At 37.7% G+C, this 288358-nt stretch overlaps 2 protein-coding genes and 3 pseudogenes across 17 annotated transcripts; 3 read left to right on the top strand and 2 right to left on the bottom strand.

Annotated features, from left to right (window-relative positions):
- Positions 1-86363: 86363 nt before the first annotated feature.
- Positions 86364-251874, top strand: Lcorl (ligand dependent nuclear receptor corepressor like). Of its 16 annotated transcripts, none has more exons than XM_037209019.1 (8): positions 86364-86653; positions 141156-141221; positions 161069-161148; positions 162094-162223; positions 206984-207235; positions 219207-219300; positions 227226-231979; positions 251055-251874. In XM_037209019.1, exons 1-8 carry the CDS (start codon positions 86437-86439, stop codon positions 251066-251068), a joined length of 5607 nt encoding a protein of 1868 aa, XP_037064914.1. In that variant the 5' UTR covers positions 86364-86436; the 3' UTR covers positions 251069-251874. The 16 variants fall into 16 exon arrangements, with proteins under 16 accessions (XP_037064914.1, XP_037064913.1, XP_037064921.1 ...); XM_037209021.1 differs by lacking the exons at positions 86364-86653; positions 251055-251874 and adding exons at positions 87057-87125; positions 102593-102651 and having other exon boundaries at positions 227226-234507; XM_028865872.2 differs by lacking the exons at positions 86364-86653; positions 251055-251874 and adding exons at positions 101833-102231; positions 102593-102651 and having other exon boundaries at positions 227226-234507.
- LOC114690888 lies at positions 100432-100934 on the bottom strand (annotated as a pseudogene).
- Positions 172126-175197, top strand: LOC114690887 (annotated as a pseudogene).
- LOC114690932 lies at positions 196873-196990 on the top strand (annotated as a pseudogene).
- A 361-nt stretch (positions 251875-252235) lies between the features above and the next one.
- Positions 252236-284476, bottom strand: Ncapg (non-SMC condensin I complex subunit G). Its single transcript, XM_028865885.2, has 21 exons — positions 284247-284476; positions 283222-283419; positions 282640-282868; positions 280793-280938; positions 280451-280535; positions 279391-279583; positions 278623-278772; positions 277223-277363; positions 275189-275312; positions 272811-272894; positions 272374-272553; positions 266970-267080; positions 265551-265670; positions 262456-262680; positions 260905-261086; positions 260319-260493; positions 257646-257807; positions 257298-257433; positions 256889-256963; positions 254434-254503; positions 252236-253551 (listed from the first exon to the last, which is right to left on the bottom strand). The coding sequence occupies exons 1-21, from the start codon at positions 284355-284357 to the stop codon at positions 253428-253430; spliced, it is 3021 nt and encodes a 1006-aa protein (XP_028721718.1). The 5' UTR covers positions 284358-284476; the 3' UTR covers positions 252236-253427.
- Between the last annotated feature and the right edge of the window lie 3882 nt (positions 284477-288358).

Below are 288358 nucleotides of genomic sequence, written 5' to 3'. Positions count from 1 at the left end.
TATGAAGCCCTGGGTCCATTTTCTTCACTTATATACAACTGGGTATGGTGGTACATACCTATAATCCTAGCACTTGGGAGACAGAGGCAGGAGGATCAGAAGGTCAATGGAATCCTTGGCTACATAGTGAGTTCAAAGCTATCCTGGGCTATATGAGACCTGACTTTAAAAAAAAAAAGTGTTCTTCAGATACATGTAACTCACATGTTTAACTCCATTACCTGCTTATACACAGTGACACTACTCTTGATATCCAGATTGTCACATCTTAATCCACTTTGATTTAGTCATTACCCCAGCTAGCATGCTTCTAGATTAGACCCTCCTTTGTTTGTATTTAGCAACCCATTCTATCTTTCTTTCTTCCTTCTTTCTTTGTTCATCTTTTAAAACATTGTCACACTTTCTTCAACCTGCGCTAAGAACTATAGACTAAACCCATTTGTCCCAGTAAATTGCAACCAAATCAGCAATAATTGTCTTTCTTGCAGCCCCCTCCAGCAGCTCCTCCAGGATTTGAAGTAGAATGGGAACTAGCTAGCATCAGTGATGTACTGAGTCCATAAGCAGCACTCCCCTCCTGAAACTTTTCAAGAGACATGGCTGGGTAGACTCTCTCCTTTATTCATAAGACAGGCTAACTATTGCTATTGCTGTGATAAGTGTGGTTACTACATAGTGAGCATTAAATAATTACTTGCTGGCTATATGGGTAGATGAGTAGATAAGTAGAGGGTAGCTTGTTTCCCCACCCCCCACCATTGTGAAAATCACATAAAGAAATATGGGGAGAGTTCCTGGCACAAAGTGCTTTGTGACCTAAAAGAATAGTGTCCTGTTGTTTTGGTGACAAACATTAAGTGGAATAAAATCTTGAATTCAATACATGTTTCAAAACATAATTTTAACAGCAATATCCACTTTTGAAATAAAAGAGTTAATCCCTTCATGTCAGCAGTCATGGATATAAATGAAATAAGCAATTAAATTTTCTTTCACTGCCAACATCCTTGAAACTGTACCTTAATTATACAAAACACTGCTTTAACAATGCATCCATAGACCTTGCTTCATTGGTTTGAACTACTGCAGCTAAACATTTTTAGTGTTTTTGATAAAAAAAAAAAAAAAAAAAAAAAAAAAAAAAAAAAAAAAAGCTTGTTTTCATGTTATAGCTTGGGGAAGCAAGTGAGGTAAGACAGCAGCACTTTGCCATTGTAAGAGGACAGAACAACTCTGAGGAGTGTGGGTGATCTTCTTTTAATAAGTAGCTGTGTATAAAACCACTGTCATAAAGGTTTTCACAATTTCCAAAGCAATTGTGAATTTCATCCGTATTTCCATAAATTTTTTCTTACTTGAACATAATTTCCTTAGTAAGTCATTTGTTTGACATTATTATTATTATCATTAATCTCTTCACTGTGAACTAATGTGAACAATTTTATGACCACTTTACTCCTAAGCTTTCAGATGTCAATAATGTCGTTCAGGATTTTCTCATTCTCTCCACCGTCTCCCGAGATCCATAACCATGACAATACATCATAGCCATGAGATAAATATTTGTGGATGAAATATGATACCCTATATATGTAATGTTGGCTATCAGACCCACATGACTATTGCTAAATGAGTTACAAGGCCTTGTTCCTATTGTTCTCCAAGTGGGATTTATCACAAGCAGTGTTAAATAGGTAAAACTCTAGAAATGGGAAATATTACAGAGGCACCAGAATTTGAGAGAAATGGAATTTTTAAAAATTCCCTACTATGCTGGGGCAGTGGTGGCTCAAGCCTTTAATCCCAGCACTTGGGAGGCAGAGCTGGGTGGATCTCTGTGAGTTCGAGGTCAGCCTGGTCTACAGAGCAAGTTCCAGGACAGGCTCCAAAAGCTACACAGAGAAACCCTGTCTTGAAAAAACACTTACACTGCAAGCATAAAACCTGAGTTCTGGTCCTTAGAACCCATGAAAACGCCAGGCCTGCTCTGGTGCCTGCCTATAATCCTCATGCTAGGGACAGGGGACAGGCGGGTCCTTGAAACTCACTGGCCACCCAGTCTGGCTCAGTTGATAAGTTCCAGGTTCAATGAGAGATTCTGTCTCAACAAATAAGATAAGAAAGTGGAGGAGTGTACCCCTTGCTCCACATCCTCTCCAACATAAGCTGTCATCATCAGTGTTTTTGATCCTAGCCATTCTGACAGGTGTAAGATGATATCTCACCGTTGTTTTGATTTGCATTTCCCTGATGACTAAGGATGTTGAGCAATTCCTTAAATGTCTTTTGGACATTTGAGATTCTTCTCTTGAGAATTCTCTGTTTAGATCTGTAGCCCATTTTTTAATTGGATTGTTCATTACTTTGATGTCTAGTTTCTTGAGTTCTTTATATATTTTGGAGATCAGCCCTCTGTCACATGTGGGGTTGGTGAAGATCTTTTCCATGCTGTAGGCTGTTGTTTTGTCTTATTTACCATGTCCTTTGCCTTACAGAAGCTTTTCAGTTTCAGGAGGTCCCATTTATTAATTGTTGCTCTCAGTGTCTGTGCTACTGATGTTATATTTAGAAAGTGGTGTCCTGTGCCAATTCATTCTCTACAGAGACAGCTGAACCAAGCTTGTAGGAACTTATGAACTTTAGACTGACAGCTGTGGAACCTGCATGGGACCGCACTAGGTCCTCTGCTTATGGGAGACAGTTGTGTAGCTTGGTTTGTTTGAGAGGTCCCTGGCAGTGGGATCAGGATCTATCACTGGTGCATGAGCCAGCTTTCTGGACCCCATTACCTATGGTTGGAGGCCTCACTCAGCCTTGATGCAGGGGGTAGGAGCTTGGTCCTGCATTAACTGAATGTACCAGGCTTTGCTGACTCCCCATGGGAGGCCTTACCTTTATGGAGGATGGGATGGGGAGTGGCACCAGGGTGGGGGAGGCTGGGGGGGATTGAGAGGATGGATGAGAGGGGAATCTGTGGTTGGTATATAAAAACTAATTTAAAAAATTTAAATAAAAATCTAAGATAAGAGTGACTGAAGAAGATACCCAACATTGCCCCCCTCTCTCTCTGTCACACACACACACACACACACACACACACACACACACACACTTACAGAGTATGAGGTAAATAAAGGGGGAGGGACTAAGAGAATTTAACACAGTTGCATTTCCTTCTCCATAAGGTCCCCAATGAGTATCAGCTTGGCAAGACCCTTCATTGAAGTCCCTTCATTGAGTCATGCATGCATAAGAAAATAAATACATTACCCTTCAATTCATGTCAAGCCAGTTTCTAATGATCTCGTTGGACCCACTGAAGCTAGAGCACTCTCTCAAGGATCTGCAAGACACAGCTGAAAGCATCATCCCATAGGAAGATTTAGCCTGAGCCAGAAAGAATAGTGTGGACCCAAGAAGATGAAGTGACTACTTCTTCCCTTAGATCAAAGCCCCAACTAGATAATCTCTTGCCACTAAATGAAACCTCCAGTGCTGGGAATCGGCTACATCTAATTGAGTTGTTGGCTAGCAGGGCCCCATGGAAATCCCCAAACACTCCAGGCTACTGCCAAGGCTATTGTTTGCTCTCTGAAAACTGATGGTAAAGCCCCATTGCTGAAGACAACACCTACATAACTCACTGAACATGGAGAAGTTCAGCTGCCTACTAGAGCCTTCAGCCCTTCTAACTAGTGGTCATGGTACTAGAAAGTATTCTACGTGGTACCAGACAAGAGGTAAACACCAACCCAGTTACAAATCCTTCAATCTAAATGATGACCTGCCTGAAAGAAATGCTAATGCAATAGTGGCACAAAAGTGTGAGAGTAACCTGGAACCCATGCCTGACACTGCCTAGATGGCTAGTTTTATGTCAACCAGACACAAGCTAGAGTCTTCAGAGAACCTCAATTGAGAAAATGCCTCCACAAGATCCAGTTGAAGGTAAACCTGTAGGGCATTTTCTTAATTAGTAATTTATGAGGAAGGGCCCAGCCCATCATGGGTGGAGCAACTCCTGGGCTGATGGTCCTGAGTTCTATAAGAAAGGAGGATAAGAAGTGTTATGAGAAGCAAACCAGTATGTAGCACTCCTCCATGGCCTCTGCATCAGCTCCTGCCTCCAGTTTCCTGCCTTTTTCGAGTTCCTGTCTTGATTTCCTTTGATGAGGAACTGTGATATGGAAGCATTGTAGTGATATATTATGCACCCTAATAAAGCTTTCCTGGGGATCAGAGAACAGAAAAGCCACTAGATTAGACATAGAGGCCAGACAGTGGTGGCACACACACCTTTAATCCTATCACTCAGGAGGCAGAGATCATCCGGATCTCTGTGAGTTCAAGGCCACACTGGGAACGGAGCTAGGCATGGTGGCACACACCTTTAATCCCAGCACTTGAGATCTCCTGTCTTTGCTCATGGTGGCACACACACCTTTAATCCCAGGAAGTGATGGCAGGAAGCAGAAAGGTATGTAAGACTTGAGGACCAGGAACTAGAGGCTTTTAGAAGCAGTTCAACTGAGACCCTCAGGGGTAGGGACTCAGAGGCTTTCAGTCTGAGGATTCATGGAAACAGGACCAGCTGAGGAGTTGGCAAGGTGAAGTTGGCTGTAGCTTGTTCTGTTTCTCTGATCTTTCAGCTTTCACCCCAATATCTAGCTACACTTTTTTTTATTAAGACTGTTTTAGCAATTTATATTATAAAGCATAAACTGAACAAACACTTTTCTCTCCAAGATGCTTTGGTCACAATGTTTTATCACAGCAATAGTAATCCTAACTAAGACAGGTGGCCAAGAACCTGAGATTACATAGGCCATGGACCTTAGGAAAACCAAATATTAATGTTGTACTAATGGGACACGGCAATAAAATGACTCCCAACAACATTTTGCTATGCCCATAGGTCAGTATTTTGCTCAACAATTATCAGAAAAACTTCCTTCAGCAGAAAATAGGAACAAAGACAGAGACCAAATGGACAATGTTCAGAGAGTCAGACGCCTTGGAACACTCAGTCCTAAATGGAATGTCTTCATCAATCCCTTCCCTCAGGACTCCCCTCCAGTGCTCTGCAGAAGAGGAGGTTGAATGATTATACAAAGAACCAATGAGGATTGAAGATACCAAGGAAACAAGGTCTTCTAGGCATGTTGTGGAATATTATTTTAAGATGTGTTACATTCATTTTTGCTGTGGAATATTTGTTTAATGACACAAAGATATGTTGCATTTTTTATGTTACATTTGTAAAGCTGTGTTACTTTGCTTGTCTAATATACCTTAGTGGTCTAATAAAGTACTGAACAGCCAATAACTAGGCAGGAGAAAGGACTGGCAGAGCTGACAGGCAGAGAGAATAAATAGGAGAAGAAATTTGGGAAGAGAGGACTGAGGAACAAGAAAAGAAGGACATTAGGAGCCAGCCATACAGCTACCCAGCAAGCCATGGAGTAAGAAGTAAAGAAAGGTATATAGAATAGAGAAATATAAAAACCCAGAGGCAAGAGGAAGACGAGATAATTTAATAAAATCTGGCTAGAAACAAGCCAAGCTAAGGCAGGGAACTCATAAGTAAGAATAAGTCTCCGTGTGTGGATTTATTTGGGAGCTGGGTAACAGGCCCCAAAGAGCAAAGAGTAAGGAGTATTTAAAAAAAAACTACATAGACACAATAGGACTGATGCACATATGAACTCACAGAGACTGTGGCAGCATGCACAGGACCTGCACAGGTCTGACCTAGATGGAATCCCAGTGACAAGAGGGGAAGGAGACACAAGTCCCCACCCTAACTCAGAAGCTATCTTTAATTGATAACTGCTTGAAGAGAAAAAAATTGGTTTTCTCCCACAGTATCTTTCTGGATATACAAACCACACTTACGGGTTACCCCGTAAAAAACTCAATGGTATTTTTAGAGTTTTTTGTCTCATAATGCTTTGTCTGGGATATTGTTTAACCTGACAGGTCTTTTGCATACATAATATGGTTTCTGGTTTTATGCGATTTCTGTGTGTACAATGTGTATGTCTCTGCATCTATCTGTGTTTTCTGTGCTTTTTCTTTGCCTCTTTTTTTCCTGTTTGTTTAGGGATTTTTTTTTGTTGTTGTTGTTTCCTATTCTTGTTTGTTTACTTGGTAGGTTTTGGTTTTTCAAGACAGCGTGTCTCTGTGTGTAGCCCTGACTGTCCTGGAACTCACTCTGTAGACCAGGCTGGCCTCAAACTCTTAGAGATCCACCTGCCTATGCCTCCCGAGTGCTGCAATTAAAGGTACATGCCACCACCTGCTTGCTTGTTTTGTTTTATTTTACTTTATTTTTCTTTAGATGCATGTTGAGAAAGAAAGGGTGTGATTTGGATGGGAGAAGCTGGGAGGAACTTGGGGAGAGAAAACAATAATCAGAATATATTGTATGAAGAAATATTTAAAAACCACCAACAAGGATGTGTAAAAACAAAACAAACAAAAAGAGAAACTTGTTCATGGGTAAGCTGATCAGAGAAACAAATTTAAATTAAAAACCACTGGAAAAACTCTGAGGTACAAAGAAGTTTGGAACATTCCAAGTACTGCAGCCTTTGGCAACATCAAATCTACATTGGTACCTAGTGACTCTATGAAGGCTTGAGGAATTGTGGCAATAACGCCTAGAATAATGATGTGGGTTCCCAAGACATCTGACTTCCAAAGAAAGAGAACTGATTTCTGGCTGCATTTGTGAGTGACAAAACCAACCAGAAATGACAAGTCAGAAACCAGAAAACCCAAGGAGTCACTGGGTATATGAGAAAGATTCTAATAAAAGATGCTCGCTAACATTCAGACCTGTGGGAATTTGGAATTGACACATTTCAGAATATGACTCATTTGTATCTCAACTTGGACATGCTATCAGGTGTATTAGTATTAGCTCTTATCTCAGAAGCTGGACTTGAAATATCAAGAAACAGGCATCTGTGTCATGGGATACATTAAGGATACATACAGAAATCACATAAATTGTACAGATATGGTACTTTAAAGATTCCATGTCTTTAAATAGTCTTATAATTTGCTTTATGTCATAGTGCTGCATATTCTCACAGACTGTTGACATACAACATTCTAAAAAATAAAACTCTCTTAGACTCTAAAAATTAGAAGGGGCCACTAAGATCACCAAGGCCAACATGGCCCTTGTAGAACAATCCCAGCTCTCCTCTATAACATCCCAGACCACAGGAATACAAGATGGTGTCCATGGTCTGCGGAGGATGAAGCAATAGTCTGAAATTGCCTGCCGAACACGTGTTCTCTTCAGCAAGCCAACAGATCAAAGTGGGGTTAAAAGGAGCACCACCTTGCTGTGAGTCAGAACTGCTATGAGCACTAGTGAAGGGCTTCTTAACCATGTGTCTTACAGTCAAGAAAACATTTAATGTGTTCATAGGAGTCAGGCTCATCTCACAAGGAAGTGGGAACAGAAAGCACGAGCAGTGTCTTAGTGCCTTCCTCTCGGTTTTGCTCTGAACCCAAAACTGCTCTAAAATAATTTGTCTTTTATTAAATAAATAAGATTTCTAATAAAAAAAAATTAAGTTTGGAATCTGAAGGCTGAGAATCAGAATTTGTCTGTGGGTGGAGGGCATAGCCTCTACTGGAATCCAGAATGAGCTTTTATACTGTAGTCTTCGTGGATACATACAACGGCTATTTTGTTAACTCCTCCGACTTATTTTTTTACATGAATTTTAGAATATTTTTTAAATCTACAATAAACACTTCCAGTGTAGGGGTAAGACATTATGTTAATTTGGCTGTAAATTGCTCATACATCTTATGAGAAAATAAGAAGTGGGAAGGCGTCAATCATGAATACGTTGGTCTGTCTTGCTCTCTGCTCTGCAGGGTAAAGTCTCAATAAGGATTTGAGATTTCTGAAAGGAGCTTTTAAGGACTCACATAGTGTGGGTCCTATTTCACACACAGAAAGGGGCATACAAGACACGCAGATGGCTTTTAATTATGCACTGCTCCTGATTACACCATTTTCGGGCTGGTTTATTGGCTTTTCTCTCCTGTCAAAAAGCACCAAGCCAGAGCATTTAGGTCTCCAGTGGCTTGCATTCAAGACACAGCAACTCTTTTAGATGCCAAGACATGACCACAACAAGGCTGGGACATGAATCGGGATTGCACAGAGTCCTTTAGGAAGGGACTATTAGAGTGGTCTTGCAGAGCAGTGTTGTCTAGATAGGTTTTGGACCATCATCTGATATTGCTCCCTAGAGAACTAAAATGATGCTCTGAGGAGTGTCCTGAAATTTCAGCGGCTTCCAAAGCAGAACAGAGTCTTGAAGGGACAGTGCTTTCCAGGTTCCACAAAAAGCAAGCATGCATCCCATGTATTTTGACAGGACTCATATCACAGATATTACCAAAACTCTAGTCAGTACATCAAATATATTCTTAGTCACACAAAAATACTGAAAGAGTGAAAGCTAAATCCCAGAAGAAAAATATGCTGAACAATTTTTTAAAAAATCAACAAGAATAGAGTTCCTTGGGGAAAATTACAACAATGCTTTCCTTGTGGCAATTACTTGCCTTTGTATTGAAGCCTTGCTTTCTTTTTTCTTTCTCTTTTTTTGGCATCAAATAAGAAATAAGAAACTAAGATGTGGTGAGTTACAAAATTCCAAGTGTTTCACAGAATATATGTAAGAAGTACATTTAAATAACTAAACAATTACCACTAGCATTTGTCAGAAAAGACAGGGGAGAAAATACAAGAACAATTGTTTAGGATTCTCAGTCCAAATGATGTACCATGACTAGAGGTCATGGAAAGACATTTATTAATACAAAAAAAGGTCAGAGGACAGGAATATTAGAGCTCATTTTACAGCTTTTATTGGACGTTCTGAAGCCAAATAGCTGGAAGTGTGTGGAAAGGATTTATGTGGCATAAAGAATGGTATGAATTGTATTATTAGAGGAGTGTAAATGCATTCTTTATCAGAACTATTATAGCTGCTCAGAAATCCATTTTTCTCAGACATTAACCCTCCAAAATGAATGTGAATATTTTACCTCTCCTTAGAATTGTAGCCCACCTAAGTGTAATATAATCCCTGAAATATTCAGTAGCACCAAGACTTACCCTTTTGTGAGCGTCTCAGACTTTGGATATCAAGTAGAAGGCGTCATAGGAATCAGCCGAGACAAAAGTGCAAATTTTTTTTCTTAGCCATATAAGCTACCTCAATGTCTTTATCTTAAATATACTCAAGTTGCTTTTATTTCTCTAGCAGACCTTTGCAGACCTGTTGTAATAGAATTCTAAGTCTTGGGTATCATTTGTCCTTACCTGTTTTTTCTTTCGTAGCTGAGCAACATGGTTACAAATGTAGCCATCTTTCTCTCTGTGTGTGGGGGGAGGTGATGTGTGTGTGCCTCTGTCTGTATATGCACATGATAATATGTGTATGTAAGTGTGCTCATCCCTATTTAATTGTGGAGGCCAGGATGTCTTTCCACATTGTATTTTAAGACAGAGTCTCTCACCAAGGCTGCTAGACTGGTGGGCCAACAAACTGCCAACCACCAAGACAGTAAAAGTTTGAACACATCCTAACTGGACAGTGAGAGAAAAAGCAAGTGAAATTTCTTGGGATTCGGGAGCACAATGTGTTTTGGGTTTTTTGTTTACAGAAAATCTCCATACTTACTCTGAACAAAAAAAGACATTCAATCATATTGTTTTATAAATTAAAGACATCAGGTCAGCACATATTGTCATTTTATAAATATCTGACAATGGCATAAATACTAAATAGAAATGGAAAACCATTTCTAAAATTCTCACAATTACTATATCCTCCAAGCCTTTCTAAGCAATTCACATATAGTAACACTCAGTTAATATTCAATGCAATCTTATGAGTTACTACGGTAACTACTCTTTCACTGATAAGGGAACTGAAGTAAAGAAAGGTTAGCTTGCTTGCCCAGTTACCTAACCAGTGAGTGTTAGAGAGAAACTTAAAACTCAGGCATTTTTTTTTCTTGTCGCTTGAGTATCGAAGGGTTTGACTTATTCACATTCTGGAGCTTTCTCTTACGCTATTGATCTTTTCTTCTGTGAATTGCCTTTTCATCTTCTTTGCACATTTTCTTAGCCACGTGTTTGCCAAATCCATTTCCACATTGATGTACAAGAATCCTTTATAAATTAATGACACTAACCCTTTGTCAGTTTTGCTTATTGGAACATTTTCTCAGGATGTTTTTTCTTTTGTCATTTAATATTTTTTAATTTTATGTTCATTTAAAACTTTCAAAAACATGTAACTTCCTCCTTAAATACTAACTGTGAATCTTATCAATAAAATAATAATGCACAAAATAAACAGCTTGTTTCTCACAACTTTTTCAGTTGCCTTTTACCTATTATATATGGTTTATTTGCAAGCCAAAAACACTTGTATTGTTTAAATACAAAGGATAAAAGACCATACGCCTTTGTCATGTCAAGAATAAGAGGACCATTCATCTATGGTACAAGACAAAGACATGGGTATTTTCTTTGACTTTCTTTATATTCCATATTGTCTACCCAGTGTGTGTGTGTGTGTGTGTGTGTGTGTGTGTGTGTGTGTGTGTGTGTGTCTGATGTTGGCTTCTCTCCCTCCCCATCACCACCATCCTAATTAAGGTTCTATCATCTACCTCTCTGGTTATACCCTCCAAGTATCACCTATCCTATATTCTTTCCTTGCCAACATCCCATTCACTTCCTAACACTCAAGCTGACCTTTTTGTAATATACATATGATGGCCTCATTCTCACTAAAAACTTCTCAGGACTCTTTTTTCACAGTTAAAGTATGAGCCAGATCCTAGACCACAAAGTTCTAGACTGGTACTCTGGGCAAACAACCTCCCTCCAATCTCACTTTTTCTTTTACGATTTTTGCATTTGCTACCATTCTTTGAATTTCCAACCTTCATGCTTCTTTTTCAAATACTTGTCAAATATAGGTTGAGTATATTTAATGCATGCATTGTGGTGACTGAATGTATGTTTACCCTATATGATGATAACACCATCAAATTAATTATTTCAGCCTTCACCATTCATGCTAAACACCACATCCCCTGCCTATGCTCATATTGCCTTGGCTGCTGACTGCCCCTATTCTTTGCCTTATACTTTGAACTTGATCTTTCAATGGTTAAGCTTTCCTGTCTCCTTGGAGTCACTTCTGGTCTTGAGGACTTAAACACAAAATGACTGCTAAGTACAGCTACAGATAGTTACATAGGCCCTTTACCCCTACTCATGGGACACACACATCTATACTAGTGACAATCTGCAGTTATTGGTTCCAATCTATCTCTAGAATTCCTATTACACATGAAATGTATTTTCATACCTTAATTCATATGGTGGGCCTTTAATATATAATAAAAGCTTGCTAATGTCATTACTGCATGTAATTTATCCAAGAAAATTGGGACTGAAAGTGTTCAACTAGCTCCCAAATCACAAGGATTCTACAGAGGTAGAAATAAATAATTTACAAAGTCATCAGAGTCCAAAAATAAATAGACAAATAGATTCACTTTATAGATTGCCAGGGTCACTCAGAAACAGACATAAATACAAATATTGAAGCTACTATCTGAAGATTTTTTTCTCTCCTTGGCCACTAATTCAAAGACACATTTTATGTCTCTGTGCCACGCTCCTTAGACAATCAAATGGTGCCATACATAACTAGAATTCAGTTATAAGCCATTTACTTAAGAATTGTGCATGCCTGTACTTTTAAATCTAATAATTGAATGCTTCAAGGAGATTGCTGGTCTGTCAATAATTCTCCCAGAATAAGGATGGGAGTGTGTTGTCTTCTAGCAGGGCAGTAGCCTTCACACCTGTTGTAGGGGACAAAGAAGTAGGCTTTTCTGTCTTACCACAATTAAATATAGTGTATTGCAGGGGGAAATATCTTTAAGTCAGTTCTGTTGAAAAGGAAGCTCTATGAATATTTGATTGTCCTTGATTATGCTTTTCAAATGTGAAGAATTTCCATGTCCATGTAAACAGTTTTAGTTCCTTTCTATTTGTTCTGAAAGGACTGTGCATTCATAGTTCAGTAATGTTGTGGAGTGATTTATTTGTATAAATTTGCCATTAAATTTACCTTTCTCCACTTGGAAAGTGAAGCATTTTTAAGTGTAGGCAGCTTCTCTACATTTATATACAACTCCATTATGCCAAAGACCTTTTTATGTTCAATGCATTAAAAAGCTCCATCATTCCTACCAGTAAAAGGAGACAAGTTTTTGCAAATTATGGAAAACTGTCAGATCTGGGCACTGATTCAGGGGACAGCTGGCTACTAAACTTATCTAAAGTATCTCACTAGCTTGCTGGTATTCCAGCTGGAATTACGAATTTCTAAAAACAACATCATGATAACATATATGTACCATGAGATTTTTACCTCACTACTAAATAAACTCCTCATAATACATACATGAACTACCCTGGTCACCAGTTCTCCTTCTGACCAGGAACTAGTCCATGGGTTCCCTCATAAGCACAGTAGTAATTTTCTTCTGCACCCTGTAGCCTGTCTCCATTGTCCTTGATTACAACACACTCACACACTCTATTACATCTACACCAAGCCCTGCATTGTGTTATAGGACTTTTCTGCTTCTAGAACCCCTTCTTAGAAGCTCACCCTTGTCTGCACACATTTTTATCCCTCTGAGTATTGGTTACTTTACCCATTGCTGTGACCAAATACCTACCAGAGCAATTTGAGGAAGACTTTATTCCCCATTACAGTTCAGAGAAATATAATCTGTCATGGCTGGGAACACATGGCCGTGGGAGTCACTTAGTCCATTATGGCCGCAAACAATGACAGAAAACAATTGCTAGTGCTCAGCTGACTTTTTCCTTTTCCCATTTTTATTCAATCCAGGACCCTAGTCTAAGGGATGGTACTGCCCACATTCAGGTTAGGTCTTTCCTTCTCAGTTAAGCTTGGAGATATATCTTCATGGACACACCCAATGATGTACCTCCTTAATTCCCCAGATGTTTCTTGATTCAATCAAGTTTGAAATCTAAATTGACTGGCTATCTGTGTTTGCTCAGTCTGCATGCTGGTCATCACTTGTCACTATGTTCTTCATGCTGTAAATGTTTCTCCTTCCAATGAACTTTCTCTGAAAATTGCTTTGTATTTTCTGTCTAAATGCCTAAATTATTTTCTACATACTACAAGCAGTGGCTCACCATCCATCATAAAATAACATTTATGGCAAATGTCAGGAAGAACCCCCCTCAAAACATTAGCAACTATACTTGTAATTCAAGGCATCAGCATGGCTTTACTATCTCACGTTTTACTAAGACAAAAGCTCAATAAAACAGACTTACAAAAAGAGTGACTCTTAAATATTTGAAGAGAATATGTTAAAAGATCTGTAAAACATTGGAATCATCCTTTTCCGTATTGGCTCATCTGTAACCTACTTCCCCTGAAATGCTCCCGTCTTTTATCCCGCCATAAGGTGTTAGCCATTGTCAAGTTCCAATCAGCCTAATTCTTTCCATTGTCTTCAAGAACTTACTGCCCAACACTCAGACCTAGTCCAGGTGCTTTAGAAAACACCTCTTTGGATGCACCCAGTCCACCTGTTGGTGTTTCAGATCCATACCACAAGACTGACAATCACTGCTCATTAGATAACACTTCCATAGTTCCACATACTGTCCACACCAACCTCAACTCTGGACTGCCTTATATGCATGACAAACTCTTGTAGGTACATAGTCTCAGGCTCCTATTTTAAGAAATCCAACTGGAAGTAGTCCCTCATAGCTAAACTTACTGACTTTAAAAAAAAATCTTCATAATTATTTTTAGTTCTTTGGGAGTTTTGTATAATGTGTTTTGATTCATGTTTACTCCCCCTCAACTCTTCCCAGATCAACAGCTCATCCCCTAACCACCCAAATTTGTATCACCCCCTCAAAAAAAAAACTCAAGTCCAATTTACGTTGTACATCTTGGATGTACAATCTTCCCCTGGCATAACATGGTTGGCATAGCAGGGACAACGCTCTTAAAGAAAGTTGACTCTCTCTCCCAAAAACTATCAATTGCTAGGGATGGGACTTCATGCCCACCTCCCCTCTCCATGCTGTGATTCAGTCTGGCTTGAGCTTGAACAGGTTTTCTGCATGCTATTATAGCAGCTGTGCATTCTTATGTGCAACTGCCCTGCTGACAAAGATGTTTCTTTGTCATTCTTGGACTCCTATCCCCTTTCATATAATGATCACTAATCTGTGCAATAGGCTCTTTGCTATGTACATTTTCCTTAGGGCTAAATATCCTGCCTTGTCTTATTCTTTGCACTGTGCCCAGTTGTAGATCTCTATGTTAATCACCATCTTCCACAAATAGACACTTCTCAGAAGAGAGTTGAAAGATGCATTAATCTATAGGTATAATGATAAGCCCTTGGGTGTAATACTGTAGCATTTAGCAGAATAATAGTAGTAGGTTCTCCTCTAGGGCCTATGAGCTGTCTATCCACAGGTTCTTGGCCCAACAATGGTACCAGGTATGAGTTTCATCTTATAGAGTGGGACTTACATACAATCAGAAAGTGGTTAGTTATTCCCATCAGGTTAATGCCACTACTGCACCATTGGGCATATCATGATAAGCCAGTCATTATTGTAGCTTGGGAGGTTCAGTGCTGGGTAAGACTAATAATTGCTTTTCTCTTCTGGTAGCACACATAGAACTCTCCAGCAATATGAAGGCTAGCCAGTAGGAATGAAGCTTCTAGGTCAGTAACAGCTTGATTTCTTCATGTTCCATGACTCAAGTATGTGGTATCTTCTGCAATAGTGCCTTGTCGTCAAGTCAGTCCAAGTTCTGAAGGTACTAAGAGCATTAGCAATATCCTATAACATTTGAGGATCTGCCAGACCTCTCTAGCCAATAATCCCTCAATTCCTAGCACTGATCTTTTTATTTGTGAGTCTCTGGTGTCTAGCAAGGGCATTGTTTCCCTGTTAAGGATAACTATCTCTTTCCATATACATACATACATACATACATACATACATACATACATACATACATGGAAGTTTCTACAGTAGCAGGTTTCCTTACGACTTTTTTGAAATATCCTTAGTATTCTTTATCCTTCCTGGTGTACCCTTCTGTAACTTACCCTACTATCTCTCACCCCAATTTGACCCCTCCTGTCCCATTATTCCCTTTCAAATCTTTTATACCACTGCATTCTGGTTTCCCCCCTTGAAAGTTTTTTCCTGCCATAACCCTTTACTAATCTTTGACCTCTATAGGCATCCCAAATGAAACATAAATATCTGAATATTCAATACTAGCATCCATAAATGAGAAAAAAGTAACATGTGTCTTTCTGGGTCTGGGTTACCTCTCTCAGAATAATTATTCCCATCTCCATACATTTACTCGCAAATTTCCATAATTTTATTTTGCCTAACAGATGAATAATATTCCATTTTGGAAAGAAAACACATTTTCATTATCTAATTTATCAGGCTGTATCTATTTCCTAGCTCTTGTAAATAGAGCAGCAACGAACTTTGATGTGCAGGTTGTATCCATAGTAGGCTATATGCCCAAGTGTGGTATAACTGGATCATGCAGTATAACTCTAACTTTTTGAGGAATCTCCATGCTGACTTCCACAGTGGCTGCTCCAACCTACCTTCTAAACCTCCCTACCCACCCCCATTTTAGGTAGGGACTCCAGCCAAACATACTCAGAGAAACATAGAGAAAATTAACATAGACTGACTAACCCAAATTTTAAATCATGTTGCATCATTAAAGTAAAATGGAAACACCATTCCACTTTGTTCTCATTCATTGGCAACCTAAACTCATAACCTTTGAGTCTACCTAAACCCAAACTTCTCAAGATAGCAACTGTGGTATACTCCTTGATACAGGAGCCTCAGAGTTCTAACACAAGCAATGCTTCAGTTCATCCATTTAGTTCCCCAAGCCCCTTCTCACCTCAGGCTGGATATCTGTGCCAGGGCTTTGTTTTTACAAGTTATAGTCCCTAGGAAAGAAGGGACTCTGGAGCAATTTTTAAATTTCCATTTTTTTCCACAATAGTCTGTATACTGTGAGAGTTTTGAATCATCAAAGTAGGCCAAAGATTCTTTTAAAAGAAGGATAAATGTTGGGACAATAGCTTTATATATCTCTATTCCAGAATAGAGCCTAAAATCATTAGTGGTTATATTTTTCTATAACATAACACATAGAATTTGTTCCTACTTATAAATATATAAAACTCATCCAGAAGAATCATGTACAAATTATGCACTCTAAAATAAACATATCGGTTACCTAGTTTTGAACTGCAGGCAGAAAATCTACAACCTTGATGATTCTCATTTTCTACCAGTTCTTCTTAACGTCTCTAACTTTTCCCACCTTTAATGCTATTTCTATACAGAAAATGAAATTACATTTCTTTCCAGTCAATACAGAGGTCACCACTTGAAATTCAGCCAACAATTCTAACCACTTTGAACTTACATCTCTCTCTTTTTTAATTACCAATGCTATATGCTAGTTCCCTAGGTAACCACTGCAGAAATGGACCGGGTAGTCAAAAGCAAGTATAACACACATCACACCATACCAAACAAAAAGTGATTTTCTTCATTTGCTAAAATAAATTTGACCAAGTGTTTTTACATGTTGGCAGATGGGAGCTGCATTAATATTTATGCCGGACATAAAGAACGGCTTGGGAGAAACAGACTTTCAATTGGAGATTCCTTCTTGGAGATGCATGAAAAATCAACTTATTTTTGTTTTTGTAGAATGAGCATAGGCTCCAAAATGTGAGTTTGAATCCATCCTTTGCCACATCGTCATAATTTGGGCATGTCCTTTGTTACCTGAACCTCAGTTTCCCCATATGTTAGAACTAAAGTTTAAAGGCTGCCATGAAGGTTAGAGACAATGATGCTTGTGGACCATAATTATTGCTATTATTTCCTGTGTGCTTCTCCAGGACAGAAATGAAATGATAAGCTAAGTATTAGACCTCCACTTTACTGAAAAGAAAGTAAGATTGTTAAGTGTAGCTAATTAGTCCATGGCCTCACAGCTAATGTTAAAGTCAAGCCCATGTCTTGCAGACCACAAAGCTCATTCCCTGGATCTCAGCTGCCCTATTGTATGACAGTAAACATGGTGAGCAATCATTGTACTTTTCTGATTAATGAATTTGTATTGTAAATGGGAGGAGTACCTTGAAGACTTACAAAGTGTGAAAGTCCATGGAGCCAGTCACATCACAGCACAACCAAGAAACCATGTTGACAGTGCACAGCCATTGTGTCTATACACAGTGGCCCAGGGAACAGCTCTCCGTAGAATTCTGTAATTAAGAATGAAGGAATGGAAACAGACTTGAAGGAACATTTTTATTGCACCGATAGCAGGCTTGAGATATTGTGTCTTCCCAGCATCTTTTGAACAGCTTTTACATGTTTGAGGCTTTTACTAAATTATGTCTCCCCTTTCCACGGTGGAATTCAGAATTCTTTCTTTCTAGATTATCTTGTACGGGAAGTTTGAGTACAGTATATGACCTGGATTGATACAAGCAAGCTTCATGCAGTCTTTCAAATAAAGATCATCTACATTTCATTTCTAGGCAACTGTGCAAACCTCTACTCTCACTCATTGTTCCCCTCATCATTCCATCTGTTGTCCCTTTCCAACCGTTCTTCAGGACTCACTTTCTATCACCTAAGTAGCAACAATGCCTTCTAAAGATTTTCTCTTCCTAAAAATTAGCTGTCAGGAAAGCAGTATTTTTCTGTCTGGCTACTCATGTGATGTACTTGGCATAAATGGACAGCATACATAACATGCTAAATAAACATTGGTTTGCTTACCATCTTCCCTCACAACCTATTTCCTAAGGTGTCAGCGCTGGCCTTATGCTTCCGAGTACACCTTCTGGTGAGTGTAGGAATACATTAGGATGCCCAAGTCAGTGGATACTGACTAGGTGGCAGTGGCAGTCTGGACCCCAAATCAAAAGGCAAAGACATAACTAGAAAATCATTCATGCATAAAAGCTGAAAATGTAATTCATTTTCCATAGAGAAAACTAGAATATTAAAGTAACTTTTATTAATTTTTCTTTTGTCTTCTAAAATAGTTTGCTGTTTTCTATGCCATCCTTCAAGTAGTTAAGAAAAAAATTTTTTTTCTATTGAGCTATTTTCCTAGTTCAGCCTCTCTCTTTGGTTTCATTAAACCCTCACCTGAGCATTCCCAAGGCTCCTGGCAATACAAATTAATTCCTATGAGGCCAATATAATCACCTGGTGACAGAGCTGTAGTAAGAATATTACCTGCCATGGGTATCAGAGTTTCCCAGGCCAAGTCAGCTGCAACCATTATTCCCATTGGCACACCCTCAGCAGAACCTTAACCCCTTCTACTCTGATGGTGGCTGTAATGACTTACTGATTTTTTCCCCCTCAGAATACTTTTTATTTTTTTTTATTATTTTTATTTTTATTAAGAAATTTTCTACTCACCCTACATACCACCCACAGATTCCCACCTCCTCCCTCCTCCCACTTCCAACCCTCCCTCCCAAGCCACCCCTGATCCCCACATCCTCCAAATCAAGGTCTCCCATGGGGAGTCGGCAGAGCCTGGCACACCAGCACACTGAACCGAGGCAGATCCAAGCCCCTCCCTGCCGCACCAAGGCTGCACAAGGTGCCACACTACAAGCACCAGGCTTCCAAAAGCCTGACCATGCACCAGGGATGGATCCCAATCTCCCCGCCCAGGTGTCCCCCAAACAGTTTGAGCTAAAGAGCTGTCTCCCGTATCCAGAGGGCCTAGTCTAGTTCCATGGGGGCTCCACAGCCATTGCTGATTCTTATAGCATGTGGCCCCACAAACAAGGTTACAAATGTTTCACCTTTATCCAAACACTGCTTACCCAGGTTAGCTCCCTCAGTACTCTGTTAGCACTACTTGCTCACTGCTCCTGTGTTTAGACATTGTTTCTTGCAGAAATTACCCATCCATGTCTTCTTTTCAACACCAGTAAAGCTCTTCTTCTGTCCCCGATCCAGCTCTGACATTAATAAAATGAGTATGAACTTTCACCTCTTTGTCTACACATGGCACCCTCAGAGCATCAGAGTTGTCCTCAGGATTGCATGAGATGTGGTCTGTTAAAGTACCCCAAAAAGTGCTCAGCAGAAGGCAGTTTCCCAACCTTTCCCATTCATTCCTTCTGTCCTAGCATCTCACCTTTCCATGAACCCCTCTAATAGAGAACTATACTTCTTCCTGCATTCATCAAGGCCCTTGTAACTGCTTTCATTTAATTAATCCATTCACTTATTTAGTAAGCAGGGAATTTGTGCAAACCGGTCCTACAGAACTGGGATAAAGACGCACTCAGAGCCTGTCCCTGCATTGCAGAGTAAGACAGTGAATATTTGAAATTGAACAAAATTGTTCTACAGTATAGCCTCAGCTGTAAACATGGAATGAACAAAGGACAGAGTGACAAACACTGCTGGAGAATACTAATGAAAAGATATTGAAATTGAGTATTAAATAATTCATTGTGGTGAAAGCATAGTGTTAAAAAAAAAAAAGCAGGCAAAGGAACAAATTTGATCCTAAAGAAATAATGACACATTTAAAAAATATTCTGTAGGCACATCTGTCTCTATAATGATCTACAAACTATAATGACCAAGAGTGAATTTTAAGTTAAAAATGAATGCACACAAACACAAAGAAAATTAAAGGAGTAAAAACAAAATATTTTAGAAACTTAGAATGTATAATATTTTTTGCTTTCTTTAAAAGCAAAACAAATGGATGAAATCTTCATATTTACTTAATTTTTTCCCAACCTGACCACAGTTTCCCCTCCCTCCCTCCTGTCCTCCCAGTTCCTTCCCCCAACCTCCTTTTCCCTCCCCCGCCTTCCCGTCCCTCATTCCCTCATTCCTCCTCCTTTCTCTTCAGAGAAATGCTGACCTCCCCTGTATATCAGTCAGCCATGGCATATCAGGTTGCAGTGAGACTAGGCACCTCCTCCCCTATTAAGTCTGGACAAGGCAACCCAGTAGGAGGGAAGGGTCCCAAAAAGTAGGCAACACAGTCATAGACAGCCCCTGCTCTCACTCTTAGGAGTCCCACAAGAAGACCAAGCCACACAACTGTAGCATATGTGCACAGGGCCTAGGTCAGTCCCATGCAGGTTCTCTGGTTGGCAGATGAACTAAATCTTAATCACAAATAAATACATAAATAGTGGGATGGTTAAATAATTGGCCAAAATCAAGTTCTTATAAAGACTTTACTAATGATGATAAAGGTGAAAGTGTAATTTTATTGTATATTTTCAGATAACATAAAATTGAGTGCTTTTCTAATTATATATGAACAAGGAATCTAAAGGAATACACAAAATAAAATAGCTTTGAGTATTGATTTATTAATAAATTTTTAATATTATGTATATGGGTGCTTTACCTAGAAGTATGTAAATGTACTATGTGTGTGCCTGGTACATGCAGAGTCCCTAGGGGGCATCAGATCCCCTGGGACTACAGTTACAGACTGTTGTGAGCTTGTACATGGATGCTAGGAATTGAACCAGGGTCCTCTGGAAGAGCAGCCAATGCTCTTAACTACTGAGCCATTGCTCTAGCTGAAAAAAAAATTGTCATAATAATTCACTATATTAAAAAGTAAAGATTAAATATTTATATTCCAAAAACAGTCCTATAGCTACAAAATTATTTTCAATTGCCTTCAAGTTTAATTCATAGCAACCTTTATATTTTCATTAAAAATCAACAAACCAGACATAGGTCATACCAGATGTCTGAACACCCATTGATAATTTATCCTAGATCCTCAGACTCTCTCTTTCCCTTTCCTCCAACCCAGAGAACTCAAACCATTGCCATCTAGAATGCTGGTGAGTGTTTTGTAGAATACAGCATGCTCATACCACAGAGTATTTAATTACTTACAGTCTGGGGATTTTCAACTGAAGCTGCCTCCCTAAGAATTCGTTTATTTGAAGACAGCATGGACTTTCCTGGTCATTATCTTTTCAAAACATTAATATAAGCCAGGAAGACCATCAGCAGGCATGTGATATGTATGCCTGAGATTGTTTCCCCAATTGATGTTGTGTCCAAAGAAAAAATAAAGAAAAATTAAAGCTTATGAAAAGGCAGCACATTGATAACAATTAATTGTATATTTCAAAATAGCTAGGAGAGAGAATTTGGAAGGTTGCCAACACAAAAATGATGTGTGTTTGAGGTGATTTATATGCCAGTTATTCTGGTCTGATCATCACACTGTATACATATGTGAAATATTATATTAAACTTCATAAATACAAACATAATTCTGTGTCAATTAAAATTTTAAGAACATTTTTAAAAAGAGTCACATAACGTTCTTATATTTTTCTACTACTGACTCCTAATATTTAAAGTCATGAATGCTTTAGCATTTGACTTTAACACACTTAAAGATTCAACTTGGAATTTCTTATTAATTGGTTGTTAGAGAATTTTATAGGATTAATACACACATTTTAAAGAATATATCAAAGTAATTAGAAAGCATAGGAAATGTCACAAATCTAATTTTATAGGAGGAAACTGAAATGATTTTTATATTGTTCCTAAAGCATGGTAAATGTGCATATGCATTTTATTAAAATTTTAATAAATGTGACAATCTCTACTACAAACAGTAAAATAATCATTTCCTTTCATAGTCTCATAGGAATTATTAATCTTGAAAGGTCAACTATACATATCTTTTCCTAATATCTTTGTGGCTGGTTGAAGTTGAATATCTGCCTAATGAGCAGTATGCCTGTCAGCTTTGATTTTCTTCTTATTGCTGTAGGTGATCAGAAACTGGCAGTGCATTTCCTAGAGCAACTTGGGATCAGGAACCCAAATCTTCTGAGGGGTCTCCTAGAGTGTGGGAAGCTAGCAAGAGGATCGAAGAAGGATGATGATCCTTCTGAACCCACAGAGGCAACCCAGAAGATAAGGAAATGGAGCAAGCCTCTGACACATTCATCTGTAAATTACATGTAAGCAATATCCTCATCTTCAGAAAGGATGCCATGATCTTCAAAGCACAGATACAGATATAGCCATTCAGCCATGGAAGGGCTTAAAAATTTAATTTCCCAAACCGTGGTCTAGGCTTGTCTGAGCACACCTTCCTAGTCACAGGACTTCAAATTGGAGGAAGGTGAGTTTCCGTTCTGATCCTGCTGGTTTCCACCACAAGGCTTCTATTCCTCAGCTCCATTGTCTATCATGTAGGGTTTGTAGGAACCCAGACTGTGTGGGGTCGTGATTGCTAGATCATGAAGCCAGCCCTTAGCAGACCTGCAGCTCTTGGAGCATTTTAGTCCCGGTCATTGCAGTTGTGACTGTTATCTGTTATTTGTCCCTAAATAGATTATGAATATGAGGAGTTCAGGTTATACAGATCCAATCATTGCCAGGTAAAATCCATGTGACTCCAGATGGGAGTTTCTTTTCTCACAATTTCCTCTGTGCAATGAAATATGATCATGAAACCTCTTTACGTTCTTAGGAGAAGTAAATGAGTTTGAATGAAAACACTTAAAACAGTGTTTTGAAAATGAAATAAATATCAATTTTGATCTGTTGTCATTTTTCAGATTAATTTTCAGAACCTACCACCATGTTCCAGACTCTAGATCTATAAGAAGACAGCAGAGGTTCTACAATGTGGAGAGTCCAGCAATACATGAAAAGAAAGCAATGCTTCTTTGGGGAGTGGCTGTTATGGTTGGGGGGGGGGTATGGTGTGTGTTTGTGTGTGTGTGTGTGTGTGTGTGTGTGTGTGTGTGTGTGTGTGTGCGTGCCAGAGATCAACTTCAGGCATCATTCCTCAGGAGATGTCTACATTGGTTTTTATTTGTTTATTTGGTTTGGTTTGGTTTGGTTTGGTATTGGTTTTGGCTATGTCTTTTGTCATTGGGTTATATTGTTTTGCTTTGTTTTATTCTGTAAGACAACATCTCTCACAGGACCTTGAGCTCATCAATTAGGTTAATTGCTGACCAGCAAGCCCCTCAGGTGCTCCCCTCTTTTCTCTCCAGGACTAGAATAGCAAGTGTGCCACCGTGCCTAGTTTTTTATATGGGTGCTGAGGTTTAACTCAGGTCCTCATGATTCCACAGCAAGCACATTACTGACTGTATGCCATATTCTAATCCCAATAAAGGATAAAGATAACAGCTGAGACAGGTACTAGAGAAGTAAAACCATTTTTAAAACATTAGTCTCCTCTCTTTGGGAACAGAAATGTTTCATGATGGCTGACCAGAAAATCAAGGTTAAAAGAAGAAGTGGGGGACATAGATTCAGAGCTCTAGGCCCTCATGGACCTGTAAACTTTGTTCAGTAATAAAGGGGGAGAGAAATCGGGCTTTGTGAGACATCTTCATCCTCTCAGGGCAGACACTAATAGAATTTCTACTCACATCTTAACTCCTTTTAAAAGATATTTTAATGTCAATATTAGACAAGAGGACATCCTCTCAGAATACCAAACAACCGTGTTAAAGAGGAACCAGGGGGAGAAGCAGAGAAGGGTATGTGTGCTGTGTATATTCATATGTGTATCAGATGTGTTTACAATACTGTTCCTTTGTTTTTAGTGTCTCTTTGGACTAGTGACAATCTATAACAGGACAAAAACACAGAGCAGTAGCTAGTAATCACTGGGGTAAAGTGCAACACAGCGTAACAGGTGGAGGACCAGATCTGCCCTGGAAGGACAAAGAATGGAAATTGAGATAAGCTGCATTAACTTACTAAATAAGTTCTATGTGAATACCAAAATTTTGCTTCTGCTTCCTGCTTCAGCTTTTGAGGAACTAAACCTTATGTTAGACTTATGCTAACACCATCAGCCCAGGGCCATGTGAGCTGCAGGGGGTTAAATATAAGTCAGGCCAATAAATGGAGATGAATGGTTTGTGTTCCTAGAAAGAACAGCCCCGTTTTCCAGATTTCCTGAGGAAGGAGCTGCACAAACTGGCTTATTTGATTTTGCAGACGGAAGCAGGTAGCATGAATCAAGCAGGAAGCAGAGCACTCAAGAGAATGTTCAGAGAATGATTAAAAGGAAGCATTGTGGAATTTTTTAAAAAATAATGCCTTCAAGCAAAATTAGAGATGGGTTGTGAAGGAATGAACATAGAGTTCTAGTCCCTGTGCTACCCCTCACCAGTTACGTGTTGGACAGCCTTCTGTGCCTTTCTGAGCCTCCACTGAGTCATCTACAGAACGTGGAGGGGGATGTATTTGGCAGGGTTAAAGATTAAATTATAATAAATTACAGTTTATGTCAATTGCCCGGCCTATGTTACATATTTAATATGAATGGCTACAACAATTTTAATTACAAGCTGCCCTCAAATGAAGATCATTAGGTTATTTATTTATTCAGAAAACATGTTTTGAGGGCACTACGATACCAAAAAAACAAAAGTCCTCAAAATCAATGTCCTAGAACTCCAGTGGTAGAGATATGGAAAAGACACTTGTGTGAATGATGTGACTGACTTTACAGTCACAAAAACATGACTCAGTTCTGGAATCATGGACAGAGCAATCTAACGCTCAGGGAGGAGCCCAGGAGAGCAAAGTTCTGAGGGCCTGTCTCAGAAGACATGCAGTGCTACATGTGTAGAAAAAAAAGGAATAGGATTTTATGTTCAATAAACTGTGTATGCCAAGGTACAGAAATATGGAACACCCTATTCTTTCTAGAGAATCATAATAACTTTCTAAAAACCTCTGTACATTTCATTTGTCATGAGGATTTGAAAAGGGTGTCCATACAATTTTATCAAATGCAAAATCACCTCACAATGCAACATTGACTGTGCACCACGCACAATGCAAACATGGCTGTCAAGTAATTGGCTGTTTTTCTCTTAGCCACCATTCAACATTCCCACATGAGCACTTTGGCAGGTTCAAAGATTTAATTCTCACCTGTAAGGAGAGATGTGTGATAGAGATGATTTCTCCCCATCATTCCATTCTTTCTCAATTCTGTGAGTGGTACACATTTTTTACATACCAATCAATTTCCTAACATCTATTAAATGCAAAAAAAAATGTTGTTTTCAGTTTGCACATAGTTCACATACATACATGCAGGCAAAACATTAACATAAAGTGAAATAAATAGATGTTGAAAAAATTCAACATGTAACTAAATATATGTGTATATACATGTATAATGGTAAAAATAAATATATCACAGGTAGATAGATGATAGATAGATAGATAGATAGATAGATAGATAGATAGATAGATAGATAGATAGATAGACAGATAGATGATAGATAGATAATACATTACCTTTGCTTAGCCTTACAATTCTAAATTACTGCTTTTTCATGACTAAATATTTATAATCCCACTTAGTAAATTACAGAGAGAAATTTCTATGGTCATAATGTAACACACACATTATTTCATGCCAAACTAATGCATGGACTTAACATGGATTCTTGTCAAACTGGAAAATATATCATCTGTTTTCTATAATGTCAACTTTTAACTGAGTTCTCGGATGTTTTTATCAACAGTTTAAAGGACAATGTGCTAGTAGTCTTTAACCAAAATCTTGGGATACAACACATCTTTCCTAGACTCATTTAGCCTTAAGAATGCAAACTATTTGCTGATAGAAAAAGAAACAAAATACCCAAAGGGTAATTTGTAGTTGCCTAACATTGAAGAATACTCATTGCCTTTAGTGTGATGTGTACTTGGCCCTTCAAAAAGCAAGATGGAGCCATCACCGCAGAGTTATAGCAGGCAGTAAAAGTGAATTCATCTCCTAGATTGAGAAACTGTCCTTGAAAATTGAAACCAACTGACTCACCTATGTAGTTATATGGTTTGGGACTAAAAACCCAAACCAAATAGGGTCAAGCATAAAAAACTTTTCCCTGTGGGAGAAAAACTGTCCAAAGGTGAGGCTGACTTTGGGGTGTGGCTGGTTGCAGGTGACCAAATGGTGTTAGCAACATATAGTTGCTTCTTTCCTCCTAGCATTACTTTCTATTCTCTGGGCTTTCATCCAAGGCCATGCAGTAGTAATCAGCCCATCCCCTCCCAATGACAGTGTCATAAGAAGAGGGGAGGTGCTGCCCTCACCACTCTCCAAAAGGCTGGGAAGCTTTTACATGAATCTGCATTGGTCATCTGCCTGCTCTGAACTTATGATTGGGATCAATGGAAAGCAGACTGCCTTTCAGGGCATGATAATGCCTGAAGATACAGGTAGAGTCCCATTTAGGCCACAGAAACATAATATGAGAATGGCACAGTCCCTGCAAATGCAGTTGATGCTGAAAGAGAGTGGAGGGTAATAAAATAACTAGCACCCAGTTAGTCCTCTGTCTGCTACTTCTTAACTGCTGCCAAAGACAAGTCAGCACTCTGAATTTCACCTCAGCCATGTCAGTAGTCAGAAGATTTCAAGAAAACTAAACAAGGTTTTAGATGCATACACATGCACAGCTCTGTGGTATAAATGGGAAAATTTTCAAAACTACCTAAGGAGGAAACCAAATTATTCACTAGTCTTCATAGCTACAAATCAGCTTTCACATGCCAACATGAAAACATTACTTTATCTAGGTGTAACCTACATACAGAATACATGTGTTTCAAATAGGAAAAGCCCCAGTGTTACGCATATGGAACATCTCTTACTTCTAAATGCTACTTGGTTTGAAGGGCATTTATTTGACTGCCTACAGAAACAGGAAATAAAAATGACAGGCAACAGCCCTGAACATGGCAAGGGAGGAGAGGGCATCTGTTTTGTTGCTTTTCTTTTCCCAAACCAGAATGGACCTCTTTCAACTTCATTGCTCACAAGCAATCATAGGCAGAGGCATTATTCTGAGGACCCTACCATCTTACCTTTTCCTATATTGCTTAGATGTATGCAATAGCAAGTGGGAATGAAAAGAGCTAATGCTATAAATAGTAGTTGAAGTCTAACTAATGGTAGAAGAGTGAACTGTATATAACCAAATGAAGTTGCTCTGAACTACGGAAGAAGACACTGACACCAAAAAGCAATTAGTCCAGGGGATGTGATTCAACATGAAAGTAAAAAAGAAAATTTTTGCATATGTATATATGTATTTGGTGTGTATACATATTTGCATGTGTGGGAGTGCATGTATGTGTACTGGTACAACCAAAGGTTGGTGTTGGGTGTCTTCCTCAATCTCTGTCCTTCTTAGATCCTGAGGCAGTGTGTTAGGATGGATTCTAATATCAGCAACCCACACTGAGAACTTCAGAAAGAACTTCTTTCTGATTTGGTATATGTGCTATATCCTAATAACTGGCTTCTAAACCTGAAATACTCAGTCTCCTGGAATTCCCCTTGCCTGTGTTTCAAATGTCACAGACAGATTGGCACCTCCAGTTCAGAGATCTCAATATGTAGACATATAGAGAAGATACTGTAAGGAGGGGCTGTTTCTGCAGCTTTTTGGTATAGAAGCTAAGAGCTAGAATTACTTTGATAGCTCTCCACCCTTTGCATCAGGCCTCTGACACATCTGAATGAAGACAGTGGATGTAGGTTGGATCTGTGAGATACAAATCTACTATGGTACTAGTTTTGTTCTTCTAGGCTCTTGGCACCCACTTTGTGCATGTGATGAGAAGTATGGATCCATCTGGGTAGATAATAATTTATATAGGAACAAAGCAGATTCTATCATCAGAAGCAGTCCAGCCACTTTACTTCCGGTTCCACTCAAGACTCAGGGCACCCAGTTGTAAACTAGCCCCAGCTTGATGGAGCAGGGGCTGCAGTCTGGCCCTGACCCTGCTGAGCTCGCTGAGCAATGTGAAGTAAACCTGTTTGATATTTTTCTGCACCAAAGCTCCTCCTCTGGAAAATGGAGACATTGAATTAATAATCTTTAAAGTCTTTTAGTCACACTCAACCTTGTGTCTTATAAACGCCAGGTTGATGTGAAAGATGTAAAGCCTAAAACACAAGCAAGCTTTTAATAGAATAATATCTAAGTTTTCATAATTAAAATGTTCTGGCTGCTTCCTGTGTATCAGACACTGTTCTAAGTACATGTTTTATTTATTATTCTAAGTACCTATTAAATTTACACAATCTATGTGGTGTTGGCACTACTGTTACCTACATTTTTCAGGTGAAGAAACTGAGGCACGGGAATGCAATGCATCTTCCAGTGGTCATGCAGTTGACAAGCATGAAATTAAAACACTGAATTCTGACCCCCCATAGCTTAGATTCTCAAGTAGTTTGATTTCTGTCCTTTAAGATTCTCTTTGCTGATACCACACCCCCAGCCCAGAGTATTCTACTTTACCATTTTGACATTTCAAGAAATATTTATCAGATGTCCCAGGAACTGTGCCTAGAGGTAGGATTGTAAAAAAGAAGAAAGACAAAGCCCTTTATCTCACAAACATTCCTCTAACAGTGAAAACAGATGCAAGAGAGCACATACATACTAAATACGTTGAATAGGATACGGATTTCTTCTTGATACATCATATCATGAGATTTTATCAATCACTGTTTTTTATTAAAAATATTTAGGATATTAATGAATAATATTGACAATATGAAGGAATACTTTAATATCAGACTTGGGCAACCAGGGAAAACTAAGTGATTTATCAGATGATAGGTGAAGGATAGATATTTAGCCCAACCAAGGACAGCACCGATTAATGCCCCCAGGCAAATAGAGCACGTGAGAGTCAAAGATATTTTAAAAAATTAAATAATATTCATCCAGAGAAAGCAAAGGAAGAAAGTGATAAGATATTATCCTGGAGGAGCAGCTGGCAAAAAATCAGATCAGAAAGGGCCACACAATGGACCATTACAAATGTAATAATGAAGCATCAGAGTTTCCACTTCCATAGAATCATTCCAAGGTCCTGGAATGGACCCCAGCAAGATGGTGTCACAAGACCATGTTCCTTCCTGTGAGTTCAAGGTCAGCCTGGGCTACAGAGTGAGTTCCAGGACAGGCTCCAAAGCTTCACAGAGAAACCTTGTCTCGAAAATCAAGTCTAGTGTCACAATCATGTCTAAGAATGAGAAATTCATTGCAAGCCATCTCAGTGTAAGAAGGAAGGACGTTCTTCTTGATGGGAATGGCATGATCGATGAAACTTAAAGGCATAATTTTTATTGTCATTTAGAAAATTGTTTCCATAAAACAGGTACAGGGATTGAGAATTATAGATTCCTAATTTGGATAAATAGGAAAAGTATTATTACTTATCACTTTTAAATTATATTTAAACAGTTGGTCTATTTCAAGTTAAAGTGAGCAATAAAAAATGAAATCAAAAGAAATTGTTCTGACGTTGATAAGCAAATTGTAACAACAAGCTTTCAGATCAACAAATGAAATGACCAAGAGAAAGAAATACATTTTGAATAAAAGTAATGAACAGTCTTTTAGATACTTCACTAATCTAATTAATGAAGAGGAATAAATGATGTGAACATATTGGGAACGCACTTAAATTTCGTGCTGATTTAACATGAAATGCTTACATCAACAAAGATGACTGTTAACACTCCCATTCAAAGGGGGCAAATTGCTTACTGCCTGCGTTAACTCTACCAGTACTGAAGATATGCCACCAAACAGGAAATTGGAAATGCCTGGAATTTTACAACGTATAATTAAAAGTAATTGTATAGCGGTTTCCCCAAATTTGACAGCATCGTTAAATACATACATAGCATATAAATAATAAGCTATGAAGCTGAAAGTTATCTCAAAAAGTCATATTTTAAAAAATCAAACTTGATTTTTCTTCCATGCACTATGGGGAAAAATTTCACAAAATTATTGTCATATGAAAATATAATTAAAAATACACAGCTAGAATAATAAAGCAGGTATTCTAGCTGTGTAGCAGATGGTTCATCATTTAAAATAAAATACTTTTTCATTTGAGGATATTTGTGGCATTTGTCATATTTTTAAAATGTGTTGTTTGGGGTTAGTGAGGTAAAGGCATTTGCTGGCCTTTACTTCACTGTGTGGGGCTCAATAGGTAAAGGCACTTACTTGCTGGCAAGCCCCATGGCCTGAGTGCAACTCCCATAACCTACATGGTAGGAAAAAAAAAAGAATCACCTCCCACAAGTTGTCCTTTAACTTCCAAATGTGTGCCATGGCATACATACAGTTATATAGCACACATACCTACCCACATACATACAGTCGTGTAGCACATATACCTACCCACCCACCCCAACACATAATAATACTAACACCAACAATAACAATATTTAAAATGTGTTGTGTTTTCCCATGTTAAATATTCAATTTTATTTCTCATTTGGTAGTGAAATTTTTGGGTGTATCTCACCAAATTGTGTTAAGACTGAAACCAACCCTATGCTTGAACATTCCCCCAAAACATTGCCTTCCTGTCCTGTCTGGTCTATTTATCCTTTATATGCTACTCAAATGCCATCTCCATACCATAGTTCTTTATGGTGGTAAGGTGTCTATTTTCACAAGGCAAGAACACTAAAATATTTTAAGTAATTACTCTCTGACAGACCTCTGTCAGGTTTCCTACGACAGAACCTCACTTAATCATGCTTGTCTTGAAAGTCAGACAATTGTTTTCCACACTATTTCCTGCCAATCAAACCAGTATGCCAATTGTCATAATTTTTGCTATCTATGAATGCTATGGTGCTAATTATATAACATAACAAGTGCTTCTCAAGTGTGTTGGTTAAAGATAAGATTTAACCCTTCAAGGGACCCATTTCAAATTCATACATGTATTTTCAAAATGTACTCCAGATTAAAAATGAAGCCTTGTGTGTTCTTTGTCACAACTATTAACCTTGCAGATGCTCTAGTTGTGTGGGCAAATAGCTCATCTATATTAAAAATAAACACATACATGTGATTGAATTCCCACACCTGGGCTTCAGGTACATTTCATTTTCTGTATGCATTGTGCTTGAATATATTCCCTTCTAGCCATCCTAGTCAGTTTTTAACATCCCCACTGAGAATGACACTCTACTCCTTAGGGATTATGCAAACACTGCCCCTGGTCTTCTGCATTACATTGTTAATCCATTAGGATTTAGAAAAGTACAGCTTGAAAAAAAGGAAATAATTCCATTACCCATAATTTAAGATGGTAAAATCAGATCAGTTAAGGCTGCCAACATAAGATATAATTAACACAGCCATTGTGTGAAGGGTATCGCAGCACATATGGTATGGTATGTAAAACCAAACAATGTTTTTTATAATGTGTGAATATAGATATTCTAAAGTGAAAGATCAAGTGGGAGCTTTAGTTCTGAGGCTGTGTTTTAAGCATGGCCCTGACTGTACCAAGCACAGGTTCCTTATCTGATGATAAAATTGTCTGTTGACATAGAAAGTTATACCCAGTTTTTTTTAACTTTATATGTCAGGTTCTTAATAGTTTCCTAAATAACAAGGAACACTCTTAGTCAGTTGGCATTTTCCAGTGTTTTAATTGCCTGCTGTGATATAATTATTGTGACATTTTGGGATGTTTTTAACATCCTGAATTAAATATTCTGACATCCCACAGAGCACTTCATGAAAACAGTCAAACTGTATTCAAGTCATTAGCAGTCTACAGCTGTCCTTTAATATTAAAATTATTCTCCAACACAAAACACAGATGAAAATTAAAGTATTTAACAACTTTGAGCTCAGGTTAGATTTTTAATTCTATATTACCCTAATTTGTCAGGTAAAGGAGGACAGGGCAACTTTGAGATTCTTCCATTAAACTTCATCTGAAGAGCCAAGCAAATTAGGGCTGCCTCTTGATAGAAGATAATGAACAAAATGTACTGATTTCAAAAGTGCAATTAGTCCTGGATTACACAGCCACAAGTCTACATCAGGATAATCACAAGAACACCCCCCAGCTCCTTCTCTATTGTCCGAGAGAACTGACTTGTTCCATTTTGCTCTCATATTTATTTGTGTCACTGTTTGTTTTGTCAGATATGTTCAAAGAAAATCTGACATCATTTATCTAATTGGTGTATTTCAAACAGCAGATCCTATCCTGAACCTCTTGTGGCAAGATGCTAAAGTATTTCTGAGGGGAAGCCTAGCTGGAGGAACTAGTGATTGGCATGACAATAACTCTCCCTTTTCATCTGAAGTCTCATAAGCATCTCCACCCTGAGCACATCTGGAACTAAACCTTCCCCTTTGTATCAGTTACTTCTCCTGTTGCTGTGATAAAATACCCTGACAAAAGCAACTTCAAGAACAAAGTTTATTTTTACTCACAGTTCTGGGATATAGTCCGATGTGAAGGGAAAACCATGGTTGCCAGAGCTTCAGGCAGTTGAGCACATTAAATCCATCCAGGAAGCAGAGAGCAATCAAAGCTAGCATGCAGCTTGCTTTCTTCTTTTTATTCAGACCAGCACCTTAGCCTATGGAGAGATGTTACCCATAGTTAAATCATCTCAATTAATGTAATCTAGATAATCCCTCGCAGGAAGCTTGTCTTCTAGGTGAATCTAGATCCTGTCAAGACAACAATATTAACCATCAAATCTTTTCCCCCTTTATTTTCTTCACCCACAGTTCCTCTCATATTAGAAAAGGACAACTCTATGATTTCTGTTCCTCGGACCCTAAAGTTTGGTGTCATTATCAATTCCTGCTTTGTTCTTAGGAATGAAAGCTAATTGAAATCTCATGATCTTAATCATCAAAATATATATGAAACCAAGAACTTAATACCGCTCCACATTTGCTCCTTCGTTCAACCCAGCATCCTATGTTTTTTAATTGTGGTAAAAACACATACTACATAAAATTTACCACTCTAGCCATTTAAGCATAAAACTCCATAATGTTCAGTATATTCACAATGACATATTACCACTACCACCACCATTACTTCAACCTCTGCTCACCTCTATTATACTTCACTCCTCATGGAACTGATTTTCCTTGGTGCTTGATAGTGATGGAACCACACAGAACTTCCTTTCTTTTAAAGCTGAACAGTAGTCTATTGTACGTCGATGCTACACATTCCTCTGTTGGTGTATGTATGGATTCCCTGCAGCTTTGGACTGCTGTGGACAACGCACTATAAAAGTTGGTGGATACATATTTTGAATCTGAGCGCTTATCTAGATCCTAGTGATTCATGATCATCTTGTGATTGAATAATTACATGAGTACTGTAACCAGGCTGCCCATTTCCATGCTTGCAATCTCATAGTCCGTTATACCTGGAGCAATCAGGGAGATTTTTTTTAGATTTTGTGTCATATCACATTTTTCCCTCCAAGCACTTCTGAATCTGCCTGATCTAGCTCCTGACAGTCACCTCCTCACCCTCCATTCCACAGACTTTCCTCTGTCTCAAATCAAACTATCCTCTTGTATATTGGGCCCTGCCTGCTGAACCTACACCCTAGATATCCAATGGAATGATTACTCTTGTCAAGTTGATGGAATTTTGAAACATGTAGGAGGCACACTTTTGGGTGTATGTATCTATGAGGACGTTTTTAGAGGGGATTAAGGAATAAATACATACTTTCAATGTGGGTGGCACCTTCCAGCAGTTGCTGCTTGCTTACCTTTGCAGGTCTCTGCTTCTTCCTGAGGGAGTCAATCTATTGTCAATTCTGACTCATTCTCCATTGACATCAGACTCCAACGTGTCAGCCTTCCAATATGGACTCAACATCAGCAACATTCCAAGGAGCTTCAGCTTTGAGCACTGGATTGAGACTGCCAGGGGTTCAGTTTGTGGACGGAGCAGCTACTGGGTTCTCTGCCTCTCTAGTGTGAAGGCAGCCATAATATCCAATCCCTGCTGTAAAAGCTAATCTAATAAGTTTCCTTTTATAGTTCTCTCTCTCTCTCTCTCTCTCTCTCTCTCTCTCTCTCTCTCTCTCTCTCTCTCTCTCTCCCTCCCTCCCTCCCTCCCCCGCCTCTCTCTCTCACACACACACACAATTTTAGCTCTATTCTTCTATACTGGTCAGATGTCTAACGTAGCCAGATGACTTAAAGGCTCCAGCTCTCAGTTCTTCTGGGTGTCTACTCAAATATCATTTTGCCAAGGTTTCCTTCTCCATCTCCCTGTCTAAGGATGACATTGATACACACATATCACACCACTCATTCTTTTTCTTCTTAATCTGCTATATTTTAATAGATCTTATTACACTTGATTCCTGATGTAGTATATCTATAATTGATGGTCTTTACTTGCTGGAATGTGAAATTCCTGAAGTCAAAGACAGAGAATTATTGGCTACTATATTAACACGGAGGACTGATGATTCTCAGCTAATGGCCCTCCCTGTCACTCTCAAAGGAGCATCTAGGTTATAGTGAAAGGAATGTAAACACCAGCTACCCATATTATTTGCTACCAAGAGTGATCGTAACAGAAAGTTGACATTCCTAATCATCTGGACTCTTTTTGTAGGAAAGGGGAAGAAAATGGTAGTAAGATTTTATTTCCTTCTTTTTTTCGATAACTTTTTTGCTCCTATAAAGTAACACATCATATTCCTTGTAAAAAATGAAAAAAAAATCTAGACAATCACAAAGAAATTAAAAATCACACATAATACATTAACGAAAAGGTCATGATTCTTACAAGTCTTTCAACTCTTTCAAATGTTTTTCTATATGTTTTTCAAATAATAGGATCAAATACATATTTTTATACAGTCTTTCTCCACTAAATGATGCATATCAAAAATGAGCCTGGCCATTCAATATTCTTCTATACCACCAGGTTCAAAGGCTGAGTAATTCTCATTATATGTATATGATAATTTAACTCTGAATATTAGGTATTTAAATAGCCTAAAATCTTTTTGTATTATCAGCAAGGTGACAGTTTTCAAGTTACATCTACTACTCTACAATGAATGAACATGTCTTTATATTAAGTTTCTAAAAGCAGAATTTGGGAACCAGTGGCTATTTAGGGTCATAAAGATTTTTCCGGGTGCTATGAATATATACTTTTCCAAGCAGGGTAGAAAAGGACATGTTTTAGTGATATTGTTGTCACTCAAAGCCACTACAGTCACTCAGTGGAATAAGCACCACAGGAATAAACTCACATTGGCTGGATTTGGAGGCATATCAGGAAAAAAAAAATCTTAGCTCAGAGGGAAGATACTAATTTGACCTGGAAGGGGGAGGGGTTGTTATTAAACACAGACTTTGCCTGCAGTTTTCGACCCATGCTAACCAAGGTAGTAAATAGTAGTGTGGTAAGGACTCCACAAATGAATTCTAAGTATTTTAATCACACAATGAATATTAATTTGGGTATGAACAGTGTATTGACTATACTTTATTTTTCTAGGAACCTTGTGTCAACACTTTGTGAAATAGAAATTCAAAGGTTTAGTGTTATGGGCTGATTGTTTCAAAACATGGCTTTAAGAGATTTATAGATTGTTTTATAACTGGAAAATATAGTTCATAAAGATACAATTGCATAATAGAAGACAAATGAGACAATGTTTGACAATAATACCAGTAACAATAGTGGATGGATAAAATCCCATTTCAAAGAGCTGTGATTATTTGAACGTTTTAGCCAAATTCCGCTCAGATTAAACCTTTGTCTGACATTTCCTTGAGGCTGAAAGAAAGTCTGCACTGGAAAGGAAGGAGGTCTTTCCGTGTTCTTTGCAGTTAAAGTTCTAAACTTCTCCTTACTGATGCAGTTTATTTGCAAGTGTACTTTTCAGAAATCTGTTCATTTTTGAATGTTCATTTTATTAGATCACAGTAATGTACCCTATAGAATTTCCCTTTCTTGCTCTCTTTCTCACTCCCTCTTGTTTATTTTTGCTTATGGTTTAAGAGGCTCCAGCCCATCATGACAGAGGAGACGTGTGGCAGGAGCATGAGATGATTGTTCACCCTGTGCCCACTCTGGAACTCCATCCTACACTAAAGATGTCACCCACATTCAGATTGGCTCTTCCCACCTCAAGTAATCCCATCTAGGAACTTCCTCATAAATAGGACCTGGGGGCTACTTCTGTAATTATTTTAAAGCCCATCAAGATAACACTCAAGATTAACCATTAGGCTCCACCCCTTGTCAACCTGACACTCAAACACATCAAATTCAAGCAGTAACTATAATACACCCTTCATCTTCATATGCTCATGTAAAAAAATACATTTGATTTTTTTTAAAATCCTCATAGTCATTTACAATCCCAACACTTTTCAAAAACATAAGTGCAAAATTTCTTCTGTGACTCAAGCAATCTCTTAATGGTGAGTTCCACATACAATTGAAAATAAAATACTACCAACATGCAATAGCAAAGAGTAAACATTCTTATTCCAAAAAGGAGGAAAGGAGGCATATCAAGAAAAGATCAGAACAAAGTATAGACCCAGCAGGGAAAACACCACATCCCATAGCTCCCTACTGTGCATCTGGAGCTGGTGATGAAATCAACTAGGCACAAAACAGTTGGGTAGCCCCATCCCTTCAGTTCTGCTGTCCACAGCCCACAAAGCTTCTCTTGGGATGGCTCCACACTGTGCCTGCGGCTTTTCTCAGCAGATGTCCTATGGTTCAGGCATCTCCAACATCCTTGGATTTTCATGGTAACTTTGGCTTCACCTTCCCAGCTCCACACAATGTCCTCTTGGTACCAACTTACAGAGGAACCTGAGGCCACCACACACTGCCTGGCCTTAGTGGTCTGCTGGAACCTTGGAATAAACTAGAAAGGAAGAGGTCTTTCCTTGTTCTTTGTAGTTAAATTGCTAAACTTCCTTTTAATGATGCAGTTCTTCCTTTTTTTTTTTTTTGAAGCTTATTGAAGAATAATCTTCTTACCAAAAAAATTATACTTTTTAAGTGTGAAATTCAGTTCTTTCAAAATAAAATTACAGTTATTCAATCACCACCACAATCCAATTATGGAATATTTCCACTATCTCAAAAAAAATATCCCTTTAACTACTTTACCTGTTTAAAAATACCCATTTAAAATAACGTGCCTGTTTTTTTATTAAGAAAATTTTTTCATTCATTTTACATACCAATCAAAGATCCCTCTCTTCCCTCCTCCCGCTCCCCCCCCCAGCCTCCCGCTCCCAACCCACCCCCCACTCTCCCCCAAAAGAAGGGAAGGCCTCCCATGGGGAGGTATATCCAATAGAGACAAGTCCATGCTCTTCCCCCTGCCTCAACACTGCACAAGGTGTCCCATCATAGGTAGTGGGCTCCAAAAAGCCTGCTCATGCACCAGAGATGGATTCTGATCCTACCACTAGGCCCCCTCCCCCAAGCAGATCAAGCTACACAATTGTCTTGCCATGCAGAAGGCCTAGTCCAGTCCCATGTAGGCTTCACAGCCATTGATCCAGCTTTCATGAGTTCCCACTCGTTTGGTTTGGTGGTCTCTGCAAGGTTTCCCCATCATGATCCTGATACACTTGCTCATAGAATCCCTCTTCTCTTTCTTTGACTGGTGATTGGCTGTGGATCTCTGCATTGCTTCCATCAGTCATTGGAGAAAAGCTCTGTGATGACAGTTAGAGTATTCACTAGTCTGATCACTGAGGTAAGTCAGTTCAGTTCAGGGACCCTCTCCACTATTTCTAGTAGTTCAAGTTGTGGTCATCCTTGGGGATTCCTAGCAACTTCCCTCACACTGGGTTTTTCTCTAGCCCCATGATCTCTCTCTCTCTCTATCATGGTATCTCTTTCATTGCTTTCCCACTCCGTCCCTGTTCCAGCTTGACCATCCCATTCCCTTATGTTCTCATCCCCTATCCCCTACCTTCCATTGCCTACCCCTCATCCCCAATTTACTCATGGAGATCTCATCTATTTCCCCTTCTGTAGCTTAAGTTTTCTCTGGTCCTGCCCAGCCACATGGACACAGCCATTTATAAAATAATCACTCAGAAGCTTATATTAATTAAAACTTCTTGGCCATTATCTCAGGCCTACCATTGACTATCTCTTACATTTACACTCAGCCCATTTTTGTTAATCTATATGTTGTCACATGTTCCGTGGCTTTACCTATGTGACATTATATGCTGCTCCCTGGACAATAGGCTGGAAACTCCTGACTCAGTTTTCCACTTCCCAGAATTCTCCTTGTCTGTTTATCATGCCTATATTGCCTGCCTGGCTACTGGCCAATCAGAATTTTATTTATCAATCAATTAGAGCAACACATTCACAGCATACAGAACATCTCATAGCACCTCCCCTTTTCTGTCTAATCAAAAGGGAAGGGTTTAACTTTAACATAGTAAAATTACATATAACAAGACAGTAATCAAGCAAGAATTACAGTTATAATATCTAGTCTATTTGTATTTGGCAAAATTAAAGAAGTTATCCTATCTATCCTATATTTGTGAGTCTAAAGTTTCATATCTAATTTATCTTTTATCATAACCAAGGAAAATTATAACTATCTAGTCTTCAACTACATCAAAGACCCCAGAAGGATATATTACCTAAGTAAACAGGAACTGCATTGTAAGCAATTTCTAAGAATATAGAATGACAGAGATAGCTGCTTGCAATGGACAGTCATCCAAAGTTCCTCTGCAACTTTGGGGCATCCATTTTCAGCCCACAGGCCTAAAGTCTCTCAGTTGCTTCTCTTGGTGTCCTGTAGGATGTCTAGCAGTTTCTTCTGTGAAGCAGGAACCTGAAGGACCATCTCTCCTTGCAGAAGTTCAGTGGTCACCTTCCTATGGGTCCTGCATGTCCAGCCGATACAACATTTTGTCAAGTAGTCCAGGCAAGAACAGTATCTTGCCCAAATGGCTATTTTTGCCAAGAAGAAGATAAACTCCATATGGAGTGTCTTCAACGCCCATTCTCTCTGAAGTAAATCAGTCCTGCCAGGAGCAGACATGTCCACTGTCCAGAAAGTCTAAGTTTTTAAAACATTTTAAATGCTGTATTCTGTAGGTCTTTGAAGTATTTAAAGATTACCTATTTATCTGAAATATATCTATGTATACCTAGATAACTAAATTAATATGACTATAAGTTTGACTATCATAGATGATTAACTATTAATCTGTATTTCTTAATTATACATTACAATTTAAATGAGCTGCACAAACATAATACTTAAACAAGAGTAAAAATATATATACAGTATAACAAAATTAACTTTAAATTTGTATCAATAAACTAAAATCTATAGCAATATAAAATATTTCTTATATTTCTATATCATATCTCCCTTTCTTTTTTTAGAAAAAGATTGACTATGACCAATAGCAATTTGTAACCAACAACCTAAACAAAGACAAACATCCATAATCTATTTTTTGGGAATGTGGGCATAGTTTTCTAGGCTACTTCCTGTTGATAAGGGATGCTGGTAGTCTTATGGGGATCCCCTACTCTGTATTCCCCTCTCCCACCTCCAGTTTACTCATGGAGATCTCATCTATTTGCCCTTCCCGGGGCAATCCATGTGTCCCTCTTTGAGTCTTCCTTGTTTCCTAGCTTCTCTGGAGTTGTGGGTTGTTGTCTGGTTATCCTTTGCTTTACATCTAGTATCCACTTATGAATGAGTACATACCATGTTTGTCCTTCTGAATCTGGATTACCTCACTCAGAATGATATTTTCTCGTTCCATTGGTTTGCCTGCAAATTTCATGATGTCATTGTTTTTCTCTGCTGAGTAGTACTCCATTGTGTATATATGTAACACATTTTCTTAATCCATTCGTTAATTGAGGGGCATCTAGGTTGTTTCCAGGTTCTGGCTATTATGAATAATGCTGCTATGAACATAGTTGAGCATGTGTCCCTGTGGTATGACTGAGCATTCCTTGGGTATATGCCCAAGAGTGGTATAGATGGGTCTTGAGGAAGATTGATTCCCAATTTTCCTAGAAACAGCCACACTGATTTCCAAAGTGGTTGTACAAGTTTGTGCTCCCACCAACAGTGGAGGAGTATTCCCACATCCTCTCCAACATGAGCTGTCTGCAGTACTTTTGATTTTAGAAATTCTGACAGGTCTAAGATGGTATCTCAGAGTCATTTTGATTTGTGTCTCCCTGATGATTAAGGATGCTGAGCAATTCCTTAAATGTCTTTCGGCCATTTGAAATTCTTCCTTTGAGAATTCTTTTTAGCTCTATAGCACATTTTTTAATTGGATTGTTCATTATTTTGCTATCTAGTTTCTTGAGTTCTTTATATATTTTGAGGATCAGCCCTCTGTCAGATGTGGGGTTGGTGAAAATCTTTTCCCATTCTGTAAGCTGTTGTTTGGTCTTATTTACTGTGTCCTTTGCCTTACAGAAGTTTCTCAGTTTGAGGAGATCCCATTTATTAATTGTTGCTCTCAGTGCCTGTGCTACTGGTGTTATATTTAGGAAGTGATCTCCTGTGCCAATGCATTCAAGACTACTTCCTACTTTCTCTTCTATCAGGTTCAGTGTAACTGGTTTTATATTGAGGTCTTTGATCCACTTGGACTTGATATTGGCATAAAAACTGGCATGTGGACCAATGGAATCGAATTGAAGACCTTGACATTAGCCCACACACCTATGAACACCTGATTTTTTTTACAAAGAAGCCAAAACTGTACAATGGAAAAAAGAAAGCATCTTTAACAAATGGTGCTGGCATAACTGAACATCAAAAATGTAGAAGATTGCAAATAGATCCGTATCTATTGCCATGCACAAAACTCAAGTCCTAGTGGATTAAAAGCTTTTTTTTTTTTTTTTTTTTTTTTTTTTTTGGTCCTATGACAACACATTCAATTTCCATACTGTCTTTAAAATATATACATGTTATTAATTGAATATAAATATAATAAATGGATATTAATTGAATAAAATTCCATCCCTTTCCTCTCTCCAGCCCCTCCCTTGTCCATCTTGTTTATAATTCACAAAGTAGATCGCAAGCTTTTCACAACAGCCTCTCAATCCCCACATAACCAGTTTCTATGGATCCCTTGGTCTCACCACACCTTCTTTTTTTGTTTGTTTTTGTTTTTGTTTTTTGAGACAGGCTTTCTCTGTGTAGCTTTGCACCTTTCCTGGAACTCACTCTGTAGACCAGGCTGGCCTCGAACTCACAAAGATTCGCCTGCCTCTGCCTCCCGAGTGCTGGGATTAAAGGTGTGCGCCACCACTGCCCAGCTTCACTACACCTTCTTGTTCATTCTTGCTCACAAATCCCACCACTGCCATAGAGACCCAAAGCCTCCTGATCTCAATAACTTCCTTTTCCTGGAGTTTTCCTCCCTGAATCTCTCCTCCCCTCACTTCAGATCTTATTTTACATTCACCCCTACAAGAAAGCCTTTTTTCCATGACCTCCCCCACTCCGCCGTTACCTGTGTTGTTGTTGTTTTTTTTCTGTAATATTTCCTACACAAGAAACCAGAGCAAAACAGGAGTTAAGAAGGAAAAAAAATGATTTGATTCAGGACTATTTCAATAGGGAGAAATAGGCCTCTGTGGAATTCTACTCAATGCCAAATACAGTGTGGTGGTTTAAATAACAATGTCCTCCATAGGCTCATGTACCTGAACACCTGGTTCCCAGTTGGTGGCACTTTTGGAGAAGACCTACAAGCTACAACCTTGGTGGAGGAAGGCTCTCACTGAGTGCAAGTTTTAAAGTTTCAAAAACTCATGCCATTTCCTATGCTCTGAATCTCTGCTTTGTGCTGTATTTCAATATGTGAGCTCTTAGCATCCTGCTCCAGCTTTTATGCCTACCTGCTTCTTCTACTCTGCCATTATGGACTGTCGTCCCTCTGCAACTAACTATAAGTCCAGATGAACTCTTCTGTAAGTAACCTTGGTTATGGCATTTTGTCACAACAATGAAAAGTAACTAATACATAGTACAAGGACAAATGGCAATTCATCACTAAGAAACAAAGTGGAGATGAATGAATGAATCAGAAATTACTTAGAGGAAGTACATTGGTAATTAGGAAAACTCTGGTTAAATTGAGCTAGGAGTCTTGCTGAAAACAGGCCAGAGTAATCAGACATCACCTGAGATGGGATAAAGGACAGCAAACCCATTTGGATGTCTAGTAATCATCTAAACTGACTTGTCAGAATTTTTGCTGAAACTTTGTTTTAAACAAATATACACTGAAGGACCTAGGAGAAGAATCAGGAATTTTGATAAAGCAAAAAGTCTTTATCAATATTTCCCTATTCTTTACTTTGTACTACTGGTCACAACTGTGATAAAATAGTAATCTGTATTATTTAATGTCTACTTACCTCCCTAGGCTATAATCTCCAAGACAACCAGGGCAATACCAGATTTGCTTCTGTAACCTTAGAGCCTGGCTCAGTGCCTGACCCAAGGAAGTTCTCAATAAATACTTTTCCAAGGGCTCCATTGTTTCATGTAGTCCTGATAGCAATCCTGAATGGTAACTGAGATCAAAACAAAATCATATGCACTGCATAGGCAAAGAAACTAGGATTCCAAGAAGTGGATAACTTGCCCAAGATCAATCACGGGATTCTGAAAACATAAATAGAATGATGCATTGAGCAATTTAGAATGCCTGTTTAATCAAAGCTGAGTAATGAATAATGATGCTCATTGTCATTAATATTGTTCAGCTTTTAAACAAGTCTCCTAGCCAAGGAACAAAAGAAATTCAACAACTTAAAGAAGCAGAATTCCAACTGTGCATCCAACTGTGCATTTTTAACTCTTGAAAAAATGCTTGCGAGGTAGAAATTAAAATATATTTAGTTACTTCATCTAGAAAGTCCCACCTGATGGCCAGCCTATTATTGGTATATACCACACAAAGACAATTGATGCAAAGAATCCAAGTTTTTCCCAGTTCTTATTCAATAGATCACTAAATGCTAGATAGTATGAGGCAGTATAACAAACAATGACATCACTAATACATTCATTATAAATGTATGGTGATTGATAGAGGAATGAGCTGAAACTTGAACTTTTATCTTTCTGACTCATATTTTATATGTAACTTTTTAAGCTTCTCTGTATATAAGCTCTTTAATGTATAATACTATCTGCCCATCAAATCTGCCTTCACTAGAGCAAAATGAAAACAAAATAGTTCATCATTGGAGTCAGGTGGATCTAATGAGTCATCTTTGCAGAAGCAAGATTTAAAAGAGAAACATGGATTTTTAGAAGGTGCTGCTCTTACAGCAGCAGTGAATATCAATGCAAAAATCATCCTGTTCTTTGGAAGAACTAAATTGCCTAGCTGAATAAATGTTAAATTTTATTATTGTACTCCAAAAGCAAGCTCACAGTGGACATAAGTGTAGTAATTGACATCCTTAAAGTGACAGCTTCTACACAGACTATTCCTTTCCCAGTCCTATTCTCTCTCTCTCTCTCTCTCTCTCTCTCTCTCTCTCTCTCTCTCTCTCTCTCTCTCTCTCCTCCTCCTCCTCCTCCTCCTCCTCCTCCTCCTCCTCCTCCTCCTCCTCCTCTTCCTCCTCCTCCTTCTTCCCTCCCTCCCTTTTTCTCCCTCCCTCCCCCTCTCTCCTTGCTGGTCAAAGCTGAAGAGGGATGAAGACTGGAAAGTCACTATATGCTAATGTACAGAATATATTAATCAACATTTGTTTTGAACTCTGCTTTAAATTAGTAGTGAGACTTTTAGAATGAGAGCTCATGGGAAAGCAGTGTGCGAATAATGTTGATTAATCATTGGCCCACACTATAAATTCACCAGGCACCATACAGAATAGGCATGCTATTGCAGATTGCCCTTTATGTCTCTGTGTTATTTAGCTAATAGCAAAGGTCTAGGAGTGCATTCTTATAAATGGTAGCATAAAATATACAAAATAATAAGAAAAGACACAAATCTCGACAGATGGAGACATGAAAGGTTAAGGTTGAAATTTCTTCTTTAAAGTCACAGCAATGGGGTAAGGGGAGAGAAATGTCAGGCAGAAGGGAGGTAAAACGAATTAAATTCTCCACTGTAGACAGCTTATGTCAAAATCTCAAAGGTGATGAGAAAGGCCTTTGAAGTCTAAATAAAGGTGGGAAAATATCAATATAAGTATGCCTCTATTTATCACTTTCAGGAGCTGGAGATATTTTACAAACTTTAACTCATTAATCCTCACAACATGATTATAAGTCAAGTGGATGACAACTGGTCTACCTTGTTTCACAGAAAAATGATGAGACCCAGGGGGGCAGAATAAGTGGCCGCAATGTCGCACCATGACTGTGAAGTAGCCGGAAAAAAATCTAAGCAGTACCTAGCAATTAGAAAATGCAGACATTAAACCCACAGAGACTAAGACCCACAAAAGAAATCTACCATTATAACCCAACTTAAAAGTCTAAGATCTAAAAGCCATTTTCTTCTAATGAACTTCTGGGACTAGGATTCTCTGGCCTGTTCTTTCTGGGTGCTAATGAGAATTCTCCATTTGCTGTCACTCTCTGAAAGAGATCAGAATCAAGCATGGCCTGATCTGTGTTGCTCCTCTGCAAAATGATTAAGCAGCCCTGTAGCTAGAGTTTTCCGCCTTGCCCACAGTCAGGACAAATCTTTGTCACCAGCCAGTCCCACAGCCGCTCAGACCCAACCAAGTAAACACAGAGACTTATATTGCTTACAAACTGTATGGCCGTGGCAGGCTTCTTGCTAACTGTGCTTATAGCTTAAATTAGTCCATTTCCATAAATCTATACCTTGCCACGTGGCTGGTGGCTTACCGGCATCTTCACATGCTGCTGGTCATGGCGGCGGCTGCAGTGTCTCTCCGCCTCTGCCTTCCGCTTCCCAGAATTCTCCTCTCTCCTTGTCCCACCTACTTCCTGCCTGGCCACTGGCCAACCAGTGTTTTATTTATTGACCAATCAGAGCAATTTGACATACAGACCGTCCCACAGCACAGCCCTATTCTGCTAATGTCAGGCCCGACCCTGTAACTGCTTTAACCAATGAAATATGAGAAAAAAAAAAAATCACGTGTCACATTTGTGAATGTGACTTAATCGCTGAGATGTAGCTAACCACACTTGCGTTCCCTGTGACACCAAAGCTGTTAGTTGGAGCTGCTCCAGACAGTTGCCCAAGGTCACACACTGCTGGAAATGGACAGAGATGAGATTTGCACACAGCACCTATTCTCATAACCATTATCCCATATGGCTTCAAAGTGGCAGGAAGAATTTTTACGTAGAAACTTTGTTAGCCATTCCCTTAGGCCTTGGAGAAAATCTGGCAGAGGCCTAGGGTAAAATTCAATTAAGTAGTTTTATTATTCTCTACGTTTGTTCAATTCTTTATGAAATGGGTACATTTTTATATTAGATATAAATATATGTTTATTTTTTAAGGAAGAGCATCTGCTATGTGATACCTACCCTATCTTTCAATTCTAGTTCTTCACTCCTAACAGTAATCCCACTGTGGACAGTGCTTTGGCACTGTCAAGTGTTAGCTCCTTAAGTCTTTCCTTCATTTTGCACGTCACCATTAATGGTACTCTTCCCATGGCTTGTGTGAACAGAAGTTGCCTAAAAAAAGCCACGCCCATGTTAAAGAATCAGCAGACTTATTGACAGATTTGAAATTTGTGACTGGGGAGAACTGGAGTATTGTGAATAGAAAGCCGAAATTATCTCTAACGTCTATAGTCTCTTTCATGGTCACTTCTCACCCTTCTCTGTATCTGGCCTAGATCCATGCAGATATTAAGCAAAAATCTTTGGAATGTATTCTTAGCAAACCACTGGCTTCCACCAACCCAAAAGCTAAGAATGTCATCAGACAACATCGGAAACTTACAGCAGTTTTCCTTACTTCACCGTAATCCAACTCTGCATTTAGCAATAAGTTGATTTATGGTTATCTTTTATTCTGTGATTATGAAAGCTAGTGTCACCATTTCCATGGTGAAACATGTTAGTCAGAAAACCCTAAATCTTTGTTCTTGGGCCACAGCAATTCATATTTGGCTCAGAGCAAATTTTTGCAATGAAATTTACATTTTATATCAATAGTTTAAAGTTTATGCCACCCCATTCAAAAATTGAACCCCTAACTGCAGTGTGATAGTGTTTGGAAATGAGCCCTTTGTGGGTAGCTAGGTCTAAAGGCGATTGCAAGGCATGACCCATGAAGAGATTAAATCCATATAGGAAAAAGAAACCAAGCTTGCTCTCTTTGCCATTTGAGGAGTCATAAAGAAGGTAACCGCATGAAGCCATGGGTGAGCCATCCTGCTGGCAGTTTAATCTTAGATGTTTCAGCCATAAAAATTAAGGGAAATAAGTACCAGTAAGTCAGCCAGGCTATGGAATAGTTTTAAAGCATGCCTTCCTTCCCAGTGAGTCCTTGTTCCGCCATTCTTTTCTGGTCTGGAAACAGGCAAAAACTATGCCCTTTGAGTACAAGCTTCTGCTCCACTCCCCTTGTCTGCCCCATCTCAACAGCCATGCGCTCTACTAACACAATTCAACTACTCATTTTTGACTCCTCTCTTTCACTCACTCCCTTCATTGGATTAATCATCATACACTTCCACTCTGTCTCCAAAACCCACTCTTCAGTCTACTGTTTCTTAAATGTTCTACCACTCCTAACAAATTTTATGCCTGCATCACCACTTAAGATTACCACATTAGACTCCTAACCTGCTTCCACATGCGACCTCCTACAGATCATTCTCCACAGAACTTGCAGGATAATCCTTATCAAAATTAAGTGAGACTATGTTCCCTCCTCTTCTGCTTTCATTATTCAGGGAGAGTTCCAATGAAATCATTGAACACTGGGTTGAGAAGAGATATAATGCTACTGATCTCTTAAACTGTGCAAACAAGCTCTAGGACAGTGTTTCTCAACCTGTGGGTCATGACTCCTTTGGGGTCACATGTCAGAGATCTTGGATATCAGATATTTACATTATACTTCATAAAAGTAGCAAAATAAGAGTTGTGAAATGGCAACAAAGTAATTTTATGGTTGGGGGTCACCACAACCTGACGAACTATATTAAAGGATCTAAAGGATGGTTTAGACCCATTGCTCTGGGACCTCACTGTTCCCAACACACTTAGAAAATGCAGAGTCCTCACTGTATAGGTAGATTCGAAGCCTTATGTAATTTTCCAGTTATTCCTCTGACCTCACAATTCTTCTAGTTCACTGTCCTCCAACCATGAATTAAAGGGAAGATTAGAAAATCAAAACCACAGGAGAACAAGTAGTAGATAGGTCTGATATCTCAAGGCCCAGGGTAGTTATAATGCCAGTGTTCACAGCTGCCATTGTTTTGTATACTGTGGTGGTTTCAGTGAGAATGGCCCCACAGGCTCATATGTTTGAATACTTTGTCCTCAATTAGTGGAACTGTTTGGAAAGATTAGGCGGTGTGGGCTTGTTGGAGGAGGTGTGTGACTTGGGGAGAACTGCCCTCTCCACCTCCTCCTTGTGGTTTAGAGATGTGAGCTGCTCCTACATCCATGCCTTCTCTCCACCATCATAGACTCTAACTCTCTGAAACCATAAGCCCAATTAAATGTTTTCTTTTATAAGTTCCCTTATCTATGGTATTATCACAGCAATAAGAAGTTAACTAAGACAAATACCATACTTTATATATACCAAACAATATTCTAAGTCCTTTAGATATTCTAATTTATTTAATTCTCCAAACAGTCCTAGGAACTAGATACTATTAATGAAACCACTTCAGAAATAAGGAAACTGATGAATAAAGTTTAAAAACTTTCCTAACTATAGTCACTGGAAATCTAATCAGGAATTAAAGTGAGACTGTTTGGTCCCTGAGTCTGTCTGTGCAGCCTCTTGCAATACTGTACAGCTCTTTTGATGGTCACTTTGGGGTCCCAACTGACTTCATCCATTTTTCTAATTTTATGTTAATCCACTAAGATTTAAGTCCCAAGAGTAGTACCACATCTGGAAAGCCTGGTCCCCATGTCTAGACTTGGCCTGGGGGGCAATACCATGTTTCTAACAGTTCTCTTAAAAGTTCACAAAGAAGATCCAAAGGAACCCATTGGTAGAATCACCTAAAGCATGGAAATACCAAAAGTCTCTACCATTTAGCTTCCTAAGTAAATTTTCTAGTATGTTCATGGTCCTTTTCACTCCACCATATATGTTTGATTTCCATATATGACTACAGAAGTCAGACAAGAGCCAGGGCAAGACACTAGTGTATTTTACAAAAAAAGGAATCAAACACCACACACACACACACACACACACACACACACACACACACACACACACACACACACACACGCAGGCACACAAGAGAGAGAGAGAGAGAGAGAGAGAGAGAGAGAGAGAGAGAGAGAGAGAGAGAGAGAGAGAATTGTTGAAGACAATTCCCTGGCCTTTTAATGTGTTTAATGTGTATCAGTGCACTTTGCGGCTGTGGGAGTTCTTTACCTGGGGAAACATAAAAAAAAAAAAATCTACCTCCTCCTCCCTGTAGGGTAACACTTACAAACCAATGTACTATGAGAAGCAAAGTTCAACTTGGGGAACCAATGAGTTTATTACACAGGACATGGGTGAAAGGTTACTCACAAGAGTGCAAGTAATATCAAAGCAGCCATTCCACCAGAGACATTCTACTCCAGCATGGATGATTACTTACCCATGGCTATACAGATAGAGTCACCCCTCCACTTAACCCTCTACAATCCATATATGTCAACACCTCCTAAGACCACAGGCCACACCCAATTAGGGTAGAATTATATATAAATAACTAGGAGGTACAGGGGAGAGCAACAGGAATCTCAAATGAGGGCTCAGTGGCCCTCCCTATTCCCACCTCTTTTGAGGGAAGGTCAGTAGTTAAGAAGCCTGTTCTCTGAGGTCACTTGCAAGTTGGTACACCTGTTCTGATGAAGATGATGGTTATTATGCTGGAGGAGAAGCATTTTACAACATATGCTAACAGCTTTACATATAATCTCATTTCACTTTGTCAGTGCTTCTAGATATTCCACACCTAAAAACATGGGAGGTTAGGAAAGTCTAGTGATCTGCCCAAGGTCATGCATCCAGTAAAGCTAAGGCTTAAATGTCAATTTGTCAGATTAGAATTTTAATGTATATTTTTTAATATATAAAATATTAAAATATGGTTGAATTGTATCAAATCTGGAGCAGTTCTTCTGGTGATATGAAAACAATTCTAAGCATATGTAATATACATAACATGCAAATTATTTTATAATAGAAACCTTTGAAGATTAAATTAAATCATAAATGTGGAAATATCTTAAAAGTTAAAAGCACTAATCAGATGGAATATATTAGTCTATAATTAGTACAAGGATATTAAAATCACACATTGATTATAAAACCACAATGACTGAGTAAAATGTCAAGACTCTCCTTTATAACAAAGCATCATAACCCTGAACTCCAAGAACACATCTTAGGTGTTGAAAACTCTCTGATCTGCAGCCCAGATAGGGAAGAGAGGAGAGGCATTTGAGAAGAGAAAAAGGTTGACTGCTGATGGTGTTTTCTAGTCTCTTCAAATCAAGTCAGTTGTCCATGCAACTTAACCCTCTATCTTCCATGAGAACAAAAAGATCAGAAAGATTTTCGTAACAATGGCTGCTTCCTTTTACTTCAAATGATTGTTTTAATAAATGGGAAGGCAATGCAGGGAAAGTTATTTTCTTCATAAAATGTTGGGAGAAATACTGAAGAGAATGGTGCAGTAAATAAATCTATAATTAGTCTTACAAATCCACATACACTTGCTTATCAATTTGTGAATAGTTAGGCATACATATCAGAGATATGTCTACACACAGATCACATGTACCACGTGCACAGAAAAATACAAGGCTAGGACTTTCAACCAAAGATAGAAACAGCAAGTAATTCAGATTAAGTCATCAAGTAATTACATGACTCTGCTCAAGTCATTTGATTTCACTTTGCCCTTTTGTCCACCCCCCAGATAGGAACTACAAAGAAAATCCCTGAAAACCAGATGTTACATCAAAGTCAATATTTCCTGGAGGCCAGCCTTGCTGACTTCTTTGAAACATACTAAATTTAGAAGTAGCGTGCAAATAACATTGCTCAGATTAAACTCGCTTATTAGTGGTCCAGATGATAATCAAAAGCAAACAGATGGTCGCTTAATGAATGTTATTGGAAGGAAGACATCTTTAAATATAGGATTTGTGTGAAAAGTTTGCTTTTTCTTGCAAGTTATTTTGATGATTATATTAAAATGTTGGCATCTCTTTTCAGACTATAGCTTTGTGGAACCTCACATAGGCATGTTGGGAAAGATCAAAGCTTTGCAGAGCCAATGAAAGAGTTCTCCAAGTCTAGTAAGCAAAACTATGCAGTTAAAATGGAGATTAAAGCCTTAATAGAAAGCATATAGCTACTGTGCCAGACTATGTATTTCAAGGAATCAGAGACATCAAGTATACTATGCTTTTAGAAACCTGACACGTGAAACCAAATCTATACCAGTGCTAAAACAAGGAATTGCTTGTTTTACCAAAAAAAAAAAAAAAAAAAAAAAAAAAAAGGCATTCTTTATTATATAAAGTACCCTACCATGTTTAAATCAGGAACTGACTTTTTTTTTTTCAAAAACATCTAATGCTCAGCAAAGAACTATGACTAGTAACTACATCTGATCCCTTTCTATATGGGAGACAGAATTAGAGGCTACATTCTAAGCAGGCAAAACAACTTTCTATCTGTCTACAGGAGACCCAACCAGCATCAGCTCAAATTAATGATGTTGACAAACATATGTCAAAAGGAATTTATCAAAACATCATATACACACATCCTGGTCTTCCTGGCATAAAACATAGACTGACAAATAATAAAGCTAAAAGGTTGTTGTATAATTCAAGGTCTATCTAGAATACCAACCTGGTGTGGTGGTTCAGACCTGCTATTCCAGCATTTGGAAGGTAGAAGCAGGACAATGTGGTGGTATTGTGTTCCCCAAAATATTGTGTACCTTAATAAACTTATCTGGGGTTAGAGAACAGAAAAGCCACTAGTTAGGCAGTGATAGCACACGCCTTTAATCCTAGCATTCCAGAGACAGAAATCCATCTGGATCTCTGTGAGTTCAAGGCCACATTGGGAACAGCCAGGCATGGTGACTCACGCCTGTAATCCCAGGAAGCAAGCCTTTAATCCTAGGGAGTGATGGTAGAAAGCAGAAAGGTATATAAGGCATGAGGACCAGAAACTAGAAGCATTTGGCTGGTTAAGCATTTGGCTGGTTCAGCATTTGGCTGGTTAAGCATTCAGGCTTTTAAGCAGCAGTTCAGGAGAGCCATTGGGATGAGGACACAGAAGCTTCCAGTCTGAGGAAACAGGACCAGCTGAGGAACTGGCAAGGTGAGATAGCTGTGGCTTGTTCTGTCTCTTTGATCTACCAGCATTGATCCCAATAACTGGCCTCGGGTTTGATTTTATTAATAAGAACTTTTAAGATTCCTGCTACAGGACAATCTTGGGCTATACAGTAAATTCAAGGCCAGCTGGTGTTAAATGAGACCCTGTCTCAAAAAAAAAAAATTGTCCAGAACACAGAAACCAGATAGGTTATGTGAATAGAAAGAAATTAATATTAAGTGCTTTGACTAGACATAAAGTTGCTAACTGGGTACCTGAAATGGCAGTAAGGGAACCCAAAGCAGTGGTGCATTGCTAAGTGTTTCCAGCTAGCTTTCTGGTTGGAGAAAAAGGATCTAAAGCAATTGCATATTTCCAGAGTTGTTCCATGATTATTCTATGATCCCCATGGCTGACTTTCAGCTACCAATAACCACTATAAACACTACTAGAAATATTCATGAAATTTCCAAGTAGCTAACAACCCAAGCACTCAGGAAAAAAAAAAGGAAGAGACTGGAACTACTATCACCACTTTGGAGGTGTGACCTTACAGGGATAAAATTTAGTGCTCAGCTGCTGCTGGAGGAAAAGCAGAAGGGACACCCCATAAGGGTGATCTGGTAGTAATGTCTCAGTGTGGAGAACAGTTTTTGAAGTGTCAGAATAACTTCCAGCTGGATTCAATTTCCTGTATCAGAAAAAAACTGTCATTGATGTGATGGAAGAACATACTAGAGGCAGGGACAGGAAACAGAACAAGACTCAGTACGAAGCAGACAAGAGAGTCCACTCCATATTCCTCTTCTGCTAATAGTCTTCCTTTAGTGCTCCGTAATGGAAGAATAACAGAGAACCGCCAACTCTATGAAAGCATTTTTCCAATTCTCAGCCCTACATTTTGAAGCCAAATTTAATGAGAAGATGAAAGATAGTATTTTAATAATAGGCAGAGTTACATTCAAAAGAATAAGTCTTTATACTGTAAAATGCTTTATAATCTACAAAGATTAAAAAATCATTTTAAATAATAACCATTATTACTATGTGTTTAACTCACACTAAAACCAAGCTAAATTGTTTGATTTTTTTTTATTCTTGGACATCTTCATACACATGTGTAATCAATTTTTTATTCATTCTCACTCCTGTTACCTCCACTCATCCTCCTTCCTTCTCCTGCTGAAACCTCCCTTCTTCCCCTGCTTTCAAGTCCTTCCTCTTACTTTCATGACTTTTCATAGGTATGACCCACGGAGTACAATTCGGGTTGCTTGCATGAGCAGGGGTGAGAGGCTATTTCCTGGAGCATAGGCCACTTACCAGTGTTATGCCACTAAGGAAAGAAACAGCCCTTCCCCAGCCACTGGTAACTGTCTGTCAGCAAGGTGGGGGGCCTCATGTGTTCTTCTCCCTTCCCTGACGAAATTTTGATAAGTTCAATTTTGTGCAGGTTAGGTCTTGCTGCTGGTAGCCAAAGCCATGGTGAGTTTGTGAGGACAATGGTCATGTCATGTCTACAAGACATTTCTTTTTCTTTTTTTTTTCCAGCATGCCTAGGTATCTTGCATTCTTTCCCCCTTTCTCTTTACATTTTTTCCTGAGCACTGGACGGGGGTAACATAGATAACTCATTTAGAACGAAGTACTCTATGATCCCCTATTCTCTGTACTTTTGACCAGTTACAAGTCTCTGTATTAAGTGCCACCTACTGCAATAAGAAGCCTCTTTGACTCCAGGCAGTGGTGGTGCACACCTTTAATCCTAGCACTCAGGAGGCAGAGGCAGTTGAGTCCCTGTGAGTCTGATGCCAGCCTGGCTGTTCCAGAACAGCCATGGATATTATACATGTCTTGAAAACAAACAAAAGAACACTAAAAATAAAAATAAAAAAAAGGATCTTCTTTGCCAAAGGCTGAAGAAAGCACTAACACACACAAGTACTTAGAAGGCAGTTTAACTAAATGTCCATTTATAAAAACAACAGTAGTAGGTAGGTTCTCCTCTAGTGCCTGTGATCTCCCCAACTGCTAGCTATTGACCCAGATTACAGTACCAGGAATGCCTTCTAACCTGTGGGCCTCAAATCCTATCAGAATGAGGAGCTTTGCACCAATGAGTCCATCTTTCCAGGCCAGTCATTACTGCAGCTCAAAGGGGTCATGGCTAGGTAAGACTATTTATGACCTTCCTCTCCCAGCAGCATGCACAGCATCTTCTGGCACTGTGAAAGTTAACCATCAGAGAGGAAGTTTCCATCTCAGGTCCAGCTTGATTGCTCCATGTCCTACGACCAAAATTTGTGGTGTCTTCAACAATAGGGTCTCACCACACAGTTCTGGTGGGAAACCAAAACCAATGGTGATAAACTTTATTCTTCTTGAAACCTCTGGGTGTGTCCTGACCAAGAACTTGTAGGAAAGTATCCCATACCTAGCACCACGGTTTGTTTGTTGTTTTTTGTTTGTTTGTTTTATTAGCCTTTGATTTTTTTCATACAACAAATTTGACTGTATTCTTCCCCTCCCCCAACTCCTCCTAGCTCTTCTCCACCTCCCTACCTACCCAATTTCAGAAAGATAAAAACAAGCAAAAAGCAAAACACATTGTTTTTTTAAAAAACACACAAAAATATGGATTAACTTTTGTATCTGCCAACCACCCTGAGCACTGGATCTGCCCTAGAGTGTGCTTGATATACCTGTTGTCACTGCATTGGGAAGAGAAACTTATTTTCACTTTCCCAGAAGATATCCATTGCAAATAGTTTCTTGGCTAGGGTTGAGATGTTATGCTCCCTTCTGCTTCTAGGTAGTACTAGGATTTTCTATAACCTATGGCTTCTAGAAGGAACAACATCCCCTCATGCACAGTACTTCCATTCAAAGTATTTCTTAAATTTTAATAAGCTTATTAAGTAGTAGGCTTCCATATAGCTTTTTCATATATCTTTAGTGGAATAGTAAAACTTAACAGTTATAATCAATACTTTGCATTTGCTTTATTGCCTCAAATTGTTCCATCTTTGGCTACTGGTTCCTTCCATTGGCTCTGCTCCTGACACACACACACACACACACACACACACACACACACACACACACACACACACGCCCCAATATGACATGGGTTTACTTTTGTTTATTTTGTTTTGTTTTTTCAGTACATCCTTACTTTTTAGTAATATAAGACACTCCAGGCTGACTGTGTATTATTTCCTGTCCTAGAACTAGCCATTTCTCCAATTGTATTTTCATCTTTATGATCAAGTTTACTTCTTTCAATGGTTCTTTTTTTCAATAAATAAACACAAAGTTCCTCTTTCCTTTCACTTTAAATGAAAAAGAGATATAAAAAGATAAAAAAATTAATTTCTAAAGAATAGAAAAGGATTTCAGTTCTTCCTTTCTGGTGCTTGCCTCCAGTACTTGAGTTAAATATTCATGTTCTTGGAAGGAAGAGGCATACGCAGGTGGAAGTCACTACCTGAAATGCTTCAGAGCATCCCTGGAGTAGATTCTCTCCCTCTGGAAGAAACTCTGCTGTAGAGAGCTGTGCGCAGCCGCACCCCAAAATGGCTCTGGCTTCCGCCTTCCACCCTCCCAACCGTGAGTGCTTTCTGTGAAAAACAACTCCATATTTGGCTTGGCATCATGACATGGTTTGCTCAGGCAGACGTGTACCAATTCAATAGCCCCACATGGCGTAAGGAGGTTGGTAGAGCAGGACCTATATAAGGTTGGGACAGAGAAGACACTTGTTAACGGCCTGAATAAACAGCTTGAAGAAGAGCTCGGTGTTGTGTTTTCCTTGCTGGTCGAGGAAGCCATGACACTCTGCTTTCTCTATCATGCAGGATCTTGAATCTCACCATATTAAAAAGACAGCCATCCAGCACATCTCAGGCTGTGGTACGAACAACAAAATGGATTAAAAGAGGCCAAAGAAAGCCTTTAATGAAAATGAAAGATTCACAAGTCTCTCAACTCAGATGCTCTTTTAAGAATCACCAGTGTGCAGTAGGTGACAAGAGGAACATTCAGGAAAGCAGAGATGTTAGTGATATTCCTTCTGATGGCGTTCAAAGACTGACTCTCCAAAATAACCTCTCTGGCCATAGGGAGGCTGGGATTGCTGGGGCATTTCTGAGCACCTAAGGCCACAAACTCTCATTCACTTATTAGGAAATGTTAATTCCACCCCCCTATGAGTTAAACATTGAGCTACATGTTAGGGATAAGAATATGAACTATAATCTGGAATCTCACACTTACAAATTAGGAGATGGAGAAGGAAAATAGGGGGGGTCACAAACATATCAGCATACTTCACAACAACTGTGCCATGATAGGTGCCATAGACTGGAAAGACTAAGAGCAACTACCTCAGCTGGGGGGCAAAAGAGACCACCCAAACACTCCTTTACATTTCCACTCTTTGGCCTTTCTTCATAGTATTTATTATTATATTACTGTACCATCTTACTCAAACACATTGTGATCTTTGGATCCTTTTAGAATCACCGTTACTATTTGCTACCTTATCAGAGTTCCACCAGAGAAAAAGATTCAGTATGATTTGTGCGTGCACAAACCTGCATATATACATATATGCCTACAGTTACACACACTGATAGAGAAGGGGAGAGGAATTCATTGCAAGGAAAGAGGACTTAGTGGATTGCAGGAGTTTGGCCGGAAACATATGTAGGGCAGGGTGTCGGGAAGGATAGGTGGAAACACTTCTGCAGGAGCTAGTGATGCAGTTCACAGGCTCCATTCCTTTTTCCTCGGGAAAACCTAGGTTCTGTTCTTCATGCATTTCAACAGATTGAATCGGGCAGTTGCTGTGGAATAATTCTCCTGTGCACTGTGAAAATGTGTTGCTCTCATTTTTAATAAAAAGCTGATTGGCCAATAGCTATGCAGGATTTGGGGGTGGGGCAGAGAGAAGCTAGGAAGAAGAAGGGCAGAGTCTGAGAAATTGCAAGCCAGATGCAAAGGAAGCAGGAGATGAATATGCCATGCTGAAAGAAGGTACTGCCACATGGCAGAAGGTGGATAAGAAATATAGATTAAGTTGTAAGAGCTAGTTAGTAACAAGCCTGAGCTATCAGCTGAGCACTTATAATTAATAATAAGTCTCAGTCTGGTTATTTGGGAGCAGCTGCTGCAACACAGAGAAACTCTGCCTACACAACTCAGACAATTCAGAACAATATTCTCTCACTGAGATAGAGACAGCTGATTAAAGACATTAGTCACATTTACAAGATATGTTTACAGGAAATGTTTAGATAGAATAAGCTGTGATTAGAGTTTAGTCAAGCTGATGAATGTAACTTCCCACCACATTCACTCATCTCTTCCCTCCATCTGCTTTGAGTGTGGGTAAGATTACAATAAGGTGGGTTTTCCCAGATGCTGTACAAGGGGGTAGTCCTATTTCCCCTCTCCCTTTTCTTCCCTAGTCCACCACTGTGCAGAGTCTTCATCTCACTCTGACTTGGCTAGTTGGGGTGGGTGTACAGATAAAATTTCTCCTGGATAAACAATCAGAGTAATGCAATATGTGTGAAAGGAAAGGCATGTCATATAATGACTTGGAAATAGGATGAGCACAGACTTTATTAGTTTAGGAATTATTTGGGAATGTTGGAGCACTGAAGACTAATAGCTTAGACCCTGAATTCTTGCTTCTCTTTTCTTGATTTAAGTGTATACAATAGATATTAGTGCTCAGATGTATAATCAGTTAGGAATATGTCACATTACCTTGAGCAATGCTCCAGTCTGCTTTTTGCTTCTCTGATAAACACCACAGTCAAAAGCAATTTGAGGGTAGAGTCATTTCATCTTATAGGTTATATAGTTTATCATCAAGGGAAGCCAAGGCAGGAACAAGAGGATGAAACAAAAATCATGGGGGAACACTGCTTATTAGCCCGATTCCTCTGGTTTGCTCAACTATCTTTCTTATACAGCCTACTATTGGTGAAATTATTATGGCCACTCCACGTAGTTAAAAGGATATTTATTTAATGGCGTAACTCACAAATTAAGTGATAGGTAGGTCGCAGGGTTTGGGAAAAGTGTATCGCAATCCAGCGGTGTTCTCTGGAGCTCAGCTCGGTCCATCTCCACTATTCAGGGTATCGGCACAGAGAGAGCGCACAGAGAGAGCGCACAGAGAGAGCACACAGAGAGAGCACTGGTTCATCCAGCTCTCAGGTCTCCAGGCGCCTCCCCTGGCCCCGCCTTGTAGGCGTGACAGTTGCCAGAGTCTCAATGGGGGTTGGAACTTCCAGATCCAAGCTGGAATTGCTACCCACTACAGCCTATGTTCACACTCCCAAGAATGTGACTACCCACAGTGGACAGGATCCTTCCACATCAATTAGTAACCAACAAAATACCTCACAGACAGGGACTGCAGGACAATCTGATAAAGGCAATTCTTCAATTGAAGTTCTCTCTTCACAGGTATGTCAAGATGACAGGCAAAATTAGAAATCATAAACAATTTTGTAACCATTCTGAATCTGAGTTTCTTCAACTAGAGTTTGTACAACTAACAAGCCTGACTTCAGAGTTGTTGGAGGATGCAATGAGACAATGCAGAGGTATGTAGCACAAGCATAAAGTTTCAAAGTGTGCCTACTGACAGAGTAGGAGGGTAGAGGTAAGCAACTTGCGATCCTCCTCTTTGAAGAGCATACAACCCAATGAGAAACTGACATGGGAACAATTTCAATGCAGTATGAAAATGCAATAAGAGGATAAAGCCAAGAAAAGAGTAAGTATGCCAACCTGGGGCTCCACAGCAGGAATTCCTATGAGCCATATCACATTCACGGTCAGAAAAGCCAGGAAGGGTATGGCCAGCACAATGGAGAGCATGGGAAGAGAGCAAAGATACAGAAGAGCACAACGTGCCTGGAAGAACAGCAAGTAGTCCCCTGTGGATGGAGTGTCACGATGTGTGAGTGTAGAAGAGGTAAGGGAAGAGGGTGAGAGTGAGAGAGCAGTGAGAAACAAAGTCTCTTCTGAAGGCCATAAGGCATGCTAGGGAGTTTGGGCTTTATTCTGAAGACTGAGAGGCAGACTTCCAACTCTGTTTTAGGCCACAGAGCGATTGTATTGTAAATTGATGAAGCCGGATTCGCATTCATTTGTCTCCCAGCCAGACATAGCAAATGCACATCCCCCGTGGATATGATATGTTCCTGGCCATGATCTTCAGTAATCAGGGCAGAGTAAGGACAGGGGGATTACATATAACAAAAGCAAGTCAACCATAGCGCCCAACCCAGCCTGTCATCTTACACCACCACATGGCTGTGTGTGCAGGAGTCTGGAGAAGAAAGGCAAGTTTCTTAGCTAAAACAAAGAAATGGTTCCACAAATAGCCTCTCTCCTCTCCCCTCTACACATGCAAGCTCTGCACTGCTTTACATGCCGACTACTCCTTCCTCCTTTCAATGCTTGTTTCTCTTGGCTTCAGGGACACTCATCCTCCTGGTCGTTTTCCCACCTCTCTGGATGACCCTTCTCAGTCTCCTCTGTTGGTTCCTCTTAAAGTTGGATCCCCAGATTTCAGTTCTTTGGACCCCTTCCCTCCCTTGGTGACTTCATCTAAATTTATTGCTTCAAATACCATCTATGTGCTGACAATTTCCAAATTTATATGCCCAGCCTAGACCTCTCTGTTGGATTCCAGGCTCTACGTAATTGCCTGCTTGATATTTCTACTTGAGATGTCAGACATCTCAAACTAAGATGGATAAAACCAAACTTTTGGCATTCTAAGCCAATCCTGTCCAGTAAACATAAATCACACAAATCCTTTTAAAACATAAATCACCTCAAGCCTCTGTTCAAGCCTAACCAGGATTCCACATTTCATTTGCAGTGGAGCTAAAGTCCACATAACTCCCTCCAAATCCCTAACTGTCCAGTTCTCTTCTGATATTGTTCCCTGACACTCTCTACCTTGAAAGTTCCATTTCTCAAACAGTGGCTTCTTCCTTGTCCTCAGATCCATCGAACACCCAATAGCCCCAGAGCCATTGCATGCATGGACTGTGTCTTCTGCTAAGGAACTGCGTCTCTGAGATTAACTCGGTACAGACACCATTTCCCCAGTGACATCAATCTTATCCACCTTATTTAAAACATTAACACTCACCCACTGTCTCATTCCCTTATCTTCTCCATAGCCCTAATCATCATCTAATGCTACATTTTCTACTTGTTAATTTGTTATCTTTCTGTCTCCCCTCCCACCACTTACCAGTAAACTATAACGAGACATGAGGACTTTCTATTTTCTCTTTTGTGCACAAAACAGAACCTGGCACAGAAAGCCCAGTACTTTTTTATTATTATTAATATATACATTAATTTTTACAAAGGGGTTTCATTACTACATGCATACATATATACATACATACATATATGCATATAATGTACTTTATTCATATCCACTCCTTCTGTGACCATCTTTTATGTTATTTTCCCCCTTTTAAATTAATGAATCAGGATAGAAAGAAAGTAGAGACCTAGAGTTTGAAGATATATACATTTCAATATAGACTCCATGACTTATTTTCTTCTTAACACTAGGTAACTAGTCTAGCCTCTTTGGTCTTGGCTTCTTTATCTGTAGCAGAGTAATTAGGATTACATGGAAAACCATGATATAATAGGCATTCAAATAGAGGTTATATACTCATTTACCTTATTTAATTTTGTCAAAACAAAGAGCCTATAATAGAATAAGAACTCCATATATTGTCAAGCCGTTCTAAGCCAAAATACAAATCATAAAAACTAAGTTTAAAAAATATACATTTAAAAACATTGTCATTTACATATTTCATATTAAATTCTCAAACTCCAATACAAAGTTAAGGTCTAGATTTTTTTTAATTAAAGTGATAGATCAACAAGTTGTACTTTTATGTCAGGAGTTCATTGGTAAAATTAGTACACAAACATTTATTAAGTACATATTCTGTTCCAAGCACTGTTCTAGGCCTCAGAGATGGGTGAGTGGACAAGAAGGACACATATTTCAATATGCTTATTATGTACCATGGTTGGGGAAATAAACGAATATACTGAAACACCATGTTATGAAGAAAAACACAGTGGGTCAGAGAGTAATAATGAAGACAAGGTTGGCATCTTTAATATGTTTTATTTATTCTTAAAGAATTTCATATATGCGTATCAACCCCATCCCTAATTATTCTTCTCCAACTCCTCCCAAACCTTTGCTCCATATCTTGCTGCCAACTTCACACACCTCTTGCTGTCAGCACTCAGTGTCCAAAAACTATTGGTATTTTTGATGCAAGAGTCTGATAAAGTGACAGCAGATTAGAAGCCTGGAGAAAATAAGGAGCTAACCTCAAGGACCTATTGGGAAATAGTAGCACATGAATAGAAAAGAGCAAGGGAATGGCCCTATGAGAACACAAGTGGAATATGTTCAAGGAGTTAAATGTGCCTATAGCTGAGAGACCAATCGGAGAATCCAAAATATGTGGCGTATTAGTAAGGGATGGGAGCATATAAAGAATTATAGGCACTAGTTGAACCACTACCCACTAGTTCCTTTTCAAGGACCAGGACATATATTTTAGGATTCCACTACTGATATTTGATTAATATTTGGGCATATTTCATATCAATATTCTTATAGAAATTTAAGCAATCTTTCTAACTTCATCATAATCATACTATAACATTAAATTTTGTTTTTGATATTTACTATATCATAATAACTTTGCATGAACTTAATAATTCTTTTACTATGGAACTTTCTCATTTAAAGAGGTATTTTTTTCTTTTATTGTTTTGCTGACTTCACTATTTGAAACAACCCCAAACTATAGCACTAAAATACCGTCTAGTGTTCCTAAGCACAAGAAAGTATTGTTGCTTGATAGAGAAGATACATATATTTGATAAGCTACACTCAGACATGAGTTCAGTGTCAATGAATCTACTTTATATATTATACAAAATGTCTTTAAATAGAAGTAGCCAAAAAACAAAATTGGCTATCGATCAATTATCTAAAACTCAGTGACCAGAGACACACAGGCACCTAAACCTGTATTTCCTGAAGAGCCAGAGTTCTTATTTGCTAACTCAATGTTTGCAGTAACTACCATGATAACAAAAATTGACTCTGCAGTGTTTGCCCTCAAGCAGACCACGAATTATCAAATACTATATAATGCTGCACAAATAAAAGCAACTCAAGTCATTTAAAAACTGGAAAACATTGTGCCATTATACTCTTTAAATGTTACCATCCTGTTTCTATGTTTTTCAATGTTGAAATAGTCTAAATGTAATATGCCACTGTTAGCCCATCAAGCTCCTAGAAGATGAAAACTGCGATTTATGCTTTTTTTATCCACCATTTTGTCTGGACAGTCAACCAGAGAGTGCTTTCTCTTTATAAAAATCACTATGAATTCTTTTCTTTTTTTATATTATTTTCTTAATTGCTTTAGGAATCCCCTGTAGGGAACTTCAGTACAGCATCCATTTCATGAAAGGAAATCTGTTTTTAAGTCCAACAAGTCAAACCTTCAGAACTTAAATGAATTTCCAATTTTCTTTTAGAATTTTATCTGTTTTTAGTCATTTTCACCTTTTCAAAGAAATTTGCAAATGATTACTTGTGCAAAGTATCAACACGCAAACAAAATTAATTTTTAAAAAAGCAGTTAGAGGTAAATGGCTATTTAAACACTTTGAAAACTTGTATTCATTCTTACAAAAATGTCTTTTCAGAATTAATTTCTTTTTTATTTGTATTAAGCAACATGATACTTCTTAAAAATGACCTATTGCAATTATTCTCCCTTATTTGCATATTTGGTAAACTCTCTTGTGTCTAGCCCTTATCTGTAGTGCTGGGACATTTGAAAGACCGAAAGCCCAAAGGTTGATGGCAGTATCACATACTGAAGGACATTTTATTCTTGCTGCCTTTGTGGAAAGAAGCTAGGGAGCTTACAAATCATTTTGGAGTCAAAGGTCATGAGAGGGTAGAAAATGGATTCTAAAATCCAGTTATTCTAAAAGTGTGCATTATTGACCCTAACTTCTGTTTGCCTCTGCTATGATAAAGAGGAAGAAAGAGATATCAGTTTGCCAGGAGCAAATTACCCAGCATGTATCAGCATACTGCTTAAGAGCACTTCCTTTGAGTCCCTGGGTTAATAATATCCAGCTTTAGACAAAGAGAAAGAAAGGAAAAGAAAAAGGGCACTTCCTTTCACTGTAAAAATCAAAAACAACAATAACAAAAATGCCCCAGTGATGGGAGTTAATGACTGGTGAGAGGCTGAAAGTGGGGGTGTACAATTCTCCTATTTCACATTTTTCTTGTGTGGTCATCTTTTCCATGGACTACCATTGTTTTCTTTTGATCCAAGATAAGACATATTTTACAAAAACTAAGTCAAAAGCTCCTTTATATAATCGAGAAGTTAAATAAAAAGATTTTTATCACTTCAATGCAACACAAGCAGAACCAGTTTTTAATTAACTCTTATTAAAATTGGAAGATTATTTTTTAGGTATTCTAAGTATTCTGATATTTCATGTCATTAAAAGCAACTGAATAACTGAAGATTGCGGACTTCTGTATTTTGTCTTGCCAACAATTTGAATAAAAGGAAATTTTGATCGTTTTGATCTTTTGTGTCAATGGCAGAATATTAGACTTTGGGATATGGAGTAGAATCAGCACTTTAGACTACAAAGAAGACAAAGAGAGTTTCCAAACAATGGTCAGGAGGAAGTTGTTCCGGCTTTGTGTTTGTTTGGTCTTTTGTTTGTTTGTTGTTATTTTTTGTTACAACTTTCTCTACAAAGTTGTTTTCTGTTTATTGACTTGAATTAAACATAATATTTTTTAAATAATCATTTGAGTAATAATCGTATTTTTGTGTTTGAAAACAACATGTTTTCCCTTTTATTACATTTATTTATTTGTGTGCATGTACACACATAGGTGTGCTCTTGCACACATGCACAAGCATGCATAGTATGACATATATAAGGAGGTCAGAGAAAACTCACTTGCAGGAGTGAGTTCTCACCTTCTACCACGTGGTTCCCAGAGCTCAGTGTCAAGTACCTTTCCTTTTCTTTTCTTTTTCTTTTTTTTTCCCCCCGAGACAGGGTTTCTCTGTGTAGTTTTGGTGTCTGTCCTGGATCTCACTCTGTAGACCAGGCTGGCCTTGAATTGGGGTCTAACGTCAGGCTTGATTCCTTTCCAGCTACCATTTAAGCACTATAATCTAGTTAGCAGTTTTGTAAAATATTAGTGAGGGTTCTATGGGTAGCAAGTTCTACACTGACATGTGAAATATGTCAGCCTATGCACACACTTGGCTTCTAGATTCAAAATCATCACAGCTCCTTGACTTATGTTCCTAACTCATGCCCATCTCCTACCTTGTTCCTAGCATCTCAAATCTTCATCTCCTTAATTCTTCTCCATAAAAAAGCATATTTGACGCCCTTAAGCTCTGCGGACAGCAAGTATCCTGGTGGCATCTCCCCACTCCATCTCCAATCTTCTGGAAGAAACGAATCTCTCCAATTAGGATTTAAATAGGATCATTGGTATTTTGGAGTTTTATAAACATAATGTTGTTCTTATGTATCCCTGCTGATATTAAGACATTGAGAATCTTCACTTCTTTCAATTACTCCATTTCCCTTTATCCCTCTATGTTCCCAGAGCTGACCTCACCATGGTTGGATGCACTCAGGAAATGTTCATAAGTAAGGTCATCAGTTGAGTCAACCTCATTGCTTGTTTATCCTGGCCTTATGCATGAACATCTGGACTTCTTAGGGAAGCCCTGACAAAAATAATATCCAGGGAATTGATCTGTCAGTGTAGTCTTACATTTCCCAAAGGAAGGCATGTAAAAGAAGGAAGGAGAAAGGGAAGAAAGGAAGGGGAGAAGGAAAGAGATAGAGAGAAAGGGGAGAAGAGAGAAGAAAAGACATTCTTGTGGTTAAAAAAACAGTGCAGTAATAATTACACAATATTTAAAGAGATTGTATTTTGTATTATACCTTTAATTCACACAACTTTTGTTTGACCTTTAGTACAACTGAATGTAAAATGAAATGCTGACATGCTGCAGAAACAGTGAGAAACTCTATAGTTAATATCCTAAGAGAGTTTCACAAGCCCTTCTTTCCTGAGGGGAGAAAAGTTGCTTTTCTTATGCCCCAAAACCTACTTCCATGCCTGGACAATGGAAGCTGCTTACCAAATGCTGATTGGTCAGAAAAAGTAGATGTATATTCAATACTAAACACTAAAGAGTTGTTTCAGTGTTTATTTTTGACAGTTTAGGTTTGGGTTTTTTTTTTTTTTTCAGTTTTGCTTCACCTAGATTTACCCAAATGTGTTTGAACAGTGAACACTATTTTTCAAGGATAATCTTTAAATAAAGAATTGTCTTTCATGGATCAAGTTCCAGGAAATGTTGCCATGCACAGTGAATTAAGCCAAAGAAAACCCACATTGTTCTACAGGTTGGAAAATATTGTTTGAATTCTCTAGCATACTGACAGGTCCTGAAGGTGCTAAGAGTCACTCGGTGGCCTAAATAATTCTTCTTAGAGGGGGTATTAAAGAAAAAAGTAGAGAGCATAAAAGAGCTAAAGTTCTATTATTTCTTGATATTATAGGAATATTAACCAGCTAAGTAGTTTGGAGAATATCATGGCTCAAAGTTCTCTAGTAGCCTATTTTTCTCAGGGCAAAAATCAGTTTGCCATCTTTATCACATTTTCAAGATAAAAATACAACTCTTTAGCTCAAATATCAACAGCTTTTCTTAGAGTTTAAGAACAGAAAAAGATCTTGAACATTACTCAGTGACCTAGTTTTATAAGCACAGAAAGGTCCAAGAATCCTAAAGCATTTTGAACTAAAAAATCTGTTTTATATTTTTAGAAGCTTTTGGAAAGCAAATATTAAAAATTTTATTCCTTCAAAAATGTTGACAATAGCCAAATTATGGAGTCAGCTTAAAAGCGTATCAACAAATGAAGTGATGTACACAGACAGATAGCCAGACACTGACACACAGACAGACAGAGGAGAGAGAATGAAATTACAACATCTTCAGGAAAATGGATGGAACTGGAGATTATTGTGCTAAGTGAAATAAGCCAGTCCAATGACAAGAGGGATCACATGTTTTCTCATATGTGGAATCAAGGGATGAGTAATAGAACATAAAAGTTAAAAAGGAACTCCTAGGGCTGTGGAAGGGGAAAGAAGGTAAAGCTTGAGGTAATAAAGAGCAAAGGAAAATTATAAGCATATAAGGAAATGTCAGAATGAAGCCCTTTACTCTCTACAAGTCATATGTGCCAATAAAAATGTTAACAATGATCTTATTCATATTTAGATATCTATTTCTTCATGAGCAAGTTAGTTAACTCTGGTTCTTCATAACAAACCTCAATATTTTTGGCTTTCAAATAGATTGCTAGTTATGATTATTGATCCTGCTTAGTGAAAAAATTATTAAGGAAAAATAAACAAGCATCAGAGCATCACCCAATAGCCTAAGAATTTCTTTATCTTTGGGCTATAGAGATCCAGACAGCCTGAGTTTGGATCTTGTATGTAAACAGCTAACATGGCAGCTAGCCTCTCTTTGACCACCATTCGGTGACTTCTCATTCATACATTCCCTTTCCCCACACACATGGTTATTGAGACTGGATCTAACTCTGTAGCACAAGCTTGCTTTAAACTTGTGGTAATTCTCCTGACTCATCCTGCTAAGGGTTGGAAATGCAAGCATGAGTCACAATGCTCACCTTGAATTTCTCTTAACATCTCAAGTGAACTATAACATCTTTGTGCCTACAACACAAGTATTATTCACTCTTTTTCTCTATTCTGTCTCTACAGCAAAACCCAAATGTTCATCTGAAGATTTTTTTTTCTTTCTTTATACTCTATCTCTCCAGAAAAGCAGCTACTGTCATAACTGCCTTGATCAAATCTAGGTGGATAACAACATATTCTACCTTCACTCTTGACCTCTTCCTATGTTTATCCAGCTGAATCTAGACATGTCTGTGTGACTGCCACACTATTTTGCTTTCATTCATCATGACTGAAATGTCAGTCACTGTTGACCCACTGCAGCCTCTGTTCATCCTCCTCCATCTTTCTAAATAAAAGAAACAAACTCCTATATTAAGTAGAAAATCAATTGATTCTAAGACTCTATGGCTAGCACTCAGAATCATTAGGAAGTCTGAAGGAGCAATCTCAAGAGAATCAGCAGAATCCAAGGAGAACTGCATCTCTACTATAGGCCCAGGCTGCCAAGGATGCTGGCCTTATGTCACTCCAAACAAATTCTTGCTTTCATGCCTCAAATTCCCCACAAATAATAATCTCTAACTAACCATGGATTCTATCCATCACTCCCTAGTGAGTTAAAATTCCAGAGAAGAAGATCTGATATGCTGGGCTAAAGCACATACTTATGTACTGCATGCAGAAGTTTGGAGAGGGAGCATCTGCTCCTGAACATATACTTTTGCCTCTTATGGTCAAATATAAACGTATAAATCAATGTTATCCAAAGAAGATGAACAAATAGATCTCTTTATCTATCTCTTCTATGCATGTACCTATAAGTGCATGCACAGCATATATCTTAACAGAGTCTGGAAGATTCCACAATCTGCTATCTACAAGTTGGAGGTTCAGAAAATCCAGTAATGCTGTTCCTTTCTATATCCGAAAGCAGAGGAACCAGGGATAGTAAGAGTATAAATCCCAATCCGAAGACAAGAAAAGACTAAAGTGCTTTTTTTTTTTTTTCTCGAGACAGGGTTTCTCTGTGTAGCTTTGCGCCTTTCCTGGGACTCACTTGGTAGTCCAGGCTGGCCTCGAACTCACAGAGATCTGCCTGGCTCTGCCTCCCAGTGCTGGGATTAAAGGCGGCGAAAAGACTAAAGTTTTAAGTCTTAAACAAGTAGAGAAATGGAATCTTTCCTTTCTCTTCCTTCTTCTCTGTTCCAGCCCTCAATACACTGGGTGATCTCATACATCAATCTCATACCACATTACAGAAGATCATTTGCTTTACCAAGTCCACTGACTCAAATGTTAATAACATCAAGAAACACTCTTAAGAACACCCAGAAATAATGTTCAAATAATGCAACTAAGGCTGACACATAAAATTGCCAATCACAACAGGACCTTGTCATTTTATTTTGCTGTTTTTAAGAATATTAACTGTTCAGATGATAGGCATCCAAACTAATGCATATCTGTCTTTCTACAAGACTAATTTCCTCTCTTAACTACCTTGCCTTTGTTATGTCAAATCTGCTTGCAGCTGGTGGAAGCTACTATAGAGATCCCCCAAACAGGTCAAAATGTGGGGAATATGTGACCAGCCCCAGTTAGTACATCTATGATATAACCAAAACACCCAAGGCCCAGGGAACATTAGAGAAGAGGGGATGGAAAGAACCAGAGGAAAAGGATACCTGCCCCAAGATAATGTCTTCTAGACATGACAGGGAGTCTATTTTCTGTCATCTATCTCCTCTAAATACGCCTTGTTCTGTGCACAGAAAATTAGCAAAAGTAGACAAGGAGAGGGAAGGCGCTCACTCTACTCTGTTCTACACTGTACATCTGTTTCCATCAAAGCACCAGTATGTGCAGATAACACTGAATAAATGGCTGTGTCTGTCCCTCCTCTGCTCCACTCTCACCAAAAACAATACATTTGCATAATCCTGTCCTTGCTAACACTCTTAAAACAGTATCTTTCCATCACTGTCTCTCCACCACTGTTTACTTTGGGCTCTTTATGTACTTCATAAAGACATCATATGAAGGTGTCAAGGCACTGAAATCCAACTTTTTCTCTGCTCTTCTGCTGGGGGTCCTGACATATGTCTACTCAGAAAGGGTATCCTTCCCAATTCTTGTGTATTTCAGGTAGAGTAACAAGGGCCTTTTCCTGACTGAACTTACTTCCATTCTTGCGTCCATGCCCTACTGAGCTATGCTTCCTTAAAAAAATAAATTGAAGTTCCAGCCCTCAAAATGTGACCTTATTTTTAAACAGTCATTTCAGGTGTAATAGTAAAAGATTATAAAGACCATCATGTGAAATTAGAGACATACAGGGAGAAGACAATGTGAAAATGAAAACAGGTGTTGCAGTTAACATAGAACCATTCATTCAAAATAAAGAATCAGAGATTAAATGCCTGTCTGAATGTACTTTGGTATTCAATGGATAGTAAGTTCATTCCTAAGCCCCCAACTCTGAAATTAAAAAGTTTCTACACCTGAAACACTCCATGACAATAAAAACTTATCTGTAAAATCTTTTCACTTATCAAAATTTGCATTCTGGAGGGGAAAAATGACAGGAAATTAACAGCCCAGGAGCCAATATGGCATATCATGTCAAGGCGTGACTATAGGACTCGTTGGCCATCCAGCACTAATCTCCCACCAACAAACAGAGAAAACTATTTCAACTAAATAAATGAGACAGTGAAGTCAAATTCTGTACTTCAGAATGGATATGCCACTGTAGCCATAGAAACATACATTTCATCGACATTGCTGAAATCATGGAATTACCAAATGCATCATTTTATAACAGAAAAGACTTCAAAGAAAAATTAAGTCAAACCAAGGTTGTTGGAGTAGCTATTCATTTGGCTTCATACATGAATGGAATCCATGACCTTTGACCTGAAAGCTTTAGAAATTATTCATCTTTGCTAAGAAGCTTAATCAAAGGAGTTACTTTAAATACAATATTTTATCTAATAATCTTTTTAAACTTTTTAGGGAAGAAAATCATTCAGGCAAATGCCTTGATTTTATAGTGTTCATGAAGTCAGGCTTAAGCTGAAGCCAGTAAACGCTGTCCAGCAAGTACAGAAAAAAAAAGTGGCTAGCCTTTTTCATGTGTTTTAAGCCAATCTCTTTTTCTTTTGAAGTAAGATTGCTAATACAATTTTATTTTTTAAAACATGCCAATATTATGCATTTCCTATTGCAGTCTATGACAAGTGCACTTGAACCTAATTTTTCAACCATCCTAAGTAGTAGTTTTAGAGGGAAAAAATGAAGATGTATAAAGTAAAGTTGAAAACTGAATGTGTCCCATGAATAATTCCAGAATTTAGTAGAAGAATTAATAGAGGGTAAATAATATATATTTATACTCATGACTCTAAAATGTATAAAGTATTTGGGATAAAAAGCATAAATACTTTTAAAGTGTCAGATCATTGCAAACATTATTTTAAAATGCAAGTTTTTAAAAATGAATTTTGTGTATACCACAGCACAAAAAGTAAAGATCAGAAAACAACCTGCAGAAATCAGGTCTCTCCCTCGGCAAACTGGGTCCTGAGGATCAAACTCAGGTCATCGGGTTTGGTAGCAATTACCTTTACTTGCTGAGCTACCTCACAGGTCTTTCTTACCATCATTTCATTCATTTATTACCTGTTGAATACCTTTAACAAGTTCCTGCTTATATAAGGTGCTTTGGTAGGCTACTGCTTTATTATTCTGTGTTCTTAACTCCTTTTCTCAAATGTATGATTTATTAAAATAAGAGGCTTAGTGTTCCCCTAGTGTTCCTCTCCAATGGAATTGAACAAGCGATTCAAGGGAAACTATGGCAATTAAACACAATTGTTGGTAGCTGTAGGAAACTGCATGGTTGACTCACAATTCTTCTCTTGTCTAAGTACTTGCCAGATTTTATCACAAGTGGAATGTACATTGTATCTCACTATCTTTGGGCTTGGTAATGTAACTTAACTGTAGTAATGGAATGTGAGTCAGTAACTGCAATAATGGATGTGACTAAGGAGAGGCTTTTAAGTGACCTACCTTGTCTTGCTTGCCTTTGGGTACTTCTGTCATCTTCATGATGAAAAAGAGCTCCATTAGTCACAAATCCCAGAATGAGACATATGGAAAATACATACACCTTATTTCAAACCAGAAGCCAAGGCCTCTTGAACCCATGAAACAAATAGGTCCAAGCTGAGAGAGAAGACAGACACAAAGACATAGAACGACTTGATGTTGTAATAAGTCATCACTGTTGGGAGCTAAGTATTACAGAGCAGAATTACAGTAATATGTAGGCCTCCACATTCTGGTTCACAAATCAAAAGGAGAGATTGCCAAGTGAAAAGTCCAGTGCTATAGTTTGAAAGTAAAAAAGGCCAGTGCTATAGTTTGAAAAAGTGCTCTAGTTACCAAAAGGCTGAGTCTCCAGGGTGGTGCTATGGGAGGCAGTAGAAATTTTAATAAGTAAAGTCAGGTAAGAGGCTTTACTTGGATCACTGAGAGCAGGCTTTTGAATGGGATGATAGGACCTGAACCCCTCCTTACTGTGCTGCTTCCTGATAATAAGATCAGCATTTTGCTCTGCAATGCATTCCCATCATTATGTGCAATTTGTTTGGAGCCAAGAATAATGGGTCCTATTGATTATGAACTGCAACCTGCAAAACTGTGAGCCAAAATAAATCTATTCTCTTTCTAAGTAGATCATCTTTGATGTTTGTTACAATGTTAGAAAGCTGACTTACCCAGTCTATGAAACAATATTTCCTCCCAGGTTTTACAATGCTTCCTTATCAAACATACACATATATAACAAAGTTCCCCAGCTATTGAATGAATCTGTAAACAAGAACATGAGAGAAGATTTTTTTAATAGAAGACAGTAGGATCCCAGAGGAATCAACTGAGGATTGAGAAGGTAACTTTAAAATAAGTTTAATGACTATCCTCAGGCATGTTTAACAGGAAGATGTGACATAAAGCAAGGATGTGATGCTATAAAAAGAACAATCATTTCATAAGCAATGTATGAATGAATTGTAAAAGCCTGTCTTTGAACTAATAAGAGTCATTACTATGTGGAACACAATGGTTTTTTTTTTCACAATGTAGAAAAAGGACAATTATAAAAACATTGAGAGAAAAGATTTTGAGCCAGAGATTAAATCCCTGATAGGAATATAGGAAAGGAAGAAGAGGGAGGGGAAAGAGCTTTCTAAATAAAAGAGAATTTCCCAGAGCAGAAATATACTGCTCAAACTGAAAGTTCTTTTTAAGTATTCTGTGTAGTGCATGAGTTATTTACTTTCTTATTTATTCAGATATAGTATTAAATTCCAAATAAATATTTAAAAGGTCCCAGAGATTGTTTTGCTAAATGGTCTTACAAAGGAATGAAAAATTTAAACTGCACAGAACTTCAACTATTCAGGTTGCTAGCAGACATGGCACAGCACACCTCAAAGTTCTTAAACAAACAATTTTTAAGAGTAAAGGTAGAATAGAGATATTTAAAACAGAAAGACTGACATCATCACGTCTCAAGGCAACCATTTCAGAAAATGTCTGCAGGGTATGTTCCCACTACATGAAGGGGGGAAAGGGGAGGCATGGCTTCAAAGAGTAAGGGCTTCTGACAAGCTTGGCAAGGGCAGGGAGAAGTACCTGGATCATCTCCCTGTATGACAAAGAAGGCTGCCAGATGGGTCTTCCGGGGAAAGAGAAAACTCATGAGATTTGTAAACACCCTCCAAAATCATTTAGATTCTGTTAGGATTCATAATGCATGAAGGTAACAAGGGAATTGGGAACCTTGGGAAAATGAACAATAAGCTACTTGACTATTTGGAGAACACCATCAGACGATGTAAACATCTATTGTTTGCCAATATATAGGATCAGCCTTAAAAATATTAAATATGGCCAGGGAGTGGATGCTGAAGGTTAAAAGACTGGATGTGAAAGTATAGAAGATGAGAAGTGAAAATGAGGGGGTGGGTAAGAAAGAGCAAGTAGAGAGGAAAGGTAAGGGTAGCTCTAAAATTAAAAGTTAACAACAACAACAACGAAACTTGCTTGTCCTGATAAATGGAGCATTAAATACACCTTGTGTGGTTAGTGAAACAAATCATACATTAGTTAAATCATACATTGATGATTTAAACCAATCATACATTTCTTAAATTTCATTGTGGTTTGCTAGTGCTGCTATGACAACAGAAATGAACCTTTTCTCACATGTCTAGAGCCTAGAAGTCCAAGGTGAAGCTATTAGCAGAGGTGGTTTCCCTCTGAAGTTTCTCTCCTTCCTTGCCTTGGGGATGGTTGGCCTTTCACCAAGTCTAATGGTCTGCTGTCGATGGGCTTACATTCCCAGTCTTTGTGTATCCAAATTTCCTCTTCTTCTAAAGACAGCAGTCATACTGGACCAGGACATATTCAGTGACTTCATTTTGATTTATCAATCTTATCTCCAAAGAGTCACAGTCTGAGGTATGTAGACTATGAAAGTCACATGAACATGGGGAGGGCTTTAGCCCGTAACAATCACAAATTTATTTTTACATGCACAAAAATAATGACACAAACTATAGTGATAGGCATGCTTGTCTTATTCCAATGTGTTTCTTTTTGCCTTATCTTTTATTTTATTATTGTCCCTTAGAAGCCTGTTTGTTTTCTAAGGAGAGATAGAAAGGGGTAGATCTAGATGGGAAGGGAGGTAGGGAGGAACTAGAAGGAATAGAGGGAGGAGAAACCATAATCAGGATATTATATGAGAAGAAAATTATTTTCAATAAGAGAGGAAAAAGAAAAAGCATATTTTCTTACAAAATGCAGTTTTTAAAAAGTCAAAGAAACATTTTATTGCTAAATAATATCCAACTATAATTAACACTTATGATAATGAATGTCTTATATAGCTATTTGTCTACTTTTCCAGTTGAACTCACCAGTGTACAAACTGAATGTACATACTGCCTTCTGTCTTTTTTTTTTTTTTTTTCTAACCATCTTTTAAGAGGCAGGTTGTCTGTTCTGTAAGATGTTCCATTTCTGTCTGGTTGGTGTCTCTTTGCAATTACCTTCACTGTGGTGAGTATCATATTGGGCATGGATGTTATTTGTTCCAATTTTTGGTGGTACTAGGGTTATTTTCTTTTTTCAGTTGGTATAACCCACATTTGCCAATATGGCAAAAGTATTTTTTTCTTTTAAAATAAATAAGTAGCTTATGAAAAGATATTTTAAAGGATATAATTACCTTGTTCCTGGCCAACATGTAAACCTGGTGATTCCTAGATATGTCTTTCTTGTTATGTTTGTTATTTGGAGTTTTATTATTATGACCAGCTTAATTATTCATTAATTTAATTACATCAATAAATTCTTGTGGTATTTTTTTTTTTAAAAAAAAAAAAGAAGAGGAAGTAGGTAGCTTGCTAACATGTAAAACCAAAATCCAGCCGGGCGTTGGTGGCGCACGCCTTTAATCCCAGCACTTGGGAGGCAGAGCCAGGCGGATCTCTGTGAGTTCGAGGCCAGCCTGGGCTACCAAGTGAGCTCCAGGAAAGGCGCAAAGCTACACAGAGAAACCCTGTCTTGAAAAACCAAAAAAAAAAAAAAAAATCCATAACTAATGAGAGACATTATGAAGGCTGCTACATGAAATGTGCAAATTGTTTGGGGGTGTGATCAAATATGGCTGTCCTTCCTGACCACAAGAATGGGCTGGCTCCAAAGGTGTGGACCTGAGGCAAGGCAACATCACAGCAAGAAGCTAATCTTGTGGTAGCAAGTGGGGGGAGAGAAACAGAGAATGGGGGAGGGAAGAAAGGAGAGAAGAAGAAAGGAAGAAAGAGAGAATAAGCTGGTGTAACCAACTTCTCCCTTCCTCTGCTTTGTCCCCTCCAGGTCTCCAGCATACAGGATAGAAGAACATCAGTTGCTGTCCCACATGCAAATGATCTTTGGAAACACGTCATGGACATACTCAATGGTATACCTAACACCCTAGGTGTCTCTTTATCCAATCAAATTGATGAGAGTGCAGCTCCTGACCGATAGCAGGTGACCAAAATGTTTACTGAATTTTTAAGTGATAAATGTTACTTTCTATCTAAAATACATTTTATGATAAAGTATACATCTTATATATTGACATTTTGAGGTTAAAGCACCCAGTTTACAGTAATATGTTATGCCTGTGTAAAAGAATAGTTTTATAGTTGCACATAAATTCTAATCATACTGATTTGCAAAATAAAATCATATTATGTTTCAATCCTTTTTGTAGTTTAGTTTGAATTGAGAAAAAAAAATCAAGAAAAACCCATCCCAAAATACTTGGCATTTTGAATGTATTATTTTAGCTTTTTCATCTTTCTCAATAAGTGCTTGAGAGCAGTATTTTGAAAATGCTATTTCAGCAATAAGTTGTGCATAATTCCCAAAGTACCAAACAAGCATTTGAATCTAGGGATACATAATAGAAAAGCAATCCTATTTTTTTTAATGTACAGAAAAGCACTTGTGAGGATTTTTTTTCTCAAAGCCAGTGCTTGCAAGCCTGACACATTTTTGGAATAATAGTGTGCTAAGGTGTGCCCTATCTTAGTATTTGAGAGTTCCCCAAGTGCATGATGCAATTCTTTCATTAACTGCATATGAGTAACTTGATTCTTCTAACTTTTCCTATTCTTTGTAGAATTTGTCTGGGCAGCTATCTAATGCTACTAAGCCAAATTCTTTCTTCACTTATTCCTGCCAAGTAGTACCATACTTGTCATCAAGATATGATCATCTGTTTCACATTGCTGTCTGTCATTCAGGCTGAATTAAAGGTTCAGTGCTACTTGCCATTTCATTTCAGTTCTTATTCTTGAAAAGTAGAAAACATGCAAACACTTCTCGTTATTCCATTTTCCCAATTACAACTCTGTGAATACATTAGCAGTATCCTAGTTAATTGAAGAAAGAAAGGCAAGCAGAGTAGAATGGGGTTTTCAAGATAAGAAATTGGTTGAAGAGTGGAGAAAATGAGGACTCTGCCTAGTAGTTTATAATGGCTTCCACAGTCCAGAACTGCTCTGCCCAGTAGGATAGTCTCTATGCATAGTGACTATGAAATGTGGCCAATCTAAGTTGAACTCTCTGGAATTTAAAATACACATGGAATTTCAAGCACCATAGAAAAGAGAATGAAAAGTATTTCATTAATAACTTTTATATTGACTATATGCTGAAATGACAAATTTTTGGAGGAATGAGATTAAATAAAAAATTCTTAAAATTAATTTCACTTTACTTTTTAATGGCAGCTACAAGAAAATTTAAAATCCCAGGTTGCATTTATTTCTGTCTTATATAATATTTCTAGTGAATATGAACAGTTCTCAAATATCATGTACAATGCACAGTAGTTAGAATGCTCAGAGATGAGACAGAGATATGCCATAACTGTTTCCATTTTGAATGGTTTATTTGGAGAAATAAGATGTCTTAGTTGCTATTGTCGAAATAAAATACGCTGACCTGATATCATAGCTAGGATTTCTATTGCTATGAAGAGATACCATGACTGTGGCAACTCTTATAAAGAAAACATTTAATTGGGGTGGCTTGCTTATAGTTTCAGAGGTCCAGTCCATTATCATCATGATGGGGAGCATCCGTAGCATGCAGATGTGGTATGGGAGTAGCTAAAAATCCTACATCTTGTAGGCAGTTGAGACACTGGGCTGTGTCCTTAGCATAGGAAACCTCAAAGTCTGCCCCCACAGTGACATACTTCCTCCAACAAGGCCACACCCACTCCAACAGAGCCACACCTCCTAATAGCGCCACTCCCTGTGAGATTATGGGGGCCAATTACTTTCAAACCACCACACCTGACAAAAATAACTTGAGGGAGGGCAGCTTTATTTTAGCTTACAGTGGAAGTGACAGTCCATCATGGCAGAGAAATCACGGCGACAGGAGGCTCAAAGCAGATTGCCACACTTCAGGGGCAGTGAGGAAGCAGAGAGCTCCTACTCAGCTCACTGTCTCCTTTTTATGTAGCTCAGAACTCACATCCAGATGGTGGTGCTGCCTCTTTTAATATGGGTCTGTCACCTCAGTTAACCTAATCAAGGCAATCCTTCACAAGCATGCCCAGAGGCTAGCCTGTTCCAAATAATCCCTCATAGCTGTGCTGATTTGTCTCCTAGGTGATTCCAGATCCTGTCACGTTGACAACACTATTTTTTGAAATAGTGTTACTTGTTTTTGACTGTCTTGGTATCTGTATTCTTTTTTTTTTTTTTTACTGATAATTATAACTTGTTATTTCTCCCTTTTTTATTTTGAGTCCATGTTCTTTGAATAAAGCTGATCCATGATGCTAGAGCTTAGCATATGACCCAGATTCAACCAATCAGAATATTCTACTCCCACAGTCACAATAATTGGCTCAAGAAATTGATAAAGTTGGTTAAACTGGTAAATCAGCTCTAGCAATTTGAGTAATTACTTTAAAAGTAGTGTTGTAAATCTAGTTAAGTGTGCAACTATTCATGGCTACCTTTACCAGAATATGGGAGCAAGTAACCCAAAAGGGAAACAGTCAGGAGGAAAGCAGAAGATACAAGTTAAAACAGGTTTACTCCAAGTTCCTGGAGCCAGTCTATGGCAAATGACACCAGTTAGGATTTTTTGTTCCAAATTTTTAAAAAGTTCCTTTCTCTGATGAAAAATTTTAATTTAACCCCTATCTTTCAGAGATGAGAAGCCTAATTAATCTGGAGGAATTGATAGACTTAACACATCATTAAGTAAACAATCTGCATTTATACGATTCCTACACATTCAACAGCTTTTGCACATGTTCAAGTCAATGCAGTGGGTGCTGGTGGGGAAACTGAAAGTTGTTTATTTATATTATTCACTCATTTTCCATTCAGCAAGCACTCATTGACATTCTTCTGTGGCAAGTACCATCACCAGCACTGTGTAAGAAAAGATAAGCCAATCGGTGGTGGAGCATATCTTTAATCCCAGCTCTCCGGAGGCAAGGCAGGTGGACCTCTGTTGAGTTTGAAGCCAACCTGGTCTACAGAGTGAGTTCCAGGACAGCCAGGGCAAAGAAATCCTGTCTCGAAAAAGAAAAAAAAAAAAGGAAATAAATATAAGTGGGTAGCCACTTTTATTTTCTAGATTACCCATGGATCTATTGCTATTATTGCTAATTATTATTATTGATCTTCCCAGTAGTCTTCCAATTTTCAACTGTCCCAGGGTATACCATTTCTGTTAAATTTTGTCTTAGGAAATTCTTTCTTGGGTTCCCCTCTACATCCTACCTGCATGTGGAATTGTTGCTTTCTGGGTCTGGCACTCGTCTCTGTCCTTTCTCAACTTTGGGATTATTTGAGCCTTTCTCCTAAATTAGATTCATATTTCCTGAATCACCTGCCCTCTCTCCTTTGTTTTTGGAGACAGTCTTAATCTGTAGCCCAGGATGATATTGAACTCATGATTTTTCCACTTCAGCCACCCACTGTTGAAAATTATAAGCATGTATCACCATCTAGGCTCCTCCTCTTTGTTATAAAGAAGCCTATCTTGTAGCAGTATTCTGAAAGGGGAATGTTACGTGACTTTGCAGTCCTGAGAAGCAATCCACACAGTTGACTATTGATAAGACACATCTTAGAATTCTAAATTGGTAATCATTTTCTGACATAATTTCAAAGAAATTGCTCCATTATCGCTTGTTAAGAAGCCTGTTCCTTTCGTGAAGTTTCAAGAATCTTTTCATTATTTATAGGATATAACATTTTTATTATCATGTGTCTTAGAATGAAACTATTTAATCCGGAGGTACATTTCTCTCAGCTCTGTAAACAATTCTTTCACTATTTCCTTGATAATGCCCTTCCCTCAGTTTGTATGTGGCCTTTCTAAAATTAATGGCCGTCAGATGGTGCACCCTCTATACTGATCTTGAAATGTTCTAATCTCCTGTGATCTCATCCCATATCTTTCTTTAAAAAATGCTACTTCAAAGAAATTTCCTCATCTTTATCTCTCCATGCTCCTTTTGAATTTTAAATTTCACCTGGCATATTTTTAATTTCCATTTTTTTTGTTTTCTCATTGTTCACTGTTGCTATAGCATCTCCATTCAAAGCAATTCTTGTTTCAATGATACAATGTCTTTTCTCTTTGATGATATTAGTCATAATTAGAACTTCTGTTCCCTGTAATGTCTCTACTCTTCTCCAAATTCTTTTTATCTGTTGTTTTGTTCTCTTTGTGTCTTTCAAGTTGGATATTTTCTACAAACGGCAGGGTGTGTGTATGACTAAAGTCCTTCAATGTGTAGGGCAAGCTCTACGTAAGTGAGGAAGTTTTGACAACTGCTTGTTGTTTAGCTTTACTGAAGTGGGAACAAACCAAGGCCAATTCTCCATCAGAGAACAGTCAAATGTCAGTATTTGTCTTTTCTGCAAAACTGTTGAGCTTTTCCTCAAAAAGTCTCTAGCTTCCCTGTGAAAGGTACCAATCTAGTTACATGTTTTATAAAACTGAAAAGAAATCAGCAAACTTTTACTTCAGAATCTGTCCTCAGTGTGCGTTAGCCCCATTCTCCATGACCTCAATGGCCTCAAATCCATAAACTTTCTGTACAGTTCTTTCACAGAGTAATCGGAGACCGAAGGCCAAGTTCTTTTATCAAAAGCATTAGAAAATAGCTGTCAGACCATAAATGGTGCATATTTCTGCTTCATCGAGGCATTTAGAAAGTAAAATGACATAAAAAGAAATTATACCCTAGTTTTATATCAGGAATTTTAAATGAAAAAGATTGCTGGGCAGTGATGGCACACACATTTAATCCCAGCACTGGGGAGGCAAAGACTGGTGGATCTCTATGAGTTTGAGACCAGCCTGGTCTACAGAGTGAGTTCCAGGACAGCCAGGGCAGTTACACAGAGAAACCCTGTATCCAAAAAATAAAAGGTTAAGTGTATTAACTCTCTCCTTTCAAATATAACTCCAGTTAGTATGTGGTCGTGTCAACTCCTTCTGCTACTCTCTCAATATGAGGGATAACAAAGAAGTCTGGATTTCGGAGGAGGTCTTGAGGACATGGGTAGGTAAAGATGAAAGAAGTTCAATATCTTCCATGTTGTTGTTTACTTAGTGAAATTCTAATTTGTTGCTCTCTCATTTCAATGAATAGTCTTGTTTGTATCAAGTGAGTGTAGGATGCAGGTAGATAAACATATTAGTAACTTTAAGTGGCAAAATATCTAACAGAAGAATCTTAAAGGAGGAATGCTTTAGTTCCCTGGATTCACAAGGCTGTGGTCCACGGCAGTGAGCAAGCCATGGCAGCATTCAGGCAGTGGGAATGTTCTGGGGCAACTTGTTCACGTGGCAGTAGGTGGGTCGATGGGGAGCAGAGAAAAGAGGTCAAATCCAGGAACAGGTACAATCTTCATTGACCCCACCTGAGTGACCGCTCCTGCCAGATAATCCTCATCTCATTCAGTCTCCACACATTCAAACCAGTGCCATACACTACAAACCAATCATTTAAAAACACAAGCCTAGAGCCGAGCGGTGGTGGCGCACGCCTTTAATCCCAGCACTCGGGAGGCAGAGGCAGGCGGACCTCTGTGAGTTCGAGGCCAGCCTGGGCTACCAAGTGAGTTCCCAGGAAAGGCGCAAAGCTACACAGAGAAACCCTGTCTCGAAAAATCAAAAAAAAAAAAAAAAAAAAAACAAGCCTAGAAGGGACGTTTCAGATTCGAACGATAACCACAAGGATAGCGAACACTCAGCCTTTGAAGTCATAACCTACAAAACGGCTGGAAGTATGTCACCAAATAACTTGGATACGTGGGAGAATATGATTAAAACCTGTGAGAAGTTTGAAGGAAGGGCTTTGAAAGCGCAGGAAAAAAGTAATCATCGTTCAGCTAGGAAGCACAGAGGGGAGGGGCCTAGCAAAAACCACGGGGCTGAAGGAGAAGTCAATAGCTGGGGATGGGGACAAAGTGGTGTAGGTGTAAGTTTGTGTGCGTCATTAAGAAAACACAGTGGGGTCAGCAGCGGCCTCTCCCTAAAAACAAATAGAGCTCCCATTCCTGAATTCCTTTCCAAATAACTGCCATTCTCTTCCCCGTTCTCTAAGGAAAAGTAAGAGTTACATTTGAAAGGATGGAAATTCAAATTCTAAATTCACCACTAACTAGCTGCATAATGCTGGTTAACTTACCTGTTCCAATTTATCTTTTCGCTCTCTAATATTAATATATCAAAGTGCTCATTTAAGGTTATGGCAAATGAATTACTAAAGGGAACAGTATGGAATAACAGATATCTCTTATTAAAGCCAAAAAAAAAAAAAAAAAAAAAAAAGTCAAGAGCCAAGCTGCTTGTACCATCTTTACATTTACAGACCTAGCATTTGGGGTATAGCACCAGCCCTGTCTGGTGAATTCCCCAGAAACTCACCTACCAGCACCATCCCCACACTACCAGGCCTAGCTTCAGTCACATACATCCTGAAACAGCGCTTTCCAGTGAGTCCCTGAAAACCAAACTTACCCACACCATTTCCACACTCCCAGGCCTAGCTACAGATGCACAGTTCCTGTGCCCACATAGCCTGAGGCATGCCAGAATCTCACATCAGACACATAACCAACGAAAGAAGTCCACACGCCTAGGTCACATAGAGAAAACACAAGCAATTTGAAGGACCAAGACAACATGTTCTCCCCAAAAATCCATCAGCCTTCTAGAAATGTTCTCCAATGGCAATGACTTCAGTGAACCCCAGGACTCAGCATTCAAAAGTACAACTATAAATTTGATCTAAGATTTCAAAGCATTTAAAGAAGACAGGAACAAAGAACTCAATGAACTGAGAGAGGATAGTTAGCAATAAATGCCTTAGGGATGCCCAAGGAAACACAAATATGTTTGTGGAATGGACAAAATGAAGGCAGTCCAGGGTTTGGAAACTGAATTCAGTAAAGGTATAGAAATATTGAAGAGCAGATATTTATCATAAACATGTATAGATATTATACACACTTATGTATATGTGTATAATAATAATAATTAAAGAAGAGATTATGAATTTGAGAAGAAGTAGGAAGCACAGGAGCTGGAAGGAGGAATAGGATGGGTGGAAATGATGTAAATAGAGTACTCACTTATTAATTCTAAAAAATGAAGCAAAAGAAAAAGCCCAAAAAGTCAAGATTAGGAATAAGGAAATCAAACTCTGGATTAGGTATCTTACTTGCAAGCATTGTGACCTACATAAATTGCTTATTCTTTCAGGATCCCAGTTTCCCTATCTGTAAATCTATGAGTTGACCCATATAAATCTTTATTTCTTCTAAACTAATAGTTTAGGGGCCATAGATGACATTTTATTTGACTTTGATACTGAGCCATACAATTCTACTAAATTGGATCAAATTGCCGTTATCGAGCCTCTAATACATGGAGATTTTATTAAAAGACTGAAAATGAAAGTGATAATAATGCATTAATCCCTGGGAGTGATTCCTAATGGACAGAAAAGGTAGGTACACCGGGTCCTATTATCATGTCTAGATGCAAGAGAAAGAAGATAGCAACTGGTATTAAATCAAGTACCAATCTCAGAGGCCTATCATTTTACTTTTCAAAAATTGGAAATATTTCACCCTAATTTCAGTATTGGTTATACTGGCAGTTTATCATCGAAATTTACCAATAAAATAAAAATCATGTCTAACTAACTGATATTTGTTATGAAGATAAAAGGATATATCAATAATGCTTTTAAAATACACAATAGTTGTACTTACTTCAAAGGAGAAGGAATAAATTTTTGATAAGCCACATGGAGATGTGTGACAGAAGTGAAGTAGATATTAAGCCTGTTCTTATTGTATATTCAGGTTAGCTGTAGGATAGGAAAGAGGTAGATATTACAATCCAAGAAACACATTTCATCCCCATTGCATATGTTTCTTGAATTATGATTCTCCTTTAAAATTTTATCCTTGTTTCTACAAAATGTACAAAAAGCTGTTGGTGGCATTTGGAAATGCATAAAGAAGATAAAATAATCTATTTTATGTATCTTTAAGATTCTGCTGCAGTATTGATAACAAATGTATTACATGTATACATCTGATATGATACTGTCCATAGTCTATGCTCTCCTAAGAAAAAAGGAGACTATGAAATCTTCTGTTCATGAATACAGATGAATCTAAGGTATCTGCATAATGTCTAAAATAATATGTGGCTGATCAGAAAGTTTGTGTACAAGGGTTAGGGTCCATGTCCTAAATAACTGATTAATCAAATTTCTCTCTGAATTTTCTTTTTGATTATAATTTTAATTGTGAATTATTAATATAGAGTGCTAATTGAATACATGTATACAATACGGAATGATACAATCAGGTGTCTTTGATTTTTTTTCAAATCTCCAATCAGTGCAATACTTTATAGTTCAGAACTAAAAGAAATAAAATAAAGTGTGATTATTTAAAAGCAAATACTCAAAATTGGGATTGTCAGTACTATTGTGCTTTTTATGATTAATTAAGGTATCTTGTGTTTTATAATTATAAATTTATAACACACAGTGTTTCAATTTTATGAAATTGTATGTTCTTTGTATTACATATATTGATAAACTTATAATTGGTTAGGTACTTACCATCCTACTAGTGTGCTTGATTATTTACTTTTATAATAAAGTAAAAGAATGCCCTTTCACTTTAGGTTAGTACTTCAAAAAAATATGACTTTAGTGATATTATTCTGCAGTTTTTTTATTCTTTTACTGTGGAAATATATTGCAAACTACTGTTTTATCTTCATTATATCATGCTTTCCTAAAATGTACCTTAAATTTGATCGCTAAATGGTCAAATAAATACATCAGAGATTTGCCAGCCGGTTTCGCTTTGAATAATAAGTCACAGATGTACTTTCAGCTTTCAGTGGGTAACAGTGAAATTGGGTGGATATTCATGGGAGTTTGGAATGACCCTGACAGATTCACACCTTTCTGGGGTTGCTTTGTTAGTCCCCTTCCACTCACAGTCTGAGCTTACCTGTTGTATTTGCTTTGGCCAACAAAAGACCGGCAAGCAAACAGAAAGAACACGTGGATGTTAGTACTTACCCTCTTATGCTTCACATGCTAGCTCTACATAAATAAGCTCCAGCAGTGGCAGAAAAATCCCAGACAAGATTTGAGAGCCTTGCCAGATCAGCACAACAGCCCATCTGACCTGTAAATTTAAGAGTAGTAAAGAATGGTGTGCTTTTACAGCACTGTTAAAGATTGATTTGTTACATAACAAGGAATGAATGATACAATAGGTACAGGAAGTACATAGGGCAGGACTATCTTTTTACAGAATATTAATATCTTCATATCATACATCTGTTGTTATAGTAAAGTCTGTTGCAGCTGACTTTTTAGTGTAGGAGACAATCTTGGATATTACCCTCTTTCTCTCGTTAGCTTTATAGATATTCTGAGTATCTATCAAATCAATAGATAACAATTAAGTGTCATGTGAGTGGCAGGAATAACACCAGATACTTAGAGTGAAACTTGACTGCTGGATGTTTATGGGGGTGATGATAAGCTGCTGACATACTTGCTATGAAAGATTCTATTGTCAACAACACTGATTCCCAAAGTTAATTCCATTTATACGTGTCATTATATATAGTCATGATTTCCTCTTTTCTCACAAATAGAGATTTGTTCTATTCCTCTTTGCATTTCCCCTTTATGTGGGAGAAACATATAATTACCCCTATTCATGTGACTTACGCATCTTCCTATTGTGTAGGATAATGTATTACCCATATTGACACTGGGCTTGGCCATGTTGCTTGTTTTGGCCATTGAGACGGAAATATGATCCATGCTGAGACTTTAAAAATGCTTATGAAAAGCGGCTAGCCCTCATGCTGCTCTTGGAATCCCTTGACAGCCACTATGTGAACAAGACAGCGGTAGCTAGCCCCTTGAAGAGTAGGGATATTGGTTTCTGGGATCTAGCTGCCAGCGATCACTCAGAAGAGCAACTGTCTAGCTGTCAAAGCCCCAGTCAAAGACACATAAAGGTCCAGTCAAGCCTACGACAAATTCTTATTTCATAGAATCATTAACTAAAGTTGTTTAATGTTTTTTTTTACATTTTATCTATTGAGTCTGTGTGCATGTAAATGCACACGTGTGTGTGAGTGACCATGCTTGTGTGTGTGGAGGGAGGTCAGAGGAAAACTTAGAGGAGTCAGTTCTCTCCTTCCACTATGGGTTTACCAAAGATCAAAGTCAGGTTGTTAGGATTGTGGCAAGTACCTTTAGCTACTGAGCCATCTCATCGTCCCATAGTTGATATTTTAAGCTGTGAAGTTTTGGCGTGGTTTGTTAGGCTCTCAAAGTTGTTTAATGTGTCATTCCTTTGAAGTTAGCATGATCACATGATATTGTTGAAATGTTACTTTGGTCAGAAGCTTCTGAGAGCCAGGACATGATTTTTCTGTCATCTCCATCTTGTCATGGTGGCTGATGAGACTTGAATGGACATGGAACAATTCTTCCATCTTCCCACTTTGAAGTATGGAGATTACATAGTGAAAAACAAAGTTCTGTACTATACCACTTATTTTGAATTTGTTACTGAGACATGGTCTAGCCTATCTCTGTTCTACACATAACCCTTATTCTGGCCCCGAATGATAGGATTACAAACATTCACTACCACACGTGGCTTCAAACTTCACATTCAAAAGATTTTGATGAAGATTTAATGCTACATTTTTACTAGTGAGGGAACGCTGAGCAAAAACCACTCTCTCATAAAAAGAAGCAAGAATGATAGATAAGAATATGCCACCAAAATAGAGGGTACTACAGAACTGAGAATTTATGAGTTCCCAAGGATTAAAATGTATTTCTCTGCAAAGCTGAGCATAAATGCCGGGTAACATACAGTATTTCTCTGTAAACTGTGGATGGCTCACCAGCTTTTAGTTCCCTGTGACTATACAAAAATAAATGTAGAATGGCTCTCGTGCAAAAGAGAGGGAAAAAAAAGTAATTTTAAGTATATACTTAATCAAGAGTCTCCTCTCTCCAAGGAAATTTTCTCTAGAACAGCGCAGGATCCATCCTTAACAATTACAAAGTGCTAAATCCCATGCCACGCACTGTATTAAGGTTAGGCAGGGGGAAAAAAAAGATGCCTAGGCACCAACGTCTCAGTGAGTCATAATCCTCCAAGAGTTTATGTTTTGGGGAATATGTAAATTTTCCCTCCTGGAGTTCTTAGCCAGCTATACCCATTATTTATCGTGGAAAGTCCCTTTATCGTTTCCTCGATCTTTGCAAATATTCTCACTTTTTTTCCCCTCTTCGCTTCATAAACCGATGTCCCTGCACATCCTTCCCTGAATACAGTGGACTGGCTTGCCCTTTCCCTGAGGATTGAAGATAGATGACAATGACCCTGAAAAGTTTCTAGCACTTGCAGAGCAGCTTGACCGCTAAGACACAGCCAACTCTTTGAGGTTTCCCACCGAACTCCCCCGGCAGAACCTGAGGAAGCTAAACATAGGCCGGGGCAAGGCATTTGGGTGGAAGGAGTTAAGAGGCTGACCCCACCACAAGCGGAGCTTTTCAAATCCAGGGCCAGGCTGCCAGCTGGAGAGTGCGAACCCGATCAGAGAGCGCTTCGACGCGAATGGACTACAAAGCCCAGAGTGCACAGCATCGCGCCTGTGAGCTCCGCTTCGGGACCCTCGCGCAATGGAGGCTGGGAAATGAAGTCTGCGGGCTTCCAGAGCCCCACGCGAAGGCAGAAGGGGAGGCGTTGCTAGTCCGCTCCTCCAGCACGCGGGTTCCTGGCTGGCCGCGGGGTTTCTCGCTCCCGCTCAGGGTTTTCGCGGACGGCGGGAGCGGTATGGCTTGCCTGAGTAAACTCCGGGGGGGGAGGAGGGGAAGGGAGTGGATAAGGAGGCGGGGTCAGCGGAAGCGGCAGGTTGCTTCCTTCTCTCCGCGCTCCCTCCCCGCCTCTCCCCGAGGGAGCGGTGGGAGGGGGGAGGGGAGGGGAGGGCAGAGGGAAGGTAGTGACACGTGTCAATCAACAACCACCCCCCCACCCCACCCCCCTCCGGGGGGCGCGCGCTCCGGGGCTCGCGCCGAGGGCTCGCGCCCCTGCCTCCTCGTGCCTGCGCCGCTCGTATGTAAATGAGGGCGCGTGACGCGGGACGCAGATGGACAAGGGAAGAGAGAGAATGGCCGCTGCCGCCGCTGCTGCCGCCGCCGCCGCCGCCGCTGCCGCTCAGTGCCGGAGCCCTCGGTGCGCGGCGGAGAGGAGAGGATTCCGGCGGGAACTCGACTCTTGGCGCCACCGCCTCATGCACTGTGTAGGTAAGAGAGACACGGGCCGGGCCGGGCTCCGCGCCGCTCTGCGGCTGCCGGAGGAGTTTGTGGCTGAGGGGTGTAGTTGGAGCTCCGGTCCGGGTCAGTTCAATGGGGAGCGATGGGAGCGGCGGCGGCGGCGGCGCGGCGGCCCCGGCGGCGCCTTTTGTCTCGGGGCTCCCTGGCCCGGCGCGATCCGCGCCCGGCTGCCCGCCCGCCCGCCCGCCCGCCCGCCGGCCAACCTGCCCGGCTCCGGGCTCCCGAGGAACTGTTAGTTCGGACCCACTCTCCGTGCTCCCCGCGGAAGCAGCCCGCCCGCTCGCCAGCTCGCGCTGCCCCGAAACTCCGCGCTGCCCGTCGCCACCCGCCGGTCCCCCCCGCCCTGTCACCGCGGCTCGGCGCCGGGGCGGAGGGGACCCCGAGGCGGCGGGCCGGTCCGCGCCCCCGCCGGACGCTCACACACCCCCTTCTTGCCGCCGCCGGGGGGGGCTGGCCGGGCAGACGCTGCCCGAGTTCCCAGGACGCCCGGACCTGGGGCTGCAGGGGCGCTCGCGGGGCGGGGGCGGCCAAGGGCCGAGGGTCGATGGGGGCGGCGCCCGAGGGGCGGGGGGGGGGCGGCCGCCTCTGCCCTCTCGCGCGCGGCCTCGGATCTGTGTGTACCCCTTTAAGAAGGAGCCGCTCGAGCGCTGACGGTTGGGATTTGAAGTTCTTCCTCCCTCTTTGGAAGTCTGGACGGATGGGGGGTGTTGCTATGACGACGGCACCCTCCCCATGCCGGCTCTCCCCCCCACCCCACCCCTTTTCCTTGAGGACGCCCCGACGACTCTGGTCCTCTTTAGCTGTCATGTGATGGACGCGCATCGCCCTCCCCACCTCCCATTCCTGTTCAAATGCAATTCAGTTTTCCGACTCGGTGGGGTCTGACTGGTTTTCCTTCAAACTTCCGCGCTCCGGGCTGTCATTCAGTGTGCTGCTGCTCCGGGTAGCGGGAAGTACTGGGACTCCCTACCTTGTTGCGGTCTCCGCTTTCCCCCACCCCGAGTGAGACGTGTCCCCTCCGCTGTTAGCCCGCAGGTTGGTTCAGTGCAGTAGAGGGGCTAGCACGGGTTGAGGGGCCGCAGAGTGCGTGCTGCGGCAGGGGTTACAGGGTAGCATTCCAGGGGAAGAGGTGGGAATGGAGCCTGGTGGGTGCTTGGAGTGGATGGTAGCCTCGGTTTTCTTTTCTGACGAGTAGGTGTCAGTATTTGGAGTTGAGTCGGTTCAGTTCCTTGTGAAGGCAACTCTCCTACCTTGTTTTCATCTGTTCTTGCGCCACCTCGCGCCCTGTCCCCCTACCCCACCCCTCTCAGATTTGTTTGGCTGGAGGCTTAAGGTCTGTCTTGTTTTCACAAGTGAAAAAGATCATAGTAGATTAAACCAGAGGCTATTTCAGTGCCATACACAGAATAGGATGTATATAGGAAAACAGAAAGGAGGATGCACTGATTTAGGAACATTTTTGATGTTTATTTAAGCAGTTTACTGTTTCGTGCCACCTCTATAAAATGTATGTGTTTGGTATGATCTGTGACAAAGTTATGAGGGGGCTATCTCAAAACAACAAAACAAAAACAAAACCTGATACTAAACGTGTTAGTGCTTGTACTTCATGAATTCGAAGTGGACCCGTTTTGATAGTTTCTTATGTGAAGATCTGTGCCGTTGAAAACCGGCCTGGAAATTGTCGAGTCCGTTCCCTTGGAGTCCACCAAATAGCATTGCTAGCATTGCGGTGCCGGCTCACAGGATTACTGTGCTGAGTTTTGATAAGGCACACAGTGATTTGAAGATGACCATGGCCGAGTTTTGTTCTACAGAATGTAAGGATGTTTTTCTCATCTTGTGCCTTTGACTACATTTAAATACGGTTTTGAATCACAATAATACATGTACTTTTGAAAGTCAAATTTTAATTAAGTGAAACAAATTAACGGGAAGTGAAGCTAGATTTTGGAATATCTCATGTAATCTCATATGTATTACATTTTCAATGTTATAGACAACTATATTGTATCATACATGAAAATAATGTTTCCCTGGGCAGCAGCCATCTTTTGGGAATTGTCTCACACAGTCCCAGTTCTTTGTCCAGACCTACTAAGATCTATCTCATATATTGTTTTTGTCACTGTTATTTTTAACAAAACCCTTCTAAATAGAATATTGAGGTTTTTTGGTGTCATATTTAATTGTGGTGTGAATAGGTGTTAAAAGTCATTGTTTTAAGCTACCATTTGCTATGATGTGTACTTTGCAGAAAAACTTTTCCTGTTTCTTATATGTATGTATGTGTGTGACATATATGCAATGTAGATGTACAAATGTATACCTTTCTGTGTGAATAGTTGGTGCTCTTATTGCTTGAAATACTTTTTTTTAAATAAAACCTCTGGCTTTTGAGAAAGAAAATCATTTGGAAGTTTTGGTTTTCAAGAGAGTTGGAAATCATAAGCATCTTCAGGTTGTAGTTAATTAGTATTAAATCTCTAATGAAGTTTCTTGAAATCTCTCTTCTTTACTTAACTACTTAAATATGATTGATCTTTTGACATGTCTGAAAATTGTCGGAAGAAAGTTATCTTCACTGCCATCAAATGATTATAGTAATTGAGAAGGGAAAATGTTTCCTTTCCTTATAATTCTGGGACTTATGTCTTTGCCTTAGATCTACTCCTTTGACTCATTCCTAGTTTTGTTTTAAATTACAGAAGTGTCCTTCAAGCTTTGTCCCAGTTGATGGCTCTGTTTATAAAGGGCTTTCTGTAGTTTGCCTGTACTAGAAGAGTATCCTCATGTAACAAATGCTTGAGTGCATATTGGGTGGGGGACTATAGTCCTAGTATACAGAATTATACTGAGCATTAATAGACACAGTCTCATATTTTATATAGTATGTCATTAGTATCTACTGACTAGAATGACACTGAGCTTTGAGTCCTTATGGAATAAATAATATGATTAGTATCTAACGATTCATATTATTAAAACAGTTTAGTATAAAACAAATGTATTAATACAGTAATACAGTTTAAAACATTCAGACTTGCAAAGTAATTAGAATATTTTATCTGGGACAGGACAGTTTTCTAAAAACTTTATTTTGGTATAATTTGCATCTAAAAATATTAAAGGATAAGAAACTAATATTTACTCTTGCCTGTATTAACCAGTTATTTCACATTTTGTTATATTTTTGTTGTTCTTGTCCTAAATTCTCTCTCTCTCTCTCTCTCTCACACACACACACACACACACACACACACACACACGGGGGGGGGGGGGAGTAAGAGTGAGTTCGAGTTCGAAATTTGAGAGTAATTTGGAGCCCCAAGTTCTTCAGTATTCCAAAAAGCAAGGACACTGTCCACACATTATTACTTACTTTATAGTTCATTTTCAGGTTTTATCTGTTTTCTCTATCCATCTCTTGTCTGTCTCCTAGTTCAAAATCCACTCTAAGATCATGGAATGCATTTATTGGTTATCATGTTTCTAGTCCTTTTTAATTGGGGATACTTCTTCAGTTTCTTTTTCTTTTTTTTTTTTTTTATTTCTTGACCTTGACATAAAACAACAACAAAGGACAGATGTCCGTTGGTTGGAATTTGTTGTTTTCTTGTAGTTTGTTGTGCATTTGGCAGGAATACTACTGAAGAAATGCGCTGTTCTTCCCAGTACATCATATCCTGAAGTTCATATGTTGGTGTGCCTCAACCATAAAATTTCGTTCAGATAATGTGTGCTGTATTTTTTCCTGAAAATTATTCACCATTTTGTAATTAATGTGTAACTTATGGGAAAGTACTTTCAAGAACAGGGTATTGCCATCATCTCATCAAAATTTCAACTATTGTTTAACATTGTCAATATTCTGGCTTTGGCTTTGTTCCTGCCTTTTTTTTTTTTGGTTTTTTGTGTTTCTGCTTTTTAAGGGTTGATATTCATTCAGTTATACTTTGTATGATTTCATGGATTCTTATTCAAAAATAAAAACCTGTGACTGTCATTATATTGACTATCAAATTGTGGCATAGTTGACTAACTTAAAGCATCTGTGTTTGTGTTCGCTTGTGCTTCTAAACATGATAGTCCACATTCATGTATTTTATTGTCCCAGGTATGGTGTTAGTTATTTCATCAAGATGACCACCAACCTTTTTAAAGGAAAAATGACTTTAGATACCAAAACTAAGCATATTTTAGGTCTGTTTTAATCCCTGTTTTTTTCAAACATATAATTTTTTTTTTAAGATCACAAAATAAAACAAGGGAAAGATTGGCTTAGAAACATTCTATAAAACACTGGTGTCTTTTCTGTGTAAGACTGATTCAAGAGTAATTGAGCCAAATATGAAATTATGAAATGTTAAATCTGCTGATAACCATATTAAAATACATTTATTTAATCTATTACCTTTTTTATTAAAAATAGTACCTTTTTTTTGTAGTGATCTATGTAGAAACTGTTATAGAGTTGGGTTACTATTCATGTCCTGGAATTGGGTGTTTTACATTTGTAGTACATCTCAATTTGAAGTATCTGTTTAACTTCAACACATGGCAATGGACCTCACTGGACAGTTTAGTTTTCTTGATTTCCGGGCTACCATTTATCTTAAAAATCTCTCCATAATAAACAAAGGTACAGTTTTACCCAGATCTTTTATTTGGTTAGTATAGGACAAACAGATCATTAAAAAAAAAAAAAAAAAAAAAGTTCTGGAGCTAGACTTTTGAGTTTGGAACCTAGTGGCACCATTTATCAATGGACAAGGTTCTCTTTTATCTCTCATTTGTTGCGTCAGTAATTTGGAGAGAGCTAGGTTGCTGGAGAAGAAGTTTGTTGATTTGTGCTATTATGTTTCTTCTGTATAGAAAGCACCCAATAAGTGCTAGCTATTATTGGTGGTGATGGTTTTCTGCTTGGGCTTTATTGTTTTTGTCAATTGATTTTGGTAGGAATGCTGTTACATATTTAAAAAAAGATTATGTAAAAATGAGAGTTTAAATGATCTGTATTTTCCAGTTCTCTATAGCTATAGTGTTACAGAGTTTTCAGTCACGTAACTTAGTACTAGCTTTCTGTGTGAAGAGAACAAAAGACCTTTACCATTCTAAATTCCAAGTAATCTTTGGTAACTGATACAGAAATCAGTTTGTAGCTCATTAAAAACTTTTATCACCAAGTGTGGTGATGCACACATTTACCTTTCATGCCAGCACTTGGGAGGCAGAGCAGGACTGCAGAGCAATAACTCATGTCAAAAACAAAATTAATAATAATAATAATAATAATAATAATAATAATAAAGCACTATCACATTAGGCCGTTTTGAGGTTAGTTTTTGTTAACATGAACTCTATTTTCACCTTCTTGTTAGTACTTCCTTCTGGTTTCTTCTTGCCTCCTCTTCTGTTATCTTACCATCAGTTCTCCCTTGTCATTGTTAGCATCTAAAGATGGATGAAGAACTTAGAAATCTGTATTGGTGGGTTACTGATATGGTTTGGCAGCATTCAGAAAATGTTGACTGTACAACTTGCGTAAGCACCAGCAAATATGATATCTATTTTAAATGATGGCAGTTGTGATACCATCTAATCACATACCTTGCATAGATAGAATTGGTGGTGCTGATGAGTAGTTGAATAGGTTAAGACATGTGTCCAGATTCTCTTTTTTAAAACCATATCTTGGATAATTTTTTATGTAAAATACTGAATTCTATGTACTCCTGGATAATTTTATACTTGGAAGTCATATTCTCCTATCTTTAAAACTTAAGGAATGAATGAATTTTTCAGTTTTTTGCAATTTTTTTTTAGATGGCAGGCTGCAGACAGGTCTTTTTTAAAGATTTATTTGTGTGTGTATGCATGTATCCATCTATCTGTATTTATGTGTCTCTGTCTATGCCACTTGTGTGCAAATGCCCTCTGAGGTTAGAGGAGGGTGTGGAATCCTGGGGTTGCAGAAGATCATGAACCCCTTTTGGAAGAACAATACGTGCTTTTAACCACTGAGTCATCTCTCAGCCTGCTGAATCGTACTCCTTGGGCTGGCTACAAGTGTGTGCCATCTTCCCAGCTTAGCAGCACACATGATTAGTTGCTGTTATATGTCCCAGTATTCCTCTGACCTTCACTACTGGTCTTCAGTTCTGGCTCAGTGCAGTCTTGGGGAGTGGCAACAAAGATGCAAAGGTTTTGGTTTTTTTTTTTTTTTTTTTTTCTGTTAGTGCATCTAGTCTCAGTTAAAATATCTTACTTTGTATGTGTCTATAGTCTTCCTTTTTGATAATACTCTTTACTTTTGATATACAGATGGTCCTTAGAATGGTTTAACATAAGATTCTCTACTTTCTATTGTCACGAAAGTGATACATACTTAGCAGATACTATTTAAATTTTGAATTTTACTTTCTATGACAAGCAATACACAGTATGATATTCTTGATATGCCAGGTGGTAGCTTGAATCACAGCTTCCAGTTAGCCACAATTGATACTTTTGCAGTGTGCTTCTACATAGTGTTCAGTAAGTTACATGAAATATTCCACCCTTTTATTTAAAATACATTTTGAATTTTGATTTTCATAACTGTGGGCTGTTGTAAGTGTCCTGAGCACATTTAAGGCTAAGCTATGACCCTATAGTAAGTCAAAGAGTATCTATTGTATATAGACTAGCATTCATCAAGCACAAACCACACAAGTCTACAATATTGGGACACCACATAGCTTTATTATAGTACATATTTAATCAAATCTGTAATCAATGAATTCTTTAAAAAGTTTTTGTTTGTAACACAATCTAGAGAAGAAATTGTGATGGGTCCATTGAAACCTGCTGCTACCACTAGGAACATAATTAACAAAATATACTCTCATTGCATTTGAAGAACAGCACATTGTTCTTAATTGAAGCTAAATAAAAATTTTGTAAGAGTTTTTTTTTGGCTGGGCGGCGGCAGTGGCACATGCCTTTAATCCCAGCACCCGGGAGGCAGAGCCAGGCGGGATCTCTGTGGGTTCAAGGCCAGCCTGGTCTACAGAGTGAGATCCAGGACAGGCACCAAAACTACACAGAGAAACCCTGTCTCAAAAAAAATATATATTTGTGTTTGCTAGAAAATAAGAGACTAAAATGAGGAATAACTTTTTCTGTATCTGCTTTCCTTTTGTAGTTGGCAGTAACCTTATCCTGCTTACATTTGCTTGTTTGGGTTTTTTCTTTAAACTGCTGCCAAGTTATTACTTTCCTTGTAATAGTTCATGGATTCAGTTTTTCTGATAGTGTAAGCACTTGGGCAAATTGAGATAAGATTCTGGTTTATATCAGTATATGCATTACTGATTTTACTGCCTTCTGGTGTAACTTATAACTTAAAACATACAGTAAATCATTATTTGAGCAGCTACTTTGATTTCATACTTCACAAGGCATTAATGTCTCTCATTTGTCTCTTTTTATCAAGTAAAAGCTCCTTACCATATTCAACTATTTAGTCATAAACTATCAGACTTTTTTTTTTATATTGGTTCTCTAGACCAACCATCCTTTTTCATCTGCTTTTATTTATTACATATTATGCCAAATTCTTGGATATCTTTGTAGCCATATCTTCTACCTTGGATCCTTAGTCACCTTTAAAATTTAACTTCAACCTAGAGTCTATTATGAATAATACCTTGAGACATTTCTCCATTAATTTACATTGGCTTTTTCTCCTCTAAAGTGTGTGTGCAGATGTTTATATTGGAAGTAACTTTGTCCATTAGTCTTATATTTACCAAACTGTTGACAGACAAGGGACTAAGTCTTCGTAACTGGTAGAAAGGGTAGATGGAACACTTTTCCTTCTTAGTAGTTCTCGGTATAATCTTAGGCAGAATTCATCTTTTGTAGGAAAATTTATGTGTTTGCTACTTTTTTTTTTTTTTTTTTTGCTTAATAAAAAGTGTGTTGGAAGTATTTGACTTAAAACTGTGATTTAAAAATAGGTGTCATTGCTAATGAGGATGAGGGACACTCACAAGGCCTCAACCCTTTACAAAGAACTACAGGTGATTAAGGAATGCTGAGAGAGGGAGAAGTAGTCTTCCCCAGGGAAGAGCACACCAATTGCTTATCCAATACCAAATGGTCAGCCCTGAAAATATACATACAAGTAACACTGTAGGGACTGAGCAGGTTGTATTTATATATTTAGTAACACACACACACACACACAACAGCAACAACAACAAAGATGAAAAGAGGCCATGGATTTGAAAGAGAGCAGTACTCTGAGTTTACTTGAGAAGATCTTGAGGGAGGAAAGGGAAGGGGAAATAATATAATTTATAATCTCAAAAAGTAAAAACATTAACATTATAAAAAAAACTTTCATACTTCTTATCCTTTAGCGCCTTAAACTGAAAGACTTACTGACCTATCAGAGGCACAGATGGACTGTCAGGCCTCTTCTGAATACAAGGAAGCTCCACCCTAGTGAGGCAGATAAGCAAGAGGGTTGGTCCTATGTGGAAAACAGCTTCTAAGACACTCTATTCCAGTAGGGAACAGATATAAAGATGTTGTTAGTATTAGTAATTTTTTTCTTTTGAGAAGACTAGGTAAAATATTAAAGAACAGAATCTTCTTCCTAAGTACTTCTCCTAAGAATGTGAATTTTTTTTGTGGGGAGTTCTATTTTATGGGAGATGTAAGAACTGGGAGTTGAGTTAAAATACTTACCTTGTACTGAAGATTTGTATTTAGATTTTTGTTTATAAAGACTAAACCATGATTAAGGATGCCGAGTGTTAGACATAGTATAAGCTAATGGAAAGAAAGGAGGAACAATTAATTACTTAAGAGGTCTAAAATGACCAGGTTTCATAGGATTGAGGGACAGCAAGGATTAGGAATCTTTACCTGTAAAGGAATGGTTAATAAATATTAGGCTTTGTCAAGTTAGAGCAGTAGTCAGGTAGGTAGGCTTAATCAGCCACCTTCTCCATCCAGTCAGTTATGGATATACTAGAGAAACACAATGTAATATGAGCAAGCTACAGGTGCGTTTTGCCTGGATAGTTCACTCCCAAGGGCCCTCTGGTCTCTGCTGGAGCTAGTCACCTCTGCTGTTGCAATGAAAAAGCAATACCAAAATGAATAAACATGACTGGATTTCAATAAGAATTCATTTTTATAAACAAGTGACTCTAGCTTACAAGCCATAGTTTGCTGATTCTAGAGTTTCAAAGATGCTATATAAACTGACTTAGGAAACAGTCTGAGAGGGATAGAGTAAGCAAACACACAAATAACAACATGTCCTGAAAATATTTAGCATGGGATCAATGATTATAGGGTGGACGTGGAACAGAAATGCAAGTATAAATTATGATTGCGATTGAGAAGAAATGTGAGCCTTTGAAAATTTTTGTTAATAGGTAATAATAGTTAATTTTTATTTTGAACATTGATTGGTGGTTTCAGGGTTTTATTTTTGTGTGCTTTTTTAAATTTATAATAGTTTTTAAGAAACTCAATTGAACCAGCTGTTTTAATTAAAAACTGGGAAAATGAGCACTCTCAGGTGGCACCCCCCCCTTTTTTTTTCTGTGTGAACTTTCAACAATTTGAAAAACAAAACAAGGTGAGAAATGGAAGCCAAACATCATTTCTTCTGTGACTAAAGGCCAGGTTAGAGTAGAATCAAACGGCTGTCAGGTACTTTAGAGGAACATTGCATGCATACCCCATCTCTTCAGGCTTCATTTCTCTGGATGGCTTGCTCCTGAGGCAAGAGAGGCAGAACTGGGCTTTGCTCAGTGACTCCTAAAATCACTTATCAGAGAAGCCATGTCCCTTTTCTATGGATGTAGAGAGGTTCAAATCATACTCCTGAAGCATCCTTTCTGGTAGAAACCAGGAAGAAGGAGAAAAGTTGTGAAACCTCTGACACTCAGGTTTTTAGGATTTTTTTTGAAAGATTGTATCTGTGGATAAGTATACCAGAAACAATGCAACTGTTACTGTATAGAAAACAAACTTACATGTTCTAGATGTTTAAAATGTTTTAGTTCTAGTATTCTGAACAACCTTGTTAAAATTCTTAATAGATAAATACACTTTGTTTTTCTTTATATATTACTAATTAGTTTTAGCTAGGACTATTTAAGATATTTTAAAAATGCACATTTGGCTGGAAAAGAGGTGTTTTCATTATATATTGTAACTTTCAATTAATTTTTTAAATTTAGAAGGAAGTAGTATAAAAGAATAGAACATTGTTTCTTTTATTTTTAAGATTATTTTTACCTTTTAATTATGTCCTGATGAGTGCAGGTGCCCACAGAAGCCAGAAAAGAAAGTCATATATCCTCTAGAGCTGGAGTTACTGATGGTTGTAAGCTACTTGATGTGTGTGCTAGGAACTGAATTAGGAAGAGCAGTATGTGCTTTTAACCACTGAGCCACCTCTCCAGCTCCAGTAGTTAAATGGTAGAAGCAGATTCGCTTGGCCTTCCACGTCTAATTATGTGTTCCATATCTATGGATTCAAACATAATATTTGGGGGAAATTGTACCATTTTTGTTTTTTCCTAGATAATAAACTGTCTGTTTGGGTCTTAAAACCAGTCCTCTAAGGATATTGAAAAATAACTATACTTTGAAAAGTAAATTATTGTTTTCATTAGCTTTGATTGTAGGTGCTTATATAGCTTAGTCACTGGTGATTATTTTTTGAAAAATGTCATCAGGTATTCTATGTCTACTTTCTCTTTTTCTTCTGAATATTCAGAACTAGAACTATCAGACAAGACCAACCAAGAGTAGGTGTTCACACTGGGTGACATGTATTGCCATAGCTTTCTCCTATAAGAGTTATAAATAGGATGTCAGAGCTTGATGGGACGAAGAAATTAGCCTCCTGAGTTGATGAATTTCTGTACTAGTGAGCATACTGTTGCAGGATATTAGAGCCTATGTAGAAGTATGGTACTCTGGAAGAGGGTGGCCTAACATAGCACAGGGTCTTTTGATCTCAGAAAGAAATGTTTAGACCTCAGCAAGGTAAGAAGAGGAGGACATAGGCTTGGGGTAGGACTTAGCCTTCTCTCTATGAGCTTGGGAACCCAGTAAGTAGTAGGAAAATAGGAGGACATCTATGTTAGAAGTACAGCTTGGTGTTGTATATGTTGAGGCTTAGGTGGGGTAAGGAAAAGTCCATGTAAAGGAAATGTCTGAGTGCAAGTTTTCAGCTGTGTCACACTGAGATCAGTGATCATAAATGTGTCTTTAAGTACAAGTATTAGAGTTGGAATGTAGGAGGTAAGCTGGCATTTTAATGGAGATGTTTTATGGGCTGTCAGGCAATAGCAGATATGGAGGTTATGCTTGTAAAAAGGGTACCAGGTCTGAGGAATAGATACTAACAGATGAGATTATATACTTGAGGAAGTAGGGGTGAGAATAGTAATACTAAGATAGGTGGGAAGACTGTCCATGCTAGGAAGAGACTCATGAGAGGTTGATTTCATATAAGGAGACTGATTGAGTAAATAAGTAAAATAGTTGGAGCCAGGTGGTTGGTTTTTGTTGTTTTTTATTGTATAATAATGTGGGAATGCTGGAATACTGGAATGCTATCTGTAATGTTGAGTTGGAAATGTATTTTGTGAACTCATTAAGTATGGATAAGACAAATATAGAAGTATGAGTATCTATAAATCCACATAAGCATATGCTTTAATGGTTGTTGAGAAGAGTCCTAGAAGTATCAATAGGAAGAACATTAGGCAAAATTTGTCATTATTGGTGTGCTGTGTATTTTTTTTTTGAATTGGTAGGGATTGATACATAATTTCCTAATTTTAATGGAAGTTTTCATAACTACATTTTTGTAAAGAAAATTGAATAATTTATTTAATTAATGTTCCAATGAGAGTAGTTTTATTTTATCTCATATAACATTGGAAAACATAAACACTTTATAATCTTCATTAACAAATTTTAAAACTTCAAACAGAAAAGATGTTTTCTCTTTCCCTTCCTAATAAAACTGTATTTAAAAAAAAGTACTAAATGTTCTAAAATACAGAATTCCATTCTGAAAACAGTCTTGAAAGTATTTTGCTATATGCAGATATCTACACACATGCACTCACACCTTCAGCCTCCCCATAGACACATGAAAGTGAAAATTGACTTTAAAGTTAGCTTTCAAAAACTTTGCACTTTTCTAGAATCATGTAATCCACAAGTAGTAAATGAAACTAAAGTGACTTACTCATATTCAATTATACAATGACATACAACATTCACAGGCAAAAGTTATTTCTGGGAAATAGAAGCAATGATGTATACACAGTTCTACACACCTAGGAGACAATTCATACCAGTTTATCAGACTGAATAAAATCAATTCAGGTTGTACCAACAAACCTCTCCTCTGCAAGAATCTAATGAATGTATTTTTGAGATTCTTGCACAGGTGACACTACAGTGCCCTTCTTTGCTGTCATTCAAATTCATGGCTTTTTCACAAATTATTAATTTCATTCATTTATGTATGTGTATGTATACCTGTATATGTGTGTGTGTGTGTGTGTGTGTGTATAGAAACACATGCACAACATTCATAAATATAACCTGCCTGGTCCATATAATGTTACTTGTATGCAAGTTTTCAGGGCTGACCATTTGGGTACTATACAACCATCTGTGTAAAAGTCTTCACTGGTTCATCATTCACTTTTAGATAAAGGCTAAATTTATAATATGGCTTAGAAAGCCCAGCTTTAACTAGCCTCCCTTACAATGCTTTACTCCTTTTTCTTGTCATTCTACACTGAGCTCCTTAAACAGTTGCGTTAGTGATACACTAATAGTGGTATAGTGGCCATAGCATCTGACACTATTGACCACCCATTAAGACTTAAGTTGGGTAGTATGTGCTTTACATTATTAGGCCTTCTAAATCCTATAGTCGTCTTGAGTATTATCAGTACTATAAATTTCAAGTAACTCGAACCCTTTTTAGATCCTTAACACTGCCTCTAGACTTTGTTTTCTCAGTAGGTGTTCCATTGCTGCTTTTGTAACCTTTTTTTTTTTTAGATTATAAAAACTTCCTTTAGTCAAGGTTTGTAACATGGAAGAGATTTGTCAGATAAAATGGAAAGTTTCCAATACATTGAAACATAAACTCTTAAGTCACCATAAATACAATATCCAACAGTAAAAACCACAACAGCAAATTCACACCATCCCTGTAACAGCCATGATCTGATTTTCACATGCTTTCGAGAGATGGCAAATATGACCTGCTGAATACAGAGCACAGTAGGGCTTTGAGGTCACACTCATCTGACAGGGCTGTGGCATTGGCGGCTCCGCTCAAGTAGCAAAGCAGGTACCAGCACATTCAAATAGTGTATTGAACATCCTTTAAATATCAAAGTGAGAAATAAGAAAGGAACATAATCATGCTATCAGGAAGATGGTAGGAAGTAAGGACAGCGGTGTAAAGCTTGAGGCTGAAAGGTGGGTCACCAGCTTCATTTCTTTGGTTTCTTGGGTAATGGCCGCTGGAACTGTAAGATGTGAGTTCATGGATCATATAATGGACCCATCCCTGACTCTGCTGAACACCAGGATTTCTCTATTCAGATTCAGACATCATATGGGTTTTAGGGACCAGCTTGGCTATGTCCTTGGGCAACATGACATGCCGGTGAACTACTCCTCGTCGTATTTGTCCAAATAGTAGATTTGTTTGTGTGACATGACTGCTTTGCCTGAGGGCGCTCAGCCCTGCTCCGCCACTGGCCTCCGGACAACTCCTTTTGTAAACCTTTTAAAGATACAACTACATAAAGAAAAGCACGAGATCATGAATTTATTTCTCAGTGAGGAAAGTGAACATATTTCCTGAAGTACTACAATAAAACCTCTAGAAGTCCCCTCATAGCCCCTTTCATTCACAGCTTGTAATTCCCCACTCCAAATGCATACAGTATGCTGATTTTGTAACACAATAGATTAATGTTACCCCGTTTGGGACACTTTGTTTAAATTGAAGTATATAATATATATTCTTTTGTGTTAGCTCAGTTTTGTTTGTGTGATTTATTCTTCTTTTTTTGTTTTGTTTTTGTTTTTGTTTTTTGTTTGGGTTTTTTGAAACAGGGTATCTCTGTGTAACAGCTCTCATTGTCCTGGAACCCACTCTGTAGACCAGACTAGCCTTGGGCTCACAGAGATTCACCTTTAATCCCAGCAATCAGGAGGCAGAGGCAGGTGGATCTCTGTGTGATTTATTCTTAATGCTTACATGTAGATAAGTATTCATTTTCAGTGCTCCATAATTTTATAATATGTAAATATTTCATAATACTTGAAGTGTCCATTATCTTTCTTTTCAGGAATATTTGGCTTGCTTCCAGTATATATTTTTAGAATAAGGCTTTCATTGTAGTGGACTACATTTCACTTTTTCTGGGATTCCTATTAGTCTCTTCAGGTTTGGTAATTTGTATTCTTCTGTTTACATTAATACTATTTGTTCTTCTGTCATAAACACTCATGCTATGTAGTAACTGTGCATTGCTTTTATTTCATACCAGGTTTGTGTGTGTGTGTGTGTGTGTCTGAAACTACAAGGCCCCCTCCTCCCCCCAAAACCCCCAAAATAAATCTCTATAAGGTGCCTTGGTCATGGTGTCGTATCACAGCAATAGAAAACTAAGACAAGCTCCCATGCTGGGCTTTCAATTTCTTTTGTCTGGAAAACTGGCTGTTCTTAAATGTTAACTATTCTTGGTTGATATTGGGCTGTTACTTCTCTTAGATTATGATCATTGTTTTAAATGTCATGTCCCTTATTAACAATTCTCCCATGTCAATTAAATGATAATGGCTGTATATGTTCTACCATACTTTCCCCCTTTCTCTTAGTGTTTAGCCCTTGTATTCTTGCTTATCTCAGACATTTTACTGTTACTGATCTTTTTTATTTCTTCTCTTTCCCACTAAATGTAAACCCATTGTAGGTGTTGTAAGGCTATAAAGCATATTTATACAGGTACGAAGACTTTCTTTGTCATCAAAAGTGTTGTTGATCATTTGTTGTAAATGTTCATTGTTACACTATCATTACCTCTTATTTCAAAACTTACTGAAAAGATGTTGTGCTAAGTATAGTTGATTCTTCCCTCCCTTCAATCTAATCTATAACATGTGAAACCACAGGTTCTAATTACTGCTTGTTCAGGTATGGTTTTCCACTTGGAGAATGGGACTTAAGCCCAATCAGAAAGTGATTGGTTACACTAATGATTTGTGCCACTACTGTACCAATGGGCATATATCTTGCCAGGGTAGTCATTGTTGTAACTCAAAGGATTCATGGCTATGTAAGATTGGTGATTACTTTTCTCCTTTAGGAGCATGCATATCACCTTCCAGCAATATGAAAGCTAGCCAGTAGGGCTGAATTTTCCAGGTGAGTGCTACCTTGATTTCTCTGTATTCGAAGCATGAAATATGTAGTGTCTTTAGCAATATAGTCTTACCATCAAGTTTTAGAAAGCAACCAATAGCATTGGCAGTGGCCTGTCATGTTTGGGTTCTATAGGAATTTACTTGCCAACAACTCCAAAGGAAATAACCCATTCTTAGCACTGGGCTTTTTATTTGTGGTGTCTAGTATGAGCATTGCTGTCCCATTTTGGGGTTTTAGGGTAACTTAAATTCTGTGTGTGTGTGTGTATGTGTGTGTGTGAGTGTGAGCGCGCGCACGTGTGTGTGTGTGTGCACACTCTGCTACAATAGGTTTCCATATGACTTTTTTTTGAGATGTCTTTACTGTTATTCTTCCCCATGTTCCCTCCTCTGTCTTGCCCTCTCATCCCACTCCCCATTTATCTCCCCCACCTCATTATTTCCTTCTGTCTCTTTATACCAGTATGTTTTACATCCCTTCCCTTGAAATACCATCCCCATAGCTCCCTGATTTCCTGACTTCTTTTTCACTGTAGTCTATGCTACTTACTATTTGAATGGTCTCTTCAAAAATCCTAACAGTATTTTATCACAGCAACAGAATAGTAACTAATACACCTTTCATACTAGCTATACTGTCCTTTCTGTTCTGTATTTTTGCTTTTTTTAAGGTATCTTTTATTTACAGAAGTCACTGATTAATAGTAAAATCTAATGAAGATTAAAGTTTTGTATGAGTATACAGTTTTTATGTATATTGAGCATAGTGCATGATTTACCACTATGGAACTAAAGAAGTACTAAAATGAATTTCTTTCCTTTGAACTAACTGAAGACTCACTTAATTAGGTAATTGTGACCTTAGGAAAAGACTATATCTGTGTTTTTATTTTGTAGGTCAAGTCAATAGATTGACCACACAAATTAGAATGATAGCATATATTTAATACAGTTTTGAAACATAGAGTTGAATCTAGCAACTTAGAATTTATGTATCAGTAAATAGTAAATTTACAGGGGAAAACTATTGTGTCATTTCTTTGGAGTGAGGTGATACGGTCAACTTGAGTCATTGGCATTGTGATAAACAGAGTAGGGAATATAGAAATCATAAGTTCTTGCCCACAATTACAGCATAATTACTTGTCATCATCAAGTTTACCTCTGCTCTCCCTTAGCTATACAGTACTCCTTGTTTCTCACTATCTATCCCCTCGTATGCTTAACTTCTGTAAGTATAAATTCAACTATGTCTCAGTGTGAGACCAAAAGTGAGGAGAGATTGGATAGAAAGCTTATTAGAGGGGGCCGTTGAGGTGGCTTAAATAGGTAATGGCACCTGCTGCAAAAAGCTTGATGACCTGAGTTTGATCCCTGGGAGCTACAAAGTGGAGGTAGAGAGCTAGCGCCAGTAATTTGTCCTCTTACCTCCAAATGCTAAACAATGGTGTCTGTGTGTGCACATGCATGCGCACACAGACATACTCACATTCATGAAGCATTAATCTAATTAATCTTTCTCAATAAAAAATGGGGAGTCAAATATTAGGGAAAGAACATGAAAGATCAGAGAAGCAGGTAGCAGCTACCAGTTGCTTCCTACCTCTTCCGTTCCTCTGTCCAAAATGGCCGAGAGCCTCTCTTAGCTCTGCCTTACTACTTTTTGTCTCCTGTCTACAGTCCTCTAAACCTCTATAGTTAATTTTAGTCAGCTAGTGGCTAGCTCTGCCCTCTAACTCCAAGCAAGCTTTATTTGTCAGAACACATTCAAAATTGCTGTGGGATGTTCTGTATGTCAAATGTGTTGCTCTGATTGGTTAATAAATAAAACACTGATTGGCCAGTAGCCAGGCAGGAAGCATAGGCGGGACAAGCAGAGAAGAGAATTCCGGGTAGGGGAAGGCAGAGGTGGAGAGACACTGCCAGCTGCTGCCATGACAAGCGAGATGTAAGGTACCAGTAAGCCACGAACTATATGGCAACTTATAGACTAATAGACATAGGTTAATTTAAGATAGAAGAATTAGATAACAAGAAGCCTGCTACGGCCATGCAGTTTGTAAGCAATGTAAGTCTCTGTGTGTTTACTCTGGCGGGTGAGAGAGATTTGTCCTGACCATGGGCCAGGCAGGAAAACTCAAGCTACACAAAATATCACACATTTCCCCCTTTTCTCTTCATAAAGGGTTTTGCCAGGCAGTGGTGGCGCACGCCTTTAATCCCAGCACTCAGGAGGCAGAGGCAGGCAGATCTCTGTGAGTTAGAGGCCAGTTTGGTCTCCAAAGCGAGTTCCAGGAAAGGTGCAAAGCTACACAGAGAAACCCTGTCTCGAAAAACCAAAAAAAAAAAAAAAAAAAACCAAAAAAACAAAAAACCACACACAAACAAAAAGCGAAGTTTTTAACTAACATAGTAAAAGTATATACAGTAAGTACAATAACTATATACAAATATATATCAGGTAAGAATTACATTCACAATGTCCAGTCCATTTGCATTTGACAGATTCAGAGAAAATATTCCATTATCTATCTGTCCTGTCTTGGTGAGTCCAACATGTTGGACATAATTCACTTTCTATCCTAACTTGTATTACCAATCTAAAACTATCTTATGCCTCTCAACTTACACATTTTACACCTTTTTTTGTGAGTTTCTTTTTTGAATTTGGTAACAAGGAGAACTATAACTATCTAGTCTTCAACTCTGTCAGAGACCTGAGAAGGATATAATATTACTTGAGTAGACAGGAAATGCAGAGCAAACAACTTCCAAACTAAGAAATGACAGAAACATCTAGCTGCCTGGATAGTCACACAAGGTTTCTCTGCCATGTAGGGGCATCCATCCCTGGCCTATAGGCCTAGACTATTTGACAGACTTTTTTGAGAAGCAGGATTTTTGAAGGACTGTGTTGCCTTGTCTTGGCAAAGTTCAGCAGTCACTTATTTTTGTGTCCTGCTTGTTCAATTTGGACAGTATATTGTCAACAGTTGAGGTAAGGACACTTTCTTACCCATTGGCTAGCTTTTGCCACAATGAAAGTAAACTCCATATTGAGTTTCTTTGATGCCCATCATCTTCTCTGAAGTAGATTGGTGCTGCCAGGATCAAACATGTCTCATTGTCATAAAAAAAACTTCGTTATTAAAACATCTTAAATGCCATATTCTGTAGATCTCTGAAGTGTTTGAAGACCACCTATCTAAAATATATCTGTTTGACCTTGAAAACATACCTAACATGACTACAAGCTTGATTGTAATAGGTGACTAACTATTAACCTGCATTTCTTATTATCTTAGTTTGTAATAATAACTTTCAGGGACTAGAAATATTAAATGAACTGTATGGGTACAATACCTTGAACAAGAGTAGAAAAGTATGTATAGTATGTTCTAACAAAAATAACCTTAACATTGTATCAATATACAAAAATAATACCAATGTAAAATATTTAAGACTAGTAGTTGCTTTTTTGGTTCAAAAGTAGATTCAATAATATACCCTTTTATCATATCATTTCTATATCTCTCTTTTAAGAATTCCAAGTTGTCTCACTAAGTCTGCTGACGATGACAGTAAAGTAAGTGTAAGGCAGGCTGTCGCTGCATAGCACATCTGGGTGGATGGAGAACATAGACAGTGCCAAAGCCTGGCTGAGGACAGCTGCACTGATCATGCATAGTTGTGAGCTGAAAGTATGTGGTAGTTGTCCAAGTGGATATTGAGGCAGCTACCCTACTGTGGCAGCAGCCTGGGGAGAGGGTCCAGGGAAGCCCACAACCCACAGGGAAAAGGAGCTAAAGAGCCAGCCATCTGAAAAGGGAACATGCAAAAGCAGTGCCTGTGATGGGCAGGAAGTAAGAGCACAGAGCTGCCTGAAGGCACAGCTATCCAGTGGTGAGGGGCTACCCCTGGCATTTGGAGCCCAGGAAACTGTGGAGTTTGGGGTTTGTGGAGATTGCTATAGAGAGACTGCAACAGGAAAATCCCAGACTTACTCAGAGGAGTTGGGGAAAAAAGGAAAAGCTTGACTTCGTGGTGGCCTTGGTGGATGCAGATATGCATGCAGCTCTGGTGGGTGCTAGTGGCTGTAAAGGCATGAACAAGCAACTATCTCATGAATTCATGCCCCAAATGTTAGATGCCAGATGAAGCATTAATCAAGTTAATTTTTTTTATTAAGAGATTTTTTTTTATTCATTTTACATACTAACCACAGATTCCTCTGTCCTCTCTCCTCCCACCCATTCCCACCTCCATGGCAAGATCTCTCATGGGCAGTCAGCAGAGCCTGGTACACTCAGTTGAGGCAGGTCCAAGCCCCTCTTCCCTGCACCAAGGCTGCACAAAGTATCCCACCATAGGCACTAGGCTCCTAAAAGCCAGCTCATGCACTAGGATGGGTCCCATTCCCACTGCCTGGGGGCCCCTAAACAGTTCAAAATGTCTCACTTATCCAGAGGGCCTAGTCCAGGATCATGGGGGCTCCTCAGCTATTGGTCCACAGTTCATGTGTCTCCACTAGTTAGTCTCTGTACTTTTTTCAATCATGGTATTGATATCTCTTGTTTATAGAATCCCTCCTCTCTCTTATCATTTGGACTCCTAGAGCTCCGCCTGTGACCCGGCCGTAGATCTCTGCATCTGCTTCCATCAGTTACTGGATGAGGGTTCTATGAGGATAGTTAGGGTATTCAGCCATCTGTTCACCAGAGTAGGTCAGTTCAGGTACCCTCTTGACCATTGCCAGTAGTATATGGTGGAGTCATCTTTGTGGATTCCTGGGAATCTCCCTAGCACTCTGCTTCTCCCTACCCCCATGGTGTCTTCATGTGTCATGGTATCTCTTTCCTTGTTCTCCCACTCTGTTCCTGTTCCAGCGCAAACCCCCCACTCTCCTAGGCTCTCTTTCCCCATTTCTTGCACTCCATTACTCCCCCTCGCCCCCCAGTTTGCTCATGTAGATCTTATCCACTTCTCCATTGCTGGGCGATCCTTGCATCTTTCCTAGGGTCCTCCTTACTAGCTACCCTCCCTGGAATTGTGGGTTGTAGTCTGGTTATCCTTTGTTTTACATCTAGTATCCACTTATGAGTGAGTACATACTATATTTGTCCTTCTGAGTCTGGGTTACCTCACTCAGGATGATATTTTCTAGTTCCATCCATTTGCCTGCAAACCTCATGATGTTGTTTTTCTCTGCTGAGTAGTACTCCATTGTGTATATGTAACACATTTTCTTTATCTAATCTTCAATTGAGGGGCATCTAGGTTGGCCATTATGTTAGCTGTATCTTTTTATAAGTGAATTAAGTCCATTGATATTAAGGGATATTAATGACCAGTGATTGCTAATTCTTGTTATCTTTTGGTGGTAGTGTGTGTGTATTTCTCTTCTTTGGGATTTACTGCTGTGGGGTTATCTATTGCCTGTGTTTTCGTGGGTGTATCCTACTTCTTAGGTTGGAATTTTCCTTCTAGTGCTTTCTGTAGGGCTGGATTTGTGGGTAGGTATTGTTTAAATCTGGTTTTGTCTTGGAATGTCTTGTTCACTCTGTCTATGGTGATTGAAAGTTTTGCTGGGTATATTAGTCTAGGCTGGTATCTGTGGTCTCTTAGTGTCTGCATTACATCTGTCCAGTTCCTTCTGGCTTTCAAAGTCTCCATTGAGAAGTCAGGTGTTATTCTGATGGGTCTGCCTTTATAAGTCACTTGGCCTTTTTCCTTTACTACTCTTAATATTCTTTCTTTATTCTGTATGTCTAGTGGTTTAATTATTATGTGGCGAGGGAATTTTTTTGGGGGGTTCTAGTCTGTTTGGTGTTCTATAGGCTTCTTGTATCTTTATACGTATTTCCTTTTTTAAGTTGGGAAAGTTTTCTTCTGTGATCTTGTTGAATATATTTTCTGTGCCTTTGAGTTGGTATTCTTCTTCTATCCCTATTATTCTTAGATTTGGCCTTTTCATGGTGTCCCAGATTTCCCGGACATTTTGTGTTATGACTTTTTTGGCTTTGGTGTTTTCTTTGACTGACAAATCTATTTTCTCTGTTGTATCCTCTACACCAGAGATTCTCTCTTCCATCTTTTGTATTCTGTTGATTATGCTTGCATCTGTGTTTCCTGTTCGCTTACTCAGATTTTCTGTTTCCGGATTCCCTCTGTTTATGTCTTCATTACTTTTATTTCACTTTTCAGGTCTTGAACTGTTTCCCTCACATGTTTAATTGCTTTTTCATAGTTTTCTTGGTTTTCTTTAAGGGATTTATTGATTTCTTCCAATTTTTTGTTTTTTCCTCAGTTTCTTTATTTCTTCCAATTTTTTGTTTGTCTTTTCCTCAATTTCTTTAAGGGAATTTTTCATTTTTTTTCTTGAAAAGCCTCTAGCATCTTTATGAAGCTATTTTTAAGGTCGCTTTCTTCTTCTACATTGTGATGTTCAGGTCTTGCTGTTGGAGGAGGGCTAGGTTCTGGTGATGCCATATTGCTCTTTATGTTGTTGTATGTATTTTTGCATTGACATCTGCCCATTTCCTTCTCTAGTAGGTGCAAGAGGTGCCTGTGTCTGAGCAAGGTGCTATGGGTGGTCTTAGTGCTTGTTGTGTCTGTGTCTCAGGGGGCCCCTCTGGGTCCAAACTTAGCTCTTGGTCTAATTGAAGCTGGCAGATTCTGTATCTCAGGGAGCTGCTCTTGGCCCAATTCAAGCTAGCTGATTCTGTGACTCTCGGAGCCGCTCTTGGTCTTATCAAGGCTCTTGGTCCAGTCAGAGCTGACAGATTCTGTGTCTCAGGAAGCCTCTCACGGTCCAATGAGAGCTGGCAGATTCTGTGTCTCAGAAAGCCACTCTGGGTCCAATGAGGGCTGGCGGTTAGGTTTCATGTCTCAGGAAGTTACTGGGGTCACAGGCGGATGGGTATTGGGGCAGCGTTTGGAACTTGTAAATTGCAGGTCCCCAATGGTGGTGGGGCTTCCAGCAGGAGTTTTCCCTGCTGGCTGGCAACTGGGGCAGAGTTGGGTGGGAGTTCTTGGGGACTGGCTGTGTCCCAGGGCCTGGGTCCTAGAGGTAGGGACTCTCTGTGTGGGAGAAGAGTCATTCACCTCTTGGTCCAATTAGAGCTGGCAGTTTGGTTTCTGTGTCTCAGGCAGTTACTGGGATCACAGGCGGATGGGTATTGGGGCAGGGCATGGAACTTGTAGATTGCAGGGTCCAATGGGGGGGGGGGTTTGGTGGTGGTGGGGGCTTCCCGCAGGAGTTTTCCCTGCTGGCCAGCAACTGGGGCAGAGTTGGGTGGGGGTTCCTGGGGACTGGCTGGGTCCCAGGGCCTGGGTCCCAGAGGCAGGACTCTCTGGGTGGGAGAAGAGTCACTCACCTCTTGGTCCAATGAGAGCTGGTGGTTTGGATTCCATGTCTCAGGAAGTTACTCTTGGTCCAATGAGAACTGGCCTCAAGTTAATTTTTATTAATAAAAAATCAGGAGTCAGTTATGGGGGTGAAGGGGGAAGAAACTGAAAGATCAGAGAAGCAGGAAGCAGCCACCAGTCACCTCCTACCTCTTCCATTCCTCAATCGAAAAGAACTGAGAGCCTCTCTCAGCCCCGCCTTACTACTTCCTGTCTCCTGTCTACCGTCCTCCAAACCTCTGTGGTTAATTTTGGTCAGCTAGAGGCTAGCTCTGCCCTCTGACTCAAGCTTTATTTGTCAGAACACAATAAAAATATCACACAACACACACACACACACACACACACACACACACTAAAATGCAATGAAAAAAAGTTTTTTAGAGGGCCAAAAAAAAAAAAAAAACCCACAAAGTACGATTTTAATGGGGGGAGGGCATTTAAATTTTTGTCCAGGGCTGATTTTGTGCTCTGGAAAAATGGTAGAAAATAAATTCTTCCTATGGCCTATTTGGAATATATCAGATGACTATATTTTTGAAACTAAAGATCTGGCTACCTTTTCTAAAGAGAGGCTTTGTTTATTATGCCTCTTAGCTACAGTTTTGGTTTGGAGTTTGTTACATATCTAGCAGTGTAAGGTTTTCATGGGGTGGATTTGGATGCTGACTACTAGAATACAACTTTATGGTGAATGGAAACTAATAGCTTTCCCGAGGTATTTCTGATTTAAAGTATTAAAATTAGGAAAGTGTCTTTGTCAGTGACCTATTGCTGTGAAGAGACACCATGACCATGGCAACTCTTATAAAGAAAGCATTTCCCTGGGGCATGTTTATAGTTTTAGAGGTTTAGTCTATCATCATCATGGCAGGAAGCATGGTAGTCTGCAGTCAGACATGGTGATAGAGAAGTAGCTTAGAGTTCTAAATCTGTATCTATAGACAGCAGGAAGAGAGAGCCACTGGGCCTGGCTTGGGCTTTTGAAAACCTCAGAGCCCACCTCCTGTGATACACTTCCCCCAGCAGGGCCATACTTTCTAATCATTTCAAACAGTGCCACTCCCTGGTGACCAAGCATCCAAATCTATGAGCCTTATGGAGGCCATTCTTATTCAAACCAACACACAAAATATGATTTTTATTATGTCAGTTCTTTAAATATCTTTTCCCCCAGAGAGTCACTTCACTTTCCTGTTCTTCTACTGTCCTTCCTGATCTTTAAACTCATCTCTTTGGTCCCTTTTCTTGCTGACTCTTCATGCTTTCATGTCATATGTCTTCTATTACTTTCTCCTTTTTATCCTCTATTCCCTCCTTTAAGATTTACGATTTCTTCCTCTTTTTCATGGTCCCATTTCTACTTTCATATCCACACATATATTTATACACATATATGTGTGTATATAAATTTAAATCTACAGTCTATATAAGACAATAAACATGAACTATTTTTCTGAGTCTGGCTTATTTGACTTAACATGATCTCAGTTTTAGTTATTTTCCTGCAAATGTCATCATTTCAGTTTTCTTTTTGGCTCTTTAAAATTCTGTTGTATATGTGTATTGCATTTATCTACTCATTTGTTGATGTACATTTAGAATAATTACATTTCTTATCTATTGTGAATTGTGTAGCATTAAGAATGGATATACACATATCTCTGTTTATTTAGAATCCTTTAAGTATATACCCAAGAGTGGTGTACCTGGATCCTATGGTAGTTGTATTTTCAGGTTTTTGTTTGTTTGTTTGCTTGCTTGCTTGTTTTTTTTAAGAATTCCTACACTGACTTTCATGGTAACTATACCAGTTTACCTTAAAACCACTAGTGTGTACAGCTTCTCTTTCACTACATCCTCTCCAATATTTCTTGCCTTTTGTTAATGACTATTCTGATGTAATGAAATGGAATCTTAAGGCAGTTTTAATTTGTGTTTCTCTACTGGCTGTAGGTGTTAAACACCTTTTTCAGATATTGGAGATTTATATTTCTTTATTTTGAAAATTGCATATCCAGTAATTAGCCATTTTAGGATTTGAATGGTGTGTGTGTGTTGTGTGTCCTATATATTAGACATTAATGGATAACTGGCAGAGACACCCCTCCCATTCTATAAAATATGCCCTCACTCTAGTGATTTCTTCCTTTGTTCTATAGAAGCTTTTAAATTTGTTTTTTATATATAATTCTACTTTTTTGTACTTGGGATATTTCATGTGGCACTGAGTCTTTTTTCAGAAAATCCTTGCCCATACTTTTTTTTTTTTTTTTTTTAAGTATTTTACCTATGTTTTCTCTCAGTTTCAGTGTTTGAGGTTTTGTGTTGAGATCTTTGATTATTCCAGTGGTTTTTTTTTTTTTTTGCTTTGTTATTTGTTTTATTTTTGTTTCATTTTGCTTAACCTCAGCTGAAGTTAGCTGAACTTGAGGATGGGGTAGAAAGACTTCATTGTCTTGGCTTGGTTACTTAAACAGTATAATAGTAAGTACAGTAGACATGTTAACTATATATATTTCTAAGGAATTAAGGAACAAAGTTTAAGTAGTCAAAAGAAGGGATGAAGAAGTAAAGGCCTATCAAGCCTTCCCTGCTCCAAAAGGAATGTGTGAAGTGTTTGAGGATGTACTTGCAACAGGATAACAGCATCTGGCTATAATTGATGGTTGACTAGTGCTGAGAGCAGTTATTCTAGATAAAGTAGGGCTAACTTGAATTACTAATCTCTCATTAAAATTATGTTTGTTCTAATTTCCTTCTGGTTTACATTCATTTGTATATGTGTGTAATTATTGATTTCACTTACCAGGCAGGAAATTAGGATCATTTGATAATCAAGGAACTCTTCTATGAAATGTTGTATTTATATGACCATACTACATTTATTCTCCAAAATCTTTTTTACTTGAAAGTAGTTTTTTTTTTATAGGTACTTTATTGGTGCTTTTGTTTTCTAATCATTTATGGCCTCAAAGAAAGCTAAATCACTTTAATTTTGAGGATCATGGACTTTTTAGTATTCTGTGAACATGGTGAGAACCATTTTATTGTTTGGGGATAATATAGTTCAGTGATGGAGCATGAGCACGTGTTTAAAGAATACATGAGGTCCTAGGCTCAGTCCCCAAGCACCACTAAAAACATTGGCATCCTTTACAATTAGGGAAGTATACATTAAAACTACTTTTGGATTTAATCTAAACCTAGTCAGAATCCTAAAACTAGGAAAACAATAAAACTGATAACAAAGGCTGGAGAGGATATGGGGGAAGGAGAACCCTCATTCACTATTGGTGGGATTTCAAACTGATACAGCTACTATCAGTAGAAATCAGTGTGGAGAATTTTCAGAAAGCTAAAAGTAGACCTAGTACCCACCTATACCACTTGTTAGCATATACTTAAAGGACTTGACGTTCTAGTCCCACAGATCCCATAGATCAATGGTTCTAAACCTGTGGGTTGTGTCCCCTTTGGGGATAGTGACCCTTTCTTTCACAGGGTCACCTAAAACCATTGGAAAACACAGATATTTATATTAAGTAGCATATTAAAGTAGCAAAATTACAGTTGTGAAGTAGCAACAAAAATAATTTTATGGTTGGAAGTTACCACAACAGGAGGAACCATATTAAAGGGTCACAGCATTAGGAAGGTTGAAAACCACTGGTTTAGACAATCTTTCAGATATGATACAGGTGACAAATATCAGAAAAGGACTTTAAGGTAACTACACTTAATTTTATTTGTTTGTTTGTTTATTTATTTATTTTTGTATGTGAGTGCCCTGTCTGCATGTACAACTTATGCCAGAAGAGGGCATAAATCCCACTATAGATGGTTGTGAGCCACCATGTGCTTGCTGTGAATTGTCAGAACCTTTAGAAGAGCAACCAGTGCTCTTAGCCACTGAGCCATCTCTCCAGCCCCTAAAGATTTATTAGGGTTTTTGTTTTGTTTTGTTTTTGCAATTAATATATTGACAACTTTGGCACCAAAGTAAGTAAAATGACTATACAAATGGTTCTGTCAACAGATATAAATTAAAAAAAAAGGTCAAATGGAAATTCAAGGACTAAAATGTTGGTAATAGTATTGAACAAATCTTCACTGGTAGACTGTTTTGTCAGTTTGACAAGTTAGAGTCTTCTGGAGAAGAGGAAACTCAGCTGAGAAGATGACTTAATCAGAGTGGTCTGTAGCCAAATGTTTGGGACATTTTATTGATTAGTGATTGATGTTGGAGGACCCAGCCACTGTGGGCAGTGTCATCCCTGGACAGGTCATCCTAGGAAGTATAAAGGTAGCTGAACATAAGCCAAGGATCAAGCCAGTAAGTAGCACTCCTCTATATAACCTCTACTTCAGTTCAGGTTCCTCCCCTAACTTCCTTTAGGGTAGACTAGAGCTGTAAGCTGAAATAAATCCTTTTCTACCCCAGTTGCTTTAGGTCATGGTCTTTATTTATGGTAGTAGAAAGTAAACTAGAACAAAGTCTTGCAAACTTGTTTAGAAGCGTCTAAATTGTTAAGTAAAGAATCAGTGATATTTAAAATGAGTCAAATGAAATTATGCCTCACGATTTTTCTCTCAAATACAAAGGCAAAGATTATTTTAGACTAACAATAACTAAGAGAATTACCTATGGCATATAAGGGATAGCTTCTGAAACAGAGAAAGGTGAGGGTGTTTAACTCACCTTAATGAATTTCAAGTTTAGATGGTTAGAATGTCTTTGGTGCATTAGCTTCATGAACAGTTGAGTCCAGATATATCATAGTTATAGGTAAAGATAGTCTCAAATTAGAATTAAATTAATTAGAATTAAAGTTATCAGTGATATGGAAAATAAGTTGACTCTTTGAATTTTTTATTTAAAACATTTATTAATTCTTGAGAATTTCATATATTGTATTTTGATCATATTTACTCCTTTCCTCCAGATCCTCCCCTTATTCCATACTACCCCATGTGTGCTCTTTTCTTTTTAAATTTTATCCCTGCAACTCCTCCCCTCCCGTATCTCCCTCATTCCTCCTCAAAATTCTTGAACCTTTCTTTAATTACTTTATTTTTACACACACACACACTGAAGAGTCCATTTAGTGTTTTTCCTTTGTATGTGTTTAGGGCTGACCATTTGGGATTGGATAACCTATCAGGGTGCTTGTTCCTGAAGAAAATTGATTTCCTCTTTCAGCAGCCTTACTTGCCTACAATTCTTCATCTGAGGGTATTCCCTTGTGAGATTGCCCCCATCATCTGAGGGTATTCCCTTGTGAGATTGCCCCCATCATCTGAGGGTATTCCCTTGTGAGATTGCCCCCATCTACTTGGCATTTGAACTGTGGCTGTCATTTTGCATGTGTTGTTTAGGAAACCACATGTTTGAGACTTCATGTGTACAGCTTCCCTGTCACCATAGAAGACACTATTTTGCAGCAGATATCCTGGTCCTCTGGCTCTTACAATCTGTCTTCTTCTTCCATGATGTTCCCTGAGGCTTAGGTGTTTAAATTGTGTTGTAGATGTATCAGTTGGTGCTGGTCAGTTGTTTTCTGCATTTTGACCAGTTTTATAATGGTATCCATCTGCTGCAGAAAGAAACTTCTTTATTGAAGGGTGAAAGCTACTTTCATCCCATACAGATAAGTATTTAGAATATGAAATTATACTAGTTTAATAAGGTAAATAGCAGCAGTAGGCTCTTCTCTAGGGCCTCAGACCTTACCAGCCACAGGTAGTTGGCTAGGTATACAATACTAGGCATGAATTCCTTTAAATCCAATTATACAGCTGTTGGTTATTCTTATGATCTTAGTGCCACTATTATACCCTTAGGAATGGCTTGCCATGCTGGTCATTGTTGTGGTTTGTAGGCTTTAACAGAAGAGCAGGACTGCTCATGGTGGTGCTGTCCACCACCCCCACCCCTTGGCAGCTTGCATAGCATCCTCTAGTACTATGAGAACTAGTGCTTGGGAAGAAGGCTTCCAGGTTAGTTACAGCTGGATTCCTCAAAGTCCTATGTCCACAATATGTGGTATCTTTAGCAATAGGGTCTTTAATTCTGGGAGGCAACCACTGACAATGGCAATAGCCTGGATTGTTGTGGGAATTTCTTGGATTCCCTTGACCAACAACTTAAATGGATATTTTCCATGCCTGGTACTGGGGTTTTTGTTTAGATTATCTGTGGCTACTGGGAGAAACATTATCATCACACTTGACATAACTTCATTCACAATGTAAACTTATGTATTATATATGTATTTTAAGCAAATATAAAATATTATTTCCCTGTAGCTTTTTCAAACATCCTTTGTGTTACTTCCTTCTCTCTCCCTCAACCTCTGTGTTGTCCTTTCTTGCCACTACCTAGTTAAAGTCAACTCCTCCCCATTTGTGACACCCCCCACACACACACATAGAACCTTTGTCTTTCTACTACTCTCTCTATAACTCCTCTCTTTAGCACCTTGTCCTTTTTACTTTCCTTGTTTTGGCATTTTCTCTAGGCTTTGTACTCACACCCTTTAGATTTAGAGCTAAGATCTACAAATAGAGAACATGCTGCATTTTGCATTCTGTATCTGGGTTACCCTACTCATTATACTATGTACTAGTTTCATGCATTCACCTGTAAATTTCATACTTTCATTTTCATTTGCAGCTGAATAGTATTCCATAGTGTATATGTAAACATTTTCATTATCCATTCTTTAAAGAACATTTAGGTTGTTTCCATTTCCTGGCTATTGTAAAAACAGTGACAAAGAATGAGGCTGAGAAAGCATCTAACTCCAACTTCCAGTGTATTTAAGAAAAGTATGTCTATTTGTCGATTAGATTACCTACCCTTTTCTTTCTAGGAGAGGAATCACATTCTGAACAGCTTTTTACATTCTAAGTGGGACACAGACTGTACTTTAGACAAGCAGTCTAAAGTGAATTTTAGACTTCTTAGCTTAAGTAATAAAGGAAAAGAATTATATTTGCTGATAAGTAAAACTGTAATATACTAATTTAGGGAAGTAAATACTAGTTCTTTGTCAAGCTAAATTTTAGTTATGTTACTTGAGATATTCGTAAGGAAAAAGATGGATTCTATAGTGGTTAAGATTGTTGATGGTACATTCATTTTTGTACTCATTTGAAAGATAATAGAGCTTGCTTGCCTTAGGCAAGTGTAGTTTTTACTTCTTTATCTCATGGTAATAATTTTCACTAAGGTAAGATTACAAAGTGGACAAGTAGCTTTCACAGAGATCTCTACAATGAACCATAGAGTAAAAGTAGTAGTAAAATGTATGTATAAGTGAACAAGAATCTAAGCTCTAATCAAGGTTCTATTAGAATATTTTGAGGTAATAGCAATGCAATTCTAATATTTGAAAAAGGATAAAAAGCATAATGATAGGAATCTAATAATTTATGCATGACTTTCATTAATAATGAACCTTATCTTAAATGTATATCATGATAGGGAAAATTCTAAGATGGTTATATTAGAAGGTACAGTTGACATTTAAGAAGCATATTATCCAGGTGATCCTGATATAATCAAATGAGCCCTTTAAAAGTAGAGGATTTCCTACTGCTAGTGGAAGAAGGGTAAATGAGAGACTTATATTTATATATAGTTGCTAGATAAACTATGCTAGGTTATGGGGTTGAGGATTGAACACATAGGACCCTGTGCAGGCTAAGCAAGCACTTTACCATTGAGCTATGCCTCCAGTCCTCAAATTAAAAATTTTATCTTTTCAAAATTTTGACTACTGAAGTATATAGTCAAATTTTTACTGAGTAGGGATTTATGTTCCAAATTTATAGAAGATACATAAATGCTACACATAGAATTCTTTCATATGGATCATCTACTATACTGTAAATTATTTTTCTCTCATTAAAATATGTGTTCCTTGAGATTGTCTTTCTGTTCCCTGTCTCCTTTTCCATGTCTCCAGCTAACAAGTTACTCTGGAAAAAAATTAATAAAAAGAGATGCAACAAAAGAAAATATTTGTGATATTAAAGATAAATTAGCTACCAGAAACTCAGACTGAACATTACATGTGAATTCAAAACATTGTAGGACTTTCGGTTGTACTTAGTTATGTATAAAAGATGCTCTCCATTGCCAGTTCTGGTTAGCATTGACTAGAAGCCATACTCAGAGTCATAAAAAATGGCTGTAAAGAAGTATAATTTTTTTATAGGTAGTTTGTAAGAAATTTGTAAGAAAAGCTAAATAAAATATTAAATTTTATTTAGTTAGGTAAGTCCCATCCTTACCTACTAGCCTGTCAACCACTCCACATACCCAGTATGCTAACCTGGGACCTCAAGAAATCTGAACATAAAGTCCAGATGGGACCACCAGATAGGAATTGGAACTTGGGACTGATCAGTACTTGACCTATAATCTTAGTTAGACACATCTAAAGTCAGACCTCTCCCCTATTGTCATACTGTTCATTGTGTGAACCTGGGAACTTACAGGTTTTGAATCTGGAACCTTAAAGTATCCCAAAGACTGAAAACAAACCGTCATTCAGCTGGTCCACAATATGACAAGTTGGTGTAACATCAAACAAAGATCCAAATACCTACCCAACAAAAGCAAGACCAGATAGCCATACCAAGAAACACTTCAAACAGCTTAAATCCAGGTTAGATTTTAATATCAAACAAACAAACAAAAACCACTAAAACATGAATAACCAAGACAATTGGTTTTGCAGAAAACAGCAACTACAGTTCTCCAAGAAAAGCAACTTAGCGGATACAGAAGACAAGGACTTCAAAATAGCAATTGTAAATATGTTCAAAGAACTTGGAGAACATGACTAAATTCCTGAATGAAGACTACAGGAACACACAGTTGAATGAAATAGTAAAAACAATTTGAGATATGAAAATAGAATTTAATAGAAACAGAATCTTTGAAGAAACATCTGACTGGAATAAAACTCAAAATGAAAGGCTCAGGAAGTAAAATAAAGTGCTCAGAGAAAGCCTCACCAACAAATTGGTTAAAGTAGAAGAGAATGGGAGGTGATGTAATTGTAAAATAACTTCTTAAAAGGTAGAAGAGAATATCAAGTCTCAAAAGACAATGTTGAAGAAATAAAACACTCAGTCAAAGAAAACGTTGATGTTTGTCAGCTGTATTGCCAGAGGCCATATTTATGTTCGTTGGCCTGTGCTGCCACTGAGGACCATGATGTCATCTGTGGTCTGTATTGGCCATGTGGATGTCCATGATCCATGTTACCACCAAAGGCTGTGTTGATGTCTGTGGTCTATGCCCCTACAGGAGATCAGGTTGAGGTCGATGGTCTATGCTGCCCCCAGAGGCTATGTAGATGTCAGTGGTCCATGTTACCACTGAAGGCCTTATGGATGTCCATGATCTGTGCTGCCACCTGAATCCATGTTGATGTTCGTGGGCCATATTGCCACCGGAGGCCATATTGATGTACATGGCCTGTACTGTCACCAAGGGCCATGATGGTGTCTGTAGTCTATGTTCCTAAGGGAGGCCATGCTGTGGGATGATTTGTATGTCCTGTGGGAGCCCTTCTTGGGTTCTTTGTGGCGTTACCCAGCAGGTCCGTATAGAGGATGATTAGGACCATGGGCCTGAGTGCAGGTGTTTGAGATGGTCTGCACTTGGCTGTGCTGGGGGATGGTGTGTATGTCAAGTTGTTCTGATTGGTCAATAAATAAAACCTGATCGGCTGTGGCTAGGCAGGAAGGATAGGCGGGACTAACAGAGAGGAGAAATAAAAGGACAGGAAGGCAGAAGGACTGGCTGCAGCCGCCGCCATGACCAGAGACACTGCAGCCGCCGCCATGACCAGAGACACTGCAGCCGCCGCATGACAGAGACGCTGCAGCCGCCACCATGACCAGCAGCATGTGAAGACGCTGGTAAGCCACGAGCCACGTGGCAAGATATAGATTTCTAGAAATGGGTTACTTAAAGATATAAGAAAAGTTAGCAAGAATGGGTTACTTAAAGATATAAGAAAAGTTAGCAAGAAGCCTGCCACGGCCATACAGTTTGTAAGCAATATAAGTCTCTGTGTTTACTTGGTTGGGTCTGAGCGGCTGTGGGACTGGCGGGTGACAGAGATTTGTCCTGACTGTGGGCAAGGCAGAAAAACTCAAGCTACAAGGCCATGCTGATGTCTGTGGTCCATGCTATCACAGAAGACCATGTAGATGTCTGTGGTTTGCTGCTACCAAGAAAGAAAGAAAAACAGTCTAGACAGGAAACCATTGAGAAGAACTCTTAAAATTGTGATAGAAATGCTGAAGTGTAGCTCTTCACAGTTGATAGCCACTGGGAGTGTAACCATGCTCCAGTTAGTATATGGGTAACACAAAATGGACTTGGTATTTTTTTTTTTTGTCTTCTCTTATTTTCTTTGTGGGAGGTTACAAGGGAGGGGATAGATGTGGGAAGATTGTGAAGTGAAATATGATCAGAGTGTATTACATGAAACTCCCAAATAATTAATAAAAAAATATTATGTTGGAAAAAATTAAAAATTAAAATCAGAAAGAGGAAAAAATCAAGAATAAAACATCCAGGAAATCTGAACACTATAAAAAGATCAAACCAATGAATCATAGATATAGAAGGAAGAAACCCAGATCAAAGACAAAGAAAATATTTTCAACAAAATAAAAGGAGAAAAATTCCTAACCTAAAGAAATATGGATAAGTATATAGAATAAAGAAAGGATATTGAGCCGGGCGGTGGTGGCGCACGCCTTTAATCCCAGCACTCTGGAGGCAGAGGCAGGCAGATCTCTGTGAGTTCTAGGCTAGCCTGGTCTCCAAAGCGAGTTCCAGGAAAGGCTCAAAGCTACACAGAGAAACCCTGTCTCGAAAAACCAAAAAAAAAAAAAAAAAAGAAAGAAAGAAAGGATATTGAAAGGCAAAACTATTGGTTGTAATTAAAAGAGAAAGAAAAACAATTCATAATAAAAAAAAATCTGAGAAACTTATGTCCACTAATCCAGTTCTACAGATGGTACTAAAAGAAATACTTGACTCTGAAGGGAAGATTACATACACCCAAGAGGACACATAGACAAATTGATAAATAATCCCAGAACAAAATAATCCCAGAACAGTTAACCAAAAGAGTTCTAAGAAAACAGTACAACAACAGAATAACAAGAATAAACACTGTCCAATAACAACTCTATTGACAGTCTTGATTCCTCAGTAGAAAAATTGAGAGTAACAGATTACATTAGGAAAAAGGATCCATCCTTCTGCTGTCTCTAAGAGACATACTCCCATCAGGGACAGATGAATAAAAGGATAGAAAAAGGTATTCTAAGCAAATGGAACTACGAACAAAGCAGGCATAGGTATTCTAATATCTGAAAAAATAGACTTGAAATCAAAACTAGTAAGAAAGGATAGGGAAGGGCACTTCATAATTTCTAAAAGAAACATCCACCTAGAGGATATTACAGTGCTAAACATTTATGTACCAAACACACCCCTACCCAGTTTCATAAAAGAAACAGTCTTGGATTGAAAATTACAGGTATATTCTGACAGAGATAGAAAGTGATTTCAATACCTCACTCAGGCCAGTATTCTGACAGGGCATCTGGAGGAGGACAAAAGAATAGATAAATGGAAACTCTGAGGTCAAATGACATCATTAATAAAATAGATCATTCTACCCAAACAATAAAGAAGACACTTTTTTCTCCACAGCCCATAGAACATCCCCAAAATTGACCACATATTAGGACACAAAGCAAATCTTAACAAATATAAGAAAATTGTAATAACATCCTGCGTCCAATCTGTACAACACAAGTTAGAGATAGTTATTAATAAAATTAGAAATGGCAGAAACAACACACTGCTGACTGAAAATTGGATCAAGAGAAAAATCAAGAAGGAAATTTAGAATTTTTCCAGATTTGAATGAAAATGAAATACAGCATATCAAAGTCAATGGGACATGATGAAGGCAGTCCTAATAGGAAAGTGTATAACACTAAATGCCTAAATAAATAAAGATGGGGAGATCCCTTAGTAATAACTTAATGATGCACCTGAAATGCTTTAGAAAAATAAGAACAAACCATCCAAAATGTAAAAAAAGAAATCAAACTCAGTGCTGCAATTAATGAAATGAAATGGAAAAAAATACAAAGAATCAGTGGAATTAAGAGTTGATTCTTTGAAAAAAATTAACAAGATTGATGAACCTTTTGTCAAATTAACCCAAAGAAAGAGGATGCAGATTAATAAATTTAGATAGAGATGAAAAAAACATTACAACAGGGCCTAAGCAATTCAGATAATCATAAGGTCATACTTTAGAAGTCTATAATCAACAAAAGAAAGGGATGAATTTCTAGATATATATGACTTACCAAAGTTAAATCAAGAAGTAACTAATTTAAAAATATCTGTAATATCTAATGAGGTACATAAGGTAATCAAAAGTTTTCCAGCTGGAAAAAGCCCAGGGCCAGATTGACTAAGCACAGATTTCTACCAGACCTTCAAAGTAACACCAATATTTCTCAAATTATTCTGTAAAATAGAAACTGGAGAAACATTTCTATATTCTTTCTATAGAGCCAAAAATTATCCTGATAACAACAAAAAAATGTGGACCAATATGTCTGAAACATAGATTCAAAATTTTTCAGTAGTTTGCTTACAAACTGTCTTAGTTTGGGTTTCTATTGCTGTGAAGAGACACCATGACCACCACTGCAACTTTTTTTTTTTTTCCGAGACATGGTTTCTCTGTGTAGTTTTGGTGCCTATCCTGGAGCTTGCTCTGTAGACTGTGGGAGCCCGTTCTTGGGTTCCTCGTGGCTTTACCCAGCAGGTCCGAATAGAGGATGATCAGGACCACGGGCCTGAGTACAGGTGTCTGAGATGGTCTGCACTTGTGCTGGGGGAGGAGGTCTTTTGCTCCACCCCTTGGCGTCTCTATAAAAACCCTGGGCCAGAGACAGTCGGGGCCTGTTGGAATAGGTTCCAGGCCCTCTCGAGGCTATTCTTTATTTTCTATCTGTTTATCTCCACAAGATTCTCCGCTATAAATCCTTCTATCTAATATTTCCTGCTGATTGCACTCAAGAAAACTCTGGGAAGCTGTGGGGGTGGTGGGTAAACGCCCCACAGTAGACCAGGCTGGCCTCGAACTCACAGAGATCCGCCTGGCTCTGCCTCCCGAGTGCTAGGATTAAAGGCATACATCACCGCCGCCCAGCTTCACAACTCTTATAAAGGAAAACATTTAATTGGGGCTGGCTTATAGTTTCAGAGGTTTAGTCCATTATTATGGTAGGACATGGTGGCATGCAGGCAGACGTGGTTCTGGAAAAGGAGTTGAGAGTTTCACATATTGATCCACAGGCAGCAGAAGGAGACTGTGTGACACACTGGGCATAGCTGGAGTGTATGAGACCTCAAAACCCACCCCCACAATAGCAAACTTCTTCCAACAAGGCCACACACACCTCCTAAAAGTGCCACTCCCTATGGGCCAAGCATTCAAACATATGAGTCTATCAGGGCCATTCCTAATTCAGACCACCACACAAACCAAATTTAAGTACACATTAAAAAAAATTATCCACTATGACCAAGTTGGCTATATCCCAGAGATATAGTGTTGATTAAACATTATATAAAACTATAAACACAATCCACTGCCTATATAGAATGACAGAAACCATATTATCACCTATTCAATTTAAGTACACATTAAAAAAAATTATCGACTGTGACCAAGTTGGCTTTATCCCAGAGAGATAGTGTTGATTAAACATTATATAAAACTATAAACACAATCCACTGCCTAAATAGAATGACAGAAACCATATGATCTCCTAATCGAATGTAGAAAAGACCTTTGGCAAAATCTAGTATCCCTTAACAAAGATCACAGATTTTGGTGGCTTAATAAAGTATATCTTAAATCTTTTAATTCTAATGGTCAGCAGTCTGAAATAGGTGTCATTGTTCTATCGGCAATGTTCATTTTCTGTTTCTTTCATCATTTAGAGGTGGCCAATATTCAATGGCTTTGACCTCCTGTACATGGTAAGGAGCCACCAGTAGTCGTATGTCTCACAATACAATTTCACACTTAAAGGATTAAATAATAGTCCTAAATATTTGCAAAGAGAACTATTAGAAAGCAAATATTTGAAAAGAATTGAATTTGTATAAATAAAATTACTCAAGTTAACAAATCAGCAACGATAAACTTCTTTTAGGCAGCTAGTAAACTAGAACACACACATGCTGCATCTTAAATTATTTTTAACATTTGCTTATTGTGTGTTTGTTTGTGCATGTGAGTGTGCCATGGTGCACACACATGGAGGACAGAAAAAAACTGGTGGGATTTGGTTCTATCCTTCTACAATGTGGGCCTCATGGATACAACCCAGTATCCCAGGCTTAGCAGTATGGAAGCCTTTCTTGGACTACCAGCCCCCAAATCTTGACATGGAGACTTATTAGTTGTGAATGTCCGGCTTTAGTTTAGGCTTGTCCCACTAACTCTTATAACTTATATTAACCTGTTTCTCTTCATCTATGTTTTTGCCTCAGGGTTTGTACCTTTTTTTCATTTTGTATGTCCTATTTTCCTGCTTCCTATGTCTGGCTGGCTGGCCTAGGGTGTCTCCCTCATTTTCTCCCTTGTTCTCTCTCGAGCCTAGATTCCTCCTCCTTTTTATTCTCTTTGCCCACCAGTCCTGCTTATCTCTCTACTGCCTAGCTATTGGCTTTTCAGCTTTTTATTAGACCAATCAGGTGCCTTAAGTAAGCAAAGTGAAACAGCAACACATCTTTACATAATTAAACAAATGCAGCATAAACAGATGCAACACATCTTTATGTAGTTAAACAATTATTCTGCAAAACAAACAAATGTAACACATCTTTACTTAGTTAAACAAATACTTTATTCCACGACATAGCAGCAAGTGCCTTTGACTTTTGAGCCATCTCACAGATCCTGGAGCATATATTAGCAGAAAATTGGAAAGCAAGGGACAGGGAGTAGTGGGGCAGGACATGGGGTGGGAGGGCATGAATAAAAAACGAAGTATAATGACCTATGTAAGAAAATGTCATAATGAAACCTATTACATTGTCTGTTAACTTCAAAATTCCAATTAAGAGAACAAAAGAAAATCATGATTATGGGTCTTAGACCCTGAAAGACAGAAACTAGTTACAAACTCTTGGATTACCTCAGCTTTCTACCAGTATATACTTTATGGATTGTACCACAGAGAGGGTAGTCCTTCAAAAAATTCAGTGGTCTCACTGATTTGAGAAGACTTAGACCAGCAGTCCAAGGATCAATGAAACAAAGTTAGCTCTTTGAAAAGATGAGCAAGATTGATAAACTCTTACCAAACTAGCCCAGAATGGAGAGAGAAGATCTCAATTAATAAAACTGGGCACTTGTTTCAACAGATGCACACATAGAGAGGTAACTAGTAGGATGTTTTGAAAAATTGTGTTCCAACACATTGGAATATCTACAGGAAATGGATAAATTACTAGACATATGGTTTGTGAAAATTAAGCCATCAGGATAAATTCAATCTAAACAGATTTACAAAGAGCAGTGATATTGAAGTACTAATAGTCTGCCAACAAAGATAAGCCACAGAACTGGATAGTCTTATTGCTGAATTCTGTTAGACCTTGTGGTGACTAATATTGTCAACTTAAAAGAATCTGGAACTCCTAGAAGATAAGCCTCTGAGTATAGTTGTAAGGTATTGTCTAGATTAGGTTAAGTGGGGTGGGAAGACCCACTATAACTGTAAGGGGGAGTTAGAGTTCATTTCTCTCTGCTTCCTGACAGCAGATGTGTTGTGACTAACTTCCTCAAGCTCCTCTGCCATGACTTCCCCACCATGATGGACTATATTTACCCTACACTGTGAATGAACACAAACCCTTAAGTTACTTTAGTCAGTGTGTTTTATCATAGCCACAGGAAAAGTAATGTGGGCCTGTGTCTTAGTTACAGTTCTGTTGCTGTGAAGAGACACCATGACCAAGGCAACTCTTACTAAAGAAAACATTTAATTGAGGGCTTTCTTACAGCTTTAATGGATTAGTTTGTGATCATCAGGTGGCAAGCAGACAGACATGGTGCTAAGCAGTGTCTGAGAGCTTTACATCCTGGTCTGAAGACAGCAGACAGAAAGAAACAGAGACACTAGGCTGATGTGAGCTTTTGAAGCCTTGAAACCCATTCTTAGTGACACACTCCTCCAACAATGCCACACTTTCCAGTCCTTCCCACACAGTTCCTTGGTAATTAAGCATTCAGATATATGAACCTGTGGGGGCCATGCTCACTCAATCAACCACAACTTGTAAAGAACTGACACAAATGCTTTTTAAATTATCTCCTAAAAACAGAAAAGGAAGGAAGAATACTGAACCCATTTTTATACATAATAAAATATATATATCCTTTATTATGTATAATTATGTAAATTGCATATATAATTATGTAAATAACATATATATGTTACACCCATGTAGAACTTTATGATAAATAAGCAACAACTGAAGGCATTTTCTTTAAAACCATAAAGAAGACAAGCGCGACCACTTTGATGTGTGTGTGTCCCAATGAGATTTAGTAGAGTTGCTTACAGAAGCTTGTAAGAGAAGCTTACAGAAAGAAAGACATAAAATTATTCTTAATTGCTGATATAATTTTATGCTCAAAGGACTCTTAAGAACTCCACCAGAAAGGTTTTTGAGCTGATAAAATAGAATATAAAAACAACATACAAAAGTCTGTAACTTTTCTGTATATCAATAATGTACATGTTGAAAAAAGTGAGGAATACAATTCATTCATTATAGCCTTTAAACAAACCAACAATGGAATAAATTTAATTGAAGAAATAAAAATCATCTACACTAGAGAAATAAACTGAAGAAAATAAGATAAAGGGCAAACTCATGGACCAGAGAAATGTATGTTATTAACATGACAATATTTTCTTAAAGCCCTGCACAGATTATGTGTATTTCCTGTCAGAATTATAATTGACATTTTTTCCAAGTAAATGATATAAGGAAATTTGCTATTCTGTAAGTTAATTACAAAATAAAGTAAAATTTGGGCTCTGAAGGTGATTTAGTAAAGAAAATGCCTAAGAGAATTAGAGCCAGAGTTTGGACTCCCAGTATGTATGTAAAAGGTAAACACAGAAGTACAAATATATAATCTTGTGCTGGTGGGAGCAGACAAAGGTGGCAGGTAGCTGGGGCTCACTGGCCAGCACATATGCACATACACATATATATACACACATACCTGCACACTGTCATGTAAATATGGATATATACCACCACACACAAAAAAAAAAAACCCTAAAATTTAAGAAAACATTGCAGATATGTCACACTCCTCTTATAGAACTTTACAACTTCGTTTTTTTCTGACTTAGAAAGAGAAACTGAATCAAATAATTAATGTGTATAAGTTAAAATCAATAGTCATAACATTCATGTGGAATCAAAAATAACCTCAAGTAGACCAAGTAATCTTGAACAAAAAGAACATGTTAAAGTTTTCAGAATTTCTGATTCAGAACATACATAAAAACCCTAGTAACAAAAGCTATGGAGGGGGGGGGGGGGCTGACACAAAAGTAGACATGTAGACAAAGTAGAGTAGATGGGGGGGCACAGGAATAAGTCACATAGCAATGTGCAGAAAAGCACCAAAATCAAGTTGGAGAAATGAACAGTCTTTTAATACAGTGATAGCAGGAAAATTGGACTTCTGCATATTGTTAACAGGGAGGTCAGCTGAGGAAGTCAGACCTCTTCTGTCTAGGTTCTTGGTGTAACAGTTAAAAAAATTATAGATGGACAGAAGACCAGCAAGCATTAGTTTTACATGGTTGAGGATGTAATTGAGAAAACACAAGCATGTGTTCATTCCAGGGAACAGGGCAAGAACTTTGCCAGTAAGGACTGTATTGGGGTTAATTGAGATGAGGGGGAAGTATTAGTGAGATCATTGCCATTTTTTATGGTAAGCCATATAACAGACTACAGTCATGCTTTAGGTACATGGAGATTACTGATTTGACACTGGCATATGTATAGTGGGATCAGTTTTCTCCTACTAGTCAAATTCTTATCAATGGAATGTCTTAAACTAGTCATCTGATGGGACTTTAGAGCACTGAACATTCTTAGGGGCTTTGCAGTTGGCTGTGATTTTCAAGGTCCTGAAGAGCATCTTGGAAGGCTGACGCCCCTTTCTTCCTGTTTGGCTGAGAGAAACAAGCAGTTTGTCTCATTGTATGTAACATAAAGAAGAGGTAATGGGAATTGGTCATGGTCCCTAAAGCCTGACTTCCTGCTTAGGAAGTCATATGTAGAAGAATGAAATTAGATCCACATCTCATCCTATACAAAAATCATCTCAAACTGGATTGAAGACCTTAAAATAAAAATTAAATATTTGAAACTACTAGAAGTACACGTAAGGGGAATGCTTGAAGCTATAGGGATAGGCAATAGTGTTTTTAATAGGGCTCCCAATGGCTCAGGAAATAGAATGATATAAAGAATACCAAACTTAGACACCCAATAAACAAACAGTTCATTCAACAAATGGCATATGAACTGAACACTTTTTGATAGAAGTAAAAATGGCCATCAAATACATGAAAATATGTTTTGACATCTCTGTCTTTCAGAAAAATGCAAATTAGTACTACATTATGCACCTTGTCCCAGTCAGAGGGCTGTATCAGTAATTTAAAAAAAATTGAAAAAGGAACCCTTAATGTACTGTTAGATGGAATGTAAATTGGTCTAGACACCACAGAAAGCACTGTGGAGGTTCCTCAAACAAGCAAAACCTAAAAACAAAACTAGAATGTCCTTCAACTCTCCAGCTCCTGAAGGAGTCAGTCAGCATAAAATGCATACCCACATGCCTGATTAAGTAACAGGACTTATAGGATGAATCTATCTATCTATATATCTATCTATCTATCTATCTATCTATCTATCTATCTATCTATCTGTGTATACATACACATATACATACATACACACATCTTACTTAGGGTTTTTATTGCTGTAAAGAGACAGCATGACCACAGCAACTTTTATAAAGGAAAAAAATTAATTGCGGTGGTTTGCAGTTTTCAGAGGTTCAGTCCAGTGTCATGATGGGACATGGAGATGTGCAGGTAGACATGGTGCTGAAGAGTTAACTGAGAGTTCTACATCTTGGGCAGGCAACAGGAAATGGTCTAACACACTGGGCAGTATCTTGAACAAAAGATACCTCAAAGCCCACCCCTACAGTGGCACACTTTTTCCAACAAGGCCACACCTACTTCAACAAGGCCACACCTCCTAATAGTACCATTCCCTTTGGGGGCCATTTTCTTTCAAACCATCTCAATATATCTAAAGGAGACTTATTAGAATGACTTACAGGTTGTGGTCCAGCTAATCCAACAATGGCTGTCTATGTACAGAAGGTCCAAGAATCCAGTAATTGTTCAGTCTTCAAGGCTGGATGTCTTAGCTAGTCTTTAGTGTATGCTAGAATCCTGAAGAAGTAGGCTCTAATGCCCGTGAAGGAATGGATGTGCTAGCAAGGTGAGAGCAAACATACAAAGACCAATAGCTTTCTTCTTCCATGTCATTATATAGGCTTCCAGCAAAGTACATGGACCAAGATTAGAGGTTGGCCTTCCCACCCCAAAGGTCTGTATTAAAGGTGTGTCTTCCCACCTCAAAGATTCTGATTAAAAATGGATCCCGCTTCAAATTAAGCAAAAATCCCTCAGAGATATGCTACTCCATTTTTGGATTTTAGTTAATTCCAGATGTAGTCAAGTTGACAATGAAGAATAACCATTACAATACCCATTGTTTACTGGAGCACAATTTATAAGAGCCAGGTAATAAAATCAACTTAGGAGCCCATCAAAGGACAAAAGAAAGAGAGAGCGTGTATACACATATACGTACTCCTATATACATACAGTAGATATTATATTATTACTATATTATTAAATATAATTTATTGTATATATTATATATAGATGTATTATATTATAATATAAATATAAATACATATTATTCAGCCATAAAGAAGACTCAAGTCATGTTTATAGGAAAATAGATGGAACTATGATAGTAAGCTAAATAAGATAGACTGTCTTAGTCATTCTCCTGTTGCTGAAAAGAGACACCATGACCAAGGCAACTCTTATAAAGAGAAAAGAGTTTAATTGGGACTTGCTTTTGTTTTAGAGGCTTAGCCCATTATCATCACGGCAGAGTGCATGGTGGCACACAGATAGGCATGGTGTTGGAGAAGTAGTTGAGAGTTCTACATGGTGATCCTCAGGCAGCAGGAAAGAAAAGAGACACTGGGTCTGGCTCAGTGACACACTTCCTCCAACAAGGCCATGTCTGTTCCAGCAAGGCCACACTTCCTAGTCCTTCTTTCAGTTTTCACTCCCTGGTGACTAAGCATTTAAATATTAGAGCCTTGGGGGCAGGGGCATTATTATTCAAACTACCACATTTCACTCCTCTACCCCATAGGCTTCTAGCCATATCATAATGCAAAATGCATTTAATCCAACTTCAAAAGTCCCCATAGTCTTTTAATTTCAACGCTGTTTAAAAGTCCAAAGTCCAAATTCTCTCCTGAGACTCCAGGCTATCTCTTAACTCTGTAAAATCAAAATAAAAAAGCAGATCATATACTTCCAACATACAATGGCACAGAATATACATATCCATTCCAAAAGGAAAGAAAGGGAGCATAGTGAGGAAATGCTGAACCAAAGCAAGACCAAAAGCCATCAGGGCAAACTCCAGATTCTGCATATCCATGTCTGCTGTCATTGTGCTCTTCAGATCTCCAACTCCTTCCAGTTTTGTTGACTGCAACATACTTCTTTTGGGCTGGTTCCATGCCATGTTAGCAGCTATCATTGGCAGATATCCTATAACTTTTTCATCTCCCGCATCTTGGGTAATAACTGCAGTATAGTTAGTCTATGTTCACCTTCACAGCTTCATACATTGGCTGCTCTGGACTTCATGCAAGGACATACATTCCTGACACACACCTGGCCTCAGTGGCTTTCCTTAGCCACAGAGGGAGATTATATAACCTCTTTCTTGTATTTTCCTTGATAAATCCAGAATCACTTGGTCCAAATTGCCAAGTTCTGCTACTTGATAGGGCAAGAACTTTGCCCCATAGTTCAATTACATTTTCACCAGCTTTCTGTTTTTGATGGCTTCCTTCACTGCATAAGCTTTCCTTTAATTTCTTTTTATAAGCTAAGCTTGGTGGGATCTTGCCCTGATCACTCCCTTTATCTCATTTAATGTCAGGCTTTTCTTTAAACTTTTTATCTCCTTGAACACTGGACTTAGCTCCATTACACTTCTTTGTGCTCCTTTTCTCAAACTGTACATTTTGTATTTCTCTTTGTTCAGCTCTCTCCTTTTTATTATAAATAAGCATAAGAATAATTACTAATAACCACATGGCATAATCAATATGAGGCTATCCTGAAGTCTACTCTGTCAGTGCTATTAATCCATTAATCCAACTCTTCAATTTAGCTTCAGACAGATTTTTAGGGCAAGGGCAAAAAGCAGCCACGTTATTTGCCAAAATATCACAAGAATGTTGTGTAGGCTACTTACAATACTCTTGCCCTTTGAAATTTCTTGAGCTTGCTCCCCACAGTTTAAATCACTTTAAGCATTGCTGTCTAGTCTCCTAATAGTGTGACCCACTAAGTCCCACCCAAAAGCATTTAATTGCTTTTCTAGCCCAAAGTTCATATTCCACCAACAAACAGCATGATTAGGCCTGTTACAGCAATACCCTACTTCTTGGTGTTGTTTTATCTTCGGCACAGTGGCTTGTGCCTTAATTTACTGCTATTTCAGCCAGCAGTTGTGATTAAGTAGCCTGCTTCTCTGGCAGCTGCTTGGCCACTGAAGCTACAGCCTGACTGGGATTCTTTTCCCAAAGGCACTGGCTCTGCTGCTGCCACTAAAGGTAGCTTTAACTAAGTCTCTATCATTCTATTTAAACTTGAGACTCAAAGGCTGGAGTGAAAACTTGCTAGCTCAGAGAAGTTGAGTAGCACCTAGCTAACCTTGTTTCCTTGCTGGCATCTCCCAAAAAGCCTGTCCTTCCATTCTGCCAAAACAGAACCACTCAAAACCCCTTCCTACTACTTCTAGTGCATCTCTTTATCTCTTCCAGATGCCTTCTGATGCTCTGTGATTACTTTCTGTCTACTAGTGGCTAACTCAGCCTCTGATCCAAAGTTAATTTTATTTAATTAACACAAATGCAAACTCAGTTTTACAGTATGATTGAATATCCCCCAACTACCTGGTATCAACGTCTGTCTTTATTATCGTTCTATTGCTATAGAGAAACACGATGACCAAAGCAACTCTTATAAAAGAAAGCATTTAATTGGGGGCTTGCTTACAGTTTCAGAGGTTTAGTTCATAATCATTATGGCATGCAGTATGGCAACACACAGATAGACATGGTACTGGAGAAGTAGCTGAGAATTCTACATCCTGATACACAGTCAACAAGAAGGAAGAAAGAGACACTGGGCCTGTCATGGGCTTTGAAGCCTCAAAACTCACCCCCAGTAACACAATGCCTCCAAAAAAGCCACACCTAATCCTTTCGAACAGTCCCACTGCCTGATGACTAGGCATTCAAATATGTGAGCCTAAGTGGGCCATTCTTACTCAAGTCACCACATAAACTAAGACAAATATTGCATTTTATTGTACACTCAGGATCTTTACTTTTTTAATTCATTTTACATACCAACCACAGATCCCCCCTCTCTTCCCTCCTCCTGCTCTCCCGGCATCCCCCCACAACCCACCCCACATCCCCTCCTCCAACAAGGTAAGGCCTCCCATGGGGAAGTCAGCAGAACCTAGTACATTCAGTTGAGGCAGGACCAAGCCGCCCCCCCCCCTGCATTAAGGCTGTGCAAGGTGTCCCACCATAGTTAATGGGCTCCAAAAAGCCAGCTCATACACCAGGGATAGATCCTGATCCTACTGCCAGGGGCCCCTGAAGCAGATCAACCTATACAACTGTCTCGCCTATGCAGAGGGACTAGTCCTGTCCCATGGAGGCTCCACAGCTGTTGTTCTAAAGTTTATGAGTTCAGTTCCTACTAGTTTGGTTTGGTTGTCTCTGCAAGTTTCCCCATTATGATCTTGATGCCCCTTGCTCATAGAATCCCTCTTCCCTCTCTTCAATTGGACTCCTGGAGCTCTGCCTGGTGTTTGGCTGTGGATCTCTGCATCTGCTTCCATCAGTTACTGGATGAAGGCTCATAGAGTCTGGGTTACCTCACTCAGGGTGATATTTTCTAGCTCCATCCATTTGCCTGCAAATTTCATGATGTCATTGTTTTTTTTTTTTTTTTTTTTTTTTTTTTAACAACTGAGCAATACTCCATTGTGTGAATGTCCCACATTTTCTTTATCCGTTCTTTGGTTGAGGGGCATCTAGGTTGTTTCCAGGTTCAGGCTATTATGAATAATGCTGCTATGAACAGTTCCCTCAGACACAGACACCTCTTGCACCTATTGGGATCTAATTTTTTAATAAGACAAAGTAAAATGGAGGTTATTCGAGAAGGGGAATGGTCACAGGCATAGGGAATGTATGGACAAGATTAGATAGTTTGGGGTGAAAGTATAATACTTCATTCACATACAGGTATGTCATGAGGAAACTTATATAACTACTGTGTCATAATAAAGGAAAATAACTATGCATTACAAAAAAATATTTTGCTATCTGAGACAGGGAATGAGGAGGAACGTAATAAAACCAATGTAAAACAAATAAGAAGGTATACGTAAACCAATTTTTAAAAAATATGTTTTTCTTTTTGGAGTATCATGTCATACATGTAGAGGTCAGAAGACAACTTGTTGGAGTCAATTCTCTCCTCCATGTTGATTCTGGGGATCAACTTCAGGTCATCGGTCTTAGCCTCAATCTTCCTTACCAGTGAACTATTTTGCTGTCCCTATATACCTATTAATATTTGCATTCAATTTTTTGTGTTTGTGTGTTCAAGTATGTGTGAGTGAAGCCCCAAAGATGTAATTGCTTTCTACCTTTACTAGGTGTGGTTTCTTATTGAACCTGGGTTTTTGCCATTTTTTTCTATAAGTTTTGTTTTATTTGTCTCTAGATATTTTCAATGCCATTGTAAGTAATTTTTTTATGGTAGATTTAGTTTTATCCCCCTTTTATTAAAAATAAAAATACTAAACTGAAAGCTATGATATGTATGCAGAGGACCTGGTGCAGACCCATTTTGGCACTGCTTGCTGCTTCTGTGTGAGTTCATATGACCTTTTTTTTTTTTTTTTTTTTTTTTTTTTTTTTGGTTTTTCGAGACAGGGTTTCTCTGTGTAGCTTTGCGCCTTTCGGTAGCCCAGGCTGGCCTCGAACTCACAGAGATCCGCCTGGCTCTGCCTCCCGAGTGCTGGTATTAAAGGCGTGCGCCACCACCGCCCGGCAAGTTCATATGACCTTAACTCAGTTTAGAAGGCCTTGTTCTCTTAGTGTCCTTCATCCACTCTGGCTCTTACAGTCTTTTCACATGGTTCCCTGAGCTGAAGGGTGGGATTTGATGAAGACATCTCATTTAGAGCTGTGTGTTCCAAGGTGCCCCTCCCCGCAGTGTCTGGATGTAGGTCTCTGTATTTGTTCCCATTTGATATAGGAGGAAGGTTCTCTGATGATGGCTGAATAAGGCACTAATCTATGAGTATAACATAATATTATTAGGAATCACTTTATCATTCCTTTTTTTTTTTTAAATTTAGGTATGAGCTACATCTTGTGGAGTGGGCTATAGGTCAAATTGGACACTGGTTGGTTATTCCTATAAGCTTTGTACCATCATTACCCTAGCATATTTTGAAGGCAGAACAGATCAAAGGTTTTGTGGCTGGGTTGGTGTTTACATTTCTTATTTGGTAGCCTGTAGAATACCTTCCTGTACCAAAGACTCTAGAACATAGAGGTCTATGTAGGAACCAGCTCGACCTTTCCATGTTCAGTGAGTTGTGTGGGTGTTGTCTTCAGCAATGAGGCCTCATTGTCAGTTTGCATAGAAAAACCTAGTCTCTTGGCCACAACCTGGATTGTTTGTAGATTTCTATGAGACTCCTTTGGCCAACAACTCAATTGGATGTAACCCAGTCCTGGTACTAGAATCTTCGTTTGGTGACAAGAGATGGCCAGTTGGAACTCAATCTCCCTCATTATTTGAAGACTTCATTAGGATTGCCTTCATATATTTTAGGAAGTTTCCAGTCACTAGGTTTCTATACCACCCCTCAACTCTAGCTCTCTCTCCCCGAATTCCCTCTCTCAACCTATCTCCCCTCCCCTCCCCTCCTGTTTCTCCTGTTCCAATTCCCCCTGTCCCCAGTCCATCCATAAAGTCTGTTGTATTCCTCCCTACCAGGGAGATCTATATGTCCCCCCAGTCTCTTCCTTATTACCTAACCTCTATGGATTGTAGCTTGGTTATCATTTATTTAATGGCTAATATCCACATATAAGCAAATATATTCTATTTATATTTGCCCAGTTCTAAGTGGTCTTAATAAATAAAAAACATGGAGCCAGAAATTTGGGTTAAAGCCTGAGAGAAAGATCAGAGGAATAGGACAAACTACGAGCTAACCCCACCTCACCAACTCCACAGCTTCCAAAAAGAGTGACTTCCTGTCTACCCAGGCTTATATGCCTTGCTGTTCTGCCATCTGATTTGCTACATCACTTTCTCTTCCTGGCCAGCTCTGTCGCATCCTGTCTGTACAGGCCTCTTGAACTCTGTAGTTGGTACTGGCATTAAAGGCCTGTGTCACCACACTTGGCTCTGTGACCTTGAACACACAGAGATCCTGCCTAGTAAGTGATAGGATTAAGGGTGTGTGCTACCACTATCTGACTTCTTTGTTTACTTAAAATGCCTTGCTTTTTCCTCTGATCTACAGGCAAACTTTGTTTATTAAATCACAAATAAAATATTTCACCACAAAACTCCATAAGGAGTTTCTTCAGTGCCCATTATCTTCTCTGAAGTAAATTGGTGCTACCAGGAGCAGATGTATGTCATTGTCATAAAAAGCTTTAAATCAACAAAATATTTTAAGTACCATATTTATAGGTCTTTGAAGTATTTGAAGACCATCTATCTAAAATTTATCTATCTAACCTAAAAAACATACCTAGCACATCTACAAATTTGATTGTTATAAATGACTAATTACTCCCCAATGTTTCTTGATCATCCTATACAATTTATAATTATAGCTTTCAAAAACAAGAATTTTACCTTACATTTTAAATAAAGCAAAGAAATTGTTCTTGCCTTTGACTGTTGGCAACATGCTGTGCAGATTGGACATGCAGGACACACAGGAAAGTGACTGTTGAAATTTGCCAATACAAGGCAGGACAGTCTTTCAAAATTCCTGCTTCACAGAAGAGTCTGTCAGATATTCTGCCAGACACAGAGAAAAATGACTGATGAACTTTGCTAATACAAGACAGTACAGTCCTTCAAATTTCCTGCTTCACTGAGAAGTCTGCCTGATACTCTAGGCTTGTTGGCTGAAGATTGATGCCTCAAGGAACTTTGGGTGACTGTCCAGGCAGTCAGATGTCTCTTATCATTTCTAGAGTTTTGGAAGTTGTTTGCAATGCACTTTTTATTTACCCAAATAATATTATTCTTCTGGGGTCTTTGATGGAGTTGAAGACTAGATAATTATAGTTGCAGTCTTCCTTGTTATGATAGAGAATAAATTAGTTATAAAACTTTAGATTCATTAAGATAAGATAGATAATGGAATATTTTAATTTACTAGACAAAAATGAACGGAATTCATTACACTGTGAATGTAATCTTACTTGATAATTGTTCTTATTGTATACAGTCTTATTACGTTAAAGTTAAAATTTTTTGTTTGTTTTTTTAAAATTTAGACAGAAAGGGGAAAATGTTGGGGAATATTATTTTAAGGTGTGCTACTTTTGTTTATGTTGCATTTGTTTAACTCTGTGAAGCTGTGATACCTTAGCCTGTCTAAAACACCTGATGGTCTAATAAAGAACTGAACAGGAAAAGCCCAGAGGCAAAAGGTAGACAGGATTAATTTAAAGTTAAGGAAAGCTGACAAGCAACAAGCCAAGCAAAGGCCAGGCATTTATAAGTAATAATAAGCTTCTGTGTGTGATTTATTTGGGACCTGGGTGGTGGGCCCCCCAAAAGAGCCAAAAAGCCAACAACAATTGGATGACCAGTTAGGGGATCATGCCTGGGGAAGACTATTTTTCTTGCTCTCAACATTCTTTAGTTGCCTGTTTTGAGGTGTAGTTCCATGAAATTTCTCCTTTCCATGTTCTTGTTCAAGTCATGTTTAGGCAGCCATATTGGTGAAGTATCGTGCTTGAAATTTCCCTGTCATTTCTCTGAGATTTGAAAGCAAATTTCCTGGTCCTCTGGCTCTAACAATCTTTCCTCCCCTCTTGCTTGATGTTAAAGGGAAAACAGTTATAAACCTATTTCAGGGACTTAAAGTTCTTGTCATATAGGTCCTTCACTTTCTTGGTTAGTGTTACCCCAAGGTCTTTTATATCATTTGTGGCTATTGTAAAGGGTGATGTATCTCTGATTTCCTTCTCAGCCTGTTTGTCAATTGTATATAGGAGGGCTACTGATTTTTTTGAGTTGATCGTGTATCCTGCTATGTTGATGAAGGTGTTTATAAACTGTATCAGTTCCTTGGTTGAATCTTTGGGGTCACTCAAGTATACTATCATGTCATCTGCAAATAGGGAAAGCTTAACTTCTTCCTTTCCAATTTGTATCCCCTTAATCTCCTTATGTTGTCTCATTGCTCTGGCTAGAACTTCAAGTACTATATTGAATAAGTATGGGGAGTGCGGACAGCCTTGCTCGGTTGAGAGACAGCCTGAACTGACCTACTCTGGTGATAGGATGGCTAAACACCCTAATTTTTGTGCTAGAAACCCCATCCAATGACTAAGGGAACTGGATGCAGAGATCTTCAGCTAGGCCCCAGGTGGAGCTCCAGGAGTCCAATTGGCGAGAAAGAGGAGGGTTTATATGAGTGAGAATTGTTGAGACAAAGGTTGGATAAAGCACAGGGACAAATAGCCAAACAAATGGAAACACATGAACTATGAACCAGTGGCTGAGGGGCCCTCAACTGGATCAGGCCCTCTGAATAGGTGAGACAGTTGATTGGCTTGATCTGTTTGGGAGGCATCCAGGCAGTGGTACCGGGTCCTGTGCTCAGTGCATGAGTTGGCTGTTTGAAACCTGGGGCTTATGCAGGGTCCCTTGGCTCAGCCTGGGAGGAGGGGACTGGACCTCCCTGGACTGAATCTACCAGGTTGATCTCAATCCTGGGGAAGTCTTTGCCCTGGAGGAGATGGAAATGGGGGGTGGGTTGAGAACAAGGGAATCCGTGGCTGATATGTATAATTAAATTTTATTGTAAAATAAAATAAAATAATAAAAAAATAGCAAAAAAAACCAAAAAAAAAAAAAAAAAACAACCCTATTTCATTGGTGAAATTTCAAAGGAGATATCAGAGTCAGAAACCCAACCAGCATGTAAAAATGCCACATGATACTCAGTATCCCTAGGAATGAACATTGATTTGACATTCAGAATCAGTTGGAATGTTTGCTGTAGTAAGAGGTTTTTTAAAATTATTAGTTCAGTAACAAAAAAAAAAAAAAAAAAAAAAAAAAAATCTGATAAAATTAAGTAACATTCATGATAGGAAAAAATGCCTGACAGTCTAGAAATACAAAGAAATTTCTTTGAACCAGTTTAGCTTTGCCTGTACATACATTTGTCCAGGGATGACCAATAGGGAATGGATGGTGTATTTTGGAGCCTATCCCTGGAGGCGTCAGATTCTCATCCTCTCAGCAAACATTGACCACCTATAGCCGTTCATGTCACCTAGATTTGTCATTATGCTGAATCTGTTCATGTGACCATATTGTTAAGAGCTCATGGGTCAGCTTCCTTGTCATGTATAGAAGACACTATATCTGACATAGGTCTTGGTCTTCAAGCTCTTAAAATCTTTCTGACTCCCCTTCCACAGTTTTCCCTGAGCCATAGATGTTGATGTTGAACTGGAGTTCTGATCTATCAGTTGGATTTGGGCATCCCACAGTCAGTTATTATCTGTATTTTGACCAATTGTGGATCTCTCTAATAGTCTGTATCTGGTTGCAAAAAGAAGCTTCTTTAGTGAGGGGTAAGAGATGCTATGGTTATTTGTGGGTATAAAGACAAATGTTTAGAATACAGTTAGAAATTATATTGGCCTAGGAAACTTATCAGTAGAAAGTTTTCCTCCCTTTTGTGACCCTCCATCAATGGGAAGTTGGCACAATTTACAGTACCAAGCATGAATCACTTCGTGTTAAATTGGCTTAAGTCCAATTAATAGCTATTGGTTGCCCTAAGATATTTGTGCCACTGTTGCACCATTGTGGATAACTAGCTGATACAGTCAGTGTTGCAATTTGTAAAACTACTGACTGTTCTCTCCCTTGGTAGTTTGCATACCACCTTCTGATACTGTAAGAGTTGATCCTTAGGGAGAAAACATTCAGATCAGTTCCAGCTTAATTCCCAGAAAATCTTGCATCCGGAGTATGTGGTGTTTTCAGCTGTAGTGCTTTACCTTCAAGTTCTGGGAGGCAACTACAAGCCTTGGATGTCTGTCTTGTTGGACTCCCTTGATCAACAATTCAAAAGGAGGGTTCCCCTTCCTGAAACAAATGTTTTTGCTGGTCTATGGCTCTTGTGGGAGCATTATCACCCCAAGTGGCATAAATTTATTTAAATTATTTATATATTCATACACATACATATATATTTTTAAGTAAACATAAAATAATGTTTTCTTGTTTTAGTCATCTTTAATGTTCTCTATCTGTCCGCTGTCTTTGGTGTTCTTTATCCCTCCTTCTCTGTCCAGCAGTGTTTCTCTTTCCTGCCCCTTTCCCAGATAAAGTCTTCCTCTCTATATTTTCCATTTCCCCTTTTATAGCACCTTTTTCCTATTATGCCCCTCTTTGTAGCTTTCCCCACCCCCCAGCCCCTTGCACCTGGTCCCATTTTACTTTCCTGGTTTCAGCAGTATGGTTTCTCCAGACTGTATATTCATATCTAAAATTCATATCTAAAGCTAGGGTTCAGAAATAATAGAGAACATGCTATTTCTGGGTCTGAGTCACCTTATTTGGTATAATAAGTTCTAGCTCCATCATCGCGTTACCTGCAAAATTCATGATTGAATTTTTCTTTAGAGCTGACTAGTATTCCATAGTGTATCCATACCACATTTTCATTATTCATTTGTCAGTGTAGGACATTTGGGCTGTTTCCATTTCTTTGCTATTGTGAATATAGCAGCAATGAACGTGGCTAAATAAGTATCTGTGGAGTGTGATGTCAATTTCTTTGGGCATGTGCCACAGAGTGTTACAGCTGGGTCAGATGGTAGATTTATTTTTCCTGCTTTGAGAATTCTCCACACTGATTTCCATAATGGTTACATAGTTTTGCAATTCCACCAACAGTGAATGATTGTTACTCTTTCCCCACATTCTCATCAGCATTCTTGTCTCAAATATTAGGTTATGCTTGACAGTACTTTAGCATGGATTAATAAATGCATTTGAGCATTCTAATTACAATCTTAATTTGACTCAATATACAGTCACTACATAATTAGTGAACTAGCTAGCTCACTTTAAACTGAGTGAAAATAACACTTATAATATTGGTAAACTATTTTCTGGTTGACATAGAATTTACAGTAAAGCTTTATCTAGAACTAATACATTTTTCTCTCTTTGGAAACACAGGTTTTGAGAGTATTTTAGAAGGGCTTTATGGACCACGGCTACGAAGAGACCTCAGTTTATTTGAAGGTAATTAACATTTTTTTAATTTTAAATTTACAGCCTCTTACCCTGTTTAACAAAGTTGTTCTAGCAAAACTATATAGTAAACATAAATTTATGATCACTTTTAGTTTGGCAATTTTTTAAAATAATCCAAATATTCTCTGTTATATATTTCATTACATGATATGTATTATAATTTTTTGAAAGGCACAGTGGCTTCAAATAGAAAATGAAGTTTGTCTTCAGCTCAGTAATATAATTCATTTTTAATGTGTTTATTATTTTATAAATTGCATATCCTGACCTATTCTTAAATCGAATTTAAATTAAAAAATTACACAAATGTCAAACTAATCAAAATAAGATACTTGAATTTAATAAATGTTCTGTGAAATAAATGTCTGCTAAAAGTCGTTACTTCAATTTTTATTTTAACTTTTTAAAAGTTTTCATACAAGTTTATATTGTATGTTCAGCGCATTTCCTGCCCCCATGCCACCTACCTTCAATCTTCACTCCCCTCCTTTCTCCTGTAAGTTCCCTTTGTTCCCCTAGACAGTTTACTTCATACATTGCTTTATCTCTATAAATTCTAAGAACCACAAGTGAGAGAAAACATACAATTTTGTCTTTCTGAGACTAGCTGAATATACTCGAGATGATTAACTCTGATATCTATTTTTTTTTAATTTTCCTGAAAATGATCTAATTTTGTTCTTTCTGGCTGAAAAGAATGCTACTGTGTCTACATACCACATTTTATTTCTTCCTCTATTATTGGACACCTAGGTTGGTTCTATGACTCAAACTATTGTGGATAGTGCTACAGTAACTATTGATATACAAGTATCTCTAGGATATGTTGACATTTTTTTGTTTTTTGTTTTTGGTAAATATTTTTCCTGGTAAATTATCTGAGAATGATCTGAGTCATAAGGTAGAGTGAATTTTATTTTGAGAATCAGCCATATTGACTTCCATAATGTTTGGATTAGTTTGCATTCCTACCATCAGCATCTAAGTTTTGTCCATATCCTCACCAGTATTGGTTTTTTACTTGTTTGTTTGTGTCTTAGTCAGGGTTTCTATTGCTGCGATGAAACACCATAACCAAAAAGCAAGTTGGGGAAGAAAGGGTTTATTTAGCCTGTGTTTCAACATTGTTGTTCACAGGAACTCAAACAGGGCAGGATCCCAGAGGCAGGAGCTGATGCAGAGGCCATAGAGGAATGCTGCTTACTGGCTTGCTCCCCATGCTCAGCCTGCTTTCTTTTTTTTTACTATTATTAAGAAATTTTCTGTTTATTTTACATACCAACCACAAATGCCCCTTTCCTCCCTTCTCCCGCCCTTTCCACAGCCTTCCCCCACAACCGATCCCTCATTCCCACCTCCTCTAAGGCAAGAACTCCCATGGGGAGTCAGCAGAGTTTGGTACATTTAGTTTAGGCAGTTCCAAGCCCCTTACCCTGAACCAAAGCTGTGTAAGGTGTCCCATCATAGGTAGTAGACTCCAAAAAGCCCACTTATATGCACCAGGAATGGATCCTGATCCCACTGCCAGGGGCTGCTTAAGCAGGTCAAGCTAAATAATTGTCTCACTTATTCAGAGGCCCTAGTCCAGTCCCATGGAGGCTCCACAGCTATTGGTCCACAGTTCATGGGTTCCCACTAGATTGGTTTGGTTGTCTCTGTAGGTTTCCCCATCATGATCTTGAAACCACGCCCCCCTACCCCCACTACCTCCACCCCTATCATCCCCACCCCCACCCCCACCCCCACCCCCCCGTGCTCATATAATCCCTCCTCCCTCTCTGCAACTGGATTCCAGGGGTTTGGCTCGTGCTTGGCTGTGGATCTCTACATCTGCTTCCATCAGTTACTGGATGAAGGTTCTATGATGACAATTAGGGTAGTCACCAATCTGATTACAAGAGAAGTCCAGTTCAGGCACCTTCTCAGCTATTGCTAGGAGTCTTAGCTAGGATTCCTGGGAATTTTCCCAGCACCAGGTTTCTCCCTAACCCCATAATGGCTCCCTCTATCAAGATATCTCTTTCAATGCTCTCCCTCTCCATCCCTCCCCCAACTCGGCCATCCTGATCCCTCATGTTTTCGTCCCCCTCCCCTCCCCTCTACACCCTCTTTCCAGTTTACCCAGGATATCTTTATTTCCCCTTCTTAGGGCAATCCATGTGTGTCCCTCTTAGGATCCTCCTTCTTACCTAGTTTCTCTGGGGTTGTGGATTGTAGCCTGGTTATCCTTTGCTTTATATTTAATATCCACTTATGAGTGAGTACATAGCTGTGTTAGTCTTTCTGGGTCTGGGTTACCTCACTCAGGATGATATTTTCTAGTTCCATCCATTTGCCTGCAAATTTCATGATGTCATTGTTCTTCACCACTGTGTAATACTCATTGTGTGAATATACCACATTTTCTTTATTCAGTCTTTGGTTGAAGGGCATCTAGCTTGTTTCCAGATTCTGGCTATTACAAATAATGCTGCTATGAACGTAGTTGAACAGGTGTCCTTGTGGTATGATTGAGCATCTTTTGGGTATATGTCCAAGAATGGTATTGCTGGGTCTTGAGGTAGATTGACTCTCAATTTTCTGTGAAGCTGCCATACTGATTTCCAAAGTGGCTGTACAAGTTTGCACTCCCACCAGCAGTAGAGGAGTGAATGTTCCCCTGCAGCAAGTGTTCTTAACTTGGGAAACATCTTTCCATCCTGCTACTTGCTAATGACTGCCATTTTGATAAGATGGAATCTCATTGTAGTTTTTACTTATATTGACTCTCACAGTAGTTTTGACATATTTCTCTAATGGCTAATGAGATTGAGCATTTAAAAAAAAACTTTTTATTGGCTATTTATATTTAATTTTTTGAGAATTATCAGTTTGTTTAATTAGGCCTTTTATTAATTAGGTAGTTTGACTTATTGTTGGTTAGGTTTTTTGAGTTATTTGTATGTTTTAAATATTAATTCTGTCAGGTGAATGGCCTACAAAGGCCTTCTCCCATTCTGCAGGCTCTCTCTTTACCCAGTTGTTTCTTTTAATTTGATGATGTCCCATTTATCGTTCTTGATTGACTGGAGTTCTGTTTTACTACTTTGGTCAGATTTACCCAGTTGTTTCTTTTAATTTGATGATGTCCCATTTATCGTTCTTGACTGACTGGAGTTCTGTTTCACTACTTTGGTCAGATTTATTCCAAGATCGTGAATGGACTGTCCTCCCTGATTTCTTAGCATGTTCGTTACTGGCATATATGAAAGCTATTGTTTTTTATATGCTAATTTTATATTCTTCCACTTTGTTTAAAAGTGTTTATCAGGTGTGTAAGAGTTTTCTGGTGGAGTCTTTAGAGTTCTTATATAGTCATACAATCTGCAAATAAGGATATTTTAACTTCTTCCTTTCCTATTTGTAGCTCGTTTATCTCCTCTTATTGCTCTAAGACTTCAGACACTATTTTGAACAAAAGTGGAAAAACTGGACAACCTTGTCTTATTCCTGATTTTAGTGGAAATTCTTGGAGTGTTTCCCCATTTATTATAATTTTGGCTGTAGGCTTGCCATATACAGCTTTTATTATGTTAAGTCAATTCTAGTCCCAGTCTTTGGGACTTTTTTAGTGAAAAGATGCTGGGTGTTGCTTGGATTCTAATGGCTCCCTTGGAGGAGGGGTTGAAAAGGCGCAGCATCAACGACTCAGACACCAGGAGTCCCTTGAAAGCAAATAACGAACTCATTTATTCAATAACAGGGAAGGCCTTATATACTCTCCTCCCAACACCTAGTCTTTGTGATCGTCCCTCATTGTCTGAGCACAATCAGGAACTCTGACATCATATCGACTGTTGCTAGGTCCTCAGGCAGACTTGGCATGATCAGGAACTCTTGACAGCAACTAGGAACTCTGACAGCAACTGTTGCTAGGTCCTCAGGCAGACTCTGCACAATCAGGAACTCTGACATGACTAGGAACTCCGAGAGCTCCTGTTGCTAAGCCCTCTGGCGGATTCCAGGTTGACTCTTAAGGAGTATGTTATATGCATGCCTTGACTACTAGTGTGAGCCAATTTCCTCGACCCTATGGGCCTGTCCTACTACAGCTGGGTTTTATGGAAAGACTTTTCTGTATCTATTGAGATGATCACGTGATTTCTGTCTTTGAGTGATGTATCACAGTTTTTTTATTTTCTTTTTGGTGGAGCTTAGGTATGTTTATTTCTGAAGAAATCATTATAAAACTGCTTCCTGGACTGTCACTGGCCCTATTAACTCAGTGTGCAGTGGTTCCAGCAGGCCATTCCATCTCACTCTATAGCCTCCTCCCTAGAAGCCCTTTCCAAAGAAGAGCAGGGAGCAAACATATACCATTTGGCTCCAGCTTTAATAAAATGCCCAAGGAAAGAACAGTACCCAAGTGATTTAGCTCTTGTCTCCTTTCTCATCCTAGCCCAGACTTGGGGTTAGACCTCCCTTTCCTAAGCCTTCATCATTTTCAGTATAGATTGCATAGAACCTCCGTATGTCTGTGATTTCCCTTTCTTAGTCCAAAGACTCCTGGGTATGGGATCATGTTATACTAGAGAGTAGGAAGGCAGGCGTGGCCTTTCAAAACCAAGTTCATAGTAGCTGGGCTGAGGGGCTAGAAAACTACCTTAAGATTTATTTCATTCCTTTCAGAGTTCCCCAACTCTAAGATCATTTGCATGAAAATATGCTAAAGATTTTCAAGAGTGAGATGGGGAAGGAAGGGAACCCCAACCCTCCATCCAGGATCTGAGTCCCTCTAGCAAGGAATGATAGCTGAGGGATCCAGACTTAGGAGCAGAGGGAAATCAGGCTCTCTGAATACACATAGGAACCTGGTGTGACCAAAGGGTGCTGCCAGGAAAGGGGAGGAGCTGGCCTAAGATCACCCAGAAAAAAAGACAGGGCTTGACACTTGTCTTTTGTCTCCTGGGCCTCTTCACAACTTGTGTAACCTCACAAATCCTCTACAGATTCAATGCAATCCCCATCAAAATTCTAACACAATTCTTTACAAATCTTGAAAGGACAAGTTCAGCTTTATATGGAAACACACACACACACACACACACACACACACACACACTGGATTTATTGTCTCTTTGTCAGGGCATTTCTTCTGGTGTAGATTAAGAGCTTCTCTGAGACAATGTTTAGATAAAAATTCAAAAAAAAATTGGCCAGAAGTCAGGAAACAGGTTGTTGTATTTTGTTTTTTTCTTGTTTCTATTGAGTTTGGGGAAGCCAGTTGTGTCTGTGATGATACATTTAAAAACTAAATTTAGCTCTTTGCCAGCACAGGTTCTGAAAACTGGAGAACCTTTATTGCAATTCATCAAGGGAGGAAAGTCCTTGGTAGTTTTGGCAGTAATGATTTTGGTAATGACTAATAATAGAAAAAAAAATGTTTCAATTTAACAGGGATATATTTCTTTTTTCCTTTTTATTCCCACACATAATGTATGCATACTGTTTCACCTCCGTCTACTCCTCCCAGTTCCTCCCCTCTTCCTCTACCATCCAGATCCACTCCCTTTCTGTTTCTCATTAGAAAACAAACAGCCTTCTAAGGGGTAATAATAAAATAAAATGTGATATAAAACAAAAACACACTGAATTGGACAAAACAAACAGAAGGAAAAGAGCCCAAGAGAAGGCACAAGAATCAGAGAGCTACTTGTTTCTTCACTCAAGAACCCCATAAAAACAATAAACTGGAAGCCATAATATATACACAAAGGAACTGGTACAGACCCATGCAAGCCCTGTGAATGCTGTCACAGTCCTTATGAGTTCATAGGAACTTTAATCATGTTAATTTAGAGGGCCTTGTTTTCTTGTGTCTTCTATACCGTGGTGCTTATTCTCTTTCAGCCTCTTCTTCTGCAGGGTTCCTTGAACCCTGATAAGAGCATTTGGTGGATACATCCCATTTAGAGCTGATGTTCCAAGGTCTCTAACTCTCTACATAATGTCTGGGTGTGAGTCACTGTATTTATTTCCATCTGCTATAGGGGGAAGCTTATCTGGTAATAACTGAGCAAGGCCCTGAATTGTGAGTATATGAGAATGTCAGTAGCAGTCATTTTATAGTTACTCTTTTTTTTTTTAAAAAAGAAAAATGGTATTTAGCTTTCCCCATAGGTCCCTGGGCTATCTAGTCTCAGGTTCTTGGTCACCCAAGCAGTGTTGGGTATAGGTTCCATCTCATGGAGTAGGCCTTAAGTCAAATCAGATGTTGGTTGGTTACTCCCCCAAGCTTTGTACCACCAGTGCACTAGCGTCTCTTGTAGGTAGGACACCATTGTAGATCAAAGTGTCTGTGACTGGGTTGGTGTTGATGTTTCACTTTTGATAGTGCGCAGAGTACTTTCCTGTACCAGAGATGTTAGCATGAATGGGTGAAAGCTCTCTATAGGCACCAGCTTGTCTTCTCCATGTTCAGTGAGTTGTGTAGGTGTTGTCTTGAGCAATGGTGCCTTGCTGTCAGTTTCTAGAAATCTGTATTCTTGACAACAGCTTGGGATGTTTGGAGATTCAATGGGACCGGTTTGGTAAACAACTCAATTAGATATAACACAATCCCAGGTCTTGAAGCTTCATTTGGTGACAAGAGATGGCCAGGTGGAGCTCTGTCTCCCCCATTATTTGGTGATTTCATTTAGATGGCCTTCATATATGTATATATTTTAGGAAGCCTCTACTGTTTTATGTTTCCATGTTATTTCTCAGATGGCCCTTAATTTTAGTTGTCTCTCTCTGTATTTCCTCCTTTGCCCCAACCTGCACTTGGTCCTCACATTCCAGCTCCTCCCCATCTATCCATAACTATCTTTCGTATTTCCCTTTCCTAATCATATCTTTATGCTCCTCCATCATTTATCCTATTCCTAACTTCAGTGGTTCTATAGGTTATGATTGACTTAGCAGCTAATGCCCACGTATAAATGAATACATACCATATTTGTTTTTCTGGGTCTGTAATGCCTCACTCAGAATAATAATTTTTCTGGTTCCACCCATTTGCCTGGAATACAACTTGAAATTAGTAATAGTGATACCCCCTGCAGTTTTCTTTTTACTCAGGATTGTTTTAGCTGTCCTGTTTTTTTGGTGTTTGTGTGTGTGTGTGTGTGTGTGTGTGTGTGTGTGTGTGTGTGTGTGTTTCCATATAAAGCTGAACTTGTCCTTTCAAGATTTGTAAAGAATTGTGTTGGAATTTTGATGGGGATTGCATTGAATCTGTAGATTATTTTTGGTAGGATGGCCATTTTTACTATATTAATCCTACCAATCCATGAGCATGGGAGATCTTTCCATTTCCTGATATCTTCTTTAATTTCTTCCTTCAATGTCCTGAAGCTTTTATTATACAAGTCTCTTACTTGCTTGGTTAGAGTTACCCAGAGATATTTTATATTATTTGAGGCTATTGTAAAATGTGCTTTTTCCCTAATTTCTTTCTCAGTCCATTTCGTCATTTGTATATAGGAAGGCTACTGATTTTTGTGAATTAATTTTGTATCCAGCTACTTTGCTAAAAGTGTTTATCAGCTGTAGGAGTTCCCTAGTAGAATTTTTAGGGTTACTTATATCATCTGCAAGTAAAGATACTTTGATTTCTTCCTTTCTAGTCTATATCTTCTTGATCTCCTTCAGTTTTCTTATTGCTTTAGTTAATTAAGACTTCAAGTACTATATTGAATAGGTATGGAGAGAGTGGAAAGCCTTGTCTTATTCTTGATTTTAATGGAATTGCTTTGAGGTTCTCTTCATTTAATTTGATATTGTCTATAGACCTGCTATAGATTGCCTTTATTATGATTAGTTATGTCCCTTGTATTCTTAATTTCTCCAGAGCATTTATCATGAAGGGGTGTTAGGGGTGTCAAAAGCCTTTTCTGCATCTAATGAGATGATCATGTGATTTTTGTCTTTCAGTTTGTTTATAAGGTGGATTACATTTATTGATTAACATATGTTGAACTGTCCCTGCATCTCTAAGATGAAGATCATGGTGGATGATCCTTTTGATGTGTTCTTGGATTTAGTTTGCAAGTATTTTTGAGCATTTTTGTATCTATGTTCATAAGGGAAATTGGTTTATAAATCCCATTGTTGTTGTTGTGTCTCTATGTGGTTTGGATATCAGGGTAACTGTGACCTTAAAAAAGAGAATTGGGCCGTGTTCCTTCTGTTTCTATTTTGTAGAATAATTTAAGAAGTATCGGCATTAACTCTTTTATGAAAGTGTTGTAGAAGTCTGCACTTAAACCATCTGGTCCTTGGCTTATTTTTGTTGGGAGAATTTTTAATAACTGCTTCTATTATACTTGAGGTTATAAGTCTGTTTAAATTGCTTATCTCATCTTGATTTAACTTTGATGAGTGGTATGTGTTGAGAAAGCTATCCATTTCTTTTAGATTTTCCAATTTGGTGGAGTACAGAATTTTTAAGTGTGTTCTTAACGATTCTCTCTATTTCCTCAGTGTCTAATGTTATATCCATTTATATTTGTTATATTCATTTCTGATTTTGTTAATTTGACTCTTGTTGCATTTTAGTTCATTTGGATGAGGGTTTATTGATCTTACTGATTTTTCTCAAAGAACCAACTCTTTGTTTCATAGATTCTATATATGTTTGTTTCTGTTGTATTGATTTTATCTCTCAGTTTGATTATTTCTTGCCATCTACTCCTTTTGGGTTTGAGTACTTCTTTTTGTTCTAGAGCTCTTGGGTGTACTGTTTAAGTTGCTAGCATGAGATCTCTCCAATTTTTTTTTTTTTTTTAAAATATGGGCACATAGTACTATGAACTTGCCTCTTAGAACAGCCTTCATTGTGTCCCATAAGTTTGAGTATTGTTTTATATTCATTTTCATTAAATTCTAGACAGTCTTTAAGTTCTGTCTTCATCCAATTTTCTTTCAATAAGAAAATTAATTGTTCAGTTTCCATGATTTGTAAGCTTTCTGTTGTTATTGATATTCAGCTTTAATTTGTGGTGGTCAGACAGGATATGGGGTGTTATTTCAGTTTTCTTGTATCTTTTGAGACTTGCTTCGTGTCCAGGTATGTGGTCAGTTTTGGAGAAAGTTCCATTAACTGCTGAGAAGAAGGCATATTCTTTTGTGTTTGAGTAAAATGTTTTCTAAGTATCTGTTAGGTCCATTTGGTTTATAATGTTAGTTGGCGCCAGCATTTCTCTGTTTAGTTTTTTTTTTTTATTTTTTAAAATTTATTTTTCTTTCATATATTGCATCCCAACTGCAGTTCCCCCTCTATTTTTCTCAGCTCCCCAAACCTTTCTTTCCTAGATCCACTCCTCTATTTCCCTTCAAAAAAGAGCAGGCCTCCAAGGGATAACAACCTAACAAGTTACAGTAAGACTAGGCATAAATCCTCATATCAAGACTAGATGATGCAACCCAGTAGGAGGAAAATGGTCCCAAAAGCAGGTGAAAGAGTCAGAGACAACGCGCCCCCCCACACACACACACATACTATTAGGAATCCGAGAACATCAAGCTACACAGCCGTAACCTATATGCAGTGGATTTAGCTCACCAATTCAGGCTCTGTAATTGTCAGTTCAGTCTCTGTGAGTCCCTATGAGCCCTGCCTAGTTGATTTTTGTGGGTCATGTTCTCATAGTGTCCTCAACCCCTCTGGCTCATACAGTCCTTCCTCTTCTTCTGTGGGTTTCCCTGGTTCCCCCTAATGTCTGGCTATGGGTCTCTGCATCTGCTCCCATCAGTTGCTGGATGAAGCCATGGATGGCCATACCACCCTGAATGCTCTTGATTGCATCTCTGTTAAGTTTTTGTCTGAATGACCTGTATATTAGCCAGAGTGCCATATTTAAGTCCCCCAATATCAGTGTGTAAGGGATTTAAGCTGTAATGTTATTTCTTTTATGAATTTGGATGCCCTTGTGTTTGGCACCTAGATACTACAAATTGCAATGTCCTCTCATGAATTCTCCCTTTGATAAATATAGTGTACTCTCCTGCCTCTTCTGATTAGATTTGGTTTGAAATTAAAATGGCTACACCTGCTTGTTTCTTAGGTCTATTTGCTTGGAATATCTTTTTCCATCCTCTTACCCAGACATGGTGTTTATCCTTGATGTTAAGGTGTGTTTCCTGGATGCAACAGAAGAATGGAGTCTGTTTTCAAACCCACTCTGTTAGTCTGTGTCTTTATCTGGGAATCAAGACCATTGATGTTTAGAGATACAATGAGTAGTATTTGTTGATTCCTGTTATTTGGTGGTGGTGGTGGTGGTGGTGGTGGTGGTGGTGGTGTGTGTGTGTGTGTGTGTGTGTGTGTGTGTTTCCCCTCTTTTCATTTGCTGGCCTGGACTTATTTATTCACTGAGGGTTAACCTCTTTAGGTTGGAGTTTTCCTTCTAGTGCTTCCTGTTTGACTGAATTTGTAGACAGATATTGCTTAAATTTGGCTTTAACATGGAATATTTTCTCCATCTAATATGAGTGAAAGTTTTGCTGTGTATAGTATTCTGTGCTGGCATCTGTGGTCTTTTAGAGTCTGTAGCATATCTGACCAGGCCCTTCTGGCTTTTAGAGTCTTCATTGAGAAGTCAGGTGTAATTCTGCCTTCATATGCTACTTGGTCTTTTCCCCTTGCAGCTTTTAATATTCTTTCTTTGTTCTGTATATTTAGTGTTATATTTATATTGTACCAAGAGGATTTTCTTTCCAGTCTACTTTATTTGGTGTTCTGTATGCTTCTTGTACCTTGATAAACATCTCTTTGTTTAGGTTAGAGAAATTTTCTTCTGTGATTTTGTTGGAAACATTTTCTGTGCCTTTCATCTGAATTTCTTCTCTTTTCTCTATTCCTATTATTCTTAGATTTTTGTAGTGCCCAGATTTCCTAGATGTTTTACACCAGGAGTTTTTTAGATTTAACATTTTCTTTGACCAAGGTACCCATTTCTTCTGTTGTGTTTTCAATACCTGAGAGTCTTTCTTCCATCTCTTATATTCTGTTGACAAGATTTCCCTGTGAGGTTCCTGTTCAAGTTCCTAAGTTTACCTCAGTTTGGGTTTTCTTTATAAATTCAACTTTCACTTTCAATTCTTGATCTGTTTTATTCATTTTTTTCCACTCTTTGTGTTTTCATAGATTTCTGTAAAGGATTTATTCATTTCCTCTTTATGACTTCTGCCATATTCTATGTATTGCCCCAGAGTTCAGGGAAGACGCTATGTCCGGTGTGGGATATCTGAGGGAAAAAAAATCTACGTACACTATACTCTTATGTCTGTTAACTTTATTCCTCTAAGACAAAATTCTATCTGTATAGTTACAGCTCCATCAGGCATTCAGGGCAGGAATAAACCTAGATACACCAATCTCTTTGTCTGTCTACTTTATTTCTCTGGGATGAAATCCCATCTACATAGCTTCAGTTCCATCCTGACACTCAGTGCCTCTTTGTCCCCTCATTTACTGCCATCTCATAGTCCTAACAATTAAGCTCTTATGCTTCCAGCCTCATCTTCATCTTCTGTTTCAACATCCTCTATCTCTACTTGCTCTCTACTTCTGGCTCTGATGAACTGTACAAGAGTTCTGCCTTACCATCTACGAAACCTCTTCTCCCTGGTCATGCTGTTCTGTCTTCCCTACAGAAAACACCTGTTTCTTCTTCCCCTGGCCACACAGTTCTCTGCCTCCTCAGGAATGTTGCTTCACCCTACCTTCCACTTTGATATGTAAAAGCCTCTTTTGTTCTCAGTCAATTGCTCTAGAGAGCCACTAGGCCTCAAGGCCAGGGGATAGTTGAGCACCAGAAACAAAGCTGTGCATCCCCAGCCAGCCTGTCTTTGCCTTCATGACCTTATTCAAGTATTGGCCCAAGCAGGAAGTTCATTCTATGGGAATTGTGAGCACAAGAAATTCATAACAAGGCACAGCTGAATATTAAGCGGTGTAACACCAAGTAGTTCATGCTTGATGGCTTTCCACTTGACTGACCCTTAGTCTGGTCAAGGTTTAGCTTTAATACACAGCTGGACTCCTTATAACATATTCTTGTGGCTCGCCACAATATTCATAAATGGTGTGTGTGTGTGTGTGTGTGTGTGTATGTATGCTACAGCTATATTTTGATACTTAGGGCCCGCTGTGTGTGGTATTAAATGGCTGGGCTCTAATGGAGACATAGTGTCATGGCTGTTAATTGTATTTTTACATTGGCATCTAGGCATCTGAGTTTGGGAAGATTGTAATTCTACATGCTGATATCTGGTCTTATTGAGTGATTGTTTTGTTCCTTGGTTTTTGTTGTCCTCTCTGGCTCTTAGGAGAATGTGATGACTGTGTGTTTCCCGTTAGGAAATTCTTCTAGGATCCTGGTATGTGTGAACACTACAGGTTCCAGGTAAAAAGTATAGCTCTAGATATTAGGATCTGGCACTTAGAAATGGGCATAGACTTGGTGGGGCAAGGCTGAGGGGGTCCACCACAGGGAGGGAAAGCAGAGTACTCTACCATGATCTGATTGCAATCAGTAAGGTCTGTTAAGAGAGCTGGGGATGAGACTTGGGGGGTTGGGCTTGGAGGAATGGAGTGAGAGGTGAAGATCTGGGGATGAGACTTGGGGGTTCGGTTTGGAGGAATAGAGTGAGAGGTGAAGATCTGCAGTTAGCCTACTTGGTTCATGGCCAAATTGACCTCTGGGTTCCCAATGAATGCCTATCAGAGTTGTGTCAGAGTTGTGTCTGGAATAAAGGAATGAGTGGGGTGAAGGAAGTTTGGAAGGGAAGATCTGTGTGATTCACTGGAGAAGGGGACAGAGAAAGGGGGTGTTGCAGCAGGCGGTATGCTGCAGAGCTGGGGATTAGACTGAGGGATTGGATTTGGGGGAGCAGAAAGAGAGATGAAGATCTGCAGACTCTTCAAAATAACAAACATGTCTATGGCTGAGTAAATTGTGAATTTTTCATTGCTGTTGATCATATTGTCTAATACTCTGATATTACTATTAGATGAACCTTACATCTAATTTTATAGAATTTTAGAACCATAAAGGAAATTTGATTGTATTTGATGTTTCAAATTTATTCTCATTTTATGCCATGTATATCTTCATATTTTCTTAAATAATCCTTGGGTGGAGATGAGTCTTAACAGGTATACAGAGAAATATTCCAGCATTTCCTGTCTAGTTTTTAAAACACCTGTTGCTGATACTAGATATATTATCATCTGTTGTTTAAGGTCCTTGAGATCTTTAAACCCTGAAATAGAACATGTGGTGTATTCCTTAATCTTCCTTTCCAACCTGCCTCCCTTTCACAGTCATACTTGAAGTCAGAGTTAAACTTCATTGCCCTCTGCTAACCCAAGTTGAAACTTGGAACTTGTAGCCTCATCTGTTTTGTAAACATATTTGCATACATACTTATATTACTTTAGGAATTAGTTTCTTACACATACTAGGTTCATGCACGCCATCATGGGTCTACCATTACATTACACAATGCTACCATTGTCCTATAGTCTCCTCTTCTCTACCTGTTCATCCCCTTCCTTCTCTTCCAGCCTGTGGGAAACAGTCTGTATTTTTACTGTCTCTGAAGTTTGGCTTTTCCCATAATGTCACATCATTGGAATGGGTTTGTATGTGGTTTCTCTATACTTGTTTCTTTCACTTAGCAGTATGCATTTGTGGATCTGTCTTTTTGTGGTTCGGTGGTGCATTTCTTTGTGTCACTTAATATTCTTGCCCAATGTGAACATGCCACAGTTTGATTATCTTTTTACTTACTGAAGTATGTTTTAGTCACTTTGAAAATTTAACATCAGAACTAAGGCTTCTCTAAATGACTACAAGTTTGGGGGTAGACAAAAGTTTTCAACATTTTTCTGTAGCATGGATACCTAACAGCGTCATTACTAGATCATATGGGAAGACTATGTTTGCATTTTTTAGACACTGCCAGACTGTTTTCAAAAGTAGCTGTACTACTTTGAATTCCCACCAGCAGTGAAAGATCTTGGTGTTCCCGTACTGTTCCTAGTCCTTACTAGCCTTCGATAGCTGTGCTTGGGTTTCTACCATGTTAATAGTTCTGTACTGGTATCTCGTTTCCCAGTGTGTAGATCTCTAATGACATTTGTTATTGACCATCTTGTCACAGATATATTTGAATCTTTATATCTTCTGAGTGGGGTGTGTTGAGACTGGTCTTGGTATTTAGATAGTAATAGAACCAGAATTAGAAAGTATTTCTTTTGTTTCTGTTTTCTGAAGTGGGTGGTAGAGAACCATGTGGGCTGGTGTTTTCTGTTTTGGAAGATGTTTGTTTAATTCTTGATTTATTTTTAATGGCTACAGCCTTCCTGAGGTTTCTTTGCTTGAGATTTGGTTGCTTGTGCTTTTAGAGGAGTTGGTCATTTCACCTAAGTTATCAAATTTCTCTGCATAATGTTATTTGTAACATTACTTTATTCTTTCAATGTGACTAGTCCATCTGAAATTGGAATTGTTTTCTTTTTTCCTAATTAGCCTAGCTAGAGATTTATAGATTATAAATTATATTATCTTTTCATTTTAGAAAGGCCTATACTACAAATTGGGAGAATATATAGCAAATGTTGGAATCATTATATCTTGGTAGTGTGATTTGTAGATAATTCTTATTTTTTCCTTTGTACTTTTCTTTAGTTCTTCAGTTTTTTTTTTTTTTTTTTTTTTTTTTTTTTTTTTTTTTTTTGGTTTTTCGAGACAGGGTTTCTCTGTGTAGCTTTGCGCCTTTTCCTGGAACTCACTTGGTAGCCCAGGCTGGCCTCGAACTCACAGAGATCCGCCTGGCTCTGCCTCCCAAGTGCTGGGATTAAAGGCGTGCGCCACCACCGCCCGGCTAGTTCTTCAGTTTTTTTATACAATGTATTTTTGTTATATTTTCCCCTCCGCCAACTTTTCCCAGATTACCCCCTCAACTTCAAAATCTTTCTCAGAATAAACAAAACAAACACAAAACCAGGAAAAAAAGGCACAAAACAAAACCAAAAACAAACCAGTGGAGTTTTCTATGTAGTTTCTAAAATGCTTCATAATAAAGATTGATGTAAGCATATAAAATTATATTTGCCTTCACATATGTGTCATAGAATTCAGCCCCACCCTTTGTGCATGCTAGGCAAACACTCTACCGCTGAGTTGCAGCTGAAGCCATAATGCTATTTTGTAGCTGCATTGTTCAGCATTTTCCCAGAAATCAGTAAATCTAAAACCATGAGTGACATAAAATGAGCAACATAAGATAAATGAACAATATAAAATAAAATCTAAGTTATTTACCTTCACTGAAGTTTGTCTTTGGAAACTAAATTTATATTCTGTGAATAAAGTATACTAAAAAAATAAAGTGTTCAAAATAAATGAAAGCTGCATCTTTTGAACTTAGATATATTACATGTTTTTATTTAGCTTTTCCTACAACCTTAAGATTCAAGTATTACTCTCTTAATGTTCCAAAGAAGAGACTGAAGCCTGGAAAAGTGTACTTGCTTGAGACCACAACTAGTATGTAGGATGTCCCTGTACAGTGCTGTTTCTCAAAATTCAAAGTCTGATAATTTCCAAGTCAGAACAGATAAAATGACTGGAATCAGACTTTAATCACAAGAGTACAAACCACAATGGAAAAGTTGACCTACATTAGATTTTACTAGTAGTTTTTTTATTGCCTTTTATTAATAAACCTATATATATATATATATATATATATATATTTTTTTTTTTTTGATGGGGTCTTACTGTAACCCTGGTTAGCCTGGAGTTCACTGTGTGAAAAAGGCCAGCCTTGAACTTCTGTCAGTCTGCCTGCCTCAGATTCCCGAGCACTAGGATTATTAAGTGTATACCACCATACCTATTTCTATAAAGGTACATTATTTAAAAATTTTTGAGCCTCTGTTTTCACATATTAAAGTTTTGAAATGGAGATAATTTAGAGATGAATATTTGTCATTTTTTTCATAGAGTGGTTGCATACTTATTTTTAATGACATGAAAAAGTAGAAATTTGGTCTTTAGTTGATTTTTCAAAATCTGCTTTTCCAAACATTTCTGTGGGAAAAAAAAGTATGTCCCACCACCACTGGGCTCAAAGTAGAAATTGTGTACCAAGAAAGTAAAAATATTTACAAATAGAACTACATACTTTTGTGTGTGGCAGCATATAATGCCTTTAGGTATTTATGTAGGAGGCTTATTTTAGTTACTCTTTCTTTAAAGAACTACTAAAATGAGTAGACTGGCCTTAGCATGCAGTGCCTCAGTTTTTATGTTACTACTGATAGTTATTTTAATTAATCTAAAATTAAATCTAAATCTAAATCTAAAAAATACCTGTGTCAACATACATTAGTATTGAAATGCATTGGAGCCATATTTTTTAATTTTTTTAATTTTTAATGCATAAAAAACACCCATATGTGTTTTGCCATCATCCATGTCTGTGTACCATGTATGTGCCTGGTTCCCAGGGAGGCCAGAAGAAGGCATCAGATCCCTGGAACTGGGATTATAGATGGTTGTGAGCCACCAAGTGGGTGCTGGGTTTTGAACCTGGGTCTTTGGTAACACAGTCAGTGAGGGCTCTTAACCACTGAGACATCCCTCTGTTCCCCATACAACAGGTTTTTTTGTTTGTTTGTTTGTTTTGTTGTTTGTTTGAAATATCTTCCTAAGTCTCTTATCCATTTTTATAAAAAATCTCCATGTTATATTTTTTTTCATGTAGCCATGATAAAAATAAAAATCAGTAAGAATTTCTTGACTTTTCAGAACTGTTCTGTTTGGTGTAAGTCATGTTTTACAACACCAATCCTACCTTAAAGAAGTAGTTCTGAGCTCTGTGACTTAACTTAGGAGTGATCTGAGGAAACGGAACTCCAGTCTGTGTATGAGGACCATGTTTTCTCCTTATTACTCCAAGCCCCAGAGTTATTATACCTGGGGCAAGTTCTTGTGGTGGATGGTGAAAAGTGCAGGTGACTAGGGGAGAGCCCCACGTGGTAGGATACATCTGTAACCCCAGCAGTGGAGAGGGGAGGATCTCCACAAATCCAAACCTATCCTGGTGCATAATGAGTTCCAGGTCACCTGGACCCTATGAAGCAGGAGCCTGTTTCAAATGGGGTCGGGTTACACTTCTTCTTTCAAAGTCTCAGCGATGAATGATACATACTTCTTCATTCCAGGGTCAAAACAGCGTAAGCTTACATAACTAAAGTTCCATAAGGACTCATTCCCAGCCCCCAAGTTTTTGGGGTATGTGTCTATGTGTGTCTTTTTGTGCATGTGGAGATCAGAGGATAACTTTCGGGGAGTCAGTTCTTCACCTTTTGAAGGCAGAGTCTCTTGTTTACACTGCTGCACTTCATATTCCAGGCTAGCTAGCCACAAGCTTCCAAGTGATTCTCCTACCTCTGCCTCTCATCTTACTATGGGAGTGATATAATTACAAGTTCATGAAACTATGTCTGGCTTTTTAAATGTGGTTTCTGGGGATCAAAATGAATTGTGAGATTTGCATAGCTAGTACCTTTACTCTCTGAGCCGTCTCCCCAGCCCAGCAATCATCTCCCCAACCCAGGAATCTAAATAATTGTTAGATTACTTAAAGGTTTTGTGTGTGAAGTTGTCTGTAGAAAAGTGAACTTATGCCAGGCAGTGGTAGTGATACACGCCTTAACTCCAGTACTTGGGAGGCAGAAGCCAGGCTGGTCTACAGAGTGAGTTCCAAGACAGGCTACAAAGTTACACAGAAACTCCTCCCGAAAAAAACAAAGAAAAAAAAGAAAAGTGACCATATGTTCTTAAGCAGATATTTAGTCTTCTACAAAAACACCTTATCAAATGTTTGACAGTATATAATGCACATTGAACACATAAGCCAATTGAAACAAAACTTTGTGTCCTGAAAAGTCATAGCTATTAAATGTGTTTCCAGCCTAGATTTCTAGTCTTCAAGTATCTTTCCATTACCCTGTACTGGATCTTAATATTCCCACATACTGCTCTTTGCAAATGGATGTAAGTATTATTGTGCTACCAAAAATCTTTCTACAAATGTTTTACATTCTTTCTACAGATTTATATGATCATCCACTCTGTTTGATTAATGTAAAAGGGCCCTAGGAGTGATGTTAATCAGTTTTTTGTTCATTATCATTCTAGGAATGGTATACTTTATTTTCTGTGTAACTTAGCCATAAACATTGATTTTTAAAAATCAGTACATCTAAACCGGGCAGTGGTGGTACACACCTTTAATCCCAGCACTCAGGAGGCAGAGGCAGGTGGATCTCTGTGAGTTCGAGGCCAGCCTGGTCTACAGAGCAAGATCCAGGAAAGGCGCAAAGCTACACAGAGAAACTCTGTCTTGAAAAACAAAACAAGAAGAAGAAGTCAGTGCATCTACTAAATGTAATTAGAATGACAATGTTACCATGCCTTCTTAAAATGTCCTTAGCAGATAAGTGTTTTTGTATTCCAGAAACTTTAATATATTAGAACTATTGGGTTGTAAGTATTAGTATTCAGGGGGAAAAATGAAAGTTACTTAAGGTTTAAATTTTATTGTCACTATTTCATACATGTTTATAACGTGCTTTGATTGTATTTCCACTGTCTATATTATTCTCACTTAACCTCCCTCCCACCAAGCCCCTCTGTCCAACTCTCCTAAGTTTTTCATGCCCCTCTGTGTTTAATTAGAGTTGGTTGCATGTGTTTGATTTATTTACTTGGGCAAGGACAACTTACCAGTGGCTACACTGCTGCAGACAGGACTTCCCTTCTGCCAGCATCTACTAATTGCCTTTAACTCCTCATGGGGGAGTGGGCCTAACTGGCATTTATGATGAAATGTCCAATTAGCCCAGTCTTCTGCAGGTAACCATTACCTCTGTGAGTTCATAGGTCCAATAGCTCTGTCCCGTCCAGAATACAACACTCCTCTTCATGCTCCAGCTCTTAAATTCTGCTCCTTCTTCCAAGGTGTTTCTGGTGTTTCCTGAGTCTCAGGGTGGAAGGAATGTGATATAGATGTCCCGTAGGGCTGAGCACTTCACAGTCATTTTTTTCTCGGCACTTTTTGGCGAATTATGAGTCTCTAAATTAACTGTCAACACTGTAAACAGGAATTTCTCTGACCAAGGCCGGGAGCAGCACTAATCTGTGGAGAATGGTACATGGTTTGCATTGGATGATATACCCTATTTGTTTACTGCCTCTTTCTCTCTTGTAACTAAGCTTTTGGAAATGAATAAGTCTGGCCTTATTTTTGATCTCCGAATGGATTGCTACTTATTTTTGTAGGCATCATTCCATTTTCTCAATCTGGGTGTTCTTGACGCCTTTGGTCCTTTCTTCCATTCTCTGTACTGTATTTTCTTTCAGATTGTGCAAAATTTATTCCTTTCTTCCTTCTATCACCCCCTTTGTTGTGACTGTCATAATGAAAATAAAAAGGAAATGAATAAATAGTGATGAGTGGATCTTTGAAGTGATTAGATGATACTTAAAATTCTACTGTTGGAAAATTCTTAATTATAACCAGCTCATTTTTCTTGGTATTTTGTCTCATGGCCTATTGTTTATTTTTCTAGATATCAAGAGGTTAATTTGAAAGTTAGACTTTCTCCCCTTACTTTTAGTAGTTAGGTTTTGTATTTTTCATTTTTCCTTTTGCCATTGCTGTGGAAGATGGTGATTTTGCTGGTTTTAATAAAGTTAGTATATTTAATGAATATTTTCCTTCTTTTAAAGACTGTGAACCAGAAGAGCTGACTGACTGGTCTATGGATGAAAAATGTTCATTTTGTAACCTACAGAGAGAAGCAGTCAGTGTAAGTTTTAGTGCCATGAAATTATTTTTAAAATAATCACACAATTCTAACATAGTTCTTTTTTTAACTTAATTTGTTCTGATAATTTGTGACTCAGTGAAAGTTTAAATACTTGATTTTGTTGAATGAAAAGAATATGTCCAACATTTAGTTTAGCTTTTAAAATTCATTATTTTTTCTTTTCTTTCTTTCTTTCTTTCTTTCTTTCTTTCTTTCTTTCTGTTTTGTTTGTTTTTGTTCTTTTTTGTTTGTTTGTTTGGTTGGTTGGTTTTGGTTTGCTTTGCTTTCATCCTTCACATTTATTTCCTATTACTCCCTGACTCATGAACTTCACTTTAGGTCAGGTTGGTATTTTAGGTATCCAAGGGTGAGCTTGGAGACCTAGTTTATATAAGACCACTCTACATTCTGGATTCTTAGCAGTTGGTAGTAAGGGGATAATATGCTACTATTTGTAACCCTTTCACTACTTTTAAAGTCTTTGGCTATCAGAAATATATCCTGTGTTGATGATGAAATATGTACCTACTATATAGAGGACATAGATGTGTGTAACCAGCATCTTCTTGTGTGGTGAGAAACTCTGATTCCTTATCTGTTGTGATGAGAAGAATCTTTTAAGCTCATCTGCTTTGTTAAACCTCTGGCAGGATTACTTCACTGGCATGCATAGAGTAAAATTTTCAGCAGTGCCTGCCCACCCTCACCCCCACGTCCCAGCACACACATTATTTTACCATAATTTTGGTAAGGAATAAGGCTATTTTGACCCGTTAGAAGTATATTTGTTTTTCCTGAATCCTATCAGATTTTATATTCTTTGGGTATACTTTGATGTTTTATAAAAGTTAGAACAACTGAACATTGAAACAATTTTGACATATTTAGTTGGAACTCAGGTTTAAATTAAAAGTAATTAGGTATGTTACTTTCTTGTAATTTTAGGATTGTATACCATCTCTCGATTCTTCACAGTCAACGCCAACAGAGGAGCTATCATCTCAGGGCCAGTCCCACACTGATAAGATTGAATGCCAAGCAGAAAATTACCTAAATGCACTCTTTCGAAAGAAAGGTAATACTGGCATGTTTTGCTTTGTCATTTAAAATTTTACAATGTTTGGATTTTTCTCATGGAAGACTTTTTTTATCTGTCGGTCTCTACTTATTCTTAACTACTTCTTTCTTTGTCCTTATAGGGCCAATAAGATTATCAGTTCTCTTGTGCTAGCTATTTATTTTCAACATCCTGTTCTCAAATTTCTCCTTCATAGGTACCTTTCAAAATATTTTTGTGCTTCTGACTTTCATTATTTTATTGCTATTCTCAAGTCTTAAAAATTATAGGATGATGATGAAGTTATAGATACATTATGTTGGAGACCTATCCTTAATAATGTATCTCTTACATCATTTTTCAGCTGGCATACTGCATTAGTGTCAGCTTGAATATGCATGCTTGACATTTAAAAGTCTGTTCTGTATTTGTCTGTCTGATATATTTCAGCCAAATGGGTCTTGTTTCACTTATTCCCATACTTGACACATATCTATAAGACAAAAGCAGTTCTTGTATTTAAACGACTTGGGAAAAGTATAGGGTCTTCCATGTTTTGTATCTAGCCATTCCTGTGGCTATATGTTGTCTTTCTTCAACCCCATGTGGATGTTTGGAGAAAGGAACATTTGGGTTTGTGTGGGATGAGGTTACCTTTCTCTTCAACTTCTAGAGATTGAGAAAACACTGCTTTATTCTCCTTACCTTGGCATTGATTCTATTTTACTCCTCCTTAAAGTTAGGTTCCAGTATATATTTTCTGCTAAGTTGATAACTTCATATTTTAAAAATATAAATAGTAATATTAAAAATATTGTTCATCTTTGAGTCTTTCATTTAGTTGTTAACTCTTAAAAGTTTTTTGGATTCAGTTATGAGAATCCTGATTACAAAAATCACTAATATAATTAAAAGGCCTCAAGAGCTATGTTTTAAAAAACACTGAAATAACAACAACAGCACAAAAGGCCTTTGTTTGTGTATTACTGAAACAGTGTTGGAGAATTTGTATTATCTTAAAAAGCATGGGATGCATTTTCTTTAAGATTTGTAACACTAATTTAGAAAAACTATTCTGTCAGTGTGTTTATCATACATGATTGTCGGTCTTGTATCTCTAAGGATTAAAGTTAACACAGAGTATAGTTTGGTTTACACTGGAATTCATTATTCCTTATTCTTCCTTTGAGTCATTTAAAATGGTAGTAAGTAGAGTTGTCAATATTAATTAATAGCTTTCAGTTTGTTGTAGTATGGAGTTTTAGCCTATGCTCCATTGCCTTGTTAAGAGTAATCAGTAAAAACTTGGTACTATTTCAGCTGATTCAAGCATCTGGGTCTCCAAGAGGTCTCCTACCAATAGTTGGGTGAGTGTTGCTGAGTATTTAGTGACCTCTCCATTTGGGAATTTCTTGTTTTCTTCATGATCGTTTGAGAGATTACAGAGAATTTAAATGAAAGATTCTTATTAGTATAGTACTTTTGCCTTATTCCTTTGATAATGCCGTTATTTTTAGTACATCACCGTTTTCTGGATTTAGCTAGGTTTTTATTATTGTTTGACTATTTTCCTTCAGAACAGAACCATTTTAGAAATTTCCAGCCTGGTTTGACTAGAATGAGGACAGAAAAGAATACCTTTTAGTGATACTAACTCTGTTAACTAATTGGTTTCTTGCTTTAAAAAAGTAATTAACTATACTTTGAAATAACAAGTAATAAATATGTTTTGTTGGTTTTTTTGTTTTTGTTTTTGTTTTTTTTTGTTTGTTTGTTTGTTTGTTTTTTTGAGACAGGGTTTCTCTGTGTAGCTTTGCGCCTTTCCTGGAACTCACTTGGTAGCCTAGGCTGGCCTCGAACTCACAAAGATCCGCCTGGCTCTGCCTCCCGAGTGCTGGGATTAAAGGTGTGCGCCACCACCGCCTGGCAATAAATATGTTTTTAAAGACAGGAAATACATGAATCTTTGGAGTAGCAGTTAAGATGTTGATGAAGCTTTTGTTTTCTGAAACATTCCTTAATTTGATCATTTTTAGGTATTCTGGATATTGACAGCAGTAGTATTGATAGTTTGCTACTTAATTTGAGCAACAGGTTTATACTGATCATCTGGTCAAAATGTAAAGTAAAATTTTATATTCTATTCTAATTTATTTATTATATTTTCTAGCTTAGAATCTTGAGGATTATGTTAATGATAAATGTAAGCTATTATTATTTGGATTAATAATGCCACCAATTAAGATTGAGCATTTAGAGCCTGTGTTAGTCACTCTTCTCATTTCAGTGACAGAACTATTTAAGAGAGGGAAGGCTTATTTTGACTCACAATTTCGGAAGATTTCAGTCCTTCGTGGTGGGGAAGGCATGGAGGTTTAAACAGCTTCCAGAGTTCTGTGTAGGAGTGTGAGGCACAGCTCCTTGCACAGCAGCCAGCAAAGTGTAGTACCAAAAGCTGGGCTGTAAGCCTCATTTCCATCAGCTTGGTCCCGTGCTTCCCTCGACAGTACCACCAGCTGGAGGCCACAGGTTGAAAGACTCAAGCCCAGAGAGTCACTTCTGTTTCAGACTACTGCAGTGCTCGGCTGCTCTGATTCTAAAACAGTGTTAAAGAGAGGTTCTGTGACTGACATGCTAACAGCAGAGACAGTGCTGCTCAAAGTTCCATAGCACATCTCAGTTCAGGACTGTGAACACAAGGAGAAATGTCTAGACATTTCAAAAATCTCAACAGTAAAAGAAAAAATGAGTGAGACAGAGGATGTACTGTGTCATGAGCCACTCAGTTAAAAAAAAGAAAAGAAAAAACTATATTCTTTGCTATTTTGTAGCATAGCATTAGAATTGTTTTATTTAAATTCAGTAGTCTAGAGCAGAACTATGAAAATGTTTTGTATTTGTCATAGATTTCTATTTTCCTCTTAGAGAGCTATTATGTATCTAGTATTCTTTTTCTTTGTCTATGATTAGTCCCCTTATATAGGATACCCCTGCACATAATTTTTGGAAGGGAAGATGACTATTAGTATTTAAACCAAATTCAAGTTGGGCAATCTTTTGTTATTAGAAACAAGTGAAAAACTTGTTCAGGGTTGACATAGAATGGGAGAGAGATGCTCTAGTACAAAGACAAACTTTTACTAGTTTCCTCGGTGAATTTTGTCTGGATTTCAACCATAAAATAAAATAAAATGAAGTCTCATGTTAACAGAAATTTCATTTTTTTTTACTATAGTCTTCAACTTCCAGGAACAGTACTTGTAATATCTTAGTTTCTTACTAAAGATTTCCTTTCTTTTTCTTAAGTCCAGGCTGTCCAGAAACTCAAAATCCTCCTGTCTCAGCCTCTCTGGTACTTGGATTACAAGACTATACTACCAGTAAATCTTTTTTATTTTTTAAATTAAAATACAATTAATGCCAGGTGGTGGTGGCACATGCCTTTAATCCCAGCACTCGGGAGGCAGAGGCAGGTGGATCTCTGTGAGTTCAAAGCCAGCCTGAACTACAAAGTGAGTTCCAGGACAGGCTCCAAAGCTACACAGAGAAACCCTGTCTTGAAAAACCAATATATATTATATCATTTCCCCCTTTCCTCCCTCTACCCTTCCTATGAATCCTCTTGCTTTCTCAAGTTTTTGACCTCTATTTCTTTGTTGTTGCTCTGCGCTCGCTCTCTCTCTCTCTCTCTCTCTCTCTCTCTCTCTCTCTCTCTCTCTCTCTCTCTCTCTCGCTCTCGCGCTCTCTCTCTCTCTCTCTCTCTCTCTCTCTCTCTCTCTCTCTCTCTCACATACACACACACACACACACACACACACACTCCTAAATATATGAATACAACCTGCTTAGTCTGTATAATGTCACTTGTATGTGTATGATTTTTGGACTGACCACTTGGTATTGGGTAGCCAATTTGGACACTCCTCCTTATAGAAGACTATTTTCTACTCCCAGCATTTCTTAGTTACCTATAGGGATTTGTTTGTTTGTTTATTTTTTATCTAGAGCTGAGCCCCACAAGATTCCTCCTTCTATATTAGCATGTCTTTTGGTACTGTCCTTGTTCAGGCCATGTTGATGAGACTTTTTGGGTGTGGCTTTTCTGACATTTCTAGGAGATGAAATTTCACAGCTAACCTCTGGCTCTTCTCACTCCCTCTTCCATAATGGTCCCTGAGCCTTAGGTGTAAGAATTGTGTTGTAGATGTATCAGGTGGGACTAGACTTCACAACTCTGCATTTTGATCAGTTGTAGTTTTCTCTAATGGTTTCCATCTATTACAAAGAGAAGTTTCTTCAATGAAGGGTAAGAAGTACACTTATCTGTGTGTATAAGGATAAATATCTAGAATGTAGTTAGGGATTATACTCATTTAGTAAAGTAGAAGTTATAGGTTCTCAGTTTTCCTTCAAGATTCATGGCTAGGTTTCCAGTACCAACCATGACTTTCTTCTTGTTGAATGGGCCTTAAGTCTAGTTAAAGAGCTGTTGATTACCACCAAGCTATGTATGCCACTATTGTACCCTTAGAGATACCATGCCATGTTGGTCATTGTTGTACTTAATAGGCATGATAGCTGGGTTGGACTACTTGTTGCTTCCCTCCCTTGAAAGCTTACATGTCACCTATGGTACCCTGAATGCTAGTCCTCGGGGCGCAGTCTTTTGGGTCAGAACCAGTTCAGATCCTCTGGGTCCTGTGTCCAAAGTACATGTTGTCTTCAGCAGTAGGGACTTACCTTCAAGCTCTTGGGGGGAACTGTGGACCATAGCAACAGCCTATGTTTGGTGATTCTCTTGGACAACTCAATGGGAGCTTCTCATGTCTGGTGTTAGGGGGATTTATGAGATAGTCTGTGGCTCTTGTGGGGAGCATTGTCATTTAAACTGTGTATCTATGCAGATTTACATGTATCATGTATAAACTTAGATATGATTCCTTGTGACTTTTTCTGATACCCTTACTAACATTTTTACCTCCTTCCTCCTAATCTTTCTCCCTCCTCCTTAATTAAAGCCCCCTCTAAGAAAAGATTTCTTGAATGAATGAGTAAATAATAAGATAAATGATGTTCAGTTATATGTTTCTCTAAGCATGTACTAGTGTTAGTGCTTCATTTGTTTTATTTAAAGAAGTAAATTATTTAGCGCCTATATGTATACAGTTTGCTTTTACTATTTGTAGTTAAGTGTTACTATGTATGGTATGAATATCAACCCCTGGTTTCCATTTGTTTTGCTCCTGTAGTGCTAGGATACAAACCCAAGGCCTTACCTATATTAGGCAAGCAGTCTGCCAATGAGCTATAGCCCTAATATCCCTTAGTCAGTGTTTATGTTTCTTTTACTTTTTTATTTCTTAGATTTTAGTTAAGAATAGTATATGTATAATATATATATATATATATATATATATCTCACATATATGCACGAAATCAGGGTTTTTATATATATCAACATAATCCTGTAGCTATATATGACCTTGTCAAATGTTACCATGTAAACTAAACTATATTTTAGATTTTAGGTTCACATTCTCTGATCACCTAAAGTATGAAAATCATTGCTATATGGTCCCAGAATATGGAATATGCTGCTCTCTTTAAAAAGTTAATCTTACCTAAATTGTACGATGTACATAGTAGTTGAGTCATAATGGTAGATATATAATAAAATGAAAATATCTCATCAATTTTTTTCCTGCTTTGTTTTTTACTTCCATATATCTATCTATCCCTAGCAAACATTTAACTATTATTCTGGTATGGTATATGGTCCCTCAAGAAAAAAATGCTTAATGATGGGTTTGATTGGTTGTTTGAAAGCTTTACTAATCGACATATTCCCCTTAAATTTAATAATAGCCAAATTTTACATATAAAGTTCTCTATATCTTTTCTATTCATACTCTTGAAGCTCTGTACTATAGCATGAAATAAATATTAAGTCAGTTCATTAAGGATGGCTAGGATTAATACATATTATGTGATTTCTTAAGAATTTAGTTATTTTTATGCTTATATGGCCTTTATCTAAATTTAGGCATCTTCATGTTAAGTTAAATTGACATGACTCATTTATTTAGGCCACAAAATTTCTTTCCATGGTGTTCATTTGTGATATAGTTTTGTCATATTTTAAATTTCCTTTATATGGTCTGCACTTTTACTTTCAAGAAACTATTTTATTGCAATAAAATAACCCATATACTACTATTCACATTCAGTTATATTCATGAAAAGATGTTTCATCTTTTTTCATCATACGTTGTTTTCAGTTGAAGAGTGTGTGTGTGTGTGTGTGTGTGTGTGTGTGTGTGTGTGTGTGTTTATAGTGATACATTTGGAATCTCTGAAAAGTAAGATGGGGGCTAAAAACAGAGAGTTTAGATACTATACAGTACAGAGGTAACCTTAAAAGAACAACCATAAGATGCCCACTGTACCCCTTAATTTCTTTATACCTTTTTTATAATTTACTTTTGTATAGTGGTAGGAACTAAACCAAGGGCCTTGAGCTTATGAGGCAAGCACTATTCTGAGCTCCATCTCCAGCCATGAACCTTTAATTTCCAGAACCAAGTGTCCACCTTGGACTGCTTCAACCTTGAAGTGTTTGACTGTTAATCCCTCCTCCCCTCAGGAACATGTGGTTCCCTGAGTTTTTACTGCATGGCTTCCTTCCTGTTCCTTTGTTCTCTGAACACTGTCTTTTTCTCTCTACTGTTTTCCTCCTGGGTTGAATTCAATAAAGAAATGAAGAGCGAATGAATACATTGGAGTAAAGAAATTTTTCCTCTTTAGAAAAAAATATAATGATTTATTGTATGTTTATGAGTGCATTTGTGCTACCATGTGTATGGGGGATGGAGGGTGGGGAATAGCTTGCAGGAGCAGGTCCCCTCCTTCCACCTTGTTGATCCTGGGAATCAAATTTAGGTCATCAGGCTTGGTGGCAAATGCATTTCTTCACTGAGTCTTCTTATTGGCCCAGCTTTTCCCATTATTCCAAATTCATCCATGAAATATTCTCTCCTAGAACTTCAGCCTCCTTTTAATTTTGTCTGTTTTCATTGCAGAATCTTACCTAATTTTGTAGCTACAAGCTCTCATTTTTGATTTGTTTAAAAAAAAAATTCTGTTGTTAGTCCTGATTGTTTTAAACTTTATGTGTAGATGTGTCTATCTCTGTGTTTGTGTGTGTGCAGGTGTCCACAGAGGCCAGAAGAGCTAGAAGTAACAGGTGTTGTAAACTGCCTAGCATGGGTGCTGGGAACTAAGCTCTGGTCCTCTGCAAGAGCAGCAAGCACTCCTTCGACTCCTGTAACTGCTGAGTCATCTCTTGAGTCTCTGGTCCTGAGTGTATGCAGGCTCATATTCCTATATACTATATACATCTATTCCTATATACATCTTTCCAGGTAGAGCCCACCTTGACACATAGGAGGCATTATGTGTTTTACGTATTCATTTTCAACTCTTCAACATCCCCTTTTCTACACTGTTAGATCTCCTTATAGTGCTTTTCATTTCCATGTTATGCTTTAGTTTATCTGTCTTCTGTTAAACTATGAACTCTTTGATGCCATGTTTTATTTAATTCTTTCCCTGTGTTAAGCACATCAAGTTATGATGTGTGAGTGAATGGATTTTTCCTCTCCCAATTTCCCAGGAAATGGTAGGGTTTAAAACCTACTATGTGTATTGGGTTCTTTAAAGTAGTAATTAATGAGGCAATTCCACGTAGTTTATTTGATAGTCAAAGAGGTTTATTTTGGGTAAACTTACAGCCAGCAAAGGGATTGGTTATAGGATCCAGGAGAGGTGAGGCACAGTCTAACAACACTCTCTAGAGAACTCTGACTTGGTCTGCAATCCAGCATCCAGGATCATGAGGTAGCCAAGAAAGCGATCAGGTATGCATTTTTCCTCTTAAGGGGTCTCTGTCTCGGCCATACCCCAAGGGGGCCAGATAGCTAGCAGTTACCTGCTGCCTTCTAGGGCGGTGCTTCACGGGTGAATGAAGTACAGACAACCACTCTACAGTTCTTTGCATAGCTAACTGGTATACCCAGTTCTGTTGAAAAGACACCTACTACTAGATACTTCTTATAACTAATTTTGTCATGTCCACTTCGTATCCTTTGTTCTAATTTGAAAATGAATTTTTTAAAAGAAATAATAGTTTTTTTTAATTGACACTAATTTTAATTTTAGTGCAAAGGCATAATTACCATATTTAAAAACCTTTGCCTATGTTTTGCTGCTTAGTACTAGCATCAAAGGCAACTGAAATCCTCTCACATACATGCCATTTTATATTCCTCTTTTCTCATACATTTAAAATCATCTGCGAAGGAAGAAATGTCCTGTTTTTCTCAGAGACTTGGCCTGTTTATATTACTACCACACAAAAATTAAATATACTGGGTTTCCTAAACCATTACATATAAAAAAAATGGAACATAAAGTAGCTAATTAAAATCTGTATCATGTTATTTTTTCACTCTTCTACCAAGCTGTAATCCACCTGACAGGGACCACGAAATGGGTGATAAATGAATTAACTGTTACTAGCTTTAGGTTCTACATTCCACATAAACTATAGTGATTTCTGTAAGCAGAGTACAATCCTCATGTTTTGAAAATGTGTTTCATCATCTACAGTACTTTTTTAGAATTTAAATAATGTAACTTGTAGGATATTTAAGAGAGTTTTAAGAATAATTTTGACTGCAAAGTAATATGTCATTTTAAGAGTATTAATCTTTGTAAACTTTGAACTTTAGATGCAGAACATTTTTGATACTTTATTTTAGTCCTTTATGTAATAAGTAATGCCTAATATTTTAACTATTTATAAAGTTGTATTGTGTATGCCTCTTTATAGCTAGAGAAAGAAAAATGGAAGAGGGAAGGAAATTATTTCCTGTTATCCATGAGAGATTGGGTGTAGGACCCTGAAGATAAAAAAACTTCCTACCTGCTCATGTTTCATAAAATAAAGTGCTATAATATGTGCATATAACCCACATATATTCTTCCCCTTATTTACTTCCTACAACAAGCATTTCTTTATTTCTTAGAATTTATAATACTGTATAAATAACTGTCAAACTGTTGTTGGGAAATAATGACAAGAAACACATCTGTACATGTTTGGTATAATTTTGTCATGAATGTTTTTGAGCCATACCTTGAATCTAAGGATGTGGAATCTACAGTAGGTAAAAAGGGTTATTATACCAGTCATTCAACTTATATACAATTTAAATAAACATTTTAGTTATAAAATAATGTCCTTTTTTAGGGGGAAAACGTATATAGAGTAGTTAGGCGGTGGTGGTGCACACCTTTAATCCTAGCACTCAGGAGGCAGAGGGAGGTATATCTCTGAATTCAAGACCAGCCTGGTCTACAGAGCAAGTTCCAGGACAGCCAGGGCTATACAGAGAAACCCTATCTTGAGACAAACAAACAGATGTTTGTGTGCTATGTCCTCATCTATGATGTTTGCAGTAATATGACTCAAAGCTTTAGAATAGCATATGTAGCATTGCAGTGCAGGACTGTTAGGCCAGGCCGGTAAAGTAAAAGTCTGATTTAAAAAAAAATAATAATAACATGCCAAACTGGGTAGGTAAAAGCCCATCGGGCCTCAACCCTACATAGAGCTACAGTTAACTGAGGAAAGCTGGGAGTGGCTGAGGTGGTCTTCCCCAGGGAAGAGCACACCAATTGGTTGTACAGTACTCAAATGATCAGCCCTGAAAACATACATACAAGTAACATTATATGAACTCAGCAGGCAATATTTAGGGGTGTGTGTGTGTGTGTGTGTGTGTGTTTATAAATACTGTATATATGTGCAATAACAATGAAAAAAGAGGCCATGAATTTGAAGGAGATGGGTATACAGGAGTATTTGGAGGGAGGAAAATAAAGGAAGAAATATAATTAGATTATAATCTCAAAAATAAAAACAACAGAAACCCTTCCTGAGTTGATAGGTGCTATAGAGATGATTGGGTGCTTACAAGCACCTGCTGTTCTTGCAGAGGACAGGAACTGTGTTCTTAGTACTCCTCTCCAGCAGCTCACAACCAACTCCATGGAACTATAGCTCCAGGAGACAGCTGCACTCTTCTGACCTCCATGGGCACCAAACTCACGTGCACACACTCCCAAATAGACACAGCATACAGATAACTAAAAAGAAAATAAATCCTTGTTTAAAATATGTTGATACAGAAGTCATTTCCTGTTCATTATTTCCCTTCTTTGTTAGCATGTATTCAGAAGTCTTAAAGCTTTTGCTGTATTTATTGTTTTCCAGAGTATAGATAATTTGGTTTTAAATGGAAACTCATGGTTTCATATTCAGTTTTCCTGCCACAAAGTTGATGGATATTAGAAGATGCTGTGGAAACTGTCTTTTTTGGGCTTCTTAGTATAGCTACAAATCTTAGGAGTCTTCTTGTCTGATTTTTCTTTCTGTTTTCCCTTTTCTATTTCATGCTTTTCATGGAACTTTTAAGTGTTTTTTAAGTAACCTACAATATTCATTATTGGCTTGTATACTTTTAAGTTGATATTAGTCGTTAGTCGTCATTGAATATACCCAAGACGGTTAAGTAAGCTTTATAGTAAAACCAGTGTTACAGTTAATTGTTTTAATAGAAATATTTTATCAAGGCATAAAACAGAAAACTTTTGTTGCCCTTACAAATAATCCCTGTAAAGTTCTAGTATAGAATTTTAAAAACTTAATTTCTTCTTTCTATCCTAACTATGAGACTTTAACTTAATGGTAAAGACATTAGCCAACAACTCAAATACTTCATGTGCCCTAAACTGCAGAGTGAAAGGGAGGACTGTCTTGGGGAGTCAGCTATTTCTTTCCCCTGGTAGTTTTCTTCATACACTATGTATGATAACTCAGTTGTTTTCTTACAGTAGAGTGTATCAGCCAGCCACTGAATCAGTCTTTGGATTCCAATATTTTTTAAAGGTTAGTTCTGAGTATGAGAATTCGGTTTCTTTTGTTTGTTTATTTGTTTCGCGTATTTAATGCATGTATATGATGTGTTTTGATCAAATTCATTCCCCATTCTTTCCCCTCCATTTCCTCTTCTGTCTCCCCTCCCCACTTTCCCCTTTCAGTTTTATGTGCTCTCTTTTTTCTTTCCTTAACCATTTGATTCTACTTAGTATTGCCTTTATGCTCATGGATAAAACATATGTTTATCTAATAAGAACATGGAGATGCTCTCTAGGGCTCCCCCCCCCCAAAAAAAAAACAAAACAAAACATTTCCTTCTTTCAGCAACCATCAGTTGCCAATAACTTCTCAGCCAGGGGTGGGCCTTTGTGAATTCTTCCCCATCCATGCTGGATTTTGGCTGGCTTGATCTTGTGCAGGTCTTCTACAAGTAGTTATAGCCACTGTGGGTTGATATGTACAACACTCCTGTCATTTCCAGAAAATAATATTTGGCTACAAATGTCTGCTACTTTTGGCTCTTAAATTCTGTCTGAAGCTCCCTAGAACTTCAATGCGCTCTTTGTGAGGTGACTTTTTCTCTGATCTCAAAAACTGCCCTCATGGCCAAGGTGAAGGTGAAGGTACAGTGGCAGAATGTGGATCTGGTGGAAATAGAAAACAGAATTATAGAATTATGCAAATGCCTTACATAGAAGTCCAGTAGTGGTCAGTGACCATTAATAAACTGTTTTCCATGGGTCATTTGGATCCTTTAAAGAGTAATACAGGTCTTTTATATAAAATAAAGGATTCTCAGAAAGCTGGCAAATTAAGGGGTCCAATCAGAAAAAAAAAACTGGTCTATCCAATCATGGAGGATGCAGGGAATGAAGGAAGGTGGAGCAGAGATGTTTCATACAAAAAGTAACTTGCCATTAACAGAAATCAACAAAATTCTCAACAATTTGGAAAGTAAAATCTTATCACAGCTATAAAATTTTAACAGCCTCCAAAAAGGTTTTATGAACTTTAACCTGCAGCCAGACCTATATATGACTGGTGGAGCCTGGTACAAGGACCAGGATTTTGAATCTGAATCTGTTGAGGTGATTAACTAACAATGTTCCAAATTCCTACAAACCATGGCAGAAACAAGTGAAAAAGTAAACAGACTCCAATGATACAAAGAGACAGTCTATTTGCTTCATCACATGGAGTGTGGAAGTGCATCTATGGACTGGGCATCAGTAAGATAGAGTTGCCATGGAGAACACTGAAACCGTTTTGAACACAGGTATGATGGGAAAGTGGAGATGTCCCTCATCACTGTGAAGGAAGGCATTTTTGGCAGTGTAGATGAACACATGAAACTGTACAGGATAGTCAACCCATCCTCCCACCTACAGGCTTGGTCTGGGCACCCTGTGGACTCTGTCCAGCTTTTGATGACAGCCGTGAAGGTGATGAGCTTCTATTTGTATTTACACGACAGAGTGGCTTAAATTTTAATAGAGAGCTGAGAATTTTACTGACATTTGGCAAATGGAGTTATTTGTAGAGCAAATAATTCATGATGGAACATCAAATTTCTTTGAAAGCATACTTCACTATGATGGATACTGACTCACTGCTATGAAAACATTTATTTATGAAGACAGAACACAAAGGAAATTAAGTTTAATGGGGAAATCTATTCTTCAGTAAGCAGAATACCTTGAAGCGCTGAAGACACATCTTTTGATGGTTCAAGGAAAAAGAGGCCAGTTAACCTCCATTGACCAAATGTTGTGCTAACAGCTAGAGCTTGAAGATGTGCAGTTTGTGCTGCCACACTAACCTCCCTCCTGCTGTCCAGGAAATGTTTTCAGATCACTGCATTTCATCCTAAGGGGATGATCTTACAGATCTTTCTTTGTTAAAGCTGTGGGTTTCTCTCTGGGAGAGGAGAGGAATTCTATGAGCAAGGGTCATCAAGATCATGATGGGGAAACATACAGAGACAACCAAATCAAACTAGTGGGAACTCATGAACTTTAGACCAACAGCTGTAGAGCCCCCATGGGTCTGGACTAGGCCCTCTGCATAAGGAGACAGTTGTGTAGCTTGATCTGCTTAAGAGGTCCCCTAGTAGTAGGATCAGGATCCATTCCTGGTGCATGAGCTGGCTTTTTGGAGCCCACTACCTATGGTGGGACACCTTGCACAGCCTTGAGGCAGGGAGAGGGGCTTGGACCTGCCTCTACTGAATGTACCAGGCTCTGCTGACTCCCCATAGGAGGCCTTACCTTTTTGTAGGAGGGAATGGCGGCGAGGGGGGGGGGGTGTCAGTGGAGGAAAGGCTGGAGGGGTGGGAGGAGGGAAGACAGGGATCTGTGATTGGTATATAAAATGAATAAAAAATTTCTTAATTTTTTAAAAAAAAAAAAAAAGCTGTGGGTGCCGGGCTGTGGTGGCGCACACCTTTAATCCCAATACTCGGGAGGCAGAGGCAGGTGGATCTCTGTGAGTTCGAGGCCAGCTTGGGCTACAGAGTGAGTTCCAGGAAAGGCACAAAGCTACACAGAGAAACCCTGTCCAAAAACAAAACAAAACAAAACAAACAAACAAACAAAAAAAGCTGTGGGTTTCACTGTTTGGCTTAATTGTATTATTTGCCAGAATTTCTTCCCAGATTCTTACTCTGTGCCTACAATGTGGCCTTCCTTACTACCAACACCAAATTCAAATGCTGTAATCTAATAATCCCTGTGTGGAATGTGATAAGTAGGACCTTTGGAAGGTGGCAGATTGTGAGTTCTGAGTACTCAAAAATAGAATTAGGACCTGTATAAAAGAGACCCAAAGTGTTCTGTTGCTCCTGTGTCATTTGAGAGCACAGACAAAAGAGTAAGGAAGCAGGCCCTCATCAACAGTAATCTACAAGCAGCCCAAGCTTCCAGCTTCTAGAATCATGGTAATTCAATTTTCTTGATAATACAACACTCTGCAGTATTCTATTAAAGCAGATAGAAGGACTAGACAGTAACTATTCTTTTAACTAAAATTAAAACTAAAACTAAAACTAGTTGGATGTGGTGGTGTGCTCTTTTAATCCCTGCAGTCGGGAGACAAAGGTGTGCAGATCTCAGTGAGTTTGAGTCCAGCCTGGTCTACATAGGGAGCACCAGGACAGGTAGGGACAGCCTGTCTCAAAAATTAAAATACATCATTGCCCTTCATTCACTCTCTGAGGGTGGGAACTAGGCTTCTCTTAGCCTGTTTCATACTGGCCTCCTTTTTTCTTATACTTTTCTGAAAATCATGGTGTGATATGTCTAAGCAAAAAGCCATCACTTGGTAGGTTAGTCAGTCCCAGCTGTCGGGCATTTGAAAGCACTAAGTTAATTGGCATGCTGTTGCACAGAAGATAACCATATGCCTTTTAAGGATCTCAGCAGTTGGATTTTTACGTTTTGGTTTTGGTTTTGGTTTTGGTTTTTGAGATAAGGTTTCTCTGTGTAGCCCTGGCTGTCCTAAAACTCACTCTGTAGATCATTCTGTCTTTGAACTCAGAGATTCACCTGCCTCTACTTCTTTAATGCTGAGATTAAAGGCCTGGCCTCCTCCACTATGCCCGATTTACTTTGTGTCTTAAATTTTTCTTTATGTCAGCCAGAATCATGGGCCAACTGAAATGGTTCACAGTGCACTCCTCTTTGGGGCTGAGCTCTACCACCATTTGGCAGTGCTCTAAGTGAACAGCACTGAGAGAGTTACCATGAGATCGTCAATGGGACCAGTAAAATCAAGCCCACCAGCTTATTTTTATCAGATGAATCCTGTGGCCAGCTCTTTAAAATTCAAATTTAATGACACCAGTTCTTTCTAAGTGTTGAATTCTTATTCTGTATTATTCTATCTTACTCTGTATCTTATGTAAGTAAGATTAAATCTGCAGATTTTTCCTTCACCTTCAGTGAGGGATGGCATGGTAAGTCTTCCTGGATAAGCATTAGTCTTATTACAAGACAAATAAATTTGTAGGAGAAATACAAAATGGAGAAAGAACCAAGTTTTTTTCTAAGTATGCTCTGTATTATGTCTTTTTGTTGTTGTTGGAGAAAAGAGTCTCACACTAGTCCAGAGTTCATTTTATGGCCTGTTTTAGCTTCCCAGGTCCTGGGATCACAGGCCTTAAGCTGCCATGCCTGACTTTGTACTGTCTTGATAATTAGATACTGAGTTTTAAAATTTGAAGTTGGTGACTAGAAGTGTTCCTTGCCTCACCAAAATAAAGAGATACTTAATTTTTTTTCCTCATAGCATATTTTTTACTCTGAGTATTAACTGAGAAGTATAGATACATTTAAAAATAGAGCAACTGCTGTGCATAGTAAAATGAATTCTACAGAGATAGTCTGTGATCAAAAGAAATTTGGGGCCTCTGAAATTATGTCACAAAATCAAATAGCAGATGAAGTCATGATTCTTTCCCACTTAGTAATTGGTATTGTGCTCACCTGAGAACACATACTCCAGTCTGTTGAGGACTTTCTTTGAAAGTGAGCCATAGAAAATCAGACATCTTGAGTTCATAATTCTGTGACTTTTAATGAATTTGTTACGTGGATTCTCACATGAAATTTCCCATCTGGTCTGGCAATAAATACATCTTATGTAAGGGTTTTGGTGGTGAACAGTTGAATTCTGTGATGGGGCACAATGACAAAAAACTCTGTACATGATGATGCTCCTGGCTCAGCCATCAGCCTTATGGTTGAAGCCCTACAATGAAAAAAGTCATTTCAAATTCAGTGTATGGCAGTGTGGTCCAGTAAGACAGGCTCTGAACTCAGTCTTTCTCCTCCTCCCTCCCCATAATATCTGGCCAAATAGAATTTTTTATTTCAATCAATTAATCATGATTGAAATAGTCTATATCTGGTGTTTAGTAGAATAACCTCCAGTCAGTTTGCTGGTCAGCACTTAGAACAGCAATGATTAAAGAACTGAGTTTTTAGTCCTGTGGATATTTCTCATATTAGGCAGCACAGCACCACAATCAGAGAGCTCTGTTGTATGCTCTCTCCCTGGGGATTATTGAACTTCACCCTGAAATGTATCAGTTAATAATTAAAATAAGAGTTTAAACAACTCATTGTGATGTTAGGAAAAAGTTAATTTTAAAACATTAATAGATATATCTAATGTAAATAGGCTGTTTAGCAGTGATTGGACCAAACCTAATGTCCAAGTTTGAGTCTACTTGAATTATTTGAGATCAGTAATTATGTACTCTGCTTTTGTTTTTGAATTCTTAAAAAGTTACTAACTTATATAAATAATAATTCATAATTTGTTTTCTGTCACAGGATAAAAATAAATAACTATTTTTGATGTTATTCATTCCCACATGAACAATTACAGTATACCTATATGATTGTTTTCCTGTCCTCCCAAGATTAAAAACATTTAGAGACACTCAAATCATTTCAGGTAAAATAGCAGTTTTCATTCCTTCTAGGGAGCAAAATGTGGAAAATTGCATTTCTGCATCCAGCACAGGTTCTACATCACCCAAGTATAAGTGCACTGGAAATTCGTGGTCTCACAATAATCACAGGATACTAGGAAGTACATTATAAACATGGGTAAAATGTCATAATGAAACCATTTCATACATCTAATACATACTAAGATGGAAAGTGATCTGTCTACCCCTCAGCTATAGGGTAGGGTGTATAGATGGCCTGTGTAGAGCTCAGCGCTCAGGTGTCCTAGTCTCTGCATGTTGACCATAGTCTGCTGCATCTCTTGTCCTTCACCAGGGAAGCCTCTTCTTGCAGTAGTTATGCAGAGAACCACAGTTTTCAGTTTCTTGCTGTCACATAAACAGAATGTCAGTGCAGTTTTCATAGAAGTAGTATTTTGTTACAGATGCTGTAACATGAAGTTTTCACATCTCATTTAGCAATATGATACAGCTGCAGTTCCATTTTAAAGGATTATCTAAATTAAGTTTTGGAGTGTCAGACTGCTTTCTCTTTTTTAGTTATTTATTAATACAAAGAACTTAAAATTCTTGTAATTTTATCAATTCTGACCTTTTTACATGTGACCAACCAGTTTTGAAAATTACTATCTCACCATTTTAAATTTTCATGTAACTGAACTATGTGGTATAGTTTAATATTTTCTGCTGACTAGCTGTATATTTTAACCACAATCCACTCACAGTTTTGTAGTTTGTTGGCTTGTCAGCCCCTAAACATTGAAACAAGTAGGTTATCCATGCTTATAAAAGGTCCATGACACACACTTTCTGTGACAGTGTGTACATGTATTTAGGGGTTATAGAAGATAATCATTGAAGCACAGAACTTCCATTACATGGAAATATATCAACAATTCTTTTGTATAAGAAAAAAAAAAAAAAAAAAACCCAGGGCCTTTTAGAAAAGTGCTTGTTTTCATGGCTTCAGGGAAAACACAAGGTAAACTGGCTTTTCGAGCATGTTTTTATGCCTAAAAATTAAGGAAGTTCTCAGTAAAGAAAATAAAAAGGGCTATTGATGGCAGAATCGACACAATTTGAGAGTTAAAATAATAATCTTTGAACTTTATCCTATGACCCACTTAATAAAATGATACTCTTTTGTTTTGATAACATGTAAGTAAACAAATAAATGAGGTTTTTAAGAACCATTTTAAGAATGTATAGAAAATTAAAGAAATAAAAATGCTTATAATAGCATAGTGATAATTATTGTACTCCGTAAGTACTAAAGCCAGTGAGAAAGGTATGTGCTTTGTATTGAGATGCTTGGTCACAATCTTTTTTTTTATAGATCAGAACCCCCAAGCTGATAAACCATCCATTAAGTATTTAATAGTTACCTATAGTGACTTCACTGTTCAGTAACCGTTTGTGAGGAAATGAGGAATAGTCTGTCATTTTTCTATGGACTGTAGTTTTTAATTTTTTTTATTTTTTGAAATTAAAATATAATTACATCATTTTCCTTCTTCCCTTTCCTCACTCTAACCCTGCTCCCACCCCCACCCTTTCAAATTCATGGCCTCTTTTTCTTTTATTGTTAGTGTGTGTGTGTGTCTTTTTTTTTTTATTAAGACGTTTTCTATTTGTTTCCTTTTCTGTCCTCTTTTGTTTTCCCTATTCTCCTTTTTCCCCTCCCCTGTCTCTCCATTCCACTCCCCCTCCCTTTTTTTAATATAAGAAAGAAATCTTTCATGTTCCCCACACTGGCTCCGAACTCTTAGCCTCCTACTTTAGCCTCTGAGTAGCTAGGACTAAAAAATAGAGATCATGAGCATATTAGAGCCTTGATACTTGATTTTTAGTAACTGTATTCATAAAAACAAAAGGCAAGCTTTAGTTAAGATATAGCTCTGTGTCTTTGAGCTCTTATTAAAAATACTTGTCAACAATAACTGGTTTGCACGTATCTAGAGTCTTGTACATGCAGAATTGAAGATGATGAGTTCAGAAAGCAATGTTTGGAAGGGTGTTATTGACAGATATTCAGTAGACAAGAGCAAGCACAGAAATGGTTTTTTAGTTGAGTATTAGGCCTCACTCACTATATCCTTCTTTCTGCTACTGAAGCATTGGAACACTGCACATGGGGTTTGTTTGCTTGCTTGTTTTTTGTTTGTTGTGACCAGTATGTTTAATTTCTATAGTAGTCATTAAACTTAACTTGTTTAGAATAGACTTTTTTAACCCTGTTAACCCTCTTTCACTCTGTTGTTAAAACATAGCATTTTACTTGGTTTTATGTTTTTCCTATAAGTAGCCCAACCATAGCACAAACTCATGGAGTACTGAGTACCGTTATTTGTTAGAGTGGGTAAATTTACCAGTCAGACATTTGTGGCACTTCCAGTAGTAATTTCAGACCAGTTTGCTGAAGGTGGTTGTGAGAGAGAAGGAAAGGGGCTTATCCAGACACTAATTTGTTGATCAGAGATTGAAGCAAAAAAAAAAAAAAAGATAACCCATCACTAGCATTTTAAATACTTTCTCATCACATTTTTGCTACAGACTGTGAGTAGAATGTGTACTGAGCTAATGTGTTTTTGAGCAGATTGCCAAGCTACACCTCAATACGGAAGAAAAAAAAATAGTTCACTCTTTTTTGTCCAGTATTGTTATAAGTTTCTTATTTTACAATAGCAGTTAAGGCTAGCTGAAGATACCTAGGCTATTTATTGTATCTTCTGTACTTGTCTTGGATAATAGAATATATTAGTATGTTATGTAGCAAGTACAAGCTGGATGAAGCAGAATGGTAGTGGAATGTCTGGGTCTAAGGATAATAGAATGATCATGGTATTTCAGTTAACAGATTCCTGGCTTGAATAGATTTTTTTAAAGATTTGTTTTCTTTCCTGAAAATATTTAGAAATTTCTGAATCTTCTCTAACTTCCTTAACAAACTGTTCTTTGACCTCTGTTTGTAGGATATGAGGAAATTAATATACTAGTTTATACTTTCAATGCAAGATGACTACTTGCTCCTTTTTTGTTTTGATTTTCACGTACTCTTTCAAGTTTTTATGTCCTTTTACTTTTACTTCTTAGCTCAAGACTTCATTGCCTAGAGATCTACATATTCCCCCAAAACTCATAGGTAGGATTTCATTGGCTCATAAATTTGAATAGGAGAAAAATAATTATATTTTTTTCATTTACCTCAATTGAAATTTAACCTCTTCTTCACCTGTAAATATAGACAGCTATAAACTGTGATTGTCAATATCTATTCTAGTAATATATATCATAGGTATTTTTATGTCACAGTGTGTTTTAAAGTATTACTTACGTTATCATTATTTTGAACTTGTGGTAGATACTAGGTTATTACTAGATTTTAATGCATTGAGAAAATGCTGTATTAATATATCTCAATTGTTTTTCATTGACAACTGTATTTCTGTAGAATTGGTTTCTTATATATCCATAGATTTAAAAGTATTGTTCTGACAAAGAACACATCACTTTCACCACACAGCCAAATGAGTCCCTGCACCAAAATGCTTACGAGTCCCACCTGTTCCTTTATTTTTTCATCTTCATGTTTTCCCCGTAGTACCCTATCTTTAAGGATATGTCTGCAGATTTTCTCTGTACATGTAAATTTTTGTACATACACCTATTCTGGCTTTCAGATTTTTTGTGTGCCTTTAATGGCTTTACCACTTAACCTGTGCTTAAATGCTAATGGCCTCTTGACAAAGTCTGTTACTTGCTAGACATATATACATTGCAGGAGGAATTTTAAGCTCATTAAGCTTAAAGCTAAACTTACTTTCTGTTGTAAATCTGTTCTTTCTGAGTCCCCACTTACTATAGCTATTGATACCTTCTTAACCAAAATTAAAATGAAAGTTGTTTTCCTTTTTCCTTTCTTGATACTTCCTTAGGGAAGAGTTATTAAGAAGTATCAAGAGATTACCAATAAATGCTGTGAACATTCTCAGACAAGTTTTGGAGGATGTATTACTCTTCTAGGGAAAGCTCATAAATATTTTCTTGCAAGATCATAGGGTCACTACATACTGAAAATGTGTTGATAACTGCCAGACCATTCTCTAGAACATGACATTTCTGTTTCCTTAACAGTACATGAGGTTTCCTGTTACTCCAGGCCCATGTCAGCATTGCTGCTGTCATGGTACCACCTATTCTAGTGGGTGTGGATTGAAGTTCTGAGCAAGTTTGTACACCTTTCTTTTTAAAGTGTCTGCTGTAGTTACTGAGCCATATTTAGTTGAGTTACCTGCTGTCATCGGTGCTGTGTAGATACTATTTATAAATTCTCAACAGAAATCCTTTGTCGAATAATTATGAATGTTCTGTATTTACTGAATATTGATTATTTTACTGACATACTTTTATGCCTTGTACTTGAGTTATTGGATAGAGTAACCTTATAAGATTTAAGACAAATGAATTTATGTCATTTATTTAGTAGTAGAGAAATTAGATACTCACACCCACAGAAAATGAACATGACTAAGAAACAAAAACAGGAGCTCTGAAAACTTGAGAAAGGCTTGGCAAATTTACCTTTGGAGTGAGCTTTTGACATATTTATAAAATAAAATTGTAGTTGTAAAATGATTATAGGACCTATAAAAACTGTTACTTCATAGGATCAACATAATCTAGAAAGGGATAGAAATTTGGTTTCAAGATTAAGACTTCTTCCAGGGGCCAAGATGCCCAAGAGGCTTCTGAGGATCATGTCTGGGTTTGTGGTACTACAGCATCCAGGGTCTTTGTTGATGTCCATGGCCCGAGTTCGCACCAAAGGCCACAGGGATGCCCGGCTCCCAGGTCACCACCTGAACCACGTTGGGGTCCAAGTGACCTGCAGCTGCAGGGGCCTTGCTGACCTGAGTGACCATGTCTGAGTCAGCAGCCAGGGTCTGAGTCAATGTCCATGGCTACCAGGTTACCATTGAAGGCAGTGCAGATTCCCTGGGATCTGGGCTGACATCTAAGGCCATGTTGGTGCCCTAGGATCATGCTGCCATTGGGGTCATGGAAATCCAGTGGCCTGTGCTGCCCCCCAGGGCCATGTTGACATCTAGGGCTAAGCTGTGACTGGGGGCTGTGTTGGTGGCCCTACCACAGCCAAGGTCTGTGTTGAGGTCTATGACTCCTGTTGCCATGGTGCCCTGTGACTGCTTGGGATCTCTACCACCACCTGGGACCATATTGGAGTCCAGGGACTGTGCTGCTGCCAGGCCCATGCTGATCTGCCACCTGGGGACATGGTGACATCCAACCCATTCAGATGGCCATGCCTGGGTCTGTGGTCCTGTTGTAGCTGGGGTCTGTGTTGAGATGAGGGACCTGTGTGAACCATGTGTTGAACCATAAGTTGAAGTACAAGGGCCTCTCTGATCTGGCCTCACCCCTCACTAAACCAGGGAGAGCCCCACCCCATCCCCACTTGAGAGATGACCCCCCCCTTCCTTTGCAGACCCTGGGATAATGGACCCGATGACCCTGGAACAGGAAAGCTGGTCCTCACCCTAATAGGAGAACTGGCCCCCCACACTTGGGAAAGATGGTCCCACTCCCACCTGAGGTTGGTAGCCCCAGCGGGCCCCTACTTAACAAATCAGCAACCACCCAGGTACACATCCAAGGCTTCGAGTGTACCTGCATCTAAGACCTTCTGGAGTGTGTGAAGGGACTGGTCCTGCAGAACAGTGTCTGCATGGTCTACATGACTCAGGGCAATAGCAGGATGTCCAGGGAGTTTCTATGGTGGTCTAGTGTTGATAATGTGCCAAAGGCCAGAGCCTAGACCCTAACAACACATTACACAACATTTGCAAGGAAAGCTATTTGAACCAAAGGGTATACTGCATGATACACAGTAGCTCCCAATGCCACTAAGACAAAGGAAGTAATGAAGAGGCAAAGACAGAGGAGCAAGATGTTTTTTGTTTTTTTGTTCTGTTTGTTTGTTGATTTGTTTTTTATTGAAATTGCTATTATTTATGGTTTTTATTTTTATTTTATTTTTCTTCTTTTTTATCTTTATCTTATTTTTCTTTGGAGGAGACACTACAAGGGTGAGGAGTGGATGTGGAGGGACTGGGAGATGGGTGGAATTGGGGTACATGATATGAAATTCCCAAAGAATCAATAAAAAATTATGTTAAAAAAGATTAAGGCTTCTTATAATCCTGCCATATAGAAGTATATAACCTTATTTGAAAAGGGAGTGTGTGTGTGTGTGTGTGTGAGAGAGAGAGAGAGAGAGAGAGAGAGAGAGAGAGAGAGAGAGAGAGAGGGAGGGAGGGAGGGAGGGAGGGAGGGAGGGAGGGAGGGAGGGAGGGGAGAATGTATAACATTTATAAATGTGAGGCTCAAGTCAGATGACTTTCCTGTTTGCTCTCAGGTTAGCTACAGAGCTGGACCATACTTTGTTCTGCTCAATTGTCTTTAGTTGAAAATACATACCTTGGTATACATGTAGGTAAACTGATGATTGATAAATAAACATACTCTATCTTAGCTGTATTTTTTTTCTTTAAGCATTAGTTTATTAATTCCCAGTGAAACCAGTTTGTAGTCATCCACTGCTTCCTAGGCACTTGATGACCAGTATGTTAAAGAGAGATGCCATATTTAGCTGTATTTCTTAATTGTGAAGACAAATATATGTGCTTTTCTTTGTCTTTTAGTATTCTTTGTATCATACTTATGGTGGTATTCTATTTGTACTGAAATGTGATTTTAATTGTATGTTAATAAATAAAGTTACCCAGGGGTCAGAGCTATTAGAGCCATAGCAAGAGTGTTGCGGTGGTGGCGCATGCCTTTAATCCCAGCACTTGGTAGAAGAGCTAGGTAGATCTCTGTGTGTTCAGGGATACAGCCAGCATTGGAGACATACGCCTTTAAGACCTGGAGGGCTGTACTTACAGGCAGTGATGAGGCAGTCATGTGTTTGGGTTTACAACCAATGAGAAGGCAAAACAAAAAGTATGTAAAGACATACACACAGGAAGTAGGTCTCTTTTGAGAAGCTAGGAGCACTGCAGGAGGAAGGGTAAGATTTTAGCTCTGAGCTCTGCCCTCTCGGCTTTCTCTTTTACATTGGTTCTGTGTTTCTTATTTAATAAGACGGTTGGTTACATCTACATCTACACATACTTGTTAACATAGTTCTCTGGGGAATGTTTTGGTTTTTTTTTTTTTTTTTTTTTTTTTTGTTTTTCGAGACAGGGTTTCTCTGTGTAGCTTTGCGCCTTTCCTGGGACTCACTTTGTAGCCCAGGCTGGCCTTAAACTCACAGAGATCCACCTGGCTCTGCCTCCCGAGTGCTGGGACTAAAGGCGTGCGCCACCACCGCCCGGCTGTTTTGGTTTGTTTTTAAGGAGAAGAAACCTTAAGTTTATAAGGTTTTCCATTTATTCCCTTTGTCACAAGAGATTTTGAGCAAGGAAAAGGGGAAGTTAAAAGGTTTATTTTCCCATTATTAATGTGAGTGATGTGAGTAGCCATGCTGTTCTTATATTGTACTGTGGAAAAAATGCTTTAAAGGGTTAAATTAATACTTCTATTCACATTGCAAGATTACTACAATCTGATGATATAAAACTATGAATTGTAGAAAATGACTCTTCTCTTTTGTGTTATTTTCCATTTATGTAGTGTAGTATGAATGCTAGTGCTCCTTTTGTTGAGCGGTCCCTACCAACCCAAGTATATCAACACATGCTAGAAATGCATTTGCCATAGTTACCAACACTTGGAAACCTTCCAGGGCTAGGATATGATCTCAGGTCAGGGTTATGTGGACATTAACATACAAGAGAGATAGAAACCAACCTAATGCATATCTCTGAATTGTTTGGAGAGGATTTAAAATGTTGATTTATTTATTTTTTTTTTTTTTTGCATCTTAAAATTTATTTTATATTGTGGACAGGGGCCATGGTATGTGTGTCAAGTTCAGAAGACAACTTGAGAAGCTGGTTCCTTCCACCTTGTGGATCCTGGGGATCAAACTCTTGGTGTTTTTTTTTTTTACCTGCTGAGCCATCTCATTGGCTCTTGTGTAATTAAAATTTTAGCTCTGTATGTAAATTGTACAAGATAAAACATATAACAATTGTGAAGGTATAATGGCCCATGACTAGTAAGTATATTGGTATATAAAATGTATTTACTTGATTTAATGTATTTAATGTGTACTGTACAATGGTTTTACTTCTTGTCAGTTATGTGTGGTCAAACGTGATCTGAGAATACTAAGTGGAGAATAATAGAAATACATAAATCGTAAGTTTTAAATAACCTTATTGTAGTGTGTTGTTACTGCAGAACAAAATTTGCCATTAAGGGAACCATGAGTAATAGAACCAAGCCTTAAGTCTTTTTATTTTTTTAGTCTAGTACTATAACTAGTTGATAAACTTTATTATAGACATGTATGTACAAACAAAAACAGAATATAGGATTTAATAGCTTAAGACATCTAAAGGGAGTCTTAAAATAGATCACCTATGGATAAAGGGAAAGTATTCCTTAGATTACTTTTCGTATTAATTGGGAACCTTCCAAAAATTCTACATACATTCTTCCAGCTAAGAAAAATTTTGTTTTAGTTTGACTTTAAAATCAGCACAGGTACATTAGAAACATGCACAAAAAGGAAAATGATGAAACAGAGTTACCCACTGTGTCCTCTTTTACAGTCAGGTATCCTTTGAACACTTACTGTCTGAACTCAGGAAATAAATTCAGATAAATACTCAAATTCATTGTCTTTGAGCCAAATAAGTTCAGATTCTGAATTTTTTTTTTTTTTGCCATTTCAACCTGCCTTTCAAACTGTGTGAACTTCAGAACGTAATAGATTGAAGTTTGAAAAGGGATCATGATATCTCATACTAGGATTTATATCACTGATATCACATCATCTTATATTGGAGATAAGCTCATGTTGGAAGCTCTGCCACAGTCTCTGACTTGATATGTCTAGATTTTTGTTTCTTCTCTGTAGAAATACAATTAGGTTAAATCCTGTTTAAGATTTGGTGAATCTAGAATTCTAATTGTCCTATAAATTAAACATAGTGATGTACACCTGTAATCTTAACATTTCTGAGACAAAGAGAAAGATCAGGAGTTCAAAGTCATCCTTGGCTTCATAATTAGTTTGAGGCTAATTTGAACTACATGAGACCCTGTCTCAGAATTATATATAGATATATGTTCATATCCATACAAGACATGTGTATATGTGTATCATACATAAATATATGATATGGATACTCCCCCATCTTTTTATTTTGGATGACTGACGTATGGTCTTGTATAGGTGTTTAGTTATTTTGCACTATAATTCCTGATGTATATGTGTATATACACACACAACTTTTGACTGAGTTATTTTTGGATATACTTATATATTTTGGAATATATATAAGTATATATATACACATATATACTTATATATTATTTCAAATATATCCAAAAATAACTCAATCAAAAGTCATGAATGATCAACTGTTACTTCTCAACTATTACTGTCATGTCTTTGTTTTAAAAATGTTGAGGTAGGGATATGGCTTAATTAGTGTCTACCATGTAAGCATTAACATACACCTGAGTTTGGATTCCTAGCATGCATGGAAAAGCTGAGTATGGTAGCCATGGAGCTCAGACAGGCAGATCCCTGGAGCTCAGTGGTCAGTAACCCTAGTCAAATGGATGAGCTTCAGGTTCAGTGGGAAACTCTGTCTTAAAAAATGAGATGGAGAGTGATCACATATGACATCTAATATCAACCTTAGGCCTCCACACATGTGTATACACAAACATACATGCATCAAACATACACACACACACACACACACACACACACAAATATGAAATTGTTATACTACATATTTGTCAAGGTACATGAGAATTCTTAATCTTATAAGTCAAAATTAATACATTAGTTTATTAACAGCCAGATGTATGAGTGCCCACATTTTTTTTATAACTCACTCACATCTAATAGGGATTTACTTCCTAAAATGTTCTAAAAGTTTATTTGGAACTCTTGAATAGTAGTTGTACATGAAAGTAGATGCTAGCATGAATTCTTTTCTAATGCTACAAAAGTCTGTAACAGTTATCAGTGACAAATTTTTATTTGCTATCATTATAATTTGTTTACTGAGAATTGAGTTTATCTAGAAGATTAAGAATACTTTTTTTTTTGCTGCCTCTAGATACTACTTTTATTCCTTCCTATCTTTTTCTAGCCCCTCCATAGTGACCTATTATTGATGTATCCAACTCTTATTAAATAAGAAACACAGAAACAATGCAAAAGAGAAAGCCGAGAGGTCAGAGCTCAGAGCCAAAATCTCACCCTTCCGCCTGCGGTGTCCCAGCCTCCCGAATCAGAGCCCTATTTCCTGTCTGTTCGTCTATTTAAAGAGACAGAACAAGCCACAGCTATCTCACCTCACCAGTTCCTCAGCTGGTCCTGTTTCCTCAGACTGGAAGCTTCTGTGTCCTCATCCCAATAGCTCTCAGCTGAACTGTGTTGCTCCAAAGCCTGAAAGCTTAACCAGCCAAATGCTTCTAGTTTCTGGTCCTCACGCCTTATATATCTTTTTGCTTTCTATCACTACTCCCTGGGATTAAAGGCTGGTTTTCTGGGATTAAAGGAGTGTGTCACCACCATGCTTGACTATTTCCAATGTGGCCTTGAACTCACAGAAATCCAGAGGGATTTCTATCTCTGGAATGCTAGAATTAAAGGCGTGTGCCACCACCGCCACACTCTTGCTATGGCTCTAATAGCTCTGACCCCCGGGCAACTTTATTTATTAACATACAATCAAAATCACATTTCAGTATAATTAGATTACCACCACACCTTCATGCCATATTTAAAGCTTTTCATTATAGAGAAAGAAAGTTCACTGAGAGGCTTGCTCACTAGTAGCTGGGAAGTGTCAGCTGAAACTGCTGTGTGGATGTCACAATGTGAGTTAGAACTTGGCTTGTAAATGGCATCATATACCACCTTCTTTATTCACCAAATTGGCATTTCTACATTTCCAAGATTAAATACCTAATCATATGGAATGATATAGCTTGCACTTAAATGTAGAGTTATTGATAGATAGCACCTCTTTATTAGGGCTTTGATCATATTATTTGTTAATGAGTAAAGAGGATTTCAAGAGCATGTGTCAAAACAAAATAATATGAGTAGCACTGTACTTCTTGTTCCTCTTTATTCTAAAGCAGCCGTTCTTAACCTGTGGGTCATGACCACTTTGGGGGGTCGAACTACCCTGAAAGTGTTGCCTAAGTCCATCAGGAAAACACATATTTCAGATGGTCTTAGGAACTGAGACACTGCTCCTCTGTTGTCTCTAGGCAAGCCCACCCAAAGGCAGATACACCCACATATGAGTACCTGGCATTGTGACATCATCACACCAACCCCATAACATACACCCCGAACAAATACAGGTGTATGTGACAGGGTTGGCACCACAATGTACTTACTCGGACTAGTCACACATGTAGAGAGCAGCTACTGTGTTAAAAGCAGCAGTATTGGAGGTAAAATAACACTTCATGAATTATAGTTACTGGGTAAGTGTAAAATAATGTACTATAAAAAAAATCTGTACCATGGAAACTTAATCTGGATGTTGATCAGTTGGGGTTTTTTTTGGCTATGGTTGATGTGAATACTGCCCCCTTGTGATAGTAACAGGTATGTAAAAAAACAAAAATAAAAACCGGAATGGTAAATCATAGGAAACTTTAATGAACTGTATTGACTGAACTATGCCATGAATCATCTTTTATATTATTAAAGCTATTGTTATATATTATTTTCATTAGAAAACCATCCCATGACAATGGATCGTGTAGAGAAGAACGTTAAGAAAAGAAAATATAGTGAGGATTTTTTACAGTATGGTTTTACCTCAGTAATTACAGCAGGAATTGAGAAACCACAATGTATCATTGGTTGTGAAGTTCTATCAGACGAATCTATGAAGCCGAACAAACTAAAACGCCATTTTGATAACATGCATTTGAGTTTCACTGGCAAGGATACCAACTATTTTAGAAGCAAAGCTGATGGATTCGAGAAAGCCAGACTTGACACTGGTGGCAAGTACCACAAACAAAACATAACGGCCATTGAAGCTTCAGATTTGGTGGTACTCAGAATCACCAGAGCCATGACACCTCATACCACCGCTGAGGATTTACTGTCACCAACGGCCAAAGACATTGTTCAAGTTATGATTGGAGATGAATTTGTTATGCAATTGAGTGACGTTTCCTTACCTAATGACACTGTCTGCAGAAGAACAGATGATATGTCTACTGATATTCTAGATCAGCTAATCCAGGAAATTAAATCTTCTCCACTTCCAATATCCAGTATCCAGCATGATGAATCTACAGATGTTGCAAACTGTTCACAGTTACTGGTTTATGTGAGGAATATTAATGATGGCGACTTTAAAGATGAGTTTCTTTTTTGCAAACCTCTTGAAACAATAGCTACTGCATGTGAAGTATTTGACACAGTTGGTACATTTCTGAAAGAGCAGAAGATGTCTTGAGAAAAAGTTGGTGGTGTTTGCACAGATAGTGCTCCAGCTATGCTAGGATGTCAGTCTGGACTTCAGCGTTTGGTACTGAATGAGTCACCCAAAGCCATCGGGCAGGACTCACTGATACTCATCAGCAAATATTAACAATGAAGACACTGCCACAGGAGTTACAAGAAGTCATGAAAGGAGTCATAAGTTCTGTCAGTTTTGTCAAGGCAAGCACTTTAAATGGTCAATTGTTGGCACAACTGTGCAGTGAGTTAGAGGCACCAAACAAAGCTCTGCTATTTCAGACCGAAGTGAGATGGTTGTCCAGAAGAAAAGTTTTAAAACATGTTTTTGAGCTTCGTGATGAACTCAAAACGTTTTTTATTCAGAAATCAAGACCACAGTTTGAAGCACTTTTCAGCAATAAAAGTGAATTGCAGAAAATAGCTTACTTGGTGGACATCTTTGCCATCTTGAATGAGTTAAATTTATCACTGTGAGGATCAAATGCAACATGCCTCGATTTGTCTGAAAAGATCTGATCATTCCAAATGAAACTTCAGCTATGGCAAAAAAAAAAACAAAGTTGGGTGATAATAAAATTTACATGCTGCCTACCTTATCTGCTTTCTTTGAGGAACATAACATTGAACCAGACAAAAGGATTATGATGATAATTTGTGTGAAAAAAAACACTTGCACATCCTTGCAGATGAAATTTCATCGTGTTTTCCAAAACTACCTGACACCCATTTGCACTTGCCAGAAGCCCATTCACAGTCAAAGTTGAAAATGTTCCTGAGACAGCACAAGAGGAGTTCACTGAACTTACTAACAGCAATGCAGCAAGAACAGATTTCTCTACAATGTCAGTTACACGATTCTGGATCAAGTGTTTACAGTCATATCCTGTCCTGTCCGAGACTGTGTTGCGCCTTCTTCCATTTCCAACAACATACCTTTGTGAAACAGGGTTTTCCAGCTTGTTAGTGATCAAGTCTAAATACGGAGGTAGACTTGTGGAAGAGGATCCTTGCAAAAGGATCCTGTGCTCTTGCAAAGACTGCCCCGAGAATTTCTGATCTGGTGAGAAAGAAGCAATCTCAACCTTTGCAGTGATGTTGGCCTTTTACGTATACTGTCGCAAAACGTAGCAATGTTGTTCACTGTTGTCATGTTAAGATTGTTAGCCATGCTATGCCATGCTTCAAGACAAAATTTCATTTATTTGTAATTAGAAATAAATATTTCGCAATGTATATTTACATACTGTTTTGTGATCAATCATTATGCTTTAGTTATGTTCAACAGTGAAAATATATCCTGCATATCAAATATTTACATTACGATTTATAACTAACAAAATTACAGTTACGAAATGCAACAAAAATGATTTTTTGGTTTGAGGGTCATCACAACCTGAGGAAAACTGTATTAAAGGGTTGCAACATTAGGAAGGTTGAGAAACACTATTCTAAAGGATCTCTGGTGCCATCTACTGAATTTTTTTTTTTAAGGAAGAACGTAAAAACAGTACAGATTTTCACTTCATAATTGTAAATTTTTTTTTCATTAGCAGACCTCTTTTAATTTTTTTAAGATGGGATCTGACTATTTAGCCATGCTAGCCATGAACTTTAAATTCTCTTGCCTCAACCTCCTGAGTATTAATTAGGATTACAGGCATATACCACCACACCTAATTTAATCTGTTTTTTAAAGCGTGAATTTAAGATTATAAATGAAGCAGAAAATTCAGTGTTCTCATATATTTTCTCCACTTTTTTTCAACTTCATTATAAACATCTTTCATTTATATTGTATTTGATACAGTTGATAAATCAGTATTAATGAACAGCATGACCAAAGGCAACTTGAGGATGAAAGGGTTTATTTCATCTTGGACTTACAAGTAGTAGCAGTCCATTACTGAGAAAAACCAAGGCAGTAACTCAAGCAGGCCAGAAACCTGAAGGCAGAAACTGAATTAGAAGCCATGGAGGAATGCTACTTCCTGGCATGCTCATCTTGCTTTCTTACAGCAATCAGGACCACCAGTACAGGGGTGGCACTGTCCACAGTGGGATGGGCCCTCCCACATCAATTACCAATCAAGAAAATATACCACAGGCCAGTCTGGAGTGTGCGTTTTCTCATTTGAGGTTCCCTCTTCCCAGATGACTCTAGATTGGGTCAAGTTAAGATAAAACTAAACAGCACATATCTAAAGTCCATAATTTATATTAGGATCATTTTACATGTGTTGTGCAGACATGTTAAACATATTTGTAGGGTTTGCCCAAAGCATCCTGACTTGTGTGCTCTTTTGAAGTGTCAGGCAACAGTAATGTCATGCCCTGAGGATTTTCTGTACTCCATCTACTTACACCCCATCCCATAGCATCTCCAAATGTTGGTACTTTTCACTGTCAGGATCAATTTATTTTCTCCATATCATTAATTGGAACTGTCCAGTATATATCTTCTTTGGACATATTTTTTTCATGTAATACACATTTAAGATTCCTCTAAAATTTTTTTATTGCTTGTTAACTGAGTAAGATTCCATGATAAAAGTGGACTGTAGTTTTGTTTATTCATGTACTTACTGAAGAACAACTTGGTTGCTTCCAGTTTCTAGTAGTAATTAAAGTTGCTGTAAATATCAATGTTTGTGTTTGAACATAAGTTTTTTTTTTTTTTTTTTTTTTTTTTTTTTTTTTTTGGTTTTTCGAGACAGAGTTTCTCTGTGTAGCTTTGCGCCTTTCCTGGAGCTCACTTAGTAGCCCAGGCTGGCCTCGAACTTACAGAGATCCGCCTGGCTCTGCCTCCCGAGTGCTGGGATTAAAGGCATGCGCCACCAACGCCCGGCTGAACATAAGTTTTTATATCATCATTTATGTAGAAATCTCAGTGCAGTGACTAGATCATATGATAAGTCTTTTAAATTTAGTAAGAAAATGCCAAATTCCTGTGTAAAAAGCCATAAACCTACCTATGTTCCTGGACTAAATAACTACCATTTTCCTTTGCCACCAGAAATGAATGAAGTATACCACTTTGGTTTTCTCCTATGTTATGGTCTAGAGCTCTGTAATGGGTTTGCATTTTGCATTTAGGCATATCTGTACTTTGACTTAATGTTTTGTGAAAGGTGGAGATTTAGTTCTTTTCTTTATAGGTGGATATTAAGTTGTTCTTGTGCTCTGTGTTGAAAAGACTTTGCATAGAGAACTCTGAATTGAAAAATAAAAAGACAAAACAACAACAAAAAAGAAAAACAAAAAAAGATTTACTTAGTAAATGATGGTGATGGTGGTGCATACCTTTAATCCTAGCACTTAGGAGGCAGAGGAAGAGGAAGGCAGATCTCTGTGAGTTCCAAGCCAGCCTAATGTATAGAGCAAGTTCTAGGGCAGCCAGGGCAACACAGAGAAACCCTGTCTCAAAAAGCCAACGGGGGGGTGGGGGGGAGATAGGAAGGGAGGAGAGAGAAAACTTTTTGATAATAAATCTGCTTCTACTTTTTAGAAGACATTTTAGGCACTTGGTGAATTTCTTCCTTAAATGTTGGTAAAATTCACCGGTGAAATTATCTGAATTGGTGTTTGATTTGTATTATTAATGAAGTTTCTTTAAACAAATATTTAATGAAATTTCCTGTAACAAAAGCTACAAAACATTTCTGATTATTTGTTTTTTTAGACAGGGTTTCTCTGTGTAGCCCTAGCTGTCATGAACTAGCTCTATTGACCAGGCTGGTCTCAAATTCATAGAAATTCACCTGCCTCTGCCTCCTGAGTGCCAGGATTAGAGGTGTGAGCTACTGTTATCACCATCTGGCCTGATTTTCTTTTTGTAAGTTTTCGCAGATTGCTTTCCAAGAAATCAATCCATTCCCAACTATTAGTAAATTTTTAAGCATGAACGTATTCATATCTTTATTTCTCTTTTTAATTAATTAATTCATTTGCACCTACAGTAATGATTTCTTTTATTTCTGATTCTGATAAGCTTGTATATTTTTTTTCTTATTCTTGATATTATAATTAGGGGCTATCAATCTGATTATCTTTTCAAAGAACCAGATGAACTTTTTTTTTTAAACAGTGTAAAGTACAAATTGTATTCTTTTTTCCATTGTTAAGCAATGCCATTTCTTGGTGTTTTTAAAGCAAGAAAAACTCTAAAATCATAGTTTTTCCCTTAACCCAGTTTTTGCTTTCATTGTTTGCATAGGCTTTCTAGACTTTCTGTGACACTAGAGCATAGAGGCATCAGGAAAGGGAATGAAGAGTTGGTCTTTCAGGGCCAATGACAGGCCACAGAGGGTTTACTCTGGGTTTATCACATCCGAGTGAATTGTGCATTTTCAATATAATGAATATGGATAATTTGGTTTTAAATGAATCATCAGTTATAAGAAATGCTTTGGAAATTTGATTAATTTAAACTATCCTTTAACAGGGGAATTTATAATCAAGGAAGCCTTTTGTCTCTAGAAATAAAGAAGTGTAAGAGTCTCACTAAAACAAAATGCTGGGACAAAAGCAGAATAAAACTGTAAGATAGACAAGAAAGAACTCTGTATGCAGAGGGGGAAATTTTCCCTGGTTACTTGTCAGAGAGGGCATGGGTAGGTGCATGCCATGTGAAGTCAGACAGACCCTTGACTGTCCTCATCTTTTTACCATGTTTGAAGCAGGTTTTCTTGGCTACTGCAGAACCAGCCTAGCTTGCCCACAAGTGTCGGGAGATTCTCCTGTCTCTCTGTCCCATCTCCCCACAGGGACAGGTTGTATCCAGTGTTTATGTATGTTTTGGGCATTTGAACTCAGGTCATTAGGTTTGTTCAGGAAGTGCCTTAACAGTTAGGATTCCAAATTCACACTGATTCAGAAATCTGAAATTTATTTTAAAATTATGGGTCAAGCTCCAGGAACCTGGTAAAACAAAAGAAACAACACATCCAAAATTAATCTTAGAACATTTCCAGATACAAAGTTCTCTAGAACATTTACTTTCCCCAAAATAAGTAGATTGTAACATATAAAAGAAATAAAGGCTCTTTGCAAAAATACTGGAAGAAAATAATGAAAAGCAAAACCAGATCATTAAAGACAAGAAAGTTTGGAGCTGGAAAAATGGCTCAGCATCTGAAAGCACTTGTTTTTGCAGAGGAACTGGGTTAGATTTCCAGCCCCTACATAGTGACTCAAAACCATCTTAAGTCCAGTTCTAGAGTATCTGATATCCTCCCTGGTCTCCATGAGCATTGAGCATGCAGATGGTACACATATATTCATGTGGGTCAAACACTTAGTTTATAAAATAAATCATTTTTTTAAAAAATGAGGTTTTCTTTAAAACAGTAAAGAATGAAGAATATGAGTTATCAGCTAGTACAGCATAGGACTGTAGAGACAGCACAGCAGTTAAGAGCTCTTTCAGAGGACCAATGTGCTGGTGGTTCACAAGTATTCAAACTCCAATTCCAGGGTATCCAGTACCCTCTTGTGAGCTCACAAGCATCCAATAGCTCCAGTTCAGGGATCTGATGCCCTCTCCTATTGCTTCTCGGCCTTTTGGCTAAGATCAAGTGTAGTATCTGATGCCCTCTCCTGACCTCCCTGGACACCAAGCATGCATGTGATGCATATACATTCATGCAAGGCCAAACACTCATTCACATAAAATAAATGTATTAAGCTAGGCGTGGTGGCACACAGAGAGTTTCAGGCCAGCCCGAGATACAAGTGACCCTGTCTCAAAAGTATAAATAAATCTTAAAAAATGTTGTAAAAATTTTTAACAACACAGCATATATAAAGTAAACAAGCAGAATATCTAAAAATACAAATCACTACAGTGGAAATTTAAAACTTAAACTTTTAAACAGTATGTTGCATATAGCAAGAGTTACTGAAAGTCTGAAATCTGAAGAAGCCACGAATAATTCAGCTAAGAGTTTAAAATGTTAAAAGTGCTAAGAAACAAAAAGTAGAACAAAATAGCTATTATGTGTTTAATGACAGCCAAGTGGGAAAAAGGGAGAGCAGAGACTGATGCCAAACAGCACCATGTAAGTCAGTTATATGACTAGAATTAAGTGTTCCTCACACTTAACAGGACAAATATGGTAAGCGTAAACATTGATAAGAAAGGCTCTTGAAAACATCACTAAGTAATAAAAGATATTACTTCTAAACCAATAGAAGGAAAATAGTAAGGAAAGAGAATATTTTGAAAGGAAAATGTAAATGAAAATATAAATTATCTAATCTCTTAAAATGGATTATCAAGTATCTTAAAATGCATTACTTAAATGTTCTTCACAGATGTTTCAGCACAGTATAAAAATAAAAACTAGACAAAAATAAAGATTGCTATGAGCTTAGAGAGAAGGCTCAGTGTCTCATGCTTGCTGTTCCTGCAGAGGATCTGAGTTTGGTTCCAGCATTCTTACAGAGGGCTCACAACCACCTGTGACTCCTCCAGCCACAGGGAATATGACATCCTCTTCTGGCTTCCATGGGTATCTGCATTCCAATGCACTATCCTACACAGACATACAGGCATGCACACATACAATTATAGATAAATCTTTAAAATATAAGTAAGTAAGCACTAAGAGACTGTCCATTTATATATAATAGCATATTATCACCAAATATTCTAACACAAAATGACTATTCTGTGAATCAGAATAATAGAGGCTAAAAATAGCACCCAAAAAATGATGAAATGTATAAGATTATCATAAAGAGTTTAATATTTTAGTTAATTCCAACAGAGCAAGATTAAGAAGTTGTGCCCTATGATTCATTCCTTTATTTCAGTACCCAGGAATCTAGAAAAAAGAAAACTTAAAGATTGTAAATTCATTCCAGCAGAACTACATAGTAAGACACTGTCTCACAAAGAAGGGAAATGATGTTTGTAGTTATTATTACTTATGTCATGTGGATTGAAGAAGTTGTCTTCTATTCTTAGTTTGTTAGTGTTGTTACTAAGGCTTGCTGCATTGTTAAGTGCTTTTTCTGCATTTATGGAGATGTTGCTTTTCTGTGCTGTATTCTATTAATAAGTAGTTCTATAGTAAAATAATAGTTTTACAGTCAACATATGTTGACCCAAACTACAGTTCATGGGATAAGCCCCTCTATTTTGTTGTTCAGTTCTTTTTATGTATTGCTGGACTCTATTTGATATCATTTTGTTGATATTTGTGCGCGCGCGCGCGTGTGTGTGCATGTATGTGAATCTGAATAATGCATAATTTTCTTCTTTTTTTTCCTTCTTTTTTTTCCCCAAGACAAGAGTTTCTCTGTGTAACAGTCCTGGCTGTCCTGGAACTTGCTTTGTAGACCAGGCTGGCCTCAAACTTGCTGAGATCTGCCTGCCTCTGCCTCCCAAGTGCTGGGATTAAAGGCATGTGCCACCACAGTCCGACTAATTTTCTTTTGATGGTGTTCAATATGCCTGTTTTGTCCTGTCTTGACATCAGGTTAATAGCCTTACAGAATGAGTGAGAAGTATAGCTGCTTTTTACTTAAAGAGTATTAGAAAAGTTGGAACTAATTCTTGTTTAAATGTCTGCTGGCAAAATAGCCATCAAAGCCATCTGCTCCTGGATTTTTTTCTTGTGATGAGTGTTTTTGTTTATTGATTTTATCTCTGCTTGCTTTAAGTCTACTCAGACTCTGTATTACTTCTTGAGTCAGTTAGCTAGCTTGTGTTCTTCTAGGAATTAAATTATTTTGCCTAGGTTATCTAATTTATTGAGGTATCATTCTTACTTCCTTGTATTTCTGTATTTTTTCTTAAAGTCAGTGGTGTTACTTTTCACCCCAATTTTGGCAACTTTAGGATTATCTAGTTTTTCATTATCAATCTAGTTAATGTTTTACTTTTTTTTTATTTTGTAAGGTAATGAACTTTTAGCTTCATTTGTCTCTATTTGTCCATTCTGTATTTCATTGATTTCTCCTCTATCCATTTATTTACATTTTGCTTGCTTTGATTCAGTTTTTAATTCCTTTTCTTTTAGTGTGGGACATGAAGTTATTTGATTTGAATTTTTTTCTTTTTATATGTTTAGAGCTATAAACTTCTAAGCACTGTTGTAGCTGCATCTCCTACCTGTTAGTGTATTGATTTTGTTTCATTCAAATTATACTTGCTTATAATACTCCTTCTAACTCTGACTTTGTGTGTGCAAATATATGTGCACATGCTGGAGGGGATACATGTGTGTGGAGGCCAGTGTCTCCCTCAGTCACTGTATACTTTACTTTTTGAGACAGAGTGTGTCACTGATCCTGGAGTTTGACAGTTTGGCTAGGCTGTCTGGCCAGGAGGCCCCAAGTGTTCTACTGTCCCTTCCTCCACTGTTCTGTGGATACATGCCCATGTCACTATGCACAGGTTTATGTGGGTGTGAAAGGGGAATGGGATCCTCGTGCTTGCGTCATGAGCATATTAACCAGCTGGCCTGTCTGCCCATCCTTTACTTTTATTTATTATGGCTAGCAGAATGTTCTTTATTTTAACATTTGTGAATTTTCCAAATTTTCTTCTGTTGTTGATTTGTAAGTTTACGCTTTTGAAGTTGAGGACACACTTCAAATGTTTTTAATTCTTCAATATGAGACTTGTCTTGAAGCCTAACAACTTTCTTCCTGGAGAATTTCCATGTGCATGTGATAACAATATGTATTCTCCTGTTAAGTCACAGCATTCTGTATGTGTGATAGAGCTAATTAGTGTGTTCGTCTTGCTGATCCTTTGCACTTTTCTATAAAGTTTACTTATCTTTTTCATGTGTGCTTTTTTTCATCCTTTTTCTTTGGACCTGTTTCGGGTCTTTGAATTTAATGTATCTCTTTTAACAGCATATAATTGAATAATTGGGTTTCAAAGCCATTCTCCAGGTCTCTGTATTTTGCTAGGAATGTTTTGTCTACTTATATTTAATATAAATGCTGGTAAGGTTGAATTTCTGTCAGTCCTGTTCCTTGTTTTCATCATGTCTTACTTTGTTTGGTTTTCCTGTACCTCCATTATGATTTCCTTTTGTGTTACTTTTGTAAATGGACCGTTTAATTATGCTACTGTTTCTAGTATTTCAAATATTTCTTGGTAATTGTCATGGAGATTACAGTCAGCATCTTAACATGCAATAGTCCTATTTGAATGAATACCAGCAATTTTAAAAATATATAAAAAGCTTGTTGCCATATGTCCTGACTCTATCTTATTTCTTTTATGTTGTTACTGTCATCCTATTTTGTCTTTATACAGTGGATGTCCACCAATTTAGTTTCATAATACCTGCATTATACATTCTTTCTAAATGAGATAGGAAGAAGGAAAGCTTAGAAACAAATAAATATCCATTGATAGTTTTCGGGCAGAAATGCATTTGTTTTACATGTTACTGGTATGGTTGCCACACTTTTGTACTCTTTGTTTCTTCTGTCCTCCATGGTTTCTGATGTGAAGTTTCTAATAATTTTACCGAATCTCCCTTGTATGCTTTCATTTAAGTTTCTTGCTACAGTCAAGCTTCATTGTTTCCCATTGTTTTCTGGAAGTTTGATGTGAATATATCTAAACATGAATCTGGTAGAGTTTATTCTGCTTGAATTTCTGAATGTGTAAATAAATGTTTTTCATCAAGTTGGGACATTGTCACATTTTTCAGATGGTCTCTTTCTTGCTCCCTGTCTTCTTGGATATGTTTCGGGTCCGTGGTCTGAGGCCTGTGCTGCCCTCATCTTTGACTTCCTTCCTTTCTCTCTTCCTTTCTTCCAGCTGCCTGAGTAATCTCATTTGGCCAGTCTTTGGGTTTGTTGATTCTTCTGTTAGAGTGAGCTTTCAGTTTTAATTAGGATTCTTCCCAACTCCAGATTTATGCTTCTTTTTATATAATATCTGATTATCTACATTTTGTTTTGTGAACTGTTTTTTCTCTTTATACTTCTTTAGAACTTTGAGTCTTATTTCTGAATGGCTGATTTAATTTTTCTCTAGTAAGTGCAAACATTAGGTTTCCTCATAGACATTTCTTATTAAACTCTCCCCCCTCCAAATGTGGATCATAATTGTTTCCTTGTATATCCCATATGTTAAAAGTGAGGGTGTTGTATTTTTTATTTCTTTATTTTTTGAGATTATAATGTAATTACTTCCTCCCCTTTCTTCCTACCCCTCCCCATATAACCTTCTCTCTTTCAAATTTATGGCCTCTTTTTTCATTAATTATTGTTACATAGATATACATACATACACACACTTATATTTACACATATTCATAAATATATAAACCCAGCCTGCTCTTTATAATGTTACTTGTATGTATATTTTCAGGGCTGACCATTTAGTATTGCACAACTAATCAGTGTACTCTTTCCCTGTGAAGACTATTTCTCCCACCCTGAGCATTCCTTTGTTACCTATAGTTCTTTGAGTAGTGTCGAGTCCTTATGGTCTTTCCTCTGTCCACTTTAACATGTCTGTTTTCCTTCTTCAGCTCATGTTTAGGTAGTTATGTTTATGGGACTTTACGGGCACAGATCATTTTTAGGAGACACAGCCTCACAACAAACCCCCTGATCATCTGGCTCTTGCAATCTTTTCCCCCCGTATGTATGTATGTATGTATGTATGTATGTATGTATGTATGTATGTATCTGTCTGTCTACCTACCTACTTATTTTTTTTTTGTTTATTTGTTTTTACATCCCGACGACGTTTCCTCTTCCTCCCTCCCTTCCTCCCAGTTCCCCATCCCCGAACCTTCCCTTTATCCACTCCTCATCCTCCATTTCTCTTCAGAAAAGGGCAGGCCTTGACGTCTCAATGAGAGTATTTTAAATAATGCAGTGTGACAGTGTGGGAATCAGATGATTCCCATTGCCAGTCGTGTAGTAACCCCTCTGCACTAGTCCACTAACTTGCTGCTCTTTGCTTTATTTACCCACTCATCTTTCTGCTTCGATACCAGTTAATAATAAGGGTTTCCTTACGTGTCTAATAAGACTTTTCCACTGTTGGGTTTTTAGGGCTGTGGGAATAGATGAATTTAAAGGTTGGTGGCCTGGGGTCACCTGGGAGTGCTGAAATGTTTTGGAGCCAAAAGGTGATTCGATACTGTATGTCTCTGAATCTCTGCTTAATTCTCAGAGGTTTTTATTTGTTTTTGTTTGTGTGATGTTGTAACATCACTTTGATTTGATATTGTAATATCACTTCTCCCTCAAAAATAAAATCTCAAGCTGGGTGTGGTAGCACATGCCTTTAATCCCAGTATTGAGAGGCAAAGGCGCAGAGAATGCTTTTTGAATTTGAGGCTGTCCTGATCTACATAGTGAGCAGGCCAGCTAAGACTGCATAATGAGACCCAATCTTTAAAACAAAACAAAAATAAAAACTTGGAACAGCAAATAAAAGCAAACAATCCATAGGAGCCCACAGCATTCAGCAGCATCAAACTACCTTCCCACAGTGTATATTTCTAGCAGTTTCTCTCATTTGGTCTTTCTGAATAATTTGATCATTCTCTTCTTCTTCCTCTCCCTCTCCCTCTCCCTCTCTCCCTCTCCCTCTCCCTCTCTCCCTTTCCCTCTCCCTCTCTCCCTCTCTCCCTCTCTCTGTCTCTCTCTCTTTATTCCCTTTATCCACTCCTCATCCTCAATATATATATGTGTGTGTGTATATGTATATATATATATATATGTATATGTGTATGTGTATATATGGATGAGAGAATTTTTAAATAACCATGGTTTGATAGCTTTATTTTAAACATTTCTTCCTTTTATCTCCTTTTTCATTTTCATTTAATTAGTAAGGACAAACCAAAGGACTATGTTTTACTTAGAAATTTCCCCAGTAGATTTTCAACATTAGGCACATTTTTTTTACTTTGGAAGTTACTGTACACAAAATAGATTTGCTGTTACATAATACTTCTATATTCATTTCTCCATTTTCTAGTATCATTTCCTAGTTTTCTTACTTAGTTTACTCTTGAGGTTGTTTTAGGCTTTCATTAGTATTACCTTCATAGCTCATGGCCTGGTTCAAAAGTCACCACTTTAATCTTTTATTACAATAGCATCCCACTAATATGTAACAAAAACTACAGCATTTATTTTATAACAAATTACCTCCAAAATTTAGCTGTTTAAAATTATAAAGATATATTCATTCACATTTTACCTGGATCACAAATCTGAAAAAGGCTTAACTGAATGGATTTGGCTCACAGTTCCTTACGAGGCTGCAATTAGAGAGTCAGCTGAGATTTCAGCCTTTTGAGATTTTGTGAATCTGGAATATATACTTCCAGGAAGTACACTCTTGATTTTTGAGGGCACTTTATTCATTCCTGAGAGCCTTCCATGGGGCTGCTCACTCTTCTGAGGAAAAAAATAAAATGGAAGAGGCTAGAGAAGACAGAATGAGGGCCAAGCAAAACAGGTGGTAGAGTATGAATGTAAGTGGTGGGGAGTTCCAATATGAACAGTTTTGTGAGGTGGAGACCTCAGCCATTTATAAACTAAGGTCTAATAACATACTCCACAGTATTCTATTAATCACCTAGGCTACATGTAACATAGGGGGACACTGGAATCCAGACAGTACAGGAATCATTGACAGCTTTCTTGAATCAGCTAACACATGAAAAATGTTTTAAGTTTTTTTTAGTTAACTTTGAAAAATGAATAGATGAGGCAAAAAATTAGTAAGTCCATCTTGGGCACTAAGGCCTTTTTTATAGGTGGCAACGTTCTTTCTTTTCTAGCCAAATGGCACTTTTTCCCCAGTACGAATGGAGGACTGCATTCTAGGCCACCACTACTTACAACATCTTAAAGCTAGAATCCATGGCTGCTTAAGTCTTACATAAAACAGCATGGTGTTTACATACTGAAGAGTCAGTGTACCTCTATTTTAAGCTTAAAAGCCATCTTATAGTAAAGACAAACTAGGTTTATTCCCTTTATGATTAAACCTGTTTCACAAGGATTGGGCTATGCCCCACTTATAACCTTAACTATAAATGCTTCTGTAATGATTGTTCCAGGAATGGCAATCATGTCTTTGTTTCAAAAAGTTATTCATAACCACTTTGCAACTCTACCTTCGTTTCAAAAGGTTATGACTACCTTGTAATGACTGCCTGTTGTTATGACTACCTTGTTATGCCCACCTTGCAACCATGTCTTTGTTTCAGGAGGTCATTAGGATTAACTGGTTATGCTTATTTTCTGCTTATGTAACCCCTCATGTCTTGCCCACCAAGTCCCCCATTTGGAACCCCCCTATCCCTGAGCTATAAGAGCCTTGTTTTCACATCCAATGCTGACCTCTAGAACCTCACCTTAGGGGGAGGCACACGAATGAAAAAGCTTGCTTTAATTGCCTGCTTTAATTATTTTGACCATGATGATTTGGGTCAATGGTCTTTCTCCTCCCATCTTTGGGATTAACAGTATAACCTGCCTACATCCTTCCAGATGCTACTTGCCCATAAACCTGAGCTTAAACTCACATTGATCTTAAGTTGTGCTCTTTTTTTTTTTTTTTTTTGAGTTATGACAGTTTTGCACAAGCAACTTCAGAGCCATATTAAGTATCCATCAGCTAAGAAATGTTTCTGTCTCTTCTCGCCTCTCACCTGTACACATTCCATAATATACCACAAAGGAGACAAAATGTGACTTGATGAATAGAACAGAATTTAATCTTAGCTTTAAACTCAGATGGAATTCTAGTTATTCAACAAATTGAATTGTTTTTGTTCCTTCTGTGGTAAGTTTAATCATTGTGAATTGATGAATAATACTAATCAATAAACTACAGGGATCTTACACAAAAATACTTAACCTATAAGACTACCATCTTATGAAAACAGATAATGTGAAGCAAAATTCAGTGTTTAAAAGTAGAGAGTTTTTATAGAAGTCTTCTAGTTTTCATGAAGGTAGTAATTAATTGTTTGTAATTTCTGTGTCCAATGAAGAAACTATTTATTTTTCTTTAATTAGGAAGCATATAACCACTGGAGCTTGTATATTATCATCTCAAGTATGAAAACTTACTTGCCGTTTTGACTCTGATATATAAAATAACCATTTAGTCTATATCTGTTTGCTTCTCTTATCTTACAAACTATCACCTCTGATAACAGGTCACATTTACTAAGCTGTTTATATGCCTGGTACAGTTTCATATTTTAGCTACAGTCTCATAATTTCTGCAGCATTTTATGATGAAGCCCTACTATGACTCCCACATTCTTTCATTGCTACTTTAATAAATGGGGACAGAAAACATGGAGACACTGTGTGGCTAGCCTCAGTTCATCAAGGTTGCTAAGATTCCCACCTGGAGCTGGGGGTCTGGTTCAATGCCAGAGTCTAAACAGAGAGTGAAGACTACAGTGCTGCTCTTAGAGCCAGCCCATGGTGCCTTCTCAAGTGTTCGTCATAATTGGAAAGTACTTTCTTTGAAATAAATAATACGTTATGCAGTATCGCTACCAGGTCTGAGAGAATGTTTCATGATTTCATAATGGTCTACTGGTCCATAATTGGATTTATATTGACTTAGGTTGAATTTTGTTACAAAATGTAATAATAGACATGACAGGAATAGGTTTCTTCCTTTCCTCCCTATGACTTTTTAATATTTTCAAATCCTCTTGTATTGTAGTCATGAACCTATTATGATAAATACTGTTGAGACGATTTTCTCTTGTCTTTTTAACAGATATTCTAACTAATAATGAACACTGAAACTAGGGAGTATTACCCCCTATTCTCATACAGCTCTGGGCCAGACAGGCCTGTTTGTATAGTACCGATCTGCATAAGTAAGTGTCTCTAGAAGTAGGTCTGTTTGGAAGCAGCAGGAAGCCTTCCCAAGTGTCTCAGTAGTCCTCTACAGCTTTTCATTCTTTCTTCCTCTGAAGGCTAAAGTGAATAAAGGAAATCAAATGAGGACAGATCTGTGTGTCAAATAGGAGACTTGGGAGAAGCTTGCTGTGACTTTATAAATGATATACCATCATTCTAGATAGCTTGTTTTCAGTGGCCGTACAAATGTAAAAAGTGCAGAGAAAGCAGTTATGATAGGATATTAGCAAATCAGGAATCTTGAGTACTGCTCTGTGTCACTGTACTTGCTTGTTGTTCTTTATAGTGATAATTTCTCTATGTAAAAGAAATAATCATAGATGACATTGATGGGTATATATGAAATACATTTGACAGAATAAAAAAATTCATTGGTAGAGAGTTCAGATGTCTTCTTAGTCTCTGATGTATGCTGTATATTGCCTACTTTTGGCTCATATAGTTTGTATTCAAATACTAAACTTAGTCTTAATACCTAATAGAATGTTTGAACATTTAATTATGAAGGTAAGTTCTACTCCCATGACTAATTGTTTGATCTGTACTTTTGCTTGGGATAGAAATAAATGAATTTTTTAAAAAATCACTTTTGGAAGAAATGCAAAACTACATCGACATAGTTGCTCTTTCTAAGCCACAGAGACTGCTCACCACTGTGGACTCCTGCTAGACACTGCTGATGTCATTTCCTTGTAAAACCCCTTGGTTGTTCATATTTGTCTTCTAATGATGCTACGTTTATTTCTTTCCCAGATCTTCCTCAGAACTGTGATCCTAACATTCCCTTAGTTGCTCAGGAATTAATGAAAAAGATGATTCGTCAGTTTGCCATTGAGTACATTTCAAAAAGTGGTAAAATTCAAGAAACTAGAAATGGTTCGATTGGAGCGAGTCTCGTATATAAAAGTATCCAAATGAACCAAGCAGAGAACTGCCTTCAGGATGAGCAGGAAGGCCCCTTAGACCTCACTGTGACTCGAACGCAAGAGCAAACTGCTCAGCAAGGTAAGTGGTTTGTTTAGCATGTGATACATACATTTTTATTTTAAAATACTTAAACATGGATGTTTTATGCTCATAGGGAAAATTATCTCTCTTTCCTTGATTTATATGGCATAGACAAGAGAGATAAGAATGTAAAGCTCTGTGGTGCAGTTTTCAAAGATTTATCTTTAGTTTATAATTATATATGTATGGTGCTAGTGCACATGAATGCAGGTGCCCAGGGAGTCCAGAAGAGGGAATCAAATATCTAAAGCTGGTTTTCCATGCAGTTGTGAGCCTGTTAATGTGGGTTCTGGGATGCAAACCCAGGTGTTCTGGAAGAACAATACATGCCCTTAACCACTGAGCCCTCTTTCCAGGCCCTCTACTATATTTTTAATAGTTTATAAAAGAAAATTTGGTGTCTTTCTTGTTTTTTCAAAATAGTATGAATTTCAATGAGCAACTTAAAAATAAAGGATATGTATAAAGAGATACTATGAGGAAGAATTATTTTCTAGTAGACAGCCAAAAACATTAATTTAGTATTTGCTCTTTAGTTTCTGCACTGAGATGAGAAATAAGTAGATGGTTTACCATTCAGTGGGTTTTCGTTGTTGCTTATTTTTTAGATTTATTTGTTTTATGTATATGAATGGGTTTTTTTTTCATGTATGTTCGTGTATCACATGCATGTTTTGTGACTTCAGAAATCAGAAGAGGGTATTGGACCCTCTGGCACTGGTGTTACAGATGGTTGTGAGCCATCATGTGGGTACTGAGACTCAAACCCAGGTCCTCTCTAGAGCATCAATTGCTCGTAACTGTTAGGCCTTCTCTCCAGTGTCCCCTCCATCCAGTTTTTTATAATATAATGGAGAAAGGGGAAAGTTACCTGTGATAAATCTCTACACTCCTATAATTAAACATGCAGAGATACATTTTTCAGAAGGTATTTATACCATGTTGAATCTATGTAAAGCAGAATTTATTTGTACCATATCTGTGATTTCACAGAAGAAAGACAAAAAGAGCCCTTTAAGAATGTGGGGAGGCCGGGCGGTGGTGGCGCACGCCTTTAGTCCCAGCACTCGGGAGGCAGAGCCAGGTGGATCTCTGTGAGTTCAAGGCCAGCCTGGGCTACCAAGTGAGTTCCAGGAAAAGGCGCAAAGCTACACAGAGAAACCCTGTCTCGAAAAACCAAAAAAAAAGAATGTGGGGAGGAGGCCAGGCGGTGGTGGCACATGCCTTTAATCCCATCACTCGGGAGGCAGAGCCAGGCGGATCTCCGTGAGTTTGAGGCCAGCCTGGTCTACAGAGCGATATCCAGGACAGGCACCAGAACTACACAGAGAAACCCTGTCTCAAAAATTTTTTTAAAAAAAAGAATGTGGGGAGGAAGCCAATAAATGGCTTATCTGGAGATAAGAGAAGGAATAGCTTTTATCAGCATGATTTAAGGATCATATTACTTCTTAAAGCTGTGGGGGAAAACAAAAGGTATCATTGAAAAGATCCTAGAATGTATTGGCATTAGGACTCTAACATTAGGACATCATCATCATGGATCAGTGTTTAGAGGAGACATCTCTACAGTGTGTGAGACCCATCAATATTGAAACATGGATGTAATCCCCCATATTTGGTCCCTAATTTTAGACTGTTAGCTATGTTTCTAAGAAATATTAAATTATTAGTCTATAAGAAAGGTAAAAATATAACTACAATTTAAGACTTAAGAAAAATATATATCTGTACTTTGACCTTTGGACATTGTAAAGCACAGGGTTTTTTAATCTTTATTTGCTGTTTATATTTTATATATCCTGTACTTTTACAGAAGCAATTTAGCATTCTACAGGCTAGAACATGAGCCTAGGTATGTGACAGACTTATAGTTGCAAATAGGAAAGGATGGCAAAAGAAAGGAAAATTGAAACTTACAAACATTAAGTTCAAAATGCTAAATAAATTTCATCAAATTGAATACAGTAAGATATTGCACACATCCATAATCTCAGCACGTAGAAGGTAGAGACAAGAAGAACAGAAGTTCAGGCCCAGCCTAGACTACTTGAGACCTGTTTGAAAGAAAGAAAAAGGTAAAATAATAATAATAATAATAAATAGACAACAATGAAACTGATAAACTGTGTAAGACCTTACAGAGATCATATAACTTTCTGAAGGTCATAAAATAAGATCTCTAAAGCAAGTGCTTCTATTTCAACTAATTAGGAATACTTTTGCAGATAAGAATATCCAGTCAGAAGTTTACCAGTTTGTTGATTTTACTAAAGTGAAATGACCACCTGATCCTAAAATTGACAAGCAAGTCTTAAGGAGCCAAAGATAACAAAATCACACCTTTAATCCTAACACTTGGGAGGCAGAGTCAGGTGGATCTCTGTGAGTTCTCAACCAGCCTGACAGCCAAGGCTACACAGAGAAACCTTGTCTTGAAAAACAAACAAGCCGGGCGGTGGTGGCGCACGCCTTTAATCCCAGCACTCGGGAGGCAAAGCCAGGCAGATCTCTGTGAGTTCAAAGCCAGCCTGGGCTACCAAGTGAGTTCCAGGAAAGGCGCAAAGCTACTCAGAGAAACCCTGTCTCAAAAAAACAAAAAAAAAAAAAAAAAAAAAGAAAGAAAAAAGAAAAACAAACAAACAAAAAAAAAAACAGAAAAAAAAGGAATATCCAAGGTAATGAGAAGCTTGCTTTAAGACCCATGAAGGATTTATAGTGCAGTAATTAAGACTTTTGGTCAGAATATAAATCAGTAAGAGCTCAGAAATTTCCCAGGATTACTGAAATCTTAGTAAAATACAGATGTCAGTATAAATCACTGGGGAAGATGTCCTGTTCTGTACATGTTCCAAGGCAACTGGTTACACACCTGGAAGGAGGATGACAATCACTACCTTACACTAGACATAAAAATGTTAAGGGGTAAATGTGAAAAGAACACTATACAGAATAGACTAGGCTAATGAAGCTTCTAGAATATGACTGCTTGAATTAGAGAATGCAGTTTTCACTACTTACAGCCTTGTGACCTTTGCAGGACATTGATCATTTTGTTCTGTAACTAGAAAATTAGTATTAATAAAAGTCATGCTGTTGTGTGAACTTTAATGTCTTAAATTGCACTCTTAGTATAGCACTGTCCTAGCTGCTTTCTGTTGCTGTGATAGGCATCATGACCAAAAGCAACTTGGGGCAAGAAGCAGGTATTTGACGCATCCTGATCATTGACGGAAATCAGGACAGAAAATGAAGCAGGAGCAGAGGCAACGTACCATGGTTGCTTGTTTTCCATGGCATGCTCAGTTTGCTTCTTAAACAATCCAGGACCACTTACCCAGGGGTGATACTTCCCAGAGTAGTCTGAGCCTTTCCACATCAATCATTAATCAAGAAAACTCCCTCACAGGCCAATCTGATGGAGGCAGTTCCTCACTTAAGGTCCCCCCTTTCTGAGGTAATACCAATTTGTGTCAAGTTAACAACTAGGATTCGCTGTCACAAGCCCACCATTGTCATTTTGGCACTCAGTCACATCTCCTTTTGTTGTGCTTAGTTTCCAAATACAAACACCATCCAGGACAGAATCGTGTAATACGATACAACTGTTCCATGTACAACCGCAAATGCATTCTATATTTTAGAGTAGGTGGCAAAGTACTTTGAAGAATGCTTAGTCTTTTAGTTTCTCATAATTTAAACATAATAATATACATTTACAACAACTGCTGATTTTAACCTCAATCAATGTTACCTTCTGTGGTTAAATAGAGAAACGAAAACAGATACTGGCTTAATATATTTGTACACAAACATGTTAACGAAGTAAGACAGAAATAATTGTGTGGCCTCATCTGGTATTTATAACTACCTTCCTCTCCTACCCATTCTGTATTTCCTCCACCCTCAGCAAGCCCCTCACCAGGTCTTGTTCTCTCATTGGAGCAGTGACCCATACGTTGATTCTTGAAGAGTTTGCCTTTTGTAATCCTACCTAGATTGGATTGTTATAGTTTCCATTGACTAGTTATAGGACATGGTAGCACTAAGAGACACCCTAAGGATCTCCTACACTACAGATGTGATCTTCCCTACATGTATGTCTATTACTATTTGTGTGCATTGCCTGCAGAAGCCAGAAGTGGGCATCAGAGTCTCTAGAACTTGAGCTACTGATGTTTTTCAGCCACTATGTGGGTGTTGGGAACTGAATCCAGGTCTTCTAGAACAACAGCCAACGCTCTTAACCACTAGGCCATCTCTCTAGTCCCTGTTGTTCCTTTTTTGTCAGTCTGTTGAATTAAGGGAATCAGAGCCCAAAATAGCCAGTTGGCAGTCTTAGCTTCCAGTTCAGTGGAATGCTTATTGTGTCTCCTCATAGACGTACTCCCTTCTCTGGAACCAAAACGTCTAGGCCAGTTAAAGTATAAGGTAACAGGAACAGGAAGCAAAAGTTTTCCTAGTCCATCACTAGGGACAATAGTGAGTGAAAGCTCCTAGTTTCCACCCCTTGATTCTTGTACCCATTAATCCTAGCTATAGGAGAAACAGTACCATATATTGGACACTGATTTAAAGCATGTACGGCCTTCTAGTTAACATTCCCCAGCGCTCCAGGCTATTGCCACCTATTTAGTGCTATAACTGTTTAAAGGGTCATTTTACTGTTTCATCAAGCTAACTGCTTCAAGATTGTGGGGAATATGGTATAACCATCGGAGTTTATGATATTGGGTATATTGTCACATTTTTCTGACTGTGGATGAGTTCCTTCATCAAAAGTGATGCCGTGTGGAATACTGTGCTCATGATAGTAGTTTGGACAGAAACATTACATACAGGAAAGGAAAATCCATAACCAGAATAAGTATCTGCTCCTGTAAGGGCAAAGCATTACCCTCTCCATGAAGAAGTGGTCTGATGTCACTGACTGGCAACCCCAAGGAATGACACCATATGAGGGGTTCATTGTTGGTCTCTGGTTCTTGAAGATTTGGCACTCAGCAGCGGCTGTAGTCAGGTCAGCCTTGTTGAATGGAAGTCCGTGTTGATGAGCCTATGTATAACCTCCATCTCCCAGCATAGCAACTTTTTTCATGGGCCCATTGTGGAGGAACAACCAGGGATGGCCAGGGAAAGACTGTACAGAATGAATCATGCTATCTACCTGATTATTGGATTCCTTTGGTAAAGTAACCTTTTGACAATCATTTACATGGGATAGAAATAACCTTGTGTCCTTTGTCCATTTAAAGAAGTCTATCCATGTACTTTCTCAAATGTCTTTCTCACCAGTTTTCCAGGCATGCTTCTTCAAGTCCCTTGACCATCCATCAAACCCAGCAAAAGCACTTTCGTATACTTTCCATCATAGAAAAGAACTGTAGCTTTACATATCTTTGACTTTATGAAACTACAAATATTTTCTGGCTATCAGTTAAATACCCATGGTTAACAGCTGAATTATAAGACTTCACCTAAGAGTACAGTAAGAAAAACTACAGATCCAAAGACTTACTAAACAGTACATTGGGTGAAAAGGGGAGGAAGAGTCCTATTTGAAGAGATAGTTAAAGAATGGCCAGAGGGGTAAGATGAAAAAGCCCTAAGACATTGTTAATGATATTGATATTACTTTGTATCAAGCAGTGATTATGAAAGTTTCATTACTAGTGATAACTTTAACATTTTTGTGGAATTTAATTTTAAATAGTTTTCTTTGTCCAGACAATATGAAAGAGTTTCCTTTTCATTTGTATTCACAGTCCTTCATGCAATGAGTCATTATTTGTTCTGTGTATATAATATTTGTGATAGATAATGTGGCTTCAAAGACTTTTGAACTCCTGTCCATAGTGGAGTATAACTGAACTTCCTGTTTGGCATTGTATAATAACTAAAAACCAATAATATTGTGAGGAGTTAACAGATATTTTTCTCACTTAATATTCACATTCAATTAAACATTCATGGTTGTCTTGACATTTCTGAACTAAAGTGAGTCTTTAAGATTTCTCTTTTGGGGGAAGCTGCTAACACTTTCCCATATGACCATTACTGATTCAGTGAACAGAGTTCACTGATCTTAGAGAATCTACTGTATACAGTGCTGTGTGCTGGTTAGATGTGCTGTGTATAATATAGAATTGAGGAAGCCAGTAATGGGTTAATTAATGAAGATAATAATTATTGAATCACCACCATTTTCATGCCATTATTTTAAGAAATAAATATTATAAGAAAGTCTCTTTATTAATTATAATGCTTCAATAGACTCTAACCCTTCTTACCCCTCAGACCCTACTGGAGTGATGGTTTTAGACTAGGCAGATTATAAGAAAGTGACGTAGTGCCGGGCGGTGGTGGCGCACGCCTTTAATCCCAGCACTCGGGAGGCAGAGCCAGGTGGATCTCTGTGAGTTCGAGGCCAGCCTGGGCTACCAAGTGAGCTCCAGGAAAGGCGCAAAGCTACACAGAGAAACCCTGTCTCGAAAAACCAAAAAAAAAAAAAACCAAAAAAAAAAAAAAAAAAAAAAAAAAAGAAAGTGACGTAGTATAGAATTGACATACATAAGATGCTGTGAATTTATGAAAGGGATGAGATGCTCAAAAATGTGGAGAAATTAGCAAGGCTAGTAGAGTACCATATAACTGAATTCAGAAGAACAAATCTAAACAGAGATGAAAACGAATTCTGACTTTGGAAGAGTAGAAAAGATTTTTTTGTGTTGTGAAGAATTCCTTGTCAATAATTTGCAGGATGAGGACATTTTGTAAACAATTTTTAATTTTTTTGTCAAAAGGCTTGATAAAGTGTTGAAGCTGAAGAAATTGTTCAGTATGGTCGTGGCTTAAATTTTCAAACATCAATCCACTTTTGAATTTATCTCTGGTGGTATTGTATGTACAATTATATGTCCTTATTTAAAAGTGAGTTGCCTGCATTTAGAGTATTTTGCAGTACGGTTTGGTCACAGGCAATTAAATTGTGATGCTAAATGGCAGTGTGCAACTAGTAAATGAAAACAGTGTTGTGTTTATTCTGATGGCAGTTTTAAAAATACAGCTTAATAACTATGTTCACTAATTAATCTAAAAGTAATTAATGTACTATTGACTCATATATATTTCTAATTTGTTTTCTCTTAAAGAGAAAATGCATGTCTAGAAATATAGTTAAGATCTCTTTAAATCTTTTAGCTTCTCTTTAACTAATTACTGATACCACTAATTTATGCATTTATATGGAAAGTAGTTTTCTGTTCTTTTCACATAAATTATATGCTAAATGCACTGTTTTTGTTTTGTTTTTCTTTCTTTCTTTTTTTTTTTTTTTTTTGGTTTTTCGAGACAGGGTTTCTCTATGTAGCTTTGCGCCTTTCCTGGAACTCACTCAGTAGCCCAGGCTGGCCTCGAACTCACAGAGATCCGCCTGCCTCTGCCTCCCAAGTGCTGGGATTAAAGGCGTGCGCCACCACCGCCCGGCCTCTTTCTTTTTTATTATTAAGAAATTTTCTATTCATTTTACATACCAACCACAGATCCCTCTCTCCTCCCTCCTCCTGCCCACCCCCCCACAGCCTACCCCTTCCAATCCACCTCCCATTTCCACCTCCTCCAAGGCAAGGCCTCCCATGGGAAGTCAGAAGTCAGCAGAGCCTGGTAATTCAGTTGAGACAAGTCCAAGCCCCTCCCCCTGCACCAAGGCTGTATAAGGTGTCCCACCATAGGCACTGGGCTCCAAAAAGCCCACTTATGTACCAGGGACAGATCCTGATCCCACTGCTAGGGGGCCCCTTAAGCAGGTCAAGGTACACAACTGTTTTGCCTATGCAGAGGACCTAGTCCAGTCCCCTGGAGGCTCCACACCTATTAGTCCACAGTTCATGAGTTCCCACTAGTTTGATTTGGTTGTCTCTAGATTTCCCCATCATGATCTTGATGCTCCTTGCTCATAGAATCCCTCTTCTCTCAGTTGGACTCCTGGAGCTTGGCCTGGTGCTTGGCTGTGGATCTCTGCATCTGCTTCCATCAGTTACTGGATGAAGGCTCCTATGATGACAGTTAGGGTATTCACCAATCTGATTACCAGAGTAGGCTGGTTAAGGCACCCTCTCCATTATTGCTAGTAGTTTAAGTTGGGGTCATCCTTATGTATTCCTGGGAACTTACCTAGCACCCTGTTTCTCCCTATCCCCATGATGTCTCCCTCTATCATGGTATCTCTTTCCTTGCTCTTCCACTCCATCCCTGTTCCAACTCAACCATCCCGTTCCCTTATGTTCTCATCCCCCATCCCCTTCCTTCCATTCCCCCCCACACACCTCCAGTTTATTCATAGATATCTCATCTATTTCCCCTTCCCAGGGTGATCCATGTGTCCCTCTTAGGGTTCTCCTTGTTAGCTAGCTTCTCTTGAGCTGTGGGTTATAGTTTGGTTATCCTTTGCTTTAAATCTAGTATCCACTTATGAGTGAGTACATACTATGTTTGTCCTTCTGAGTCTGGATTACCTCACTCAGGATGATATTTTCTAGTTCCATCCATTTGCCTGCAAATTTCATGATGTCATTGTTTTTCACTGCTAAGTAGTACTCCATTATGTATATGTGCCACATTTTCTTTATCCATTCTTTGGTTGAGGGGTATTCTAGATTGTTTCCAGGTTCTGGCTATTATGAATAATGCTGCTGTAAACATAGTTGAGCATAGTTGTGGTATGATTGAGCATCTTTTGGGTATATGCCCAAGAGTAGTATGTCTGGGTCTTGAGGGAAGATTGATTACCAATTTTCTGAGAAACTGCAATACTGATTTCTACAGTGGCTGTACAAGTTTACACTCCCACCAACAGTGTAGGAGTGTTCCCCTTGTTCTACATCCTCTCCAACATAAATAAGCTGTCTTTGGTGTTTTTGATCTTAGCCATTCTGACAGGTGTAAGATGGTATCTCATAGTCATTTTGATTTGCATCTCCCTGATGATTAAGGATGATGAGCAATTCCTTAAATGTCTTTTGGCCATTTGAGATTCTTTTGTTGAGTTCTCTGTTTAGCTCTATAGGCCCATTTTTTAATTGGATTGTTTGTTATTTTGATGTCTAGTTTCTTGAATTCTTTATATATTTTGGAGATAAGCCCTTTGTCAGATTTGGGGTTGGTGAAGATCTTTTCCCATTCTGTAGGCTCTCATTTGGTCTTATTGACAAATGCACTGTTTTTAATTATAAATATTTGAAATACCTACTAATGTTGAAAATGCACATGGACCACTGTCTAGCACTTTGGCTTGTAACATAAGTTAAAGAAGGTCCTTATAACTTGAACATGAAGTGACACACAGTAAGGTGCTTATGTCATCATTGTCACTAAGAAGGATAATTAGACATGGATACTAACAGGTGAATGGAAAGTAAACTATAATATATTAAGAGAGAATGAAGTGTTCCTTCTTCAAGTATATCATCATGAGAGCATAGTGAACACATAGTTCTTATCTACCGGATTAGTCATTAGTATTTTAGATATGTACATACATGAAAGAGCAATACCAGTAGATGGATCCACCATTTGACAACTTATAAATTTTCCCTAGGATCAAGAAAATGCTCTGTCTCCATTTCTCATCTTCCCAAGTTGTCCTCCTTACTGACTGTTCTTACTACAGTTTTCTTTTTCAGTTCAGACAGTACTAGGAGTGACATTTTCCCCCATCCTAGACAGAGGAAATGCTCTATTGCTGTTTGAGAGGTATAGTATCCTGTAGCATTTTTTAAGAACTAAGTACAAGTGATAGATTGAGAAGAAAGACAAGGTTTTGGTGAAAACTAAGCATAAAATTAGGCTGAATGGGTAAACTAGTCTAGATACTTGAAATAACAACTTTTATGTAGCAGGAACTTCCTTTCCCTCCTTTACTCTTCTGATTTAAGTGTTCTAACTTATAACTCACCACTAAGTTGCTTCCAGATTTTCAATTTTTTATTTAGCAGATATTTTCAGAACACTTGGGCCAGGCACTGAGTAAAATAGATATGCTGGCTGTGTAACTGTAGCAACTAGAAGGTGGCCTACTAAATAGTGAATAATGCATATAAACAATGCTGTAATGGAAACCTAGAATGATGACAATCCACCAAGTCTGAATTATGTCTCGAGTGACTGGCTAATTCCTAAGATTTGAGAAGCATCAGTATGACTATGAGGGGAGAAGAGTAGCAGTCCTCTGGGCAAAAGAAGACAACTGAAGTATGGAACCTTAGAAATGCGGAAACAGCATAGAGCTTCCCAGATGGAGTTCCCTGCTCCCCAGCCCTTTGTGCTCCACTCTCCACACACCATCAATATCTTATAAAGATGAAATCTTGTCAATCTGCTGGAATCCTCCAGTGACTTCCTGTCTCCTTCAGAATAATACTCAGCATTGAAACCATGGCCATGTGGCCATGTATGGCTTCTGCTACATTTCTGATCTTACCTCAGTTTTAGCCTACTTATGCTACCCAAGCCATACTTAGCTTCTGGTATTCCTCTATAACTTCAAGCAATTTTATATGGCAGTCCTTCTCTACAAACCATCCCATCTAGATCCTTATCCAGTACATCTGCTTGCTTGTTCTCAATCTCATCCTATTCAAGATCCTATTAAATAACAACAGTCCTACACCAGTAACATAAAGCTGCCTCTTATGCTGGGTGTGGTTGTCAATACCTATAACCCTAGCACTCAGAAGACTAAGGCAAGAGATCACAAGTTAGAGGTCAGCCTGGGCTAGTCAGTAAGTTCTAGGCTAGCCTTTTCTAAATAGTAAGTCTACCTTTAAAAAATAAATAAAAGATGTACATGAATATGTGGGCACATGTGCTTGATCCCCTCAGCTCGACCTCTATTACTTTATCAGCTTGTTCTGCAGTGGCTTCCTAGGCAGGACTGTTGTCATTGTGGTAGCATTGTGAAGATTGGATTGTCTGACTTGATACTAAACACCATGAGAAGGCACTTTGCATGATTTTCTTTCTTTCCTTTTTTTGTGTGTGTGTGTGTGTGTGCACTGCCATTCAGTCATATTGCTTTATACATTATAAGTACGCAGTGCATGATTATTTATTTCTACAGAGGAGGTTATGAATATGGTGTTTTGTTCATTCTTCTTTGTGTTTCCTGAGACAATTATATACTTGGATCTATTTAGTTACTGTAAAAGTCAGTCAATTTTCTGTAACTTTGTTGGGTTTTGAGTATACTTTTAAGCTGGTATTTTTTCTTCCATGATTCCTTTCCAGAGGCTTAACTTTCAGTTTTTGAGCAGATAGAAAGATGTATCTTCTTGGCATTGTTTGTTGTTGGATTTTTAGTTAATCGTGTATTTATTGTGCTGACCTTGTCCCCTTAACAATTTCTGAATCAGTTATTTGTGAAAATTCAATGTTGTATCTGTGATAACAAATTTTAATAAAAAATACTGGAAAGTTTGTTTTATAGCCATTGTCTTTCCTAGTTCTATATTATTATATATAGTTTCTTTATCTAGTCTTAGATATAGTATAGGCACAGATTCAATTCTTGTACATTTCAGCAGTTTAAAGTAGTAGATAGGTAATTACTCACTTCTCACTCATAACTCATCTTTGCATTGCTTTGGATTTCCCAAAGTGCCAGCCTTGAGGGAAAACAGTCATGAGACTGATGAGCTGTCATGTTGACTTCACACTGCAGAATGGTGGGGAAGTGACCAAATGTGATTTTAAACAAATCACGTGTTTGTTCTTTTCTCTATACCACCTGGCAGTACCAGCTCTCCTCTCCCTCTTCCTTATGTAGTGCTGTCCCAGTCATGGCCTGTTCCTAAAACAGAATCAAATAAGTGTTTAATTGATATCATTAGTACATCAGCAAAATAGGGTAGGAAAATGTAAGGGCTGCTGTTCTGTTGCAAATATAAAATTTTTTCTCTTGCAATAATTATAGGGGATGGAGTGTTAGATCTCTCTACAAAGAAAACCAGCATAAAATCTGAAGAATCGTCCATATGTGATCCTTCTTCTGAAAATGCAGTTGCTGGGTAAGCAATATCTAGGAAATATAATTCAATATTAATATAAATGACCTCTTGCAGAGAACACTTAATACTGTGCTGAGTAGGACTGACATAGTTTTCCTTCAGAATTTTTGTCACTCATAAGTTTGTCTCTCATAATTTCATTTGTCCTTTCTCTTTCTTTTTTCTTTCTGTTAAAGAAAAGTTATCAGAACAATCACCAAACTTCAATTCATGTTACTAAAATGAACTATCAATTTAATCATGGGATACAAACTAAGAAGCAGGACAAGTGAGAGAACTTGAAATACTCAAGAGGCAATTTTAAGGGAAATATGTAATTTTAATATTTAGTTTTTTAAAATAATGAACCATTTCTAAAAGTGCTGTAGTTACTAATTCTAAAACTAGCATATATGTTTACAGTTTTTGCTTTAGTGTGGTGGCAAATAACTTAATATTCATTTAGTAATCACCACAAAAAGTCCTTTCAGTCTTTAAAACTATCACTAAATTAATTTAAATAAATAATTACTAGTGAAATGCTGTTCTGTTGGATTTTGGGGGTTACTTTTGCAACTTCTCATGAACTGCATAGAAATCTTTTTTGTCCCATTGAAATCTGAGATAAATTTATTTCAACTAAGGCTGTAATAGAGCTGGAGTCATAGGTGTAACAGACTTTAGAAGATTAGAGAGTTGCATTTGAAATGGAGTAACATTCTAAAATGAAATTATTCATATACATCTTTTTTCAGATTTTAAGTTTTTATGTAGAGGAAAATGAGTCTGTGGAACTGAGATGTCTGTGTTTGGAAGTATTCTTGCTGCTACAAATTTCCTTTAAATGGGTTGACTCTTTTATTACTTGTTTAGTGGTAACGTCACGTTTCTACTAACAAAAACTCCCTTAGGATTTGGGTATTTTTATAATGGAACTCGAATTGTAAATAAAAATTATGTGTTGCTCTGCAAGCAGCTTTCAGAGGAAAAGCAACATCATGAGAATATTTTTACAATACTCAGTTAGGATTTTATGTTCTTGGAAGGTCTGCCCATTGAGGCCACCGTATGTATCATTGACACATTGTCCTACCAGGACTGTAGCGTTTGCTTTGATAAGGAGTAACTACTACATCCCACAGACCTAACGTGTGTCATAAGCAGTGATGTTACCTAAGCAAGGAGTATAATAAAGGAGTGGACCCTCCCCTTCCATAGCTGTGTGAGAGTCTCTCATACATCAGTTTACCATCGTTTCATTCCATCCATCCAGGAGACTACACAGAAACAGAGAGGACTATGTGGAAAGAAGTGCTGAGTTTGCAGATGGTTTGCTCTCAAAAGCTTTGAAAGACATTCAGTCTGGAGCACTGGACATAAATAAAGCAGGCATACTTTATGGCATACCTCAAAAAACTTTACTTCTCCACTTAGAAGCCTTACCAGCAGGGAAGCCTGCATCTTTTAAAAACAAAACTCGAGATTTCAATGATAGTTACTCATATAAAGACAGTAAAGACACTTGTGCTGTGCTGCAAAAAGTAGCCTTGTGGGCAAGAGCTCAAGCAGAGCGCACAGAAAAAAGTAAACTCAACTTACTTGAAACCTCAGAATTAAAATTCCCAACAGCTTCCAGTTACCTCCATCAGTTAACTCTACAGAAAATGGTTACTCAGTTTAAAGAAAAAAATGAAAGCCTTCAATATGAAACTTCAAATCCTCCTGTACAGTTAAAAATTCCTCAGCTACGAGTAAATTCAGTCTCAAAATCACAACCTGATGGTTCTGGTCTGCTGGATGTCATGTATCAAGTTTCCAAAACCTCTTCAGTCCTTGAAGGATCAGCTCTCCAAAAACTGAAAAATATACTCCCTAAACAGAACAAAGTAGAATGTTCTGGGCCTGTAACTCACTCAAGTGTTGACTCTTACTTTCTACATGGGGACCTCTCTCCTTTGTGTCTTAATTCTAAAAATGGAACAATTGATGGAACCTCCGAGAACACTGAAGATGGATTGGACCGGAAAGATAATAAGCAGCCCAGGAAAAAACGTGGCCGCTATCGGCAGTATGATCATGAAATAATGGAAGAGGCCATTGCAATGGTAATGAGTGGAAAAATGAGTGTTTCCAAAGCACAAGGAATTTATGGGGTACCTCACAGCACTTTAGAATACAAGGTAAAGGAAAGATCTGGAACACTGAAGACTCCTCCGAAGAAGAAACTACGATTACCAGACACTGGGTTATATATGACAGATTCAGGGACTGGCAGCTGCAGAAACAGCAGCAAGCCTGTGTAGATTACTGTTAGAGAATGTGTGTGTGTGTGTGTGTGTGTGTGCGCGTGTGTGCGTGCGTGCGTGCGTGCGTGCGTGCGTGTGTGTGTGTGTGTGTGTGTGTGTGGCTACATACACACATGGAAATTACAAATGCTCACTCTGACAGGAGACATGAAATTTTACAGTTCAAAAACCACTTACATGCCTTTTGAAAAAGTTTTATTCAGGGTTTTCACTGTGGACAGAATTATAGAGTTGCTTATTAATTCTGATAGTTTGTATTTAATCCTTGTATAAATAGGTGAAAAAAGATTCAGGTTTTCTTTAGTAGTCAATAGCATAAAATGTGGGAAAACGAGTAATTGTCAAGTGAAACATTTTTTATTGGTAAAAGAAAATTCTAGCCATTCAGTTGAACCATCTTTTAATGGAAATATATTAATAGTTTGTGACCACTTTTGTGTAACATACCTAAAAGTACTGTGAGTATGTCAAAGAACCAATCAAAATTAAATAGTTATCTCTGTACCAAGAGTAACTAGATACAGTATTACTACACTACAGTGCATTCTATGAAATTCAAAATGCACTAGAGTGCATCCACCAGGATAAAGAAAACCTTAAAGGATATGTATAGTAAAATTTAATATTTATCATTTAATTGTTGATTTAGCAGGAAGTTGGGGTTATAAGTATATAATTTAAATTAAAAAACTGACATAGTTAACCCCAGCAGCTATAGAATCCTTTAATATAAGATGGAATACTAAAAACAAAAAGTAATTTAAATTTAATTATTAAAGTAATTTAATTTTGTTTTTCATTTGAAAAATAAGCTAATGTGTAAGGTTAGAAAAGAAAGTTGGAATGCAACTTAGAGCATGTTTATAATGTGCACAGAACAAGCTTGAGAATGGTCATTTTGGTTAAATGTGCTGGTTAGTTGATGTTATGACTACTTTAAGGATTGTGACACACTCCTCCTATTGAAAAACCTCAGTGTAACTTTAATATATTTGCTGCTGTGACATTTCAAAACATTTCAGTTTATCAAAATGAATTACAGATTTCATTTTGGTGGGTGATACATTATCATTTTGCTAATAACCAAATTTGCAGTTTGTTCAGGGTCTTGAATAGATTTACAGATATTTAACACTGAAGCTGTTTTGAACTTTCAGTAATGTAAACTCTTTACTAATTGGATAGGTAGAAGCTGGGCAGTGCATTTTAACTTTTACTACTCAAATGAGACCAGTAATTTTTATAAAACAGTTTTAAAAATATGGGTCAGAGTATTCATATGGGTTTATGGCATATGCAGTTTTGGTAGTAAAATGTAATAAAGCATGTACTTCCATTTAAAGAATGGAGATTTGCTTTATAGATGAGAATCCTCCGCAGTGCCCCTTTTCTCTGTTAGAATTCAGGTTCTGGTCATTTTCCTAAGCCACTTTTTCTAAATCCAAAAGGAATTCTTACAGCTGAATTTAAAAAAAATGAGTGCACCTTGTCAAATACTTGTGTTTTACACTTGTGTTTGTGTGTGTTTAATAATCACATGAACGTGTGGTTGTTCAGCTACTAAACTTTAAAACTGCTTACATGTATTTAAAGAAACTGAAAATAAGAAACTATAACCAGGTAATCACTTGGTCTCTGAGATCTGTATTAAACATGTTCAGCTGTCAATGTTACCTGCATACTAGGGTATGAATCCTTTTATCTTTTTCTTCCCCCAAGAAAATATACATAATAGATTACAAGACAGCATTTGTCAGGGTCATCTTTCTTTTTAAAGAATTAAGCCATATTTTGTGAGGACCGGAACATGGATTATTTATTATATTTCCCCCTCTTCCCATTGAAAAACAAAGTTAAAAGTAAATACTTCAAAAACAATTTTCTTGACCTCTTTATATAGAATTTTACTTGCAAAACTTTGGAAGCTCGAATGCATTACATAATATTTATATTGTATTGAGCTTTTTTATTCCTCACACTATATTTACATTGATAAATTGATTGAGAAGTTTATAGTAAAGGGAAACTTACAGAACACTTTTATATCATTTAAAAGATGACCTGACCAAAAACTTTACAGGATTCATATATCAGGGATCATTTTGCTATTGACTTCACAGTGATCAGTAGTTTTATAGGTAATATTATAGTTAATTTGCAGCATTTTAGTACTTGTATTATTTATTTTTGGTCAAATAGTAAATTAAAATATTTTTTGATAGTTTATAGGTAATGATCAACCCATAACTTTTAAAAGAAACAATGTTTGTATTGCTGAGTTGACTTTTTGATTATACAAACTAGGAAAGGCAGGGAAGTTTATGGGTTCCCCTCTCCCCACTGGTTCTATTAAGATGTCCTTTATGTTAAACTTTCAAAGTACTTTATAAATTTAGTTACCAGTTACTACTTATTTGACAGATTTTGAAAAGTTCAGTTTCAGCTGACTTTTAATGAATATGAAAGCAACCCTTATGTGCTTTCTACTTATTTGAATGTTCCTCAAGTATTTTATATTTAAAATAAAAAAGAAGGAAAAGAAAAAAACAGTGCCTCTGTTTTTAGAAAACTACTGCTCAGTAAAGTTGTTTAAACCATTTCTGGTAGCTGATGACAATTTTATATTAAACTGTATACTGACTTTAGTAAGACTGATTTTTTTTTTAGTTGTTTACAGTGCAGATACTTGTGTTTGTTTTTTAATTGCAGTATTTCCATTGTCGCAGTAATTTAGTAAAACTCTGTGGCTGCCTTGATTTTGACAGATTTTGTTAATATAAACTGATTGTTAGGCAATTAGTTATTTATGCATAAATCAATTGCACTATAATTCATGAATTATTTATTACAATATTTTCTAATGAATTCATGTATCTGTCTTGTGTTGTACATGTACTGTAATTTTGTTCCTACTTTGTGTTGTTATATATCTAAATCTGATTGTATGAATTTTAATTGTTGAGTTAACGTGTTTCTAGGTTGTAATTTGTAGTAAAGCACTTCAATGCTTTTGCACTTAAATTTACAACACTGTCGGTGTGTGGTTAATTTACTCATTCAGTAAAAGAAAAGAAAAGTAAAACTTGACTACACTGAATTCTTTGATTTTTTTTTTGTAAGGAGTTTGTTTTTGTTTTGTTTTTTAGCGGTATTAAAAATTGACTTTCAAAGAAATATTCAACAACAGATTTCTAACGGAAAGAGCATAGTAACAAAAATGTGACGTTTGGGCTTGTAAACAAACAGGAAAAAATTAGAAAGATTAGAAGTGATCTTAGAACAAACATGAGAGCCAATTAGACTAAGGTGGCCTTTAATCTCAGCATTTAGGAGGCAGAGGCTGGTGGATCACTATGAGTTCTAGGCCAGTTTAATCTTCATGGTGAGGTCCATGCCAGCCAAAGCTGCATTGTGAGACTGTCTCAAAATTACAATTTTAAGAATTTTATATAATTACTTGAGAATAAATTGTGGATTGGAGATTCACACATATGCCTTTTCACTCATTATGTTTTTCTTTGAGATTCTAAGGTGGGAAAAAAGCTTTGAAACCCAAATCACACCATTTTAAAATTCTATAATGTTTTAAGTTAGTTGTCCACCATGGTATATAAGGTAGAATCTAATATCTGAATATCTGATATAGTAATCTGTTGTTTATATTGCTAGGTGAGTATCAGTGACCACTGATATTTTTCAACTTCCAGTATAAAAACTAGCAAACTGAAAAAACTCTTTCTTTAAGACAAAGATTTCCTTGAAATGTCAGAAAAGGCATATAGAAATCAGTGGCCTTTATTATTCTATGAGATTAATCAAATTGAAATTATAACAATTTTATATTACTTAATACTTGCTGCTTTTTATCATTTCCATTTTGACAGGGCTTACTTATTTTTATATTGGGAATTGCACCCTGGGCTTTGGACATGTTAATAAGCATACACTCTCCCAGCTCCTCACTACGTCTATACAGATCGTTTCATTAACAGAAAAATGCCTTTGAGCACTGTAGGAACTACTAAAAGGATACTAACCTGTGAAATGCATAACATATTCTAAAAGTTTGTAAACTCTCCCACTTATTACTACTTATTAAATATGCTTAACAGGCCTTAACATTATTTCAGAAACTGTTCTAAGTATACTTCTTAGGTATGTTGGCTTTTCTTTTGCTTGTCTGAAATCATAAATTTGAATTGCTGGAAAAGTATAAGTTATTTCTTATCGTCATATACTCTACCATTATAAAATTAATTTTTAAAAATATTTACGGAAAGGACCAATACTGGGGCTGTAGATCTTGTTTTGTCTAGAGGCAGCACTGAACTTAAAGATGTTTGTTACTTTTTACTTTGTTTGCTTCTATATGTCAAAACGTGTGCTAGTCTTACTAAAACATTTGTAAAATCTGATCATTCCTTTTTCTCAATGAAGTTTGGTTCGTGTGGTTAGAACTTGCTTTGGTACTTTTTACTACTCAGACTACATAATTGTATAAAACTCAATAAATTGCTGTGTAATATCTATAGAGGAGGTTATTCCAGTGTCAGGTAATAATATAAAAGTATTGATTTCACTGCTTATTTTAAAACAAAACCCCTTTCATTTTTAAAACTATGAACATACTAACCATTTTTTGTAAAAAACAACAACAGCACATTCTTTAGGTGGGTCAGTTGTAAGTAGTCTACCCCAGTTAGAATCTCAAATGACCTTTTTTCAGACTAGGAACAAATGACAGGCATATCGGTTTAGGAGAGAAGGGCTGTTCCCACTCCAGAGTTTGGTGATGTTTCATTAAAATGGATACTTTTCTGAAACAGAATTCCTCTAATATATTTTATTCTTCTTGCTGCTGGTATTAAAAACACAGGCTTTTATATTGTTGATAAGCAATCCTGGGTCTTAGTTAAAGTCAGATGTGTATTAGTTTCTGTGGTGGGGCATTTTCCAGCATTTGAAATTTAATAATTAGGTAAGTAGTACCTTTAGTTTTCCTATGCTTTCTCATAGTTTTTAAAATCAGTTAAAAGTAGATTTAATTTTTAAATAGCTTCTTTTTTCTTTTATATTCTTCCTAGGTTAAAATGCCTGCAGCTTAATCTCAGAAAAAGATACTCTTTTATTTATATTAAATTTGATAACTTTCTTCATGATTATGCAAGAGCTCTCTTAATATTAAATTTCTGTTTTACTACCTACCAAAGTATTTTAAATAAAAATAAGATTTTACTCCTTACCTTCCTTATTTGTGCTAACATGGACTCATAATTATAAAATATAGCAAAAAATCCTACTTTACAAAAATTTTTATTCCTTCTGAAGCACTTTTCATTAAAGATTATTAATATATCCAAAATTCTTACTATCACCAATGTGTTAATGTCATAACGTGTAATCATCAGCTTTTGTATTGCAAAAGGCTTTGCTTTGACTCCTGTACTGTGTCATAGGCAATTACTTACCAGTGCTTCACAGTTTCTGCTAAACAGTAACCAAGATGACCCTGCAGTTCCGTCTATAGGAGTCAGGAGTCCAGCAATACCAAAATACGTCATTCAAACGCTGTCAAGAACTATAAGTCCTTATCATGGTATCTTTGCTGTAATTCATTTTTTGTTTGATTTTTATTTTTAGTTCAACTGTTGATGCAAAATCAGAGGAAGCTACTAAAATGGAAAAAGGAAACTCAGCATTAAGCAAAGTTTTGGAATCTTTGTGCATACATCACCATCAACAAGTTTTGGCTATGTTGAAATTTCTAGTCCAAGAGCAGAATGCTGCTTCTATTTGCTGTTGTAATTCATCATGTACTGTGTCTTCAGAATCTCAAAAACCCATGTTGGAAGATGATTTACATGGTCTGTTCTGTAGCTGTGAATATAGACTGGCAGAAAGAAATTGTTTACACAATGAGAGACAAAGCCCTGGTTTGGTGCCTCTGCCAGTCTGTATTAAAGAATTACATTGTTTGTCTTGTCAAACTGTAACTGTTGAACACATTAAGACAGTAATGAATAGAGGTATTGAAAACAGTTATAATCCACACAGGTGCTGTTGTGGACAGTTAGCAAAGAATCACTCTACAAAATCAGCCTTTCATAGTCCTCCTTTGTCGAGGGAAGTTTGTGATCTTTCACTCAGTCTTAAAGATGCCTGTAGATCTCGAAGTCCCTCACCCCCGCCATTATCACCTGTGGAGACTGGAGGATTTGAAAAGTGGAAAGACATCGTCTCCGAGCTTTCATCCTTAGAAAGTAACAAACTTGACACAAGCATTAACCAGCCTCCATCTCTCATACCAGCCGAGATAAGCATTCACAGATGTGGCCATGACAGCAAAATAAATAAAACTAAGAAGTCCAGTAACTCTGATTCTGTGCTCTTGGATGCCAGCAGTAATGATACCACAAATCATGGAAAGGGTGAAACAGCTGTAATTTTTCAAGATTTAATGGATCGGATTAATGAAAAATTAAAATCAATAGAAACCACAGATACATCAAACCTCATAAAATTATCTAGCACTGATTGTGATTCAGATAATGATTTTAAATTGGGAGATTTAATAACATCTCTTTTGCACAGTGCAACAGCCAGTGATTATAGTTTTATGGAATTACTGAGTCAACATGATAAAAAGGTAGAAAATAAAATTATTCAGACAAGATTTCGAAAACGTCAACAAACCTTATTTGCAATGCACAACTCTCCTGATTCACCTGTGATCAGAAGGCAGTCTTTACAGATAAAAAGAGAGCTTGCTAGTCTTGATGAAAACTTTCTGAGAAAAAGGTACAGTGAAAAAAATTCAAGAAAATTGTCATGCAATGATAAGATGCTTTCACTGAACAAAGAATTCCAGCCTTGTCAAGAACCTTTAAAAAATTCTAAGAGCTTTCAAGATGAAAATCATGCAGAAACACAATCTTCACCAAATGATGCAGCACCTCTTGAGAGTTTTGACACTAGCATGACTTTTGATCAATTTTCAGAAAACTTTAAAGCAACTTCATCTGAGAAAATGAGCCAGAGAAAATCACCAGAGAAATGTACAGCTGAAAAATTAACTGTACAAAATAACAGGGAAAAAGCAAAACTAGAAAATACTCAAACACTTTTGAGAACTGATGCTCCTGGTCTTTTGAGCAGAACTAAACGAAATATTGTGCCTCCAGGGTGGTATTCTATATATGTAACAAACAATTCTGTTCCCAAAAAAATCCTTGAGGGCAGACGAGTATCAGACTCTGCTCACAGCAAAGATCCAGTCAGAGATGCAACCGAAAGTCTCCAAAATAGAGACTTAAACAAAATTGCAATGAATTCTAACTTGCAAGTTGTTGTGGAGCGTTTAGAAGACACAATAAATATGGCTCAGAGGTCTTGGACTAATCAAGCACTGTCTGAAGGATGTAAAGCCTCCAAGAAATTGATAGAAACAGATAGTAAAGACCAAAATGCTGGGACAGATTTGACTTGTACTTTAAGCAGAATGGCTTGTAAAAATCAGGATTTATCAAAATCTGTAATAGCATCTAGCAATAAAAGAAGTTATGGGATGCCTGTAATGGATTTGAACAAGAGACTTGATAATGCAAAGACAGCACCCAGTGTTGAAAGTGTGCCAACAAAACGTGAAGGAACTGAAAGTTCTGTTTCTAACTATTCTAGTCCTATTAAACTCATGTTTTTATCGGAGATTAAAAGCAGTGAAGGAGTCAAATACACTTTAACTTCAGTCAGCACATCACAGTCAAATGCTGAGTTTGCTTCTCACAAACATAAAACCCATCAAGTAATTGGAAGGAAAAGAGAAGCAAAGGAAGACATACCAAACACTAGCTTTGAAAATTATAGTTCTAATCATGATATTAACTGCCTTCAAATCAAATTAAACAAATTTAACTGTGTACAAGAGGCTACACCATCATCTGCTGAGTTTACTGTCAGTTTAAACAGTGATAAGCCACAAGGAGACTCTGAGGGAAAGTCAAGTGGTGCTATTGATTTACCATATAAAAGAAAGCCAGGTAGGCCTAAAAAAATTGGCCCCCAAGTTGTGAAACAGATTAAACGGCCAATTGGAAGACCACCCAAGCCTAAAGCTGGTCTAACAGATGTCAGTGTTGGCCAAAATGAGTCTCTTAGTTCGGGAAAGAAAAGTCCAGAATCTCTATCAGAAGTAAAAGAAGGCATTTATGGAAAGAGTATTATTGTCACTGTTGTTTATGGAAGGTCAAGAAGAACCAAGAGATGTGTTTCTGAAGGAAGCATGAATATCAGCAACATCTCACTGAACCATGATGTCGCTGACTTTGCAGTTAACTCTAGTAGCCTCAGAAATACTGAAGAATATGAGACTGGCTGTGGTGAAAGACTAAGTGCTGTGTCAAGATTGACAACTGAAAGTAAGGTTTTTCATTCTGACTTTGAATATGTTAGACCCATCAAGAGCAAGTCTGTGATCCTTCAGGCTTCCAAGAACATTATTCAACCAAATCAAAAGCCTTTGTCAATTGTTAGGAAGCCTGGTAGACCTGCAAAAGTGAAAATCTCCGGTATATCTGTGACTGTTAGTAGAATTTCACCTCAGGAAAGAGAAGTATGCCTTAGCAGCTGCTTACCTCCTTTAGAACAGGAGTCTGTGTTAGAGAAATGCCAAGAAGAAAAGCTTGACCAACAGTGCAGTAAGGTAGATAAGATCAGGCACACTGATGCTGACATATTTAAGAATCAATCAAATAATAATACTGTTGCTTCTATATCTCCAAAACGTTCGATTAGGTCTAGAAAACCTTTGCATTTCTTACATTCACTTGCATCTTCTGGCTCTCTTACTTATAAAAATGCTCTGCGTCATAAATCATGTAAACTCCATTTGCAGAAAGGCAAAAGTCCAAAGAAAAAATATAGGCAGTCAAGTTTTAAACTAGCTTCCAAAGGTATCCCAGGATCTAGATGTTTAAGGAAAGCAGAAAAATGTTTGGAAGGTAAAAAATTAATGCCCATTTCTGAAGTATCCTTGGACCCTGTTATTTCATCCAATCCTTTGCTCAGGTGGTGGGCTACTTCTGTTTCAGATGATTCCTTATTAGAGGAATTGAACAATAGATTTGAACAGATAACAAACGCGTGGGTGCAGGTGAACAGAGATGAAGCTCAAACTTCTGTCCACATAACAGAACACACTGAAGGTGCTGGTTTCAAAGCAGCAAACCCTCTGGAAACCCGTCTTCTAGAACTTGAAGTCTCACCTGTCAAAATGCTCTTTCAGAAAAAGTATAATTTGAATGAACTTTGTACCTGGTTTATGCAAACAACAGAAACACAGTCCCTTTCACTTGTTAGAAAAGCAAATGCTCGAAACCCTTTGGAAGTGATAAACACCAAGAGCATTAAGTTAGGGATGAAATGCTGTGGGTTTAATGCTAGCCCCTTCAGGAAGCACTTTAAAAAATTTGCAGTCTCCTCTCCTTCAAAGTCAGCAGGGAAGTTCCACATACTTCATAAAATGGTTGGCTCACCACTCTTAAATGTGAAAAGAAATTTCACACTAGCTAGGTTGAAAAGGACTGAGTTTAAGAGTTTGCACTGTGAAAGGTGGAGAAGAGAGGAAAAGCCACACAGTCACAGAACAGTTGATTGGAACTCAAAAAGAAGGAACTTAAGATTTTTCTGCCAGAATCAGGTTTTGACTAAGAGACGGGGAGAGACAAATGCAGAGATATCACTCAGTGGGAAAAGCACAGTAGGTAAGCAGTGGGCCTCCCCACCAGAAACCAGAGTGGATTTTCCTCAGGAGAGGGCAGCAGTTCATGATGTCACAACCCATGCTAGTTTAGAGAGTAAAGTTAAGTCAGACACAAAGGAGAATGGAGCAGGGTGTGGCCAGATGGATTCTGAAAAGGGACAAAGACTAGAAAATGTGTTTTCCAATAATTGGAGGTCAAAAACTTTAAAAGACTGTAGAATATTTTTGAGAAAGATCAACTGTCTTGAACACAGAAATACTTTTAAGCTAAATACAATCATTTATTCTCCTGAACCTGTTGACAGTGGAGGTAATCAGATACAAGGAGGAGAATCAAAGCGTTTGAATTTAAGATCCCATTCAGCAAGGCAAAATTCCTTTAAAAAGCAAAATAAAGAGAGAGAAAATGTCAAAGCAAATAGTCCTGCAAGTGATATACTGACTGATGAACTTGGCAGTAGTCAGTTAAATAAGCGTGTTAACTTTGACAAGAATCCTGATAATTCTGAGGCTCTTAGCAAATTAAACAAGAGAAAAAGACCACCATGGAAGACCACAGAAATGTCAACTAAAAGACATAAAGGACAGTCTTGCAACAGTGGACAAATGGCAAAATATTGTACAAAATCCCAAGTAGGTAAGTTTTTCTCTCCTTAATCTTAAAGTTTCATTGTAGGTGCCTTGAGTAAAGCATAAGCTAGTGGGTAGAAAAGGAACAGCTGATTCTTCTAATTTATTTCTAAAATATTTGAACAACCTCGTTTCTTGGCACCTAGTATGAAACTCATGAAATTAGGTGTTGCTGGGTGTGGTGCACTTGGCCACTCGGTGTCAAACACAAGCAAATACATTTAGAAGAGACATGAAGATCTTCATGAAAATAGGCCATGAATGTATTTGACAGATGACTATGAACAGCTAACTAAAAATTCACTACTGCAGGCTAATGCATTATTATCCTCAAAAATAACTATGATAATATACAGAAAACAGCTAAGATTTGTCTCATTTAAAGACTATAACACTATAATCCTAGAGTGTAAATCTTCCCCATTAAACTTACTCCATTTGATACTGCTTTGAAAACGTGCTACAAGACTGCTTATTTAGAAAGCAGTACACTAAAATTTTTCCAATGATCAGCAAGTATGTTAAGTGGACTTCTGTGAATCAGACATTGAACTCACTTGTGCAGATATAAAGAGAGTCCCATTATGTAGCTGAGCAAGTCACTATTAGGGTCATGTCACATTGAGAATGCAGACAGACTAAATAGTAGTGAGGTACCTTATTAAGTTATGGGTATGCTAGGGAGATTATTGCCCTTTTGAATGTAATGAAGTGATAATATGAACATGGTAGTTGCCAGAATTGGTAGTTGCCATTTCCATCTGTTTATCTGGTAGGTGCTGGACAGTTCAGGATATTAAAAGGATGGGAGACTATAAATTACTTCTTCACCATGAGAGAATGCCAGGTTATATTTAGAATATTTTATGGTTTGTGCTCATTTTTGTATTGTATAATTTAGGGAAGTATTAGTGTCTTACCAGAGTCAATAACATCAGGTCTCATTGAAATGTTAAATGCAGCAATTAAGTTGAAAAATTTTAAATAGGCTAATGGTTTTTATGTGCCCCCATTCAATTAGCTGAATAATTCTAACATGCATAATTCAATACTATATAACATATAATGATTAAAATTTCAAATATATAACATGAAATGACTAAATGCTTAAAGGAGGTCTAAGATCTCCATTATGAAAAGTAAATGAAAACTAGAAAGAATAATTTGTTTGTGGTCCTTAAGAATACTAAAAATAACATTATAACAAATGATATGTCAGGAAAATACCTAAGAGCGAATTTTTAAGCTTTTAATTTACCTAAAATATGTATATAAGTTTCACAAAGAATAAAGTATAGTTTCATTTTTACTTGTTTCATCTTCATCTCATACTGTTAGAGATTTTCAAAAGGAATTTGCATGAATTCATTTTACAACAGAACCATATTTTATCCTTGCAGCGTCTTACCCGTGCTATTTCCTAACCATCAAACAGTCTTACTTTAATATTATTCACCCTGCCAAATATAAGATTACCCTAAAACAGAAAGATGGAGAATAGTTCAATAGTACTTTTGTGAATTAATTTTAAAATCCTTTTTGGGTTCTTAAGAAAATTAATATCATATGAAGAGTTGTTTTTCATCTTTTCCATTTTAAAATTTGCTAGCACTGTTTCCTGTTCTGCTTAAAGTTTTATTCATCTTTACTGATAACTTTCCTTCTTTATTTTTAACATTCTTTTTAATCAACAAGATCATTATTTTTATAAAATTGTATTTATAACAATATTTGTTATGTTTATGTGGTTTTTTAAATGTTTCCTACAGTGTTGTGTTTTTTCTCATTATTCTTGGTAGTCCATACTTGTTTTTGCCTTTTTAGAAGTAACACTAAAACTCATCATTAGTTTTATATGTGTTTTTCTTTTTCATAGAATAATTAGTGACTGAAGACTTGAAAGACTGTTAACCACAGGACTTTTCTAGAAAAATTCTTGGGTGGTGTATATTATGAATTTTGAAATATTTCTATTGGTGAAAAAGAATTGTCTCTATCATGAATGCCTTGCCTTTGTACATAATAACTGTCCAGATGTGCTTAATACATAAGATCTCACTGCATTTGCCGTACTCTGTATTAAATGTAGACATGGGAAGAAAGGCAAGTGCAGTTCTATTCTTTTGTATTTCTCCTATTTAAGGAATGGTTACAATATGTTCTTAGTCAGTGTGGAAAGTTCAGGAAGTTCCATTTCATCTAAGTGAGAAAAAACATACACGTTTATATAAATAAAGTTATTTTATGTTGTAAACAGGAAACAGTGATTAATGTCATGGGCTTTGCTCTTAGAAAGCTAAGGTTTTTCTCATAGAAAACTGAATACTTATTGAAAGCTGAGTAATGTGACTAGGAAGAAGTGACCTGATGGAACATGAAGGAGGAAATAAAACTCAGATGTATCCAACATTGCTATATGTGTAGAGAGACTTGAAAGAACCTCCAAAGCTAGATGCTAACAAGTAGTGGGAGGAGTTCACCTAGAACAAATTACATGCAGCAAATTTGAGCAATAAAGAAAGTTGGCTCGTGGAACAGTGAGTAATTTGTCAGAGCTAAGGTACAACATAGGGAATATGCAATGGTCAGTGTGAAGGTACCAAATCACAAAAGTCAGAATCACTGGGGGAGACATTGTTCAAATGGTGAGGTTAACATCAGTTAATAGGGGGAAAGTTCTAAGCCCTAACAAGAAAAGTAGAAGATAAATTTTACAGATATCTATGAAATTAATCAGTGTCTTAGTAAAATAGAGGAATGAAGGGAAACATCAGAATTGAACATCTAAGAACATTTCCAGGGTTTAATTTTTAGCTTTAGGGGTTTAGATGTAGTTAGTGGGATTTCTTTTAAAAAGATGTTAAACAAGGTAGATTATGTGAATCCTGTCCAGAGATGAGACTTGAGCCAAGGCAAATTGGCAAATCAGCAAAAGTCTTTGGAGTAGAAGAGAGTGATCCCTCAGGGTAAGATTGCAGGGTCCTAGGATTCAAGTCACCCCAGGGTGCAGGAAATAGGTATACATGAAATGAGACTGATGAAAGTAGTCAAGAGAGGAGAGAGACTGAAGGAAAATGTTGTTTTGGGAGAGGAGTCTAAGTTGTGCTTGAGGCAGTCATGATGAGTATTGAGATAGTTCCAGTGAGTGCAGAAAGGGGCTAGCCTACTGGTGGAGAGAACACCTGTGTGGAGTAATAGACACAAAAGCCAACTTCAGTGCCAGATGCTAAGTGGTCAAAGAGGAAGTGAAGTAAATAACTACAGAAAACCAAGGAGCTGTGAGTAGACAGGAGGTAGAAAGGTAAGTAGCATTTGCTGAGATTAAAGGTGAGGTTGAAAATGTTTAAATGTCAAAGCCAAGAGAAGTAAAAAGGCTGAGTTTATGAAAATGAGAGGGAAGACCTGGGATTTGTTATTGAGTATAGGATCTGGGGGGGGGATTGTTAGAAGTTGTTCTTGACCAGAAGTTCCTATTTCTCTTCAAACGAAGTGGGGAAACAGTAGGTGGGGATACAAGTCAGTAACTCCTGGGCAAAATGTCAAGATATTACAGTTCATTTTTTTAAGACTCACAGTACTCTGGGGCTAGGCATGACTTAGTAAAATATCTACTATGGAAGCATGAAGACATGGATTGGGATCCCCAGAATCTATACAAAATCTGGGTGCAGAAGTACACCTGTACCTCCAGCACTGAGGAGGCAAAGAAGAGTGGGTGATTGGAGCTCACTGGAACCATCAGACTAGCCAAATTAGTAATTCCAGTTTCAGTCAAAAATCTGTCTCAATAAGGTGAGGAACTATTAGAAGGCCCAGTATTGACCTCTATTCAAATGCATGTACACAAACATACACATATGCACACACCACCCAAACATGTACATAACACACATTCACAAATGTATACTGAAAATCGTAAGGGGGGATTAGGAAACATGAGTTCTGAATAATGTATTTTATCTTGGCTACCAGGTGTGCTTTGGTTCATCATGTGTATAAAGCAGAAGGTTAAAGGGATGAACTGCTATGAACAACATTCTGCGAATAAGGATCTGTATGAGCAGACTGATTACAGATAATCTCTCCTAATAGTAGCACAAACCATGTGGGAGTTGGAAAAGGAAATGAGCATTTGTTTAGATGTAGTTTACATATGTATATATAATGCTAGAACTCGAACCCAGGGTCAAATACATGATAGGGAGGCACTCTGCCACTGAGCTACATCCCCAACCTTAAAATGGGGTATATGCGAAGGACCAGGTGCTGAGGATTTTTAGGTAATATTGGCCTAAATGGACTGTGACTACCAACAAATAGTAATACAGACCTTTGTTAATGTCCATGTTTCTCCAGTCCAGAGCAAACATGCCCATTCCTAATTGGTAAATACCTGGGTATACATACACTGGCTTTGGACTAAACTACTATGGACTTGAAAGTATTATAGACTCATTTAACTCATCCTAAAATGTTAAATTTTCTATAAATACTCAGCAATTTGGATTCTCACACAATTTTTAAAATATTTAATATATCAGCTTCTCCTATTTTGTCTTCTGTCCTGAAAAAAATGACTGAAAATTTTCATTTATTTTACATTCAGAAAGCTGCTTTTCACAAAAATGTATCACCTATGGGTAACCTGTGATAGATCCCTTCTGTTACCTGAGACCAAGGCTGAAACTTTAACCCACCCTGTCCAACACCCTCAGAACATTCAGTCACTTTAATGATTGAACACAAGATGTTCTTTCCAGTTTGTGTAGTTGAGGTACCTCATTGCAGAGTAGTCTTAGACACTATAGTTTATTATTCAATATCATAATTGTCACATAGTGGATAAACTCTTAGGTTCAGAGTGGATTATTCTAACTTTAATTTTGTGGAGAAGCATTCCTACATGGCTCAGACACATGCATGAGCTGTGCTTTCTGTACAAGTGTCCAAAGGTGGATTCCAAGGAACATCAGCACTATGACACTCTCGTATCTAAGGCGCTCTGGTACCAAAGATGACTCGAGTGGATCAGTTTTGCCTCTTATTTCCCCTAAGACACAGTTCCTTCTCAGCATGTTAAATTGCATTTCATAAAATTTTTATGTCACACTTTTTGTATCCATACTTGGGAGCACTTCTTTAGAGTTTTTTGATAGTTTCAGAAAAGAATGTGACTGTAAAGATACGTTATGTGCTACATTTAACCCTGTTCTGCATGAAATTTAAAAAAATCCAAATAACATGCAACACTAAAGGAATACTGTGGCAAATGCCATTAAAACCAAGCTAAATCACATTCTACTACCTGGTTTTGCTTATTAGAGGTTAGCTCAGATGACTTTACTATTGCATTTTGATAGGTTGTAGCTAGAAAACATATTCTGGCTAGTTTTTAAAAACTAAAAAAAGTAGATCAATCACTTTTGTTCATTCCCAGTTCTGCCCCTACTTCTCCTAATAGTTGTTACTTTATCTGTTGTGTCTCACTGGAGCAGTATCCATCTTTATCCAGCAGCATGGTGCTGGGGGAGCCATGGGCAACAGATTTTCCATCTTACAAATCTTTATTCTCTCATTTCAGATTGTAGCCCTGTTTTCTCTAGCTGAGGTAAGTTCAAAGGCCATCCTCTTCTTCCATGGCCAGCTGCTGTTAGAGGCTGATTTCATTGTTTTACATCTGCCTCATATGATCTTGTTACCTCACTTATCAGCTCAAGTAATCTCAGCCTTTTGTATTTCCTTTCATTCTTCGTTTTAACTTAATCCTTTCTTGAGATATGCATGCTGTATTACACAGACTAACCTTGAAATCTTGCCAGTCAAGTGCTGTGGTACAAAGCATGGCAATCAAACCCACTCCATTTGTTTCCGCACTTAATTCAAAATTTAATCCCAGCACTCGGGAGGCAGAGGCAGGCAGATCTCTGTGAGTTCGAGGCCAGCCTGGACTACAGAGTGAGTTCCAGGAAAGCTACACAAAGAAACCCTGTCTCAAAAAAAAAAAAATTTTTTTTAATTTGAACTAGAGACATGACTCAATAATTAAAAGCACTGACTGCTCTTCATAGGCTTCACAATTCTTAGCATACACATGGTAGCTCACAACCAGCTCTAATTCCAGTCCCAGGGGGATCTGACACCCTCTTCTGACCTCTGCAGGTGCTGTATACATAAGGTACACAGACATACATTCAGGCAAACACTTATACAAATAAAGAAATCCAAATTCTTGGCTGGTTCTTCTGTGACCTGGTGCTCCCATGCAGTGCTCAGTAGCTTGTCTTTTTCTGCTGTGATCCAGTAGGAACACCAGAAACAAAGAACTCAGAACTTAGTCCAGCTGCCCTACTTTGTTTTCTTCCCTCATTTTTCCTAGACCATAAAGTTTTCATCACTGTAACTGTGAGCATCCTGCTATTGTAACACTAAGCCTGATGCAGTTACCTATTGATGCTTTACCAAAAAAGAAAAGTCAAAACATGAGAGGTGTCTGAATGTTTTTTTTTTTTCTGTGTATATATTGGTTTGATTTTCAATCAAATATTGGCTTGTTCCTCCCTGTAGTTCTAGGCAACACTGGAAAGTTCGTTGTTTATGTTGCTTCTGGTATAGGAGCATAGAAAACTAGATTTTAGCCGGGCGGTGGTGGCGCACGCCTTTAATCCCAGCACTCGGGAGGCAGAGCCAGGTGGATCTCTGTAGAGCCAGGTGGATCTCTGTGAGTTCGAGGCCAGCCTGGTCTACAGAGCGAGATCCAGGAAAGGCGCAAAGCTACACAGAGAAACCCTGTCTCGAAAAACCAAAAAAAAGAAAAAAAAAAAAAAAGAAAACTAGATTTTATATTCTATTAATACATTCACTCAGAAATGTTTGTCATTCCTGGTTGTATTGAGTACACACCTATAATCTCAGCCCTTGGGAAGCTGAGGAGCTGCCTAAGTTTCAGGTCAGGCTGGGCTACACAGCAAATTCAAGACCCAGTCCCAAAACCAGGTTTGTCTTCTCTGTGTTAGCCAGTATCCTAAACACATGCGAAACAATGGGAAATAAAACCAGATGCATTTTCTACCTTCATTTCTACGTTTATTAAGGGAGATAGACATCAAGCAAGTTATTTTCAGAACTCAGTAGTAAACTCTCAATTACTGTGCAGTGCTATGAGAGTTTATTATACAAAGATTGTCTGATCCAGATGTCCATTACTTGGTTGCAAAGACAGAATAGGAACTAATTAGACAAAGCAGCCAAGAGAATCAGTGGGATCAAAATGATTTTCCAGGAAGGGGTCAGGGAAATAGATCAAGCTCTGCTAGGTTACAAAGATAAAGGCATGGCCAGTGTGTTTCAAGTCAAGAGAAATGGAGAAAACATGACACCAGATATGGTAAGGTCTGAAGAATAGATAGTAACTTCGATTACACACAGAATGCTTGTGCATGTGATATGTGATATCATCCTAAAACGATCTCTGATTACATTGTGAAGAGCAGGTGGTATAGGGCAAGCAAGAAGGCATAGAACCCAAATGAGATGGTTCTATGTTAGAACATTGGGTCATAGTCACCGGAAGTGTCACTATAGTATGCATTATAGTCCCTGGAAGTACTTGTCCAAAGAGATTATTGGGCATCATCCACAAAGTTGGATTCAGTAGTTGAGTGGGGCCCAAGTGATGCTTATGCTGTTGGACCTCACTATGAGAACTATTGGCCTAGAGGGTAATGTAATGTTACAGAGATGGGAAGATTAATTCTTTATTAATGTTAGCATAATGTTGTAAATTTCTCTCTAAATACTTGAGGTATATTCAAATTTTGCTCTGATGGAGTTTCATTAAATGAAACTTTTAATTTATAATTATGTAATAAAAATCATTTTATTGCAGTGGTTCACCAATAAAAACATCATACAGCTAGAATAAAATAGCCACATAAACATTTTTTTCATTCCCAAACTCTACATTTCAATGAACTTCAGTTAGGATGGTCATTCTGAAGCCAGGAAGCTTGGCTTAGTGCTTTTACACTTTCATTACCAATTACATTTTTTGCAATTATCTGCCCCAATAAAAGAGAAAAAAAACTCTTGAGTTGAAACCAGAAAAACTGTTAGCTTTCTTATATATTCTCCTTACAACTGATGTGTCCTTTTGCCTGCATCCCATCTTTCCTTATCTGCTATTACTCTTTTAGTTTATTTCATCTATCCTGTGGATTTTGAACTTTGTTGTTTATAATTTCCAAATAGTTGAGACTTTTATTGATCCCTCTTAGTGCTTTCTAATTTGTGACTTTAAAGAATAATTTACATCAATCTAGTCTTTAACTGACATTTAGTTCATGCTTCAGAATCTCTTATTGCATTTTCTTTATTTCTGCTTCTTTATCTGCATATGTGGATGGGTGGTCATGTGTACATAGGTGCACATATCAGAGGACAACTTGTGCAAGTCAGTTCTCTCTTTCCAACATATGGGTCCCTGGGAATCAGACTCAGGTCATCACCCATGGAGCCATCTTGGACTTCAGGCTCCAGAATCCATTTAAATCTTTTTAAATGATCTCTGTTCTTGAAAATGGTGTAGAGGCTACATCTGTTGAGGATTTATTGAATGCCAGTGATCCAAGCTGGTAAATAACCCTTAGGATGTCAGTTTACTCTCACTGAATTTCAGGCTTAGCTATTCCTTAGAGGAGTGTCAGCCAGCCTACAACTCAAGTTGAGTCTTTATTCTTTCAGTCTCACTTAGATGCATATATAATTAGAATCATTAACTACTTTGTTAATCTCATTTCTTTTTCATTGTGTAATGAACTTCTTGATCCCTAAAATGTCCTGTATTCTAGAATCTATTTTATTTTGTGATGATTCTGGCTTATTTTTATGGTATATCTTCTCTGAAACTTTATTTTCTTCACTTATGCTTTTATAATTAGATGAGTTTCTCTTAAGCAGCATATGGTTGAGGCTTAAGTCTTGTTTCCAATTTGATAATTTCTGCCTTTTACTAAGCCACTTATATTTCATGTTATTAATAATATAATTCAGTTTAAATTAGCTGTTTTCTATTTAGTCGATTATTTTTTCTTCTCTTGGGGTCCATATAGTTTAATAGTCTCTTTAATCTGTTCATTCACTTTTAAAAAATGGTTATACTGGACCTGATGACACAAGCTTCTAATCCCAAATACTTGGGAGGTTGAGGCAAAAGGCTGAATAAGTCCAGCCTTGAAAAGTTTAAAGGAAGGCTGGGGATATAGCTTAGAGTGCTTACTCATTTGGGTGATAGCCTAGACTGTATCACCAAGGCCATAAATACAATTTAAAATGGTGCTATTAGGTTTATACATTGCCATTCACTTATCACCTTCAAATATACCATTTCATGAGTAACAAATTTTTTAAATTTGTTTTTCACATTCCGACTGCAGCTCTCCACTGTCCTCTCTTTTCACTCCCCTCCACCCACTTTTCAATCCACCCCACCTCAATATTCACTCAGAAAGGGGCAGGCCTCCCCTGGGCATCAGCAAAGCAGGCCTATCAAGCTGCCATAGACTAAGCATCTCTCCCTTTATTCAGGCTGGGCAAGATAATCCAGCATGAGGAATAGGTTCCCAGGAGCCAGCCAAAGCACCAGGGACAGCCCTGCTCTCATTACCAGGAGTTCCACAAATAGACCAAACTACACAACTGTCACATATACGCAGAGGGCCTAGGTTAATCCCATGCAGGCTCCCTGGTTGTTGGTTCAGTCTCTGTGCATTCCCATGAGCCAAGCTAGCTGTTTCTGTGGATTTTCCTGCAATGTCCCTCACCCTCCCTGGCTCCTACAATCCCTCCTCCTTCTCCTCAGCAGGACTCCCCAAGCTAGGCCCAGTGTTTGGTCATGGGTCTCTGAATCTGTCTCCATCAGTCACTGGATGAAGGCTCTCCAGTGACAACTAGAGTAGTCACCAACCTGATCACAGGAGATGGCCAGTTCAGGCTTTGCATCCACTGCTGCCAGTAGTCTTAGCATGAATCACAAAACACTGTCACTTCCTCCCCCAAGTCTTTGTGCTGTTGTTGCCATACATTTCACTTCTATAGACATACAAGCTGTACAAATACTATTTTTTAAAATAGTAATACTGCCGGGCGTTGGTGGCACACGCCTTTAATCCCAGCACTCGGGAGGCAGAGCCAGGCGGATCTCTGTGAGTTTGAGGCCAGCCTGGGCTACCAAGTGAGCTCCAGGAAAGGCGCAAAAGCTACACAGAGAAACCCTGTCTCCAAAAACCAAAAAAAAAAAAAAAAAAAAATAGTAATACTACTATTCCTATTTTTCCTTTGCACAATATAATGGTCCATTTTCTGTTGCTATAACAAAAATACCTGAGATGGACACTTTATAAAGAGCAGAACAAAAGATCAAGCAGCCTCAACTATTCAGCCTTTGTCAAAGGCCCCCAAACCTGGGTCACAGCATTCAGAGAGGCAGAAAATGAAATGACCACCTACAACAGGTCTCTTCTGAGGACAATGTCCTCCCACTGTACAGCCCAAATGGAGGGCCTACCACCTTAATACTGCTGCACTTTTAGAGCACATGAACCCTTGGGAACACACAAGCTATGTCCAAACTCAGCAGCTTAACTGTCTCCTTTACTCGCAAACATTTCCAATGCCTTCTGGGTTCTTCTCCCAATCATGCAGATTGGAAATCTGTGAGGTGCCAAGTCAGTCGTAGGCTTTGTTTCATGTAGGAATCAGTCGTCCTGCCTGCCCCATGTAGTTTAACTTTTGGTTTAAGCTTTTTCAAAGCAAGAAGACAAATCTGTTTCCTATTACTTTATTGTGGCCCAAAGCAGGACTCCCAGATTTATTCTTTCGACAAGCATTTGTCCAGTTGTTACGTGCTCACTGCTGGAAAGAAATGCTGAACAAAGCAGCAAGGATCTCTGCTCTCCCCATGCTTGTATTCAGTGGAAAAGAAAAACATTGAAGCATGAAGCAGCAGTGAGCTATGTTGAAGATGCTAACACTAGAATTTCTCAGGGAGCAACTTGTTGGGTTGAGATAGGGAAATCTTTGTGAAGCTGTTGCTTGAGTTGAGCTAAGATCACATTTACAAACACAACATGGATAAGGACCTTGAAGGAAAACTTTCGGAGTGCGAAGAAAAGAAAGCCTGGAACTCACCTTTGAGAAATCCCAACTTAATTTCCAAATAAAGTGGCATGCTATGGGAAAGGCAGTCAGGTAATGTGTCTGGTCTCAAAGGCCAAAAACTGTTTCAGGAAAGAGGGGTAGCTTAGTCGGGTTGGGCTGACACAAATACCACAAACTCCCAGCTTAAACAAGTCACTTGCTTTCAGTTCTGGAGGCTGAGAGGTCCACCAGGTCCAGCAGGGTTTCGTTTCTGGTGACTGACTGCTGGCTTACAGAATAGCAGCCTTCTCATTATGCTATTACATTCAAGACTCTGGTATATCTTCCTCAAAGGAGGATACCAGTGTAGTCTGTATGACTGACTGGTTTATCCTAATTACTTCTCAAAGGCCCTATTCCTGAGGAGGAGACATACCAGGGGCCAACAGTATTGAATGTTGCTAAGAAAACATGATGAGATCTAAAGATGGACTCATCAATGAGATGGTCACGGGTGACTTGAATGAGAAGTACTATTTTTATGGAGTGAAGGTACTGGAAGCCAGATAGGCTTAATTTACTGAATGAAGACCCAAAGAGATGGTGATACCAAGTACAGGATTATTCATTTAAGTCACCCAGGTCTAAAAGGTTCATGAGAAACATGAGCTGTGGTAAATTCTTGTTCATGGTTAAAACTGCACTGACTCAAACCATGATGGTGAGGATTCAATTAACAAAAGTGAAAATACCCAATAGTACTGCCACCTGACACTCAACCCCAAGCATTTATTTTACTCTTGAGTAGACTCAAAGGTTGGCAAATGGAGATCCAATGTGGATTTTGGTTTTGCTCCCTCACTATCTCACTGTTAGCTGACTTACCTCTGGTTCATGGGCCCTTCACATCCTTCCAGCAGGCTTGCCTATCAGCTGTCATCACCACTCCCAACAAACCACTTGAAGCAATCACACTGGTGATTGGTGATAGGGCAGAAGAGTGAATTTAGGAACAAGAAATTGAGCTATAGAGCCATTCAGTTTCCCCTAAGACAAACAGTATTAGGAAGAAAGCAGCCGGGAACAGAGTGAAAAAACACTCGTAAGTCATGGCAGGACCTCAAGCTAGCATTATTAAACACCCAAACTTTGTGTTCCCCGTCTGTAACCCATCAAGCCTAATTTGTGCTAGCCAAATTAGGGTATGGGGCCATCTGTCAGGAGCCACATCTTTAAAGCCATCAACTGTCCATAGGTACTCAGTCCATAGGTACTCAGTTTTGTGTGGGGATTCATAACCCTTTCTCCCTCCATGTTAGAATGTTGACAGACTTATCTTGTGCAGGAAAACACAGCTGCTGTGAGTTGGTGAGTGTTGCAAGCACATCATATCCAGAAGACATTGTTTCAGCCTGATACTCCCCAATCTCTGGCTCTTAAAATCTCCCCTTCCACTTCCATGATGGCTGCTGAGCATGGGGGAAGGGAGTCCCATTTGTGGCTGAACACTCAGCAGACATTTATTCTCTGCAGGTTATCTAGTTACAGGTTTTTGTTAAATCACTGCCCACTGCACAAGGAAACTTTTGATGTGGTCTGAAAGCTGCACTAACCAATGGGTATAGACAAAAATTTAGAGGTAGTTTGATATTATATCCATTTAGCAGAACAATAGTAATAGGTTTACCATAGAGCCTGAGCTACCTAACCATAGGTTCTTGAAAGTTTACAGTACCAGGCATGTTTCATCCAGTGAATCAAGCCTTAAATCCAATCAGAAAGCAGACCCATAACATGTGCCACTGATGCATCCATGTACATATCCTGCCACACCAATCATTATTATATGTTACAGGGTTCATAGTTGGGTAAAACTACTGATAACTAGCCCACCCCCAGTGCCTTACATAGTACATTCCAATAAGAGCAAGCCAGCAAAGAAGAAGCTTCTTGGTCAGTACCAAGTTGATTTCTTCATGTCTTGTAGCCAGTGTGTGGTGGTTTCAGCAATATGGTCTTACAATCAAATACTAGTACTTGTGGGCAACCAAGAGCAATGACATATAGCCTCTATATTGTTTCAGGGGAAGAGGAGGGGGTCCTCCAAGACTCTCAGCAACAGCTTGAGGGGGAGCATCTCACACCTGGTACTAGGCTTTTTATTTGGCAGTCCATGGCTTCTAAGAACATATCCCTATGTAAGGTTACTTCAGTTAAACATATGAACATGTATATGTGTGTATGCTTCTAAACTTATAATAGGTTTCCCTAAGTCTTTTCAAAAGATCCTTATTATTCACCCAAAATCTACCCTCCCACTCCTCTTCCCATCTTTCTCTTGATAACTGTGTTCTAATAGGCCCCCTTCCTTTAAGACCCTTCTCCCCCAACCAATGGTCTCTTTCTAGTTTCTTCAGTCCTACAGGCACTACAAATTAAATACACAAATCCAAATATTTGACAATAAAATCCACATTGAGTATTTTGTCTTTCTCGGTCTGTTACTTAGCAGAATAGAAAAACTAGTACTTTATTCAGTTCCTTGTGACTTTCTATACCATGGTTTACTCTAACAAACTTTGACATCATATTCCCGTTATTAAGCACACACACTTGTATTCTAGTATGACAGGCTTTGTGCCACCTTTATATATGAAAATTTTATGTGATCTTTCTAAAACTTGTTGGAATAAATCACATACCTAAGACTCTTGGTTATTTTGTTTCTATAGCACAATACTTCAAATGGATATTTGGGGGAAAAAAATGGTCTACTTAGCTCATGGTTCTCAAGACTTAAGAGCATGACACTAACATGGACTTCAAATGGGAAGAGAAGACAAGAAACTGAAACTATGAAAGAACCAGGCTTGTTCTTTTAAACAATTCATCTTGCTTCCTGTAAAGCCTTATGCACTATATAAGAAAAAGCATTAATCTCTTCAAGGAAGCAGTCATGACTCAGTCACCTCCCACTAGTCCCTACCTCCTAGAAATCCTGACATCTTTGAAAACTGTAGACAGGCTGGGGACCAAGCACACATGCTTCTAAGAGGTGAATCAAACAAGTCCTATCAAGGATTAAACTCTACAATTACTAAACTGTAAAGTCTTTGCTCTTAATAGGTTTTCTTGCTCTCCAAATAATCACATCATATTATAAACAAGTCAAAAGTGAAAGTAAAACTTTCTGCTTTAACTACCCATGCTTTATATAATTCTTCAGCATCATTGGAAATTTTTATTTAAAACTAAGACATAAAAACAAACAGAAAATGATAATCTTTTGCAGTGTGCCAATCCAGTCCTGAGTACCTAGCTCAGATCCTGTGACTCTCTTGCATTTAGTTCCCCTTAGGTTTAATTCTAGTCCCTTCTTACCTAAGACATTACAGAAAATCTATCATATTTTTACTATCAGTGAGAACACATGCATCCTTTGATTTTAACAGGAGTAACATTAGCTCACATTTCTTGAGGAACTATACAGTATATAGTAAGTGGCCCAGAAGTTCTATATACATTCTATGCTTGACATAAACAGAATCATTCCATTACCATTAAGTGGAAAGATGAAAAGAAAAATGCATACTCAGTGAAGTTTAGGATGAGAACCAAGGTTCTAAAACCCTGCCCTGAATTAAGATCTTCATCCTCCAAGACCCATTTCGAATGTTTCTTATGCCAGTTTTTCCACTCTGCTCGAATTAACTTTTCTCTTTAGCCCTTACTAACTTAATTACAGTTTTGTTTTTCTGTTAATAATTCATGAATACCTCCTCTCCTTGTCCTTACCGAGCTCTGAAGGCATACACCACATGTTTGACATTCCTAATACACCAGACAGATCTTGGTTAAGGTTTTGCAGTCACCATATAGACCTGCTGGTGAACATGTGTGGGCTCCTCAAGGAACTGAAAAGCTTTGCTTTGTAGTAACCTCTGAACTCATACTCTAGCACACCAAAAAAAATCCTTCATGAGTAACTGCTTAGTGAAGGATCTCTTACTAGCTTAGTGCTAAACTTGACTTTGTATTTGGATAGATTCATGGAGACAATAAGCTATAGACTCAAGCTCAGCCATATTAAATATTTAATATATTTTAGAGGAAAGTGAACAAGTCATCCAGAATGTAGAATTCAATTGTCTATTTTAAATTTGATGGAGAGGCACATTACAGTCACTGTACAATCCAAAACCTGTACAAAACTCCAGCTTATGTGTGCATACAGTGACTTCTCACTCCCTTTGAAGAGATAGACATGGATCCCAGGTCCATCTACACCCTAATTTTGTAGAACTGAAGGGTATGAATCAAGCTCTTTATTTAGATGCTGCTACAAGGAAGCTGGATGTACTCAACAGGGCTCTCATAAGGGGCTATTGCTGCCTAAAGCAAATGAATCTCTATCTCCCAAGTATTATGAGAAATAAGTAGTGGCTATTAACAGGAGAGTCATGGCAGAATTTTAACTAAGGTATGGTAGGGGAATAGATAATACATGATACTACTTCCATTTATTGGTTGTATAATGGTCAAGACACTTCTCTAAGATTTAATAGTGATTACAGAAGAGACTTTTCATACAGAACCTGTTCAACATGTTCTATAAATGATATTTTCAAACATGTAGATTACACCAAAATTTACTGTTTCTTTGTATGTTGGCTAGCTAATGATAAAGTTATGAGAGCCTATGTCACATAACTAACAATGTATTTGAGTGTCTAGGACACCACAGTTCTACTAATGAGCAAGCCTCAATTAATTTAAAGCTAGATATACTAAATTTTCTTTATTCTTTTCTTACAATTAGAATTATCAGTAGTTATTATTACAAACAAATAAGGTTCCATGACCCTCAAAAAACACATTACAGATAAACATACATACCCTTTAAATTGCCTTGGGCTCCATGAGATCACTAATACCTAAATAACCTGAAATGTCTAGATATCCACTTGAGTGTCCCTTTGTCTCAGTCAACCCTCGCTTCTGTTTAGCTTTCTGCTTTGACAGAAGAAACCTGACTTAGGATAAGTAACTCCCCCAGCTTCTTCCTTTGAACAGAATATTGGGTTCTACACATTTTAATTGATATATAGCTCCAGATTTTTTAAAGGATTTGGCGGGGGGGGGGGTGGGGGGTGGGTTGGTTTTTCGAGACAGGGTTTCTCTGTGTAGTTTTGGTGCCTGTCCTGGATCTCACTCTGTAGATCAGGCTGGCCTTGAACTCACAGAGATCTGCCTGGCTCTGCCTCCAAAGTGCTGGGATTTCGCTACCACTGCCCATCTTTTTAAAGCATTTTAAATGGCTCTCCTAAGTTGACAAGGTATCAATTTTTTCATACAAATAAAAATAGACAGGATAATTTTGCCTTTATAAGGTCAAAGATTGACAATTAGCATCGTCAGAACTTTGTAGTATATGTGGATTAAACATATTAGTATGTACATTAATAGTAATAACAGTAAATATATTTCTTATATTTTCTGCACATATATATAGTTTTGTGCACACCTTGTCGTTTATGTAGTAATGGCACTCTAGAAAATTAACTTTAAAGGCATCATTGTCAAACAGTGGCAAATGAAACAATATTTATGACTATGACTTGTTTTTCTTTTTTTAGCTTTATACTTGATATGTTTAGCTGCCAACCCATTTTCATTAACATGTCTTTATAGCTTACCTTAAGTTCTCAGAAAGGTATATATCAAATACTTGCTTTAAAATTATGATCGGTTCAGTCAGTGGCACATCACTTAGATCACTTACCAAACGTGTGATGTCTTAGGTTCAATCCTTACCCAGTACTAAAACAAAACAAACACCCTCCAAAACAAAAGTCGTTTTTATGCTAGACAAATGGTTCAGCTGTTAAGGACACATTACTCTTACAGAGGAGCCAAATTTAGGTCCCACATTCAAGTCAGGCAGCTCACAAAGACCTATAACTCTAGTTCCAGAGGCTCTGATAACTTCTGAAAGAACTATAATCACATATGCACTGAACTCATACCCACATACAAAGACACATACATAATTTAAACAAAATTATAGGTAATAAAAATACCATTTTTATTTTTCTTAAGTAGCAGTTCTTATGGGTAAGAAAACCAATCTCACTAACTTGAAAAAAAATGTGAGATACCTAGTACCTTAGTCTAACAATAAACCAAAGATATTTTTCAAAATTCAACATTTTTAATAGTCATTTAGATCTTTCTGTCATCAAGCCAAAAATTATTTTAAATGTGTTAATATTTACAAATTGCATCTGTTTTCACTTTTACTTAATATATTCTTATGACTAACAAGCTAACTTATAGTTTGTTGTTTTGCCTACTATCTAATTATATAAATTGAAACCATGCTTTTAGTAGAAAAGGTCTGTGCCTGGAGAAAAAACCCTGAGATTGCCAGTATTGTTAAAACATGGTACAGCAGATTTGGTTTATTAAGTAACTGTAAATTGTACAGAAGAAATCAGAAATAGGTTATGGGAGTCTGAATGTGCCACTGCCCAATTCTATCAAGTCACTTACATGGAGATACCTCAATATTCTCATTACCGATAGGAAGATTCAGAGATACACAACTGGAAAAGGCTTAAGAGCGTTGCAATCCACTTAAACTAATAGTTAAGTCAAACAAGTTAGTGTCTATCAAGCTGCTAAACAGAGTATGGGCCTAAGAATAGGCATTACCCATAAAGTGGAGTAACTTTTCTTCTGGACTCAAGTTTGCATAAATTTAAAGAGCTGAGTTATTCGAGGCATTTCATTATTTCTATTTCTATTGATATCAGACATGGAACAATAGTGGAGAACCAAGAAAAATTCTTTCATTGTTTTACAAGTACTGAAATAGGTTCTAAGATGGAAGATTTGTGTCAGGCTCTGAAACATGAAAAGGTCTGATTAAGCAGAGTGGAGGGCAAGATTACCTAAGTGATGACATTCAGAAACAAATGGGACTGTGCCCATTCGCATGTGAAATAAGACAACAGTCTTCCAACAACCAAAGGGCATGTATTAGAGAATAACCACATGGAAGACAACCTCTGACTAACCCAACCCAAGTCCAAATAAGCCATCAACTCCAGTAATGTAAAAAAGCAAGAAGCCGGGCGGTGGCGCACGCCTTTAATCCCAGCACTTGGGAGGTAGAGGCAGGTGGATCTCTCTGAGTTTGAGGCCAGCCTGGGCTACAGAATGAGTTCCAGGACAGGCCAGAGAAACCCTGTCTCAAAAAAAAAAAAAAAAAAAAAAAATCAAGAAGAAAAGGCAAGCAGAATACTAAGTATCCTGTAGGTGCTAGCTCTGTTCCTGTGTCAAGCTGGCCACCAGATAAGACAAGCTGCACAACTTGATACTCTTCTACCAAAACATGCCTACTTTTTTTGTCTATTCCTAATGATTAATCAGTCCACTAGAAAGCTAACAGAGCAAGGAAAAGAGGAAGGGTTATGTTTCCAGTTCTACACCAGAACAGTATGACATCATATTTATAGTTAACTTTCAGAGACTCAGTTCATCACTGTAAATATACAGCCTTGCTTAGCTATGAAATTAAGATGAGATAATTGCATGTGAATGAGTCTAGAACACAACAGGAATTAACAAATGTTCCTTCTCTTAAAAGTAGTCCTGATGCTAAAGGGTCGAACCTTCCAGTAAGTTAAGGCCTTTCTTCTATAAACTAAGCTAATGAAGTGATTGACATCTTTTGTACTGGGGTATCTGAGTGAACACCTCGAGGCATACTTACACATGACATAGTTGATCACAGTTCACTAAGGCAGCATATAGAACAAGAACTGTCAGTATAAATACATTGCTTACTTGCTTTAGGGTGCAAACAGTATTCCAAACTTTTCTTCTACAAAGTTGACAATTTGAAATTTAAACTTAAAATGCCTAATACTTTGTTTTTTTTACAGAGTGCTACAAATGAAAACTGATGAGAGAGTGGATTTGTCTGATGGGAACACAGCAAGCTGCCCATTGAGCCCCATTAAGATGTGCCTTAATCATCCTATTGAATGGAATCTAACAGCAGCATCTCTAGGAAGCTGTACAGTTCATAACCAAAATCTCAAAAATGAAGAAAAATAGTCTGTAGTTCTTGCACTATCTTTATTTTGTATGTCAATATTCTTTCTCATGAAAACCAATTGATCCTAAAATGTTTCTAGTCCTGTGATCTGTCTTTATATTAAATCATTAGCATTCATTTTTATTATAATTCTGTTTTTTACAAATATTACACAAGACCATAGTGGAGTTTTGCAACAAAAGCAGATTTTGATGTTTCTCTTTTTATTGGTGAATTTTTTAATGCCCTCAGTTTAAATATGTAATTGCCCAGTTCTGTTTCTGTGCAGTTTGACCTATACAGATTCTGTAATTTAGAAAGCTAGTATTGTAAAGGTGTGTGATAATGACCTAACCCATGAACAGTTGTGTAACAGGTGGATACTAACTACCTCGAAGCAAACTGGGAAAGGCAAAGGTATCACTTGGAAGTATATCTCTTCTAAAGTTATATATGTATAGAAAAAGGTTGATTAGCTTATCAAACAGCATGTTTTCATTCATAAAAAAAATTAGGTTATCAGTTCTCTTTCTGTAATTTAAAACTCTCATCTGTGGGCCATAAGAGCAATGGCACAATTGCATGTTTACCCTTCAGCAAATTTGTACCTCATGGTAAACAAGAACACTGGTTTAAGTTAACAATTTTGAATGAAAAAAAAAAAAGATAACTGTTTTTATACCTGTTGGTATTTTAGCAACTTACTCCAAAGCTTACAGGGATAGCCTGTAGAGGCTGGACAATATTCCTTACTATGCTAATGATGCAAAGTACACCTGCAGCCATGGCTATTGTCTAAAGTCTGAGTAGTTAAGACTACTACTAATGGTTAGTGATTAAAAGCTGGTTTTCCTTTGTCAGAAAAGCAAGCTTTTGGTACAGCGTCTACATGATCATAGCATCTTTCCCTTTGGATACTCTGCACATGTACAAATGGGATCATAGTTCATTCGTAGAGGCTTCCCCTTACATCGTGTTATATACCATTTTGGTCCTGCTTACTTCCTATTCTCTGTGAATTTTTTTAAGACAGGGATTTAACAGGAGCTATAACAATAAGGAATATGAAGCACAGAAAAAGACACAGAGCCAAGAGATGAAGAACAATAATGTTTTTCATTGGTTTATAATCATTAACAGATCTGCTTTTTCCTTTTGCTTAATGAGCATTCTAGCTTTGCAACTTTGACTCCTTTTCTGAGTTCTATGAAGCACATATTACGTACATAGAATAGCCTTTTGGTTCTAAAAACCAGCAATATTACCTTCACTCCATCTCAGAACATCAGTTGAAATAAATGGCCTCTGGCAAATAAATTTAAAGAAGCACAATTAATAAAAAAAAAAAATCCATGTTAGAACATTTTTATACAAAATAAAGAGAAAAGGTCATATCAGAAATAATATAGGTGTTTCATTGGATATGGCAGAAATAAAAAGGACTACTTTTATACAATGCAGCTTTCAAAACATTTATGTTTCGTAAGTGACAATTTTAAAAGATAATTGAAATTGACAGCAAAAAAAAACTGCTCATAAATCAGTACATAAAGATGACTTCTTATAACTTTCATTTCCCATTAGTATTGTTTATCATTCCAACTAGATTATTCTTTGATGTGCCAAAAACCAATGTCTCTTCATGATTAATGTGTGTGGGCATCTCCCTAATCCAGAAACATTCATAAACAAGTGTTCCTATATAGAAAGATTTAGGAAGAGAAAATGACCCAGAGGTAAGATTATCAAATAAATACTCAATATGGGAATCATACAATTTTCAAAGCCATTGTTTCATGTAAATAAGGAATGCTTTGGTTCATTATACCAGTCCTCAATGGTAATAAGCAACTTTCTGTATAGCTGTAAGGACTCACCCTTCAAATGCCATTTGTCTGACACTGTCACCTATGTTAGATCTACTCTATTTAAGCTTCTCAAATATAAGCTACTGGGCTTATTATACATCTTTCCAAATGTCATAGTTTCATAGGGTTCACCTTGGGAACCTAATTTAAAAGCAAGTTCCTAGGCCCACTTAACATTCTAATAAAAACAAGTCTGGAACAATGCAGATGGATCACACTGACAGATGCCAAAGTCATGTGGCATCATTCCATGTTTCCAGAAACACAGCAGGTATTTCTTATTTTACCACAGTAACTATTAAAGCAAAGAAATAAGCACAACTTCAAAGACTCTGTCCTCATCAACTCTCTTAACTCGGATCTTCATTAAGCACCTGAGCAAGATTACGTTTAGTTTTCTCTAGTGCTGCTGTCTTGGCTCGTCTTGGTAATCTCATCTTCATTTCTGATGGTGGTTCTGGAACATCATGATCACTAGACAGATGTTGAAAATACATTCATTTAGATATGAGCTTTAAAAGTCAGAATATTTATAAAGAAAACTTAGTTTCTGACATTCTAACAGTGTATAACTGATAGCCTGAGTCTATTAACTAAGCTTAAAACTAAAATCCCAAGCAATAACCAAAAAACACTGGCTGGATGGCTGCCTTGCCACATGAATCACAGAACAACTGGCTAACTTGGTAATTTTTAATCTACTGGTGAAGCCTGGTGTCATATAGGGAAAGAAGCAAACACCAAGCTTTTATAGTTATGTTTATAAGTACATAGAGACCACAACAATCTGTCCTAAACAGTTTTGGAATTCAAGTGAAAAAACATTACTAAGTTCTCTTAATAAAGTTAGTAAATTACCAAAACAATGTTAAGTTCTCCCAAAAGCACTTAATCTAAGAAAATATGCACAGTCCAATACCAATTAATAAACGAATGCAAGACAGCAAAAAACTTTTCAGGCTCCATTATGGCCTGACATTGACTGAGAATAATCACTATTAATACAATCCACTAATAAACTAAAGTCATAAACAATTGTAGCAGAAGGAATCCAAATGTTATCTAAATCAAGATAAAGAGTCATATACACAAGGTCAGGTAATGAGAATACATGGAAATTGAGAACATATTAACTACTACGAAGGTGATGCCAACTAATAAAAATACACACCTCTTCATAAGTCTAATGTTCTTGATGGAGAACTTCAGACTGTCTGCCAAAGTCACAGATATTTATGGCTTTTACTATCTTATAATATACCAAGTTTCCCTCACAAGAAAATTACAATTTTCTACTTCTGAGCAAAATAAAAGTTAATTAGCATCTTCTGTGTCTTGTGGAAACATATGACATACCTTTCAGAGTCAGTCTCAGGAGCCTGACGTCTCCTATTGGTCCTAGATGAAACTGGTGCTTTTCTCCGCCCTTAAAGACAGTATAATTTATTGGAAAAATTTTAAATGGTTTCATATTCCTGAATCTAGTTTCCAGGGTATCTAAATCTTTACTTTCAGCACAACAATCTTCTTCAACACATTTTCTTATTTCTAGCCACCTTTATGCTCTCAATATACCACAGTAGGGAAAAATGACTAAAATTTACATAAATTTCTTTGGATGAGCACAAATACATGACAAAGATGCAAACTTTTGCTCACCACATAAGGTGATAAAAACATCTCAGGCTCGGTGTGATAGCTCAGTTGTTAAAGTGCTGGCTCTGTTAAAGATGAGGACTGGAGTTGAAATGCCAGAACCCACATAACAGTCAGGTGTGGTGTCCCAAGCTCACAATCCCAGCACTGGGAAGGTAAGAAACACGCAGATCCCTAGCCTAGGGCTCAGTTCTTGGAAGAACTCCAAACCAGTGATGAACTCTTGTCTCCAAAACAAGTAGACTGTGACTAAGGAGCCACACCCCAGGCTGTCCTCTAGCCTCCATGTGCATACTAGTGCACAAGTGAACAATCGCACATACTAACAGTTTTCTCTTACAGTAGGGTACAGTGTATATGGAAAAACTAGCGAAAGATTACAAAGGTAAATTCAATCAATGAACAGCTCGAAAATGGAACTTTATTTTTATTATGTATGTTTATCTTTGAAGCACTACTGCCTAGCTAGACTGGCCTCAAACTGACGGGCTCAAGCTATCCTCACACAGCCTCTAGAATAGCTGTTATTACAGTCTGACACTGTCATACCTGGCGTATACATGGCAAATTCAAATGTTCTTAAATATAATTCAATGTTTGTTTGTTTGTTTTAAAGAAAGAAAGAAAGAAAGAAAGAAAGAGAGAAAGAAAGAAAGAGAAAGAAAGAAAGAAAGAAAGAAAGAAAGAAAGAAAGAAAGAAAGAAAGAAAAGAAAAGAAAAGAAAAGAAAAGAAAAGAAAAGAAAAAAAGGACCTCTATACACCAGGGTTTGTTAGATTATTTTACAAGGTTAAGAACTGAAGAATGTAGTTCAGTGAGTAGAGTGCTTGCCTAGAAGGTACAAAGCCCTGCTTTGAGTGACCATGTAAAATGCAGCATGGTGGTACAGTACCTATATTCCCAACCTGTAATCAGAAGTTCAAAGTCAATAGTGAATATATCTAGCCTAAGATATATGAGAACCTATTCTTGGGGGTGCGGGGGGAGAGACATACTAAATCTGGCCTGCAAGATTCCTCATTTCTAAGAAGTAAAATATAGAATGTATACAGTAAGTTTGGACTATTAAAAAAAAAAAAAAGAGGTAGAGTGCTCATACTTTATTCTGTAACTAAAATCTGATCAAAATCAATTGTTCATTTGACAATTTATTTGAAAATTGTATATACTCTATTCATTGTTACATTATTTCCCCCTCAGAGTTTATTTATTTGCTTTCACTAATGTATTTATCCCCAGGAAGACATCCAAGAATATGGAACTAATTTGGAACAATATCCAGTAATTGGTGTTTAAATAATTGGCTTGTTATGAAACAATATTATGGCCAGATCCTATTCTAGAAAAGATTAAACATACTTAGAACAGAGCCGTAAAACTATTTTCCATAATTCAAATCAGGTTTGGCTCATGGGTGGGACTACTAGTGTTCTTGATGGTAGGTCTGCTTGGATGTACTTTCTTATTCTTCTGTAACAAGCATGCATTGCTTTTGTAATAAGGAATTAATAAAACAATTAAAAAGGCCTTGAATTTCAGATGTTTTTCCACGTGGTCCCCTACTAGTAAATAAGTATTTATTCCAACAAATTCTCTACTGTTGGATACCCCTTGGGAAACTGAGTTGGGGGGAAAAATGCAATTAGATGGGGAAAGGAAGTAAAAGAAAAGCAAAAATTTCGAGGAGGGAAAAAAATGCTCATTCACACAAAAAAATTAATACTACTAAAAATATAAAACTATTATTTAACCTTTTCCGTTTGGTTGGTTTTGTTTTTTGATACAAGGCTCTTTACAGAGCCCTGGCTATCCTAGCACTCACTATGTAGACAAGTCTGTCCTCAAACTCAGAGATTCACCTCCCAAGTGCTGGGATTAAAGGCATGCCTCCTGGCAACTTAACCTATTCTTAATTTACCTACAAAGAGCCTTTAATTATATAATCTTCTGTATATTTTTCATTCAAAAGCATCTGGAGCAATAATAATCTTACAATCTTCAGAAAAATCAAGAATTCCCATCAACTGAAGGAAGTAAAGAAAGTTAAGCATACCAAAGACATTCAACACTTTATTCCTAAGAAAGTAAAGCTTTCAAAGTTAGTATTTTAACTTGAAAACGGTTGTATTTTAAGATGTAGTCACTCCACACATTACCTCTGTTAGTCTTTCGTTGTGTGGATTTGGATGCTTGAGTTCCTTTCACGTCCCTCCGAGGAGTCATATATTCTTCTATACATGGAATCATACAAAAATAAAAACAAGGGCAGTCTGGTTTTTGTAAGTCATCTTTTTATCTCACATAAAACAAACAGAAAATAGTCCTATTAGCAGCTCCTGATGATTACAATAAATCACCATTCCAAAAGCGTGAACACTACAAAATGAAGCTCCTGGTGAGATGGTTAGTAAGGAAATGTACTCAAATATGCTGAAAAGTGTAATAAGTGGAATAAACACATGTATAACAGCTTTTCCCAAGAGATGAAAAGAAAAAGATTTTTGTTCATTTCTGAAATTCAATCAAAACAATAAAAATCTCAGTAAAAATGAAAAATATAATTACCATCTTCATTCTGAAGAACATTTATAGTTGTGTTGACATCCTGTGCTATTACAGTTTGGTCAAATTCTTTACTTCCTTTTCCTAACTGAATCTTGATTTTCTCCAAAGCTCTCAGACATGTCCTATCTGTTACTTGCTGGGGAGAGATATAAAATAAATTAATCTGTCAAAAGTTATATGCCAATATCAATATCAAGTTGTTTGAAAACATTCTTAAATTATATGAAATTCATGAAGGAAACAATTATTTCAAATGAACAGGCAGAATATATAATAAAAGGTATTATTTAATACATCCATCTAAATATATGAACATGAACTACTCAAGAGTATTCAAAACTGCTTTACCTCCAGAATCTTATCCAATAGAAGCAGGAGATCTTTTTTAACACTGCTACTGAGTTCTAGAGAACTCAAAGCTTTTGTATAAACCCGATTTTCTGGTGTACATGGACTTGTTAAGATCTCATTACAAATTTTCATAGCCAAGTTGTCATGTACTGTTAAGGCCTAAAAAATTAAAAATAAAAAGCTCTATAAAATGAAAATGCCTTCATCATAATATAGTTCTATATATCAAACAAAATATTTCTAGCTATCGTGCAAAAGTCTCATTCACAAAATGTCTAAACCTAAATTTACATCTCTCTGCCTCCAAAAGAAACTCCTTTTATTAGATACAGTGGGTACTACAGTACAAAGAGTAGGTCTACCCGCTTTAGGATTGAAGTACCACCCAGTTGTTGAAATGATGCAAGCTGATGAAAGTGGGCCTTTCCCAAACTCAAACCACTGCCCTTAAAGGTCAGTCCACACCCAATGACTAGCTAAACAATGCACAGGTACCACAGTGGAGCTCATTTCAATTCTGAGCAACTCAAAAGAACATCTCAGTTCTAGAACTCCTGTACAATCAACTGAAACTATTTAGATGCGAATTCAATCTGACCTATGCCCCAGAATATGTTGCTCACCCTTGCAAGAATTCTATGAAGTATACTGTTACTCACACTTAAGACTACAGACTTTTCTTAGATTTAGCCATCTCTTTTGCCTCTCAAGCTTTCTCCAAATTTTCTCACCAAGTCACCTCATATAACCATCAGTGACCATTAAATGAGTATTCTTGACAAGACAGTAAGGTAAGCGAATTAGTGTGTGTGTGTGTGTGTGTGTGTGTGTGTGTGTGTGTGTGTGTGTGCGCGCGCACGCGCGCTATTTAAAGTGAAATAGCCAGACACTGAAGAATGGCTCAGCAGGTCCTCCAGTGACTTTTCTGTTTAGATTTGCACAGAGCTGCAAGCAGCTAACCTGTCCTGGCTATGAGGATCAACCTGTAAAGGACTGAGGTGGAGTTATCAACCTTAGATGAAACCATTACTTTAATTCTAATAAAATGACTTCTCATTTTAGAAACATTAGAAAAGCAGATCCTGTGAAAACAAATCTGAAATTCTTTCTTTATAGACATTAAATTAATAATGCTATGTTTATTTTAGACAGGACTTTCATACGTAATACTGAATAGAACTTTATGCCCAAATTTGAAAGAAAAATATTAATTTCTTCATTCTTATTTCCCAGGATCTGCTAAAACTAAATGCAGAAATTTTAAAATGGTTTTGTTGGAAAAGGACTACTATAAAATATCAAAGCACTCAAGCATTTTAATGTTGTAGATAGTATGTTGAAAGTACTCAAAAATTTATCATAGTTTTTTCAAGCTATTAGATCAACTTAATAGTTAGATCGGCACCATTTAAATACATATTAAAATACATATTTAAATACATATTAAAAACATATTTCCTAAGTTATAATTGTTCCTATATCTGAATTTAATAAATACTCATTTCAAATAAAAAAAAAAAAGAGTATTCTTGGTAAGTAGGTCTCATCCTATTAACCCTTTAATACCAAGTCCTCTATATACACTGCACATAGGGCTAACTCCAACCTTTGCATAATCACCTGCATTTAAAATATATTATATATATATATATTAAATATATACATATATAAACATACACACACATATATATGTATATATATAATATATCTTTCGTTTCTACTCAAATCCACTTCTCAAATCCCAACCAGGCCCAAGGCAGCCAGGTGTGATGGCACATGCCTGTAATCCTGGCTACTTGGGAAGCTGAGGCAGTAGACCTGAAAATTCAAGGTCTGCCTGAGCACCTTAATAATGCCCTGTCTCAAAATAATAAATAAAAAGAGGGCTGGGGATATAATTCAGCAGTAAAACAGTTGTGTAGCACCAACAAAACCTTAGTTGTAATTCCCAACAATGCAAATAAAATAAAACTAATGATATGCTTATTGTTCCTATAAGAAATCTTATATTTTTCTAAATTCCAAAAGCACTTGATAGCTAATAACTGTTCCTTAACATATTTTGCTTAATATCCTTTGTAATATAATCTTCCCAATAATATATAATGTTGTGACAGAATAGTCACTAAATAACAAAAAAAAATATACAAATAGAACAAAACTGTCAACTTCCAACTGGCATCTGAAATCATTAAGACATCAAATTTCTAAAGTACTCAAGAATGTCATTAAAGGATTTTAAAACCCAGTTTAATTATAATTAAATTATAGATGAACTTGCAGTTGACTTATATGCTCCACTTAAGAGCCAAAATAAGCTTGAGATGAACTCTTGCCTTTAAATCGTCCTCATTACATTTGCAGATGTAATGAGTCTCAGATAACAAAGGTTATTACTTCAATGATTACCCTGCGAGGTGAGGAGAAAGGTATTGGAAATGATGAAGGGCGAAACATTTGTAATGATCATTTCTATTCCCATGATTTCTCCACATGTCCCCAAAAATCTTGTTCCCCTCTTGGAACTGCTTTATAAACCAGAAAAACAAAAACCTCAAAATATAAATTTAATTCATCACATTTCAAAGAACCCAGCAGAAGGAACTCTTTAATCAAACAACAATGATATTCATTCAGTTATATTTGCCAGCCACAGGCTAACATACACACCTGATAATCTTGGGAATTCTTTCCCTGAGGATTCAATCCACTTGGTCTTGTCAGATCAACAAGCAACTCAGCAACATTTATGACATCTACTTCAGCTAAAGGAGATGAGGCCGGAGCATTGGCCAGTGTTTGCAGAGTTGGAATAAAGGCTTCTTCAAAGCATTCCTGATTAGTCCTATTGAAACGAATCCCAACTTTCAGTACAAGGCCAAGGACATCTGCCCTGCTGAAGACTTCAGATCCCATTAACCTTTTTGGCCCTCCCTAACTTCGAGCTTCTGAATAAAGTAATCTGACCAAAAGGAGAAACTAAAAACTCCATTTACAAGTATGCTGACAAAACGTTATTTGAGAGAAAAGTTTAATTCTAAAATATGCACAAAAATGTAACTATAAGGTATACTTCCATGCAGGAAAAAGATAAAAATCTAGTTATATAAAATTTATGTCACATTCTTACCATTCATCTACTGAAAGAAGGTGTATCAACAACAAAATGACATAGATAGAATTCAGGTGTGCATGGGGGGTGGGGGTGTCCTAAATCTGACTTCAAGTAAGATTTTAGCAATGAATGACAAAATACCTGCTTGCAAAAGCAAACATGGGGAAAAACACGCCTAGACAATGTCGAAGTCGAACATCCTCTTCAGTCACAGGATTATACCATAACAAAATAAGACGAGAAAGAATCCTGCTGCTGACCAGAAGCCCAGAGAACATCAGCTTGGCTAGTCCTTCTGCAGCGCCTGTCCTGAGTTCCGACACCTAGTAGAAATGACACTCAATCAGAAAGTTTTATCTCTAGTTTCTTTTTACAGTCATGTGCAATATTTTAAAATAACTATCCAAAAATCATTAATTTTATTCTGAATTTGATAAAAGTAAAACTATAATTGCAGGTCTGAAGCTAGCTTTTCCTACAAAGTAAGCTATAAACTAAATATGGCTATCTCAGAAATCAGAACTAAAATAAAATACTTATGGGGTTACAATGAATGGTGCCCAGAGCAAAGTTTTGTAGTAATTAATATCTACATTAAAAAAGAAATCTCAAATCAGTAACATAAATTACACCTTACTGAACAGGGAAAGAGCAAATAATCAATAGAAAATATGGAGAAAGAAAATCATCATAAAACTATGGATGACTATCACTTATGAAAGCATGAAAAATTTTCCAATAAAATAGTAGCAAACCAAATTCATTAACACAGTGAAAGGGTTATGCATCATGAACAAGCAGAATTTATCACAGAAATGCACAGGTGGCACATACGAAATCAAGTAGTGTTATATACTACTATCAACATATCAAGGTGAAGAAAATCCCTCATGATCATATTGACTGAAGCAAAAAGAACACTTGACAAAATTAAACATCTTTTTATTAAAATACAAACACAAAATAGTCATGGATATAAGAATAAAAAGTAATCCTCTCAAAATGACAAAGGGCATTCATGATAACCTTATAACCAACACCACATTTATTAACAAGATTCACAACTTTCTCCTTAAAACCAAAAATATGACAAGGACATCTGCTTCAGCCACTTAACACTGTACCAGAAAATGGAGCAGAGCAATTGAACAAGAAACAAAAGGCATGACATTAACATTGTACCTATTCAGATAATAACATGGTTCTACAAAGAAAAATCCCAAGAATCCCCTTTCCAATGTTACTTGTTAATGAGCCCATTCAATTCAGCAAAGTTGTAAAGTTATACACATACACATACACACACACACACACACACACACACACACACACACACACACACACACACCTCAGCTGAATTTCTGTTCTAGAGCAGTGAACAAAAGGAAATGAAGAAAAAACAAAATATATTTAATAAAAAATATTTTTAAAAGAGGAAAAAATGTTCATTTGCAACAGTATTTGTTCTATTTTCATTTCTGTTACTGTGATAAAAATACTGTGACAGAAGAATTTTCAATTCTTTGCACACCAATTTGATAAAACTATAATAGCTATAAAATTTATATTTTAAATTAATATTTTTTAAAATAAAATTGTCTCAAAGGTAAAACTTTAGTACAAAAATTAGAACTAAGAACATAAATACAGGCTGCAAATATTTCATAACTGTAGAGCCGAATGATTTCTTACCTCGCTATCTAAGAAATCAGAAAGGAGCTTCAGAACATTCTTAGCTGCAGCAGTCTCTTCAACATCTTTTGCTTCTTGTTCATCATCACTGTTTATTTCCTCACCTTCACAGTGAACGGCCTGAACTTTCTTAGTTTTAAATGGTTCAATCCCAAATGTCATCAGCTGGTCAAAGATTGCCTTTAAAGCACTGATTTTTATTGTGACATCATCAATTTGCAAAACCTGCAATTAGACGTGCACCCAAAAAAATTCAGTAAAACAACATACTTCTATATCCTAAATAAAAGTACCTTTTCTGAGTTAAATTTCAGTGACAGTGTTAAGTGTAAACAAAACAAATTTTTTCAGAACTATAATTAAAATCTCAATTTTCAAAAAGAAATATGTTTATTTAGCTCATAACATCTGGAGCTTTAGTCCTTAAATCAATCTTTGCAGTGGAAAAAAGTTCTGGAGTCAGAGTCTGGCTGGATCGTATTATTTGGTCCTTGCATAGGAAAAAAAGAACTCAATAATGGTAAAATTTTATCATTTTCTAATATCCTGAAAAACTGTATAGTTACATGTAAACTGTTTTCTCTGCAACCCCCCCCCCCAAAAAAAAATTACATTTTGGTGAATTTAAAACTCTGTTACAGTGTCAGTACAGTTAATAAATTCAGATATCATACAGTGAATTCAGCTGCCAACTGGATGCTATAAAGCAGTTTAGGGAGCTAGGGAAATGGCCTAGTTCGTTAAGTGCCTGTCAAATGTAAGCATGAAGACCTCATTTCAGATAACTAGCATCCATACAGGAAGCTAGGTGCATAGCATTCTCTAACCCTATCAATGGGGGGACAGAGACAGTAGATCCCTCGTGCTCATTGGCCAACCAACCTAGCCTAATCACGGAGGTCCTGGTTCAGTGAGAGATCCTCATCTCAAAGCTAAATGGAAGAGAAACTGAGGAAGATACCTCACATAAATCTCGGCATATGCACACAAACAGTTTAAGTCTATCTTGAGTTAAGAACTACACAGGAAATTCCAAAACCACGGGGGAAAGGGATTCTATTATGAAAGATTAACTAAAATCACTTCTCTGTTGGTCAAATTAGTATAATTAGAAAAATGACTTATTTTCAAATGTTTGAAGAGAATTTCAAGAACATATCCACTACATGTTTTGAGAATGAGTCCTTTAAATCTGCCAAAACCAAATTCTTAACAACATGGTATTATGATGGCTCTGGGAACTCTAAAAACACTACTACCTCAGCATCCACACAGTTTCCTTATTACACTCATGCCCCTAATATGCAGCAATAGCTACCAATAGTCAATTCTAAGGAGATTTTAAAGATGAAATAATTCCCCTCTTCTGCTTTTCTAACAAATCTTTATACATTATATCAATTTTTATTATTAGCACTTAACAAGTTTTTCTTACCGCAATATAGACATTTCATTACTCATCTAAAAATTGTGCAATGAAAGTCTTGAGAATACTTATTTTAAAAAAAACTTTTATACAGCTAGGCATGGAGGTACACGCCTTTAATCGCAGCAGTATGGGGACAGAGGCAGGCATATGCCTGAGTTCGAGGCCAATCTAATCTATAAAGTGAGATCCAGGACAGCCAGGGCTACAAAGAGAAACTGTCTCAAAATATCAAAAATAAATAAGGTAAGCACACACACACACACACACACACACACACAGTACCCAACTTTTATAAAGATACAAGATTGTATCTACTCAGTAGTTATCTTCTTTTGATCATGGACTCTGCTGTATAAACTAAGAAAAGGCTAAACAATAAAAAAATTAAAAAATAAATTAAAAATCACAACTCGGAACAGTACACAAAATATAGGCCAACTTCAGAAGTTTTCTGCCCTTCAATCTGCTATCATTCACAAATACTTTCAACTTTAAAAACATGGCCAGATCCAACAATTGTATTAAGTGAGGTAACTTATTAGACTGTTAAATCCCAAGCTAACAATATTTATAGGGATGTATACAAGTGGGGTGGGTTATGCACACGAGAGGAAAAAGAAGGGTTCAGAGAATATAGGACACATGTGACATTAAAGCAGAAGGGAGGTTCTAAGAGGTAGAAGGGTATGGGGTGGGAGGATTGGGGTCAAAAAAAATCAAAACAAAATAAATTTTCTTCCCTGAATCATTCATAGTGAAAATCTGCGTTTTCACAGTGTAAGTTCTTAGAAGAAATGAACATCCTGCAAACCCTTTCTCCTGTTATAGGTCACTTTGCTTGGATGTATGTTCTCCTGTTCCTCCAATAGGCAAAAGAAAGGACTACTCCCAAGACCTCTCTCCTCTATTCTTCTCTTCACTAAGAAACTCAGGCGTGTGAGGTGAAGAGGTTGCTCAGCAATTAAGAGTTGATGCTCTTGCAAAGGACACAAACTCAGTTCCCAGCACCCATGTCAGGCAGCTTAAAACCAGCTGTAACCCAAGCTGTAACTCTTGGGAATTCAATGCCCTCTCTTCTGCCTCAAAACATGGCATAAACACACACACACACACACACACACACACACACAGAGACAGAGAGACAGAGAGAAATAAAATCTTTAAAAAAAATAAAAATAAGGAACCCAAGTATTTCTAAGGTTTGCTCTTTGAACTTTTCTCTATGATCCTGAATGTCAAACTATGATTAAGGCCACATCAATGAAATAACTCCCTTCCCTCTTCTCATTCCTATTCCTGATGCTGCTATGCTCTATCTCTCTGGCATAACCCATACTGATTTCCTGCTGTTTGTTCAGGAATGCAAGCTCCAACAGCACAGACTTAAGTTGGTTCTCTTCATCACTTAGTATTATATTTATCTAAGCTGAGAACACTTACAGCACAAAGTATGCGCACTCATATAAGCTACCTGACTCATCTTAAATTGTTACTTTATTTTTTTTTCTAGAAGGACATCTTGATATCAAGATAAAAACTGAATCCCTAAAGATTATCCATAATCATCAATAAGCAGCTGAACATATCTAGATTATTAACATATCACCGGAGATACAGAGCATTTCAGGAAATAGACACATGATTTTTGTCATAAAATAAATCCTACCTGTAAGAATAACATAAAGTGTTTACTTGCAAAATCCTGACTCTGTAGTCCACAGCATCCCAAGCACAAAACAGCCAAATTTCTTACTATAGGATGAACACTTATTATTCCAGGAAGAATCTACAACGAAGTAAAAATTAAAATAATTTTGACCAAGGCAAGAAATTTATAATTCCATATTAAGATAACAATCAAAATGATTTCCATATGATTTTGTAAGGCTATTTCATTTCCATACTATCCCATTATAGTAAAGAAAGTTTTATCAGTTAAAAAAATGGAAAGGGGATAATTATAAAGTTGATTAAGCAGAACACAGCCAGAGCACCTTTCCTGTTTCAATATGTAACATTCCCATATCTGCTAATATTGATTCAAGGATTCCCAATGCTAACAGAATAAGACAAAACTCCTTAATATAATGTGTAGTACTTCCTACATCCATAGTTAAAACACATTGCACAGTGTTTTAAGTATGTTCAACTGTCTGACTTTAATGCCTCCTATTCAGTACCAACCAACAGAAATAAAATAAAGGCCACAAATAAAAACCACGTCACTTTGGTTATTTTAAAATCTACATTAAAGCAAAAAGAAATCAGTAAAGTACAATTTTTATGTTACAGTTTATCTTACATACTCAAAATATTGCTACAGAATGTAAATGACAAAAATTATTAGTGAGATAAACTTATGTTCTTCTATCTTTAAAACTGTTATTATAGTATGCATCAATCTAAACTAGTTTTTAATAGTTATAAGGGCTCTGGTTTTAAATGTTCTTCTCTCTCCTTTTCAAATATCTGTTAAATATCATAGCAAGATCATTCTCCTTGAATAGGTCAAACCCTGCAATTAAGTTAACTTATGACCATATAAATCTTCATAACCAGTGTCAATAACCTAAGTAACTATTTTTTATATTTTAATTACATCCCTTTTCCCTCTTCCCTTTGCTCCCTTCAACTCCTTCCATGTCCCCTCCACCCATTGCATGCTCCCCGTCCCTCTCCCCACTGAAATTTATGGCCTCTTTTTTGTTATTATCACACACATATAGGTACATAAATATATATAGTGTCTATTTTTTAACAATGTCCTCACTTAAGCAGAAGATCCAGGATGGCAATTTGTATGTTTTGTATATTATATACACTATATTTCAAGTATTTCTTAGATAATATGCATTCAATGAACATATGCTGAGTGAACCATTTCTATTTTATTTAAAACAGTGACTTTATAAAAATGCATTATCTTATTTATTCTACATACTACGAAGTAGTCACTATGCATATACATAGTTGATTATTTGTATTTATCAGATGTTTTCAATGGTAGTCTTTTAATTATTTTAAGCACTAATGAACATATTATATAAGGTAGAGGAGTATGAGGCCTCAGAGGCTAGCAGTGTACCAAAGATTCAATGATCCCATTCATAGTTACACCAATTCCAGTTGACATGGACATCTGCTTCAATAGTTCATAGCACAAAATAAGACATTTCTGTAATGTTTCAGCATCATTCTAAAATAAAGAACAAAATATCCAGCATTAGTAAGAAAATCTTTTGCCTATCTCTTAAACAATTGCTCTCTTGAGACTTTTTCTACAGCATATTGTTACTCTCTGTTCCCCAGGCTATTTTATCCAACCATGCAACTCTATTTTTCATTTATGAGCCAGCCAAGTGTGACTCCTAGATTGAAACTTTCCATCCTAAAGGGAAGCTCCTTAAACAGAAGGTAAACAACTCAAAACAAATTCAGGAAATCAGTGAAAGTGACCAGAATCACTAGGCCCCTCCCTGCCAGGGTAAGCAGTAAAAGCTGAAAAGATTTTCAGACAAGCCACCTGCAAAGACTGACACCAGACCAGTTGCCTGGAAGCAGAAATCAGTTGAGCTGCATGTTAAAAGGATTAGAACAACTGAGGCCCCTGGAAAGGACGTTCTCTGACCTGATGAGCTACCTGCAGACTATACAGCGTGCTCCGGGTTCTCAGCTTTGTGAGCTGTCACCAACTCTAGAGTGGGCTTTGGAGATGCAGATGTCTGTCAGTCATTTCTGCTCCTGTAAGTAACCCCAATAAAACTCACTGGTTCACCAAGATGGACTTTGGTAGTATCTGTACTTTGGTCTATCATGGGACCCTTTATCTAGGTGAGTCGATGTGTGCATTGCATCTCCCCAGGAAAAGTTTTGTCACATAATACCCAGTTATTTTCAAAATGTCAACTTCTTTTAATAGAAGACACTTCTTCTTGCATGTTCCACGGGCTCCTCAAAGTCAACACATCCAAAATGGAACTAACTCATTATTAAGTTCCTAACTCATGCATTCTATATCATGGCCATCTCTCTCCATTTGTCCAATGCAAAAAAAGGCCTAAGAAACCCTTGTTTCTCTCTTCTTCCTATTCCTAACCCTAAATAACTCATATACCTCTTCTATTTGTATTCACCATCATCTCATTCACAGTGCCATCATCTCAAGCCATACTTCTGAAAGTCTGCCAAGAATGACAACTATCTAGGCTTGTATCACTCTCTAATCTATTTTCACACAATACTAACCCTTCTAAGACAGAGTACTCATCCTACTCTTTAAAACATTCCTGTATCCACCATCATCTCTGAATAAGGTAGATTCTTTAATATTGACTATCTGAGGCCTTACATTTATCTGTCCCTTAACATTTCCTCTGATTTATCTATTTACCAATGCAATTATCTCTCCATGTAAACTGAAGTTATAAAATACAACAAGGATCTTTTTTAAACTCTGGGCCATCATACATACCGTTACAAGATCTACATTTCCTTAACTACTCATTAAGGAGAGACAACACAAAGTGCATTAAAAGTACACATTTATAGTAACTAGGTTTGAAAGACCAGTAGGGCTTGGGGGCAATTAGAATAATGAATTCACATTTATAAAGTTCTTGAAGGAGTAATCATCTGACTAGCCTACCACAGAAATACTATCCTTTAACTTGTTAGGCTGCACTATGTTTGATAGTTAATCTTGTAACAATTTGATTGAGCTGAGAAGCAGCTGGTAAACATTAGTAAAGCATACCCCCGGAGATGACTTTGAGGATGTTTCTAGACAAGGAAAGAAGGGAAGACACACTCTGAATACAAGTGGCACCATCCCACAGACTGGAGGCCTGAACAAGAATCCAAGGCAGGAAAGGAAAAAACAGCTTAGGCCTGCTCCCTGTCAGTCAGAATGGGAGCCGCTCTGCTCTACCACACCCTCTCAACCTTAATGTGCAGAAACCTGTGAAACTGAACCAAAAAACCTTCCTTCCCTCCCAGCTGCTTTCTTAGCTAGTATCTCCAAACAATGAAAAGTGTAACATGTTAATTTTATTCACATCTCAGGTTAATCTATTTCTTCCACTCAGGAAACCATAGCATTCTACATATACACACTTCTCAATAAAATTTCTATAGTTTCTTGATCACATCATCTATTACATTAGAATTATATGATAATAGTTATGGCTCCCAAATAGACAAAAAGACACTCAATGTTCAAAGGAAGTCAAGAGATTATTAACTAGATTATTAATCAGGCAGACCACCTTTATAAATACTTTCCTTATCTGGGGGGTCGGGGGACAGGTGGGATCAGGACAGGGCTAGTAATCAAACCTAAGGCCTTGCATGTGCTAGGCAGGCACTCTCATTATTGAGCTACCTCTCCATTCCTTGGATTTTTAAAACAGGGCCTCACTTACGTAGTCCAAGATGGCCTTGACCCAGATCTTGTCCCTCTGACTCAAAGCACTAATATTACAAATACACACCATCACACTTGTCCAAATAGTTAATTAATTTAAAATGTTATAATATTTTTTTGTTGTTCCTCAAATTTAATAGCTGAGGGTAAGCCACAAATTGTAAATAAGCTACTGACTATAAAACTAAATGAAACATTCGCACTAGGACAGTGAGCTATTAGGTTAGGATATATTTATGGCTAGAAAGTTTAAGGATTCTAAATCTCTCTTATATATGGTAATCTTCCCTATTCAGCACTGTCTTAAGTACTCCCCATATCAAAAGTGCAATTTTAAGTATGTTCAATACAAAGACAAGATCTTTAAAAATATAAAATACACAAACTGATACATTCTATCATATGCTAAAATAAATTCATAACCACAGACATCCTTTTAAGAGATAATTTGTCAAATGACTAAGTTAAAAAACAGAAAAACTTCAAATATTACTAAATATCAAGCATTTCATTAAAAATAAGCAAAGCTGTAACTGCAAAGACGGTTTAGTGGTTATAAGTACTTGCTGTTCTTGCAGAGGACCAGATCCTGTTCCTAGCACCCACACAGCAGCTCATAACCATTTGAAACTCCAGGTCCTGGGTATCTGATGCTCTCTTCTGACCTCCAAGAGCACCAGGCACACATATGATACACATACATTCATGCAAGCAAAACACTCATACACATAAATAAATTTTAAAAATAAACCTAAATAAATTTAAAAAAAACAACAAAAGCTGTGATATAGAAATGTAAGATATAGATATGATAGGATAAAAGGGTAGATTACTGAATCTACTTTTAAAGAACAACTTATTTGAAATGTTTTACATTGCTATGAATTTTAGTTTGTTGATACAAATTTGTTATGCTGTATATATATTTCTACTCTTATTTAAGGTATTACATTTATGCAACTCATTAAAACTGTAATGTATAATTAAGAAATACAGGGCTGGAGAGATGGCTCAGCCGTTAAAGGCTAGGCTCACAACCAAAAATATAAGAGTTCGGTTCCCAGCACCCACGGCTGTCTCTCCAGCCAAAAAAAAAAAAAAATACAGATTAATAATTAGTCATCTATGATAATAAAACTTATAGTCATGTTAGTTAAGTTTTCTAGGTATACAGATATATTTTAATTGGGTAGGTAATCTTCAAACACTTCAAAGACTACAGAATATGGCATTTAAAATGTTTTAAGAACTTTGACTTTTCTGGACATTGAGATATGTCTGCTCCTGATAGCACTAATTACTTCAAAGAGGATGATGGGCATCAAAGAAACTCCATATGGAGTCTGCTTTCTTTATGGCAAAAGTTAACCATTTGGGCAAGAAACTGCTCTTGCCTGGACTGCTTGACAGTATGTAATGTAAACTGGACATGCAGGACCCATGGGAAAATAACCACCAAACTTTGCCAAAACAGGGCAAGATGGTCCTTAAGATTCCTGCTTCACAGAGGAGACTGCCAGACATTCTGCAGGACACAGGGAGAAGTGACTGATGAACTTTGTCAATATGCAAGACAATCCTTCAAATTTCCTGCTTCACTAAAAAGTCTGCCAGACTCTAGGCTGTAGGCTGAAGACAGATGCCCCAACATTACAGAGGAACTTTGGATGACTGCCCCAACAACCAGATGTCTCTGTCATTTCCAGACTTATGAGAGTTGCTTGCAGTGCACTTCCTGTTTACTCAAGTAATATTATATCCTTCTGGGGTCTTTGATGAAGTTGAAGACTAGATAGTTATAATTTTCCTTAGTTATGATAAAAGATAAATTAGATCTAAAACTTTAGACTTAACAAATATAGGATGATAGAATATTTTCTTTAAATTTGCCAAATACAAATAGACTAGATATTTTAACTGTAATTCTTGCTTGATAACTGTTCTATTATATGTAATTTTACTACGTTAAAGTTAAAACCTTCCTTTTTGATTAGACAGAAAAGGGGAAGTGCTGTGGGATGTCTTTCTATATGCTGTGAATATGTGTTACTCCCACTGGCTAATAAAGCTGCACTGGCCTATGGCAGGGCAGGATGGAGCCAGGTGGAAAAATCCAAGAGAGATAATGAGAGGAGAAAGGAGAGTAGGAGGAGAAGCCAGCCCAATGCCCAAGGAGCAACATGTCAGTAGACCAATAACACCACAGCCACGTGGAGACATACAGATCAATAGAAATGGGTTAAGTTATAAGAACTAGCTAGCAAGAAGCCTGACCCATAGGCCATACAGTTTGTAAATAATACAAGCCTCTGTGTGTTTACTTGGGACCAAGCAGTTGCGGGACGTGGGTGGGAGAGATTCATCCAGACCTCGGGGCCAGGCAAGACTGAAGAAACTTCCGGCTACAAAGCTGTTTGTTTTTTTTTTTTTTTCCTTCTAACCATGCATATGCACATTTACCAAAGAAGATACCAAATCTCAGTTAAAGTATTTCTTTACCAAAGATACTTTATCCTAGCAATAAAAATGTCATGGACCTTTCACAAAGGGAAAAATGGATACAATTCCTTTTTAGACCATTCAAGAAAAATAAATGAATGAATAAAACATCTAAGTAAATAACAAGAAGACTAATTTCCGCAAGAAGAAGAAAGTGTTCAAATTCTAGGGATAAGCATGACAAGGGAACAAGTCCATGCTATAAAAATTAAAGGTATTTTCCAAAGTCTAAAAATGCCAGGCCTGGTGTGATGGCATACCACCTTAATCCCAGCACTAGGGGCTGTGTAGGCATAAACAAATAGATCTCTGTTAGTTCAAGGCCAGTTCAGTCTACATAGTGAGTTCCAGGCCAGTCAGGGTTATGGTTAATGAGATTGTCTCAAACACCACAAATCTAAAAATATTAAAACAGAAGTTTCAAATTAAAGTTTCTTTTTTCATATTAATTTATGGTATCATCACAACTCCCTCCAAAGTAAATACATTCTGACAGTTTAATGAATTCAAGAAAATAAGGTTTGTTGATATAATAGTAGTTAAAATTTATTATGAAAATGACAAATACCTTTTCTGTGTGGACTTCTTTAATTTCAAGTTGCTCTGTCTCTTTTAACAGGTTTATTCTGGCATCTTCCAATGTTTTTATCTCTTCTTTTAGTTTTGATGCCTGATCAAAATCCTGTATAGCAATGCAATTTTCCAAAGCTTCTTTAGCCTCAATAAGCTTAACTTTTATTTCAGCCATCTAAAAAAAGATAGAAATTGATCACCTACACAAAAATTAACATGAAAATTTGTCACAATTTCTCAGACTCAGGATTGAAGCAGTAAAGCATAAGATTTCATTTTCCTGAAACAGAGCTCAGCAAATTTGTTATAATCTGGTAATGATTTGCATACCCTTAGAGTGTAACACTTAATGACGTGACTTGAGAATGTTTCTAAGCAGTCCAGCAGGAGGCAGCATCACTAAAGCACATTTTTGATTTAGAAGAGATTTACCTTGAGTTCCTTCTTTCTTGTATCAGATGGATCAACATCAACAGTAACGATGGGTGCACGAATCTCTGAGATAATTTCTGTGACCTAATAAAGTTATAATTCAATATAAGCTGTAATCCATGCTTTATACCAAAAAAATGATAACAAACTGCTACATCAAATTCCAAACAAGTATCACCTTTGAAAAACAGCAAAAGAATTATCTAAAAGTCATACACACTTGCTCATTACACAATCTTAAGTAAAGACTATGTTGGTTCATTTTTATTGTCCATTTGACTGGACTTGGTATCACCTGACAGTCATCTGAGGATGTTTTCAGATACTCCTCACAAGGGTGAATCTTTCCAATGGACAGCCCAGTGAAAGATCTAGTGAAAAAGTAATACTACCTGCCTGGAACAATTGATTTTAAAATGACTGTGCTTGAAAAGAGATAGCTTGTAAAGGTTGATCTACATTGCCAACCTGGCTGGATTTGGATTCATTTAGAAGACACACTTTTGGACATACCAGTAAGGATATTTTTGAAGAGGTTCAACTGAGGGAGAAGACATGATCTAAATTTGGGCATTACCTTCCCACAGGTTGGGGTGCCACACTGAGTAAGGGAAAAAGGAATAAGAATCTCACTGAGCACCAGATTCACCTCTCTTTCTGTGAACAAAATGTGACTGACCAATCGCCTCACGTTCCTGTCTATCATAGCTAGAACTTTTCTCAACACCATGCCATCCCCATCATGACAAACTGTACCCTCAAAGCAAAACAAACCCTCCCTCCCTTTCTTTCCTTTCCCATCCCGGGACACTTCCTCCCAAGTTGCTTCTTGTCAGTTGTATTGGTTACTTTTCTTACTGCTGTGACAGAAACAACTTAAAGAAGGAACCATTCATTTTGGCTCAGTAGGAAACTAACAGTCTACCACAGAGGGGAGGGAATGGGCAAAGGAGCATGAAGCAGTTAGCTGCACTGCACTATAGTCAAAAAACAAAGAAAAGGGAAGGCTAGTACTCAGTTTACACAGTCAGCTTAGAACCTAAGCACCTAACTGGTGCCACTCACACCTCACCCAATCTAGAAACTGTCTCGAAAACATACCCAGAGGTTTATCTTCTAGTTTATTCTAAATCTTGTTAAGTTGACATTAATAACCATTACAAGAGGCATTTGGTCACAGCAACAAGACAGCAACTAATATATAAACCAAACAATAAGACTAAATAAGAACCAGGCGGTGGTGGCACACGCCTTTAATCCCAGCACTCGAGAGGCAGAGGCAGAAGGATCTCTCTGAGTTCCAAGCCAGCCAGGTCTACAAAGTTAGTGCCAGGACAGCCAAGGCTACACACACACACACACACACACACACACACACACACACACACACACACACACACAAAACCAAAATAAAAGTCTCAAACAAAACAAAACAAAAACAAATGAACAAACAAAGACTAAATAGTCTTGTCAGATGTATTATTTGACTAAAAAGTAACAATTTTTATGCCATTATGGATACTAAAGATGAATTATTCCTAATGCAATATTTGAAAAGTAGAAAAAAATGAATTATTGTACCCTAAGATTACTCTCTATAATCTAAAATTTTATGCCTAAAATTCTTAACTACTTCCTCAGTTCTGTACAAGTTAAATTTAAAAAAAAAAACAACAACGAACTATTTTCTTCCTTTGGTACACAATATATAAGTAATAAGCAATGATAATGATTTTTCCTTTCAGAGCCTCTTGGAATTTGCCAGTTCAGAAAAAAGGTGCCTCCCATCTGAATAAGCAAATCCTAGAAAACCACTAATTAGGAATGGTATAGAAAGGATGAATATGTAAGGAGAGGTTTAGACCAACTAATTTTGAACTACCTAGCAAGCAAACTGCTTGGTTTTATTAATCAATACAAATCTATTTCTTTTTGCTATCCCCTCAAGGGGTTAGACCTCATTTTCGGAACTATTGTAGCACATTCAATTGACTTTTGTATCTATCAAGCATTTCATGAAGTTATATTAGTGTTTTGCATTTGAGTAAAATAGGCTAAAAACTTGCCCAAAGCCACAACTGAGGAATCCATAACTCAAGTCTTCCTTCTACACACTAGTTCCCAATAATTACAAAGAAAACCTCATCACACTTGTCCCTTCCTCCCATACCTGCTGCACTGACTCAACAAAGTAACCGGCATGCTAAGACAGGAAGGTGTTTTAAACTCTGTGTGTGAGAAAGATGTACTCCTTTTTCCTTTTTGCAACATATTGGACAACACTAATACAGTCAAAGACAAAGATGCTAAAGAGAAATCTGACTCTTGGGTGTCACTGATCAAAGTGTCCTAACTATATCAAAAATAAAAGCACTTACAATCTGTATCCTTTTATTATCATCTAAGATGATGTGAAGGAGTATCTCAACAATAACAGAAATTAAGGATACTGGAGTTGTAGGGAGAATAAGAGTCTCCTGCAAAATAGCCAGCAGTCGTTTCCTGTAATCAAAAAGATCTTTTTTAATTTAACTACCACTATGACAAAATGCATCTTATACACATTTTTTTAAGCATTTTTCTTCTTTATTTTCTGTGTGGGCATGTGAGAGGGCACTCATGCCTGGAATTAAATGTGGAGATCAAAGAAGAAATTGCCGGAGTTAGTTTTCCCCTTCTACCCTGAGGGTTCCAAGGATCAAATGAAAGGCCTTGGGTTTGACAGCAAGCATCTTTAACCCCTGAGCCATCTTGCCAACTGAAAATACATTTTTTCTAACATTGCCCTTTACTTTTGTTTATAACTATAGGTACAAAACTCCATACATACAGACTTTAGGTTAAAAGATAAAAAAAAAAAAAAAAAACTCACATTCTGCAAACTTTATTAAAAATACACATATAAATTATATTTTTATACCCTGATCTTAAATTAACAAAAAAACAGGGGGGAAAAGAGGTTAATCAAACCGCCCGGCGGTGGTGGCACACGCCTTTAATCCCAGCACTCGGGAGGCAGAGCCAGGCGGATCTCTGTGAGTTCGAGGCCAGCCTGGGCTACCAAGTGAGTTCCAGGAAAGGCGCAAAGCTACACAGAGAAACCCTGTCTCGAAAAATCAAAAAAAAAAAGAGGTTAATCAAACCATCTAGATAGTACTACTTGCTTTCTTTGCAATAAATATTTTAGACCAAAAAACCGGAAATTACTTATTCTGAGGTAATTATACTAGGATTATATACATAGATACCCATAGAAACATGGATGCATAAGCAATTATGTGCCACATAATGATGTTTCAGTAAACATTAGACAACATATCTGATGGATGACCCAGTAAATCATAATGGAGCTAGAAAATATCTAATGCCTAATGATATGGTAGCCCTAGTAATGTGCTATGTCAATGCATTTCTCTGGTGATACTGGTATAAACAAACATACACTGCCATACATATAAGAGTATAGTACATGTGATTACATACCACACACCATACTAAATGTTAAATGATTGTTACTGGTTTATTTAATTATCATAATGTATTTTTAACCATTATTGTAAGTATACTTAGCATATTACTAACTATGAACGTTGTATTTGCAAGAGCCTCATGCATATTTTGTCATCTTCTAATTATACCAAAATACCACAATGAACAATTAACCTATTAACACCTAAATTTATACACTATGCTTGCACACCTCCAAAATCACCTAATAACACATTTCTCAGAAATATACCCTAACATTAATGAACTATATATGTGTAAATGTTTTCATATAAGGAAAGAGGAAAAAAAATTGTTATAGCACTTCTAGGGCAGACATATCTAGTCATTGTACCAAAACTATATTTAAATATAGGGACAGCCAGAGGCTAAGGAAGGAGTGATAATGCTGTTACACTCATGGACTCATGGGAACTATGGTTACCTGCACAAGACCTGCCAGTCAACATTGCAGTATGGAGGGATAGGGGCTCCTGAGGTCCTACTCCCCCAGCTGAGAAGCTACTGGCAGTTGACAACTACTAGGGGAGGGAGAATCATTTTTATTCTAGGGTGCAGCTGGTGGTATGCTGCCCATGATCTGAAGGATGGCCACATAACCATGCACACAACACTAACTGGACTCAGTATGTTAAAAAGAAAGGGGCAGGGGAGGGCCAAGGCTCAAGGAAGAAGAAGGAAAATGTTGAGGATCAAGAGTAGGAAGAGTCTAGAGGTGGATATGCTCAAGATACACTGTATCTTGATTTTTTTAAAAGCCCTAATTAATCAGAGGATATATCATCTTCAACATTTATAGTTATACTAAAATTAAAATCAGAATTATCTTTTAAATTAAACCAAGGCAGATTACTAAATAAACAAAATTAAAATAAATTAGATCAAATGTTAACATTTAGACATACCTTCCTCCTTCTTCACTGGTATCCAAAGATTTTATAATTAGAATCAATTGCTGACCTATAAATTCTCTTGTCATCAAATTTCCAATATAGGTAAAATCACCTCTCTGTTCTTCATTAACTACTGGGAAGCTCTGGATGTAACTAAAATAAGTAGAATTAATAAAGTAGATGTAACTCAGTGGAAGAGCACTTACATAGCACACACAAGGCACTACAAAATAGTGTAATATCACATACCAACAAATAATGATTTTTACATACAGGTTAAAAAAAACAGAAAACAGTACATATAATATGCTATATTTTCAAAAAGAAACTTACATGTGCATTTAAAACACAGAGAGAGATTTGAAAATGCACACCCTAGTTATTTAATTGTTAACTAAACAATGATCAATGGGAATGAGGAAGCAAAGAATAAATTTACCTCTACATTTGAATTCTGGCAGTATTTTTAATATAATTTTACAGTGAAATAAAAATTATATTGTCTTAGTTGGGTTTCTATTATGATAAAACACCATGACCAAAAGCAACTTGGGGAGGAAATGGTTTATTTCCTATTTCACATTATAGTCCATCACTGAAAGAAGTCATATCAAGTACTGAAACAAGGCAGGAACCTAGAAGCTGGAACTGACGTAGAGGCCATGGAGGAACGTTGCTTACTTGCCTGTTCCCCATGGCTTGCTCAGCCTCCTTTCTTATAGAGCCTAGGATCACCAGCCCAGGGATGGCACCACCCACAGTGAGCTAGGCCCATCCAAATCCATCATCAACCAAGAAAGTGTACCACAGGCTTGCCCACAGGCCAATCGAGTGAGAGCATTTTCTCAATTGAGATTCCCTCCTCCAAAATGACTCTAGCCGGGGTCAAGTTGACATAACATTAGCCAGGACATACAATAAAACAGGTAATTTAGGAAAATAAAACTTTAAAGTTACATAAGTTTTTTTATTTTTAGTATGCTATTAATCAAAACAGACTAAAACTGGCCATACATCTCCCCCCTACGATTCTGAAACTCGTCTATGCACCAAATCTAATTATCATGATATCTGTTTTTGTACAGCTTTTAAAGAATATTCTTTAAATTTTTATCATATATAAGTATTAGATAAAATTCAAGAAAAAGTCAGTAAAGTTTTATCAGGGAAAGTCATGCTAACCAGCTGCTAATGTAAGTCACTGTGACAAGGATAGTAAGGCTCTGACTGTACACATTCAGTATACTAACCACACAACAGATTCTTCAGAAACACTCAATGAACACACCAATTTACACCTACTTGAACACAATAGTTTTTAACTTTTTTCCAACAATGACTTTAAATAAGGGGGCTATGAGACTGGCACATGAGCAACATAAGTACAGTTCAAACAAAAGAAAAAAATTTACCTCAGTAAATACTCTGCATATACTACAGGCTCTGGCAAAATCTGCTCTAAAAACTCTTCACCTTCATCTCCTTTCGATTTCAAATATTCACAAAGGGTGCGCCAGTATAAAGCAAGTTCAGGAGTTAATGTTTCCACTGGAATCAACTTCCTTCATTTAGAAGAGAATAAGAGAGCATTATCTTTACATTCAGTTGAAAAGCTGAACAAGAATGGAAATAAGATGTAAGTTTCTTTCAATTATTAAGTCTTTTAATTACTAAGTCATTAACTGACCCACCCAATAAGTTATGAAAAGAAAAAATACTTAAACTAAGGAAAGGCAAAATGAGCTAACGTGGGAAGAATGTATATTTGGGGATGTTTTCACAGTAAGTGTAATGTAAAAATAAAAACTACAAAATGAAAGGCCACAAATGAAGTAATATCTAAGAAAAAGTAATGAGTTCTGCTGGGCAGTGACCTCAGCACTCGGGAGGCAAAGCCAGGTGGATCTCTGTGAGGTCAAGGCCAGCCTGGTCTACAGAGTGAGATCCAGGACAGGCACCAAAACTACACAGAGAAACCCTTTCTGGAAAAACCAAAAAAAAAAAAAAAAAAAAATAATGAGTTCATGTACCAGAGGAAAAAAAAGATATTCATTAAAGAAATGAAGAACAGATAAAAGATACTGATGGAATTTGAAAGTACAGGGAAGGAAAACTAATTTTAATTGTGGAAGTTCAATTTAAATATCCTGTACAATTTAAATAATGAAGTTATTATATACCTGCCATCATCATTTTTACAGATGCCAACCAGCTCACCGAGAGGAGTCATTGAGAATAAGGAATTGAGAACAGAGACTGCCACATCAGAAGAATTTTCCACATCTAAGCGATGAAGCAGCTCCAAGATATTGCCTTCGGTGAAGCGCAGCCAGCCTTGAAGGAGATGCTTCTGCACTGCTTGTTTCACAGCCTCTGGGGAGTCATGGAAAACAGGTAGACAATGGACACTGCAGACTTTCCTCTAGTCGCCCCATTTTAATTCACTTTTACTGAGTCAATGTTAACATTGATAGTTACAATACAAGTAGAGAGTATAGGTAGAACAAAGCATGCTAATGAAAAAGATGCAGTGTTACTAATCATGAAAATGCTTATTCAAAATACAAATGCAAGTTCAGCAGTAAAAACTTAACTCCTATATAGCCCAATGAAAAAATTCTGTATTGTCTCCTCACTGAACATCAAGTGCTGCAAGCCACAAGAATATATTACAGAGATTCAGCTGTATATAATAAAGCTATACCTAGAAAGGTCAAGGAATCTTTTATAGAGGGAAGCCATTTATCAGGGAATATTTGGTGTTATTCAGCTTTTAATATATCAGCTGCCTTCTGCTATGAATTTCTTGTGTACTCATATACTATTAGGCCATATGGGAAACAGTATAAGCTTCTCAGACTTACCACTGATCTACTAGGTAACACCCCTACAGAGCCCAGGGGAAGGTGGACTGTAGGTGCATAGCTTTGTTTTTTGTGTAAATGAAGCTCAGACCATCCCTTTCCTTCAGACCTAGTGGTGTGCCAGAGCTACTGACTCAAGACAAAAGAGTTATTTGCATAACCAGGTACAGTAAAGACTGAAGCAGAATTCCTGGTGTGGCTGGAGAGAAGAGAACAAGACAGAATTACTATAGATGGTAAGGCAGACTGGCTAGGGCAGAGGAGTAAGGAGCAAGGAAAAGTTTTGCAGACGTAGGTAAATCTGAATCCGTTTTATGGAAAAGATAACTTCAAGTCTGACTTCAAAATCCAGTGTTTACAAAGATGTGTATCTTACCTGACCTGTCATTAAGACCTTGTTGAAGAAGCAGTACTCTCTGAGCAATGGACATAGCTCTCATATGAACTTTTTCAGCTAACACCTTAAAAAGGTAAAAGATAGCCATTAGTCTCAACAGACTTTAGAGATGTCTTACTTATGAATACTGCAATCTTCAGTAAATTAACCCAAATGTTTTGTCTGTTAATATTTTTAAATGAATGATACTCTACCTAAATTACCTATATTCTTCAAAAGTCCTAACTGGAAAAAAATCATTGTTACCAAGATTTTTCCAAAAATACCATAAATTGGCTCATCTTTCAAAACCGTGCCTTCTGAAGAGAGTGACTTATTCACCTGATAAGCCAGCTTTCTGACAGCCTCCTTTACATCCTTTGTGCGTCCTACAATTTTTGGCAAAGTCTTTGCTGATGGTGCAATACAGGATAACACTGCACGTCTAACTTCTGGATTTGAATCATTTTCGATCAAAGTAACATATGCTAGAAATAAAGCAATATGTTTTAATATTAAAATTGTTCTTTAAGTCATAGAAGTGTCCACATTTTGATTTCACATTTTAAATAAGAGATACCATGCACTATTCTTATGTATTCACTTTTAACAAAAAAAAAAAAAAAATTTAACAACTTTCCTTCTGAGAATGGAATTAAAAATTAATAAATATACTGTGACTGGAGATTAAAAATGAAAACAACCTTAAAAGTCAGGAGACAAATAGTAGGCAATTTATTTTAAGTTGATACGATTTTCTACAAGGACCTATTATTTTGATTTTAAACTTTATTATAAAAATGTTACCCCCCCAAAAAAAAAAAATCACACCCTGAAATTAACTAAACCCAAAGACTATACAACTCAATTTCTATACAAGAGTATGCCAGATATATTGGCAGTAGTCTCATACATGTTCAGTGGAACTCTGACTGCACCAGAAGTCACACTGAGTGACTAAACTCTACAATCCATTTGTCCAAGTACAATCTATGGTGTTTAACATCACAAAAATCACCTAACAGGAACATTTCTCAAATTGTACCACCATCCTTAAGCAACTCATGATGATCATCTGCTAAATTTATTAAGATGGGTAACAACATATACTAGATAGGGCATCAAATTTTAAAATGTGCTTAAAGTAAAGAAGATGTGGGTCAATGCATACCTTTATGCCCCATTGCTGAGAATATTAAATAAATAGCTTTTTAGAATACTTTACCTACTCTAACAAAGTGGAAGTTATAAGTCTATCTCTAAGTATAACTCTACAAAACTCTTTAATCTATGCACCAAAGCCATGAATTAAAAAAAATACTAACACGGGTTTGTTTGGTTGGTTGGTTGGTTGGTTTGGTTTTTCAAGACTACTACCAGTATATCTGGCATACTCTTGTATAGGCAACTTTTTTTGCAAACTAGAGAGGCCATTAACATGAAGAATATACACCATAAAACAAAACATTAGAATAGAGCAGAAATAAAAATATACCCTCCTAAACAAATGCTCAAGTTACTAATAATTCTGAAGGGAAAAAAAGACACAAAAAAAGTAGTATAATGTACAAAAAAAAATGGCAAACAAAATTTAACACTGAAACAAACATGTGATAGTTTAAAGTTTAGTTTTTTAGGTAAATAAGGCAATTAACCCAAAATTCACTGTAATTTATTACTATCACTGAAAGAAGGGGATACAACTGGAGTAAGAGCAAGGCAGAGTTCTGATAATATTCTCTTCTTTTAAATTGTTGGATTGAGACTACCATAACACAGAGAGACATACATAATTAATAAGTAAAAGTTCAATGCTGGGTTAGGGAAATGAATCTATTGGTACAGGCCTTGCTGCACAAGCATGAGGCCTGATGTTCCAACCCCCAATAGCCTCATAAAAACCGGGCACAGTGGCACGCACCTATGATTTTAGCACTGGGGATAAGGAGAAAGGATTCCTGGGGCTTTCTAGCCAATGAGTTTCAGCAGATGAGGTCTAGATTTAATGAGATACTGTCTGAAAAAATAAGGTGGAGAGCAATTGAGGAAGACATCTGACTCTAACCTCTGGCTTCCTTCCATATGAATGTATACACCTGTACACACATGTATACACACACATAAAATCCAAAAATTGAAAAATTAACAAAGTCAACATACTGAAATAAGATGTAGGAGACCATACATACCATCAACTACTGGGCAGTCATCATCCTTGGGATCTTGGAGTCGAGAAAGAGCCAAAACCGCTTGTATTCTTACATTTGGAATCTTATCTTTCAATCTAATAAGCATGGCTTCATTAATTTTATCAAACAAGTCATCATCAATTTGGGCATTTTCTGGCATACTCCCCAGAAGTTTATTAATGAGCTGGCATACTCTAAATCTGACTGCACTGCTGTTTGCTTCATGAGACTATACAAAAACAAACAAAAAATTATTCCTAGTCACATTCCATTCTTAAATAGTCGATATAATCTCAACTGGTCCAAAAAAATACTTGCTATATAAAAAATAAGCATATTCTTCTCTGTAGGAATATTTCACTTCAAGGCAGAAAACATTTACAACAAGCATGAGAATTTAAACAGGCAGTTCAAAAATCCAATGCTGGAGTTACCCTTTTATCTTAATGACAGTTAAGATTTCCTATAAAAGACTTGTTTGCATACATTTTCTCTATCACTGATATTTCACTGTCGAAAATGACACACATCATGGTGAAATTCTCTTCATTACTTCCCCCAAAGTACTAGTTTTCACAGTACCTTTAAAAGAAAAGTAAACAAATAATTTAAAATGCCACCATCTTCCTCTTCCTCTTCCTGATCAGTCTGGTGAAATGAAGTAACAAACTTGGCTGCGAAGTCTATGACCCTCTCCACAGCAGGTTCCCGTTTATATACCACCAGAGCGTATTTAAGGTAGTGGACAAACTGGTCCTGAAAAGCTGTTTTATCATCCATCTGAAACACACAAGAAACGCCTCCATAAGCTACACTACTAAGAATTCTTTATTCCCAACACTGCCCTAATACTTCTGAAAGCACCTCTGGGAAAGTACGAAGCATACATTCGGACAATGAAAAACTCTATTTCTTCTTTCAAACCTTTTGGATTCTCGATGTTTTTCTTACCATGCTTAATGCAAAGCAAGCTTAACTTCGGCAAGCATAACTCAAAAATCAACACTGGTTTTGTATTTATTTTATTTAGGCCTTCCCAATAAACAATTTCCTTTTGGCGTAACTTCCACAACCTATCCCATATCCTTAACCACGTTTACATTTACTTAACTTCTCTCGAACTTCAAAACAATTTATCCTCCTCACTTTCGCTGTCCTTGAATTCCCCACGGCTCCACTAGATGCACCATTAACGAAAATAGGAAAGGCTAGGTCCTAATGATTTTGATATTTGGTGACATGAATTTGATTTAAGCTTAGGAGTTGGCTGAAATAACTTGGTCGGATATAATGAACTAGAGACCCCAAAGGAAAGAAAAGCGTATGAGAGTCACTTCGCATCCTAACACTGGGCTCCCGAGTCACCGCCAAACTAAAGATAACGGATCACTCCTCGGGGGGTGGGGGGGTGGAGAACACTGAAGGAGACTCGGGGCGGACGTCGTCCGGAGTCGCGATCACTGACAGAGGCCAGGAGACCTCGGGCAAGCCTCAGAGCACCTGACCCTCGGGTCACTCCGACCTTGCGGGTCGCGCAAGGGCGGGAGGCTGAGCCCGGAAGCGGTCGCCAGCGAGGGGAGCGCCGGCGCCGAGGCCAGGCCGCTTACCGCGCCGTACGTGCGGCTCAGAGCCACCACCAGCTTCGCCTGGTTCTGGTGTGGCTGCTGCGCCAGCCGGAAAGCCTCCTTCACAGAAAGCCGCTTCTTCGCCGCCGCCATGGCGCCGCGACGAGAGCTGCCCGCGGGTGGCTGCAGTTGGCAAGCGGCACGGACTCAGTTTCCCCCGGCTTCCCGCAGACCGGCCCGCCAGCACCCGGGGCGTGGTTACCGCCGGAGTTTTCAAATAACTCTCGCGGGAGGACGCGATCCCGCGGGATTTTCGCGGGAGGCGGGACCCGGAAGCCAAGAGAGGCCAAACTAATCCCGCCCCCGTCTGAACTCCCGCTGCTGGTACGCAAGCGCCGGGGGTGTGGCCTGCTGGTTTTCCAGTAGGAAGAGGCGTTCCTCTGCCCATTCGGCGTGGGCGTGGCCGGAAGTGGCCTCCTCTAGGAGCCGGTCTGTGGCTGGCGTTCAACTTTCTGGTCGGAGTTGGTGGCTCCTTGTGTGCCGCTGGTGCGTGTGAGGTGAGAAGACGGAGAAGACCCGCCGCGAAGAGAGCAAGGCCTGCTGAGAACATGGTCTCCGATCCTGCTGCCTGACGCGGGAATCCGAGCGAAGGAGACATTTGAGAGAGTCACGGAGGGGGCCCGTTCGGGGGTCGGGAAAGTCAGGGGGTTCTGGGGGCCATCTGGGTGAAGGATCCTGCAGTCCTTCGGACTCTGGGCGTCGGTCGGGCATTCTGGGGACCTGGGAAGAGAAAGGCAGGGTAAATTTAGGCTGCAGCCGCTCGGGATGCTCCAGCTCCACGGGTCTGCCTTACAGACTGCATAACAACTCTTCTAAACTGGAGGAGAACGCAGACTCTGCAAAAGGACTTTGGGGTCCTGGTAAGACTACGCACTGGAGATGTAAAATGATCTCAAAACGTATACCTCAGCTTGGGCTTAGGACACGCCTCTCCAAAATGTGAAACTCACTTGGCATATTGCCTGGTAATTTTGCAAAACTGCAGGCCCCTCTCCTGTCTATAATGTAACTCTACATTGGTGAAGTGTATCAGGAAGAGGGCTGCCCCCGACTAACTTCTCACTGGGAGACTTCATCTGTTTCTTCACCAGACTTTTATAACCCAACCCTTGCGTAATTTGTGTCACACACATTGTAGCTGTGTATAGAGTTCATGCCTCGGTCATCTGGTCTCTCTTCGTTTATTGGCATTCCTGTGTCTGTTGTTTTCCTTGTGATTAGTTGTATATCAGCTTAATTCATAATTCAAAGAACTTTCCCTGCACTTCAGCATCCTCTGCGAAGACGTAAGAATGGTCAGTCTTAGCAGCTAACTAGAACATTTCAAACCCGCTTGGATGCCTTTTGAGTTACTACCTTCCCTTATCAAAAGAATGTACTTTTTCATTTTTACCACCCAGATTTTTACATGTATCTACATGAGTAAATGCCTGAATGAATGACTGTATCCACTGTGTCTCGTGTTTTAACCATCCAGAGTATAAATACTCGTAAATGCAACTGGCTTTTTTTGTCCATACTATTTCCTAGCTTTATCCATATATGCTAATACTTACAAAAATGTATTGACTCCTTGAATGTGACAAACACCACTCTAAGCACTTTTTCATTTAATCCTTTATTTCTATCTCCTTTTAAGATGAGTAGATTGAGACAGACAGGGTGCCATGAGATGCCATCCTAGGAATGTGCTGTAATTATTCTGTTTCATTCCTAGTTTCTAAAAATTTGTAGGTACACAATTTGCTGGTTAAAGTGAACATGGTGGTGTTAAGTGTCTGTAATTTGAAATCAACATGTCCAACTGGAGAAAGTTACTCCTGGTTAATCACTGGGAGCAGAACCAAGCTGAGAATGAGCATTTTGAGGACGATAGACAGGGAAAGAACGCCTAGAAAAATCAAATATACAAAATCACTAGCCATTATCATCAGTATACATTATTAAAAAGATAACTTACATTCTTTTTTTTTCTTATCTTTACGAAGACTGCATCTCTGGGGTTATTGTGTTCTAGTGCCACTTCAAATGCTTAGGTTCATGTGGCTGGTGAGCATGCAAAACTGTGTTTACTTTGGGGATCACTACAGAAGCTGTGGAGATGGGTCAGTGGGTAAAGTACTTGCTGGACAAGCATGAGGAACTGAATTCACATGCCCAGCACCCAAATAAAAATCAGATGTTGTGCCCATCTTTAACCCCAGCACTTGAGGGTAGGAGAGACAGTGGATCCCAGGGGTTCACTGCCCAGCCAGTCTGCCAAAATAAGCTCAAGATTCACCGAAAGCCTGTCTCAAAAAAAATAAGATTTAATCAGTGAAATCACCCACTGTCAGTCTCTGGCCTAAACATGCATCTACCACACACAAAATAAATAAAATGTTAATAAATGATAATAAAATGACAACCTCTGTGTGTGTGTGTGTGTGTGTCATTTGTTCTTAATGTAAAATAAACTGATAAACTAAGACTTAGAACATACCAATTTTTTGTGGCCTTTAAGTGTCTCTATGTTTTAGATCTTGTTGCCTTTATTGCTTTGTTGATAAGAATGTCTTATGATGTTTCTTTAAAGTGTTTTTAATCTGACCGTTTCACCATCCGTGAAATACAGGGAGTCTGGCCACTAGAGGTCAGTATGACTGTTTTGATTAGCGTTATGGGGTTGAGTAATGAATGTTAGATGGGTTTTGTATGTTTTCAGCATTATACTCTGAGAACTTTTCCAGTATGCTATATTAAATTCAAACAGCATAGTCTCATTATTGTAATGCTTACATAGGTCTTGTCTCTTTTATTCTGTGAGGAAAGGACAAATATGTATAGGAATAAATGTCATGTCTTTTACAAACTTTAGATAATAACAAAAATCAAATAATATGTGTTGTAAGGTTATTGAATTCTGAATTTTAGATCAGTCATTTTTGAAAACTAAGTTACACGTGAAAATGTTTAGGATAGATGAGGTTAATTTGTTTTGATATAGAAATATATACATGGACTGTAAAAGAATAGCAATGGCGGTGGTGACACATACCGTTAATTCCAGCACTTGGGAGGCAGAAGCAGGTGGATCTCTGTGAGTTTGAGGCCAGCCTGGTCTACAGAGTGAGTGGCAGGACAGCCAGGACTGTTACACAGAGAAACCCTGTCTCAAAACAAAAAAAAAAAAAAAAAAAAAAATAGCAATGGGATCGTTGCTGTATGTACAGAATTTATGTCTTCTAATAACCTCTTTTGTTGCTTATTCAAAAATGAAAGTTGAGTTAGCCTTTTGAAGAGTACTTCGAGAAATCTTACAGGTGCAGTCGATTTGAAATGAAAACAACAAAAATATAAAAGGACAGGACAATTAAAAGCCAGTCCCTCCTATCTCAATAAAATACAGATTTAAGGTATATCACAAAGTATTCTTTTCAGAATGATGTAGATAATGTAAACTAGGTTGGAGAGCACATTTATGTCTAGTACTTGAAGTCATAAGCATTTTGCCTTGTTTTGCTGTGGTGGCAAGTGTTCCCTTTACTCTTCTGGTCACAGAAAGTTGGTGTCTTCATAATGCTTGTTTATCCTGTCTCAGAGCATGGAATGTCTAACCTGTGTCTTTTCAGATACATGTTACTTGTTGGCTCCTCTGTCCTTTACATGTTTGGGTTTTGGTTTCCTAGTGTGAACTTAGTATCATTTATTTAAAATGATGACTAAGATTTCCAGTAGTATGCCAGACTGTTAATCATCAAGATTTTGGTCAGCCTTACTAATTGCAAAGAAGTTACTGTTCTTTCTTAGATAACCCTTACTTGATAATAACATTGTTTTGCTTCTGTTAAGTAGTGTCTAGAAGTTTGTAGGTAAAATGAACTTACCTTTATTTGATTTTCCTCGAAATTTACATTTAATGTGTTTTCCTTATAGAAGGAGCTAATGAATGTTATACTTCCCTGACACCCTAACATCCTATACAAAATTGATCAGATGATTACTACTTCATAGGGCACTACAAGAATCTTGACACCTAACAACTCTACTACCAGGATAGGCCCCTAAAACATCCCAACAAACACATCTAAAGGTAAAAAGATAAATTCTTTATT

This window comes from Peromyscus leucopus, chromosome 10, assembly GCF_004664715.2.
Source record: "Peromyscus leucopus breed LL Stock chromosome 10, UCI_PerLeu_2.1, whole genome shotgun sequence".
Classification (NCBI taxonomy): domain Eukaryota; kingdom Metazoa; phylum Chordata; class Mammalia; order Rodentia; family Cricetidae; genus Peromyscus; species Peromyscus leucopus.
Note: the sequence above shows the minus strand (reverse complement) of the source record. Positions and strands in the feature narration are given on the sequence as shown.

What these genes read in the sequence shown, in the direction of transcription:
- Lcorl (XM_037209018.1), top strand. Translation starts at nt 86,437, where the DNA reads ATGGACTACAAAGCCCAGAGTGCACAGCATCGCGCCTGTGAGCTCCGC. An exon ending in TTTCGCGGACGGCGGGAGCG is followed by an intron (nt 86,654 to 141,155) that starts GTATGGCTTGCC and finishes TTGGAAACACAG; the next exon opens with GTTTTGAGAGTATTTTAGAA. An exon ending in TACAGAGAGAAGCAGTCAGT is followed by an intron (nt 161,149 to 162,093) that starts GTAAGTTTTAGT and finishes TTGTAATTTTAG; the next exon opens with GATTGTATACCATCTCTCGA.
- Ncapg (XM_028865885.2), bottom strand. Translation starts at nt 284,357, where the DNA reads ATGGCGGCGGCGAAGAAGCGGCTTTCTGTGAAGGAGGCTTTCCGGCTG. An exon ending in TGTTTACTTTTCTTTTAAAG is followed by an intron (nt 282,869 to 283,221) that starts GTACTGTGAAAA and finishes GTTTTTGTATAG; the next exon opens with TCTCATGAAGCAAACAGCAG. An exon ending in ACAACGAAAGACTAACAGAG is followed by an intron (nt 254,504 to 256,888) that starts GTAATGTGTGGA and finishes ACTGTCTTTAAG; the next exon opens with GGCGGAGAAAAGCACCAGTT.